The following is a 249,582-nucleotide window of genomic DNA, read 5'->3' on the forward strand; positions in this document are numbered from 1 at the left end:
TAACTGAAGTCAAGAGTATTTAGGGGAAACAAATAACAGTTATGAAACAAGCACCACAGAAAGCACTGGAACTCAAAGATTTGAAGCTTTGAGTACAATTGAAGGATATAAAAGGAAGAGAATAGTTACAATATAGTTAAGGGATGTAGAAGCAGCAGACCTTGACCTAGATAGAGATTTTAGAGCGTTTTTAGGTAGCTTTAGTTATTGAAATCCTAAAACGATACAACTGAAATATATAATGATTATCCAGTGTTTTCTATTTGATTTAAGACAAATACTAAAAATTCTGTATAAAAGAAAAATATATGATTAACAAAATAAAATTAAATGGAATGTAACCTGCTATGTGGAATTTTTTTCCCCGAGAACACAATGAAGACTTAGTTTTCATAGAGGACAATGGAGTTGTGGGAACATTTACCAGACTGTATCATTAAACAGTTTATTTATCGTAAGCCTTCACTTTTATTTCTACTATATGTAAATGTATCATAGTAAGATGGGATTTTTCTGTTACTTGAATAATTAATTGATATTTGCTTGCAATTATTTTGAATCTCACGACAATATTCAGCAATACAAACATCTTAACAATAATGATCCTTCCAATTCATGAAGTAGGGATATTATTCCTTTTGTCTCATGTGTGAAATCTTGGAATCGATCCCAGATTATCAGGCTTGGCAGTATGTGCCTTTACTAGCTAAGAAATATTACCAGCTCATAGATCATAAGTTTTTTCATTTATATTTTATAAATCTCATCACAGAGTTCTCTTATTCACAGATGTTTCATTCTAGTATAAGTAACAGTTATTAAAAATACTATACTAGGCCGGGTGGTGGTGACGCATGCCTTTAATAGCAGCACTTGGAAGGCAGAGGCAGGCAGATTTCTGAGTTTGAGGCCAGCCTTGTCTACAAAGTGAGTTCCAGGACAGTCAGGGCTATACAGAGAAACTCTGTCTTTGAAATCAAAAAAATAAAAAAAAATTAAAAATATTATACTAATTCCCAGGGGGAAATAGACATTTATACCACCATTATATAGAACAGTAGAGAATTTCTTTTAAAACTACATAAAAGAACTTACTATGTCATCCAGAGAAATTAGTACCAAGCACACATTTGTTGGAAATGAAATTTAGATGCAAGATGCCCCAGTTAACTGTTGTCTCCTCCTTTTTGTAGTAATTCTTAAAATAGCAAGCATGTAAAAACACATAGATATGCAGAAACATAGGTAGTAGAAGGAAATGTGATCTATCTATCTATCTATCTGTATGTGTATATACACATATATATACACATATATGTGTATATATACACACATGTGTGTTTGTGTGTGTGTGTGTGTGTGTGTCTGTGTGTGTGTGTCTGTGTGTGCATTTATGTTTTATCCCACCAGGGGATCTATCCCATAAACCACCACCAAATTCAGACACTATTGCATATACCAACAAGATTTTGCTGACAGGACCCTGATAAAGCTGTCTCCTGTGAGGCTATATGTCAGTACCTGGCAAATACAGAAGTGGATGCTCAAAGTCATCTATTGGATGGAACACAGGGTCCCCAATGAAAGAGCTAGAGAAAGTATCCAAAGAGCTGAAGGGGTCTGTAGCCCTATAGGAGGAACAACAATATGAACTAACCATTACCCTCAGAGCTCATATTTCTAGCTGCATATGTAGCAGAGGATGGCCTAGTTGGCCATCATTGGGAGGAGAGGCCCTTGGTCTTGTGAAGATTGTATGCCCCAGTATCAGGGAATGCCAAGGCCAGGAAGTGGTAGTGGGTAGGTTGGGGAGCAGGGGGAGAGGGGATGGGTATAGGGGATTTTCAGAGAGGAAACTGGGAAAGGGGATAGCATTTGAAATGTAAATGAAGAAAACATCTAATAAAAAAGAAAAGAAAAGAAAAGAAAAATAACAACAAAAAGATGCCTAGACCAATAGTCACCAGGGAAGCTTCCTCCAGAAGCTGATGGGAGCAGGTATAGAGAGCCAAAGCCAAATATTAGGGTGAGTTCGGAGAACACCTCAAAAGGGAAGGAGGAAGCAGTGTAGGTACTAGAAGGTTTGAGGATACCAGGAGAATAAGGTCCACAGAATCAAGTAAGCAGGGCTTAGGGGGGCTCAAAAAAGACCAACGTGGCAACCATGGATCCCGCATGGGTCTGTACTAGGTCCTCTGCATATGTGCAGTTGTGGTTTAGCTTAGGAGTTTTGTGGGATTTCCAACCATGGAATTGGGGAGGTCTCTGGCACTTTTACCTGCTTCTGGGATCCCTTTCCTACTGCTAGATTGCCTTGCCCAGCCTTGTTATGATGTTTTGTGTCCAGTCTTATTGCATCTTGTTATGCCATGTTTGGTTGATATCCCTGGGAGGCCTGCTGTTTTCTGAAGGGAAATGGAGGAGTGGTGGATCTGTGGGAGATGTGGGGAACTGGATAGAGGGGAGGGAAGGGAAGCTCCCTCCATGATTTATTGTTTGACAGAAGAATAAAGTAAAAGGGAAAACAGAAAATAAAGAACTCAATTTAGAATAAAATTGAAGTGAGGGGATGTTGGGAACATGAAGGTTCTTAAGCCTTAATCTCCACCAGAAATATCACACATGCAGGGCTGTCTTCTTGAGGAAAACAATGTGTAACCTATTTTCCTATCAAAACCTGGGGGATTGGAGGTGTTTAATAGCCTAGTGACCTGTGTTATCTGTTGGGCCAGGCCATAGCAAGCTCTCATAGCCAGGACAGGAAATGACTAGTAATCTAGATGACCATCGCATTACCTGTATAGCCAGAGCTCCCAAAACTAGGACCAGAGATACCAAACAGTCTAAATGACCCTTACATTATCTGTCTGGATAGTCAGAGGCTTGCCTAACAAGGACCAGAGGTGACTAACACCTGTAATGACCTCTACACTCTATATAACTGAAACCAATCTAGATTCTTTTTTGGGCCTTTGAGTGAATACAGGTAACCTATCTTCAGAATCCATCTCTAAAAAGAAAATATGTACCTTTAGTTGAATTTCAAAGTAATTGTGCTTCCTTGTTCACCAGGAATTTTATTACACCAGGAAACTTTATTTATTATTATTATTATTATTATTATTATTATTATTATTATTATTATTTCTTTTGTTTTACACTCCAGATTTTATTCCCCTCCTGTTCCACCCTCTGACTGTTCCACATCTCATACCTTCTCCCAGCCTGAAACTGTTTTTCTCAAATTGCACTTGGTTTAAGTATCCTGGCATCAAACTAATGAAACTTCATCCAGACTAACTATGTCAGGCTGAACTGACTCTTCATTTGCACCTCTTTGTGGGTTGTTTCCTGCCAGCTGTGACACGTGCAGGAACCAGCATGCCAATGGAGTCCAGGACAGCACTTTTCCTGTGCCAGTGAGTTCTTAACTATTCCTGAACTTCTCTTCTATCAGGTTCAGTGTACCTGGCTTTATGTTAAGATTGTTGTTGCATTTTAACTTAAGTTTTGTGCAGGATGATAAATATTGGTCTATTCACATTTTCACATATGCAGACATCTAATTATGCTAGCACCATATGTTAAAAATGCTGTCTTTTTTCCAGCATGTACTTTTGGATTCTTTATCAAAAATTGAATGTCCATATGTATATGGATTTATGTCTGAGGTTTTAACCCATTGATCAACATAACTACTTTAATGTCAACACCATGCTATTTTTATTACTATAGCTTTGTAGTAAAACTTGAAATCAGGAATAGCGAGACACCCAGTATATTAGCTCTCCTGAGTTTTTTGTTTATACAAATAGTTGAAAATTGTCCTTTCAAGATGTATGAAGAGCTATGTTGGAATTGCATTGAGTCTGTCGACTTTTTTGGTAGAATGTCCACCTTTACTATGTTACTTCTATTGATTCATGAGAGTTTTCCATCCTCTGTTATCTTCTTCAGTTTCTTTCTTCAAAGGCTTGAAGTTCTTATTATATAAATCTTTCACTTGCTTTTTAAGAAACACTCCAAGATATTTTACATTATATGGTACTGTTGTCATGGGTTATTTCCTTTATTTCTTTCTCAGATCATTTATCAGTTGGATATAAGAAGGCCACTGAGTTTATAAGTTAATTTTTATCCAGCTACTTTGTTGAAAGTATTGATCAGATGTAAAAGTTTCCCAGTAGAATTTTTAGAGTCACTTATGTTTACTATCAAATCATCAGCAAACAGTTTTGACTTATTTTCAACTTGTATTCCCTCAATTTCCCTATTGTTCTAGCTAAGACTTTGAGTACGAAATTGAATACAGAGAGTAGAAAACCTGTCTTGTCCCTGATTTTAGTGGAATTTCTCTAACTTTCTCTCTACTTAAGTTGATGTTGTCTCTGGGATTGCTGTAAACTGAGGTCCCTAAACTCTCAGGACTTTTGTTGTGACAGTGTATTGGATTTTGTCAAAGAACTTTTCTGAATCTAATAATTGATTCCTTAGGATTATATGTATATAAAATCTAATCTAGTGACTATCCATGCTATTGAGTCTTTAATTTTAGACATATAATTTGAGCTTTTATTTCTTATTCATGTGTATTTAATATATCTTTTCCTCTTTTTTATTGCCTTATGCCAGAGTTATTTATTTCTGACTAATAAAATTCTAAACATATTTCTCTTCAGTCTTTATCAGACATTTTCAAGAGAACTAAATTTATATGAAGTAATAAAAGATTTCATAAATGTACAAAAAGTATTTTGATAAAATCCACCTCTTCATTTTTTTCTCCTATAGCACCCTGTGAGTCTTCCAAAATATTCCTATCATATATGCATATCACTATCTAATTAGCACTGTATATATCTATGAACATGGATTTGAGACCATCCACTAAGGTATTAAAACCTACCAATGGCCATACTCTCAACAACAACAAAAACTCTCCAACAGTTACCATTAGCAATTCATTTAAGTGTGATGCTATATGGGCCATTCCTCTATTTATTCTGGAATTTCTCACTTGTTTGATCTTGTGGTCTTGTACAGGGAAGTAGTTTGAAAAGGGATGACCCTTCCATAGACTCATAAATTTGCATGCTTAGTCCCCAGCTGGTGAACAGTTTACATTTCAGGAAGGGATGCTCACAGTCAGCTATTGGATGGATCACAGGGCCCCCAATGGAGGAGCTAGAGAAAGTATCCAAGGAGCTAAAGAGATCTGCAACCCTGTAGGTGCAACAACATTAACTAACCAGTACCCCGGAGCTCTTGACTCTAGCTGCATATGTATCAAAAGATGGCCTATTCGGCCATCACTGGAAAGTGAGGCCATTGGACATGCAAACTTTATATGCCCCAGTACAGGGGAACGCCAGGGTCAAAAAGTGGGAATGGGTGGGTAGGGGAGTGGGGGGGAGGGTATGGGGGATTTTTGGGATAGCATTGGAAATGTAATTGAGGAAAATACGTAAAAAAAAAAAAAATATATATATATATATATATATATATATATATTTAAAAAATAGAGTTGTGGTTTTGTTCAAGTAGTGTGTCATGGTTGGGAGGTGTTTTGAGGTTTTCAAAAGCTCATGTCATGTCTAGTCTCTCTCTCTCTCTCTCTCTCTCTCTATCTATCTATCTATCTCTATCTCTCTATCTCTCTCCTCCCCTCCCTCCTTCCCTCCCTCCCTCCCTCCCTCCCTTCTTCCCTCCCTCTCTCCCTGCTGCCTATGGATCTGGATGTAGTCTTCAGCTACGTCACCACCACTATGACTGTCTACCTGTTGATGACAATAAGTTTACCTTTTGAAGCTATAAGCAAGCCCCCCAATTCAATACTTTATTTTAGATAAGTTGCCTTGGTCTCTTTACAACAATAGGGGAGTGATTAAGACAAGAAAGTAGTCTAAGATCCTCTGGGTTCATAAATTCAACAGCAATGGCATATACTAAAGATTGCAGCATTCTCTTCAGTTCTGCTGTTTTATTTCTTCCCTCCCCTCTTCCACAATAACCCCTAAATTGAGGTGGGTAGGTATGGATATCCCATTTCAAAGTGATCACTCACAACCACCAGGATAGCAAAGAACTAGAGGAATAAACATGAATATTTAAAAGACTGTTGGGTATGCCAAGTTTCTGGGCTAATATCCACTTATCAGTGAGTGCATATCATGTGTGTTCTTTTGTGATTGGGTTATCTCACTCAGGATGATATCCTCCAGATCCACCCATTTGTCTAAGAATTTCATAAATTCATTGTTTTTAATAGCCAAGGTACAATTTGCAAAACTCATGAAACTCATGAAGAAGGAAGACCAAAGTATGAATACTGTGTTCCTTCTTAGAAAGGGGAACAAAATATCCATGGTAAGAGTTACAGAGACAAAGTTCAGAGCTAAGACTGAAAGAAGGACCATCCAGAGACTGCTCCACTTGAGGATTCATCCCATAAACAACCACCAAACCTAGACACTATTGCATATACCAATAAGATTTTGCTGACAGGACCCTGATTTAGCTGTCTCCCATGAGGCTATGTCAGTGCCTGGAAAATACAGAAGTGGATGGTCATAGTCATCTATTGGATGGAACAGAGGGACCACAGTGAAAGAGCTAGGTAAAGTACCCTAGGAACTGAGGGGGTCTGCAGCACTATAGGAGGAACAACAATATGAACTAACCAATACCCCCCAGAGCTTGTGTCTCTAGCTGCATATGTAGCAGATGATGACCTAGTAGGCCATCGATGGGAGAAGAGGCCCTTGGTCTTGAAGATTCTATGCCCCAAGATAGGGGAATGCCAGGCCAGGAAGGGGGAGTGAGTCAGTTGGGGAGTAGGGGGAGGAGAGGGTATAGGGGATTTTCAGAGAGAAAACTAGGAAAAGGGATAACATTTGAAGTGTAGACGAAGAAAACATCTAATAAAAGAAAAAGGAATGTGTAAAACATGGATATCACAACAGATAACCTTGAGCTACAAAATTTGGTGAAGGTTTGCTACGAAAATTTAGGGAAAACAGACTTTTCTATGTCCCATGTCTACTTAGTCTCTGGTAAGTTTGTGTATTACAAGAATTCTTTCCATTTTGTAATTCAGTTATAACTAATAAAAAAGATGAAGTATGTTAATATAAAAAAGACTTAGAAAAATAGCCATTCAGAAAAAAATAATTCCCCACAGAGTCTACAACTGACCCAATCATAAGCTTTTGACTAGGATTATAAGCCCAACCAAGAATTCCCTCCTATAGATAAGGTTAAGGTCTCAAATTTGAGCAGAAAGCAGTTGGTACTTCCCAAAACAGTGATGCCTCTAGCACACCAGTGGCCACAAATTATCTAACAGGTCAGTATCATATCATACAAGGTCCATGTTACTGCCCAAAAGGCAACATATTACAGCAATGCCCTAGAGTTTCTTGCTTTTACATTATTTCTGTCTTTTTTACACAGTTTTGGCATGACTCAGGTGTTAACCCTGATGTGTGTGGTGTTCTGTTTTGTTTTGTTTTGCATTAACCTTCATATCCTCTGGTATCATAAAGCATAGCCAGTTCAGCACTGACTTATTGTCTTAGTCAGGGTTTCTATTCCTGCACAAACACCATGTCCAAGAAGCAAGTTGGGGAGGAAAGGGTTTATTCGTCTTACACTTCCATACTGCTGTTTATCACCAAGGAAGTCAGGACTGGAACTCAAGCAGGTCAGGAAGCAGGAGCTGATACAGAGGCCATGGAGGGATGTTCTTTACTGGCTTGCTTCCCCTGGCTTTCTCAGCCTGCTCTCTTATAGAATCAAGATTACCAGCCCAGAGATGGTCCCACCCACAAGGGGCCTCTCCCCCTTTATCATTAATTGAGAAAATGCCCCACAGTTGGATCTCATGGAGGCATTTCCTCAACTGAAGCTCCAAGTTGACACAAAACTAGCCAGTACACTTATCCATATTCTATAACCAAACTAGTGTTTTCAGCAATGGGGTCTTACTACTTATGAGCAATCAACTACAATGATAGTTTATAAGGTCTTGAGAGCCCCCAGGACACTCTGACTACAGTTTGTAGGAAAATAACTTCAACTGGTATTCCAAAATGTGAATTCTAAACAACACACAAAAACAAAAGACAAAACATGAGATTTAAATTATCCATGTTTGGAAGATATTGCCATACTTTCTCTATTGTGATTAACTCATAAACTGGTGAATTTCCACAAGGCTTTTAATACATCTTTAGTTTTTCTTACAGCCCTCCCTGATGTGTGTATCTCCCACACCCCTTTTATATCCATGCATAAAATTTAATCCTCAGAATCTTCACCCTCTTCCAATTATACCTTCAATTTGATTAAGTAGTAAGTTTCCATATAGAGATGTTTTTATTTTTTGCTCATTTTGGTTGCCCTTTCTCTTCTGCTGCCTCATTTACATCCCTCACACCCTTCTTTTTTAAACACTTATAACTGTATTATCTTATATATATATTCTGCTTTCCTCACTCCCTGTATGTATCACTTAAAAGGATATTCTCTTTCAAGTGTATTGGTTTCCATATACAGTCCAAATTAAACACGCAAAATAAAATATTTAAAACTAGAATACACATAAAAGATTGACCATGAATGTTTTTTTTCCTGTGCCTGAGTTATCTCACTCACTGTAATTTTCCCATTTTCTTCATTTTCCTGCAAATTTCATGATCTTATTTTTCTTTATATATGAATGGTATTCCTAGGTTGGGGAGATTTTTCTGCTGTATTTCACTGAATAGGTTTTTGTGTTTTGGGCTCCATTTTAATTCTCCCTCTACTTTTGTTATAAATTCATAAATTTTGTCATCATTTTGTGAGTTTTTTTTATATTAGTTACCTTTTTCTTCCTGTGTTGAAATACCATGACCATAAACAATGTAAGAAAGAAAGGCTTATTTTGGCAGATACTTCCACAAGGCCAAGTCCATATGACAGGAACAGCATAGCCTCAGATAATGGTATGAGAAGGAGAATTATTGATTACATTTTTATTTACATATAGGAATCAAAGAGAGATAGCAATAAGCAGGGCAAGTCTAGAAAAATTCAAAGCCACTTCCCCCCCTGTAATATACTTTCCTCCAGCAAGGCTCTATCAGTTAAGGTTCCATACCCTCTCCAAGTACCACAAGCTAGAGACCAAGCATTGAAACTCACTATCCGATTATGTGTGCAGGGTGATTATTGGGAGCACATCACATTCAAATAACAACATGGAGCAATTCTAACATTTAATCACTTCTGGTGAGAAGGTAAATATCTGATAGTGTAGAGATGGAAAAAATGACTGAATATGGGAAACTGTGTGTTTGCAGCTCAAGTTTTCTAAAACTTTAAAACTATCATTAAAATTCTTCTTATTTTTTTTAATTAAGATGTTAGATATGCATGATTAAATATGTAATTCTTATACAAATCAAAAAATATCAGTAATTTTATCAGGTATGTTTCAGAGGAAATAATGTTATTACAGATAAAGCAAAGCTTTCATAGCAGTTGAATAATGAGTCATACAGTCAGGAATATGGAATCATGTTAATTATGAGCATCCTTAGTTACAAAATGTGATCTTTACAAGGAAAACTGATGTTTTTAATTTTTTTTAAAAAAGTCTTTTTATCAACTATTAATATTTGGTAGACACATGCAAAAGCCAGATCCAAAAGAAAATATGAATCAATATGACAAAATTGACACTTATAGAAAAATTAGACCCAAACCATCAAATTATTCCATTTTATGCTCAATATACATTTATTAAGTTAGCCCATAACATGATTCATAGAGCAATATTAAAGTGTTGAAAAGTTTTTAAGCCATATGAGATTTTTATATAAATATATATTCAATCTTTATTTCTTTTAAGAAGAGGGGATTCCTTTTCTTTTTATCTTTTTGAGAATTACATCTTAATGCCTTCTTTGGACTTTAAATACAACATGACTTACCATTTAAGCTCCTGCTATCTTCTTTATATTTCCCCATTTATTAAGCACATATTCTTTTTACTTACACTATAATCTGAATACAATTTCCCCTCCTTTTACTCCTCCCAGATCCTCTTTCATCTGGATTCACTCCCTTTCTGTCTCTTAGAAGTTTTTTCTAATAACAACAAAACATAAAAAAAAAAAAAAGCCATCATATCAAAGTTGAACAAGCTAAACCAACAGAAAAGTAGTCACAAGGGAAAGCACAAGAATCAGAGACCCACTTGTTTACACATCCAAGAGTCTTATAAAAGTATTAAATTGAAAGCTATAGTAGGTATGAAGAAGACATGATACAGACCTGCGTAGGTCCCGTGCTTACTGCTTCAGTTTCTGTGAGTTCATATGAGGCTTGCTCCATTGTTTTAGAGTCCCTTGCTCTTCTGTCCTCCATCCACTCTGGTTCACTCACTCCCTCTGCCTCCTCTTCTGCAGGTTTCCTGAGATCTGAGGGGAAGGAATTTGATAGAGACATCTCTTTTTGAGCTGTATGTTCCAAGATGTGTGTGTATGTGTGTGTGTGTCTCTCTCTCTCTCTCTCTCTCTCTCTCTCTCTCTCTCTCTCTCTGTGTGTGTGTGTGTGTGTGTGTGTGTGTGTGTGTGTGTGTGATATGTCTGTGGGTCTCCATATTTGTTCCCATCTGGTACATGAGGAAGCTTCTCTAATGACGGCTGAATAAAGCACTGCTCAAAGAGTATAGCAGAATGGCATTAGGAGTCATTTCAAATATTTGTTTTTAAGATCAGTGAGTAGCATTTGGCTTTACCATAGATCTATGGACTATCTGGACTCTGGTTATTGGTTTCCCAAACAGTGTCAGGCATGAGTTTCCAGCCTTACATCAAATGAGACATTGATTGGTTGCTCTCACAGGGTTTGTGCTGCTGTTGCCCTAGTATATTTTGTAGGCAGGACAGGTTGTAGATAAAAGGTTTTGTGGATGTTTTGTGTATGTGTTTTTCTTTTGCCAGTCTGCAGAGTACCTTTTGGTACATAGACAATAGGACATGAGGGTGAAGTTCCTCTCAATGTTCAATGCTTTCTTTGTGTGAGTCTTGTCTTCAGCAAAGAGGGTCTTTCTGTCAATTGTGGAGAACAACCTATTACGCTGGCAACAGTATGAGTTGAGAACCTCTTCTTTATTTTTCGTATTTAGATACTGAAAATAACCCTATTCCCAAAAAGAGGTCAATTGGTACATACACAATGAAATAATAGTCGGTGATAAAAATAGTGTAATTCAACCATATGATAAAGGAACGACATATGCTGGATGAAATAAATTATGTCAGAAAATAGAATGCATAAGATTTTATTTTGGTTATTCAAAACAGCAAATGGAAACTAACAAATGGTAAAGGTTATTAGTCAACTGGGAAGCGTAAATGTATAAAGGAAGAGAGTCATTTCAAGGGGCAAGTGAATTGTGGGATAGCCACATAGTCTATCTTTACTATGATAACTTTTCCATGTCTATATAAGTATATATAATTATAAAACATGTTTACTCAAGTATGAGTAACTTAATATCAAATATTAACATCTATATTAAAACCTAAGATATCAAAAATGTTTAAACTATCATTAATCACATTATTTAAAAATAAAACTTTCCTTTAAGAAATCTATTAATCCTGTTTAATATAGGAAGGGAGCAGACCAAGCATACATGCATAAGAGCATCCTGCCCATATCAAGATTATATTGTGATAATTACATTTCATAAAAATATGATATAATCTGTTTTGTACTCACAATTAAAATACAAACTAAGTCAATTGATTTGTACATTGTGGTCAAGTAAAAATCAAAATTGAAGAATATGTATCCTAAGTATTTATTATCAGATAAAAACTACTTTTTCAAAACCAGTAATTTTTAAGGTCAGCCTGATTTAAATGAGGTTTTGTTTTCTTCTCTAGTCTAAATTGTGGAATGTGAAACAATTGGAATATTCTCAACATGTTCCCATGAGATTCCCAAGGAAAATTAATTCTATGCTCTGTTCTGCTCTAACACAGAGCAGGAAAATTGAACCCATGAGACTCTTACAGGTCAGAAATCTGAGTCAGGCTAAGGAAAAGGACTTCAATGGAGTATATGCACCCAATGCACACCAAGAAAGAATAGAAAAGAATCTTGTCTATGAAAGAAGACATTGGTAAGCCAACTCACCTCACTAACTCTCCTCTTTAAGACAATTCGACAAGCGATTCTGACTCTATTGCAGATGTGCATACTCTGACTGAAGATGATAAGGACATGTTCAGCTTCTGACACTTTCACTAGAAAAATAATGTATTATTATTCTCTCTAGTTATTACTAGAATTTCCATTATCTTCAGAGCAACAGTGAAATAAACACAATGGAGCATAGGTCCTGCCTCAAAATGATTTCCAAGTTAGCATTCTCTGGAAGTTTTGACATAACACAAAGAAAGAGAGTTGTATGGGGCATGAGAAGTGATAGTGCTACAAAGTGTAAGATTAAATTCTGTGCAAAGTAATGAATGGATCTTACTTTACCCCTCAGTCTATGTAATGTATTAAGTCACTCTTGGTCCAAGTTTCTTTTTATAAAAATTGAAAATTGACAGACTTGGAGATTTTTAGAATTAATATTACATAAACATATTGATTATGTTTAATATTATTTATTTTCACAATACTAAAAGAATAATTTCTGCTATAATTTAATGGCTTAAACAATAGTAATTTATTCTTCCAATTCTATGGAAGGCAACAATCAGTAAAACAAATTTCTATCAGGGCTGAGTTCATTTTGGAGAATGTGGTGGGAATCCTTTCATCTTCCTGTAAGTGTCAGCACTTCTGGACTTGAGTCTAAAATATTCTTATCCCTGACTTCTCTTCCAGGTATCTCTTCCAAAAATCACTGTCATTGAAGTTTGGTTCTACATAGACTATGTAGAATCTTCTTGTGCTGTCAACTCACATACTAGATCCATTTTGTAGATATGTTTCAGGGATTATGGAATATATTTAGGTGGTCAGAAAAGTGGCCATTATCAATCGAATAAATTGTTAGAGCTTTGCATAACAATTATTGTTAAAAACAAACAAATAAGATGGCTTTTGTTTGTTTGGTTTTTGGTTTTTCGAAACATGGTTTATCTGTATAGCTCTAGCTATCCTGGAACTCACTTTGTAGACCAGGCTGGCCTCGAACTCAGAAATCCGCCTGCCTCTGCCTCCCGAGTGCTGGGATTAAACGTGTGCCATCACGCCTGGCTATAAGATGACTTTTTAAACTGAGTAATTTCTAGAAAATTTACTTCTCCTTCCTCTAATTTTTCATTTCTCCAATTCCAGATGAACTTTCCTCCCTTATCAGAATCCTCCCTGCATTACAGGCTAGAATTCCAAAAACATTATCACAGAAAATTGCAGTATCTTCCAAATCTTCATTGAATATTAACTCCTCCTTGGGAGAATTGAGAACAGGTTGAACACATTGTTTCTGGGTTCCAAGCACATGGAGGGCTTTTCCACACATGCATATCCCAGTGAGTGGCTGATTTTGTTTATGTTAAAGAAACTGTAGATAGTAGACATTTTAAGGTGTTTATCTTACGGAAATGGAAGGAGACAAATATTTATTAATATTACTGGAGGACTAACATGCTTGACCAAATTCTTCTTATAAGCAAATCTATTAGAGTGAGTACTTTCCTTGTGTGTATGGATGAACAAGTGGAAAGAAAAGTAAGATCAATTGGAGGTCTAAGAATCACTAAGACCTAGTGTTAAGGGAACTGGAACACAGCCTGCAGAGGTGAGGGGCATGTGGTCCCTGGAATCCCATTGTCTAGCTCTGGGCTCGCTGGAGAGTTATGGGACCCCCCAAGACCATCCTGCTTCCTCTTGGAAACCTTTGGGGCCCCCAAACAAACCAGTTTAGAACCCTGTCCCACCAATCCTTTCCCAGCCAACTGACTTAAACAGAGTCTGCAGAGGGGAGTTGACCTAAGCCCCATTGTTTAAACTTTGAGCTGGTTCCTTGGTCTGGGGGAACCTTGTGGGACACCAAGAGTATACTGATTCTTCTTGGAAACATTCGGGGTCCCCAAAAGTAACCAGCTTGGAACACTGCTCCATCAATCTATTCCCAATTGGGTCTGTCCAGCTCAGAGCCTGCAAGGGTGAATTGCACACTGTTTGTCCCCTTATCTCCATTGAATATCTTTGGGGTTGTTTTTCAGTCCTGAGGAAACTTTTGGGAAAGCAAGAGCCTCCTATTTCCCTGTGTAAGCCTGTGGAGACCTCAAGAACTTAAAAGTCCTTAGTCATCAGGGAAATACAAATCAAAACAACTCTGAGATTCTATCTTACACCCATCAGAATGGGTAAGAACAAAACTCAAGAAATAGCACATGCTGCTGAGAATATGGAGCAAGGGGAACACACCTGCATTGCTGGTGAGAGTGCGAACTGGTACAACCTCTTTGAAAATCAATTTGGCTTTTTCTCAGAACACTGGGACAATTCTACCTCAAAACTCAGCTATGCCACTCCTGGGCATTTACCCAAAAGATGCTCCAACATCCCACCAAGATACTAAGCCAACTATGTTCATAACAGGTTTATTTATAAGAGCCAGAAACTAGAAACAATCTAGATGTCCCTCGACTGAAGAATGGATAAGGAAAATGTTGTACATCTATACAGTGAATAGTATTCAGTCCAGGTCAGTTCACTCTATTGGTCTTCCTGTGGAGTTCCTATTACCTTTTGGGGGCCACAATCCTACAAGTTTCTCTCAATTTAGTTTGATGTTGGCTATTGGCTTGCTGTAAATTGCTTTGATTATGTTTAGGTATGTGCCCTGTATCCTTGACTTCTCTAATACCTTTAACATAAAGGGGTGTTGAATTTTATCAAAGATATTTTCAGAGTCTAATGAGATAATAGTGTGAACTTTTTCTTTGTTTATATGGTGGATTGTATTGATGGATTTTCATTATTGTACCATCCCTGCATCCCTGGAATGAACCCTATGTGATCTTGATGAATGGTGTGTTTGTTGTGTCTTTGCCTTCAGTTTGGAGTATTTTACTGAGTATTTTTGCATGAATTTTTGAAAAAGAAATCTGTCTGAAATTCTCTTTCTTCGTTGAGTATTTGTGTGGTTTAAGTATCAGGGTGAATGAGTTTGATAGTGTTCATTCTGTTTCTGTTTTGTAGAATAGTTTGGGGAGTATTCATGTTAGGTCTTCTTTGAAAGTCTTGTAAAATTCTACACTAAAACCTGGGATTTTTCTGGTTTGGAGACTTTTGGTGACTGCTTCTATTTCTTTGGGAGTTATACGGGTGTTTAAATAGTTTAATAGATCTTGATTTGACTTTGGTAAGTAGTACCTGTCTAGAAAATCAAAATCCTTAATGTTTTCCAATTTTGTGAAATATAGGATTTGAAGTAAGATCTAATGATTCTTTGTATTTCCTCAGTGTCAGTTGCTATGTGTCCCTTTTCCTTACATATTTGATTATTTGGTACTATTTTGGTATTATTTTGGCGATTTTCTCAAACAAGCCGATCTTCATTTCTTTTGATTCTCTGAATGGTTTTCTTCCATTCTAACGGATCAGCCCTGGTTTTCATTATTTCCTCCCTGCTAGTCCTCTTTAATGTGCTTGCTTCTTCTTATTTCTAGAACTTTCAGGTATACTTTTAAATTGCTGATGTGGGAACATTCTAGGTTTTTTATGGAGAAACTTACTGATCTGAACTTTCCTCTTAGCATTAATTTCATTGTGTTCCACAAATTTGGATATGTTGTTCCTTCATTTTCATTGAATTCTATAAAGTCTTTAATTTATTTATTTATTTCTTCTCTGACCCCGAGACCATTGAGTAGAGTTATTCAGTTTCCATGAGTGTGTAGGCATTATGATGTTTCTGTTGTGGAAGCCCAGTTTTAATGCATGATGGCATGATAAGATACATTTTATTTCAATTCTCTTTTATATGTTTGTTGGGCCTTATTCGACTGGAAACTAAGGCCTAGTGAGGAAGCCTGGGCCTTTGCTCAAGTTTAGAGACCTGTCTTGCTCACTTCCGTACTGGAGTGACTCAATAAGACCTGCTTAAGCCTACCTTTGCCTAGCTATAGCTAATGTAGAATAACTTCATTGGCCCTGTCAGTTACCCCATACTCTCTATCACTCTTCCCCACCCACTATGTCATCTCACCTCACCAAAAATTGCCATCTCCTTCTTCAACCCTATATAAACAAAAGACTAATACAATAAAGTGAGTTCTTGCTTTGACAGACTTCTGGTCCGGGTGTTTGTTTTGAGCAGCGACATTCACCATTCCACTCGAACAGACTCTCTGGACTGGGTTCTCTCCTCTCGCCTGGACCAGCTGGCAGAGAGCAGAAATATGTTGAGGCTTGCTTTATGACTGACTAATCAATTTTAGAGAAGGATCCATGGGGTGCTGAAAAGAAGGTATATTCTTTTGTGTTTGGGTGAAATATTCTATTGATGTCTCTTAGGTCTATTTGATTCTAATGCCTGTTAATTTTATCATTCTTCTTTTTAGTTTTTTTCTGAATGATCTGTCATTGGTGAGAATTGGGTGTTGAAGTCTCTCACTATTAATGTATGGGGTTCTATGTACAATTTAAGCTTTAGCAATGTTTCTTTAATAAATGTCAATGACCTTGTGTTTGGGGCATAGATGTTCAGAATTGAGATATCATATTGCTTATTTTTTATTTGTATGTAGTATTCTTCTCTGTCTCTTTTGATTAATTTTGATTGGAAGTCTATTTCATTAACTATTAGAATGGCCACTCCAACTTGCTTCTTGGGTCTCTTTGCTTGAAAAACTTTTTTCCAGCCTTTTACTCTGAGGTAATACTTATCTTTATTGCTGAGGTGTGTTTATTCTGTGTAGTAGAATAGGATCCTGTTTTCACATCCATTCTGTTAGCCTGTGTATTTTTACTGGGAAATTGAGTCCACTGCTGTTGAGAGATACTAATGACCAGTGACTGTTATATCCTGTTATTTTTATGTTGGTGGTGTTTGTGTGTGTGTGTGTGTGTGTGTGTGTGTGTGTGTGTGTGTCTGTGTGTCTGTGTGTCTGTGTGTCTGTGTGTGTCTGTCTGTGTGTTTATGCTTTCCTTGCTTATGCTGGTATGAAATTCTTATTTCCTGTTTTTCTTGGATGTAGTTATCCTTGTTGAGTTGTAGTTTTCCCTCTAGTTTTTTTCTGTTGGATTGAATTTGCAGATAGATATTGTTTGAATTTTTATTTGTCTTGAAATATCTTGTTTTCTCCATCCATGGTGGTTAAGAGTTTTGCTGGGTAGAGTAGCCTAGGTTGGCACCTTTGGTTTTATAAAGATTACAAGAAATCTGACCAAAACCTTCTAACCTTTAGAGTCTCTTTTGTGAAGTAAGGTGAAATTATAATAGGTATATCTCCATATGTTACCTGGACCTTTTCCTTTACCACTTACAATATTCTTTCTTTGTTCTGTAGATTTTGTGTTTAGATTATTATATAGCTGGAGAGTTTTCTTTTCTGTCCTATTCTAGTTGGTGTTCTATATGCTTCTTGTATGTTTATGGACATCTCATTCTTTAGGTTTGGAAAGTTTTCTTCTTATATTATTGTTGAGAGTATCTTCTGGCTCTTTAAGATGGGACTCTTTGCTATTATTCTTAGGTTAGGTCTTTACATGATATCCAAGGTTTTCTGGATTTTTTGTCTGAGGCATTGTATTTTCTATTGTATCTTCTACACATTAGATTCTTTTTTCCGACTCGAGTATCTGGGTGCCTTTCCAAAGGAGTCTCCGGACACCCGCAAGGACCTGCACAGAATTCCCCACGGGATCCTAAGACCTCTGGTGAGTGGAACACAGCTTCTGCTCCAATCCAATTGAGCAGAACCTGAGACTGCATTAACTAGGGAAGCAGGCAACCTGGCCTCTGCTGGTGCACAAGTTCCTTCCGGTCCACTCGAGCACCAGGATGCCTTGCCAGAGGAGTCGCCGGACACCTGAAAGGACCTGCACAGGTTTCCCCATGGGATCCTAAGACTTCTGGTGATTGGAACACAACTTCTGCCAGGAGGCAGGTTCGAACACCAGATATCTGGGCACCTTCCCTGCAAGAATAGAGCTTGCCTGCAGAGAATACTCTAACCACTGAAACTAAGGAGAGAGCCAGCCTCCCAGGTCTGCTGATAGAGGCTAACAGACTCACCTGAGGAAAAAGCTCTAACCAGAGACAACTATAACAGCTAGCTTCAGAGATTACCAGATGGCAAAAGGCAAACGTAAGAATCCTACTAACAGAAATCAAGACCACTCACCATCATCAGAACGCAGCACTCCCAACCCACCTAGTCCTGGGCACCCCTACACAACCAAAAATCTAGACCCAGATTTAAAAGCATATCTCATGATGATGGTAGAGGACATCAAGAAGGACTTTCATAACTCACTTAAAAAAAAAAAAAAAAAAAAACAGGAGAGCACTGCTAAAGACTGACAGCTCCTTAAAGAAAAACAGGAAAACACATCCAAACAGGTGATGGAAATGAACAAAACCGTACTGGACCTAAAAAGGGAAGTAGACACAATAAAGAAAGCCCAAAGTGAGGCAACTCTGGAGATAGAAAGCCTAGGAAAGAAATCTGGAACCATAGATGCGAGCATCAGCAACAGAATACAAGAGATGGAAGAGAGAATCTCAGGTGCAGAAGATTCCATAGAGAACATCGGCACAACAATCAAAGAAAATACAAAATGCAAAAGGATCCTAACTCAAAACATCCAGGAAATACAGGACACAATGAGAAGACCAAACCTACGGATAATAGAAGTTGATGAGAATGAAGATTTTCAACTTAAAGGGCCAGCAAATATCTTCAACAAAATAATAGAAGAAAACTTTCCAATCCTAAAGAAAGAGGTGTCCATGATGATACAAGAAGCCTACAGAACTCCAAATAGACTGGACCAGAAAAGAAATTCCTCCCGACACATAATAATCAGAACAACAAATGCACTAAATAAAGATAGAATATTAAAAGCAGTAAGGGAGGAAGGTCAAGTAACATATAAAGGCAGGGCTATCAGAATTACACCAGACTTTTCACCAGAGACAAAGAAAGCCAGAAGAGCCTGGACAGATGTTATACAGACACTAAGAGAACACAAATGCCAGCCCAGGTTACTATACCCGGCCAAACTCTCAATTACCATAAATGGAGAAACCAAAGTATTCCACCACAAAACCAAATTCACACATTATCTTTCCACGAATCCAGCCCTTCAACGGATAATAACAGAAAAAAAAAAAAAAAAGCAATACAAGGACGGAAATCACGCCCTAGAAAAAGCAAGAAAGTAATCCATCAACGAACCTAAAAGAAGACTGCCACAAGAACAGAATGCCAACTCTAACAACAAAAATAAAAGGAAGCAACACTTACTTTTCCTTAATATCTCTTAATATCAATGGACTCAATTCCCCAATAAAAAGACGTAGACTAACAGACTGGCTACACAAACAGGACCCAACATTCTGCTGCTTACAGGAAACCCATCTCAGGGAAAAAGACAGACACTACCTCAGAGTGAAAGGCTGGAAAACAATTTTCCAAGCAAATGGTCTGAAGAAACAAGCTGGAGTAGCCATTCTGATATCGAATAAAATCGACTTCCAATCCAAAGTTATCAAAAAAGACAAGGAGGGACACTTCATACTCATGAAAGGTAAAATCCTCCAAGAGGAACTCTCAATTCTGAATATCTATGCCCCAGATGCAAGGGCAGCCACATTCATTAAAGACATGTTAGTAAAGCTCAAAGCACACATTGAACCTCACACAATAATAGTGGGAGACTTCAAAACACCACTTTCATCAATGGACAGATCCTGGAAACAGAAACTAAACATGGACACAGTGAAACTAACAGAAGTTATGAAACAAATGGACTTAACAGATATCTACAGAACAATTTATCCTAAAACAAAAGGATATACCTTCTTCGCAGCACTTCACGGGACCTTCTCCAAAATTGGCCATATAATTGGTCACAAAACAGGCCTCAACAGATACAAAAATATTAATATCGTCCCATGCATCCTATCAGACCACCATGGACTAAGACTGATCTTCAATAACAACATAAATAATGGAAAGCCAACATTCACCTGGAAACTGAATAACACTCTTCTCAATGATACCTTGGTCAAGGATGGAATAAAGAAAGAAATTAAAGACTTTTTACAGTTTAATGAAAATGAAGCCACAACTTACCAAACCTATGGGACACAATGAAAGCATTTCAAAGAGGGAAACTCATAGCTCTGAGTGCCTCCAAAAAGAAACTAGAGAGAGCACACACTAGCAAGTTGACAACACATCTAAAAGCTCTAGAAAAAAAGGAAGAAAATTCACCCAAGAGAAGTAGACGGCAGGAAATAATCAAACTCAGGGGTGAAATCAACCAAGTGGAAACAAGAAGAACTATTCAAAGAATTAACCAAACCAGGAGTTGGTTTTTTGAGAAAATCAACAAGATAGATAAACCCTTAGCTAGACTCATTAGAGGGCACAGGGACAACATCCTAATTAACAAAATCAGAAATGAAAAGGGAGACATAACAACAGATCCTGAAGAAATCCAAAACACCATCAGATTCTTCTACAAAAGGCTATACTCAACAAAACTTGAAAACGTGGATGAAATGGACAAATTTCTGGACAGATACCAGGTACCAAAATTAAATCAGGATCAAGTTAACGAGCTAAACAGTCCCAAATCCCCTAAAGAAATAGAAGCAGTCATTAATTGTCTCCCAGCCAAAAAAAAGCCCAGGACCAGGTGGGTTTAGTGCAGAGTTCTACCAGACCTTCAAAGAAGATCTAATTCCAGTTCTGCACAAACTATTCCACAAAATCGAAGTAGAAGGAACTCTACCCAACTCATTCTATGAAGCCACAATTACTCTGATACCTAAACCACAGAAAGATCCAACAAATATAGAGAACTTCAGACCAATTTCCCTTATGAATATTGATGCAAAAATACTCAATAAAATTCTCGCTAACCGAATCCAAGAACACATTAAAGCAATCATCCATCCTGACCAAGTAGGTTTTATTCCAGGGATGCAGGGATGGTTTAATATACGGAAATCCATCAACATAATCCATTATATAAAAGAAACTCAAAGACAAAAACCACATGATCATCTCATTAGATGCAGAAAAAGCATTCCACAAGATCCAACACCCATTCATGATAAAAGTCTTGGAAAGGTCAGTAATTCAAGGCCCATACCTAAACATGATAAAAGCAATCTACAGCAAACCAGTAGCCAACATCAAAATAAATGGTGAGAAGCTTGAAGCAATCCCACTAAAATCAGGGATTAGACAAGGCTGTCCACTCTCCCCATACCTATTCAACATTGTACTTGAAGTCCTAGACAGAGATATTCGACAACAAAAGGAGATCAAGGTGATACAAATTGGAAAAGATGAAGTCAAAATATCACTTTTTGCAGATGATATGATAGTATATATAAGTGACCCTAAAAATTCCACCACAGAGCTCCTAAACCTGATAAACAGCTTCGGTGAAGTAGCTGGATATAAAATTAACTCAAGTCAATGGCCTTTCTCTACACAAAGAATAAACAGGCTGAGAAAGAAATTAGGGAAACAACACCCTTCTCAATAGTCGCAAATAATATAAAATATCTTGGCGTGACTCTAACTAAGGAAGTAAAAAATCTCTAAGATAAGAACTTCAAGTATCTGAAAAAAGAAATTAAAGATCTCAGAAGATGGAAAGATCTCCCATGTTCACGGATTGGCAGGACCAACATTGTAAAAATGGCTATCTTGCCACAAGCAATCTACAGATTCAATGAAATCCCCATCAAAAATCCAACTCAATTCTACAACCAATTAGAAAGAGCAATCTGCAAATTCATCTGGAATAACAAAAAACCTAGGATAGCAAAAACTCTTCTCAAGGATAAAAGAACCTCTGGTGGAATCACCATGCCTGACCTAAAGCTTTACTACAGAGCAATTGTGATAAAAACTGCATGGTACTGGTATAGTGACAGACAAATAGACCAATGGAATAGAATTGAAGACCCAGATATGAACCCACACACCTACGGTCACTTGATCTTCGACAAGGGAGTTAAAACCATCCAGTGGAAGAAAGACAGCATTTTCAACAAATGGTGCTGGCACAACTGGCAGTTATCATGTAGAAGAATGAGAATTGATGCATTCCTATCTCCTTGTACTAAGGTCAAATCTAAGTGGATCAAGGAACTCCACATAAAACCAGAGACACTAAAACTTATAGAGGAGAAAGTCGGGGAAAGCCTTGAAGATATGGGCACAGGGGAAAGATTCCTGAATAGAACAGCAATGGCTTGTGCTGTAAAATCGAGTATTGACAAATGGGACCTGATGAAACTGCAAAGCTTCTGCAAGGCAAAAGACACTGTCAATAAGACAAAAAGACCGCCAACAGATTGGGAAAGGATCTTTACCTACCGTAAATCAGATAGGGGACTAATATCCAATATATATAAAGAACTCAAGAAGGTGGACTCCAGAAAATCAAATAACCCTATTAAAAAATGGGGCTCCTAACTGAACAAAGAATTCTCACCTGAGGAATACCGAATGGCAGAGAAGCACATGAAAAAATGTTCAACATCCTTAATCATCAGGGAAATGCAACTCAAAACAACCCTGAGATTCCACCTCACACCAGTCAGAATGGCTAAGATCAAAAATTCAGGTGACAGCAGATGCTGGCGAGGATGTGGAGAAAGAGGAACACTCCTCCATTGTTGGTGGGATTGCAAGCTTGTACAACCACTCTGGAAATCAGTCTGGCGGTTCCTTAGAAAATTGGACATAGTACTACCTGTGGATCCAGCAATACCTCTCCTGGGCATATATCCAGAAGATGTTCCAACTGGTAAGAAGGACACATGCTGCACTATGTTCATAGCAGCCTTATTTATAATAGCCAGAAGCTGGAAAGAACCCAGAAGCTCCTCAACAGAGGAATGGATACAGAAAATATGGTACATTTACACAATTGAGTACTACTCAGCTATTAAAAAGAATGAATTTATGAAATTCATAGCCAAATGGATGGACCTGGAGGGCATCATCCTGAGTGAGGTAACACAATCACAAAGGAACTCACACAATATGTAATCACTGATAAGTGGATATTAGCCCAAAACTTAGGATACCCAAGATATAAGATACAGTTTGCTAAACACATGAAACTCAAGAAGCATGAAGACTGAAGTGTGGACACTATGCCCCTCCTTAGAATTGGGAACAGAACACCCATGGAAGGAGTTACAAAGTTTGGAGCTGTGACGAAAGGATGGACCATCTAAAGACTGCCATATCCAGAGATCCATCCCATGATCAGCATCCAAACGCTGACACCATTGCATTCACTAGCAAGATTTTGCTGAAAGGACCCAGATATAGCTGTCTCTTGTGAGACTATGCCGGGGCCTGGCAAACACAGAAGTGGATGCTCACAGTCAGCTAGTGAATGGATCACAGGGCCCCCCAATGGAGGAGCTGGAGAAAGTACCCAAGGAGCTGAAGGGATCTGCAACCCTATGGGTGGAACAACATTATGAACTAACCAGTACCCCGGAGCTCTTGACTCTAGCTGCATATGTATCAAAAGATGGCCTAGTCGGCCATCACTGGAAAGAGAGGCCCACTGGACATGCAAACTTTATATGCCCCAGTACAGGGGAAAGCCAGGGCCAAAAAATGGGAATGGGTGGGTAGGGAAGTAGGGGGGAGGGTATGGGGGACTTTTGGGATAGCATTGGAAATGTAATTGTGGAAAAGATGTAATAAAAAATATTTTAAAAAAAGATTCTTTTTCCATTTCCTGTATTCTGATGGTGATGCTTGCATCTGTTGTTCCTGTTGTCTTCTCTAGGTTTTCCATCTTAAGGATTTCATCAGTTTGTGTTTTCTTTTCTGTTTCTATTTCCACTTTCATGTCTTGCACAGTTTTACTTATTTCCTTCACCTGCTCAATTGTATATTCCAATATATTTTAATGAATTTATGTTTTTTATCTTTAAAGACTTCTATCTGTTTGATATTGTGTGGAATACCATGATAGTGGATGAGGCCACTTATGGTAGTTTTGGCTGAAGAATCACATGAAGTAAAGGCAAATCCATAACAGAGTAAGAGTCTACTCCAGTAAGGAGAAAGTGTTGTTCTTTCCTAAGAGGACATGATTCAATGTATTCAACTTGACATTATGTCACTAACTGATCATCCCAGAGAATGGTGCCATATTTGGGGTTCAGTTTTGGTCTCAACTGTTGGCAGATTTGGCACTCAGCAGCAGTTGTAGCCAAGTCACACATGGTGAATTGAAGTTCATGTCTTTAATCCCACACATAACCACCATCAACACCACCATGGTCATTCTGATCTATATACCCATTATGTAATGACAGAGATGACTAAAGAAGAGACTGATGGTCCATAGAATACAAAATCTTATCAGATGATCACTGAGGGCCTCCTCTGTTGAAGTCACATTTTGATGAGCATTAACATGGGACACAAGTATCCTTTCTCCACTCAGAAAAAAATGTGCCCATACTTGTTCCCCAGATGTGTTTTACACTAAGTTTCCAATCATGCTCTTCCCAAGTCCCTGGCCATCAAGTGAATCCAATGATAGCAGTCCATGAATTAGTGAAAAATTACACATCTTGCCTTTTCCATTTCTAAACAAAACATAGCACCGTGTGTGGTGTCCAAAGTTCTGCCAATTGTGAATGTATCCCTTTACCGGTGCTTTTAGAGATGTTCTAGAAACAGGTTGTAATGTTGTGTTCCAACTTCCAAATAACTCTTCTGTGATTTAACTATAGGGGCCAAATAAAGGCTCCAAAAACATTCCTATCTTCCATTAACACCTCAAATACCATCAGATCTTCTGGATCATATGGTTCAAAAGTGCCAAATCAGCTTGCATAGCAACCTGGACCTGTTGAACAGCCTTTTACTGTTCCAGGTCCCAATGAAAGCTAGCAATTTATTTCATGAAGTAGTTGGCATATGGGCCAGGGAAATGAGTCCAAGTGAGGAATGTGCTATCTCCAGAATCTAAATATGACCACTAAATATTATGCTTATTTCTTAGAAGGGCAAGGTGCAATAACATGTCTTTTATGTTAAAAGGTATTTATAGGGATGTTTCACAATACTAGAATTCTGGGTTTTCTAAATGTTTCACTGAAGTATCTTGAAGTTTGGTTGAATTTCTTTCTCATGTTCTGATATGCAAATGTATTACCAAAAAGTCTAAAATAATTGTTACTTCCTGCTCACTTGATCCAATCAGCATTTTTTCATCAATATAGTGAACCAATGTGAAATTTTGTGGAAGAGACAGATTATAAAGATTCTATAGAACCAAGTTTTGACATCACAGGGCAGGAGAGCTAATATATCCTTTAGGTAAAACTGTAAAGATATGCTGTTGGTGATGACAACTGAAAGTGAATTATTTATGGTAGTCCTTAAGGACAGGTACCAAGAATGAGGCAGGTGCTAGATCAATAACTGCATAATATGTACCAGGAGATATTTTACTCTGCTCAAAGATACCACATCTAGTACAGCAGCTGCAATTGAAGTCACTGCTTTATTGAATTTTCAATACTCATCTCTCACTCTCATATTTCAATAGTCTGTGCTGGACAGACTTCTTCCAAGTATGTGATAATTCTTTAGATACATGGTGCACTGGCAGAGGCAACTCTAAAAGCTTCCATTTAGCCTTTCATACCATAACATTCCACATTACCCAGGTCAGGGAACCAGTGTGGGAATTCTGCTAACTTCTATGTATATCTAACCAATATTGTGTTCTGAAACTAGAGAAATAACTGCAAGACAAGTTTGGAGACCCACTGTACCTACTGCAATTTAAACTTTAGTAAACACTTCATTAGTTATGTGACCTACATAAGGCCCTCTTTAACAGGAGAGCTTCCGTGTGTTTTGTTTCTTTGTTTGTTTGGGGGGCTTCTTGGCTTTTGTTTGTTTGTTTGCTTGCTTGCTTTTTTTAGAGTCTCCCAGAATCAACACCAATTTAAAACTAGTATCTAGTGTGGCAACTCTTTCATTTATTTGAAAATATTTCTGCTTATACAGGTCAAACAAGAGTATAGTAGGCTTCTTATCTGTTTCTTGCTTGGAAACAACATGATTGATTAGCTAATACCAAAAGTACATTTACCACCATAAATATCACTTTGCCTGTGCTGTCCATTATCGAAACTGCTTTGCCGATGCTGTGCATTAAAATAACTATGCTAACCTTGACTTTACTGATTTGGTGTTGCCACCTGCCTTCTACTTAGTTGGGGCCCAATTAAAATCATTGCATTTAATTCATCCCACTGATCATCAACCCAGGTCTCTAACCTTTAGATGTTTTATGTTGAACAAACAAAAGGGCAACATCAAAGCTCTTTAAATGTGCTGGTGCCCTTTCTACTATTTTTGTCACATAAGAGTAGGGAAGAACATGTTTTCTGGGCCTTCTCATTGTGGAATATTAGGTTTTATATAACGTACTCACTGTAATATTGCAATTTCCCTAAATCTTAAAATTCCTTCATCACAGGCAATATGTCAAGCATTGCCAATTCCTTTTCAGTGGCCCATCTTTTGTATTTTATTTTATTTTATTTTATTTTATTTTATTTTATTTTTAATTTTTTAGTAGTCCATCTTTTAACAAATGCTTTAAACAACCATTCAAATGATCTTTTGAAAGTTTTTTTTTCTTAAACTGTGCAAGCTTCTATGTTGAATCTAGAATCTCCATTCAGTATGCCCATGTCAATAAACTCAGTTTGATCCAGTTTTATATTCCTTCTGCCATCATACCACACCCTTCAAATTTCATTTATATTTCCCAGAGGTCTTTTTGAATAAATTAGCAAACTCATTAAGTTCTTTAGTAGTGTAGCACACCTCTCTATGGAATATACTTTCTATGCCCTCTCTAGGAGCCTGTTTAGACTTAAATCTGGTTATAGATCTAAAGCAGTGGTTTTCAACCTATGGATCATAACCCCTAAAGGGGATCAAATGACCCTTTCACAGAGGTTGTCTAATACCATCAGGAAACACAGATATTTGTAGTATGATTCATAACAGTAGCAAAATTATAATTATGAAGTAGCAGCAGAAATAATTTCATATTTGGGGTCACCATAACATGAAGAAGTATATTAAATGGTGGCAGCATTAGGAAGATTGAGAACCACTGACCTAGAGTTGATGGGCCTAAGAAACATCAGTGTTGTCTTGCTTAACATCTTCTTAAGAATCTGATAGGGACTAATATCCAAGATGTACAAAGAACTCAAGAAGCCAGACTCCAGAAATTCTAATAACCCTATTAAAAATGGGGTACCCAGCTAAACAAAGAACTCTCAACTGAGGAATACTGAAGAGCTGAGAAGCACTTGAAAAAATGTTCAACATCCTTAATCATCAGGGAAATACAAATCAAAACAACCCTGAGATTCCACCTCACACCAGTCAGAATGACTAAGATCAAAAATTCAGGTGACAGCAGATTCTGGCAAGGATGTGGAGAAAGAGGAACACTCCTCCATTGCTGGTGGGATTGCAAGCTGGTACAACACTCTGGAAATCAATTTGGTGGTTCCTCAGAAAGTTGGACATAGTACTATCAGAAGATCCAGCAATACCTCTCCCGGGCATATACCCAGAAGATGTTCCAACTTGTAATAAGGGCACATGCTCTACTATGTTCATAGCAGCCTTACTATTATAGCCAGAAGCTGGAAAGAACCCAGATGTCCCTCAACAGAAGAATGGATACAGAAAATGTGGTATATTTACACAATGGAGTACTACCCAGCTATTAAAAACAATGAATTTATGAAATTCTTAGGCAATGAATGGATCTGGAGGATATCATTCTGACTGAAGTAACCCAATAACAAAAAAACACACCTGATATGCACTCGCTGATAAGTGGATATTAGCCCAGAAACTTAGAATACCCAAGATACAATTTGCAAAACACATGAAACTCAAGAAGAAGGAAGGCCAAAGTGTAGATACTTCATTCCTTCTTAGAATTGGGAAACAAAATATCCATGGTAGGAGTTACTGAGACAAAGTTCAGAGCAGAGTCTGAAGGAACAACCATCCAGAGACTGCCCCACTTGGGGATCCATCCCATAAACAACCACCAACTCAGACACTAGGCAGTTGCCAACAAGAGACTGCTGACAGGAGCCTGATATAGCTGTCTCCTGTGAGGCTCTGCCACTGCCTGGCAAGTACAGAAATGGATGCTCACAGTCATCCATTGGACGGAGCACAAGGTCCCCAATGAAGGAGCCAGAGAGCCAGGGAGCTAGAAGGGACTGAAGCCCTGTAGGAGGAACATCAATATGAACTAACCAGTACCCCCAGAGCTCCTTGGAACTATACCACCAATCAAAGAAAACACATGGTGGAACTTGTGGCTCTAGCTATGTATGTAGAAGATGTCCTAGTCGGTCACCAATGGGAGGAGGGGCCCTTGGTCCTGTGAAGGTTCTATGCCCCAGTATAGGGGAATGCCAGGACCAGGAATGGGAATAGGTGGGTTGGGGAGCAGGCGGTGGGGGGCTGCTTAGGGGGTAGGGGATTTGGGGAGGGGAAACTAGGAAAGTAGATAACATTTGAAATGGAAATAAAGAAAATATCTAATTAAAAAATCTTCGAGAGAGAGAGAGAGAGAGAAAATAAATGTCACTGCTGGTTAGCAGACAAGGAAGGATTAATTTCCTCAAAGGCACAACAGGCAGTATCAGAGGGGATTGGAGGTGGGAGTCCATCTTCTGCTGAGAGTGAAGAGACAACTTCCTTCGGTGAGAAAAATCCTAGAGAATCTGAGAAACCCAGGCACTTGGATTTTAGTTAGTTCCAGATGTACTCAAATTGATAATCAAGAAAATAGCCATCACAGATCCTTTAGGTCAGCAATTTCCTGGAGTTTTAGTTGACAACAGCACCACCTACTGCAAAATTTGAGGAAGTGCCACCTTTGCACATGGTGACTGCAGATAATGCCTCAGACAAGACCTGGATGCCATGTGTCATTATGTATAACAATCCTTATAGTTATCTGCACTTTAAAGTGTGAACACCTTTGTGCTGATTTCTTTGACATTTCCAGAGAGAATTAGGCTCAAGATTCTGAATAGCAGTTCCTGTCTGCAGCACTCCTCCTGGGAGCCTAGCTGAATGGGGATGGGAAGTGTCTGTCACAGATGACTCAAGAGGGGAAACATCATTAATTCAGTTCCTCTTGTCTGAATAACACATTTATGTTTATATTTGACTTTGTGAAATTCCTTCTTCTTTGGAAATTTGTCCCATAAAAAATTGGCAACTGTAACCTAAATAAAAAGAATCTGAAACTTAGAATATTTATGAGGCATCTCTTTGTTACCTTGGAAGAAAAAAAAAAAAGCACACTATTTCCTGGTGCCTCATGTCCAGGTCAGAAGATGCTCAGATGCTGAGATGAGGCAGCCAGTCCTATGGTACAGAGCACAGTACAGGCAAAATTCTGACCCAGGTCCCTAACACTACAAAAATAAAGGTGCAGAGACCCTAGAGACAGTATTGGTTGCGACTGGTGTCAAACATCAACCCCATCTGGTGTGAACATTCACATGCAGTGCCTTTGAGTTTTAGAGCAGTTATTATCCTAAAAGGGAATTGTGGCCTCCCTTCCCCCCAGCCTGGAACCTGCCTGCTCAAGGGTGGAGCTACTGGCTCATTCGTCCTGCCACGCCCACTGCTGGAACCTGCCTCTGCTGCCTGGAGTCACACACGTGTTCGTCCTGCTACTGGACCCTGAGTTACTTGGCGGGAAATTGGGTTCCCTCCCCCTTCCTTTATAAACTGAGTGTCTGGAAATATTAAATTGAGTCTTGATCAGAGTCTTGTCTTGACTCCATTGTTTCTTCCGCCCCGTCTAGATTCCTCTCTTTGCAGGGAACTGCCATTCTCAGTGAACCATTCGTGTTGTGGACCGCGGGCGGGCCGCAACAGTTGGCGCCAGAACTGGGACCTGAAGAATGGCAGAGGGATGTTAAGAGAAACGACTGCTGTGTGGAGCTCCACAAGAAAGGAAAGAATCTTCGTATCGGAGGAGCATCGGAGCAACGGACAGGTACACATGCTAGCGCTAGCCTAAAAAATTTCAGTTTTGTAAAGTGTTGCTGAGGATGCGGTAGGATACGAACAAGTTTGAAGCAGTGCTGACCCAACACTGTTTCTGCTTGGGGTCAGCAGTTTCGTAAATCGGAACTAGATACGGAGACAGGCGGTGTGCCGCAGTTTTTTAGAAAACTGCTTAGGTGGAAGAAAGAAGGGTTCAAAATCATGGATCAGGCGATTGTGTTTAGTTTTCAGGAGTTGCTTAAGGAAAAAGGAGTAAGGCTTGAAGTACAATTAGTAAGAAATTTTTTAGATAAGATAGATAGCTGTTGTCCATGGTTCAAAGAAGAAGAAACGATAGATTGTGGAACCTGAGAGAAAGTTGGTGAGGCCCTGAAGTGAGTTAAAGTTTGAGATTAAGCTTCAGAGGCTGAGTCTCTTAAGATATTTCTAGTTTAGATAATGATTAATGTGGTTCCTATCCTAAATAGTAAAATTTAAAATAAGATATAAAGCAATGCCTCTTTATTAAAGCGTTAAAGCTTGCTTTAATAGGTATTCATGCAGTTTGATTGCAAATTTAAGATTGATGCTCAGATTAAAAAGTATTTTACCTTTGAGTCAATACAGGGCTCTGGGCAGTCCCAGAGCGGCTTGTGAACTTTCTTTTGTTTTGCAAACAATGCCTAAAAAAGTTTTTCCCTGTATTGAAGAAAATTTCTTTTTAACAGTGTTACAGATCTATTCAAATGTTTAAAATAATGCTTAAATTCAAAGATTTTTGCTTTTAGTAAACTGGTAATCACTAGAAAATTTTGCCTCTATGTATGGCTAATATAGCTTTACATTATGTAAGAAAAATGTTTATTGTTTCTGCTTCTTTACAAGAAGCCAAAAGTTTTAATCTTTCAGTATATATTGTTTCCTAAGTGGAAAGTATTTTATTAACTAATGCTTCTCAAGGGAAGTTTACCTTAAATCCTTGCTCTCACCCAAAAGATTCAGAGACAGTATCCTTTTGTTATTTGGTGTTTTGGTTTGCTGCAAAAGGTTTTACAAAAAATAAAGAAAGCTTTTATAATTGTTGTTAATTGGTAATTAAAAATTGGTTGTGCCGAAGACAATTCTTTGGCCAGAAAAAACATTATTGTAAAGTCATTTTTCTCATCCTCCCAGCCGATCGTTTGGCCCACGTGGGCCCAACTAGCTGCTGTGGGGCGGAGTCTTAAGACACACAGTTGCCCCTATTCCAGCACAAATAATCTGGTTGTGTGCTGTAGATGGTGTTTTAAAATGCTGAACAATCAAACCTTAATTTATATATTAATAGTCAATGCTATATCTCTGAGCTCATAATTACCTAAAATTGTTCGTCCCTCAGATACTATTAATTCTCAAATTTACAATTGCTTATACATATTTCTAGTTAATAAATAAATAAATTATGCACGTGTGACTCTTAATAACTTTTCTAGCCTTCTAGTTACAACCGTTCCTTAAGAAAAATGATTGAAAGTGCAATCAGTCACTGCCCCTTTACAGCCAAATATTTAAAATGTTTTGTCCAAAAAGTTATTAATTCAAAAGGTTAGATATTGTAAAATTTTAAACTTTAACCTCTTAAAAGACAAAAGAGAGAAATTGTATCCCCATATATACTACTTAGTGCATTTCCATGCACACTATTTAAAACATACCTTTATTTTCAAAATTTGAGATTAAAATGTCAAATTTAATAAATGCTTTTTAGTATCTTAAAAGGATCTACTTATTGGCTTATAAATTGATCCTAAAACAGCTACCTTATTAAGAAAGAAAAAAAAAAAAAAAACAGGTTCTCTCCACAGAACTCTACAGAAGCATATTGGTAATTCGTGTGCTGAGCTGACAGGTAAGTTAACTCAGTGTCCTGATTAAAAGGACTAAAAGATTAAATTCATGTTTTAGATCCATCCTTACTTGTCATTTTTCCAGTTTGGACTAGCTTCTAGCCTTTTAACTTTATGGCAATAGTACATCAGAGACTGTATATTCAGACTTAGTAAAATTAGTCATTTAATAGAGTCATAATGATTTTTCACTCTTCTTCAGTGTGACCAGCCATTCTAACTCAATCTTAGACTGGTCTAATATTCAGTTCAATTATTAGAGATTCCTATATTCTAAATTACCTAGCAAAGTTAATTCAGAGCATTTCCCCAAAGTCACCAAAGGCTCACCTCGCCTTTACCTTATTTGTCCTAAACTTTTTGCAAACTGACATTAAAGGTCAGTCTGCAGCGGAACGCCACTGGCACCCAGTTACTTCTAATTCTTATGCATTGGTAAAATGGAAGGACGCCCTGACTAATAAATGGAAGGGTCCAGATCCAGTTCTAATCTGGGGAAGAGGCTCGGTTTGTGTTTTTTCACGAGATGAAGATGAAGCACGGTGGCTACCAGAGAGATTAATTCGTCAGGTAGACACAGATTCTGTCTCTCCTCGTAAGTATCATTCTAAAGACTAAAATTCCTCTTGTGCTGGGAGTGGAAGCTCTCAGAAAAAATTGTTTTCCTCTGTTTCCCAATTCCCCTACAAGAGGCCGGAGATTAACTTTAGCTTTACAATTTGCATCTAAATAAAGTACCTTGACTTCTCCAAACAGAAAATTTACATTGCTACACTCTCATTGTTTAGTATTCTTCCTTCTCTCAAGCAGGTCAATCTACATTCTCCCGTTCTCCGCCCCACCCCTACGAGCAAACAGGTGGTTCTGCTAATCTCCCTTCCAGGGACATCCCAGCATGTGGCTTTTCAGTCTAAGATAAGATTTAGATTTACCAGGAGAGCTAGGGAAGTAGAAATTTCATATATATTTACAAAGATTAGTTCTTATTTTGATAGATATAGGCTTAGTCCCTTAGCTGGCCTCTGGCTTTTCACCCTTGCTGTTACTGCAAGGTGTCCTTAGTTCCTCAGGCTACTGGGAATAACAGAGATGAAGAGGAAAGACTTTCAGCTCCTATTTTAACCAAAATTAATGGTGTTAATACTGACATAATTCTTGTCTAGGCCTTGCTAAATCTGAGGTTGACAAGTCTCTTATAGAGACCTCGCAATAACTCAGAATTGCGATACTGATTCATAATCATATGAATACGGTATGGGTACCGCTTGGCGCAGGAGATTACTGCGGAGGGAAGGTCCAGTTTGACCGTTTCTGAGTTCCCTGTGCGACACACCTGATTTGACGGAGGTTGGTATCCGATTCCAGCTAAAAACCAAAAATACTTAAGGCTCTGCCTCCCCTCCCCAAAAGATACCAAGAGCCACAGATGTGAGTTGTTACAATGCTCACGGGAGGAATCAGGCCAATGTCCACCCAAGTCAAGGTTAAAGGCCCACTCATCTACGGATGAGAAAATCATTTGATCACCTCTGTTAAGCATTGCCTATTTAAACTTAATTAATAGGGGGGAGAGAGATTGGAGACCTTGCTGTTGTAAGAGCAGGCCCTTCACTGCCTCCCACCCAAAAAAATAAAAAAGCCAATTGGCCTTGTACTAAAGAGCTGGTCTTAACCCCTTCTCCCTGTTCCCCAAAATTGCAGAGGATTATCAGTTCAGTGTTATTCTAAAATTGTTTAGTTAAACTCAGCCAGGGTTCCAACGCCCTACTTAAAAGGCAAACAGGTAGCTACCTATTCAGCACTAATTAGCATTATAAAGTCAGAGCCTACAGCCCAGTGCTGCTATTCAGTCAGTGCTTTTAAGACAGTCTCAGCCAGATACAGTTTTTTCTTTAGCCCTAGGAACTCAGGCAGAACTATTGAACATAGATAATTTTTCTGCCACAGGCCACCCCCTTTTTTATTTTTGTTTTGTTATCTAATGGGGGGAAATGTGGCCTCCCTTCCCCCCAGCCTGGAACCTGCCTGCTCAAGGGTGGAGCTTCCGGCTCATTCGTCCTGCCACGCCCACTGCTGGAACCTGCCTCTGCTGCCTGGAGTCACACACGTGTTCGTCCTGCTACTGGACCCTGAGTTACTTGGCGGGAAATTGGGTTCCCTCCCCCTTCCTTTATAAACTGAGTGTCTGGAAATATTAAATTGAGTCTTGATCAGAGTCTTGTCTTGACTCCATTGTTTCTTCCGCCCCATCTAGATTCCTCTCTTTGCAGGGAACTGCCATTCTCAGTGAACCATTCGTGTTGTGGACCGCGGGCGGGCCGCAACAGGGAATCCATTTTTGCTTTCTCTCGGGTCTTTGCTTAATCAGAGGGGGAGGGGGAAGGAGAAGGAGATGGAAATGGAGGAGAAGGAGGAGGAGGATAAAAGGAAGGAAGGAAAGAAGGAAGGAAGGAAGGGAGGGAGGGAGGGAGGGAGGGAGGGAGGGAGGGAGGGAGGGAGGGAGGGAGGGAGGGAGAAAAGAGAAAAACTCATTCATTCCCAAGGCTGTGATTTACATTTTTCAACTTATGCTGATGTAAGTTGCATAATGTGATTACTACCAGTGCAACGGAATTGTCTGCTTCAATAGAGAGAAGAAAAACAGGTATTGAAAATGAGGGAACAGGGCAGGAGTGGTGATTAACAGCATTAATCCCAGCACTCAGAAAACAGAGGTGAGTAGAACTATGAGTTTGAGATCATCTGTCTGGTTAACAAGGGTACCTAGTGTGACTCTGTGTGGACAGAAGGTACAGAGATGAAGAGAGAGGAAGAAAGAAGAAAGAGAGGAAAAAGAGAGGGAGAGAAAGGAGAAAGAGAGAAAATGATAATGAATATGGGGGAAACAAGTGAGTGAGTGATCACTCATCCATAGACACTTAAAACTAAGCCTGGTAACCTTAGTTTGGTCCATGAAAGCTACATTATAGAAAGAGAATCAGACCAGAATGTTTTCCACTAACCCCCAAATGCACACCTACATGCATACCTACATACATACATATACACATATATACAATTTAGGTTTTGGTATTTAAAAATGGAGTCTTCCAGTGTGTGGTGGTGTACAACTTTAAGTTCTAGCACATGATGGGAGTTAGAGGCTGGCAGATCTCTTTGAGTTCAGTGTCAACTGGGTCTTTATAGTGAGTTTCAGGTCATCAAGGGTTACATAGAGAAAGCTTGCCAAAAATAATAATAATAATAAAATAAAAAATTTTAAAAACAGGATGGCCCAGATCTAGGGTCTCTGCTTACCAGATTTGTATATGGAACAAGTTACAAATGACCATAAGCCCCACCTTCCCAGGTAGTAAAAAGGGTCTACTAATTACAACATATAACCCAAAGTTATGGTTGTTATGGGGACAAGTGTGATAGAGGTGTGGTAGACGTTAAAGGATAATGAAAATTTCAGGAAGTATTCTCTCATCTCAAATTCAACTAGAAAGCTTGTTACAACTTTCAGTCTCTTCATGCACCAGCAAGTATATATTTGAGAGGCATGTACATTCCAAGAATGGTTGTAGGTTTACAAACACAGAGGACCTGGATTTCACTGTGATTCAAACTTTATTTTAGATATTTTAAATGAAGTGATTAAGAGGATTGTAGGATCAACCTCATGGTAGGCTGGAACCCAGGTTGCCAGGGAACTGGCCTGGGATCGAGGTGAGGGGTCTGCCACCCATGGGTCACCTCTATTTCACAATCCTGTCATGTGCACAGTTCTACACAATTCAGACTTTTCACAAGAAACCTGGAGATTAAGACCTGTATGGAGGAGGAAGCTTCCCTAAAATTCCCTAGCAGTATGGCAGCAGGCTTCTTCCCTAGTGGGGACAAAACATAGAGGAAGGGGTGGTGTGTTGATAAAGTATAGCAAAGGTATAAAGGGATCTTTGTATGGTCACCTTAGATTTTGCATGCACATGGCCTACAATGTGCATACAGTACTGGCAGATATCTTTTATTTCAAGTCTCATAAAGTGATCTGACTGTCACAGAGTGCTTTTACTGGTTTTTATCATGTTTCCTAGATATAGCTAGCCTATAATTGGAATTCACCTATAATTTTCATATATTAATAAGTGTACATAGGTAAATTTAGTGTACAGGACATAAATGTACATATATGTATGTACATTCAGGTCAGCCATAGGACAAACTCAAATACCATTCTTTGGTAACCATCCACATTTGATTGTTTGAGACAGAGGCTTTCAATGTCTGGCATTCACCAATTAGGGGCATGCAGCCATGCACATGAACAATAATGAAATAAAAATATAAGTTTTTTGAAAAGCTAACAAGTTCATTCCAGGGCTCATCAACAGGAACATCTAGGTGGCTTTTCCTGGACAGAAACCACTTGCTCTGTTTGTCACTCCTGGTTTTTCCATTTCCTAGAGTGTCTTCTTTGAGAAGACCATCTGCTCTCCAAGCCAGTTTTACCTCTTGTAAGCCACACTTACTACTGCACTGTCTGTGTCTCCGCAATCTACTACAGTCTAAGTCACTGTTCCCACTAACACAAGGTTTGGGCTACATCCAGAATTCCTCTTTTTCCACCTCATGGCTAAATGGGGATGATCTAGTGAAGTTGCTGGAGTAAGATATAAGCGAGGGGCAGTGGAAGGTAAAGATAAACAATGAAGTCAGTAAGAAATAAGTTCATGAGCCATGGAGAGCTTAGAGCTATTGTTACAGTCCTTCCTGACAGACACTTCCCCACTTATCCTATATGCTGGTCTTTAGCAATATAAATGCTGCTGAATTAAGGGCATGATTTTATTTTAGCATATATGAAAAAATAAAATTGGCATGATTATTGTATACCTATCATCTCATTATTAAGGATTGGAGGCAAGAGGATCAGAGGTTTAATCATTCTTGGAAACACAGGGAGTATGAGAGCAGTTTAAACTACATGAGGCCTTGTCTCAGAAAGGAAGGAAGGAAGGAAGGAAGGAAGGAAGGAAGGAAGGAAGGAAGGAAGGAAGGAAGGAAGGAAGGAAGAAGGGAAGAAGGGAAGAAGGGAAGAAGGGAAGAAGGGAAGAAGGGAAGAAGGGAAGAAGGGAAGAAAGGAAGAAAGGAAGAAAGGAAGAAAGGAAGAAAGGAAGAAAGGAAGAAAGGAAGAAAGGAAGAAAGGAAGAAAGGAAGAAAGGAAGAAAGGAAGAAAGGAAGAAAGGAAGAAAGGAAGAAAGGAAGAAAGGAAGAAAGGAAGAAAGGAAGAAAGGAAGAAAGGAAGAAAGAAAGAAAGAAAGAAAGAAAGAAAGAAAGAAAGAAAGAAAGAAAGAAAGAAAGAAAGAAAGGAAGGAAGGAAGGAAGGAAGGAAGGAAGGAAGGAAGGAAGGAAGGAAGGAAGGAAGGAAGGAAGAAAGAAAGAAAGAAAGAAAGAAAGACATAAAAATTAATTTGATTTTTGGAATCAGGAAATGTGTCTATCAAATATCTTTCACTGAATTATTTCACCTTAGCGCATTACCTAATTCTATAAGGGTTCTGAATATTATATGAACTATTTCATAGCTCTTTTAATTGTAGATGAATGGTGGCAATACAGGTCATTCTCTAGTTGAAAATTTAATAGTGGGATGACCCTTGTCCTTTGGAAAGAGGCAGTCTTACATCCTTCATTTGCATCACTAGCTCTTCACTCCAGATACATCTATAATCTAGAGTCTACAATCTAATGTCAAAATTGAGTCAGTGGTGGCTCCTGATTCCTTCATAAATTAATGAATTAGAGGAATTCTTTTACATATGATAGCCATGGTTATATATTTTTAAAGTGCTTCATCTTTCTTTTAATTAGGTATTTTCCTCATTTACTATCCCAAAAGTCCCCCATACCCTCCCCCCTACCCCCTACACACCCACTCACACTTTTTGGCCCTGGCGTTCCCCTGTACTGGGGCATATAAAGTTTGAAAGTCCAATGGGCCTCTCTTTCCAGTGATGGCCGAATAGGCCATCTTTTGATACATATGCAGCTAGAGTCAAGAGCTCCTTGGTACTGGTTAGTTCATAATGTTGTTCCACCTATAGGGTTGCAGATCCCTTTAGCTCCTTGGGTATTTTCTCTAGCTCCTCCATTGGGGGCCTGGTGATCCATCCAATACCTGACTGTGAGCATCCACTTATGTGTTTGCTAGGCCCCGGCATAGTCTCACGAGAGACAGCTATGTCAGGGTCCTATCAGCACGATTTTGCTAGTGAATGCAATGGTGTCAGTGTTTGGAGACTGATTATGGGATGGATCCCTGGATATGGAAGTCTCTAGATGGTCCATCCTTTTGCCTCAGCTCCAAACTTTGTCTCTGTAACTCCTTCCATGGGTGGTTTGTACCCAATTCTAAGAAGGGGCAAAGTGTCCACATTTTGGTCTTCGTTCTTCTTGAGTTTCAGGTGTTTTGAAAATTGTAACTTATATCTTGGGTATTCTAAGTTTCTGGGATAATATCCAATTATCAGTGAGTATATATCATTTGAGTTGTTTTGTGATTGGGTTACCTCACTCAGGATAATGCCCTCCAGGTCCAACCATTTGCCTAGGAATTTCATAAATTCATTCTTTTTAATAGCTGAGTAGTACTCTATTGTGTAAATGTGCCACATATTTTGTATCCATTCCTCTGTTGAGGGGCATCTGGGTTCTATCCAGCTTCTGGCTATTATAAGTAATGCTGCTATGGACATAGTGGAGCAATTTCTTTCTTACTAGCTGGAACATCTTCTGGATATATGTCCAGGAGAGGTATTGCAGAAACCGCCAGACTGATTTCCAGAGGGGTTGTACAAGCTTGCAATCCCACCAAAAGTGGAGGAGTGTTCCTCTTTCTCCACATCCTTGCCAGCATCTGCTGTCACCTGAATTTTTGACCTTAGCCATTCTTACTGGTGTGAGATGGAATCTCAGGGTTGTTTTGATTTGCATTTCCCTGATGATGAAGGATGCTGAACATTTTTTCATGTGTTTCTCACCCATTCCGTATTCCTCAGGTGAGAATTCTTTGTTTAGCTCTGAGTCCCATTTTTTAATGGGGTTATATGATTTTCTGGAACCCACCTTCTTGAGTTCTTTATATATATTGGATATTAGTCCCCTATCTGATTTAGGATAGGTAAAGATCCTTTCCCAATCTGTTGGTGGCATTTTTGTCTTATTGACAGTATCTCTTGCCTTACAGAAGCTTTGCAGTTTCATGAGGTCCCATTTGTCAATTCTTGATCTTACAGCACAAGCCATTGCTGTTCTATTCAGGAATTTTCCCCTGTGCCAATATTTTCCAGGCTTTTCCCCACTTTCTCCTCTATAAGTTTCAGTGTCTCTGGTTTTATGTGGAGCTCCTTGATCCACTTAGATTTGACCTTAGTACAAGGAGATAGGAATGCATCAATTCTCATTATTCTACATGATAACCACCAGTTGTACCAGCACCCTTTGTTGAAAATGCTGTCTTTTTTCCAATGGATGGTTTTAGCTCCCTTGTCGAAGATCAAGTGACCATAGGTGTGTGGGTTCATTTCTGAGTCTTCAATTCTATTCCATTGGTCTACTTTTCTGTCCTTGTACCAGTACCACGCAGTTTTTATCACAATTGCTCTGTAGTAAAGCTTTAGGTCAGGCTGCTGATTCCACCAGAGGTTCTCTTATCCTTGAGAAGAATTTTTGCTAGGTTTTTTGTTATTCCAGATGAATTTGCAGATTATTCTTTCTAATTGGTTGAAGAATTGAGCTGGAATTTTGATGGGGATTTCATTGAATCTGTAGATTGCTTGTGGCAAGATAGCCATTTTTACAATGTTGATCCTGCCAATCCATGAGTATGGGAGATCTTTCCATCTTCTGAGATCTTTAATTTCTTTCTTCAGAGACTTGAAGTTCTTAACATACAGATCTTTCACTTCCTTAGTTAGAGTCACGCCAAAGTATTTTATAATATTTGTGACTATTGAGAAGGGTGTTGTTTCCCTAATTTCTTTCTCAGCCTGTTTATTCTTTGTGTAGAAAAAGGCCATTGACTTGTTTGAGTTAAGTTTATATCCAGCTACTTCACCGAAGCTGTTTATCAGGTTTAGGAGTTCTCTGGTGGAATTTTAGGGTCACTTATATATACTATCATATCATCTGCAAAATGTGATATTTTGACTTCTTTTCCAATTTGTATCCCCTTGATCTCCTTTTGTTGTCGAATTGCTCTGGCTAGGACTTCAAGTACTATGTTGAATAGGTAGGGAGAAAGTGGGCAGCCTTGTGTAGTCCCTGATTTTAGTGGGATTGCTTCCAGCTTCTCACCATTTACTTTGATGTTGTCTACTGGTTGGCCGTAGATTACTTTTATCATTTTTATGTTGGGCCTTGAATTCCTGATCTTTCCAAGACTTTTATCATGAATGGGTGTTGGATTTTGTCAAATGCTTTCTCTGCATCTAACGAGATGATCATGTGTTTTTTGTCTTTGAGTTTGTTTATATAATGGATTATGGTGATGGATTTCCTTATATTAAACCATCCCTGCATCCCTGGAATAAAACTTACTTGGTCAGGATGGATGATTATTTTGATATGTTCTTGGATTTGGTTAGCGAGAATTTTATTGAGTATTTTTGCATCAATATTCATAAGGGAAATTGCTCTGAAGTTCTCTATCTTTGTTGGATCTTTCTGTGGTTTAGGTATCAGAGCAATTGTGGCTTCATAGAATGAGTTGGGTAGAGTACCTTCTACTTCTATTTTTTGGAATAGTTTGTGCAGAACTGGAATTAGATCTTCTTTGAAGGTCTGGTAGAACTCTGCACTAAACCCATCTGGTCCTGGGCTTTTTTTGGTTGGGAGACCATTAATGACTGCTTCTATTTCTTTAGGGAATGTGGGACTGTTTAGATCGTTAACTTGATCCTGGTTTAACTTTGGTAGCTGGTATCTGTCTAGATATTTGTCCATTTCATCCAGGTCTTTCAGTTTTGTTGAGTATAGCCTTTTGTAGAAGGATCTGATGGTATTTTGGATTTCTTCAGGATTTGTTCTTATGTCTCTCTTTTCATTTCTGATTTTGTTAGTTAGGATGCCATCCCTGTGCCCTCTAGTGAGTCGGCTAAGGGTTTATCTGTCTTGTTGATTTTCTCAAAGATCCAGCTCCTCATTTGATTGATTCTTTGAATAGTTCTTCTTGTTTCCACTTGGTTGATTTCTCCCCTGAGTTTGATTATTTTCTGCCTTCTATTCCTCTTGGGTGAATTTGCTTCCTTTTTTCTAGAGCTTTTAGGTGTGCTGTCAAGCTGCTAGTGTGTGCTCTCTCTAATTTCTTTGTGAAGGCACTCAGAGCTATGAGTATTCCTCTTAGAAATGCTTTCATAGTGTCCCATACGTTTGGGTATGTTGTGGCTTCATTTTCATTGAACTCTAAAAAGTCTTTAATTTCTTTCTTTATTCCTTCCTTGACCAAGGTATCATTGAGAAGAGTGTTGTTCATTTTCCACGTGAATGTTGGCTTTCCATTATTTATATTGTTATTGAAGATCAGCCTTAGTCCATGGTGGTCTGATAGGATGCATGGGACGATATTAATATTTTTGTATCTGTTGTGGCCTGTTTTGTGACCAATTATATGGTCAATTTTGGAGAAGGTACCATGAGGTGCTGAGAAGAAGGTATATCCTTTTGTTTTAGGATAAAATTTCCTGTAGATATCTGTTAAGTGAGTGGTCTTGGTTTCTGTTAGTAAGATTCTTATGCTTGCCTTTTGCCACCTGGTAATCTCTGGAGTTAGTTGTTGTAGTTGTCTCTTGTTAGATTTTGTTCCTCAGGTGTTTGTGTTAGCCTCTATCAGCAGACCTGGGAGACTAGCTCTCTCCTGAGTTTCAGTCCTAGAGTACTCTCTGCAGGTAGGTTCTCCTCTTGCAGGGAAGGTGCCCAGATATCTGGTGTTCGAACAGGCCTCCTGGCAGAAGTTGTGATCCACTCACAGAGGTCTTAAGACCCCATGGAGGGTCCTGTGTATACCTTACAGGTGTCCGCAGACTCCAAGCCCTAGGTACCCCGGTCCTGGCAGGACCAGAAGGGACCTGTGCCCCTGATCAGGCAGGGCTTTCTGCTTCCCTAATTAATGCAGTCTCAGGTCCCATGCGATTGGATTGGAGCACACGCTGTGTTCCACTCACCAGAGGTCTTAAGATATCGTGGAGGGTCTTGTGCGTAGCTGGCGGGTGTCGGCTGACTCCTCACCCCTACATATTCTTTTAAAATATATCCTTTAGTGGTATGAATATTGGTGGACACTCAAAATGCCATTTAATCACAGTAACCCCAAGGCAACCATCCTGTAGGGAGGTACAATGCCCTATAAGTCTTGTGATAAAGAGATCCATGTGGTAGTGTCCTATATGCTTTAAGGTGATTTCACAGCAACCTTTCTGCAGTGAGTACTTGCTGTTGATACTTAGTTGCCAAGAATTCACAAAAATTACCCTGTTTCAAATAGATACTACCTTCACTCAAGGAAAACTTGAAAATTCAAGTACTATTAATTCAAAATGATTTTCATCCCTACAGTTAAACTCAAATATTATTAAGTCAAAATCTCCACAGTGGTGAGTATGCCTTCATTTTCAGTTCCTTCCTTGGGTCTTAATAATTGATATGACCATAAGTGGCTGTAGAGAATCTTCATGTGAATTGAATTGGAAGGCCAATTACTTGGTTGCTCTGATTGTTAGTACAAGAGTGAAGTGCAGGCCTGGGGAATAGGCTCAGTGGATAAGGAACATGCTGAGCAAGCTTAAAGAATTGTGTCAGATCTACAACACCTGCACAAAGGCACTATGCTGCTATAAGCCAGGCATTGGGGAAGGACAGGTAAGAAGATTCTTGGGGCTTGTTAGTCATATCAATGAGCTCTATGTTTAGCAAGAAGCCCTATGTGGTAGTTTAAATAAAAATGGCTTCCATAGGCTAGGCTAATAGGGAGTGGCACTATTAGAAGGTATGTCCTTCTTGGAGGAAGTGTGTCAAAGGAGATAAACTTTGAGGTTTCAAATGATCAAGCCAGGCCCAGTGTCTTTCTCTTCCTGTTGCATGAGAATCCAGATGCAGAACTCTGCATTCCTTCTCCAGCACTATGTCTGCCCACCATATCTGCTTGAGCACCACCATGCTTTTTGCAATGACGATGATGATAACAGACTGAACCTCTGAACCAGTAAGACAGTCTTTTCTTTATAAGAGTTGCCATGGGCATAGCGTCTCTTCATAGCAATAGGAACCCAAACTAAGACACCCTGTTCCACAGCCTGAAGTGGAGATTGAGGAAGATCATCGATATGAGACCCTGGCCTCTTCACACATGTTCACACCAAGCATCCAAGGAAAACGTGCACGCATGAACACACAAATGTGAAATGCATTTTTCTAAGGAAGATTAAGTAAATACAGTTACATTTGAGGGCTTTATTCCAGATTCTTAATATAGTGGGCCTGCATTTCATTAAGCTAATCGTCTTAGTTAGCAATATATAACCTTATAGAGATAAGGGCAGCCACTGGATTGATTTTGTTTAGACATAGCTGGAAGCCCTTCAACATCACCTTGGCTTATTGTTATCTTTTTTTTCTTCAGAGAACAAAGTAGACTTTGTGTCTTTCATTGAGAACATTTTTCCCAGGTCTTCTAATATTTATTCTTGTTTAATTGCCAGAAGAGCCTACTTAAGTGTTTTCATGAGTTAATAATTCCCCAACTGGTTACTGTAAGTGCATTCTGATTACAAGGAAATTAGTTTGCAGTGTTTTCTTGGAGTGTAATGTACCATATTAATATTTTTATTAACTGTGGCTGATTGTTGTCTGGCCTCATTTCACAGCTCCTTTTGCCTTTTCTCCAATGGAAAATTGACTACTGGATTTCTAGAGAACTGCATTCCTAAATAATGAACTAATTCCTAATAAATGAACTCTCTAACTCAAGATGATTCAATATGAAAATACAGATGAGTGCTTTTGATTCTGAGAAGCATTAAGTCTCATCACCTTGCTTAAATAAATAAAAGAAATTAAGTCAAGATGAAGATTTGACACTAAGATATTTGTGTTTCCAGACTTTTCAAAATCAAATGAGTCTAAATTTATGTTAGGCAAGCTTTGACACTAGAACCTCCTACAAGGCATTATAAATTGGGAAAAAAATAAAGAAAGAGTTCTCAAAATAGCACCCATAAGCATTTAAGGGGCAAATTAGGGGTGAGATAATAAAAGAGCAACTCTGTTCTCTGGTGTCACCAGTGGTAGAGAAACCATATTATATATAGTGTCTAGTGACTTGGGTAAGGCTAAGCTATTTTCATTCTTTAAAGAGCCTTCAAAAAGCCTGTCTGTATAGGACCATCTAATTAAGTACTTGGATCTTTATCTATTTCTTTCTTGCTTGTTTGTTTACTTGCTGGATGGATGGCTCACTTGCTTGCTTGCTTGCTTGCTTGCTTGCTTGCTTGCTTGCTTGCTTGCTTGCTTGCTTGCTTGCCAGAGCCTCACTATGTATCCCTGGTTGGTCAAGAACCCATATGTAGTTAAGGTTTGACTGGAATTCAGAGATCTGCCTTCTTATGCTGCCCTAGTACTGGAACTGAAGCCATATTCAAGTACAACTAGATGATTTGTAAATTTACAGTTGACCATCACTTTGAAACTAAAATAATTTTGTGTGAGTTTGTATTAGTGAAAGTAATTGGTCCATTACTTCCCAAATCTGATTGTTTCTACAGCACAGAATAGTACAAGGCATGAAGATCATTTAAAACAGTCTAAGGTTTGAGTTATAACTTGTCTTGGATATAAAAAACCCAATTAAAAAATAATTATGTGGCATCTCCAAAGTTTTATGTTTGATATCTAGCAACACATAAACTCTTGCATAGAAACATATACCTGTAAATCCAGCATCTGCAGAGGTCTTAGAAGTTCGAGGTCATCCTCAGCTTCATAGCAAATTTCATACCAGACACCTTGTCTCAAAAGAAAAAGTCTAAAATGTTAGATCATGTTCTGGATAATCTAGCCTCAAATTTTTCTCCAACCAAAACTTAGTTAATGTATAGGGTCATGGGAGAAAGAATAAAGAATAATGGTACACAGTTACAAAGTGCCATAATGGAACCTGCTACTTTGTATTCTGTCTTATAAAGTTAAGTTTTAATTAAGAAAAAAGGTTAAAGAAAAAAGAACCAACATAAAAAAGAAATTGTGGAGGGAGAAGCTACAGAAATACATCAGTCAGTTAAGTGCCCAGAGAACAAGAGAAATACCTGAGTTTTATCGCCAACACCCATATTAACACTGAGCATGGTGTCATATATCTGTAAGTCTATTAGTGCAGGGCACAGCTTATGGGCCATCCAATATATCCTAATTAATGAACTCCAGGTTCAGGGGATATGCTGCCTCAAAAATGAGGTGAAGATCATTTGTAAAAGACATCCAACATTCCCACACACTCACATACATGTAAATATCCACAAGAACACACACACACACACACACTATATATATATATATATATATATATATATATATATATATATATATTCACAGCCACTGCTTTTAATGAATGTTAGCATCACAACTTAAGCAGTCAGAATCCCTCCATTCCCCACTGCTGAGCTGCTTCATGCAATGACAGATTGTGTTAACACTTAAATAGATATATTGTTTACAAAGTGACCAGAGCTATATTATAATTATTATATTAATATGAATTTGGAGGTCCAGAGCCCATTCAAAAGGATTCAAGTTTCCTAACCTTGGCACAGGCCACCTGAGATTCATATCTCAATCACAGTCCTCCTTTTCATTTCTGGTTTTGTTCCTTTTAAAAAATATTATATGAAAAGTCCCTTCCATTTGACAGCACTGGGTCACCTTGGATGAACAGGCTGAGAAAGAAATTAGAGAAACAACACCCTTCTCAATAGTCACAAATAATATAAAATAACTTGGAGTGACTCTAACTAAGGAAGTGAAAGATCTGTATGATAAGAACTTCAAGTCTCTGAAGAAAGAAATTAAAGATCTCAGAAGATGGAAAGATCTCCCATGCTCATGGATTGGCAGGATCAATATAGTAAAAATTGCTACCTTGCCAAAAGCAATCAACAGATTCAATGCAATCCCCATCAAAATTCCAACTCAATTCTTCAATGAATTAGAAAGGGAAATCTGCAAATTCATCTGGAATAACAAAAAACCTAGGACAGCAAAAACTCTTCTCAAGGATAAAAGAACCTCTGGTAGAATCACCATGCCTGACCTAAAGCTGTACTACAGAGCAATTGTGATAAAAACTGCATGGTACTGGTATAGCAACAGACAAGGGGAGCAATGGAATAGAATTGAAGACCCAGAAATGAACCTACAAACCTATGGTCACATGATCTTTGACAAGGGAGCTAAAACCATCCAGTGGAAGAAAGACAGCATTTTCAACAAATGGTGCTGGCACAACTGGCAGTTATCATGTAGAAGAATGAGAATTGATGCATTCCTATCTCCTTGTACTAAGGTCAAATCTAAGTGGATCAAGGAACTCCACATAAAACCAGAGACACTAAAACTTATAGAGGAGAAAGTCGGGGAAAGCCTTGAAGATATGGGCACAGGGGAAAAATTACTGAATAGAACAGCAATGGCTTGTGCTGTAAGATTGAGAATTGACAAATGGGACCTCATAAAATTGCAAAGCTTCTACAAGGCAAAAGACACTGTCAATAAGACAAAAAGGCCACCAACAGATTGGGAAAGAACCTTTACCTATCCTAAATCAGATAGGGGACTAATATCCAATATATATAAAGAACTCAGAAGGTAGACTCCAGAAAATCAAATAACCCCATTAAAAATGGGGTACAGAGCTAAACAAAGAATTCTCACCTGAGGAATACCGAATAGCTGAGAAGCACCTGAAAAAAAAAATGTTCAGCATCCTTAATCATCAGGGAAATGCAAATCAAGGCAACTCAGAGATTCCTCCTCACACCAGTCAGAATGGCTAAGATCAAAGAATCAGGTGACAGCAGATGCTGGAGAGGATGTGGAGAAAAAGGAAACTCCTCCATTGTTAGTGGGATTGCAAGCTTGTACAACTACTCTGGAAATCAGTTCGGAGGTTCCTCAGAAAATTGGACATAGTACTACTGGAGGATCCCACAATACCTCTCCTGGCCATATATCCAGAAGATGTTCCAACTGGTAAGAAGGACACATGCTCCACTATGTTCATAGCAGCCTTATTTATAATAGCCAGAAGCTGGAAAGAATCCAGATGGCCCTCAACAGAAGAATGGATACAGAAAATGTGGTACACAATGGAGTACTACTCAGCTATTAAAAAGAATGAATTTATGAAATTCCTAGGCGAATGGATGGACCATCCAGAGGGCATCATCCTGAGTGAGGTAACCCAATCACAAAGGAACTCACACAATATGTACTCAGTGATAAGTGGATATTAGCCCAGAAACTTAGATTACCCAAGATATAAGATACAATTTGCTAAATGCATGAAACTCAAGAAGAACGAAGACCAAAGTGTGGACACTTTGCCCCTTCTTAGAATTGGAAACAAAACACCCATGGAAGGAGTTACAGAGACAAAGACTGGAGCTGAGACAAAAGAATGGACCATCTAGAGACCCGGGGATCCATCCCATAATCAGCCTCCAAACACTGACACCATGGCATACACTAGCAAGATTTTGCTGAAAGGACCCAGATATAGCTGTCTCTTGTGAGGCTATGCCGGGACCTAGCAAACACAGAAGTGGATGCTCACAGTCAACTATTAGATGGATCACAGAGCCAGCCCCCAATGGAGGAGCTAGAGAAAGTACCCAAGGAGCTAAAGGGGTCTGCAACCCTATAGGTGGAACAACAATATGAACCAACCATACCCCACAGACCTCGTGTCTCTAGCTTCATACAAAAGAGGGAAAGAGAGGCCCATTGGTCTTGCAAACTTTATATGCCTCAGTACAGGCTAACACCAGGGCCAAGAAGTGGGAGTGGGTGGGTAGGGGAGTGGGGGCAAGGGTATGGGGGACTTTTGGGATAGCATTGGAAATGTAAATGAAGAAAATACCTAATAAAAAATGAAATAAAAAATGATATGTCAAAGTAAAATAAAGGAGCAAAACAATGTGGCTAGGGCTGGAAGGTGGTCTCCAAGGCTTATACCTTGATAGAATAATTAGTTATTATTAAAGATTTTGGAATTAGTTATTAAAACAACTTTGGATAAGTATTATATAGAAAATAAAATACAATCCTAATCAGGTGAGTTTCTACTACAGTGTGATACCTAAACTTGGTGTCTATTATGAACATTCATAGAGTCCCTCTTGTCTGATAAGTTATGATTTTCCCAGGAATCAAAGTGATGTCATGCAAAGCTCATCCATGAATATAGCTATCAGAGACAGACCCAAAGTTTCAGACCCAGAGTGGAAACTACCTCAAAATTAGCCTTTTTCTTCTTTAAGCTTTCAGTAGTGCTGGAGGCTAGAATCTATGAGCTTTAAAAAGTTTATGTGAGTTGGATTCCCAAGAAAGTCTTCAGCCTGATCTGATTGTGGACTGATTTTACATCCGTAATAGTGAAATAAGAAGATCATTCCCAGAAAGAAGAATGTGGGAGAAAACTTTCCTTCTCAGCAATGTTCCCTGCATGTTCCAGTGACTCCAACAATGGCTGGACCACACAGTAAAGAACTCCACAGAGCAACTGAAGGAATCATGGGAAGAGGTTAGGACATGGAAATTGTGCACACAGTTGACCTAAAGATTTTACTTTCAACTGAAATATTTTGTTTTCTGCCAAGAGATGATTCTGAAATTGAGAATGTAACAAAACTCTGAGAGAATTGTTAAAGCCCTCAACTACACACTTAATTGTGAACACAATTAGCCCTGACTTCCGTGCCACCTCAGCAATGCTCAATGGAACACTGTGGACTCTACTCATGAGCATTTGAAATGTAGGCTTGGGGTGTAGCTCAGTAGGGAGAGCATTTGCCTATGGTGCAGCTTTATGAACACACTGATTTGATCCCTAGCAATGCATGCTGTTGACTGCCTATAATTTCAGTATTCAACGTAGGATCAGAAATTGAAGGACATCAGAAGCCACATAACCACTTTGAGACCACCCTGCATTATGTTTGTTTTTTAAGCCTTAAAATTCACATTGAAATATTTTTTCTCTAAATAGGACTTAGAAAGGGAAGGGTATTTATAGTGCCATATAGCTGTGGTAGGCAAGGTGAATGGCATCTTGCTAATGACACAGTCCTCTATATCACTCTTGGAATAAACAAGTTCTGTCAGTTGTTTCTCCCTGAAATCCTGGGTGAGAGAGTTCTTCAGATGGTTGTTATACCATCAGTCTAAGAGAACCACACATTGCATAGTGCAATCCACAAAACTATGGCTGGTATCAACTCAGCTTTGAGGTAGAGGGGGAGGCAGGGTTTCCCTACATAGTTCACACTCAGGAAAACTCACCCTATAGCCCAGATTTTCTTCATACTTATTGCAATCCTCCTGCTTCAGTGCTGGGTTTACAACTGAGAATCACCAAGCTGAGCTCATCTCTCAATTCTTTTCTCTTTCCAGACACCTTCACATACCCTAGGTGAGAAGAAAATGTAACATAAAACACAGCATCCAGAGTTCCTCTTCAGAGTCTCATAAAGCATAAAGTGAAAGGACATCCGGTGTCCATCCAATTCCATCCATTGTTTTCTTCAGGCTCCTCAGGACTGCTGACTGCTGGAGCTAGTGACTTTCTGAGTTTCAGCCTTCTGGACATCTGGGAGCACAGTGGGGACAAGCTACAGGAGTCCATCATGTTGGTTTGTTTGCCCTATTTATAGCCTACCTCCTGCTAAAAAGAGGACTGAGAGCACCTCAGGAAACAGTAACAAGAAGAGATAAAAATAAACAAGTGGAAAATTCCCACAACAGGAGTGTTTAAACTGCACTGGATATTTGGAAACAGACAGGCAGACATCTCCAAGTACTACTAATCCACAAGCAACATACATTCAAATGAAAGGTCTATGAAGAAATAGTACCTTGGACTCAAAAGCAGTGTACATTATGTTTATTCTCTGGAGGCAGCAAGGATGTAGGCTCTTTATCTCTGCTTTAAATACAGGCATCACTGTCAATACAAAAATGTGACACTTGCATTGAAGTCACCTGTTTGTCCTGTCTAGAAATAAACAGTTCAAGTCTTCAAATAAAAGAGAGTGGTTGCAGTGGTGGTTTGAATACTTAAGGCAACCCTCCATAGACTGATATACTTGAATGTTTGTCCATGGGGAGTGGCACTATTAGGAGGCTTGTCCTTATTAGAAGAGAAGTGGCCTTGTTGGAGGAAGTGTGTCACTATGATGGCACCTTTGAAGTCTCCTACGTTTAAGCTATGCCCAGTATGGCATGTAGTACCCCTTCTGCTGCCAGTAGATCAAGACATAAAACTCTCAGCTTTTTCTCCAGAACCATTGTATTTAAATTATTTGTGGTTATTGTGAAGGATGTTGTTTCCTTAATTTCTTTCTCTGCCCATTTATCATTTATAAAGTAGGAGTATTGATTTCTTTGAATTAATTTTGTATCCAGCCACTTTGATAAAGTTGCTGATCAGCTGTAGGAGTTCTCCAGTAGAATTTTGGGATTCGCTTACATATACTATCATATATCATATTCTTTCTTTGTGATAATTCTAGGATGTAAACACTGCAGTCATTGTGGTAAGGAACTTTCCTCATAAAGTAAAGACAAGCAAACAGACAACTAAAGCCATCCCAATCCTTCATTGTCTGTGTCCTGTTTCAAGACTATATACATATACCTTGACTCTTACCATGTAGAGCCTTTCTAGATTGTAAAAAATAGCAATTCTTAATGCATATGATATTAAATAGGAGAGTACATGCCAAAACTATGTAAGGACCTGAGCTCAAGTCCTAGAACCACAAAAGAAAAAAAAAGCATTTGTTCTTATATGAGTCTTAAGTTCGTTGGATTTAGTACATGTAATGGTTCTCACATTTTAACCAATTCCTATTGAGCAACTGATGGATACTAATACAGACACTAGAGATACAGTTTTCTAGTCCCAAGGAACTAGTCTGTCAAGGAAACATAGAGTAGTTGTGGATACAACAGCAGGTACAAAGACTACACTCTGATAAGCACTGTCAAAGAGAAAGAAAGTACCAGATGCTGTTACATCAAATGGTGAAACTGAGGAAAACTTTTCTCATGGTATAGAGATTATGCGTCAAATAAGAAATTCTCTGTATAACTGAGTTCCATATGTGTAGGAAGAACATCTCTAGCATAAGGACTAGCAACACCAAGAGCCTTAAGGCAGGTGTGTACAGCTGTGTTGAGAGGCTATCAAGGAGGTCACTGAGGACTGGGGATGGGATGAAGGTGCACTACAACTATATAAAATGATGAGCAGGAGTAGATAGAGCCAATCAGGCTTAAAACGTATCAAAATTATTCAGGCTACAAGGTAAGAAATGGTCTCAACTGAGCACAAAAGAAGGAAACCCATGAGGATGATCTAGAACTTAGGTGAGGGATTGGGTAATGGTTCCTGAAAGTAAATATGATGCAGAACTGCCTAGATCCAGTGGTACTATTTGTAGGTGGACCCTTGCTGATTATGACTATGTGAGACACAAGAGGGAAGGAAGAAGATTCCTCCATCACCAATGGGAATGCAAAGATAATGTGCAAAATTCAATCTATTTGAGACACATTGTGTGATGCTGATGACACACACATGCAAAGGCTGAAAGTCCAGGAAAGATGGAAAAGTTATCAACAGAACTTGCTCCTTTTGTTTGGTGTGACTGAGATGAATTAAAACAGTTGAAAGTGAAACTGTCAGGACTGGGATGCACCTCAGTTGACAGAGTTGACAGTGCCTAGCACACATCAAATCCTGAGTTTGGTCTTCACCACCACCACCACCACAAAAACCTAGTGTAGTAGCACATGCTTGTAATGCCATCACTTGAGATGAAGGCAGGAGTTTCAGAAGTTCAAAGTCATTCTTAGTTATATAAGGAATTGGAACCTACCATAGGCTACGCGAAACACTCTCTCTTAAAGGAATGAAGGCAGGAAGGAGGGAAGGAAGGAAGAAAAGAGGGAAGGAAAGAAAGAAGGAAACAACGAAGAAAGGAAGAAAACAAAGGAGAAAGGAAGAGGAGGGAGAAAAAATAAAGAAAACTGTACAATAGTAAACAAGAGTATTAGATAACAATGCAAATGTCTGAACATCGCTTGATGAGATTAAGTGATATGTTCACTGATAAAATAAAGAAATGCCTTGTTATACATGGCCAGAAGAGAGAAAAAAGATGTGTCTAGACAGTACCCTTTCTCAGCCAATTTCATCTGTCTGGCCTGACTGTTAAACCATCTTAACAGTGGTTTCATAACCCACAGGATCCTTTGGTCTTCTGAGGAACTCAAAGGCCTTTCTGGTATTATTCCCACAAACTCACTTTGTTAGGTGAACAGGGAAGGAATTTATGTGGATCAAATCACCACATTGGGTTCTTAAATAATATCTTGACAGAGCTGAAAATGAGTCTGCTCAAACTCAGAACTGTTGTTTCCCTAGATTAGGGCTTACTTTTCATATTAATTACAAAAGCATCTTTGATCTGTGGTCACTGAAAATCAACTTTTAATTTTGCTTACCACTAGACTATTACACGTTTCATCTCATAGGAGACCCTCACCAAAGGTACATCTCCAGTCTGTCATTAATGCATAAGAGGAGTGAAGACACCCTTGCAAGGGTTTCATCCAAGCCTGAGGAAAAGTACCCGAATAGCAATATGTATCCCCCAAATGTTTCACATGACTGACTCTGGGCAGCTCCTTACCTGTTCCTTCTGACTTGTTATGAAATTCATTTTTCATGTGAATCCTCACCTTTGGCCTATTTACTTAGTTTTTATAAGGCAGAGTTCTCTTTTCACTGGCCTTTCCCTTCCCCCTTTCTAAGTTTAAAACTAGATCTAAGGCAGGCGAACTAATGCACATGAAAAAGTAGAAGGCTACCTTGAAGAAGGAAGTTTCTGACCTGAGTTGAATTAGTATCTAAAGTTCAAAACTAAGGGACCAGAAAGATGGCTCAGTGAGTAAAGCACTTGCCGGAGAAATCTGAAGATCTGGGCTCATTTCTGAAGCCCATGATAGAAAGAGAGAACTGCCCCCCACAGTTGTTCTCTGACCCGTTCTGTGCACATTATGGCATTGAATACTTGCACTCATGTGTATCATTTGCATGCATATACACAAACATATGGAAATATTAATATATGGAATTAAATTGTTTTACCTAATTGCAATGTTACTAAACGTGTTTCAGCCACCTTTTACTACAGCCCTACTTTTACAGCCAGATTTTTCCTAAGTTGAGCATAAAATTGAGTGTGAAACTTAAAAGCCTTAAATTTCTTCTAAGGACATGCAGCAATTCTCCAGCAGATGGCTCCCTAAGAATAGCGGTGCTAAGAAACCTCAGACATTTCTAATTATCACAAAATCTAATACCTCAAGGTTCTAAACTGATTGAGAATTTAATGAATCTCCTAACAGTTATAAAATCTTAAATATTCTCACCTTCATATTTTATCACATATGAGATGTCTACAAAGAATATCTGTGTATATGAATTTATGAATTTTAATTTCAAATTCCAATAGGAAGAGCATACATACATATACCCTAAGCTTTCTACTAGAATAACCCCAGAGAACTCTCTATTGAACTAAAGAACTAGAACATAATTACTATTCTTACAAGAGGGCCAAAGTGATGGCTGAGATATTAAGAGACGGAAGGCCAAGTTCAGTTCCTAGCATCCACATCATGTAGCTCAGAGCCATCTTTAACTTCAGATCTAGATGGATCCAGCCTCTGACATCAACTATGCTCACATGCACAGATGCATACACATAGCAAAACAAATCTTTATCACATACACACACAAACACATATGTGCGTTTATATATAAATTCTTTCAACTATATGTATATTCCTTTATTTCTCTTATCAGCCATAAAACAGGACTCTAATCACTGATAGGAAAACAGTTCAGGAGAAAATAAAATCCCTAGTTTAAAACAAATACCAGATGCAGTGAGAAGCATCAATTATCCATGCACTACTTAGAAATAAGGGAGGTAGAAATAAGAGAATTGGCCAGAAGTTCCCAGGCCAGCTCGCTTGGAATAAGCAGTGTAGCAGCAGAACTTCAGTGAGGTAAGACAGAATGGCAGGCAGTCCAAAGTTGTCCTCTTACCTCCACATGCATGCTGTGGCACTGTACACATGAAGAAGCAAACCAACAGATGTTTTTAAAGAGCTTTAAAACACTTTCAGGAGTGGTATAGCTAGGTCTTCAGGTAATACTACGTTCAATTTTCTGAGGAATTGCCAGATTGATTTCCAGAGTGGTTGTACCAACTTGCAATCCCACCAACAATGGAGGAGTGTTCCTCTTTCTCCACATCCTTCCAAGCATCTGCTGTCACCTGAATTTTTTATCTCAGCCACTCCACTCTGACTGGTGTGAGGTGGAAGCTCATGCTTGTTTTGATTTGCATTTCCCTGATGACTAAGAATGTTGAACATTTCTTTAGGTGTTTTCAGTCCTTCGAGTTTCCTCAGTTGATAATTCTCTGTTTAGCTCTGTTCCCCATTTTTTAATAGGGTTATTTGGTTCTCTGGTGTCTAACTTCTTGAGTTCTTTGTATATATTGAATATTAGACCTCTATCAGATTTAGGGTTGGTAAAGATCTTTTCCCAGTCTGTTGGTTGCTGTTTTGTCCTATTGGTAGTGTCCTTTGCCTTACAGAAGCTTTGCAATTTTATGAGGTTCCATTTTTTGATTATTGATCTTAGAGCATTAGCCATTGGTGTTCTGTTCAGGAACTTTTCCCCTGTGCCCATATGTTTGAGACTTTCCCCCACTTTCTCTTACATTAGATTCGGTGTATCTGATTTTATGTGGAGGTCCTTAATCTACTTGGACTTGAGCTTTGTACAGGGAGATAAGAATGGATCAATTTGCATTCTTCTATGTGTTGACCGCCAGTTGATCCAGCACCATTTGTTGAAAATGCTGTCTTTTTTCCCACTGGATGGTTTTAGCTCCTTTGTCAAAAGTCAAGTGACTGTAAGTGTGTAGGTTCATTTTTGGTTCTTCAGTTCTATTCCATTGATCTACCTGCCTGCCACTGTACCAGTACCATGCAGTTCTTAACACAATTGCTCTGTAGTACAGTTGGAGGTCAGGGATGCTGATTCCCCCAGAAATATATACCCAAAACACTCTCCAGCATATAACAATGACACATGTCCCACTATGTTCATAACAGCCTTATATCTAATAACCAGAATCTGGAAAGAACCCAGATATTCCTCAACACGGAAATGGATGCAGGTAATATGGTACATTTACACAATGGAATACTACTCAGCTATTGAAAAAGATGAATTCATGACATTTTTATGCAGATGGATGGAATTAGAAAATATCATCCTGAGTGAGGTAACCCAATCACAAAAGAACACACATGACGCGGGACCTGAGACTGCTTTGGTTGGGGAGGCAGAAATCCGGCCTGAATAGGGCCACAAGCCTCGCCGGTCAGAAAAGCGCCGGGGTAGCTAGGGCGCTGGGTCAGCTGACACTCGCCAGCTACCCACAACACCCGCCACAGGATCTTAAGACTTCTGGTGAGTGGAACACAGCTTCTGCTCCAATCCAACTGTGTGCGGGACCTGAGACTGCATTAGTTAGGGAAGCAGAAAACAGGCCTGAGTAGGACCACAGGCCTCTTCCGGCCAGACCAGCACCAGGGTAGCTAGAGCGCAGGGTCGGCTGACATCCACCAGCTACCCACTACCCCCGCCACAGGATTTTGAGACTGCTGGTGAGTGGAACACAGCTTCTGCTCCAATCTTTAAACAGTGACAACGACAACAACTAACCCCAGAGATTACCAGATGGCGAAAGGTAAACGTAATAATCTTACTAACAGAAACCAAGACCACTCACCATCATCAGAACCCACCACTCCCACTTCGCCCAGTCCAGGGCACCCCAACACACCGGAAAAGCTAGACACAGATCTAAAAGCATATCTCATGATGATGGTAGAGGACTTCAAGAAGGACTTTAATAACACACTTAAAGAAATACAAAGGAACACTGGTAAACAGGTAGAAGACAGTAAAGAGGAAGCACAAAAATCCCTTAAAGAATTGCAGGAGAACACTGCAAAAGAGTTACAAATCCTTAAAGAAAAACAGGATAACATAATCAAACAGGTAGAAGTCCTTACAGAAAAACAAGAAAACACATCCAAACAGATGGTGGAAATGAACAAAACCATACTAGACCTAAAAAGGGAAGTAGACACAATAAAGAAAACCCAAAATGAGGCAACACTGGAGATAGAAACCCTAGGAAAGAAATCTGGAACCATAGATAGCATCAGCAACAGAATACAAGAGATGGAAGAGAGAATCTCAGGTGCATAGAGAACATCGGCACAACAATCAAGGAAAATGAAAATGCAAAAAGATCCTAACTCAAAACATCCAAGAAATACAGGACACAATGAGAAGACCAAACCTACGGATAATAGGAGTGGATGAGAATGAAGATTTTCAACTCAAAGGACCAGCAAACATCTTCAACAAAATTATAGAAGAAAACTTCCCAAATCTAAAGAAAGAGATGCCCATGAACATACAAGAAGCCTACAGAACTCCAAATAGACTGGACCAGAAAAGAAATACCTCCCGACACATAATAATCAGAACAACAAATGCTCTAAATAAAGATAGAATACTAAAAGCAGTAAGAGAAAAAGGCCAAGTAACATATAAAGGCAAGCCTATCAGAATTACACCAGATTTCTCACCAGAGACTATGAAAGCCAGAAGATTCTGGACGGATGTTATACAGACACTAAAAGAACACAAACTCCAGCCCAGGCTACTATACCCAGCCAAACTCTCAATTAACATAGATGGAGAAACCAAAGTATTCCACAACAAAAACAAATTCACACATTATCTCTCCACGAATCCAGCCCTTCAAAGGATAATAACAGAAAAAAACCAATACAAGGACAGGAACGACGCCCTAGAAACAACAAGAAGGTAATCCCTCAACAAACCTAAAAGAAGACAGCCACAAGAACAGAATGCCAACTTTAACAACAAAAATAACAGGAAACAACAATTACTTTTCCTTAATATCTCTTAATATCAATGGACTCAACTCCCCGATAAAAAGACATAGACTAACAAACTGGCTACACAAACAAGACCCAACATTTTGCTGCTTACAGGAAACTCATCTCAGAGAAAAAGATAGACACTAACTCAGAATGAAAGGCTGGAAAACAATTTTCCAAGCAAATGGTAGGAAGAAACAAGCTGGAGTAGCCATTCTAATATCTGATAAGATTGACTTCCAACCCAAAGTCATTAAAAAAGACAGGGAGGGACACTTCATACTCATCAAAGGTAAAATCTTCCAAGAGGAACTATCAATCCTGAATATCTATGTTCCAAATACAAAGGCAGCCACATTCATTAAAGAAACTTTAGTAAATCTCAAAGCACACATTGCACCTCATACAATAATAGTGGGAGACTTCAACACACCACTTTCACCAATGGACAAATCATGGAAACAGAAACTAAACAGGGACACAGTGAAACTAACAGAAATTATAAATCAAATGGATCTGGCAGATATCTACAGAACATTCTATCCTAAAACAAAAGGATATACCTTCTTTTCAGCACCTCATGGTACCTTCTCCAAAATTGACCACATAATTGGTCACAAAACAGGCCTCAACAGATAGAAAAATATTGAAATTGTCCCATGCATCCTATCAGATCACCATGGACTAAGGCTGATCTTCAATAACAAAATAAATAATAGAAAGCCAACCTTCACGTGGAAACTGAACAACACTCTTCTCAATGATACCTTGGTCAAGGAAGGAATAAAGAAAGAAATTAAGGACTTTTTAGAGTTCAATGAAAATGAAGCCACAACATACCCAAACTTATGGGACGCAATGAAAGCATTTCTAAGAGGAAAACTCAGAGCTCTGAGTGCCTCCAAAAAGAAACTAGAGAGAGCACACATTAGCAGCTTGACAACATACCTAAAAGCACTAGAATAAAAGGAAGCAAATTCACCCAAGAGGAGTAGACGGCAGGAAATAATCAAACTCAGGGGCGATATCAACCAAGTGGAAACAAGAAGAACTATTCAAAGAATCAACCAATCAAGGAGCTGGTTCTTTGAGAAAATCAACAAGATAGATAAACCCTTACCCAGACTCACTAGAGGGCAAAGGGAGAGCATCCTAATTAACAAAATCAGAAATGAAAAAGGAGACATAACAACAGATCCTGAAGACATCCAAAACACCATCAGATCCTTCTACCAAAGGCTATACTCAACAAAACTGGAGAACCTGGATGAAAAGGAGAAGTTCCTAGACAGATACCAGGTACCAAAGTTGAATCAAGATCAGGTTAATGATCTAAACAGCCCTATATCCCCCAAAGAAATAGAAGCAGTCATTAATAGTCTCCCAACTAAAAAAAGCCCAGGACCAGATGGGTTTAGTGCAGAGTTCTATCAAACCTTCAAAGAAGATCTAATCCCAGTTCTTCACAAACTATTCCACAAAATAGAAACAGAAGGTACTCTACCCAACTCATTCTATGAAGCCACAATTACTCTGATACCTAAACCGCAAAAAGACCCAACAAAGATAGAAAACTTCAGACCAATATCCCTTATAAATATTGATGCAAAAATCCTCAATAAAGTTCTTGCTAACCGAATCCAAGAACACATCAAAACAATCATTCATCCTGACCAAGTAGGTTTCATCCCAGGGATGCAGGGATGGTTCAATATACGGAAATCCATCAAAGTAATCCAGTATATAAACAAACTCAAAGACAAAAACCACATGGTCATCTCATTAGATGCGGAAAAAGCATTTGACAAGATCCAACACCCATTCATGATAAAAGTCTTGGAAAGATCAGGAATTCAAGGCCCATACCTAAACATGATAAAAGCAATCTACAGCAAACCAGTAGCCAACATCAAAGTAAATGGTGAGAAGCTTGAAGCAATCCCTCTAAAATCAGGGACTAGACAAGGCTGTCCACTTTCTCCATACCTATTCAACATTGTACTTGAAGTCCTAGCCAGAGCAATTCGACAACAAAAGGAGATTAAAGGGATACAAATTGGAAAAGATGAAGTCAAAATATCACTTTTTGCAGATGATATGATAGTATATATAAGTGACCCTAAAAATTCCACCACAGAACTCCTAAGCCTGATAAACAGCTTCGGTGAAGTAGCTGGATATAAAATTGACTCAAACAAATCAATGGCCTTTCTCTACACAAAGAATAAACAGGCTGAGAAAGAAATTAGGGAAACAACACCCTTCTCAATAGTCACAAATAATATAAAATATCTTGGCGTGACTCTAACTAAGGAAGTGAAAGATCTGTATAATAAAAACTTCAAGTCTCTGAAGAAAGAAATTATAGAAGATCTCAGAAGATGGAAAGATCTCCCATGCTCATGGATTGGCAGGATCAACATTGTAAAAATGGCTATCTTGCCAAAAGCAATCTACAGATTCAATGCAATCCCCATCAAAATTCCAAATGAATTCTTCAACGAATTAGAAAATGCAATCTGCAAATTCATCTGGAATAACAAAAAACCTAGGATAGCAAAAACTCTTCTCAAGGATAAAAGAACCTCTGGTGGAATCACCATGCCGGACCTAAAGCTTTACTACAGAGCAATTGTGATAAAAACTGCATGGTACTGGTATAGTGACAGACAAATAGACCAATGGAATAGAATTGAAGACCCAGAAATGAACCCACACACCTATGGTCACTTGATCTTCGACAAGGGAGCTAAAAACATCCAGTGGAAGAAAGACAGCATTTTCAACAAATGGTGCTGGGACAACTGGTTGTTAACATGTAGAAGAATGCGAATCGATCCATTCCTATCTCCTTGTACTAAGGTCAAGTCTAAGTGGATCAAGGAACTTCACATAAAACCAGAGACACTGAAACTTATAGAGGAGAAAGTGGGGGAAAGCCTTGAAGATATGGGCACAGGGGAAAAATTTTTGAATAGAACAGTAATGGCTTGTGCTGTAAGATCGAGAATTGACAAGTGGGACCTCATGAAACTGCAAAGCTTCTGCAAGGCTAAAGACACCATTAATAAGACAAAAAAACCACCAACAGATTGGGAAAGGATCTTCACCTATCCTAAATCAGATAAGGGACTAATATCCAATATATATAAAGAACTCAAGAAGGTGGACTCCAGAAAGTCAAATAACCCCATTAAAAAATGGGGCTCAGAACTGAACAAAGAATTCTCACCTGAGGAATACCGAATGGCAGAGAAGCACCTGAAAAAATGTTCAACATCCTTAATCATCAGGGAAATGCAACTCAAAACAACCCTGAGATTCCACCTCACACCAGTCAGAATGGCTAAGATCAAAAATTCAGGTGACAGCAGATGCTGGTGAGGATGTGGAGAAAGAGGAACACTCCTCCATTGTTGGTGGGTTTGCAAGCTTGTACAACCACTCTGGAAATCAGTCTGGCGGTTCCTCAGAAAATTGGACATAGTACTACCGGAGGATCCAGCAATACCTCTTCTAGGCATATATCCAGAAGATGTCCCAACCGGTAAGAAGGACACATGCTCCACTATGTTCATAGCAGCCCTATTTATAATAGCCAGAAGCTGGAAAGAACCCAGATGTCCCTCAACAGAGGAATGGATACAGAAATTATGGTACATTTACACAATGGAGTACTACTCAGCTATTAAAAAGAATGAATTTATGAAATTCCTAGCCAAATGGATGGACCTGGAGGGCATCATCTTGAGTGAAGTAACACAATCACAAAAGAACTCACACAACATGTATTCACTGATAAGTGGATATTAGCCCAAAACTTAGGATACCCAAGATATAAGATACAATTTGCTAAACGCATGAAACTCAAGAAGAATGAAGACCGAAGTATGGACACTGTGCCCCTTCTTAGAATTGGGAACAAAACACCCAGGGAAGGAGTTACAGAGACAAAGTTCGTAGCTGTGATGAAATGATGGACCATTTAGAGACTGCCATATCCAGGGACCCATCCCATAAGCAGCTTCTAAACGCTGACACCATTGCATACACTAGCAAGATTTTGCTGAAAGGACCCAAATATAGCTGTCTCTTGTGAGACGATGCCGGGGCCTAGCAAACACAGAAGTGGATGTTCACAGACAGCTATTGGATGTATCACAGGGCTCCCAATGGAGAAGCTAGAGAAAGTACCCAAGGAGCTAAAGGGATTTGCAACCCTATTGTTGGAACAACATGATGTACTAACCAGAACTCCCGAGCTCTTGTCTCTAGCTGCATATGTATTGAAAGATGGCCTAGTCAGCCATCACTGGAAAGAGAGGCCCATTGGACTTGCAAACTTTATATGCCCCAATATAGGGGAATGCCAGGGCCAAAAGAATGGGAATGGGTGGGTAGGGAAGTGGGGGGCACTATGGGGGACTTTTGGGATAGCATTGGAAATGTAACAGGAAAATATGTAATAAAAATATTAAAAATTTAAAAAAAAGAACACACATGGTACGTACTAACTGATAAGAGTATATTAGCCCCAAAAGCTCAGAATACCCAAGATACAATTCACAGACCACTTGAAACTCAAGAAGAAGGAAGATCAAAGTGTGGATACTTCGGTCCTTCTTAGAAAGGGGAACTAAATACTCATGGGAGCAAATACGGAGATAAAGTGCAGAGCAGAAACTGAAGGTAAGGCCATCCAGAGACTGTCCCACCTCAGGATTCATCCCAGATAGTCACCAAACTCTGACACTATTGTGGATGCTAAGAAATGCTTGCTGAAAGGAACCTGATATAGCTGTCTCCTGAGAGCCCCTGCCAGATCCTTATAAATACAGAGTCGGATGCTCACAGCCAACCATTGCATTGAGTGCAGGGTCCCCAAGGGAGGAGTTAGAGAAAGGACTGAAGAAGCTGAAGGAGTTTACAACTCCATAGGAAGAACAACAATTTCAACCAATCAGACTTCCCAGAGCTCCCAGGGACTAAGTCATCAACAAAGGATTACACATGGCTCTAGCTGCATATGTAGCAGAGGATAGCCTTGTCAGGCATCAATGGTAGGAGAGGTCTTTGGTCCTATGAAGGCTGATAGATGCCCCAGTGTAGGGGAATCAAGAGCAGGGAGGCAGGTGTAGGTGGGTGGGTGGAGGAACACCCTCATAGAAGCAGGGGGAAGGGGTAGGGGATGGGGGATTTCTGGGACGGGGGAAAACTGGGTAAGGGGATAACACTTGAAATGTAAATAAATTTTAAAAATGAATAAAATTTTAAAAAACACACACTTTCAGCCCTATGGTACCTCTTGGTTTATGTCTATTGATATTCACTATTTAGCTCTGTCTTCTCTCTACTCCATAAAGTATAAATGGCTATATTTTCTATACATGTCTATTGATTTATTTCCTCCTAATTCTTTATGAGTCTTGGCCCTTCCTGACAAGATTGCATTTTTCTCCTCCTTCCTCCTTCTCCTCCTCCCTCCTCTTCCTCCTTTCTCTTCCTCCTCCTTCTTCCTCTTCCTCCTCTTCCTCCTTCTTCTTCTAAAAGTTCATTTGATAAAGTCAATTTTTAACACTTTGTCTTTATTATTGAAAAGCACAGGAAGAGAATTCTCCATTACTCCCTTCTCAACACTTTGAGGTGGTATTCTGTTTTCTAGCTTACATTTCCAGTGGTCTGCTGTGGACTTCACTCTCAACCTCTTGTTTCTTTGGAAGTGGTCTGTCCTTTTCTTCTCACTATATTATCTCTAATCTAAGTGTTAAGTGTCTCTCTTTCTTCTCCTAACACTCTCCTTGTCATCTGCTGGGTCATATTTACAGCCTCCTGTTATTATTTCATGTTTGTGACTTCTCTCCGCATCTCTCTGTAAGTGCTTATTTCATGCTTTGTGTCTGACAGTATAGCCTCTACAGCACTTTTCTGATGTCTTTTAGTTACAGCGGATTGGCCCCTTGGTAACTTGTGGCTGCTTATTACTAATTGCACATTTGGTTGATTCTAAAGTATAAGAAGCCTGTGGGTTGCTATTGAGATTTTTTTTTTCCTGGAAACCATTCATAATTTTGTCCTAAAAGCCAAGGTAAAGAGTATGTTTCTCAGAAGCCTTTCTGCCTGCTTATAAACTCATTAACCCAAGACCTAGCCTTTGCTATGGTAAAACCTACTAAGTTTCCTGTCAAACCCTGAAATGAAAATTTGATACCTTTTAAATTTTTTCATATTATATTTCGTTGAAGGAGAGACAGAAAGCTGAATAAGATGTTTGTTTTTCATTTGAATTCCATTTTCAATTTCTGAAATACCAAATACTCATAAAATATATGTTATTTGAGGTATCTTTTAAAATTAAGTAAAACCTCATAGTCCTGTGAGATGATTCAGTGAGTAAAATTATCTGTCGACCTGAGTTTAGTCACTGGGTCCCACATGATGGAAGTAGAAAATAACTTCTAAAGTTGTCCATTGACTTTTACATGGTACCATGACACATGCATGCCAAACACAGCACACACACACATACACACACACACAAGCTAAAAAAATATATATATAAATCAAGGGATATTCCTTAATGTTGCTTCTTTAAAATTCTCTGTTTACTTTATTTCTCTCTTCTGAATACAAATAAACATATTTTGAAACTCCCCATATTTGTCTACACCATATTATTGAAAATGTTAAATTTCAAAAATGTCTAATAGAAAATATTATTTAAATTTTCTTGAAAACTAGCCTTAACACTTTAGTATTTAATTTGAAGCTGTATTAATGGGCTGTAGAGATGGCTCAGATGTTAAGAGCACTGTCTGCTCTTCCAGAGGTCCTGAGTTTAATTCCGAGCAACCACGTGGTGGCTCATAACCATCTATAATGAAATCTGGTGCCCTCTTTTGGCCTGCTGGTGTACATGCAGGCAAAATGCTGTATGCATGATAAATAAATCTTAAACCTGGGTTAATGAGAAAATAAAAGGTTGGCGGCAAGACGAATAACCTACTTCAATCACAGAAGCTGAACTAGCCTTATATGTATGAGTTTTTGAGCTATCTGGTGTGGGCCTATCTGGTGTGGGCCTATCTGGTTGGGCCTAGGTACCAAATGTTTCCCACGGAGACCTCTATCCAGGCCGGGTGGGAATGCCCCAGGCTGGGTGGGAATGCCCCAGCAAGGGAAGTGAGTGCAGGCAGGGAGACAGCCTCTGCCACGCCTTCCTGGTCCCTAGGTAACTTCAAGCCTGGGTCATGGAATAGCCGACAATCCAGGAAGGAATGCGGTGGAACTCCAGCGGGCTCGAGAAGATCTCTTCCCAAGTGTTACAGCTCTTGGAACAAAAGGGTCAGACAAAGGAATAGTTCTCGCATTTCTTTCATTGCCTGCATGGCTCTCCTATATACAGTTCTGGCAGTGATTTAGAGTTTGACAGCAAGTCCCTCTCATTGGCTTGGGCTGAGAGTTTGGGGAAAACCTTATTTGCATGTGAGAGGGGTTAGTGCTGTTCCTAAGTGACTGATAGCCACGCCTCTCCTATGGGGGTTGTGGGGGCGGGAACTCCGACAGGAGCTAGGGTCCAGGAGACATGAGAGAACTCCTTCCATCCCATGTAAGTGAATTATCACTACCAGGTCCCGGTGTTCAAGATCTAGACTCGGCTGGAAACCAGGCTGTTTGCACGTAGTCCATTGCCCCACAATCTGGTATCAAATATTTTATTTCAGCAACATAGTTACTGTAAAGAATATTTTATTTAGGTAGATGAGTGAAACCTGTGTATAAAACTCCACATCCATGGAAAAGATGAACTAAAGATTGGATAGGCTGATTATTGCTTTTGCAAAAACTGCTGGCTACTGTGGATTTTTTCTTGAAACTGTAAAAGGAGTCAGCCTATTCAAAATGAGAGATACATACTACTTTGTGGAGATACATTTTATATGTTATACTTTTGAGCCTTCACTTCTTGGAAACAATTTGTGCCATTGGTGTACATGAAAACAAAGCAAATTGTAGAAGAATGTGACTGGGAGCCATCACCTCATTGACACTGTTTTAAATATTCAATTTGGGGTTTAAACGAGCACTAGACTCATAAACAGCACGCAAACAGCAAGAGACAGAAAACACATGATTACCATAAAGACAAGAACTTAGTCATCATTTTACACAGCACCTGGCACTGACAGGCCATTGTGCACACACGACTAGGAAGAGCTGAGCCTGCTCCTGAGCAAGAGGTAAAGATGTCAGTTGAGACAACAGACAACATAAGCTGACTGTAGCTGTCTAGGAGAAAAGATTCGTTTGGAATGTACAGACTCTGTGTGTGTGTAGGTGTGTGTAGGTGTGTGTGTGTGTGTGTGTGTGTGTGATGGAGATCAATATTTGGCCTCAGTAACTTAACACAATGAAGCAAATTAGACTTTTCATACCATTTCTTAGGAAATATTTTCATGGAATACATTTTTCTGGAATAGAAAATGGAATACAGGGGACTGGAGAGATGGCTAAGAGCACTGACTGCTCTTCTGAAAGTCCTGAGTTCAATTCCCACATGGTAGCTCACAACCATCTGTAATGAGATCTGATGCCCTCTTCTGGGGTGTCTGAAGACAGCTACAGTGTACTTACAAATAATAAATAAATAAATCTTTTTTAAAAAAGGAAAGAAAATAGGATACATTTGTCAGTGTACAAAGAGGCAGTTTGGCTGCAGAAATACACTAGTAAACATAGGCAGCACCTATGAAAATCTGAACAAATTTAATGTTTCCAAATCTAGATCTTTTTATAGGGGATAACATATGAATTTAAACATTAATAGGTAATAGGATACAAGAGTGGTAGCTCATGCCTATAATATCAGAACTTGCAGGTTGATACAGGAGGACCGTCACAAGTTCAATTCGAGCATGAGTTACAATAGTATAGTATAAAATATTTGTATAGTATAATATGCAATATAGTATGTTTCGAGCAGTCTTGGCTTCAGAGTAAGACCTTGTCTTCTAAAAAGTAAAATGAGGGACTGAAGAGATGGCTCAGTGGTTAAGAGCACCAACAGGTCTGGAGTTCAATTCCTAGCAACCACATGGTGGCTCACAACCATCTTTAATGGGATTCAATATCCTCTTCTGGTATGTCTAAAGACAACACAGTGTACTTATATTCATAAAATAAATAATTCTAAGAAAGGGAAAATGAAATAAATTAAACAGTGATAATATGAAATCCACACAGCAAGTGAGAATATAAATAAATCTTTTGAAAAGGAAAAAGAATTGTCTACATACTCAACTGACCCTCTTCCCTGCAATAGAGAAAGCATAGAATCCCAGCACATCTTTTGTCCTCGCTCCTAGGGCATGGCTGGCTGCCTTCAAGCTCCCCTGTGCTCAGGGTCAGCATCCCTGTAACTAGACTCTTTCCTTTACACCCTTAGCCTGACATTTTACACCGTTCAGGGTACTAACTCAAACAGTCACATGATTGTGGACCCTATCTCCATTCTTACTTTTTATTGATGTACAGTTATATGTCAATTACATTTTTCATGACCAAACCCAATGTCTTAGATAGTACAATTTGACATAAATTTCTCAGCCTTAATTAAGGAAAAAAAAACTATCTCTGGACAGGAACTTAAAGATGTTACTAAGAGAATAAGCCATCACTGACAACATGGCTCTATAAAAACACAGTACATATTTAAACTTCCACAAAACAAAAATCTGATAGAAAAACTCAGCTCCTCTAATTAAACCTACTATTCTCATCCAGCTTGCAAATGAAACCAACTAAGACATTCATCTAGAATGTAAATACCATATCCTGTCCATGTAATATCAATTGAACTCACTACAAGGGAACCTAGCTAGAGGAAATCATTAAAAAGCTCTCCAAAATAAATCTAACATAATATATATGAATGAATAGGTGTGTTTATATGTATAAGATTTATATCACATACACACACACACACACATCTCTCTCTCTCTCTCTCTCTCTCTCTCTCTCTCTCTCTCTCTCTCTGTGTGTGTGTGTGTGTGTGTGTGTGTGTGTGTGTGCATGTAGGGATTCATTAAAAGTTCTTCAGGTTGTGCCTAATGTTCACATACTTACATATATATATATATATATATATATATATATATATATATATATGTTTGCATGCCACGAATAATAACTTGTTCTTTAAAGTTCAATATTATAAACACTTCGAGTTTTGTTGTTATTTGGTATTAATTTACAGCTTCTCAGTTTTGAGCTGTGGTCCCAAATAGCCACATACAACATGTAAATGAGACACGTAGCTGGACAGCAATACAACTTTACTCATGAACACTGGACCTTGAAGCTTATATAACTTGCACATATCACAAAATATTATTCTTACGTTTTTGTCCAACCATTTTAAAATATAGAAAATATTCTTAGCTCACAGGCCATAGGAAATCAATGGCAGGCCACATTTTACTAGGTCAGTTTACCTAGTGAATAAAACTCACATCTTGTTTGTTGGTTTTGAAATATGTGGTCAGAGACAAGGATATCTTCAAAGTCAAGCTGTTCCAGGCCTAGAGGAGGCAGTTCTATTTGCTGGGCTGATGGACCAAATAGTTCTTCCTTTAGAAAGAAGTGTTGGATAAATATGGAGATCCTCCACAGTCATTGCAGAGGCTGCCATTGTACAGCTCAAAAAACTTGTATGAACTCCTCACTTGTTCCAGTACTTGTATCCATTAGGTCTGCCAAACAAGAGTTAAGACTTGACCCACAAGATAATAATTATAGAAAATGTTAACATAAGCTAAAAAGGCAAGCAACCAGTGCCTTATGTACAGTAAACTTAGCCCAGCTCTTCTCACAACAACCTTGCCACACTTTATTATCCCCCCCAAAAATTGACCTCAAATCCTAATTTTGCTTTTAAAATTTAATTTTCAAAAAATTAAAATGTGTACTTGCAATGGTAAGTACAGATACAAGAAACCTTGAGGTGGTATTGATTGAAGGGGATTATGAAAACAAATTGAAGATGCTGGCTACCAGTCAGAGGAGCAAGGTGGAGAGCAAGGATCATCACATTTTATGAAGGTTATTGGCATGGCTCTAGAATTTTGTTTTGGAAGGAAGATTAGAAGAATAAGAAAGTATTTATTACAGTGTTCAAATTAGATCAATGAATAAAAACAAGTATGTTTACTTGGACAATTGAACTAAAGATATAAGGACCAAAATTGTATGTATATGTTTATGTGTGCATGTTTGTATGCATATTTTAGTTACCAAGAGAGTCTGATAACAAGCCAGATTGCTCTACTCATAATACAAAGAAATTGGAAACAGCCTAGATATCCATGAATGGATGCATGGATAAGGAAAGTTTGGCACATTTTTAGGATGGAACATTTCTCAGCTGTTAAAATTAAATAATGAAATCAATGGATGCATCTAGAAAACAATAAATCTGACAGAAGTGGCTGAGACCCAAAAAGATGAGTATGGTATGCATTTATTTATGTGGATGTCAGCTGTTAAGTCTTTGATAAGGAGGCTACAATCCATTTAATCACACTTGCGGGGTATAGAGCAAAAGGCTAGAGGAGAGGAATAGATCCCACTCAGAAAAGGATGTAGAATAGATAGTTATAGATGGACAAAGGGTGGGGACTGGAAGAGGAGAATCAAATGGGAAGGTGGATGGGAACTAGGAAAAGGGAGAGAATACTGGGAGGGGCAACAGATAAAACTAAGGACCATTTCAGGGGTCTTATGGAAACCTGATAAAGTACAAGATTACTAAAACGCATATGCATCTATGAAAGTGATCTAAATGAATCGCCAAATGAAGAAGGAAGACAGAGCCCCAACATGATATCTCTCATCACCAAAGAAAGCCTTCAGTTCCAGGAACAGGTTGTATCTAATCTCATTCTCATGGGAATTTCCAAACAACCCAGACGATTGGTTGCTTTCCATTAACTGATGGCAAGGTCATATCACTAAAGGCAATATTACACAATTCATAGAATATCGAGAAGTCAAGCTGGTGCCTACCTCAAGCCCTCATTCATCCCTACTGACTAGTGTTCATGGTACTAGATGGTACTCTGCAAAAGAAAAGAGAAAATACCAACCAAGTTTCAAACCCTTTGATTGACATTGGTGACCTGCCTGCTAAAATCAGAGAGTAACCAACTAGTCTCTGGCTGGATTTAAAGCCCTCTCCATGAGATAAAACCTATCCTTGCCACCACCTGAGAAAACTACTTGCCTGAGATAGATAGACCAGTAACCTAGGGGGTTGGGGGGGACAGGTACTACTGTTTTGCTAAAGGAATATAGGAACAAAATGCCATTCAGCTATGCTCACAGATGAATGCCTTGCTCAGCCATTAACAAAGAAGTTTCCTCCTGCAGCAGATGGGAACAAATACAGAGGCCAACAACTGGAAAATGTAGAGAGTGAGAGACCTTGGAATACAAACCCCTAAATGGGATGTCTCCATCAAATCCCGCCCTCAGGACTTAAGGAACCCTATAGAAGAAGAGGTGAAAAGACTGTAAGAGCCAAAGGGAATGGAAGGCTCCAAGGTAAAGGTCTTCTATACACACAGAAATAGAGACTACTATGGCAGGATGAGTAAGGCTGGCACAGGTCTGGGGCAGAAGGGACCTAGCACTGAAAGGGGAGTAAACACAACACCCTGTACCTAACCTAGAAGCTATCTCCAATTGATAATGTCTAGCAAAGGAAAAAAATGGTTTTCTCAACTGAGTCACATTGGGTGTACAAATCACTGCTAAGGCCAGAACCCAAGCACAGAAGTAAGTGGCCAATGCAAAATGAATTAAGTGACATTTTAAGAGGTGTTTTGTATTATTATGCTTTACTGGGACTTCTTTTTCTTCCTTATAAATTCTTTGCAAATATATCATACCTTTGGGTTTTGTGTTTAATTATGTGTTGTATTTATGTGTGTGGGAATATTTTTGTCTCTGTATTTCTAAATAATTCTAGTGCTTTGTCCTTGGCTATTTTTCTTCTGTTTGTTTGTTTTGTTCCTTTATGTTTTGTTTGTTCTGTTTTATAGTATTTTTATTGTTAGATGCCAACTTTTGCTCTAATGAAAGAGAGAAAGAAAGTGTGAGGATTTGGAGGATAGGAGAGTGTAGAAGATCTGGAAAGAGTAGGAGAGGGTAAACTGTTATCTGAACGTATTGTTTCAAAGATTCTATTTTAATTTAAAAAAAACTAAATTTAATACAATTAAGAACAACTTTTGACTCACTAGAGGGCATAGGGAAAGTATTCTAATTAACAAGATCAGAAATGAAACGGGAGACATAACAACAGACCCTGAAGAAATCCAAAACACCATCAGATCCTTCTACATAAGGCTATACTCAACAAAACTGGAGAACCTGAATGAAATGGACAAGTTTCTAGACAGATACCAGGTACCAAAGTTAAATCAAGATCAGGTTAATGATCTAAACAGTCCCATATCCCCTAAAGAAATAGAAGCAGTCATTAATAGTCTCCCAACCAAGCCCAGGACCAGATGGGTTTAGTGCAGAGTTCTATCAAACCTTCAAAGAAGATCTAATCCCAGTTCTTCACAAACTATTCCACAAAATAGAATCAGAAGGTACTCTACCCAACTCATTCTATGAAGCCACAATTACTCTGATACCTAAACCACATAAAGACCCAACAAAAATCTTAGAGAACTTCAGACCAATTTCCCTTATGAATATTGATGCAAAAATCCTCAATAAATTTCTCGCTAACCGAATTCAAGAACACATCAAAACAATCATCCATCCTGACCAAGTAGGTTTCATCCCAGGGATGCAAGGATGGTTCAATATACGAAAATCCATCAATGTAATCCATTATATAAACAAAGTCAAAGACAAAAACCACATAATCATCTCGTTAGATGCTGAAAAAGCATTTTACAAAATCCAACACCCATTCATGATAAAAGTCTTGGAAAGATCAGGAATTCAAGGCACATACCTAACCATGATAAAAGCAATATACAGCAAACCAGTAGCCAACATCAAAGTAAATGGTGAGAAGCTTGAAGCAATCCCTCTAAAATCAGGGACTAGACAAGGCTGCCCACTCTCTCCCTACCTATTCAACATTGTACTTGAAGTCCTAGCCAGAGCAATTAGACAACAAAAGGAGATCAAGGGGATACAAATTGGAAAAGAAGAAGTCAAAATATCGCTTTTTGCAGATGATATGATAGTATACATAAGTGACCCTAAAAATTCCACCAGAGAACTCCTAAGCCTGATAAATAGCTTCGGTGAAGTAGCTGGATATAAAATTAACTCAAGCAAGTCAATGGCCTTTCTGTACACAAAGGGTATTCAGGCAGAGAAGGAAATTAGAGAAACAACACCCTTGTCAATAGTCACAAACAATATAAAATACCTTGGCGTGACTCTAACTAAGGAAGTGAAAGATTTGTATGACAAGAACTTCAAGTCCCTGAAGAAAGAAATTAAAGAAGATCTCAGAAGATGGAAAGACCTCCCATGCTCATGGATTGGCAGGATCAACATTGTAAAAATGGCTATCTTACCAAAAGCAATCTACAGATTCAATGCAATCCCCATCAAAATTCCAACTCAATTCCTCAACGAATTAGAAAGGGCAATCTGCAAATTCATCTGGAACAACAAAAAACCTAGGATAGCAAAAACTCTTCTCAAGGATAAAGGAACCTCTGGTGGAATCACCATGCCTGACCTAAAGCTGTACTACAGAGCAATTGTGATAAAAACTGCATGGTACTGGTATAACGACAGACAAGTAGACCAATGGAACAGAATTGAAGACCCTGAGATCAACCCACATACCTATGGTCACTTGATCTTTGACAAGGGAGCAAAAACCATCCAGTGGAAAAAAGACAGCATTTTCAACAAATGTTGCTGGCATAACTGGCGGTTATCATGTAGAAGAATGCGAATTGATCCATTCCTATCTCCTTTTACCAAGGTCAAATCTAAGTGGATTAAGGAACTCCACATAAAACCAGAGACACTGAAACTTATAGAGGAGAAAGTAGGGAAAAGCCTCAAAGATATGGGTACAGGGGAAAAAATTCCTGAATAGAACAGCAAAGGCTTGTGCTGTAAGATCGAGAATCGATAAATGGGACCTCATAAAGTTGCAAAGCTTCTGCAAAGCAAAAGACACCATCAATAAGACAAAAAAGACCACAAACAGATTGGGAAAGGATCTTTACCTATCCTAAATCAGATAGGGGACTAATATCCAATATATATAAAGAACTCAGAAGGTGGACTCCAGAAAATCAAATAACCCCATTACAAAATGGGGCTCAGAACTGAACAAAGAATTCTCACCTGAGGAATACCAAATGGCAGAGAAGCACCTGAAAAAATGTTCAACATTCTTAATCATCAGGGAAATGCAACTCAAAACAACCCTGAGATTCCACCACACACCAGTCAGAATGGCTAAGATCAAAAATTCAGGTGACAGCAGATGCTGGCAAGGATGTGGAGAAAGAGGAACACTCCTTCATTGTTGGTGGGATTGCAAGCTGGTACAACCACTCTGGAAATCAGTCTGGCAGTTCCTCAGAAAATTGGACATAATACTACCAGAGGATCCAGCAATACCTCTCCTGGGCATATATCCAGAAGATGTTCCAACCGGTAAGAAGGACACATGCTCCACTATGTTCATAGCAGCCTTATTTAGAATAGCCAGAAGCTGGAAAGAACCCAGATGCCCGTCAACAGAGGAATGGATACAGAAAATGTGGTACATTTACACAATGGAGTACTACTCAGCTATTAAAAGGAATGAATTTATGAAATTCCTAGGCAAATGGATGGACCATCCAGAGGGCATCATCCTGAGTGAGGTAACATATTCACAAAGGAACTCACACAATATGTACTCACTGATAAGTGGATATTAGCCCAAAAACTTAGGATACCCAAGATATAAGATACAATTTGTTAAACGCATGAAACTCAAGAAGAACGAAGACCAAAGTGTGGACACTGTGCCCCTTCTTGGAATTGGGAACAAAACACCCATGGCAAGAGTTACAGAGACAAAGTTTGGAGCTGTGAAGAAAGGATGGACCATCTAAAGACTGCCATATCCAGGAATCCATCCAATAATCAGCTTCCAAACGCTGACACCATTGCATACACTAGCAAGATTTTGCTGAAAGGACCCAGATATAGCTGTCTCTTGTGAGACAATGCCGGGGCCTAGCCAACACAGAAGTTGATGCTCACAGTCAGCTATTGGATGGATCACAGGGCCTCCAATGGAGGAGCTAGAGAAAGTACCCATGGAGCTAAAGGGAACTGCAACCCCATAGGTGGAACATTATTATGAACTAACCAGTACCCCAGAGCTCTTGACTCTAGCTGCATATGTATCAAAAGATGGCCTAGTCGGCCATCACTGGAAAGAGAGGCCCATTGGACTTGCCAACTTTATATGCCCCAGTACAGGGGAATGCCAGGGCCAAGGGGTGGGGGTGGGTGGGTGGGGGACTGGGGGGGTAGTGTATTGGGGATTTTTTGGATAGCATTGGAAATGTAATTGAGGAAAATACCTAATTAAAAAAAAAAAGAACAACTTTTGGTGAGTTCAAGAAAAAAGGGCATTTGATGGCCTAGGATATAGAAACTCCTTTTCACGGTTAACTTGCTTTTTACAATAACCTAGGTAGACATTACTAGAAATGAACAGAGGCTTACAAACGATGAGAAGCTTACCTGGGGCCCCAGTCTTAGACAGGGACAAAGGTGGCTTCAATCCCAACTCCTTGTTATTTTTGTTTCCCTACCCTGGCTCTTAGGCAGGAGCCCTCAGGAGGATTAGACTTGGGACCCAGGAGAGAAGTCTGCCTCATAGGTTGATAGTATAGCACATTTCTACAAGCAAAGAATGCTGACTATCTTTCCAGGTAGGGAACATGTGTGTGCTGGTGAAAGGGCCAGCTGCCTCTCTCCTTCCTGTAGTTAACAGTAAAGATGCACACTCCTCCCTCAAACACTGAGCCCACACTCCCCTTGGAAGAGGTAAGTTTGAGAGACAAATGGACAACAGTGGTGGAGGCTGGAGTGGCCAGAGACTCCCATCTTCTTGACAGCTCAGCATCACCCACTTCAACAGCACAGGAGAGAGGGATGGCATGCCCTCTTCATGCTCCCCACTGCCTCTGGGAACCTCGATGGTGGCAATATGCTCTTGTGTCACCACAGGTAATGTAGTGTTCATTGCTTGAGTAGCCATTTTTATCTCTTGAGTGATGTCTGAAAAGGAGGGAAACATTTTAAAGTAGACCAAATTCCTATATATTAAATTCACTATGAAGTTATAAACAGAAAAGGGGCAGCCAGCTCTTATAGAGACTAGAACAACAAAGAGAGCTTGGGAATCATGGACCAGTAAACAATGTTACTATTGCTGCTCAGGGGAGCTGTAGAACAATCTAAGACAGAAATAAAGAAGTTAGTGTAAAAACAAATAAACAAACAAAAAAACCTAGAATAAAATTGAAACAAAATAGGAAGATAGCTCCTGAGCTTCTCAGACATATTTGAATATTAACTGAATCAGTCTGTTGAGAAACAAATTATGCAGAACTATGTCACATTAAAATGTTTCAGAAGTACTTTTGCATATTATTATTCACTTTTGCATACCTAAAAGGTGGAAAGAAAGTTAGCATCTTAAAAATTAACAAACAAATAAAAAAAAATAGTAATTACAATAACCAGTGCTCACCTAGTTTCTGGGTTGGACAGATAAGGTAGTCAGGAGGTGGACTGTGTTAAAGAGGAAGGACAGTAATGCCACTCATGGAAACCTATAACCCAGTGGTCAAGAATGCAGGTCAAAGAGTCAGTTTACTTGTGTCTGAAGTTTGATTCAACTATTCATTAGGTTTGTGATTCATTTTTTTCAAAACTTACTTTATTTTGAGTTCTTAAATGTTTCAACCTACCTTCTACCCCACCAACCAGAGGTAAGGTCATTAGGAAAAAGGGGCTGTGGACCTATTGAGAAGTAGTCTCTTGCAGGCATTTTTTAAATTGAATTTAATTTTAAATTATTTTTTATACTACATATTCCACTCCCCACACCCCCATCCATCCTCTTTCTGCTCTACATCCCACACCTCCTCCCCACTCCACCCCATCTCCACATGGATGTCCCCACCCCCCACCCCACCTGACCTCTAAACTCCCTGGGATCTCCAGTTTCTTGAGGGTTACGTGCATCATCTCTGAATGAACACAGACCTGGAAGACCTCTACTGTATGTGTGTTGGGGGCCTCATATCAGCTAGTGTATGCTGCCTGTTTGGTGGTCCAGTGTTTGAGAGATCTCAGGGGTCCAGATTAGTTAAGACTGCTGGTCCTCCTATAGGATCACCCTTCTCCTCAGCTTCTTTCAGCCTTCCCTAATTCAACAACAGGGGTCAGTTGCTTCTGTCCATTCATTGGGTGCAAACATCTGCATCTAACTCTTTCAGCTGCTTGTTGGGTCTTTCAGAGGGCAGTCATGATGGATTCCTTTTTGTGAGCATTCCATAGCCTCAGTAACAGTGTCAGGCCTTGGGACCTCCCCTTGAACTGGATCCCACTTTGGGCCTGTCTTGAACAATAAACTTCACAAACTGAACAACAAACTTCAGTTTCCTTAGCTACTAAACAAGAACAATAATATTTATCTACTAGCTTTTTCTGTTTTTGAAACAAGCAAACTCTTTATATTCCAAACACAAAGCACAGTACTTTGCACATAGCAGGTTTACAGTAGACATCTTTTTCACAATTATTTTATTGTATGTGTCCATGGAACCCTGAAGAAGATGCTTGGATTCCCTGGAGCCATCTAATGTGGGTGTTGAGAAGCAAACTCAAGACCTCTGCAAGAGGAGTCTGTGATCTCAATCACTGAGCCTGTTCACAGAGCAGTAGGTAAATGAGAGTATTACTGAGAGACTATTTGATCATGAAAATAGCCTATTATTATCCATTTTACCTTTTAGCTTATATCTGAAGAAGCTCCTATAAGCCTTAAAACATAGCAATATGGATTTAATTGTATAAGACACACCCTGGAACAACATGTCTTCATGTTCTAGAAACATGAATCCTGTGGACTGTTGCTAGACAGGCTACATAGTAAAATACTGTCCCAGGTTTTCAAAACAACTTATAAAATATTTTCTGGAAGCATCTATAGAAATTTTCACTTTACAGCTATTTCAGTCTTTAAAAATAAACTAGAAGCTGAGCATGGTAATGCAGAACTATAATTAGGGTACTCAAGAGGTGACAGGAAGAGAATCAGGAGTTCAAAAAGCATCGTAATCTAAACTGCTTGAGGTTCTGTCTCAAAAACCTAAAATGTTAATAGCAATGTAAATTATTTAATATTCTTTTACTGTTTATCAACTGATAATTTTACCATTTTAATTACACACCAACAAAACTTTATAAGCCATGTTACAAATCTGACAGTTTTATTAATAGTCTTCCCTGGACTAGGTCATAAGGTTTGCACATTCTGAAACAATCTGAAGTTGAGTATATACACTTTATGCAGAGCCTTCTGTTCCAGATGATATTATATATCCAACCACATGAAGAAAGAAAAAATATAATTCATCAACAGCAAATCAGTGTCTCCAACTCTTAATATTAAAAGATGTGGAAATTTTGAAATGAAGCAGGTAGATGATGTACATTTCTCCATATATTATTTCTAGATGACTAAATTTTGGAAAGGAAGGTCCTAGAACCTAAGTAGTTAACTCTTCAAGATAAACATCTACCTAGTTTGTTGTGAGCTGTCCAGCAGCTCACATGGACAGGGTACACCTGAGTGGCAGGCCGGCGCTGAAAGAAAGGGAAACTAGGCAAACGAGAAAGAAGTGGAGCCAAGATAATATTCTGATCAAGGCTCAAATGTTTAATGGCGACTGCGCTTATAAAGTGGGGAGGGGAGGCCCATTCCTGCCAATTCATTCTTGGAGCCCAGCTGCAGGTGACCATGGGCAGGATAGGGTGTAATCTTCAGAATAGCTAGGCAGCCTCCCAGCAGGTAGCAGCCACCGTGGCTGAACAATAGAGTGATCTAGGGAGGCTCCACCCTAGATAATCTCCTTAAAGGCAGCAAGGTCCAAGTCTGGCTCAGCCAGCTTCAGGCTTGAGGGAGGTTACAATTTCCTCCCTGTTATTAATATTAAAAAAAAAAGCTAGACTGAGACATAAAATTTATTTATGCTCTATAGTTCTGCCTGATTTCTTTGGGCCTAGTGAACAAACCTGTCTCATTTGGATTCTCTAACTTTTCTCAAGGTAAAACCACCTATTCGCTAGAGCTAGGCCATTGTGTTTGGGTAAGACTGGTTACTGCCTCAAGTAAACACTCTGCAGGCTAGCCCTGAGCTATTCCAGCTTGGTCCTTTGTAATGCTTAATTGGTTACTGAATAGGTAACTTCCTTACTGAATTCCAAGTTTGTCAGCTTCAAGGTCTTTCTAGGAGGTTGGAACATTGACGAAGACTTAGCTATGTCAGAATTCAATCTTAAAAGGCACTTATAATAAGATAATACTAAAAGAAAGCATGTGAATCCATACACCAGACTATCTCAGGGATAGGGTAAGAATATATGGGTTATGAGAATGCCAAAGTTCCAGGAGGTGAGTTTCTGTGAAACTCTTAGCCTCATGAGTGCTTCCAGGCCTCTTGGCCTGCCAAGCAAATTTCACTGGAGTGTGCATAGCATTGCCCCATTCTTATATTTCTCCCAAAGTTCCGGAATGGCCCACCTCGTTGTAGCTACAGATCTCAGGAGTGCTCTAAAGATGAGTGGAAACACAACAATTTGCTAATAAAATAATGCCAATAATAATAGCAAGTAGGATTATATATTGAACCCAATCCAGGGGATTTAATGCACTTAGGTTATGTTTTAAATCTCTGGCCAATTCATCAATGTTCCAAGTGTTCAAGTGACTATTGCTAATATCTGAAATTTCTCCCTTTCTAGCCTTAATATATGCTATGCCCTGCCCTATTGTTAAGACTACTACTTCTAAGACATTAACCTTTGCCTCCAATCTTTTACATGGCTCTGTGGTATATTATTAATAAGCCACGGCCTCTTGGCATGTACTTCTGTCTAGATTGATATGATTCCGAAATCAGGGTGCCCATCTTAGACTGTCCAGCCCTCATAGAAAACCTTATTCCCAAATCAGACCAAAAGTCACAATATGTACTTAGAATGCTTCTTGAATGAAGATTAATAACTGCCACCTGTGCTGTTGGAGGTGGAGATGCATACCTGCTGCAGTCAGGCTAAAGGGCATTGACTGACCTGCTTGAAAAACAAAGTCGAGACAGTGAGAACCGACAGTACAAAAACTTCTTTGGGAAAGTCCAGGTACTTCCTTCAATTGCAAATTAGCAACGATCAGGCTTAGACTTAGAGCTCCCGGTGTGGGGGAGGTGACTTTGAGAATTGCAGAAAGGCTGCAGCTTCTCTGGGAGTGGAGGCTGTGCTCCAAATTAACTAAATTGGCTAAAGAGGATTTTTAGCCATAATCAAGGTTAAAGTCATACTTACTAGAAGATTCAGGATTGGTGTCCAGTTGACAAACTAATCTCTCAGGCAACCATCGCAATCTGTCTTCTTTTTGTGAAAAAAACATAGACCAAGCTCCTTCCCCAAATTAGGACCAGGAGGTCTGGACCCTTCCATTTGTTAGTTAATGGGTCCCGCCACTTTACCATGGCATAAGAACTAGAAGTAACTGGATGCCAGTGGTGATACACTGCAGACTAACCTTTAACATCAGTTTGCAAAAAATTTAGAACAAATAAAGCAAAAGCAAGATGTGCCTTTGGTGACCTTGGGGGATATAACTGCCCTTGTTTTGTTTTTAAAAGCCATTTTTTTTAAAGTGTGATGAGCACGGTCAACAATTCCTTGTCCCATGGGGTTATAAGGATTTCCAGTTTTATGTTAGATGCCAAATTTTTTACAAAATGAAGTAAAATTTTTGCTAGAATAGGATGGCCCATTATCTGTCTTAATAAGTTTAGGCAATTCCATGGCATTAAAGGCTTGTAGGCAATGATCAATTACATTTTTGGAGGCTTCTCCAGTGTGCAGAGAAGCAAAAAGAAATCCTGAACAAGTATCAATACAAACATGTATATATTTTAATTTTTCAAATTCTGTATAATGAGTTACATTCATTTGCCAAATATGATTAGGCATAAAGATCTCATGGATTAACTCCTAAATGTGGCACTGGAGATAATGTAATACATTTAGGACATTGTTTTACAATCATTCTTGCCTGCTCCTTAGTGATCTTATGTCAGAACCTTAAGGTATGCCTAGAGAGATGAAGTTTTTCATGATCACGTTTGGCCAAAGCAACAGGATCTGAAATTAAGTTTTCTCCTATTAGAGCTCTGTCAATGTAATCATTGCCTTCAACTAAAGGTCCAGGAAGACCAGAGTGAGATCGTATGTGGCCAATATGGAACAGGTGTTTTCAGGCAAGCATGATGTTTTGCAATTGTGAAATCAGGGATCCTGCTGACATATTAAAGTTAAATGTACCATAGGTCTCCAATAAGGGTACCGATTGTGCAACATATAAACTATCAGTAAAAATATTAAAAGCCTCATGCACAGACTGAAAGACATTCAGTACTGCTGTTAATTATGCTAATTGAGCTTAGAGGCCAGGAGTCTTTATGATTACCTGTTGATTATTTATAAGAAATCCAGCTCGCCCTTTAGAGGAGCCATCAGTCAACACCAGAACAGCATTGTATAAGGGTTGTAAAGAGGTCCTATTAGGAACTATCACCTCATGTACATTCAAAAATTATATCAACCTATCTTGAGGGTAGTGGCTGTCTACAGTTCTGTTAAACCCTATTTGAGCAAGAAACCAATCTGTACTGTGCTTTTTCAGCCAAGTGTCTTGACTTATGCTGTAAGGCTGAACAATAATATCTGGCTCTTTGCCAAAATAAGTTAGTGCCTGCTTCCTTCCAAGGATAATCATCTGAGCTACTGCTTCATAATATGGCAAGATATTACGTTTATGAGAAATCCTCGAATGTATCCGCATTAGAGGAGACTTTTGCCATAACAATCCTGTAGGCCCATGAATCATATTAAAAATTAGCAGATGTAAAGGCAAAGAGTAATCTATATAAGTGACAAATTGCTCTTCAATTGCTTTTTCCACTTGTTGTAAGGCCAGCAATCCTTCTGAGGTTAAGGATCTAGGGGAGGTTGGATCAGAACTCCCTTTAAGAATATCAAATAAAGGTTTCAACTCACCTGTAGTAAGCTTTAAATAGGGGCGAAGCCAATTAATATCACCTAACAATTATTGAAAATCATTCAAAGTCCTTAAGTTGTCTCTGCAAATAACTATCTTCTGGGGAAAAACAGCTTGATTAGTAAGTCTAAAGCCCAAATAATTATAAGGATCCTGAGTTTGTATCTTTTCAGGAGCTATCTATAATCCTTTCTCAGCTAAAGCTTTTTGTAAATCTCTATAACACAAAAGCAAATCCTGGGGGTCTTTTCCCGCCATCAAAACATCATCTGTGAAATGAATGATATAAATCATAGGCCATTGTTGTCTCACAGGCTGAATGGCTTGTGCCACAAACTTTTGGCATAAGGTAGGACTATTAGCCATGCCCTGTGGGAGAACTGTCCATTGATATATTTTCATTGGTTACTTAAAATTTATAGAAGGAACACTAAAAGCAAATATTTCACAATCCTTTGGATGCAAAGCAATAGTAAAGAAACAATCTTTCAGATCTATCACAATTTTATAATATCCTTTAGGAATGGCTACTGGGGATGGAAGCCCAGGTTGTAAAGGTCCCATAGGTTTCATTAACCTTTCTTAGATATTGTAACAATCTCCATTTACCAGAATTTTTCTTGATAATGAAAATTGGTGTATTCCAAGGGGACTGAGATTCTACTAAATTTCCTGCCTCTAGTTGCTCCTGCATTAGCGAAGAAGTGGCTTCTATTTTTTCTTTAGGTAAAGACCACTGATCCACCCACACCGGAATATCATTAAGCCATTGAATTTTATCGGTGTGGGATGCAGGCAAGATAGTGGCCATTACTGAAAATACTCCAAACCTCTTGTGTTAGAGTGAGGTTTAGGATTTTCAAAAGTCTTAATGCCTTGTCCCTTCTTTTTTAGCCCATGACCAGGCAAAAGTCCCTGTCTGAGCATCTGCTTAGTCACCATCTCATTAGGACTGTACATTATAACACTCATCTGTGACAAGAGATCGTTTCCCCACAGAGTTACAGGCAAATTTGACATAACATACGGCTGAATTTGTCCTGATTTTCCTTCCCCATCTTTCCAGGTTAGCAATTTGGAGCTTCGTTTTGGGTTACTAGCGTAACCAATTCCTTGAAGGTGAGTAAGTGTATCAGTCAAAGGCCAAGTTGTGGGCCAATCCTGTTCTCTAATAATTGTTACATCAGCTCCAGTATCTATCAATCCTTCAAAGCTTTTTCCATTAATGTCAATTGAAGGTTAGGTCTCAGATTAGTAATAGATTGGACCCAATTCACATCAGAGGAATCAAAACGACCTTGTCCTCTCTCATTCTTAACAAATCTGGACAGTGGTGGATGTAGAGGAATTAAAACAAGTTGAGCAATTCTTTGATTAGGGGGTACAGCTATAACACCATGAGGGGAAGCAGCTATGATTTTAATTTCTCCCTCATAATCATTATTTATAACACCTGGATAAATCTGCAGGCCTCTTACAATAGAGCTGCTTCGTCCTAAAAGAAATCCACAAGTTTCTACAGGTAGAGGTCCAAAGACTCTGGTAGGCAGAGTTTGGACTCCCACATCTGGGGTTAATTTTGAGTGGGTGGTGGAACAGAGGTCCAATCATGCACCTCCTCGTTTTGCCCTGACAAGTTAAAAAACTGATCTCTTTGGCTGGGCAGCAGGTTCAGGGCCCCATAAGCTGTTTTCTGTAAGTCAGGACCTGGGGCTGGCCCCTCCTCTTTTTCCCAGCAACAGACAGCCCAGAGTGCCTGGCTTGGATTTGCACACCTTAGCCCAATGTTTGCCCTTCCTGCACCGGGGACAAATTCCTAGGGCACGGCCTGCTTTCCCACTCTTGGCACCTTTGTTCTTAGGACAATCACTTTTAAAATGACCCAAACTTCCACACTTAAAACATGCATTATTCCCTCATTTCCTTGAGAACATTGCTTGTACGGCGGTCCCTTGCAAAGCAGCGCCGAAAGCCAAACCCTGATTATATGCTGGCCTGATTTCTGCACAAAGACAGACATATCCCGCTAGATCTGTTTGTCCTTTGAGCAGTTAGATAGCGGCACGACCCATTGTGTTAGCGTTCTCATAAGCCAATTGCATAATGAAAGGACTTCCCTTGTCAGATTTTCCAAGGATTCTACTAGCTGCTATTAATACCCTATCCACAAAGTTCTGGTAAGGCTCATCAGGACTCTGCAGAATGCTGGCTAAACTTCCACAAACATCCCCTCAAACCCATAACTGTCCCCAAGTGTGGTGGTACACTCCAACAGAAAAACCAATCTGATTAGCCTGGCCCTCATATGGACCTTCTCCCAGAAGCATGTTGCTATCCCAGTCTGGATTACCGTTCTGAGCATTTAAAGCGGCAGCTTTCTTACTGACGACTCGCCATTCGGCACCCAAAGCAAGAAATCTCCTCCTGACAGGATAGCCTTACATAGAATCTTCCAATCTAGGGGGTTTAAGTGTAACTCCATGACCGTATCCAGGAAGACTTGTGTGAAAGGGGCTGAAGGACCGTATTGCACAACAGCTGTTTTTAACTCCTTTATCAACTTGAAATCCAAAGTCTGGTAATGTGTGACTCTAGTATCTTACTGGTCAATTACTTTGATGACAGGAAAGTCTAGCATATCAGATGTATCCTGTCCTCACCCACGAGCCTGACTCACAGCTCTTCCTGGTGGCGCTTGGTACATTTCAGAAGAGTTACTCCTTCCTGTATCTGACATCCTTTTTAGCTCCTGAAGCTCATTAGTCAATTTCTGCAGCCTAACTTCAAACTCTAATTTGTTTAGTTGTGTGTCCCTATGAGTAGCATCTCCCACAGTGGAGGCTATAGGTGGAGTGGGAAACTTGCAAGGAGGCCAATCCTCCTCAGGATATTTGGCTGCTCCTCTTTCTGAGTGATCTTCTTTGTCTAAAATTAGCTCATCATCAGAGTCTCTATATCTATCAAATTTAGAGTTGAGAGGACCATTTTCTGAGAAGACCCTCTCTGAAAGATGCTCTTCCTGAGATTGATCAAGCTCTGCCTGGGTACTGTCTAACCCCTGTGAGATCACCTTTTCAATAGCATCGTTTACAAGCGCCCAGAGGCAAAGGGTGAAATTATCTGCCTGAGTGATTTTCAAGGCTTTTCCAATTTTCTGCCAGGTTCTGATAGCTAAAGTTTCTTCTTCCTTGAACCATGGGCAACAAGAATCTATCCTATCTAAAAGATTTTCTAACAATTGTACTTTTAGCCCTACTCCTCTTGCTCGAAGCAACTCTTGAAAACTGAGAACAATCGCCTGATTCATTTCTTTTTTAAACCCTTTTCCTCTCCCCTGAGGCAGCTTTTAAAATCTACGGACAACCACCTAATCAGTTCCTAGTTCCGATAATTCCGCTGCAGACGCAAGTGAACTCAGCACTGGGTTAGCACCGAATCCAAACTTTCCATGCCTGTAGCAACCCTTTAAGAAAATGAAGTTTTAAACTAGCGCTAGAATGTGTACTTGTCGCTTCAGTGTCTGATATGACCCTTTTCTTTTTCTTCTCGTGGAGCTCCACACAAAACAGCGTTCCTTCAGCATCTTCCTGAACTTCTTCAGGTCCCAGTCCCAGCGCCAGATTGTTGCGAGCTGTCCAGCGGCTCACATGGACAGAGTATACCTGAGTGGCAGGCCTGTGCTGAAAGAAAGGGAAACTAGGTGGACAAGAGAGAAGTGAAGCCAAGATAATATTCTGATCAAGGCCCAAATGTTTAAGGGCGACTGCACTTATAAAGGGGGAGGGGAGGCCCATTCCTGCCAATTCATTCTTGGAGCCCAGTTGCAGGTGACCACGTGCAGGATAGGGTGTAGTCTCCAGAATAGCTAGGCAGCCTCCCAGCAGGTAGCAGCGACAATGGCTGAACAATAGAGTGATCTAGGGAGGCTCCACCCTAGATAATCTCCTTAGTGGCAGCAAGGTCGAGGACTGGCTCAGCTAGCTTCAGGTTTGAGGGAGGTTACACTAGTTATTTTTGGTAAGAAATGTCAAAGATATGCACACATTTTGCAACAACATCTAAATAAGTATAATACATTATTGTTACATTATTTAAAATATAGCTGTTTCTTTCATATTTTCAAATGTATTAATATATTTTCATGATAAAACAATTGAAAAATGTCTAACTACAGTGGTTACAATGCTATTGATAAATTGTCTGAGTCCATTTCTTCTGGGTGCAGTCCCACAGAAAATTCTAAAGCATCTCTGGCACCTACCCAGGAGACATATGCAGTAAGTATCAACAAAAACAACTAAAATCATCTGCAAACACTGTCAAGTGTACAAAGGAGAGTTGGGGTATGTACAAATTGCTCCCAGGTGAAGACATTGACTTCTGAGAGGGATATAATTGTTATGGAATATACATGATTTACTTTACTATTTCTGCCTTTGATTAAATCTTGAGTAAATCTTTCTAAGTCACTATTAAAAAATAGAACCACATGAACAGGATCATAGCATTACTGTTACCTGAGAGGTTTCGCTCAGCAATTGATGGGAACAGATGCAGAAACCCACAGACAAACAGTAGGAGGAGCTCAGGGAGTCTTATGGAAGAGTCAAGGGGAGGATTGAGGATCTGAGGGACACCACAAGAAGGCATACAGAGCCAACTAACCTGGGCCAGTGAGGGCTCATAAAGACAGAACCACCAACCAAAAAGCATGAATGGTCTGGACCTAGACCCCTACACATTTGTAGCAGATATGCAGCTTGGATTTCATGTGGGTCCCATAACAATTGGACCAGGGACTGTCTCTGCTTCTGTTGCTTGCCTTTGGATCCCTTTATCCTAGCTGAGCTGCCTTGCTGGCCTCAATGGAAGAAGATGTGCTTAGTCCTACCATAACTTGATATGCCAGGGGAGGTTGGTACCCAAGGTGTGGGAGTCTCCCCTTAACTGAGGAGAAAGAAAGGGGGAATGGAATGAAAGGGGTCCAAGGGTGGGACTGAGAAGAGAGGAGGGATGGAAGATCAGGATGTCAAGTGAATGAATGAATGAATGAATGAATACATAAACAAACCAAAGCCAAATATGTCCACACATATCTGTGACCCTACCAGTAAGGAGACAGATGAAAGAGGACAGTCATGAGTATGAAGTCAAGAGGACAAGTCAAGGCAAGTCAGAACTACAGTGGGATCCTATCTCAAAACCAAAATAAACAAAATAAAACCAGCCAGGCACAGTGACTCACATCTGCAGTCCTAGCAGATAGGGGCAAAGGCAGGAACACAGTAAATTCAAAGAATCCTTTTAAGATTCCATCTCAAAAAATTTCAAATATAACTACTTTTTTTTTTCATAGCTGAGGATCAAATCCAGGGGCACTCTACCACTGAGCTAAATCCCCAACCCCATTTAAAAAAAAAAAAAGATCCAAACTGACAGTTTCCAAATCAATCAAACTTTGGATATGCTTTATTTATGGTTGTTTTAATTTTTTACTGTCTTTTCATACATTTTAACACATTTCCTGCTTCCTGCTGTAGCACAGACTCATTTTGAGAGGTAGAAACTGCAGTTTCTGAGGAGAGCTGGGTCCTGTCCCCCTGGGTGAAGGCTCTGAAGCCTCCTGCACTTGGGAACAGCTTCATGGTGGAAACTTCAGGGTCTTCTGCCAGAATCATGGGAGTGAAGGAAATTTGATGGGTCAAGATTGGTCTTGAAAGACCAACAACGTGAGGACTCCCCCACGTTCTGACTCAGGAGAGGCGACACCCCAAAATTACCCACAAGAAACGATCTTGCTGCAAATTGCAAGAGGATTTTTATTCAAGAGCACTCTTGGGCCCATGGTCATACACCACGCAGGGGTAGAGGACCGTGGCGCCCCGAGTAGCTGAGTAACGGGGTATTTAAAGGAAGAAACCACAACTCAAGGAAGTGGGGAGGGCGTTGTTGGAAAATACCAAAGGTACCAGTTAAGAGTCACAAGGAAGTGCAAAGTCACAAGTGTTACAAGGACTACCTGGTAATTGTTCCGGTTAACTCTCAACACAGTTTCTAAGAGCCCCTAACAAAAGCACATTTGTATAGTGGGTTCCAGCGTAGTTCAGGGTGACTTTCCTTGAATGAACACTCTTTGAACCCAGGAAGCAGGTGGGTGAAGGAATATCAAGGTATGATTAGCATACCTTGGAGCAATGAGTCACAAAGGTCACATTCCCAAGCCTTGACCTAAAGGCCAAGAATTTTGTTTTTACTTTGTTATACTTTCAGTCTCATCCCCCAGTGCAATCACCAGGGCTGCTTCCAAGGCTAGTTCTCCTCTCAGGAGTTCTGGAGCCACCTTTATAACTGCTGTGGAAGGGGGCCTCTCCTCAGTCCCCTCAAAACTCTCATAGGTCCCATGTGGTGGCTTTGTTCTCACTTGAGTCCCTACATTGTCTCCTGGATCTGGGCCTCCCCCGACTTATGCTCTCAAATTTGGTGTCATCCCACTCCTCACTGAAGACAAAAGAGACTGGGCCAGCTGTTCTGACACTCACTGTGACCTTTGGGCCCCTAAAAATGCTGCTGGATGTTGGCTCATTAGTCAGGACATTATTGGGGATTGTCACCAAATACTTGGTGGTAGTGCTCTGGCCATCATCAGCTGCCATCTCTGAAGGTCTCTCCCTGTCAGGCTCCGTGTCTCTTGTAGAATCAACACCAGGAAAGACAGTAGTTCCCATGGCTGCATCTGCTTTGATTATCTCATGTTCTTTGGTATTTATAGAGAAAGAAGGTGAATTTCCTAAGCTAAATGCTTCCTGACTTTTAGCTGCAAATAACTGGTTATCTAAATAATCCAGAGAACCATGTGTTACATCTGTGACTGCTTCTACAATAGGCTGGGTACTCAAACTGTTATAGGGTCCCTCCTGGTCAGGATTCAGAGAAGCAGGTGAAGATACAGCAGCAGTTAACATGGACTTGGAAAGGCTGTGCTCAGTAGACATTCTTTCAAGCTGGCTGGGGCCATGCTCTTGTTCACTGGCTGAGACCACAAGCTCACTGGAAGAGTAAACACCAGGGCTGGTAGGATGCAGAAGCCCAGCTCCTGGAAGATGGCTCTCTTTGTTGACTGAGAATACTTTATGTAATGGTATCACTGAAGGTCCTTCAGATAGTACCATTGGAGCTTCAGAGGACATCTGCTGCAGCATGTACTTTGGAGCAAAGGAGATGTTTTCTTGGTCATCTGTGTTCATCTTCTGGGACTGCTCTTTCTCTGCATATTCTTGTGCGGTCTCCCTCCTTTCCACCTTTGGGAAAGCTTGGCATCCTGTAGCCAAGGTGAGGAAGAGAATGCTACAGAAAGCCACACAGGTGGGCATCAGAGTTGGTCTGCTCATAGTGGATGGGAAAAACAGGTTGAAGGAGCTGACAATTCCAGTAATTGAGTCCTATGGGCAAACAAAGCATGTCACACTGTTATATGGATGTAAATAAGCTACTTTAAGTTAAACCAGGCATGCGATGACCTCCTTGCCTGCCTCACAGGAAAAGGAGGTAGGAGACGGTTGTTCTACTTCTTTGTACCCTTGAAACTGTTTTCTTTTCCCTGTTAAAATCTCCAGGTGATTCCAGCTCCTTTTCTCCACTTTTTGAAACAACATCTGAACTTTAAAAGAAACTGATGATGGCCTGTAGGAATGGCAGCAGCAAGCCGCATGCCACTCAGAGGAATTAGCAGATAACCTTCAAATCCCTCCATCTCTCAGGCTCAGTGCAGGTCCCCATCACTACTCTTAGGAGTTTAGCATCAAACTATGGGAGCTGTATGACACCAGAAAATATGGAAGAAAAGTCAGACCACAGTCATGTTGAGGCTAATATTATTAACCCTAAATAAACCCTATAGCGATGTTTTTTAGTCTCTGGCCTTTGCTTTCTTTCCTCTACACTACACTGCCTATGTGGCCAAGTGCCCAGGAGAGAGGAAATACTGAGCAGAGCTTGGCAGAAAAGCCAGATTGTCTTTAGGCTGCTCTGCAGGGAGAAGGGAAGAGGGAAAATGTCACTGTTTATGAGCATCTGTGTCTCAGGTTAAACTATCTCAGACATTAGAATACTTGGGGAACAGAGGGAAGTTATTCTCTTACTTTCTGTTCACATTGCATTTTTGGTGCTATTCTCTCTGTGTCTCTCCATGCTCGTTAGTTCTCACAGACTCTAACCACATTCCTAACAGATAGCAGATATTGGCTCCACCTACTTTAAAAAGTATTCCTTAGGGAGCTAATCAATACCACTTTGTCTGTCACTTGCTATCAAGGAACCCTGCTGTCTTCTGCTGTTGTCTGAATAATTTGCTGAATTTCTCCCAGCAGTGGGCAGATAAGCTGTTCTGCCAAGCATTATCTTTGACAATCTTAAATAGACACAGTCCAGGATCTCCTTCTTTGTCACTCTGGCATATTCAATCTTCAAGGACCATAAAAAGCAATGTTAAAAAAAATACAACTCTAGCCATAGACTTATGTGTGAAATTTTCTAAATATTTACTTGGTGAATGTGTTCCCAAATGAGATAAAGGGCATCATTGATTCACATGGAGAGGTGTGGATAAGGAGACCCTTACTAAGCCATGATTCATGTCACCACCATCGACACCATATGAATTCTATTTAATTCTAAGTGTGGTCTCTAAAACAACAGAGACCTGAGAGCAGTTTGAAAGACTTGAATATCATGCAATAAAAAACCATGTCCCCACAGTTCCAACATGCATGTCCCTCAAACTACAATGAGCAGTTTAAAATATCTGTAGAATCAGTCAATTGTGGACTATATGTTTTTTAACCTAAAGTCATTTTTCACATTTTCAGTATAGAATCCTGTCCTGATCAGTTTCCAGCAAGTAGTTGTTTCCATGTCAGGCAGTTTTTTTCCAATGACACAATTAAACACTGTATTTCTGTCCTTTGTGGACCATGAACCTCATTTGCCTAGCAAGATCTCTACTAGTTGACCTTTGCACGGAGCCTAAAAGAAGTTTCACAGACTTTGTTCATTATCTGTAAGTAAATTCAATATGAAGAAAAAGAGATTGACCACATATATCTTAACTGAAAAATGAGTTTTTATATTAGAGAATAAACTTAGACTACCCTTGAAGGACTTCTTTACATTAAATTTCAACTTGCACATTCCAGTGCAATGCATGCCCCCCCACATACACACACACAGTGGCCCACATCTTTATTGACAGCACTAGAGAGGCAAAGATAGGCATATTGCTCTGAGTTTCAAAACAACCTCATCTATATACGTTTTTGGCCAGTCTGGACTATGTAGCAAAACCCTATCTCAAGGAGAAAGATAGAGGGGGGTGGAGAAGAACAGACAAAGAAACAAACAAAGAAACAAAGACAAAAAGACAAAAAGAAAAGGGGAAAACACTAAGAAAGGAAATCTTGATATCTTCATACAATTTGAAAGATAACTTTAAAACTACCGAATAGGATGAAGTAGCACACCTGATATTCACAAGGGAAATTTTGTCTTAGGAGATGTGTTCATTTTCCTCATTTCTACTATGAACGTGCATTGAGCATAAAAGCACTTCTATAGTGACAAATGACCATAGGCTGAAGGTCCAGCAACAAAGATCCACTATGTGCAGTCAGGAGCCTCTCAAGAAGACAAAGGCAAATCCACATTGCCCTAGTAGGCTCTGTTGCTGTAGCTACCTTAGACTTGGTGAGCCTTGGGGAGTTTTGCAATCAATATTAAGGCAGCTGCGTAAGTGTGTAGTTCATTAGTACAGCCGATGTCACAAATGCTACTGTATCCATAAGAGCAAAGCAGGCTGGCTTTATAACTGAACAGTAGGAGCAGCATTCTGACTCTATGAAACCTTCCTTTTTTGTTTTTCAAAACAAGGTTTCTCTGTATAGCCCTGGATGTCCTGGAACTCACTTTGTAGACCAGGCTGGCCTCAAACTCAGAAATCTGCCACCTGCCTCTGCCTCCCGAGTGCTGGGCCAGGCCTGCGGACTCTGAGTCTTTCTGAATGATGCGCTAAGGATTTGCTGCCTCCAGGGCTGCAGCTCCCTGCCCAGAAGATGCTTAACTGAGAGAGACACACTGGAGCTCAATAGACAACTTGATGCCAAGGATAAACACAAAAAATGGGGAAAGGCATGCAATTTCTGACCGTGTGTATTGGTCTTCAGTGAAGAGCTCTAGAAATCTGTGGGTGGCTTCAAACCTTGCCTTGTAAGTTACCTCTCAGTCTACACAGGAGCTCTGAAAAGTATTACAATCCCTTGTGAGTTGAAGATTCAGGAGTGCAGTTGGTTCAATAATTTTAGGCAGGGATATCCATGCCCATCATCCTTGAGCTTTTCAGGGACTCAGTTTCCCCTTTTCATTCTCTTAATTGTAAAGAGGTATCAGTATCTGGAATCTGAGTTCTAGAACAGATCTCACAGCATTTTCCCTCAATTCTGGTTCTTATGATCTTCTTTCTTCATGATGGTCATTTTAATCCCAGGTGCATGTGAGTGTATGCATGCGTGCGTGCGTGCATGCGTGTGTGTGTGTGTGTGTGTGTGTGTGTGTGTGTGTGTGTGTGTGTGTGTGTGTGATTTGTAAGCACTTGCCCACCTTTGGTTCCCACACTTTTTACTGTGCACAAATATTCACTGTCACCATATTCCTCCCACTTCCCTTCAGAACAGCTTTGTATATTTGAATGGTAGCCAAGAAATGTTTTTTGAATGGAATATGATTAAATTTAATTGATGGATGAAATCTGTACTCTATGTGTGTTCAACTTAATATATAATGCATTGATGGTGACCAGGTCTCCTGCCAGATCAGTCACACCCAACTATATTATGTTTCAGCATTTTCTTTTAAAGTCAAGGAAAATCAGGTTATGTTTTCTCATTATATAAAGTTCTATAGTACGGTAAGGTCCCAGCTAGTACACAAAATTGGGCCAGCTAAACCAAAATTCTGGTAATTAATAGGCCTAATGAAAACAACCTGAATGGTGTATAATACACGCAGAGTTCCAAGAGAAATAGAAGAGATGGCAAGATACACTTCTGTTCCCTCACATCCACAGCCTGATCCAACCACAAACTATCTAGTCAGAACTTTGACATCTTCTTGTCTCTGATTATGTATCCCCTGTAAGACAGAAATGCAGAATGCCACTAGCTAGACAAACTTGGCACTCCAATGCTTTTTTCTTTCAAAATAGCTCTTTCTCACAGTAAACTTCTCTCCTTCATACAGCAAATTATGTCAGCTGAGCCAGAGATATCAAACAATCTCTTCTGAAACTCATTTAGAAATCCGTTACCCTCAGTGGTCAGCCCTACTTTTTTTTCTTTAATTTTTTTTATTAGATATTTTCTTTCTTTACATTTCAAGTGTTATCCCTTTTCCTCATTTCCATTCCAAAAACCCCTCTATCCCATCCCCCCATCCCCATGCTCACTAACCCACTCACTCCCACTTCCCTGTCCTGGCATTCCCCTACACTGGGGCAGAAAGCCTTCACAAAACCAAATGCCACTCCTCTAATTGGTGTCCTACAAGGCCATCCTTTGCTACATATGTGGCTGGAGGTTTGAGTCCCTCCATGTGCACTCTTTGGTTGGTGGTTTAGTCCCTGGGATCTCTGTGGGTACTGATTGGTTCATATTGTTGTTTGTAGGCTGCAAACCCCTTCAGCTCCTTGTGGCCTTTCTCTAGCTCCTCCATTGGGGACCTTGTGCCCAGACCAATGGATGGCTGTGAGCATCCACTTCTGTATTTGTCAGGCACTGGCAGAGCCTCTCAAGAGACAGGTCTATCAGGCTCCTGTCAGTAAGCACTTGTTGGCATCCACAGTAGTGTCTGGGTTTGAGAACTGTATATGAGATGGATTCCCAGGTGGGACAGTCACCGGATGGCCTTTCCTTCAGTTTCTGCTCCAAACACTGACTCTGTAGCTCCCCCCCATGGGTAATTTGATCCCCCTTCTAAGAAGGACCTAAGTATCCACATTGTGGTCTTCCTTCTTCTTGAGCTTCATGTGGTCTGTGAATTGTATCCTGAGTATTCTGAACTTCTTGGCTAATATCCACTTATCAGTGAGTGCATACCATGTGTGTTCTTTTGTGATTGGGTTACCTCACTCAGGCTGATGTTTTCTAGTTCCATCCATTTGCCAAAGAGCTTAATGAACTCATCATTTTTTTAATAGCTGAGTAGTATTTCATTGTGTAAATAAATGTACCACATTTTCTGTGCCCATTCCTCTGTTGAGGGACATCTGGGTTCTTTCCAGCTTCTGGCTATTATAAATAAGGCTGCTATGAACATAGTGGAGTGTGTGTCCTTATAACATCTTCTGGGTATATGCCCAGGAGTAGTATAGCTGGGTCCTCAGGTAGTACTACGTCCAATTTTTTGAGGAACTGCCACTACTTTAAACCTCTCTAGCTGATACAGTTTATCTCAAAAGCTGCTGGTAGCACATGGCTGTGATATAGATCTGCTCTCCCCAACCTCAACATACAAAAACTGTAGAACAAGAAAAGTATTCTTTGCACATAAAATCAATAAATTCACACATTATGGTTATTGCCTTTTAACGGTTTACATGTATGTGGTGTGTTTGGGGGTGTAAATATACGTAAATCATGTCTGTACACACACCAAGAGCTATTATTAAATAAGGCAATGAGCTCAGGGAAAAAGTTTGGGGATTGATAGATTTAGCAATCCTCTATTTAGAGAATTTTCATCTAAATTTAAATTTATCTATATCTAATGTTTAACAGTACACCCCAGTTATCCAATAGTAAATACTCAATTAGAAGATATTTCAGTGTGTGTCTTAGAGAGATGAATAGTGACAAAGATCACTTTCTGATTTTTCAGAGGACTAGCATTTGATTTCCATCCCACAAATACCTCATACCCTTTTGTAAATTCAAGAAATCCAAAGCAACTTTATTTACTCTGTGACCATCAGGCAGGGAAGCTATGCACATATATGTACATGCAGAAAAACAGCCATACATAAAAATCCCAAGTGTTTTTATAAACTAGTATAAATAAAAATAGGATATTCTATTCAACACCTAGGCCAGACTTATCCTGACATTTCATGAGGTCAGAAATACAAATTTAACTGGGAATCCAGCAATTCTTTTATTAGATCTGTCAATAATTTGCTAAAACTAGGTTCTAGCTGGGTAAATCTTTTGAGTCAGAAGGGAGTTAGTTAAAACACCCAACTTCAAAAGCAAAATAAACAATGGCCATTCAAATATCACTCATAGGAAAAGTTTTGGCAGGAAAAACTTGGCATACAGAATGAGATTATCACTAAAATGAGCAGAAAACGGCTGGAGGAATAACTCAGCAGTCAAGAACACTGCCTGCTCTTCCAAAGGATCTGAGCTTGATTTCCAATAACCACAAAAAATGCCAGCTCACGGCCATCTCTATGCCAGTATGTCAGGATCTGCTGCCCTCTACTGTTCTTAGTGGGCAACGTATGCATGTAGCAGAAGGTCACCTATAAATTTGGCAAAACATTTGTACAAATAAAATTAAATAATTAAAGCTATTCTAAAGGGGTAGAAATACTTCAAAGTACACCAGTTCCTTAATGTTATTCTCCGTTGTTGAAACCAGCTGTCCGGAATCTCTTTTTGAGTTTCTTGCTCTTGTTGAAAAAAAAAAAAAAAGAATGTAAAAAGCAGGGCAAACTGTGTTCATAAAAAAGCAGAAGGCAACAGGTACCCAGAGCCTTTGTTTCTTATGACTCGTACTGAAGGAAGCATATAATTGACTGCCTCCATAGTGGGTTTGGTCTTGGAGACTAAGACAATGCACCAACCTTTAGGTGCCACCAAGAAGGAGATAGATAGTATTAATTGACTGAACCTGGTAATCAGCAGACATGCTCCACATCACCTGGAACTTAGTATGTGTCTAAGACAGAGACAGTGACAGCTGGCTAAACTTACTGTCACCATTTACTTCTCAGCTCTGTATGCAACATAGAAGAAATAATGGTGTATCGATGTCACTTTGCCTTTCAGATTTCTCACTGTTATACAAGTGACAGAAGAACTATCTTTGCTGGCTTTCACTGGTCAACCCTCGGCTCTGTGGCCAGTATGACCCTACTGCCATCAGCTCTTGTTTAGCCTCACAATTAATTATAAGCATCCTATGGAAATTTTATCATTAGCCAAAGGCCAGTTGTGGTTTATTGCAAATCTAGCTTGTATAAGTTAGCACTTGAAAATGAGTCACAAGGATTTATGCTGCTTGAATTATGCCCTTGCTTTGATTATTTAAGATACTAGAGTATTACTGAGCACTACTCATGCCACTTGCCACCGGGCAAGCTGACATACTGACATTCCTATTTCAAATAGTACCTGTAGAGTAGATAGCTACAGTTTTCCTCCCTTTATCCCTGACTAATATCACTTATTAGCCACAAGTACTTATAAAATGCCTTGATTTCTGCTGCAAATGGTCCATGGGACTCTGCTAAAATGCACATTCCTGGGGCTAAAGGAGGGTACAGAAACTAATCACACTGCCTTCTCTTAGAGAAGACCTGTGGTCAATTCTCATCACCTTTACCTCAGCACACAGCTGTCTGTAAGTCTGGTTCCAGGGCACATGACTTCTTCTGGAATCCACAGGCACCAGTCACACACAGGGAAACACACATATATGCAGACAAAACCACCTGTACATATAAAATCATTTTTTAAATTAAATAAATAAGTTTTTAAACAGTGTTTCTTCCAACCTGACCTCTGTGTGGGAAAAACTCATATTTTGAACTATGGGAGATGTTCTGTAGAGATCTATTCTTAGCAGGTATTCTCATCCCCACAGAAATTGCATCTCTGGTCTTGCAACGACATGATCAAGAAGTTTTGACAAAGAGCTGGCAGATCTTGTTCAGACTTAGTGCTAGTGTTGGTGGAGGATGCTTTTACTGGAGTCTAACTGATTTTTCATTTGAAATGGAACCTGCAGCAAGGATGTGAGGCAGTGGGACAGAATGAAAAAGGAAAACACACTCGTGGAAACATTTTCTTCAAGGGCTGTGTTTAACTAGTCCTCCTCCCTCCCAGTCCTTTGGATTGTCTTGGTTTTACTGGAGGTGTAGCCATGGAGGGGGGAGAAGGCACCATTTGCAGAGTGGATATGTAAGTCCTTGCTCTGGAAGATTGTCCTTCCTCCTGGCATTCCTCAACAATGATTCACATCAGTCTTCCAGTTTCTTCCAAAGCCTTCTTCCCTGACCATTTGACCAATTCTCCAGGTAGGAAATTCCTGGTTGCTTTTGATTTTTTAAGTTGAACTTCTGAGAAGTAGTCTCTGGTATGGAGTAATATTCAAAGAAATATGCTACTGACTCTAATTATCCAATGAAGTTACTGATTGTGGTAAGATTATAGTATAAATAATGGCACCAAGGTAGATAGAATCCATTTTGTGCTTTTTCAGGTTTTCTTATATCCAAAAACATTCAGAACATTTGGCAGGACCAATCTTGTACTTCTTCACTGCTAGTAAGCTTACTAAATTATTTGGTGTACAGTTTATTGATGAGGTAAATAGGTAGAATAAATTCTGTCATAAAATTATTTTCCTTAAGTATGTATTTTGACTGATAAATTTTTATACATTAAAGTTTCTTTTAAGTTCAAAACACTAGAACTTGCTGTGTTTATGTTTCTACATTTTAAACACTTATTCCAGCATCACACACAAATTCACTGACTTCTCTATCTTACCTAAAAATCTTTTCATAAGAAAAGGAAAAAATTATTGCAAGCTTACATTATCTTTTAAAAAATGCATTGTTTCACCTCTTATTCACTCTTTGTTGTCTTTAGGCCCTGAATTCCACCATTCAACTGTAATAAATAGATTTTTGTCCTTTGCATCGAAGAATCAAGATATGAGAGGGGAGGACTGAGGCAGAGACAGAGTAAACACAGGTGTCTAAAGCAGTGCAATCTTTTAAAGATAAACTCTCAGGCTGAAACATTTACATAAAATAAATCTTAATTTTATAGCAATAAAAGGATCCTTGTGAAATGGGTTATAAAAACTCCCTTTAAATGTCTTGCTCATCAAAGAGATCATGTCTTTCATTGAATAGGTCCTTTTATTCCAAATTAATTGTTCATCAGGAATAACTCTGTCCATAATGGTAGCCATGATTTGTGCTTCATTTATTGGACAATATTGTCTCCTCCTCCTCCTCCTCCTCCTTCTCCTCCTCCTCCTTCTTCTCCCTCTTCTCCTTTTTAAAATATTTTATTTATTTAGTTTAGTATATGAGTACACCATTGCTCTCTTCAGACACACCAGAAGAGGGCATCAGATCCCATTACAGATGGTTGTGAGCCACCATGTGGTGCTCTTAACCACTGAGTGGTTAAGAGCAGCAGTGGTGCTCTTAACCACTGAGCCATCTTGCCAGTCCCCTTCTTCCTCTTCTTCCTCTTCTTCCTCTTCTTCCTCTTCTTCCTCTTCTTCCTCTTCTTCCTCTTCTTCCTCTTCTTCCTCTTCTTCCTCTTCTTCCTCTTCTTCCTCTTCTTCCTCTTCTTCCTCTTCTTCCTCTTCCTCTTCCTCTTCCTCTTCCTCTTCCTCTTCCTCTTCCTCTTCCTCTTCTTCTTCTTCTTCTTCTTCTTCTTCTTCTTCTTCTTCTTCTTCTTCTTCTTCTTCTTCTCCTTCTCCTTCTCCTTCTCCTTCTCCTCCTCCTCCTCCTTCTTCTTCCTCCTCCTCTTCCTCCTTCTCCTCCTCCTCTTTTCCTTCTTCTCCTTTTTAATTACAAATCAATGATTCTCAGAGTTGATATCTTAAAAAATAAACATGAAATATTTATAACTGAAGCAACTGCATACCCACTGCTTTTATTGCCAAGGAAGACCATTTTCTTCTATCTTCGGAAACATAGAAGTGAGTAAATGATTTGCTAATAGAGCAAAACTCAGGACCAATAAGTTACTGTGTTTCTCATGTTTCTGAGATGAAGTCTTACATTGTAACCCCGATTTGTTTGTCCAAAATGCATACTACCCTTGCCTCAGACTCACAGGTGTTGGCATTGCAGATATAGGCTTTAAGGCCCTGCTCAAAAAAAAAGTGCTTTTTTTTTTTCCAAAGAATATCCAGGACACTAGAATAGAGAAGCAAGAGTGTCAAATATTCTAACTGTAGTTGATTTCTGAAACACTGTGAGCTTAAGTATGTGCTATGTTGTGGATTTGATGAAGCGCCATTAACTTAGAGTAAAGGAGTTAGGAGATCAGTTACAAGCATGAATGACTTCCAATTATATTTAATGAATGTGTTTTCTTATCTGACTTCTGATCAACATTGCTGTGATGGCTAGTTTGATTGTCCAACTTGACTACATAATAAGTTAACTAAAATTAAAAAAAAAAAAAGTGGCTGGCCACACCTACGAGGGAATTTTGCTTCCTTAAACCATTTGAAGTGGAAAGATCCCTTTGTAATCTGAATCTTTTGATGGGAAAAGACACAGCTAGTCCAGGCTACACCTTCTTCCAGAAGCCTATGTAAGGCCAAGGAAAAAGAAAGCCTCTCTGCTACCACATCCACTCCTTCAAAATAATTAAAGCTGACTTCTTTTGGTCTCCAGCATATACTGAAAACCAGCTGAGACATCCAACCTCGTAGACATAACAACTACTGGATTCTTGGACCTCACACTCATAGGCAGCCATCATTGAACTAACTAGTCTATAGCCTAAAAGTAAGTCTAATAAATCTAATAAATAATATATATATATGTATTTATTATTTGTAATAAATACAGAGAGATACATTCTATGAGTTTTGTTACTCTAAAAACTCATACTATTGCTCATACTGCTTTTAAAGAATAAAGGTCAAATGTTAACACCAAGCTCAAGATATCCAAAGGCCAAAATTATATCCCACCTGCAGCAGTCAACTGAATAAGCCAGGTTTGAGAAAGCAACATTTCTACAGAAATTCTTTCACTCCTATGCTTCTCTAGGTCCAAATAATACCCAAAATGTAAAGATCTGTTTACCAAAATTCCAATGCAAAATGGAAATTCCACATAGAAAGTGATAAAGAGGGACCATGGAGGTCAGCATGAGTGTAAAGGGGAGATTCTGCCTTAACAGAGACATGAGAAGGAGAGAAAGTTGGGAGAGGAAGTTAAGGAAGAAGTGAGGAGGAGAGAAGAAAGAAAAGAAAGGGAGGGGAGAGGAAGAAAGGAGAAAATTGGTTCCATAAATGTTTTCTTTCTTTCTTTTTTTCTCATGTAGCTTCAAATTCTCCTTCAATGTCTAACCACATAAGTGTTGGAAAATTGAGTGGTTAAATAATCTTAAAATGCATTTGGGTTACCTAAGCACTATATAATACACAGGGAATCATGTGACATGAGTTATACCTTTCAACATTGAATTGAGCTCCATAATCAGTCAGTCAGTGTTTCTTTTTTAAATTCCAGAAAGTATGTAGTATAGTGGAAGGATATTCCCATATGTATGAAATGCATACCCAGAGAGCTTGAACTGTTCTGAGGAGAAAAGGTTATCTATTAACAAACTGTCAATAATATACAGTATAACACATCTCATCTTTCTCATTTGTTTTCTCAAAGTGGTATATCTTTTCCACATTGCTCTTCATACTAGTCCTGAGAAGAACTGTCTGATGAAGTATTGGTGGACAGTCTAAGTGGATGGAACTGCCTTCCTTCTGGAAAAGAACTACAGGTTGTTTGAAAGAAGGCACTGTACTTTAAATAGTCTCACATCTCTCACACCTCCAGCAGCACCCTGACAGCTGCCATCCAAAAAAGGGTTTGTTGACTAATAATGTCCAGGAGCTCATACCAAAATAGATACGGGATGCTGTAATGCACATCTTTCACAACTGAAATTTGAACTGAAGTCCACTGGCAGATGAAGGAAAGCATGGCCAACCTCAGAGTGAAGGGTATTAATCCCTTCTAAAGGAAGATCAGCTCAGGTGTAAGTAAGTCTGTGTCATGGGGTTTAATTGATTTTATTCTTACATCCTATGAAAAGCAGATGCATGTGTGTGTGACATCTGAAACCAGAGAAGCAAGACAATTTATTTCAATCCCTTTTCTACCACAAGTCTGTAATCTTTTTTTAAATTTTATTTATAAAGTCATGTTCATTCAGAGAGTAGCTGGGCATGGAAAAAATATTCCATGTGTAAGACTTTAAAACATTGCTTTTAAAGTCTTCCTAATGCTGCGATCCTTTAATACAGTTCTTGTTGTGGTGACTCCTAACCATAACATTATTTTGTTGCTAATTCATAGCTGTACTTTTGCTACTGTTATGAATTTTAATGTAAATATCTGATATTCAGGATATCTGACATGCAACTTCCAAAGGACAACCCAGAGGTTGAAAACTAGTGCTTTGTATATATGTAGCAGAGGATAGCCTAGTCGGTCATCAATGAGAGGAGAGGCCCTTGGTCCTGTGAAGGCTCTATGCACCAGTATAGGGGAATGCTAGGGCCAGGAATGGGAGTGGGTGGGTTGGGGAGCAGGAGGAGGGGTTGGGGGATTTTCAGAGAGAAAACTAGGAAAGGGGATAACATTTGAAATGTAAATAAAGAAAATATCTAAGAAAAAAAGAAAACTAATGTTTTAAAGGCAAAAAAGAAAAAGGAAAAGAAAAGAAAGGGAAGGCAAAGCAAAGCAAAGGGAAGAAAAGAAGAGAAGAGGAGGGGAGGGGAGAGGAGGGGAGGGGAGGGGAGGGGAGGGGAGGGGAGGGGAGGGGAGGGGAGGGGAGAGGAGGGGAGAGGAGAGGAGAGGAGAGGAGAGGAGAGGAGAGGAGAGGAGAGGAGAGGAGAGGAGAGGAGAGGAGAGGAGAGGAGAGGAGAGGAGAGAAGAGAAGAGAAGAGAAGAGAAGAGAAGAAAAGAAAAGAAAAGAAAAGAAAAGAAAAGAAAAGAAAAGAAAAGAAAAGAAAAGAAAAGAAAAGAAAAGAAAAGAAAAGAAAAAAGTGAAGTGGTTATTTTTTTCAAGCTGAATTCAGAGTTCAAAACCCAGGATCAAAATCTTTGAAATAGCCAGAGCAATGTTTTGTCTTCGTTATTCTCTCTGAAGGTCTGAAACATAAAATAGACATAAAACATAAAACATCCACCTCCCAGAATCAGAACAAAGCATTTCTTCTCTAATTTGTTTACAAAAAAAATAATGTCTAAGGGTGAAGGGGAGACTTCTTTCAAATCAGAATGATTAGAAGCATGATTCATCCTGAGAAAAATCATTTGCTTTGGGACTGCTCTAACATATGAGGCATCCATACAAAAGGACAAATGAATTTGTCCCCAGTAAAGTCCCAGTGAAGGGAAATTGGGTGGCCATGTGACAAACTTTCCTCTCTCTCTCTCATTGTACTTTTAGAAGCTTTCTGTGACTAGGATTCAGGAGTGACATATTTTCTTTTCCTCCTCTTGCAAAAGGCACTTTAAGGCACTTATGACTGCAGTTTCTGCTCAGCTGTGACACTGTTCCAGCAGTCCCTCTGACAGGAGCTGTGACACTGTTCCAGCAGTCCCTCTGACAGGGACAAACACATTTCACTTGCATCAGGTTCTGTTCAATTTACAAGCAAACAAAACCTCAGCCCACTTCTTTGTCATGTTCCCCTAAATTTTTCTTTTCATTGTATTTCCCTGACTTCCTTTTCTTGTGTGCTACTGAGGTCCTAGATTAAATTGCTGCTGTTAAATGTGTGCATATTCTCTAGTGTGTACATTGTTCCTTGTTTCAAAGAGGAATGGTTGAACACTTTGGTCCAATCCTGAGTCTCGGGGTCTTCAATTTCAGTGAGCTACCATGTTGAAGGCAGCCTTTAGGAGTATAACAGAATCTTGCAAAATATAACGGAGTATTCATTCACACACTTTTATAGGTAAATTCTTTTGCCCAGAGCACAAATACCAGCAATTGGCCTCATCTCCACTCCTTTCTCCACCTGGAAGAAACATGCAGAAGGAAAGACATGTAAAAGAGACGCTAAGGCTATGGAAATAAGTTTGGGGGAGCAGCCATGAGGATAAGGAACTTTGAGATGGTGCAGTTGGGGACTTGGGGACTTTCTTTTGCAAAGACTGGGACAGGGTAAAGCCTCAGCTCTCATCTTCTAGTATGGTCACACTAGTCAATATGAGAAAATCTTCAGCTTCCACGATAGTTTAAAGTCTGTCATCATGAATTGTCCTTCCAAGTCTGCCTTCCCCTTTCTACCTCAACTTCTCCTTCACTGCCACAAAGTAAAATAAACAGTAAAATCAGGTTTGTGTCACAGCTGAGATGTGTCCCCTCAAATTTTATACAATTAAATCTTAACACCAACATTACAAAGACTTTATTTGAAAGTGGGGCCTTTAGTGAGGTGATTAAATTAAAAGGGGAAGAAAGAAAAACTTTGGTTCCTCAAAAGGGCCCTTCCGTGTAGGCCCAAAGACTCTTTCAATTCCTATCCACCAAAAAGTTTTGGAAAATTGGGCAGGTAAATAAACTAAATTAGATAAATTGATCAGAATAACTCATTTTTATTAAAAATAATGTAAGACATAATGTCACAGAGACTGCTGGAACAGTGTCACAGCTGAGCAGAAGCTGCCGTAGTGAGTGCCTTAAAGTGCCTTTTACAAGAGGAGGAAAAGAAAATATGTCACTCCTGAATCCTAGTCACAGAAAGCTTCTAAAAGTACAATGAGAGAGAGAGAGGAAAGTTTGTCACATGGCCACCCAATTTTCCTTCACTGGGACTTTTCTGGGGACAAATTCATTTGTCCTTTTGTGTGGATGCCTCATATGTTAGAGGAGACCCAAAGTAAGTAATTTTCTCAGTATGAGACATGCCTTCAATCATCTGATATGAAAGGAAGTCTCCCCTTCACCCTTAAACATTTTTTGTAAACAAATTAGAAAAGGAATGCTTTGTTCTGATCATTTGATGTAAATGTCTTATGTCTATTTCATACTGCAGGTCTTCAGAAGAATAAATAAAACAAAACATTGCTTCGGTTATTTCAAAGGTTTTGAGCCTGGATAGTGTTTGAATTTAGGATTCAGTTTGAATTGAGGCTTTTCTTTTCTTTAATCCCTCTTTCTTTTCAAAGCCTTTCCATGGAGGACTTCTTGTTCATGAACAGCTACTCTTTGACTGAACATGAACTTCAACAATAACAAAAGATCAGAGGCATTTGGTCAGGAAGGGATTTAAAATAAATTGTCTTGCTTCTCTGGTTTCAGATGTCACACATACATGCATCCGCTTTTCATAGGATGTAAAAGTAAATTAAATTTACTTTTTTGATTTAATTAAAGCCAATTAAAGTCCATGACACAGACCTACTTACACCTGAGCCAATATTCCTTTAAAAGGGATTAATACCCTTCACTCTGAGGTTGGCTGTACTTTCCTTCATCTGCCAGTGGACTTCAGTTCAAATTTCAGTTGTGAAAGATGCACATTACAGCATCCTGTATCTATTTTGGTATGAGCTCCTGGACATAATTAGTCAACAAACTCCTTTTTTGGACAGCAACTGTCAGGGTGCTGCTGGAGGTGTCCTGAGACATGCAAGACTATTTAAAGCACAGTGCCTTCCCTCAAACAGCCTGTTGTTCTTTTCTAGGAGAAAGGTGGCTCCAAGCACTTAGTCTGCAGTAAGACATCAAAGTTCCACCCACACTTCATTAGATGGCTCCTCTTGGCACTATTATGAAGACAGATGCTGAAAAAGGTACAGGAAATGCCGTGCTGTGTAGTATTGGCAATGTTTCTTAATAGATAACATTTTCTTCTCAGATCAGTTCAAGCTCTCTGGACATACTCTTGCATTACACTAAATACTTACTAGAAGTAAAAAACAAAAACCATCATAACCAACCAAACAACAACAAAAAGACCACTTGCTGATTGATCTTATGATCAGTCAGCTTAATTCAATGTTGAAAGGCATAACTCATGTAGCATGCTGCCCTGTGTATTATGTAGTGCTTAGGGAACGCAAACACATTTTAAGATTATTTACCCACCCAATTTTCCAAAATGTATGGAGTTAGGAATTCAAAGAGAATTTGGAATTACCTGAGAAAAACAAAATAAAACCAAATAATATCTTGTGGAGCCAGTTTCCTCCTTTTCCCCCTTCCCTCCAGTTCCCTGTATTCTTCTTACCTCCTCTCCTTCCCTGCCTTCCTCCCTGACTCCCTTCTTCTTCTCCTCTCTCTATTAGGGCAGAATCTCTCCTTGTCTTTCATGCTGGCCTCCATGGTCCCTCTTTCTCATTTTCTATGAATGTGGGATTTCCATTCTACACTAAAATCTTGGTAAACATTTCTACATTTTGGGTATTATTCTGACTAAAAGTAGCATGGTGGTGGAAGAATATCCACACACACTTTATTTTCTCAGATTTTGCTTGCACAGTTGACTGGCTACAGGGGGAATATACCCTTGGACTTTTGGATATCCTGAGCATGCTATTAACATTTGACCTTTATTCCTTGAAAGCAACTTGAGCAATATTTGTTAAAACGTGTTTAAAGAAAGAAAACTACTTTGAGTGACTCTGTCTGGGTTTCCTTCCACGTCTGCAAGTGACCTTCTAACTCTCTTTCTGAGAAAACCAATGATGCTTCCTCACCAGTACACAGCTCAGCACAGACGCAAGCTCACAGTGTTTCATAAATCTACAATAAGAGAATATTGACCCTCTTGTTTCTTTATTCCAGTGTCACAGATATGTGAAAAGAGCAACTTTTGATTAGCCCAGTGACCTACATCTGCAATGTCTACACTTCAGAGGCTGAAGTAAGGGTATTGTGCATTTCAGACAAATCTGGGCTACAGTTTAAGAGTCCCTTGGGGACAAACACAGCAAGTATGGACTTATGTTACTAATATTCACTCTGAGAAACATTGATCTGCCCAAACCAAAAAAAAACAAAAAACAAAAAACAAAAAAACCAAACAAACAAACAAACAAAAACACAAAAAACCAACACACAAAGGTAGACATAAGAACATTGTCTGAAACATGTGTGGATCTTGGGGGGCTGTTGTGAACATAGTTTCCAAATTTCATTTTGAATGAAAAAATGTATTCATTGAGGAACATGACACCTTCGATGTTGAAGACTTTTTAAAAGGAGAATTTATAAGCCACTGCACAAGAACACATTCATGCCTGTAAAATGAAGATTTCTTTTATGTAAATGTTTCAGCCTGGGAGTTTATCTTTTAAAGATTGCATGAAAGGGCTGCAGTATTTTAGACACCTGTGTTACTCTGCATCTGCCTCAGTCCTCCCCTCTCCTATCTAGGCTCTTCATTGCAAAGGACAAAATTCCATTTATTACAGTTGAATGGTGGAATTCAGGGTCTAAGGACAGCAAAAGAGGTGAAACAGTGCATTTTTAAAAAGATGATGTAAGTCATGCAATATTTTGCTCCTTCATTTATGAAAAGTTTTTTTTTTTAGGAGGAAAAGGGAAGTACAATAAAGAAGCCAGAAGATTCATCTGAGTGATTCTGGAATAATTGTTAAACAATGTAGACATGTAAAAAAAAAAAAAAGAAGAAGAAGAAGTGAATTCTCTTGTTTTGAAGTTAAAAGCAACTCCTGTATAGAAAAATTTATCATTCCAAAGACATGTTTAAGGAAAACCATTTTATGACAGAATTTACTCCACTTACTTATAAATTAGCTGTACACTAAAACTATTCTTTAAGTTTACTAGAAACCTAATAGAAATAGGTTAAGGTTGGTCTTGCCAAGTGTTCTCAAGAGGTTTGGATGCCAGAAAACATATGAAGTCACAAAAGGGATTCTGACTCAATACCATTATTTATACCATTATCATCACCACAATCGGTAAATTTCATTGAACACTTAGAGTCAGGTACTTATTCCTTGTAATACTACTCTAAGCCAAAACCCACTATGTAGAAGGTCAACTTAAAGAAATCAAAAGTATGTCATCCTTTTACTGGGGCCATGCTAATTTGTATATCATTCCAATTTTAGTATGTGTGTTGCCAAAGCGAGGTCAGGGACCCCTATAGAAAAGTCAGGGGACCGAAGAAGCTGAAGTGGATGGCAACCCCGTAGTAAGACCAACAGTGTCAAATAACCCAGACCCCTGGGAGCTCCCAGAGACTAACCCACCAGCCTAAGAGTATGCGTGGGCTGCTCCGTGGCCCCCTGCACTTATGTACCAGAGGACTGCCTTATTTGACCTCAGTGGGAGAGAATCCACCTAATCCTGTAGAGACTTGATGTTCCAGGGAAGAGGGAAGTGGGGTGGTGTGAAGTGGGGGTGGGAGAGCATCCTCTCAGAGGCAAAGGGAAGAGGGAAGGGGATGAAGAACTCTTGGATGGGGGACTGGAAAGGGGGCAACATTTGCAATATAAATGAGTAAAACGATGTAAAATAATAATAAAAATAGAAAAAGAAAAAAATCAAAAGCAACCAGGAATTTCCTACCTGGAGAATTGGTCAAATGGTCAGGGAAGAAGGCTTTGGAAGAAACTGGAAGACTGATGTGAATCATTGTTGAGGAATGCCAGGAGGAAGGACAATCTTCCAGAGCAAGGACTTACATATCCACTCTGCAAATGGTGTCTTCTCCCCCTCCATGGCTACACCTCCAGTAAAACCAAGACAATACAAAGGATTGGGAGAGAGGAGGACTAGTTAAACACAGCCCTTGAAGAAAATGTTTCCACGAGTGTGTTTTCCTTTTTCATTCTGTCCCACTGCCTCATATCCTTGCTGCAGGTTCCATTTCAAATGAAAAATCAGTTAGACTCCAGTAAAAGCATCCTCCACCAACACTAGCACTAAGTCTGAACAAGATCTGCCAGCTCTTTGTCAAAACTTCTTGATCATGTCGTTGCAAGACCAGAGATGCAATTTCTGTGAGGATCAGAATATCTGGTAGGAACAGACCTCTACAGAACATCTCCCATAGTGCAGAATATGAGTTTCTCCCACATAGAGGTCAGGTGGATAGGGATTCTTTTTTGAAAGGTTTTTATTTATTTAATTTTTAATATGATTTTTTATGTACAAGTGGCTTGTATACATGTATGTCTGTGCGCCAACGGTATGCTTGGTGCCCATGGATTCCAGAGGAAGGAGTCAGGTACCATGGAACCAGAGTTACACATAGTTGTGTGCTGGGCTGTGGGTGCTGAGAATTGATCACAGGCCTTCTCTAAGAGCAGGTGGGGTGCTTATACACTGAGCTATCCCTTTAGTCCCAAGAATGTTCATTTTAGCAGGGTCCCATGGAGCATGTGCAGCAGAAATCAAGCCATTTTATAATTATTTGTGGCCAATAGGTGATATTAGTCAGGGAGATAAAGAGGAAACCTGTAGCTACCTACTACCCAGGCACTATTTGATACCTATGCATGCCAGCATGTCAGCTTGCTCGGTGGCAAGTGGCATGAGTAGTGTTCAGTAATACTCTAGTATCTTAAATAATCAAAGCAAGGGCATAGTTCAAGCAGTATAAATCCTTGTGACTCGTTTTTCAAGTGCTAAAATATACAAGCTAGATTTGCAATAAACCACGATTGGCCTTTGAGTACTGATACCCACAGGATGCTTGTACTTAATTGTGAAGACAAACAGGATCCGGTGGCAGTGGGGTCACACTGGCCACAGAGCCAAGAGTTGACCAGTGAGAGCCGGCACAGATAGTTCTTCTGTAACCTCTATAATAGTAAGAATGCTGAAAGGCAGTGACATCAATGCATCATTATTTCTTCTGTGTTGCATACAGAGCTGAGAAGTAAATGGTGACAGTGAGCTTAGCCAGCTGTCACTGTGTATGTCTTAGGCACATCCTAACTTCAGGTTACATGGAGCATCTCTTACCTGACCACAAGGTTCAATATCAATTAATTCTAAGTATTTCCTCATTGTTCATACCTAAAGGTTGGTGCATTGCCTTAGTCTCCAAGACCAAACTTACAATGGAGGCAGCCAATTTTATGCTTCCTTCAATAAGAGTCATAAGGAACAAAGGCTCTGGGTACCCTTTGATTTCTGCTCTTTTTATGTGTCCAGTTTGAACTCCTTTTCAAATTCTTTTTTCAACAGGAGGAAGAGCTTCAAAAAGAGATTCTGGGACCATGGTTCCAACAACTAAGAGTCATATTAAATAGTGAATATGTTTTTATGTATTTCTACACCTTTAAAATAGCTTTTAATTAATTAATTTTATTTGTACAAATGTTTTTGCTTGCATTTATAGATCTGACTGCATGCTACTTACTTGCATTACCCAACAAGGCCAGTAGAGGGCAGTGGATCCTGACATACTGGAATTACAGATGGTTGTGTGCTGACTTTCCTGGGCAGGGCCCCCAATGGAGGAGCTGGAGAGAAAGTACCCAAGGAGCTGAAGGGATCCACAACCCTATGGGTGGAACAACATTATGAACTAACCAGTACCCCGGAGCTCTTGTCTCTAGCTGCATATGTATCGAAAGATGGCCTAGTCGGCCATCACTGGAAAGAGAGGCCCATTGGACTTGCAAACTTTATATGCCCCAGTACAGGGGAATGCCAGGGCCAAAAAAACAAAACAAAACAAAACAAAACAAAACAAAACAAAACAAAACAAAACTGGGAATGGGTGGGTAGGGAAGTGGGGGGGAGGGTATGGGGGACTTTTGGGATAGCATTGGAAATGTAATTGAGGAAAAGATGTAATAAAAAATATTAAAAAAGAAAAAAAAGAAAAAGAAAATCAAGCACATGTCCATTGGAAGAGCAAGCAGGGTTTTTAACTGCTGAGTCATTTCTCCAGCCCTTTTCTGTTCATTTTAATGGTAGTTTCACTCTATATACCAAGCTTTTACTGTCAAAACTCCTTCTATGAGTGATATTTGAATAGCCATTGTTTATTTGCTTTTGCAGCTGGGTATTCTAATTACTTCTGTCTCAAAAGATTTTAACCAGTTAAAACCAAGAAATATCCAAATACTGACAGATCTAATAATTAAATTGCAGGATTCTCAGCTAAATTTGCTTTTCTCACAAACTCAATGTAACATCAGTATAAGTATGGCCTAGATGTTGAATAGGATATACTATTTTTCTTTATAGTAATTTCAAAAATATTTTTATTTTATATGCATGGGTGTCTCATTGGTATTATGTATATCTGTGCAAAACTTGCCTGCCTGGTGCCCACATAGGCCACAAAATGGTGTTCGATTTGATGCTATTTGACTTACAGATATTTGTGTAGTGTTTGTGGTTGCTTGGGATTAAGCCTGGTCCTTTGGTAAAGCAGCGTGTAATCTAGGCTCTGTACAGTCCCTCCAGACCTTACCTTAACTTTTAAAACCAGGTATTTCCCATTGGAAAGCTAATCTATAGTAAAGTTAAAAGTTAGATATAGTTTATCTGAAATTAAAATTTAACTGAGAATTCTTTAAATAGAGAATTTCTAAACCTACAAGTCCTCAAACTTCTTTTCTACATTTGATGCCTTGTTCGGAAACAGCTGTGGGCGTGTTGTATACATATGAATTTATGCAAATTTACACACACACACACACAACATACAATCTGTTGCCTTACCCACTAAAAGGGAGTAACATTCATAATGTGTAGTTTTATTGTTTTAATGTGCAGAGAACACTTTTCCTGGTCTACAGATCCTGTGTGTGATGAGGTGGGGTAGAATAGATTTTTATCCCTGCTGTGTACTAACAGCACCTTTTGAGGTAAACCTTACCAAGTAGAGCTGTTTAAAGTAGTGTTGACCATTCGGGGCAGGATAAAGAATTATTATAAATGAGCTTTGAGAAGATTGTTTTAGCTTTCCTGCACAGCTGACATAATTTTCTGCCACTGGAGAGAAGACCTTTCCCATGGGAAAGAGCTACCTCAGAGAATGACAGCATTAAGCGGGTCTAAGTGGCACTCTGCATTTCCGACTTTGGAGTGTCATGGCAAGAGACATAAACAGAGATAAGAGGATGTCAAAGAAGTTTTGATTAGATAAAGTTTGTGGATGGGTCAGGTTGTGGATATGAGAGGAATGAGAATATCATCCTCTTGCCATCTCTTATATATAGCTTGGAACTGTGGACTCAATATTTAGCATTAGGGTTGTTTTCCTTAGTTCTCTTAATTACCAGAATCTGGGCTTAATTGACCCATTTTTTTGTGTGTGTGCTGGCTCGGACCTTACCATACATATTATAGAACTTTATATAATGAGAAGACATGACCTGATTCTCAAACCATTGACTTTAAAAGAAACTTCTGAAATATAACTTAGTTGGGTGTGGCTAATCTGGCAGGAGACCTGGTCACCATATAATGCATTATGTATTGAGCTGAACACACGGATAGAGTATAGATTTCATCCATCAATTAAATTTAATCATATTCCATTCAAAAACCACTTGCTGGCTTCCATTCAAATATACAAAATTGTTGTAAAGGGGAGTGGGAGGAGTAAGGTGATGGTGCATAAGTCAAAGATAAGCGTGCGTTTGTGCATGCTCTCTCTCTCTGTCTCTCTCTGTCTCTCTCTGTCTCTCTCTGTCTCTCTCTGTCTCTCTCTCTCTCTGTCTCTCTCTCTCTCTCTGTCTCTCTCTCCTTAAAAGGTCATCATGAAGAAAGGCTATCTTATGAACCAGAACCGAGGGAGGAGTGCTATGTGACCTGTTCTAAACCTCACTTCTCTCCCTTCACAATTAGGAGAATGAAAAGGAAACTGAGTCCCTGACAGGCTCAAAGATAACAGGCAAGGGCAACCCTGCCTTAAGTCATTGCACCAACTGTAGTCCTGAACCTTCAACTTTCAAGGGATCATTCTAATTTTCAGAGCTTTTGTGCAGCTCTTATGCAGTAATTTATATGACACCTTGCTTTGTGTCAGAAGGAGCAAAGAATCAGTAACCCGGACTCCTATTAACTCTTATTTTCTACTTGATAGTACATGTGATTGAGTGATAAGAACAGTTCTTGCAGAGTACCTCTGATTAGTATCTCCACCAAGCTGCCCACTCTTCCCACAGGGACCACTCTGCCTGCATCTGAGAATTGAGTGCCGCTTGTTTACCAGACACCAGAGAAATTCCTGCTCTGGTTGGACCAGTGATCTGGTGTCCTCTCTGAAAGTGTAGCGAGAGCTGCAGCAGAAGCCCAGGATGTGAAGAGGGACAGTTGGGGGCAGGGTCTTTTGAAGGGTCCCGGCGCGGTGTCCTACTCTAATCCAGCCCTGTGAGTTAGCGGAGTCCACAAAGCTGTAGGGGCGTGGTGACTGAGCTCGTCATTGCAAGAGAGGCGGGCGTACCTACCCGCTGGCCAATCCCTAGCCTTAGCTGCAGTCTTATGAATAAACAACAAAGCCAAGCGCCCTCCCTCTAGCATCCCAGACAGCCAAGGGAGTGTAGGCGGCCTCTACGTGAGTCGTGGCAGGGATGGCTGGCACTGGCGCTGCCACTTTCCTTCGCGCTCAGCTGTGCTGAATGCTCCAGGTGAGGACAAGCCCGGCTTCTGCAGACCTGGCGAGAGGCAGGGGTGGGGCGGGATTCCAAGGCTGCGCGGGCTTGCTCTGTGAGTGGGGCAGCCCTAGGGTGGAGCTCCCTGCACCCTCCCGGAACACAGTACCCAGGCTCTGACTGAGCAGGGACAGCTCCGTGAGCCCTGGAGGAATCTTGCAGGCCAGGAAAGGCTTTCAGCACTACTTGGTCCGTCCCAGCCTTGCTGCTCAGCACCTGGGAGCAACCTTTGTACAGGAAGAGCTTCCTGGCAGACTGCTTTTGTGTGGACTTGCTCCTTTTGCTCCCCTCCCCTTACAGTTCAACCTTGTGGAAGATAAGTTCCTCAAGACCGTGGTTCTTTTTCAAAGCTCGGGTCCCAGTGATCCTGTACCACTAAGAGCTAGCAATGGAGGAGCGAATGCGCACTGCTGTGGCCTCCCCAAAGGGTCCTGCTACTTTACAGAAAACAAAAACAAAAATATTTGAATGTTTGATGCAGGGATGTCGGGGAGCCTTCTTGTTCTCCTGGGTACCCCAGGACAAATGAAGGACACTCCCTGGGAACTTAACCTAATTAGAAAAAAATGAACTAGGGCTCAAGCTGGGAGAAAACTCTGCAGCGCTTGACACTCAAGCAAGGCACAGAAGCACAGTTTTGAGGCTCTGAGACCTAGCATGTGCGTCCTGGTCACTGACAGAGCCCAGCCAATATAGATTCTAATCCTGTGGAAACTAGAACCCTGGCTAAGCTAGGGAGCAGCCAAAGAATTCAGGGCTCTCCAAGATGAGACATTCTTTCCTCTCCTTAGAACGAAAACTTGGGTACCAAATTAAAGTGCAGCTCTCTTGTGGAATATAGCAAAGAAGGCTTCTTCAAGTATCTGCAATGTTTTTTCTTTGCAAGTTTTCCTTTGAAACCTAAGAGGAGTTCAGAGAAGATTAGAAAACCACCCACAGAGTTCTGAAAGAGCTCTTCACTGAGGACCAATACGTGGTCAGAAATTGCATGCCTCCCCCTTCTTTTTGTGTTTTCATTGATGTGAAGTCTATTAAGCCCCTGTGTGTCTCCTTCAGCTAAGCATCTTCTGAACCGGCAGCTGAAGTCAGCAAATCCTTAGCATCATTCACTAAGAGTCAGAGTCCAGAGGGGGGCTTTGCAGGGTCAGAATGCTGCTCCTATTGTTCAGAGTTATAAAGCCAGCCTGGTTTGCTCTTACGGATACAGTAGCATTTGTGACATCGGCTGTACTAATGAACTACACACTTACGCAGCTGCCTTTATATTGATTGCAAAACTCCCCAAGGCTCACCAAGTCTAAGGTAGCTACAGCAACAGAGCCAATTAGGGCAATGTGGGTTTGCCTTTGTCTTCTTGAGAGGCTCCTGACTGCACATAGTGGATCTTTGTTGCTGGACCTTCAGCCTATGGTCATTTGTCACTATAGAAGTGCTTTTATGCTCAATGCACGTTCATAGTAGAAATGAGGAAAATGAACTCATCTCCTAAGACAAAGTTTCCCTTGTGAATATCAGGCGTGCTGCTTCATCCTATTCAGTAGTTTTAAAGTTATCTTTCAAGTTGTATGTAGATTTCCTTTCTTAGCATTTCTCCCTCTCCCCTTCCCCCACCTCTCTTTGTTTCTCTTTTACTCCTTGAGATATGGTCTAACTATGTAGCCCCAGCCAGCCCAGGCTTAGACGTATAGATGAGGCTGTCCTGGAGCTAAGAGATGTATGCCTGCCTCTTCCCCTATACTGTGAGTTAAGGTATGGATGAGCCCCCACGCATGATGCATTGCTGATGTTCACTGAATTTCCCTTCAAAGGTACCTCGAATTTATTTTCTATGATGAAAACTCATTTTTTAAATAAGATATGTATGGTCAGTGTTATTTTTTTCATGTTGTATTTAATTATTGGTGATGAGAAAAATCTCTGAAAGTTCTTTGGGCTTCGTCATAAAGGCCAACTAGTGCTTAGAGATCTTGCCAGGCCAGTGAGGTTCAGATCCACAAAGGACAGAAATAAAGTGATAAATTGGGCCATTGAAAAGAACTGCCTGCTATGAAAACAACTGCTTCCTGTAGGAAACTGATCAGGACAGGATTCTCCAATGAAAATCTGAAAAATGAAGTTAGGTGAAAAACATATGGCCCACAGTTGAGTGATGCTACAGATACTTCGAATTGCTGTTTGTGGTTTGAGGGACTTGTATATCAGAACTGTGTTAACATATCTCACATTGCATGATATTTAAGTTTCTTCAGAGTTCTCTCAGGTCTGCTGTCATTTTTTTTCCCTGTCCTCCACCCTTTGAAGAAAACAGAATGCTTATGATGCTGTTGGTGGTGACTACGATGGTTCAGCACGAGTCTGAGTTTTCTTATCTCTATTTTGTCACCTGGTACCTTTGTTGTCATGGTTTGTCCAAGGTTCCCAGAGAGTTGCACAGTATGCTTTAATATTCAAGGGCAACTTCTCTTACTAAGGATAAGATGATATCCTGAGATGAGAAGCATGGACTTGTTTCTTAGCTAGCATCATTAAATAGACAAAGCTCTGGAAGAGAGCCATGTGCAGCACTCATTTGTGGCCTGGAGCCTGGGGAGAGCACTTTGCTGGGGGTTGACCTGCCTACTCACCCTCTTCTCAGTCAGCACCGGGCTGGGCTGCTGCGCTCCTTGGGGAACATAATTCTCTGCAGCTACTTCATTCTCTATTGTTCCACTATGATGGAACAGTCTGCTGAAAGGATCATTTGTCATCCTATCTCTTTAATTTACAGTAAAGGATGGCTGCAGCCCAGATCTTAGAACCAATATGAGAGATCAGTGAGCATTGCCAATAACACATTGAATCAGTAATGTGGTGCTATAATGCCAAGATCTGTAGCTAGATTAATAGAGCCAGAGTTGACTAATGAAATAATATTGACAAGGAGAACCTTGATGCTTACAAAAAAGACAAGATAAATCAGTGACATATGGATCTGTAAGGATCAAGGATAGCACAAAGTGAAGAGATTATTAAGATACCTAACAACAACAACAAAGGAGTTCCTCCCCCTTTGTCAATCAGAGAATCACTGATTGGATTTCTGAAAGATTAAAAGGTAGACAAGCTGACCCAATACTCTAAAGCTAGTTAGCTGTAACTGCTTCTCTTCCTCTCTCTCTCTCTCTCTCTCTCTCTCTCTCTCTGTGTGTGTGTGTGTGTGTGTGTGTGTGTGCACATGTGCGTGTACGTACAAGACAGAGAGAGACAGAGAGAGAGAGAGAGAGAGAGAGAGAGAGAGAGAGAGAGAGAGAGAGAGAGAGAGAGAGGAGAGAAAGAGACTTTCATAAGATAAAATATAGTATAAATAAGAGCATACACAATTTGTAGGTACTATTGAATAATCAGCCCCAATGGCCAAGTGATGAACAAAGCATACAATAAGATAAGGATAGACTAAAAGCTGTCAAAAATCCTCTGGTACAAAATAGACACTGAATACTCCATCTTTAAACGATTACTCGGGCTGGTGAGATGGCTCAGTGGGTAAGAGCACCCGACTGCTCTTCCGAAGGTCCAGAGTTCAAATCCCAGCAACCACATGGTGGCTCACAACCATCTATAATGAGATCTGACGCCCTCTTCTGGTCTGTCTTAAGACAGCTACAGTGTACTTACATATAATAATAAATAAATAAATCTTTTAAAAAAATAAATAATTACTCATAGTTATTCCATGCCACCAGCTATGTACTGATTACCTCCTCTATCCAGTTGTCATCATTAAAAACAAAGGAAACATAAAAGACCAATTTGAATGTACAAGTGATGTTATCTCCTTTGAAGTGAGATGACAATTAGTGGTGAAGAAACTGAGAGAATAATGGGAAGAGAATGAGCCAATTTGTGTGTTTATGTTGTGATATATATATATATATATATATATATATATATATATAGAGAGAGAGAGAGAGAGAGAGAGAAATGATAGATAGATAGATAGATAGATAGATAGATAGATAGATAGCATCTGTTTTCTGAGATCCATCAGAGCAAGTTTCAGGCTAACATGGTAGAACCAGAATCAATATGAAGGCTTAAGCATTGAAGTGGGGGCTGCATCTGCTTGAAGATGGGGATTTGCTTGGCCCTGGTGTAAGATTTGGATAATAGATGCACAGCTGGGGGGTTGTATATTTGGGGACATTACATTCTGTGCCTTGGGAAGACAGAGAAGCCAGATGGCAAAGGCAAGGATATTGAAGTCTAAAAGACTCCAAAAGATCAAACAAGGCTACAAGCTATCACAGAAGCAAGTTACTTATCCTCTGTAAACGTGCAGCTTTTTCATCTTAAAGATAATCAGGACCATGGTAGAACCTACCTCATTTTGTAAGATTAAATAAGGTAAATTTCCATCAGGCTCTTAACAGCAGTTGACACAAAACATTACCCAAGCAGTAGCTACTCTTGATTGATCACTATCATTTTATTCTCAAGAACAAACCATCTGGGTGGTCTATAATGTATTACAAAGGAGATGGTCTAGACAGATTCACCAATTAGAAGGCAATTAAAATAATGAGGATCTAGTTAGGCAGCAACCACTTCAAGAGGGAAAATAAAGGACAGACTCACAGCAGTTGGAACTCTGGGATTTCAAAGAGAAAAATAAATGAAGCTGATACTGAAAGTTGGGTGAAAAAGGAAGTTGAGTTTGAGGTAGACCCCATTGGTCACCAGGCATTGAAAGACAAAGAAAGACCCCATCCAGAACTGGAAGGTTGTCTGGCAGTTTAAGTTGCAGATATTTTGCTGCAGACATTACAGAATGTGTCCTCCTTTCCTTGAAGTTCAAGCATCCATCTGGATAGAAAGGAAGAAGAGCAAACCCACAAAGGGATGCCCAATCACAACCTCGACTTTCCAGCAGACAAGGGGATCTATGAGCCTGGATCTTTCCTCTCCAGGTCTTCTCAGTTTTCCATAGTAATTCTGTAAATAAGAGCCAGTTGTCAGAGCTTTTCTGTGCCTCAGTACTCTTAGGGCAATGCTCAAAGTCCTTTTAGAATAGTTATGAAATTCAATTTACCCTATGAGCCCTGTCATAATAAAAAAATGTTTAACATACTGAGTTCCCTGTCATGTCTTTGTTTTGGTAATGCAACTGAAGCAATAATAGCCTTCATCTCAGTTGGGAACACATTGACCAAGTAAATGTGTAGAAAACCTTAGGTTTAAGTCTTATAGCTACAGTTGTCAGGTTTATTTTGTTTGCTTGTTTTCTTTCCTTTTCTTTTCTTTTCCTTTCCTTTCTTTTTTTTTTTAACATTTCTTTTCATGGTATTTGGAGCTTGAAGATGCAAGTTTGATAAAAAAGGAAATTCTGGACTGTGTCTATTTAAGATTGTCAAAGATAATGCTTGGCAGAACAGCTTATCTGCCCACTGCTGGCAAAAAATGCTGCAAATTATTCAGACAACAGCAGAAGCCATCAGGGTTCCTTGATAGCAAGTGACAGACAAAGTGGTATTGATTAGCTCCCTAAGGAATGCTTTTTAAAGTAGGTGGAACCAATATCTGCTATCTGTTAGGAATGTGGTTAGAGTCTGTGAGAACTAATGAACATGGCGAGACACAGAGAGAATAGCACCAAAAATGCAATGTGAACAGAAAGTAAGAGAATAACTTCCCTCTGTTCCCCAAGTATTCTAATGTCTGAGATAGTTTAACCTGAGACACGGATGCTCATAAACAGTGACATTTTCCCTCTTCCCTTCTCCCTGAAGAGCAGCCTAAAGACAATCCTGGCTTTTCAGCCAAGTTCTGCTCAGCATTTCCTCTCTCCTGGGCACTTGGCCACATAAGGGGAGTGTAGTGTAGAGGAAAGAAAGCAAAGGCCAGAGACTCCAAAACATGGCTAGAGGGTTTGTTTAGGGTTAAGAATATTAGCATCAACCTGACTGGTCTGATTTTTCTTCATATTTTCTGGTGTCATGCAGCTCCCGGTGTTTGATGCTAAACTCCTAAGAGCAGTGATGGGGACCTGCACTGAGCCTGAGAGATGGAGGGATTTGAAGGTCATCTGCTAATTCCTCTGAGTGGCAGGCTGCTTGCTGCTGCCATTCCTACAGGCCATTCATCAGTTTCTTTTAAAGTTGGGATGTTGTTTCCAATGGTGGAGAAAAGGAGCATAAGGCCTCCATGCACAGACCTACCAAAGACTTGTGGTCACCCCCACTTTCTCTGCTGTAATTGGACTTAGAAAGCAGGTGGCCAGCGCTGAATCACAGAAGAAATGTCTTTTAGAGGAGAAACAAAATTCCCTGCATACAGACATTCTAGAATTCTAGATGTAAATGAAATAAGACCCTGGAGGAGAATTCTGCCTTGGCAAGGTGGTTGAGGTTACTTAAAACTTTACTTTTTTTTCCCTCCTTTCCCCTCAACCTAAATTGTTCAGAAAAATTTCCTCTCAGCCCACAAGACTACAAGTCATAAAGTGTACAGTGCTCATTCACATGTGAGGGCACCTCCATTCCGTGATGGAGAAATGCTGAGACTACAGGAACAGTCTCAGGTTTGTTTTACTTCATAGTAAGTAACAAGACATGAGTATACCATCGGAGAGGTAGAGGGGATCTCATGGTGTGTTTTCTTAACTCCCCATTTTGTCAAAGGCAGAAGTGAAGAGGTATATTCACTAGCACATGGCAACAAGAAATGTAAATTCAGAAATTATTTTTCAATGCTAGTCCATGTCCCTCTAAACTCCCCATTCTTGATGTTTCGGTTTTTATCCAGACTCACATAGACTCAGCTTTTAGGCCATATCCTTTTTTGAACTCAGGGCCTTGTGCATGCTGAGCAGGCATTCTGTCTCTGAGCCCCAGTCCTAGTCCCCGGGGCATCCCTCCCATCATCTAATATGTTTAGTAAGATGGCACTGAGTGAAAAAAGGATGGATAGCTTCCTGAATAGAGCGGAAATAAACTGGAGACTTGTGTAGTTGTTATCAGTATTTTGTCCTTTACGATATTAATATAGTTTCCTAGTTCAGTTTGTCTACACAGAAATCCAAAGGGGTAAACGCATTGTCTGTCCATGGACACTTTGATTCACAGCTTCTATTTGTCTTTGTTTTAAGGAAAGAAATTGGAGCATCAGGACCACCCTTCCCTAGGCTCACACGACCTGGTTACAGAAGAAGGGAATTTCTGGCCCATCTAAAGTAGAATGACATTCTCAAATATGATGTGCCTTGGCATGTGTCTTTTCTCTTTTTCTCAACTCTCTTCTCCATATTTTCTCCTTTTAACATCACAATATACATAGGCAACTTAATATTTAGTTAAAATTGCTTCAACCCTTGCCATCTACATGCAATCCCTTCCACTGCCTAAGGATCTGGGGGGTGGGGTGGTATGGAGAGATGGGCAAGCTTAATGTTTCTCCTAGGTTCTCTGGTTTCAGCTTTCTTTGCATGCTAGTTATGATCTTGATGATGCTATTACTTTCTGCACATGGAACTTGACAACTCATAGGTTCTCTTCCTATATTTCTCTGTGGAGTCAAGGTTGGATATGGCACACTACTCTCGAAACCCACTGTCTTAAAGCACAGCAAATATCTGTGGCTTTATTCATTTCTGGACATGGAGAATTTGGATGTTACTCATCCAATGACTTCTGACCCAAGGTTTCTCAGGAAAACTTGGGAGTGTCTCAGAAACCTGACCCTTGATACACACACACACACACACACACACACACACACACACACACTCAGGACTTTTAAGACTGAATGGAAGCTGGGCATGGTAGAGCACACCTTTAGTCACAAGACTCAGAAGACAACAGCAGGTCAATTTCTGTAAGTTCAAGGCCAGTCTACTCTACAAAGTGAGTTTTAAGACAGAGAACAACAACAAAACAAAACAAAATAAACACCAAAAGACTAAATGGGGTACATATGAAAGCTTTGAAATACTTAAGTGGAGAAAACCTCATGGAAATGTGGATTTCTGTCTTTCACAATTCCACAGCATGTGCCTATTTAGGTAGGCAGTTTAGATGGTTAGATGTGAGTGAACGAAGAAATGTAACTTTCATAACAATGAGGCTTCAATTTTTAGATTCTAATTTCAGAAATTAACATTTGAGAAAAAAATGTAGAATCTTAGATATTTTTTCCTATTTGTACTGCGGATTCAACATTTGGTAAATTTTCAATATTATGATCTCTAAAGACCAGCCTAGATTAATGGATAGAAAGATTCGTAAATCTTTAAACTATATGAAAGAAAGATGCTATAAGGATGTAGTTGTAGCTGCAATGAGATTGTGAATAGTTTGAAGAATATAATAAATATAATTAGCATAAATCATAGCTAACCAGTAAGAAATAAAAATTTGAACATTAAAAAATATGTTTGTGTTGCCTAAGTATCTTTTATGACTCTCAAATTTTGAAACATGGAGGTTTTGTGTATAATTATTTTTGTTTCAAATAGTTTGAACATTTAAAAAATATATTTTGGCTAGAGATCATTCACACACATTTTTAAGCTCATAAAAATAACTGATTTTCATTCAGCATGTTTTGATATTTTTCAAGTTTGAAAGCATAGTTTCTGTTTTGACTGCTGTAGCAACATACCATAACTTGGGGAGAGTAGGAGAATTGTAAGAAGTCCCAGTTACAAGAGCAACAAAAGCCCTCAAATAAGTCTCCTACATTTCTGGATTCTGTAAAGTCAAACCTAAGGACAGCAGCAAGTATGGGCTCTGGTTAGATATGGAGCTACAGTTGCCAAGTATTTACTTTTTCTCACAAGCTAGACAGAAAGGAAGGGAATGTTTCTCTGTGTAGTCCTGGCTGTCCTGGAACTCACTCTGTAGACCAGGCTGGCTTTGAACTCAGAAATCTGCCTGCTTCTGCTTCTGCCTCCCAAGTGCTGGGATTAAAGACATGCACCACTACCACCTGTCTGGGACCCTAGTCTTATTAATTATCCATCCTTCACTATCCTTATGATTAGAACTCAGTTGAGTTATAGAGACAATCATCCAGACCATGACAACATTAGTTTGTAACATTAACTTTCCACCTCCTAGCCATACTGCTATTTCTACAGTGATTTTTATATACCATTTTACAGGGAGCTTCAAGTCAAATAGGCTGAAGAAGTAAGGAGGAAAAAGTGAACTGGGTTATCCATGTCTCAAGGGTACAAAGAAATAGAACAACCATCTCTGACCTCCCTTCTTTCTGAGGAAGTCAAGGAGGTCATTGTACTTCTGGTTTAACATAAAGCAGGTTCTTTACAAAATACATCCATATAACAGTGTGACATGCTTTGTTTGCCCACAGGACTCAATTACTGGAATTGTCAACTCTTTCAACCTGTTTTTCCCATCCACTATGAGCAGACCAACTCTGATGCCCACCTGTGTGGCTTTCTGTAGCATTCTCTTCCTCACCTTGGCTACAGGATGCCAAGCTTTCCCAAAGGTGGAAAGGAGGGAGACAGCACAAGAATATGCAGAGAAAGAGCAGTCCCAGAAGATGAACACAGATGACCAAGAAAACATCTCCTTTGCTCCAAAGTACATGCTGCAGCAGATGTCCTCTGAAGCTCCAATGGTACTATCTGAAGGACCTTCAGTGATACCATTACATAAAGTATTCTCAGTCAACAAAGAGAGCCATCTTCCAGAAGCTGGGCTTCTGCATCCTACCAGCCCTGGTGTTTACTCTTCCAGTGAGCTTGTGGTCTCAGCCAGTGAACAAGAGCATGGCCCCAGCCAGCTTGAAAGAATGTCTACTGAGCACAGCCTTTCCAAGGCCATGTTAACTGCTGCTGTATCTTCACCTGCCTCTCTGAATCCTGACCAGGAGGGACCCTATAACAGTTTGAGTACCCAGCCTATTGTAGAAGCAGTCACAGATGTAACACATGGTTCTGTGGATTATTTAGATAACCAGTTATTTGCAGCTAAAAGTCAGGAAACATTTAGCTTAGGAAATTCACCTTCTTTCTCTATAAATACCAAAGAACCTGAGATAATCAAAGCAGATGCAACCATGGGAACTACTGTCTTTCCTGGTGTTGATTCTACAAGAGACAAGGAGCCTGACAGGGAGAGACCCTCAGAGATGGCAGCTGATGATGGCCAGAGCACTACCACCAAGTATTTGGTGACAGTCCCCAATAATGTCCTGACTATTGAATCAACAGCCGGCAGTATTTTGGAGGACACTAAGGTCACAGTGAGTGTCAGCACAGCTGGCCCAGTCTCTTCTGTCTTCAGTGAGGAGTGGGATGACACCAAATTTGAGAGCATAAGTCGGGGGAGGCCCCCAGAGCCAGGAGACAATGCAGAGACTCAAGTGAGAACAAAACCTCCACATGAGACCTATGAGAACTTTGAGGGGACTGAGGAGAGCCCCACTTCCACAGCAGTTTTAAAGGTGGCTCCAGGGCTCCTGGGAGGAGAACCAGCCTTGGGAACAGCCCTGGTGACTGCATTGGGGGATGAGAGGTCACCAGTCTTGACCCATCAGATTTCCTTCACTCCCATGAGTCTGGCAGAAGACCCTGAAGTTTCCACCATGAAGCTGTTTCCAAGTGCAGGAGGCTTCAGAGCCTCTACCCAGGGGGACAGGACCCAGCTCTCCTCAGAGACTGCAGTTTCTACCTCTCAAAATGAGTCTGTGCCACAGCAGGAAGCAGGAAATGTGTTAAAAGGTAAGGAAAAAAACCTAAAGAATTAAAATAACAAAACATCCCCAAGCTTTGTTTAATTTGAAAATTTTCAATTTGGGTATTTCTAAAATTTTATTCATATTTGAAAATTTTTGAGATGGGATCTTTAAAGGTTTCTTTGAATTCACGGTGTTTCTGCTTTTGCCCCTGACTACTAGGACTGTTGTTTATTTTGTTTGTTTACTTTAGCACCCAGACAGGATCTCACTGCATGTCCTGGTTTGCCTTGAACTTAAAATGTCCAGTTGGCCTGAAGTTTATAGTTATCCTCCTGCCTCTGCTTCCTGAGTGGTAGTATCAAATATGTATGCTGCCATGTTTGCCTTTGGGTTGTTTGTTTATTTTCTTTTGGGTTTTAGATTTTTATTTAGTTTTATTTTATGCTCATTGGTGTTTTGACTACATGCATGGCTTAGTGAGGGTGTTGGATCCCCTTGAAGAGGTGTTATAGACATTGTGAGCTGCCATGTGGATACTGGGATTTGAACCTGGGTCCTCTATAAGAGCAGCCAGTATTTTTAACAACTGAGCCATCTCTTTAAACCCTGGTTTTACCTGTTAATGGTGACTTAGAAATAGTTACTCACTTTTTAACTGAAGACAGAAGTATTCAAATAATCTTATATTTTCCATTAAAATCATACTCTGTATATAAGTCAAGGTCCTCACCTTTGGACAGAAGTGGTAATTAATTATCCCACTCTAAACTCCCCAGCAGGTGTGCATGCCTCCTCTACACTCACCCAAATTATTTGGATTCAAGAATGAAAGACACACACACATGCAGCCTTATTTTTAATATGCCCGAAGCAGCTCAGCAGCTGGGCCACTTCCAAACCTTCCCACAGCTAACACACTCTCCCCTCTGCTATTTCTGAATTATTACTTACTAAAACCTATTTTTCCATCCTGGCTGCCACAGACTCTGGCCTGCTGCCCTTGTGGGCCACAACCCCAGACTCTTACATCTTGGCAATGTCTCTGTCCCTTTCCTACACTCCTCAGGCCTGGACCTTCTCCCTGAAATGGTAAGCTTCTCTCCCTCCCCTGGACCCTCAAAGTCCTGCCTCTGCCTCCTTGCTCAACCACTGGCCACTGGCAACTTTATTTACCAATTAGAACGAGCTTGGGGCACACATAGACATGCAACTTCTTGTGCAATTTGGGAAGTCAATTAACATAAGCAATAAACCAGTCCACAATGAACTGTTTAGCACAGACCCACTCCTCCTTAGAACATGTAGCAATATGTAAAGATGCTTTCAGTTCCTTTGCTTGAAACTTCCTGCTGACTTCTCCTGGGTAGGGACCAGGGATGCTTTAGAACGTTCTCCATCTGCTGGACAGCTTCCAGAAGCATTAACCTCAACCAATATGTCAGTAGCATGTAACTAATGTAGTTTAATATTTTCCAAAATTTTTGTCGTGAAAATATATAAAAACCTGTGAAAATATGAAAGAAGAAGAACTATTTATATCTTAAATAGTTTAATAACAATATTTGATACTTATTTGGACATCATTGAGAATTATGTGAACATTTTTTTTTATATTTCTCAACAAAAATAATTAGGTAACTATTTACCCAGTAATACTAACCACTTTGATCCTCTGAGCTTATAAACCCAAAATTAAATTGTCTAGAAATAATAGGGAAAGAAATTAAAAATCACCAGTAGACTTCATTCCTTTAACACATGTGGAGGGTTAATTAAGAGCACACTCCACACTGTTTATCTTGTCTGTCCATCCCAGAAGCTAGGTGAGCAGTGGTTGGTAATTGTAATTATTGTTTTTTTTTTTTTTTTTTTTATGCCAACTAAACTTAGTGAAATGGCTATGCAAATGCTATGCAAATGAGAACATTAATATGCAAAAGCTCTTCTGAAAGATTTTAGTATAATTTAGTTATGTATACTTTATTTCTTAACAGACTGATTGAGTTAGTATTCAAATATGTCTGAAAAACTCAGGAGTCATCTTCCTATTTTGTTTCAATTTTATTCTAGGTTTTTTTGTTTGTTTATTTGTTTTTACACTAACTTCTTTATTTCTGTCTTAGATTGTTCTACAACTTCCCTGAGCAGCAATAGTAACATTGTTTACTGGTCCATGATTCCCAAGGTCTCTTTGTTGTTCTAGTCTTTGAAAGAGCTGGCTGCCCCTTTTCTGTTTATAACTTCATAGTGAATTTAATATATAGGATTTGGTCTACTTTAAAATGTTTCCCTCCTTTTCAGACATCACTCAAGAGATAAAAATGGCTACTCAAGCAATGAACACTATATTACCTGTGGTGACACAAGAGCATATGGCTACCATCGAGGTTCCCAGAGGCAGTGGGGAGCCTGAAGAGGGCATGCCATCCCTCTCTCCTGTGCCTGCTGAAGTGGGTGATGCTGAGCTGTCCAGAAGATGGGAGTCTCTGGCCACTCCAGCCTCCACCACTGTTGTCCCTTTGTCTCTCAAACTTACCTCTTCCGTGGAAGGTCAGTAGGGGAATGTGGGCTCAGTGTTTGAGGGAGCAGTGTGCATCTTTACTGTTAACTACTGGGATGAGAGAGGCAGCTGGCCCTTTCACCAGCACACACATGTTCCCTACCTGGAAAGATGGTCAGCTCTCTTTGCTTGTAGAAATGTGCTATACTATCAACCTATAAGGCAGACTTCTCTCCTGGGTCCCAAGTCTAAGCCTCCTGAGGGCTCCCACCTAAGAGCCAGGGTTGGGTAAATATAAAAATAGCGAGGACCTCGGTTCACCTTTGTCCCTGTTTAAGACTGGGGCACCAGGTAAGCTTCTGAACATTTATAAACCTCTTTTCATTTCCAATAATATCTACTTATTGCTGGTATATATACACATATATGTAATACATATTTATATTAAATTATATTATATATTTCTAGTGTATATATTTATTTTTACAATATATATAAAGAAATGGAGAATAATATGTATATATTTGTTTGTTTCTCTGTTTCTTCCAAGTAAGCATGACTTTTATGCACTCATTGAGATACTTGGACCAATATAATAAATACTTTTCAGTCCAGTCCCCTAATTCTTCTAAAACAAAACAAAACACTGCAACACAAAACTCAACTCTGGAGTCTTGATCATAACCTTCATGAACTCTGGCGATACTTGCCTTCAGTGGTAACTTGCTTTCTCCTCGTAACCAGCATTATCAATTATCTTTTCATAATTTACCTCAGTTCACACCACTTCCTGGTTTCTCATATCTGAATTCACTACTATAAGAATACATTTTAAATTTTTGTGGTTTTGACTTTCTAAGAGAAATCCTATACTACAGATGAAGTTTTTGGAACTTAACATTTTCACTTATTGTTCTAGCAGGCAAATGACTTGTAGGTTTTTTTGTTGTTGTTGTTGTTCTGACCATTGTATCATACTCCGTTATGAAAACACATCTCATTATTTATAGTTTCTTCATCCACATTCCTTCTGTCTGCATTTGGGCCATTTCTGGGTATAGGTGTTGTGAATACTGCTATTATGACCACTCTTCTGCATGTACATTGGGCATGTAAAGGAATTTCTCCTAGGTAGTGAGTTGCTGGCCATAGGATGTATGAGTGTTTGGCATTAAGAGCCAATGTCTCTTTTTCATCATGACTGTTGCAGCAATTTATTCACCCATAAGGAGTACAATGGGGCTCAGTAGCTGTATATTATGGGAAATATATATTCCCTCTGACTTTACAACCAAAGAGATTCTGATTCATAAAGTTGGCAGTGAGTGAAATCTGTCTGGAAACATTGTGATGATTCAAGCTACTATTGTAGATTCTTTTGATGTGGGAAGAAACTTGGGGATCATTTGCATTCCTTGAACTAGAGTCTACTTTAGATACAGATCTAGGCAGAGACTCTTCCACTTGATTTTTGTGAAGCATATTTGGTCTATCCAAAGTATTCCCTAGTATTTAATTTAAAACATTTTTATTCAATTGTCTGCCTTTGGAACCCCATACAAAATTCTGTATCATCTATTATATTGTCAGTAGAGTAAGTGGGAGATTAAAGTTTAAAGCAAGGTTATGATTTGAGGCATTACCTTTTCAGGATGATAAAATGTTTTCTATGTGTAGCTAGGTTGATGTAAGAAGAAGACATTGTAATTTAAGTTACAGTTGAGTACAGAGTCTATTGTGCTTCTGGTTTCTTGCCTTTCAAAGCTAATGCTAACAGTTTCTGTGTTGACTATATTATGGGTCAATCCCTGTCGCTTGTGTTTGGCAGATCTCATGGACACAATCACTGGAGCAAGTGAAGAATTCATACCAGTTTTGGGCTCTCCAGTGGCACCCCCTGCAATGACTGTGGAGGCTCCCACAATTTCTTCAGCACTCCCTTCTGAGGGAAGAACAAGTCCATCTATCGGCCGCCCAAATACAGCTGCTTCCTATGGCCTAGAACAACTTGAATCTGAAGGTATTCTTGTCTCTGCCCACACATTTGAGAAACAACTAAGTTGGTGTGTGAGAAAGTCCCTGGGTAAACTGGCCTAGGAAAGTATACTACACCATTGATTTTCCGTGGCCTGTGAACTAAGAATAGTTTCTGCATTTTCAAATTGCTTAACAAGCATACAAGTGCAATATTTTGGACATGCACTAGTTCTATAAACTTCAAGTGTCAGTGTTCATGAGTAAAGCCGTATTGCAGTCCAGGTGCACACCTCATTTGCATGAGGATGATGGCTGCTTTGGGGCCATAGCTCAAAACTGGGATGGTTGGTAGCAAAGACTAAATGTCCTGAATAGCTCAGAGTATTTATAATATTGTCCTTTAAGGAACATGTTAACAGTCCCTAGCATGCAAATACACATGTGTATGCATGTAGGTAGGTATGTGGGTATATATGGATGTATGTGATCATCTACTGCAGCTGAACATTAGGCTCAACTTGGAGAGCTTCCAATGAATCCCAGTATATTACACACACACACACACACACACACACACACACACCATGATGTGTGACCTTAACTGCAGGTAAACACTGGACTCCCAGACTCCTCCTAAAGAGCTTTTTACAAAAACCATCTGCCTGAGGTCTCTCCCTGGGATTCCAGTTAAATTTACATAGGCAGAATTTGTGACTAACGTTCAAAATGAGTGTCTTCGTTGGTTTCATTATGCAGGCAGGATGAGAATAGTGGGTTTAAACGGAGGAGCTGCACTTTTTAACTGAATTTTTTTCTTTTATGAAGCTTTAAATGTTTACTGTGTTTTTATAGCATCACCGTCAGTGCTGGGTTATTCTCTTAGTAACATCGGTGAGTTACTGTCTAGGTATAGACAGTCTCTTTATTACTTAAGGCTGAGAAATTCACGGCAAAGTGTACTATCTGAGGCATTGGCTTCAGCCATGAAAAGTGTCACTGGGGCATAGCTGCGCATCAACAAGCAATAAGACAGTAGTGAGGTCCCACAATCATATGACTCCATGAGTCAGCACCCTGAAAGGTGAGGAGTGTCACATTGTGGATGCAAGTAATTGAATCTAGTTATGCTAACCCAGACCACAGGGAGGCTCCTAGGCAGTCAGCCATGTCCTAGGAGAGAGGACAGAGAATGCTTTGGGATTCTGTTTTCTCTACTGCAGGGAAGAGGTTCAGCAGGATGCATAGGAGAGGCTTTTCCTCCCAAAGATTCATTTTATATTTTAAGATTCTCTGGAACTACAGTCATAGGAAGTTTCCATGGGTGCTGGACATCAAACTTAGATCCTCTGCAGAATAATGCACACCCCTAACCACTGAGCCATCTCTCCAGCCTGTCTTATAGCCTTCCAGAGTGGCCTTTATAATCTGCTCACTAAGAAACATAGCACATGAAGAGAGACTTGGAGAATTTCACAGACGAATGCTAACTTAAAAAGCAGGTCAATACGGTCCGAGAGGTCATCATCCCTCTCTCGTCCCTTGAAGACAGATACCACGTGACTTTGAGCCCATAGCCTCATGTTTCCAGTTCCCTTGAATGCTACCTGTAAAAAAATCAGGTTTCCTTAAATTGACTTGAAATATAGATGGCAGCTCTGCTTGGCAAGACTCATTAAATCAAAGGAAAAGAATGTACTTGTGAATAGTCTATACTAGTAAAACTGTAGTAATTTTCTAAATTTAGTAGACGATGACAGTTGTGTTAAAATATGTGAGAAATTTTCTGATGTGCCTAAAGATATCCTGGGGTTTGAGATCTTTTCTTCCACACAATTCAGTATCAGTTTCTTCCTTTTTTTTATTTTAAGAATATATTTTGTCAGGTTTTGAACTGAATTATGCTTCTTGCCAAGGTTTCGGAAAGACATTTTTGGTTAAAAACCATTCTTTCTGTTACATTATTGCGCTTAAGATAAGGTCTAGAATTAGATTAGCATGTAATTTTTCCTAAAGACCGAGGTGCAGAATTTATCTTTAATTACTATGTATTAAAAATGTCACAAATTTATGCTGGCATTTAAATCTTGGAAAGATGAAAGCACCATGTGTATTTAAATGGATGAACCTATCAAATTCTTGGATATATTAGGGGCCTTCATTTTTTAACCTGTGTTTCTCTGCCTTGCCTAGGAATGTAAACATAGTATGAGATGTTGCCTAGGAAAGCATTTCAATTTTGCCACAGAATTACAACCAGAACAAAATAATTTATTCCAAAATAACTTATTAGTTGTAGTACATTTTCTTTAATTGCCTTTAAGGCTGTTTTGTTTTAGAGACTGGGTATTACTATGTAATTCACAGTGACTTGGACCTAGCCATAGAATGAGTTTGAGGCCAGGCCTGGACACATCAGACCCTGTCAAACACACAAACTTGTGTGTTTATTTGTTTATACACTTAATCTCCTATGGCATAAGAACAGTTCTCAACCTGTAGGTTATGACCTCTTTAGAGGGGGTTTGAATGACCCTTCTACAGGGTCCATCAAAGACCATCAAAAACACAGAGATTTACCTTACCTTATTATTCATAACAGTAGCAAAATTACAGTTATAAAGTAGCAAGGAAAATAATCTTATGGTTGGGGTCACCACAGCATGAGAAACTATTAAGGAATGTAGCATTAGGAAGTTTGAGAACCACTGTAGTAAAGGATATCTGTTTGTTTTACACAATTTAAAATTGTGTGTTTTGTTTATTTCTGAGGAAAAGTAAATTAATCTATGCTAAAAATCTACAATACTGTAGGGAGTAGGACAGTGCTTGAATACCTCAACACTTAGAAACTGAAGATGTCGCTTGATGGTAGGGTGTTTGCCTAGTACGTGCAAGTCCTCGAGTTCAGTCCCAAGACTATGCCTTATCCCGGACAATTCCCAGTTCCTCATTGTTTCAAATGGCCCACTGCATACAGATTTTTGTTAATCTAACAAATAAACAAGAATTCTGTATTAAATTCAGAAATAATAGAACTATAGTTTGATTTGCTGGAGGATTACTTTTTATGTGTATTTTATTTTAATAATTATAAATTATTTATATACAGCATAAAAACATGGTGAAGCATATGTTTCTCTCTACATGTGACATAAGAATTTCAGGAGAAAGTAAGATTTTTGTTTTGTTCAGTTTTGCTTTGCTTTGTTTGAGACAATTTTTCACTTTGTATCCCTGGCTAGTCTGCAACTCTGTATGTAGACCAGGCTGGCTTTGAACTCACAGAGATCTACTGGCTTCTGCCTCCCATGAGCTGGGACAGAAAGTTGTTTTTTGAAAGGATACACTTTTTTGTGCAACTGAGGTGATAGTTTTGGCAATATGATAGTCTTCTTGCAGTTGACACTAAAGTCAAAAAGCCTTGCCATTTCTTATTGGTTAGTCAGAAAGCAATTCCGAGGTGTCCTAGGAGGCTTTAAAGAGCAAGTTCTCAGATACTGCTTTTGAAAGCTCCTCTGAGGATACTGCTTGTTTGATATAAAATATTACTTAATGTGAATGGGTGTTTTGCCTGCATACATGTACGGGAACTACATGGATGCCCAGTGCCCACAAAGGCCAGAAGGGCACTGGATCCCGGACACTAAGTTACACATAGTTGTGAGCTGCCATACAGACGTTGAGAATTGACCCAGGTCCTCTGTATAATCAGCAAAAGCTCTTAACCTCTGAGCCAACTCTCTAGCCTTCTATGCATCATTGGTAAGGGTCTCCTGTGACAGATTTTGAAAAATAGATTGCCAGACATTTCAGTTATTGATTGCCTCTTAGTGTGGGTCTTTTTGTTGTCTTGCCCTGAAGTCATCATGCATCATCAGGCACCTGTGCCAAGCCTCTTCTGAGCATCTATGAACTCTCTTGGGTAGAAGAGCAGATCTCTCAGCACTCAGAATGGGTATCACATGCTTGCTATAATACTCATTTGGTCAGTGGTATTTCAAAGGTGTTTTAAATTAAAATTAGAGTGCACTACTATAAAATATTCACTAATTCTGACACACACACACACACAGGCACACACATGACAGCTGATATTCATTCTACTCTTCTGACATCTTTTTTCTTACCATTGAGTATTCTTACCCACAAAATTTAGTAACATTGTTGCAGAGTTGATGCCCTCAATTGGTCTGTGGGGTGGTGTGTGTGTGTGTGTGTGTGTGTGTACAGTATGTGTGCAACTATGTAAACATGCATGTATATGTGTGCACATGTGTACTTTTCCTGCCCAGCCCAGTACTGCTCGACACACTCATCCAAAAACATGAAGGATGAAGACAGAGTTGTGTCTTGTTTATATTCAGCAGACTAACACTGTTATTTACACTTGTGATTATGAATGTGTTTGGAAAGTATTTGGTGACTCAGAGAATACCACGAAAAATTAAGGTTTGATTTAACAAAACTCGGGTTTAGTAGAAGACGTATGATCGATGTGTAAATTACACAATGCAGGGTGGAAAATGAAAGTATTAAAAACATGAACAGAGATTCAAGGTCAGGAGAAAACATTAGCTCTGGGCTACAGAGATATGAAATGGCATATATGCTCATCTTTCTGTGTATTTGGATTTACATAAATATGTTTAATTATCATTATGTTTGTTGCTAACCGAAAAGGAGATGTGACAAATCTTCAAATGTGGGGAAATATTAAATTCATGTGAAGAGATACTATATGTATAACACTAATGATAAGTTACCTTATAAACATTTGTACCCAAGCAAAATTTTCTAATTTGATACCAGGGAGATGAACTAGTCTTTAAGATTAGTTTTTTAGCTGAGTGTGGTAGCATATACCATTAATCTCAGCTCTTAAAAGGTAGAGTATGGCAAGTTAATCTCTATGAGTTTGAGGCTAGCCTGGTCCTCACTGAGTTGTAGACCAGCCAGAGTTACAAAATGAGACCCCATTTTATATAGATATAGATTGGATATAGACAGAGAGATAGAGATAGAGATAGAGATAGAGATAGAGATAGAGATAGAGATAGAGATATAGATAGATATCAGATGTGACAGAATAGGCAATAAAGAAGAGCCAGCCATGTCCTCAGTCTCAGGCCAACAAATCTTTTATTTATTAGAAGCTGTATTTTTTTTCTCTTGAGAGGGATGTTCAGGTATCAAGTAGGTTTTGTTCTAAATGACTGAGCTGGGCTCCTGCACCATAGAGAGTCTCTGAGGCAGGTGGTTCATGCACAGATTCCTAAGTGTCATGAGTTTCCTGCAGTTGAAGAAAATATGTATCTTGGAAGTATATAATAGCTTGCAAAAATTTCAAAGGTATTTTTAAAATCCTATTAGCATGTATTAATCTTAAATAATAAAGGGCTTCTTTATGATATCATGTATAGATATCAAAAGTATTTTGGATGTTTGCAGAGAAGGTATTTTTTATTTTCTTTTAAAAATATTTTAAGCTTACATTATTGTATGTGTTTGTTGTGTGTGTGTGTGTGTGTGAGTGTGTATGTGCATGCACAAAGGTTGGAGGACATCTGTAGGAGTGTGTTTGTATGTGTGTGTTTAGGTATGTATATATTCTTTTACTGAGGTAAACATGAGAATTTCATTTTGCTGAGTACAAATTATTACAAACCTGAGAGATATGTAGATGGATGTAAGGATAAGAACCCTCACTGGCAATCTGGCCGACTGTATTCATCACCTTGATGCTGCTCGGGTGTCATACTACTGTTACCTGCTTTCGTGTTACTTTTTATTTTTTAAGGCTAGGTCTCACTCTGTAGCCCCACCTATAGCACTGGAACTTACTATATAACTGAGGCTCCCATTGAACTTGTATCAGTCCCCATGTGTTAGCCTCTCAAGTTCTGAGATTATAGGCATGAGTCACCACTCTTGGATCATATTCTACTTAATGTTCATGTTCATACATTATCCTCAAAGGAAACAATCAGAAAAAAAGATGTATCTACTTAAATACTCCTATAAGTTTTAAAAATCATCACATTCGGAAACATTAAATTTGTTCTGATTTTGGTAGCTTCTGATGCTGCTTCCTAAAGTCTCCTTCTGCAGCTAAGCTACCTCTTTCTACACTGATGATAATTCCAGATAAAAGTAACCCATGGAAATATACCCTACTGAAATGCTATTAAAAACCTCCAGGATTTCATCATGATAAGTTAATTGAGGCCAAGTAGTGACCCTCATCTCCAATATACACACCGTCTCTCATCTTTCAAGGCTGAAGGACATACCCTTAACTCTGAAAAGCAGCAGTTTAATGACACTCTGATTAACTCTATTAATCATGTTAACGTCCAACCTTCAGAGAGAGAATCACATGCCCCACAGAAGCCTGCTCTAGTCATATCATTATTGCTTTGATGAAACACACAGAGCCTAAAACAGTTAGGGAAGGAAGGGCTTATTCTAACAATAGATTACCTTCTCTAACCAAATGCACTGAGGGCAGGAACTTTTTTTTTTATTTTTAATATTTTTTATTACATATTTTCCTCAATTACATTTCCAATGATATCCCAAAAGTCCCCCATAGCGCCCCCTACTTCCCTACCCACCCATTCCCATTCTTTTGGCCCTGGCATTCCCCTATATTGGGGCATATAAAGTTTGCAAGTCCAATGGGCCTCTCTTTCCAGTGATGGCCGACTAGGCCATCTTTTGATACATATGCAGCTAGAGACAAGAGCTCCGGGGTACTGGTTAGTTCATCATGTTGTTCCAACTATAGGGTTGCAGATCCCTTTAGCTCCTTGGGTACTTTCTCTAGCTTCTCCATTGGGAGCCCTGTGATACATCCAATAGCTGACTGTGAGCATCCACTCCTGTGTTTGCTAGGAGGGCAGGAACTTAAGGTTTGAACCTGAAGGCAGGCCTGTTTGCTGTTTCCACAGCATCACCTTGAACCAGGAACTCACAGCCGAGGAAGAGAAGCAGTGACAATGGAGGAGTGCTGTTTGATGGCTCTCTAGCAGGATCATGTCAAATTAGTTCCTTACTTTGCTTAGGATCACTTCTACAAAAAAAAAAAAAAAAAAAAAAAAAAAAAAACAACTTCCCACAGTGGGGTCTGGTCCCTCCTACATCAATTAATTATCAGAACAGTTTCGAACAGACATGCCCACGGACCAATCTGATCCAGGCAATTTCTCTCAAATGGTTCCAGGCTATGTTAAATCAACTGTTAGAACTAATTAAAGCAAAACCTGATTCTTTTCTAGACATTTTAAGACCATTCTCACCTAGAGAATAGTAAGGCTGTTTTACTGTAGGCAAACAACAACCAAATCAACATTGTTCCAAAAAATAAGACAATGAAATTAAAATTAATAGCAGCAGGGAGGCAGAATCAGTTCTGCTCCAACTCCTCTTCTATGAAGCCTCTCAGACCACCCTGCTCCCAACAATGAGTGAGAGCTTATGCTGGGAAAACTCCCCTGCATCCAGTCTCAAGTGCACTCACCTGAGTATAAGTCCTGGCCCCATCATGAAACCTCACTGGATTAGAATTTTACCATATTTGGACCTCAGTTTTTCTATCCGTAAAACTGGGACATTGATGTTTCTCCTCTTGGCTTGTGAGGAGGAAATGTGCTCTTGCATGTAAAAGTTCTTAGTGTACACATACACATGGAGCAAATATATAACGTGACTCAGTTTCATGATTGATGACGTCATCTCCTAACATTATGTATTACCAGGTGTCTTAGTTAGGGTTTTACTGCTGTGAACAGATACCATGACCAAGGCAAGTCTTATAAAAAACAACATTTAACTAGGACTAGTTTACAGTTTCAGATGTTCAGTCCATTGCCATCAAGGTGGAAGCATGGCAGTATCCAGGCAGGTACGGCACAGGCAGAGCTGAGAGTTCTATGTCTTCATCCAAAGGCTGCTAGTGGAAGACTGACTTCCAGGAAACTAGGGTGAGGATCTTAAGCCAACACCCACAGTGGCACACCAACTCCAACCAGGTCACACCTATTCCAACAAGGATAGACCTCTAAATGGTGCCACTCCCTGGCCCAAGAATATACAAACCATCACACCAGGTCTCATCTATTACAGTAAAGTTTAACTTCTCTATGTTGTTATTGTCTGGGTGACAGGTAGATGACATAACAATAGCAAAGAACAAGGCAGGAAGACACCGACACCGGAAGTGACAATGTGTTGGCAGGGAGAGCACACCACTTCTGATGCAGACTGATGCTGTGCTTTGTCAGGAGGGAGAGCTGATCTTAGTGGTACCAGATCTAAGAAAAGCCTAGCCTTTTCATGGCATGTAAGACATTCTGAATTGTGTGTGTTAAGAATCAATACAGAGGGGTTTTCTGTTTTTATTAATTATTTCATTTTTGGAGTCAAAATCCTGCAATGTAGCCCAGGTCAGACTCACATTCATGATCCTTGTGCCTCAGTCTCCTGAGTGCTAGGATAATAGGTAACACCAGGCCTAGCCTTGGATTTATTTTTATAGTCTGCACATTCCAAGTGAATCCACTCTCCTAGACAGCGACAGTCAGCGTATGACTCTCAACTGACACCACGACATCTGATTAGGCAGGGTCAGCTCTCCCTAGTTGTGTGGACAATGGCCTGTCAGTGCCAGGTGCTGTGCAAAATGATGACTAAGTTCTTGTCTTTATATTGATCATTGGGTGTGCCTTCTCTTACTGTTTGTGGAACTACTTGAGTCTAGTGCTTGTTTAGACCCCAAATTAAACATTTAAAACAGTGTCAAGGAGGTGATGGTTTCCAATCACATTCTTTAATAATTTCCTTAGGTATCATGAATACCACTGAGAAGTCACAAATTATTTCACATCCTCAGAGGAATCCATACTGACACTTGCACTCAATTAGGTCAGAGAAGCTCAATATTCTTAAGTAATTTTTTAAGTCATACTGGAAAAGAGATGAAAGGAGGTCATGGAGAATCAGGCTCTAGCATTGGTGGGAGTCCATCTGTATAAGGGTAATCTCCGCCATGCCTGCATCTCCAGAATGGCAACAGGATGTAGGTGGGCTTTCCTTTAAAAGCTTATGTCATACTCTTTTGACACATACACATAGTGCAGCATAATAAAGACTGTATTTAGGCTCCATGAATGGTGCATATATTAAGGGAAGGTTTTGAGCAAGGCACAATGCTTGATCCTTAGAGTTGGGTACAAAGAAGGACATAACAAACTTTGTTTTCAAGAAGGGAAGACTCACAAGTATAATGAATAAAACATATCTCCACAAAATAATATATACCCTTCATTTTGAATATGTTGACTCCTTGTACAGGTGGAAGGGAAAGTCTAATCAGTATTTTTACAAAAATCAATAATCAACCTGTAGTTTATCTTTTGTATGGGTATGAAGTTTTATACATAGCTATTATTCATTTACTTAAAGAAAATACTCTTTTATGGTAACTAAGTTGCTAAAGATTTTATATTGGATATATCAAAATTTATAGATACAAGGCTGATCCTGCCTCTGTTTCTCCACAGAGAAGCCAGAGGAAGCAGAATGGGCAGTCTTCTATTCCTGTCTCTAAAGAGACATGTACAAGAGGCTGTTAACTGAATCAAGAGCAGTTGGTCTAACAATCAGAAGCTATAGTCTAGAGTTACCACTCTTGGTTTAAGAGCTCCCTATATTAATATAATGTAATGTAGAGTAGGATTTATAAATGAAGATGGCAGAACTGAGCACCTCTATGTGGTCAAGCCTGAGACTGGATTATGTATTAATAAGCAACAGGAATTAGAGTTGGGTGGAACACTCTCTTCAGCCTGTTAACCAGAGAGGGTTCAAGAGCAAATGTTCAGTTTTAAAGACAGAAAAGTTAAATGAAGTGAAATAAACATTAAAACATTACACAAGTCTGTTTGAAGTAGACTAATTGTCTTGCCTCAAACCTTTTCTTCTCGCATTAATAGATTTTAAATAGTTTTAAGGTTACCCATAAATTTTAAATTATACATGGTGTTAAACATTAGGAGTTTTAAGTTTAGCATTTTTAATAAAATGGTATAGACAAATATGGACAGTTTCAAATCATGTTTATTTGTATTCAGAATAGTGAACTGAAATGAAAACATAAGTTTGAAGAACGTAACATATAATAAATAATATCAACTGAGTTTTACATTTTTAATTAGTGGTGTGTGTGTGTGTGTGTTGCACATGTAAATATCAGAAGATGACTTTGGGACTTCATTCTGGCCTTCCATCATATAGGGCCAAGGATCAAACTCAGGTCATCAGGACTGGTTAGCAGCAGGTATATTTACTCTTGGAGCCATCTCACTACCCCATGAGTTTTTACCTAATTTTAAAGATAGAGATCTACACATTAGAATTAAATAGTAGATGCTCTTATAACTATTTGAGACTTAAAAGTGTAATTTAAATAGCAAAAGAAACTCTTAGTCAATTTATTGGGACTATCTCAAGAGAAGATAATATAAATAATTTTTAGAGACTTGTATTTGGAATTCAGGTTTTTACAGAAAATTTGATAGGCCTTAACATAACAAGAGGTCTAGATCTTCAGTAATTGAGTTTATAAGTAGGCAGAAAGGTCTCTAAGAAACATACCAGCTTGTTTTTTGATGCAAAAAAAATGTGGACAGAAAGGAATTCCCAATAAAAATTCACAAGCTTCTCACACTATAGATTCCAACAAACCAGTAACTTGTAATGATCATTAACAAGGAGTCAATCCACCATACTCAGAGGTGATGTGTCTGACTACACTGTCAGACACAAGAAGTGTAATAGCCATGTGCAAAGAAATAGTGAATGAAGTCACAAACACAAACATGTAACAAGAGGCAGTAAAAATGACCCAGCAGATGGCATGGGAGAGTATTAGAATGAGAAAGAAGGGTTCTTAACATGCAGATTAGAAAGAACAAATTCAGGAAAAGACAAAGACAAAATTTCCAAAGAAACAAGACACTAAGAGGAGCCGAGTTCACAGCAGGTCACAGGAAATGTAAACTAGAAGACCAAATAGCATCCTCAAAGGGCTGAGAAGTGGGGAACAGGAATTCTAGTCTCATGCATTTACAGAATAAAGGCAAAGTACTAATAACAGGCTTCATAAAATAAACTGCCAAGAGAGGAAGAGACACAACCTTGACAGGAAGGAATAAAATTCAGGAAGAGCTAGAAAGCAAGTAAGCTGATGAACGTGTACAGAAATTATAACCATTTAAACTTTATGAAATAGTGAGAGGACAGAAAAGAGCTAGTGAACAGTAATAGACATAAGCCAGGAGATATCATAAGATGAAAGTGTTCCAAAGCTCTTTATAAACGTCTATTGGTTTGCTAGTTCATATGTGCTCAGGACAGTAGGGCCACAGCATGCGTGTGGAGGTCAGAGGACAAGATTGGACTCTTGTTCTGTCTTACCTCACTGAAGTTGCTCTTGCTGTTACTGCTGCTACTGCACTGCATATCCCAAGCTAGCTAGCCCAGGAGCTTCTGGCCAATCCTCTTATTTCTACCTCCCTTTTTTCTACTACTTTTCACTGTAGTACTGCATGGTTTATTGAGGCTTCTCACTGTGTCCAGTGTTTGTTTTTAAACTAGGGATTTTTTTTCTCCTGAGTTGTTTCTCTATCAGTGGTTAGAGCCCCTTTTAATGGATGGTAAAACAGTGATAAAAGTTAGTTTTTGCTTAGTTAAACATGAATAGTAATGCATTCAGAATCAATTCAAGAGTAAGGCTTAAAAATATAGTGGGATGTATAATATAAACATACTAACATACGGCATTCAGTAATAATGAATAGCATTAGGACCAGAAGGAGGCTTATGAATGAGTACTCATATAGTCGCAAGAATGTGTGTGATAAAGATTTATTTTTAGAATATTTATGTGTACCTGTGTTTAGATAGGTGCATGTGAGCATTTGAGCACAGGGGACACCAGATGCTGGATTCATCTGGATCTGAAGTTAAAGGTGTTTCAAAGCTATGTGATGTAGATGCTAGGAAGTGAACTTGGTCTTCTAAAAGAGCAGTATGGTCTCTTATCCTCTCAGCCATCACTTATCCCTCATGAAAGGTTATTAAAGACATTCTAATTCTTTACTGCAAAGATGAGTTTTCTGGTGTTGTTTATTACAGTATAAAGCTTTGTAACACATTTATGGTATGTTTATATATATCATATTCATATTGAAATTTAATATTAAGCTTCATAATATACATATATACAAATACTATTTGCATATATCTCACCTATGATAAAAATAAGAAGGTGGGGATAGTTGAGATTTTAGTAATGTTAGAAGATTCATTAAATTCTCAACCAGCTTAGAGCCTTGAAGTGCTGGATTTTGTGAGAGTTAAAAATGTCAGAGGTTTCTCAGTACCTTCTACTCTTAGGGAGCCATCTGCTGGAGGATTGCTTCATATCCTTAGAACTAATTTAAGTGCTTTGGCTTTTAAGTTTCACACTCAATTTTATGCTTAACTTGAGAAGAATCTGGCTGTAAAAGTGGTTATCATTCCCAGGGCTGTAGTTATTCTCATGTGTGTAAACCCTTTTAGTAACATTGCTACTAGGTAAAACAATTTAATCCCATTTATTAGTATTGCCATCTGTGTGTGCATGTGGATGCATATGATGTGTGTGAGTGCAAGTGTATTCATGCCATGATGTGCACAGGACAGGTCAGAGAACAACTGTGGGCACCAGCTCTCTCTTTACATCATGGGTTTCAGGGATGAGCCCAGATCTTCAGGTTTCTGTGGCAAGTGATTTACTCACTGAGCCATCTTTCTGGTCCCTTGATCTTTAAGGTTCTCAGATGCTAATAAACATTTCACAATAAGGCAGAGACTAATACAACTCAGCTCAGGGAATTCCCTTCTCCATCGTAGCCTTCTATTTTTCATGTGCATTAGGTTATTTGCCTTAGATCCTGCTTTAAATTTAAAAGAAGGAAGGGAAAGGCCAATGAAGAGAGAACTCTGCCTTATAAAAACTACATAAATAGGCCAAAGGTGAGGATTCATATGAAAAATGAATGTTGTAAGAAGGCAGAATAAACAGGTGAAGAGATGTCCAGAGTCAGGCAAGCAAGACATCCCAGGGACAAGGGTTCCTGATCTGCTGTTCTGGTGCTTTCTTCCAGGCTGGGATGGCACATCTGCAAGGGATTGTCACCCCTGTGCTGTGTTAATGACAGCCTGGGGATGCTCGCTTTGTATTGGTCTTCTGAATATGAAAAACATGTCTATATTAGCGATCCTGGGTCAGCCTTTGGTGAGGTCTGCCTATGAGAATATCAGTGAAATCTGTAGATGTCTAGCCCTGAGCAAAGGTAAATCTTGCTTTTTGTTGACCGCAGACTGAAGGTATGTTTGTAATTAACAAGAAATAACACCTAGCCTTGAGGGACAGTTCTGGGTTTGTACAAACTCATCTTAAGCTCTGCTTAGATGTTATTTGAGGATTCCAAGTTCTTATTAAATAAACAGCCAGAAAGAAAAACCAGAGCCTGTAAACTTCTTCCCTGTTCAGCAAACAATGTGTGTTTGTGGGATAAGGCTGGCAAGGCTTCTAGTTCCTCAGGGGCTTATCCTCTCAGAAGAACGACGGATCGTGTGAGTTATGAAGCTACTGTTCTATCAGAGAGAGACCAGACAGAAGAAATTGGCTTAAAGAGGGTACAGTCTAGACACATTTTTCCTCTCTCCTGGCTATGTGTAACAAGACATTTCTTTATTTCAACTCTGAACATATCACTTAATGTCACCAAGCATTGTTCAGCTATCTGACATTGATACCTGACACAAATGCTTAGTGTTTTAGTGTTCCCTCCCTCCCTCCCTCCTTCCCTTCCTTCCCTCCCTCCCTTTCCCTCCCTCCCTCCCTCCCTCCCTTCCTTCCTTTCTTCCTTCTTCCTTCCTGTCTATATTTCTCTCTATGTGTCTCTCCATGTCTCTCTCCATGTCTGTCTCTGTCAGTCCTCTCTGACTTTTTCTCTGTGTCTCAAAAGGATTTCATATAGACCATGGCAGCTTCCAAATTCATATGTTGGTTAGGATGACCTTGAACTTCTGAAACTCCTGTCTTCATCTCAAGCGCTAGTATTAGGTATGTGTGCTACCACACTAGGTCTTCGTGGTAGTTGAGATCAAACCCAGGATTTGATGTGTGCTAGGCAAGCACTCTGTCAACTGGGGTGCATCCCAGTCCTGACAGTTTCACTTTCAACTGTTTTAGTTCATCTCAGTCACACCAAGCAAAAGGAGCAAGGACCTAGTTCCCATTGCTGTCTGTTGATAACTTACACATTTCCACCTTTCCTGGACTTTCAGTCTTTGCATGTGTGTGTCATCAGCATGGCCATCACACAATGTGTCTCAAATAGATTGAATTTTGCATATTATCTTTGCATTCCCATTGGTGATGGAGGAATCTTCTTCCTTCCCTCTTGTGCCTCACAATAATCAGCAAGGGTCCACTTACAAATAGTACCACTGGATCTAGGCAGAGCTGCATCATATTTACTTTCAGGCACCATTACCCAATCCCTCACCTAACTTCTAAGAGCATCTTCATAGGTTTGCTTCTTTGTGTGCTCAGTTGAGACCAATTCCTACCTTGTAGCCTGAGTCAGTTTGAAAAGTTTTAAGTCTGATAGGCCCTATCTACTCTAGCTCATCATTTTATATAGTTGTAGTTATAGTGCACCCTCATCCCGTGCTCAGTCCTCAGTGACCTCCTTGATAGTCTCTGAACACAGCCTGTGCACACCTGCCTTAAGGTGCTTGGCGTCACTAGTCCCTCTGCTTGTGATATTCTCCCTGTAAATATCAACTCAATTATACACAGAATTTCTTATTTGTACATAATCCTTATTCTATGAGAAAAGCTTTCCTCAGTCTCACCATCTGAAGTAACTGCATCTGATATGTTCTTTCTTCTTGACAGTGTTCATCAGTGTAGTCTGTTTACCTGCTGTTGCATCCATGTCTGCCTTGTGTTTTCTTGAGGGGCAGATCAATGCCTTGGACTCATAAACTGTATCTCTGTTGCCTGGAACAGCATCCATTAGAGGTCCATTCTGTTTTGTTTTCTGAACAGTGACATGGACTAAAGCCTACTGAATTCAGGCTGATACAGGACCAAAGGATGACAAATTTTCTTTTGTGATTCTAGGTCCTGAGTTCAGTGCTCTGCCCATGCTAGGCATGTGCCCTCCTACTGAGCTGCATACCAATGAATAATTGATGTGTTTTACAAGTAATATGTTTTACCAGAAAAGCTTTAAGTGATAAAAGAGAGAAGTATGTGTGTGTGTGTGTGTTGTGTGTGTGTGTCTGGAAATAGGAAAAGTTACAATGAAAAATTGTGTTTGGCTTTAGTTTCCAGTTCTCTTGTCTTCTTTGCTTTCTGAGTGGAGTTCCTTGCCACAGTGACTGTTGAGGTTACAGAGATGCAAAGAAAGCCTTCGGTACATTCTGCCATTAGTCAGCTGCCCTATGGACTCACTCACAGTGAAGAGTGAACATGAATATTCCTGGAAAATTCAAATCAATTGGATTTGGACTCTTAGGCCCCTCAGCCCACACCACCTTAAGCACCAAGGAGTCTCAGTTATAAAAATTAACTCCTAACAATGATAATAACATCACAGATGATGGATATTCTTTATAAATATGCCATTTTGTAACTCTCTTTAGCACTGGATTAGGAATGTTGGTGCAATTATTTCTAGAGTATTGGGTTGCTCTTCCACAGGGAGAGTGCAACCCAAATTCATCTGCCTCTCATGGGACCTTGCTGAATTCTAGTCTCTGATGTAGAGGACAGAAAGAGGAATGTATCAAATAAAGAATTTTATTCTTTAATATTATTATAAAAGAGATGGAAATATTTTTATGTTCTTTGATATATCAGGGAAATTCCTAACAGATAAACATTTTATAACCTTCAGAAAACAGAAATGTTTACTAGCCTTGGAAATATATTTACAAAAATTCATTGTTCCTATCTTATTTTACCTTCTATTACTGACCAAAAGCAACTTGAAGGGACTGAGATCATTTCATGTTTTAGTGTACAGATCACTATGACAGAAATCAAGCAGGAACTTAAGGCAGGAATCTGGAGAAAGGACCCCAAAGCTGAGGGCATGGAAGAGTGCTGCTTAATGGTTTGCTCCTTATAGCTTGCTCATTCTACTTTTTGTACAACTCAGTATCACTTCCCTGGGGACAGCACAGCACACATGGGGGTAGTGTCCCTCCAACACCAATCATGAATCAAGAAAGTATCCCCACAGACTTGCCTACAGGCCAATCTTATTGAAGCATCTTCTCAAATTCTCATTTTTCTCTGATGACTTCTTAATTATGACATGTCAAAAAACCCTAACAATCACAATTTCTAAATGTTAATTCCTAATAAACATGGGGATTATCATATATAACTGTAGTATTGAAATTTTAAAACACAGGGTATATAGAAACACATAATCCCATAAACCTTGGACTACTCAATGTTGACGTTAACAATTGGTTTTAAAAGACAAACATGATTACTTTGTAGTGTATGAATCACTTCAAAAGATTAATGTGTTTGAGAACATGTTCATTGCATGTCTTCAAGTTTTCTTTTGAATTGTTTTCTAGAGGTAGAAGATGATGAGGATGAAGAGGATGAAGAAGATGAAGAGGATGAAGAAGATGAGGAAGATGAAGAGGATGAGGAAGATAAAGAGACAGACTCCTTGTATAAAGACTTCGATGGTGACACTGAACCACCAGGGTTTACTCTGCCTGGCATCACGTCCCAGGAACCTGACATACATCCAGGAAGCATGGACCTACTAGAGGTAGCCACCTACCAGGTGCCAGAGACCATCGAGTGGGAACAGCAGAATCAAGGTCTGGGTAAGAACCCTTTGCATTACTTCTCTCTTCTCCTTTGCCTAAGACTTCAGTTTTCTTTCATTGACATCTGTCATACAGAAACACAATCTGCCTATGGTTATGGGTGTCTATTTGTGTGTAAATTATCAGTTATTTCCTCAAAATTTTTGCATCTGTGGTTTTACATAGCCAACTTCAATTTCCTACTTCTCATTACCAGTCTAGTTCCTTGACACTTTGGAAGAGGCTCCATTTTTCCTTCCCAGAAGGAAGCCTTTTAAATGGGAAGGACAGATCGAAACAAGCAGTGCACATGGGTTGGTGTCAGGAATTGAATGGATTGTGCCACTCTCTGTCCTGTCAGAATTTGTTCCCTAAAAGTTTCTGCCCTGGTACTCGGTGATCCATCTGGGAAGTTTGGGACTTTTCTCTTCACTTTAAATGCAACCTTACTCAGCAGTCACATGTCCAGTGACATGACTCTTTCTCTGTGAGTGGTTCAGGTTAATAGGATAGACACTGAGGGTGTGGACTAGGTCCCATCTTTACACTCCTTCCAGGCCAGGGAAGCTTCCAAGCCATCCTTTTTTTTTCTAATTGCAAGTAGATGCTTTTGAACCCTAAGTAAGAGAGAGACTCACTCTTCTGATATGTGGTGAGCGACCTTTTCATCAAAGAAATCTTCTCTTTAAAATATCCCAAGTCTTTAACAACTAGGGCAGACATTAACTATACACACACACACACACACACATATGTGTATATATATATATAAAGCATTGTTATGGAGATAGCTAGCTAGCTAGCTAGATAGATAGATAGATAGACAGATAGATAGATATCCATAGATAGAGAGGCATTTGTTTCAAAACTTGACTGTTGGTTTGAGATGTACTCCGTACTCTGGATTCAATTCTAGCCATATCACCATGTAGATTAGAATAAAAATTACGGAGAATGTATAGATAAAATTTCCTATGTAATATGCACACGATTAGAAGTCACAATGGGGAATAACTCTCCAAAATCTAGGCAGAACATGTGACTTTTAATACAGTGCTTACTAAATAAATGAGTCAGGCATTGGACAATAATTACTTAGGACAAATTAACACACATGGTGATTCACTTAATTCCAATATTCAAGAAGTAGAGGCAGGCAAATTCTGTCTACATAGTGGGGTTTAGGATAACTAGAGTTTATAGCACTATATACTGAAAAAATATTTTCTCCTCTCCTGTCCCATTTATATGTGTGTTTATATACAGATACATATGTATATATGTATGTATATGTATGTATTATGTAAGGGTTTTACAAGTTTATAAAGGTATAAAACTACCATATCAAGTTATAAAATAAACAAAAATAGTATAAACATTGATTTGTGAACACATATTATTTTGAAATCCCCCTGAAAAAAGAGGTTCAATATTAATGAAATAAAATACTAAAATATGAATACAATTTGTTACAAAATATGCCACAGAAAAATACAGCAATCAATACATGATGTGTTTCTCCACTCAGTGGCATTATCATAAGATAGAATCATATACTATCTTATGGTAGTTGTAAATAGTTGTAATGGCTTGACTATGAAATGCATCCCACAGGCCAATATGTGAACCCTTCCTCTCTAGGTGGTGGTAAGCTTTGGGGTTGTATGTGGTACACAATCCCTTTGCTTTCCCTGATTTCTATTTGTCTTGATGTGAGGTGCTTAACTGTGCTTTTCTACCATGATGCCTTAAATTGTTTCTGTCACATATTCTGTTATAGCATGGAGAAAAGAATTTGTAGTGTGACTACTGAGTGTGATAGAGATGAACATTTGCACCTGATGTTTTACTAGAGAGATAAGAGAAATATTACCTTTTTATAGAAGTAAGTAGTCTATTCAGAAATGGTGTACACCTGTAGTCTCAACCCTCAGAAGGCTGAGGCAAGAAGGTTGCAAGTTTGAGACAAGCCTAGGTATGTAGCTAGCTTGAGATTAGTCTGGGCTCCAAGACTAGCACTTATACCCCAAATTATAACCCAAGCAAAAGAAATTCTAACTGACAAGCAGCACTAGATAGGCATTTATTCCTGGGTTGTGGTTAAGGAAATGAACTCTCCTCACTCAGACAGTGGATTTGTCATGTACACGTGAGTATAAGCATCTGGAGGAACATTGGAGCTTAGGAGAGGGTGAAGAAGCTCCAGATCAATGCTGCAATGATCATCTGAGTTGTGTTCTAACCATGTCCATGAATACAAATTGGTTATTGGAGTCCAATTTAAGAAATCAATTTTACTGATTTACATAATCCATATGCAAACTGTATTCACTTAAATGTCTAATTCAGTGAAGTCGGTTTTAACTTTTTGGAAAGCTTTCACAAGGTCTCTGTGGCTAGCTCAGACTGGGTTCAGACTCACAGGTTCTTCTGCTTCAGCTTCCCCTGGCATTAAAATGTGTGTGCAACGACACCCTGACAATTCAATGGATTTGCAAGTCCCCACCAATGCTTTTCCTCTGTAGTCAACACACAGAATAATTCTATCATCCTACTGATGCCCTTTGTCCCAAGTAACCACTGATCTACTTTTAAACTTGTCTATTTCCTTTTAATAATTTAGCTTCATTTGTGTGTGTATGCCAAGTCTGTACAAGTGCCCACCACAGAAGCTAGAAATCATTATATCCCCTGTAACTGGAGCTACAGGCAGTTGTGAACCATCCGGTGGGGAGTTTGGGGGCTAAAATCCAGTCTTTTGAAAGCATAGCAAGTACTCCTAATGTTGAACTATGTTTCAGTTCCTTTTAAACACGTTTCATTTTGTCTTTGTATGTGAAAAACTTCATGTGCTGATGTCATAGCATAGCATGTGTGTGGGCGTCAGAGGACAATTCTTGGTTTATGTTTCTCCTTTCATCTTTAACTAGATTCTGGAGATGGAATGGTTCTATAGAGTACCAACTGATAGAATGTTTCTACATAGAGTACCAACAACAGACCGAGGGATTGGTTCTGTTTGGTGAATCCATGAGTTTAATTGGCTTGCTTACAGTAGTAATATGGGAGGAGTTACTTTCAGGAGAATGGGTGGTCTCTAAACAATCACATCATGAAGTTTACCCCAGTGTGGATGACAATCTCCTAAAACCTGCAGAGATGAGGTTAATTAACTTGCTACCTCCCTATATCTTTCTCCCAAGATTATATGCAGCAGGAGGAAAGTGCAGCTTGGACTGAGTGGCTATAATCTGAGGTGAGAGGTTAAAAATAGTTCTCTCTCTTACTATGAAGGACCTTCTACAGGTTGGAGCTTGTTAGGAACTGTCTGCAGGTAACCACAGCTCATCTGATTAAAATGATAATGACTATGCTGTAATTAGGGGACAGTGTTCCATGACAGATACATATTATTTTATTGAGATATGATCTTGAGCTCCAACTATGTCATGTACATCAATATTTGTTCTCTGTTCTAACAGGTTAATGTTCTGCTGTGTGGGTGTGTAAGGCATAAGGATCAGGATGAATATCTCTTATTTCCTACTGTCCTGTTTCCTGATTCCATTACCCAAGCAGAATTTAAAAGTTTATTAATTAGTGATGCCCACTTAGTGAATTCCATTAACCCAACTTTTACTTGAAATGTTTCTTTACAATTTTAAATTCATTGTGGCTTAATATTAATTGATCCGCTGTCCTCGATTCTTTCAGGAAGGGTATTTATTCCTGGTATGTTTTGTGGTAGGTAGAATAATGGCTTCCCCAAAAAGTTTATGCATAACCTCCAAAGACTTTAGATATTTTTCCTTTATGTGGAAAAGGGAAGTATCCTGAAATGGGAGTTGGGACAATAGTCTGGATAACAGTGGCTTTATAGTCATATAGGTAGCATGTTGGAGGCATAATTCAGATGATAGAGTGCTTTTTAGTATGAAAAGAAAAGTCCAAAGTTTGATCCCAGCAGGGAATAAACTGGGCATGTTGGTACATGCCTACAATCCAAGAACTTTGGAGGTAAAGGCTGAAGAACCAGAAGTATAAGGTCATCCTAGGTGACATAGGGAGCTTGAAGCCATCCTGGTATACACAACATCTTGTCTAAGCAACAACAGAAAAGGAAAACTCTCAACCCTAACCCAATCAACAAGCAGAGAAAAGAAACTCAATGTCAGAGTCAGAAAAGGATCTATGATGTTGGAGGCAAATGTTAGAGCAGGGTGACCCAGAGTGAAGGAATTCCAGAAACCCCTAGAAGATGGAGAAGGCAATAAAATAGATTCACCTGTTGCTCATAGACGAAATGGAGCTTGCCAACATCGATTTGAGCCCATTCAGGCCCATTCTGGACCTTTGACCTCTAAAAGTACAAAGTAATAAGTTTGTGATGTTTTAAGCCCCTGCTTTTGTGTTAATGTACTGTAACAGCAAGGAGAAACACATTCAGGTTTCAGTCACTATTTAAATGAGCTACATCATTTTGAAAGGATAACTGTCTGATGATCTGTAGACCGCATGTAGATGTTGTAATCTTAGGTTACATTTTTTCTTGTAATAGATCAGCAAAAGTGCAAATATACAAATATACTCCTCATAGAGTTAGGGCAGAAAATATAGACAAATTTCTAGCACAAAGCAGTAGATGGACAGCCTCAATTTTCTGAAATTCTGTCTTCTACATGGTCATGTGTGTATTGCTTTGAGTGCATGGAGCTCTGCCTCCAGCAGAATTCATCTCTCTAGGAAGTGGTAGAAATTAAGCCATGTGACCACCTGAGCAGGGGAATCTGATTGGTGCAGTGTAATGAGTAGGTATTGGGTACTAGTCATCTCCCATCAGTGATTTCTGATGTGCTCTCTGCCTTCATTACTTGTACACTCTTATCTGGGTCTCTTCTATCCTCTAATGTATTCTGTAACTAGTCTTGATAAGCTAATAACTTTATTTTAAATATGTATTGAATTATTCAATTCTGGGTGAAAGCTTAAATGTGGTATTAATTTATGTCTTTCTTCACAAAGAGAACATTTTTGGCCACTTTAACGTTTGATGTTCTAGAGGAATGAGGTTTGGAAAAACCATCAGCTAGCTCGGTGCTGAATTATTATAACTGTCTCCATTCTTATTCCAAAAGCTGGCATATCACATTACAGTGGGTACTTGATTGAGAAAATATAACATTTCTGGAGTTCTTTTCAAAGTCATTACTTATAAATATTCAGTGAATAGTCTAAGCATGAATGCTGGCAGCAGAGACAGGAACAGCGCTCATCTGTCTACTTTCTATGGGGCATTCACTGAGGCCCTAACTGAATATGTGCTGTGTTTTGTAGGCAGTGAAAGACTGATATGTTTCCATGTCATAAATTATCCTAGAGCAGAGCTCAGTCTCACAGATGTGAGGCTAGTGGCTAAGCAATTCCAAAGTAGGGAAGAGAATAATCACCACTGTATTGCTTTGACATCATTTTGTGAGGTGTGACTTTAGAAGGCACAGTGCCATCCACTGATTTATGTCACCCTTTCTATAGCGCCTACAGAAGGACCTAGAAAAATGCAGGATTACTACCTTGGTAAGACAAGTCATTTAAAAATTCTCATGCATTTTAAGCCACAAAGAATTGCTTACCAGCTCCCGTGGCTGGTCCTCTCCAAGATACAATAGAGAGGAACAGAGACAACTGTGTTTGGGAATGATAGCAAAGCAGGATGTGTGGCAGTAGAGTGGTGGTGGGTAGGCCTTAGAGAAATGGACTGCTGGGCTGTGAGGAAGACTCAGCCTTAAGTCGTGGAAGCGGAAGCATTCTTTTCTCATCTCCCTCTGCCAGTTTATTTAAAATAACACACAGCTAAGATGGAATACTTAAATATCATGCAACACACACTATGGCAGCAAGGAAGAGACGCTTTCTAAAGGAGAGTAGAAAATGTGCTCATTTCAGTGAATGTCAGTGCATTCTGATGAAGGATATGGTGAATTATGGTTTAAAACATCCAGGAGGTTGCTGGGACTATTGCAATGAAATATATGTATGGAATAAAAAGGGGGAATCTTAATGTGATGTAAAAAGCACAAAGAGAGGTAGCAGATTAGCCAAATCCCCAAGACCAGGGTGCTCATTTAGAGAATTATAAAAGATAGTGGGATGTTAACACCTGTCCTAGATGGAACGTATGGATTGTCGTCATAGGATGTAGCTTCTGTATATGTAAGGGTATGAATAAGAGGATTTGAGAGTGCCTCCCTCTACTATGAATAAAATTTTCAATAGTAAAATCTCATACTACTCCTAGTAGTATATCAAATATTAATATTTTAGGGCTTTAGGGTTTTTTTTAATCTCCAAATGAGACCTTGTGAGCTCAGTCTGATCTCAAAGTCTCAACCTAGTTCTCTATCCAAGAATAATAAACTTTCACTTCTGACCCCTGCTTTAACCTTCAGAGTGCTGGTGTTATAAGCTACACCACCATACCCAGTCTTTTACAGAGTTAGGTCTCAAACCTGGGGTATGGTATGTGATTATCAAGCATCATGCAAAGTAAGTTATATGCTCTGCTATTCCCCCACAACTATCAGTGTTTTCACTTTCAACACTTTACAATTCACATAGAGAAAAGAATTAAATTCAATGTTCAAACTTCAGTTTCCTTAGAAATCTCATGGTCCCATTACAAACTTGAAAATCTAGACTAGAGAAATGTGGATGTAGACACCTGGACCTGGGATTGGTCTGGCATCTGTCAATGCTTATATGTTCTTTCTGTCCCAGGGATGATGCCTGAATAGTTTTCTAGACTAGAGTTTAAAGCCACTCCCTTTCCTTTGAAGACTTGAACTGTTTTTCCTAGACAGGTCCTAGATTTGGGTGCAGATCTTTATTAGGTCAGATGCACTGGTGAGTTCATGGAGAGATGAAGAGCCTATATCTCCCTGCCTCCAGAGCATGAACATATAACATACATTGCCTTTGAGGCCAAGGTACTATTTCTTCATAGACCTTTCATTTGAATGTATATTACTTGCGGATTAGTAGTACTTGGGGATTTCTGCCTGCTTGTGTCCAAATATTCATCCAGTGCAGTTTTCAACACTCCTGTTGTGGGAATTTTCCACTTGTTTATTTTTATCTCTTCTTGTTACTGTTTTCTGAGGTGCTCTCAGTCCTCTCTTTAGCAGGAGGTAGGCTATAAATAGGGCAAACACACCAACATGATGGACTCCTGTAGCTTGTCCCCACTGTGCTCCCAGATGTCCAGAAGGCTGAAACTCAGAAAGTCACTAGCTCCAGCAGTCAGCAGTCCTGAGGAGCCTGAAGAAAACATGGATGGCATTGGACAGACACCGGATCTCCTTTTGCTTTATATTTCATGAGACTCTGATGAGCAGCTCTGGATGCTGTGTTTTATAAGTTACTGTTTTCTTCTCACCTAGGGTATGTGAAGGTGTCTGGAAAGAGAAAAGAATTGAGAGATGAGCTCAGCTTGGTGATTCTCAGTTGTAACACCAGCACTGAAGCAGGAGGATTGCCATAAGTATGAAGAAAATCTGGGCTATAGAGTGAATTACAGCTAGTGTGGGCTACAGAATGAGACATTTTTCAACCTCTATCTCCAAGCTGAGTTGATACCAGCCATAGTTTTGTGGGTTGTGCTATGCAAGGTGTGGTTTTCTTAGGCTGGTGTACATGATAACCACCCAGGATTTATGGCAGAGACAACTGACAGAATCCATTCATTTCAAGAGGAATAAAAAGAACTCTGTCATTAGCAAGATGCTGTTCACCTTGCCCACCTATAGGATACCATAAATGCCCTCTTCTTTCTAAGACCTATTTTGAGAAAAATTAGTACAATGTCAATTTTATGGCTTAAAAAAAAAGTACTATCACAAATTTCAGCCTGGCTTCAAACTAGCTATATGGCCTATGCTGCCCTTGAATTTCTGATCCTTATTTGAGTGCTGAAATTACAGGCAGTCAACAACATGGTCAAATCCATGGCTTCATGCATGCTCCATGCTAAGCAAATGCTCTTCCCATGAGCTACACCCGCAGCTGCACATATCAAATGTTAATGAGTGGACTCTTTAGTATTAAGTTGGGTGTTACTGGGGCAGCTAAGACTACAAGTGTTCATCATTAAGTGAATACATGAGTGCTTTAACTATCTATTCTCCTAGGTATTCCCTTGCCAGGAGTGAAACATTCCAGTTCAAAGAGAAATCTTTAGGTCAATTATGGCCCAACTCTGATGGCTCACAGAGACTGCACTATAGCAGTAGGTTCTATGTGACCCACTAAAAAAAATTGTTAAGCTACCTGGGGATGCTGAAGCTGTATTTGGACATCAAAATACAACATAGGCAAAGCCAAAGGAGAGATTAACTGTTCAAATAAGATCAAGTAAGTTGGGGTTCTACAGGTCAAGCATCAGAAAATCCCCTAAAATGTACTGATCTTTTTCTGAACTCCTGATATGTGCAAGGTTTCCATGTTCAAGCCTCTTGCCATGTTTCCTTTAGTTGCTCTGTAGAGGCCTCTCCAGAATGATTTTCTTACTTCATTCTTACAGAGGAAAAATCTGCCCACATTCAGATCTGACTAAATCTTCTTAGGAACCCAACTCATCTGAATTCCTTTGTGAAGCTCATAGACCCTAACATCCAGCACTGACGGATAACTACTATTGATAGTTTAAAGAGGGAGAAGGCTGAATTTGAGCTAGCTGCTACTCTGGGTTTGAAACTTTTCAGCTGAGTTAGGAGAAGGGATGGGACATCATATCTTATAGCTACATTTATGTTGGATGTTTAAATGATATTAATTTGACTCCGGGGAAGATCATAGCTCATCAGACACCGGGGATTCTCTGTCATATTTATAATAGACACCAAATTTATGTATCATACAGTAGTGGAATTTAACCTGATTTGAACTGCCTTTGGGTTTCTATATAGTACTGGTTAAAGTGGTGTTAACAACTCCAAAACCTTTAATAATAACTACTTATGCCCTGTTGGCTTAGATTTTTCAAAATCTACTTTTAAAACATTTTTTTAAAAACATTTTAACCTCCCTTCTAGCCCACCGCCTACAGAAGTACTGGAAAGAAAAGGCTAACAGGTCAAAGGGGGATGTGGATCCATTTAGAAATAGTTCTTTGGGGCAATTCAAATCTTTGTTGTCAGGATATCAGCAGTTCAGCTCCTCACACAAAGTTCTTACCACAAGCAATAATCAGCGATGAAGGCAAGGTGAACCAATGTGAGAGCATCATCTACTGTCTGTTGGGTTATACTTAGACCCTTCCTAAACATTACATGTCCTTTCAAGAGTCTACTTGAGCAAAACATCACATGCCCCTTTTCCAGTTAGCTTGCAGAATACCAAGTGTCTGTTCTCAGTAAGACAGATTCCAGAAAAAATATCACACGACATAACCAAGTCTCCAAGGATACCAGAAATTTCCATTTTGATGCCATCAATGTATAAGCCTTGAAGAGTACTCTCCAGACACACCCTACTTTGTCTTGTTGCTTGATTTTGCTTTGGCACATTTTAAAAGGTGATATACACAGAATACAAGTCACAATATGCACTCTGACAACTGTAGGAAACTTGAAGGCTTTTCAATGTCTCCCAACCTCCAAAATCATTTTAATAACTCAGACTTAGCAATCTGTAGACAAGATAGTTTTAACATAGACTTCCATTGCATAAACCAACACAGCAGTAGGGAACAGAAGGATTCTGTCAACTTATGCTAACCTTCATTAATGGCCTATAATCCTCTGTGTGATGCACATGGATGTATATGAGCAGTTGTAGAAACCAGAGGTGAATGTTTGATGTCTTCTTTAGTTGCTGTCCACCTTATATTTGGAGGCAGCATCTCTCTCTGAATCTAAAATCCATTAATTGGTCTCTGCTGACTGGCCTATGAGCTCCAGGAACCCAGTGGCTCTGCAGCTACAACACTGAACTTGCAGACATGTGACACCATGCTCAGTGTTAATATGGGTGTTGGGGATCAAACTCAGGTATCTTTCTTGTGCTCTGGTCACTTAATTGACTGATGTGTTTGTTCCCCTAAATTCTCCTCCCTCCACAACTTCTTTTTATCATTGATTCTTTGGTCTTTACCATTCTATTTTATTAATTAACATTTAATTCTGTAAGTCAGAAAACAAAGTAGCAGGTGTCATTCGAGCATCTTGTCACTATGTGTCACTACACTTTGTTTTTCATCCCCCCCTCCACATCACCCTACCATTTATTTTATACCACTTACCATTTATTTTCTGAACAACAACTTGAGGCTAGATTATCCAGAACGTAATCTAACATTTTAGACTTTTTTTTTAAATAGAGTGTTATTGAGCCTAGTCTTGTATCAAATCTGCTATGCAACTGAGGATGGCCTTGAACTTCTAACACCTCTGCAGGTGCTGAAGTTATAGGCATGTGCATCCATGCAAGACTTTTAAGTGTTGTTAGATATTGAACCCAGAACTGTATAGACACTAGAAAAGTACTTTTATCAGGTTTTGGATCTCCAAACTGAGCTATAACTCAAATCTTAATTTTTTTTTTAAGATTGAGTTTTGTTCCTTGTTCTATTTTGTACTATAGAAATGATCAGACCTTGGAAATAATGGGCCAGTTACCTTTACTGGTGCAGACTATGGCTCAGATGAAACCCAGAGATTTTATTTTCAGAATGATAGTTCCTTACAAACTTCCAAATTGTCTGGGTGTAGTGTCACATGCCTTCAATTCCATGCTCTGAAGTGGCAGATGTCTGAGTTCAAGGCATTCTTGGACTACATACTGAGTTCTTGGCCAGTCAGGCCCACATAGTGACTCTTTAAAAAGGAGAGACAGACAGACAGACAGACAGAGATAAGACAGACAGAGAGAGAGACAGAAAGAAATGGAAAGAAAAGAGGGAAAGGAGAAAAAAATCCAAACATTTAATTCCATAGCCTTATAGAGACAGATGTTGGAAAGCTCCCTCTAAAGCCCGATTGCAGCTTACTTTTGCCTAGAGTGGCAAACACCATATATACTCTGTCCTTGCTGCCACTGACTGAACCAGAGAGGAGAGTTGCTTTGCCCGGGTCTTACTTTTTTGTTGTTTTGTTTTGTTTTGTTTTTGTTTTTTTGTTTTTGTTTTTCGAGGCAAGGTTTCTCTGTATACCTGCCTCTGCCTCCCGAGTGCTGGGATTAAAGGCGTGCGCCACCACGACCAGCGATTTTTTTTGTTTGTTTGTTTCTGGGTCTTACTTTTAACTCATCTCTTAGATGCCTATGAATCCTAGTTTGAAAATTCTTTTCTTTTTTCTATCTTTAATGTCTTTTCGGAGGTTCTAGCCATTGGGGTTTTTGGTTTTTTGTTTTGTTTGTTTGTTGGTTTGTTTTGTTTGTATCAAGGCTTATCTAACATAAACTTAGGCTCATTTTATTTTGAAAAGTCTTCTGGAAACCCAAACCCAAATATCTTAGTGTCGCATCTTCTCTCCTTGATTTAATATTTCTTATTCTTCCAAGAAAGGTGATGGGATTCAATCCTTCTCAGAATCAGAAGCTCTCGCCTGCTTTTCATTACCCACACTGATTAAAGAACTGAAAGCAGCTCCGTTCCTTCTTTGGGAATGCAGTTCTTTGAAAATCCAGTAGTTGATTTTCCTTTGGTGGAAGGCAAAAGGAGCTTTGGAATAAAGCCAGGAGCCAATCCCTTCATCAGCCACAGTTAATAAAACCATTAATATGGCACATTACACTCAAGAAAAATGCAGCGAACTAATTTCCTTGTAATCAGAATGCACTTATAGGGATCATTTGGGGAATTATTAACATGCAAAAACATATAAGTAGGCTCTTCTGGCAATTAAACAAGGAGAAATATTTGGAGAACTGGAAAAAACTGTTCACAAAGGAAAAAGCAAAATCTAAATTGCACCTTGAAAAAAAATGACAGTAAGCCAAGGTGAAATTGACGGGCTTCCAGCTATGTCCAAACAAGATCAATCAAGTGATTGTCCTTATCTCTTAATTTGAGGTAATGCTAATCAAAATGATTATCTTAATAAAATGCAGGACCACAGTATTAACAATTTGGCATAGACTCAGCAAATGTAACTGGATTTACTTAATCATGTTTAGAAAAAGAATGTATTTCAGCTTTCTCTCTGTGTGTCTCTCTGTCTCTCTGTGTCTGTCTGTCTGTCTGTCTGCCCCCCCACCCCCGTGTGTGTGTGTGTCTGTGTGTGTGTGTGTGTGTCTGTGTGTGTGTGTGTAGGTTCCTGTGGGTGCTTGGTGTGAGAATGTCTGAAGAAGCAGGGATCCCATATTGATTATTTTCCTCAACCACCCTGTGCCTTAGGCTGTGAGATAGGGCTTCTTGCTAAACCTAGAGCTCACTGATGTGGCTAACAAGCCCTGGGGAGTCTCTCTCCTCTACCTCCAAAATGCTGGGTTTGTAGGAACATACTGCCCCTGTACTGTATGCTGTGGAACTCTTCAAGCTTACCCAGCATGCTCTTCACCCACTAAGTCTATTCCCCAGACCTGCACTTCATGTTCACAATAGAAATCAGAGCAGTTCAGTAATTGCCCCCATATCTCCAATTAGTGCCAGAGAAAGGACTTACAGCTAAGCCTCCTGATCCCCTGAGGATGAAGCCAAACAGTGAACTTGATCCTTTTCTTTCAATATTTGAAAATTAGTGTCTATGGTGATTGGTTTTACATCTCAGAGCCCTTGTACTTCTCACAGAAAACTTCCTTCACAGAACATGGTGCAAGACCCAGATCTGTGGTTATTAAAAAGCTCCATTCAGTCAACATAAAGACTGTATACAGCCACGTATAGACATGAAGATTTGTACAACCCAGGGAAGGAACTGAAAACGAAGGCATGCTTACCACTGTGACTATTTTACATAACATCTTCCACATCTGTAGGACTGAAACTCATTTTGAATTAAGCAGACTTGAATTTTCAAGTTGTTCAAGAGTAAAGGTAGCAGGAGTTTGAAACAGGATGAGTTTTATAAGTCATTGACTGTAAGTATCCATAGCAACTATAGAAACTTCTCACTGCAGAATCTTGATGTGCAATTACCTGAAAGCATATGGAATGCTCCCACATGGGTCCCTTTATCCCTTTATCACAAGACTGGTAGTGCATTGCACCTCCCTTGGGATTATCTTCCTTAAATGATTTTTGAGAGCCCATCAATAATTCATATTGCTACAGGATACATTTTAAAAGAAGAGATAATTATGGATATGACTATTAAAGATGCTTTTCACTAATGGATTAATTCATGAAGGAATCAGGAGCCACAACTGCTTCATTGTAGACATCATAGAACCAGGGAATTGTCTGGAGTGAGGAGGTAGTAATGTGAATGGAAGATGTAAGGCTGGCTATTTCTGAAAGACATGGGTCATCCCACCATTACATTTCTAATTAGAGAATGACCTGTGATGCCATAAGCCATATTGAAAGAGCTGTGAAATGATTCATAAATAATGAAATCTTCCAAACGATGGAATTACATAATACACAAAGGTGCAACACTCCTGGGAAAGACACTCAGTGGTCACATTTCCTTATTCCAAAAATTCAAATTTCTCTCTCTCTCTCTCTCTCTCTCTCTCTCTCTCTCTCTCTCTCTCTCTCTCTCTCTCTCTCTCTCTCTCTCTCTCTCTCCCCTTTCATCTCTCCCTCCATCTCTGCCTCTGTCTTTCTTCAAAGTCAAGGTCTCGTGTAGTTTAAACTGTCCTCACACTCTCTATGTAGCCAAGGATGACTAAACTTCTGATTCTAAATGGTAAGATTATAGGCATACTCAATTCATTTTTTCATATATGTTAAATAAAATCATGCCCTTAATTCAGCAGCACTTATATTGGTAAAGATCAGCTTGTAGGATAAGTGGGCATATAGACACATCCTAGGTATAGCACAACCTCCGGGAAAGGTTGAATGTTGTAACTAAAAGTCTTCATGGTTCATGAGCCTATTTCTTACCAATTTCATTGTTCTTCTTTATCTCCCACTGTCCCTCACTTATTATCTTACTTTAGTGACATCACTATATCCTCCACATTTACCCATGAGGTGGGGAAAACAGGAATTAGCCTGAACCATGGATGTTCTGGATGTAGCCTGAACCATGTGTTAATGAGAACAGTGACCTAGACTGTACTGGATTGCAGAGGCACAGGCAGTACAGTGGTAAGTGTGGCTCACACGAGAGCAGGTAGTGTTCTCTGGGTCTGATCTCCACATAATTCCTCAAAGCACACACGCTAAGAAATGGGAAAAGCTGAGGTGATGAACAGAGCAAGTGGTGTCTGTCCAGGGAAAGTCACCTGGATGTTCCTTCTGATGAACCCTGGAACAAACTTGTTAGTCTTTCAAAAAACTTATATTTTTATTTCTTTATTGTGCATGTTTGCATGCCCCTAATTGGTCAATGCCAGACATTGAAAGCCTCTGTCTCAAACAATAAATGTGGATGGTTCCCAAAGAATGGTATCTAAGGTTTTCCTAAGGCTGACCTGAACATGTATGCATACATATATCCACATGTATGTCCTGTAACCCCACACTTACTTATGCACACACATTAATATATGAAAATTATAGATGAACTTCAGCAATAGACTAACTACATCTAGGAAACATGATAAACTAGTGAAGGCATTCTGTGATAGTAAGATCACTTTATGAGACTTGAAGTAAAGGATATCTGCTAGTACTGTATGCACATTGTAGACCATGTGCATGCAAAAATCTAAGGTGACCACACAAAGACCCTTTGCTGTACTTTGTCCATGTTTTTCCCCACTAGGGAAGAAGCCTGCTGCCATACTGCTAGGGAACTGCAAGGAAGCTTCCTCCTCCATACAGGTCTTAATCTCCAGGTTTCCTCTGAAAAGTCTGAAATGTATAGAACTGAAAAGTGCCCTGGAAACCTGGGTTCCAGCCTAGCATAAGGTGTCCCTATGATCCTCTCAATCACTTCATCTAAAGTAATGTTTTCATCCCAGAGAAAGCCAGGCCCTCTGTTGGTAAAGCTACAGCTCTCCTTGGGATGCTGATGCCTCTCAAATATGTACTTGCTTGGGTATGAAAAGACTCAAAGGTGTAATAATCCTACTGTGATTGCAGATGAGATTATACTTCTGGAAACTTACATGATCCCTTAATGTATACCATACCTCTACTAGACTCTACTTTCTTTGTCCCTGTAACAATCCTATTGTAGGGTTGTGTAGTAATTAGTAGACCTATTTTACTGCCAAGAAACATGGGACTCGGGGTCTTTTACACAACTGGTAAGAAGAGACCCTAGGTCTGGGCCATCTATGTTTTCTTCCATTGTTTAGCCCTGACTATCCTTGAACTTACTATGTAGACTAAGCTGGCCCTGAACTCATATTCACCTGACTCAAAATTCCTAGTTCTGGGGCTTACAGATGTGCATGCGTGCGTGTGTGCACACGTTCTCTCTCTCTCTCTCTCTCTCTCTCTCTCTCTCTCTCTCTCTCTCTCTCTCTCTCAAACATTAAAAACTTCAGTTGCATTTACATGTGTGTATGCACACATGCAGGTGTACATTTGGGAGTAAAGAACAACTGATATTGCCAGTTTTCTCTTTCTACCATGTAAGTCTCAGAGACCAAATTCAAATTACCAGCCTTGGTCTCCAAATACTGAGACATTACACTCATTTCCTCCCCCCATACACAGTCTCTTTCCCTCCAGTACCCTGCCCCCACCAAGGATGCACTCACACATGTGCACACATGCACATACCCACACCAAAAACACACACACACTCACATGCACACACATATTGACACGCATGCACACAACAAAACACACACACACTCTCACACACAAGCATACACATATTCACATGTATGTGCACGCTCACACAAATGCACACACACACCACACACATATGCACACGCACACACACATGTGCAGACACACAAACACACAAATACACACACTCACATGCATGCACACACACTTACACATAGACATACATATACTCATACTCACACAATGCACACACACATTCACACACATGCACAAATACATACACGCCACACACACACATACACACACACATAAAGTTGATCACACTGGCCTCAAGTTCGTATAGTTCTGCCTACCTGTGACTCGGGAATGCTGGGACTAGAGGTGTTCAGAACCACTTCCAGCCTGTTTTTACCATTTTAATGTCTTTTTTTTCTTCTCCCCAATCTAAGCAGACAGCTCCATTGTACTACAGTCACACCATGGAACTTATATAAGTTCAACAAAAAGGCTATCTAAAGCTATACTACAGCCTTGGGAAGAATGGTTTCCTGATGAATGAGTCCCCTTCCTTCCTTCCTTCCTCCCTCCCTCCCTCCCTCCCTCCCTCCCTCCCTTCCTTCCTTCCTTCCTTCCTTCTTTCCTTTTATATTGAGCAAAGAGCAGACCAAAAGCAACAGTAGATTTCTTTTTAGGACAGCGACTGCTTTAAGAATCAAAGGCACTGCATGTAAATGTGTTTACAGCAGACAGGGTTTATGTTTGTTTAATATCAGCCAACACTGTCTTTAGGGTCTTTGCACCTTTATTTTTGTGGTGTTGGGGACCTGAGCCAGAGTCTTGCATATGCCAGGCAAGCTCTGTACCACTGGGCCAGCTGCTTCATACCAGCACCTGAGCATCTTCTGACACAGACAGGAAGCACCGGGAAATAGTGTGTGTGATATTTCTTAAAATGGCAAAGAAATGGCTGATAGTATTTTAGGCTTCAGGCTGTTTTTATTAGGTTGGAGTTGCCAACTTTTATGGGACAAATACTCAAAAAAGTGGAAATTTCACAAAGCCAAATATAAATATAAATGTGTTATTCAGACAAGAGGAACTGAATTAATGATGTTCCCTCTCATGAGTCAGCTGTGACAGTCACCTCTTATTTAGCCAGGCTCCCAGGAGGGGTGCTGCAGACAGGAACTGCTCTTCAGGGTCTTGAGACTAATTCTCTGTGGACATGTCATTGAAATCAACACAGAAGTGTTCTCTCCTTAGAGATAACTTTAAGGATCATTATACATAAGGACATGTGGCATCTGAGTGCCCTAGGGTCTTGTCTAGGGCATCATCTGCAATAAGCATTTGGAGAGATGTCACTTCCTCAAATATAACAGTAGGTGGTGCTGCAGTCAACCAAAAACCCTGGAAATCTATGAGCTAAAGGATTTTCTGTAAGAGGAAAAGTAGCTTAAAAGCTGCCCAGGGATCGCAGCTTACTGAATATCACACTCTGAACTGAAACCCTTCACCCAACAGAAGTTTTTGTAAAATTGGATAAATGTGTTATTATCCATTTACGTGTGTGTGCATGTGTGTGTATGTGGGGGACAGAGAACAAATTGTAGGAGTTACTTCTCTCCTTCCACCATATGAGATCTGGGTTGAACTTGAGTCATCAGGATTAGCAGCAAACACTACCCAATGAGCCATATCACTGACTGACTGTAAGCGTAGCTTTTAAAATGGGCATACAAATTCCTTATGGACATTTAAGTGGTTTCCTTATGACATAGGAAAGGTTTCCTTTTACACTTATGTGTCTTTATACTTTGTCAGATTGTCCCCACACCCACCCACCTCCCTCACTGTGGCCCCTGCTCCCCTTTGGTTCATTCCCTTGTGCTTCCATGTAAACATAGTCTATTTCCTTCTCATTTCCTTCATTTCCTTAAGAGCTCTTCTTCTCCTCTTATAATCTCCTTTCTAGTTTTATGAACCCCAAACATATCTACAAACACACACACACACACTATATGTATATTTATAAATGTATATGTATGCATATATACACATATGTATGTATGTATGCATGTATGCATGTAAGTATATATGTATGTATAGAACAATGGCAGTGTTTTCAGGAAAAAAAAATTCTGCGAATTACCCCATTCCATTCCATCCAATCCATCCAACCAACAGATAACTATGTGGCAACCCCACTGTATTAGGCACTTGCTGGGTGTTGTGTTTGCAAAATGATAATAGCAGACAGGGTATATAGCCTTCTGAAAATTAGGATTAAACAAGTAATGCCTCCCAAAATGATTCCGCTATATAGAGTTTAATGTAACCACAGGGGACATACCAGATAAAATACAAGACAATAGGGCTCCTGACTAAACTGAAGAATCAGGGGTCAACACTTGGGTAAAATGGAGTTTGACAAGATGTCTATGTCTTATGTTAAAATATAGAACTAGCATCTGGATTCCTTTACTCCATTTAAGATCCTCGCAGTTTGCACTCCCACCAGCAATGAAGAAGTATTTCCCTCGCTCCACATCTTTTCCAGCATGTGCTATCTCTTAAGTGTTTGATCTTAGCCTTTCTGATGGGTGTAAGATGGAACCTCAGAGTTGTGTTTATTTGCATTCTGCTGATGACTAAGAAAGAAATTTGAACATTTTTTTAGGTGCTTCTCACAGCCATTCAAGATTCCTCTGCAGAGAATTGTGTTTAGCTCTTGTACCCCATTTTTATTAGATATTTACTTTATTTACATTTCAAATGTTGTCCCTTCCCTGGATTCCCCTCCAAAACCTTCCTATCCCCTCCCCATCCCTCTGCTCACCAACCCATGTACCCCATTTTTTAATTGGGCCCTTTGGGTTGTTGGTGTCTAACTTATTGAGTTCTTTGTAAATTTTGGATATTAGCCCTGGGTCAGATGTAGGATTGGTGAAGATTTTTTTCCCAATCTGTAGGCTGCCGTTTTATCCTATTGACAGAGTCCTTTGCCTTACAGAAGATTTGTAGTTTCATGAGGTCCCACAACTGGAGCAGGAGCTATCCTAAAAGCTGTTACCTATGGGCGGTGGTGGCCCACGCCTATAATCCCAGCACTTGGGAGGCAGAGGCAGGCAGATTTCTGTGTTCAAGGCCAGCCTGGTCTATAAAGTGAATTCCAGGACAGCCAGGGCTATACAGAGAAACCTTGTCTCGAAAAACAAAAAACCAGAAAAACAAAAAACAACAACAACAAAAAGCTGTTACCTGTACCTGGGATATATTCTTCTAGCTGGGCTGCCTTGTCTGGCCTCAGTAGGAGAGGAAGTGCCTAGCCTCACTTACTTAAAGTGCCAGGGTGGGGGGATACTCCAGGGAACTCCACCCGCTCATAGGAGAAGGATAGTGGGAAGGGGAAAGAATTGTGGGAGGGGCTTATGGAGAGGAAGGCAGTGAGCAGGGTATAAAGTGAATAAATAAAAGGAAAAAAAACTTAGATTAAATTTTTAAAAAAGACCCTCACAGGCTTGTAAATAAAGTAATTGGTCTCCTTTGCCATCTGCACTATTTGAATTGCATAAAGAATAGCTTCCTTCTCCTGATGTTATTTAATAATTTAAACTACCTAAAATTAATTACGACTCACATTACTGTCATATGTCTCTTGAGTGAATGCAAGCTGCTTATTGTTTGGTTTTTGCACTGAAGTACTTGGGGAAGTTCTCAGTATTTTAGTATGTGGTATGTGGAAGGTACGCTCAATGTTGAGTGGTCTGACTTCCCCTGGGAATTTCATTCATTTCATCCTGAGGTGCTGTGATTAAAAAGCAAGAGAAGTTGAAAAGGCATAGCCAAGAGTGGATCTGGCAGACAGGAAGGGAAGGGGCATGACACTCAGTCTTGAACATTTTAACCAGATAATAGCAAAATAAAAGTTGACACGAAACATGAAATTCCTCTTTCATATTACCTCTATCTCAAATGGCTCGCTGATTATATTTTAAAATCCAAACTCATCAATTCCAAAGACTGATTCTTGAATGAGTAAAACTAAATCTAAATGTCTACTCTTAAGGGGATTAAAAATCTGTATTGTAAGGAAACGTGTTTCATGAGTCACAGGCAATGCTCCTTGCCTTTAGTTAGGACCTTGCAGAAGCAAATACCTTATTGTTTTTGATGCTATTACTATTTTATTTCATCTTTTCAAAAAGTTAACTCAGGACTGCCATGATCTTTTTTACTGTATTCAATTCTTCATTTATTTATCATTGTATAAAAAGTATGGCTTAAAGCTAGTATGATCTTTCCAACCATTTCTTTAGACAAGTAAACATTTACACATGCCAAGTTACAAAATACATATTCAATATAGTGAAAAGCTTACTGCACAGTTTCTCTTAATTTATGTATGCCTTAATGTCTATTTTATTTGTGTGTGTGTGTGTGTGTGTGTGTGTGTGTGTGTGTGTGTGTGTGTGAGAGAGAGAGAGAGAGAGAGAGAGAGAGAGAGAGAGAGAGAGAGAGAGAGAGAGAGAGTAGCTGAAACTGGTCTTGAACTCAACCAAATAGCCCAGGCTGGCCTCAGACTCTAGATCCTATAGGCATATTCCTTATGCCTGTGGTCTTTCATGTCTGTGTTTTGAAGTCAGGAGTGTTTAATGGTGCTGTAACATAAGAAAGAAGCATTGTAATATAGTTGGGTGGGTGATCTTCCTGCTCTATTGTGTTGTCCCTATGGTCTTGAGCAAACCCTTCAATTACTCAGAGCCTTTAGTGTTTTCATCTTTATAAAGATAAAGGGGTTTTGCCTGATAAGAGGTCACCTACCATGTACTGGCCTATCTTCCCTGTTGACTTTATGTTGCTGCCCTTGATATGACCCTTCCTCCTGTGATCCAGGCACTATCAACTTTGTCTTCTTTAAACTGATAAGAGTACAGAGCCTAAGACCCTGTTTGTGCAGTCTTTTCCACTTTCAGTATGTTCTCCAGATGGTTTCAGAGATACTGTTTTGAAACACAGTCTTATCTCCTCTGTTAAACATCAAAATCTCTACTGAACCACTGATGCCGTCTTCTGAGGGACAACTCTCATGAGACAGTATGGTCTGGTTTATATAAAACCCTTGTGCTGACCACCCCAGTTGCTTACAGGACAAAATAGCATTCCCTTGTATGGCTTTGGAGCTCTGAAATTGGGGGTTTCAAATCCTTTCTGTGTAAGAGCCACCTTTTGCTACCCAGTTGCTGTCTGTGTACTTTGACACTGGCATTCTGAATCCTCTCAACTGGACCAGGCAGTGTTTTCCCATGTTTCTATGGCTATGCATAACTAGGCCTCTCTGGCTGCAATTCTCTTTCCCAATCCTCCTTCCTCTGTTTGTGGGATGCCCACTTGATCTACAATAGATGCAGAGGTCTAATTGAGGGAACCCTTATGAGATAACTGTCCCTTTGTTTATTCCACAGCCCTGTGCTAGCTGTATTAAGTTTGTTAGTGTCTGCTTTCCTTATAATACTGTAAGCTTTGCTTAAAAAATTATTTGATTTTTTTTCTTTAGATTTATTTTATTTTTTATGTATATAGATAATACATTTTATGTATGTATGTAATAATACATGTATATATGTATTATTATGTATATAAATAATACATTTTATGTATGTATGTAATAATACATACATTTGGCCTGAATGTATGTCTGTCCACATAGGACACTAATTTCCATGAAACTGGGGTTACAGACATTTTTGAGCTGCCATGTGGTTTCTTAGAATCAAACTTGGGGCCTCAGGAAGAGCAGCTAGAGCCGGAGGACAGAGACCTGCCCTGCAGAGAGAGCCATCTTGGCTCCGGGACTCCGCCGAACTTAGTCTACAGGTTAGAGTGAGGACCACAGAGGCAGACAGCTTCTGGGACAGGCGGGAGCCACAGAGCCGCTGAGGCAGCACCCTTTTGGGGCCGCAGACATCCGGCACCCTCCCAGTCGGAGGACAGTGACCTGCCCTGCAGGGAGCGCCATCTTGGCTCCAGGACTCCGCCGAGCTTAGTCTCTACAGGTCAGAGTGGGGACCACGGGGGCAGACGGCTTCTGGGACAGGCAGGAGCCACAGAGCCACTGAGGCAGCACCCTTTTGGGGCCGCAGACTTCCGGCACCCTCCCAGCCGGAGGACAGAGACCTGCCCTGCAGAGAGTGCCATCTTGGCTCCGGGACTCCACCGAACTTAGTCTACAGGTTAGAGTGAGGACCACAGAGGCAGACAGCTTCTGGGACAGGCGGGAGCCACAGAGCCGCTGAGGCAGAACCCTTTTTGGGCCGCAGACATCCGGCACCCTCCCAGTCGGAGGACAGTGACCTGCCCTGCAAGGAACGCCATCTTGGCTCCGGGACTCCGCCAAGCTTAGTCTCTACAGGTCAGAGTGGGGACCACGGGGGCAGACGGCTTCTGGGACAGGCAGGAGCCACAGAGCTGCTGAGGCAGCACCCTTTAGGGGCCGCAGACATCCGGCACCCTCCCAGTCGGAGGACAGTGACCTGCCCTGCAGGGAGCGCCATCTTGGCTCCGGGACTCCGCCGAACTTAGTCTGTACAGGTCTGCTGACAGAGGATACTCAGAATCCCCAGAAGAACAACCTCTGAACAGAGACAACTATAACAACTCCAGAGATTACCAGATGGCGAGAGGTAAAGGTAAGAATCTTACTAACAGAAACCAAGACCACTCACCATCATCAGGACCCAGCACTCCCACTTCGCCCAGTCCAGGGCACCCCAACACACCTGAAAAACTAGACCTGGATTTAAAAGCATATCTCATGATGATGGTAGAGGACATCAAGAAGGACTTTAAAGAACTACAGGAGAACATGGCTAAAGAGTTACAAGTCCTTAAAGAAAAACAGGAAAACACAACCAAACTGGTAGAAGTCCTTAAAGAGAAACAGGAAAACACATCCAATCAGATGATGGAAATGAACAAAACCATACTAGACCTAAAAAGGGAAGTAGACACAATAAAGAAAACCCAAAATGAGGCAACACTGGAGATAGAAACCCTAGGAAAGAAATCTGGAACCATAGATGCAAGCATCAGCAACAGAATACAAGAGATGGAAGAGAGAATCTCAGGTGCAGAAGATTCCATAGAGAACATGGGCACAACAATCAAGGAAAATGGAAAATGCAAAAAGATCCTAACTCAAAACATCCAAGAAATACAGGACACAATGAGAAGACCAAACCTACGGATAATAGGAGTGGATGAGAATGAAGATTTTCAACTCAAAGGACCAGCAAACATCTTCAACAAAATTATAGAAGAAAACTTCCCAAATCTAAAGAAAGAGATGCCCATGAACATACAAGAAGCCTACAGAACTCCAAATAGGCTGGACCAGAAAAGAAATACCTCCCGACACATAATAATCAGAACAACAAATGCACTAAATAAAGATAGAATACTAAAAGCAGTAAGAGAAAAAGGCCAAGTAACATATAAAGGCAAGCCTATCAGAATTACACCAGATTTTTCACCAGAGACTATGAAAGCTAGAAGATCCTGGACAGATGTTATACAGACACTAAAAGAACACAAATTCCAGCCCAAGCTACTATACCCAGCCAAACTCTCAATTAACATAGATGGAGAAACCAAAGTATTCCACGACAAAGCCAAATTCACACATTATCTCTCCACGAATCCAGCCCTTCAAAGGATAATAACAGAAAAAAACCAATACAAGGACAGGAACCACACCCTAGAAACAACAAGAAGGTAATCCCTCAACAAACCTAAAAGAAGACAGCCACAAGAACAGAATGCCAACTTTAACAACAAAAATAACAGGAAACAACAATTACTTTTCCTTAATATCTCTTAATATCAATGGACTCAACTCCCCGATAAAAAGACATAGACTAACAAACTGGCTACACAAACAAGACCCAACATTTTGCTGCTTACAAGAAACTCATCTCAGAGAAAAAGATAGACACTACCTCAGAATGAAAGGCTGGAAAACAATTTTCCAAGCAAATGGTCTGAAGAAACAAGCTGGAGTAGCCATTCTAATATCAGATAAGATTGACTTCCAACCCAAAGTCATCAAAAAAGACAGGGAGGGGCACTTCATACTCATCAAAGGTAAAATCCTCCAAGAGGAACTATCAATCCTGAATATCTATGCTCCAAATACAAAGGCACCCTCATTCATTAAAGAAACTTTAGTAAATCTCAAAGCACACATTGCACCTCATACAATAATAGTGGGAGACTTCAACACACCACTTTCACCAATGGACAGATCATGGAAACAGAAACTAAACAGGGACACAGTGAAACTAACACAAGTTATGGATCAAATGGATCTGGCAGATATCTACAGAACATTTTACCCTAAAACAAAAGGATACACCTTCTTCTCAGCACCTCATGGTACCTTCTCCAAAATTGACCACGTAATTGGGCACAAAACAGGACTCAACAGATACAAAAACATTGAAATTGTCCCATGCATCCTATCAGATCACCATGGACTAAGGCTGATCTTCAATAACAAAATAAATAATAGAAAGCCAACCTTCACGTGGAAACTGAACAACACTCTTCTCAATGATACCTTGGTCAAGGAAGGAATAAAGAAAGAAATTAAGGACTTTTTAGAGTTCAATGAAAATGAAGCCACAACATACCCAAACTTATGGGACACAATGAAAGCATTTCTAAGAGGAAAACTCATAGCTCTGAGTGCCTCCAAAAGGAAACTAGAAAGAGCACACATTAGCAGCTTGACAACACACCTAAAAGCACTAGAACAAAAGGAAGCAAATTCACCCAAGAGGAGTAGACGGCAGGAAATAATCAAACTCAGGGGTGAAATCAACCAAGTGGAAACAAGAAAAACTATTCAAAGAATCAACCAATCAAGGAGCTGGTTCTTTGAGAAAATCAACAAGATAGATTAACCCTTAGCCAGACTCACTAGAGGGCACAGGGAAAGCATCCTAATTAACAAAATCAGAAATGAAAAAGGAGACATAACAACAGATCCTGAAGACATCCAAAACACCATCAGATCCTTCTACCAAAGGCTATACTCAACAAAACTGGAGAACCTGGATGAAATGGAGAAGTTCCTAGACAGATACCAGGTACAAAAGTTGAATCAAGATCAGGTTAATGATCTAAACAGCCCTATATCCCCCAAAGAAATAGAAGCAGTCATTAATAGTCTCCCAACCAAAAAAAGCCCAGGACCAGATGGGTTTAGTGCAGAGTTCTATCAGACCTTCAAAGAAGATCTAATCCCAGTTCTTCACAAACTATTCCACAAAATAGAAACAGAAGGTACTCTACCCAACTCATTCTATGAAGCCACAATTACTCTGATACCTAAACCACAAAAAGACCCAACAAAGATAGAAAACTTCAGACCAATATCCCTTATGAATATTGATGCAAAAATCCTCAATAAAATTCTTGCTAACCGAATCCAAGAACACATCAAAACAACCATCCATCCTGACCAAGTAGGTTTCATCCCAGGGATGCAGGGATGGTTCAATATACGGAAATCCATCAACGTAATCCAGTATATAAACAAACTCAAAGACAAAAACCACATGGTCATCTCGTTAGATGCGGAAAAAGCATTTGACAAGATCCAACACCCATTCATGATAAAAGTCTTGGAAAGATCAGGAATTCAAGGCCCATACCTAAACATGATAAAAGCAATCTACAGCAAACCAGTAGCCAACATCAAAGTAAATGGTGAGAAGCTTGAAGCAATCCCTCTAAAATCAGGGACTAGACAAGGCTGTCCACTTTCTCCATACCTATTCAACATTGTACTTGAAGTCCTAGCCAGAGCAATTCGACAACAAAAGGAGATCAAAGGGATACAAATTGGAAAAGATGAAGTCAAAATATCACTTTTTGCAGATGATATGATAGTATATATAAGTGACCCTAAAAATTCCACCAGAGAACTCCTAAGCCTAATAAACAGCTTCGGTGAAGTAGCTGGATATAAAATTAACTCAAACAAATCAATGGCCTTTCTCTACACAAAGAATAAACAGGCTGAGAAAGAAATTAGGGAAACAACACCCTTCTCAATAGTCACAAATAATATAAAATATCTTGGCGTGACTCTAACTAAGGAAGTGAAAGATCTGTATAATAAAAACTTCAAGTCTCTGAAGAAAGAAATTATAGAAGATCTCAGAAGATGGAAAGATCTCCCATGCTCATGGATTGGCAGGATCAAGATTGTAAAAATGGCTATCTTGCCAAAAGCAATCTACAGATTCAATGCAATCCCCATCAAAATTCCAAATCAATTCTTCAACGAATTAGAAAGTGCAATCTGCAAATTCATCTGGAATAACAAAAAACCTAGGATAGCAAAAACTCTTCTCAAGGATAAAAGAACCTCTGGTGGAATCACCATGCCGGACCTAAAGCTCTACTACAGAGCAATTGTGATAAAAACTGCATGGTACTGGTATAGTGACAGACAAATAGACCAATGGAATAGAATTGAAGACCCAGAAATGAACCCACACACCTACGGTCACTTGATCTTCGACAAGGGAGCTAAAAACATCCAGTGGAAGAAAGACAGCATTTTCAACAAATGGTGCTGGCACAACTGGTTGTTAACATGTAGAAGAATGCGAATCGATCCATTCCTATCTCCTTGTACTAAGGTCAAGTCTAAGTGGATCAAGGAACTTCACATAAAACCAGAGACACTGAAACTTATAGAGGAGAAAGTGGGGAAAAGCCTTGAAGATATGGGCACAGGGGAAAAATTCCTGAATAGAACAGTAATGGCTTGTGCTGTAAGATCGAGAATTGACAAGTGGGACCTCATGAAACTACAAAGCTTCTGCAAGGCTAAAGACACCATCAATAAGACAAAAAAACCACCAACAGATTGGGAAAGGATCTTCACCTATCCTAAATCAGATAAGGGACTAATATCCAATATATATAAAGAACTCAAGAAGGTGGACTCCAGAAAGTCAAATAACCCCATTAAAAAATGGGGCTCAGAACTGAACAAAGAATTCTCGCCTGAGGAATACCGAATGGCAGAGAAACACCTGAAAAAATGTTCAACATCCTTAATCATCAGGGAAATGCAAATCAAAACAACCCTGAGATTCCACCTCACACCAGTCAGAATGGCTAAGATCAAAAATTCAGGTGACAGCAGTTGCTGGCGAGGATGTGGAGAAAGAGGAACACTCCTCCATTGTTGGTGGGATTGCAAGCTTGTACAACCACTCTGGAAATCAGTCTGGCGGTTCCTCAGAAAATTGGACATAGTACTACCGGAGGATCCAGCAATACCTCTCCTGGGCATATATCCAGAAGATGTCCCAACCGGTAAAAAGGACACATGTTCCACTATGTTCATAGCAGCCCTATTTATAATAGCCAGAAGCTGGAAAGAACCCAGATGTCCCTCAACAGAGGAATGGATACAGAAATTATGGTACATTTACACAATGGAGTACTACTCAGCTATTAAAAAGAATGAATTTATGAAATTCCTAGCCAAATGGATGGACCTGGAGGGCATCATCTTGAGTGAAGTAACACAATCACAAAAGAACTCACACAATATGTATTCACTGATAAGTGGATATTAGCCCAAAACTTAGGATACCCAAGATTTAAGATACAATTTGCTAAACGCATGAAACTCAAGAAGAATGAAGACCAAAGTGTGGACACTGTGCACCTTCTCAGAATTGGGAACAAAACACCCAGGGAAGGAGTTACAGAGACAAAGTTCGTAGGGGTGATGAAAGGATGGACCATTTAGAGACTGCCGTACCCAGGGATCCATCCCATAATCAACTTCTAAACGCTGACACCATTGCATACACTAGCAAGATTTTGCTGAAAGGACCCAAATATAGCTGCCTCTTGTGAGACGATGCTGGGGCCTAGCAAACACAGGAGTGGATGTTCACAGTCAGCTATTGGATGTATCACAGGGCTCCCAATGGAGAAGCTAGAGAAAGTACCCAAGGAGCTAAAGGGATCTGCAACCCTATTGTTGGAACAACATGATGTACTAACTAGAACCCCGGAGCTCTTGTCTCTAGCTGCATATGTATCGAAAGATGGCCTAGTCAGCCATCAATGGAAAGAGAGGCCCATTGGACTTGCAAACTTTATATGCCCCAATATAGGGGAATGCCAGGGCCAAAAGAATGGGAATGGGTGGATAGGGAAGTGGGGGGGCGCTATGGGGGACTTTTGGGATAGCATTGGAAACGTAATTGAGGAAAATATGTAATAAAAATATTAAAAAAAAAAAAAAGGAAGAGCAGCTAGTGATTTTGACTGTTGGGTCATCTCTCCAGACCAAAGACTATGAGCTTCTTGAGAGAAGAGCATTCATGCCTTTTACATATATATATTTTCTATGGCCTGTCATAGTATCTGCACAATGTAATAAGTGGTTGCTGTGAGTATGGAACAAATGTATGTATGTGTGTATATATATATATACACACATATATATGCTGGAACAGATGGATACATATATGCAGGAACAAATGGATACATATATGCTGAAACAAATGGATACATATATGCTGGAACAAATGGATACATATATGCTGCATGCATACATGGATGGACATAATTATTGCAATATTTCACACTTCAGTGCAAATTTCAGCAACTGGGAGAAAGAAGAAATGTGTTGCAATTGGCATGCTTATCTTTTGCCTTGATTTCTTTGTGTAGATATTGAAGTAATGGACAGGATCATTCTTATGATCTCTTTTGGATCACTTATGACAACTTCGAACTAGATTCTTCTTATGATGGAAGAATCAACAATTTGATTTTGAATATAAACTATATTTTTTATACCACACTTTCTTTGTGACTGAGAAACAATGTACAACCTTCTCTTCTCCTTTTTCTCTGAATCTACTCTGTGTCATTAGTAGCAAATCATTAGACACTCTCAAAGGAAACAAGTGTCATTCAGACTTCATTGAGACTTGCACAACATCTTAGTTTGAGAGTAAGTCAAATGCAATTCTGTCTATTCATAACAGGCATGGTAATGCTGAATCCTAAAAAAGCAAAAGAAAGGAGAGAAAGAAAGAAAGAAAGAAAGAAAGGAGAGAAAGAAAGAAAGAAAGAAAGAAAGAAAGAAAGAAAGAAAGAAAGAAAGAAAGAAAGAAAGAAAGAAAGAAAGAAAGAAAGAAAGAAAGAAAATGTTAGTTTCAGGACTACAACATGCTTCAGGTGGAGACCGTGTCTGTTGCCAGCAAGTTTCATGTAAACTGTATGTAGAGTTAATAGTGGAAACATAAGTCACCCCATACTGCAAGAGCTTTTCCTTAGCACCAGAGTTCTTCTGCTGGGAGGGCAATAAAGGAAATTCCACCCCATCATGTCCACAGGTGTGAAATCAATGTTTATAATCAGTTTGAAGACAGTCATTTTCTGGGACTTGAAAATAAAAAGAACTAAAAGTTTGTTTGTTTTTTAATTTTCAGATTATTATATAGTTACAGAGTAAAGTGCTTGCCTGTTGCATTGTGCTTACCTGTGGTAATTAACACTGAGGATTAAGGCTTGAAAACCTCCATTTTGACAGGGAAAGTTCAGAGGCTAAGATGACACCCCACCACCTTGCCTCAGTTCAGAAGTGTCTGAGTTTTTTGTGATGGTATTTTCCTTTGATTTTTTTATTTGTGGGGTATGTGTGTCTGTGTGTGTGTGTGTCTGTGTGTGTGTGTCTGTGTGTGTCTGTGTGTGTGTCTCTGTGTGTATCTGTGTGTCTGTGTGTGTGTCTGTGTGTGTGTGTCTGTATGTCTGTGTGTGTCTGTGTGGCTGTTTGTGTGTGTCTGTGTGTGTCTGTGTGTGTGTGTGTGTGTGTGTGTGTGTGTGTACTCATGAGTCCTACTGAGCATGTGTAGAAGTCAGAGGACAACTTACTGGACTTTGTTCTCTGTTCTCTCTTTCTACCATGTGGGTTACAGGGATCCAACTAAGGTTTCAGGCTTGGCAGCAAGCATCTTCATTCACTTAGCTATATTGTTGGCAAGCCTTTGAATACAAATTATTTTGCATTTAGATGGTTTGAAAATTGTGCATGCATTTGTAGCATATATAACTTTAATATTAATGTTAAATTTTATAATCAGTAAATTATAGATTTACATAGAATGCATGATTTTAACTTAGGATGTAGTAAGTTCTTTTTCAATTTTCTTATGGAGAGGTGACCATATTGGTCCTCTTCTAAGATTCCCTTCTGGTTTAAAACATTTCTTGAACTTTTTGAAGCCTCCCACCTACCCCTGTCCATACTTTATGAGACTGACTCTCACATAGCCTAGGCTAGACTTGAATTCACTGAGTAGACAAGGCTGGCCTTGAACTCTTGATAGTCTTGCCTCCACTTCCCAAGTGCTGAGGTTGTGGGTATATACTGCCATGCCTAGCTAGAATACTTTCTCTCTTACATTATACCTTTTTTAAAATTGAGGAAAAAATACATTATATTCACATAAATAAAATTCACATGAAATTATCCACTAACAATTTTAAGTGTGGAATTTGATGGCATTTATTATCCATGATGCTTTGCTGCCATCACCTCTATTTCCAAGGCATTTCATCTCTGGAAACCACATGTTAATTAGGCTTTCACTTTATTCTCCTCAGCTACAGCAGCTACAAATGCTATCTGCTCTGTGCATTACCCTCTTCTCAGTTAAGTTTGTTCCTGGTGGTCAATATTTAGAAGAGAATCGGCTTTCTCGACTGGCATTCAGAGGCAGAACTACATACTCATTCTAGCCCTTAAAACCTCAAGGCCACCTGAAGTTAAGGCAGAATATCCCATAACTGGTACATGGTTGTACATGGGGTGCTACCTTCATTAGGTCTGACTCCGTGCTGCCCTGTCCTCTGAACATAATAGCTGCCACCACCAAGGTTCAGCTGTGCCTGCTTACAGAAGATTGGGCATAGCTGTGCTCCTTCAGAGTTGACATCCATCATTGGACCCTGGCATGAATATCCCACCACTACTTCACTCAATTGCAACAGCAAATAGTACTCTGGCTAACAAAAAGTGCCTTGGGCTTTTATTTTTCTTTTTTGTTAAATATGAAACAATACTACTTTACTTGATCAACAGTTGATTTGTCTGGTCTTGTTCTGAATTACTCTTAAATATTACCAAAAAAGAAAAAATGACATTAACACCTGGCACAGCACAATATCACATAACATAATAGGCAAACTTTTAAAACAAAGTTTGATAAATTCTTGAGTTCTTGTAAGTTCTCGAATGCTTTATATACTCTAGTGGGAATTATAAAGAAGGAGTTTTTCCTTTTTTTAAGAGAAAAAATAACATTATTTATTTGAGATTTGAATAAGAAACCATAAAGAAGCTAGCAGATAAGACCAAAATTACACCATTTGTGATTATGGGTCTACAGGTCTTTGGGTATATAGACAAACAAAAACAAAACAAAAAAAGAATACAGGTAAAAAAAAATGTCACATTTGGATTTCAATAGCCTCATAATAATGAACTGCAACTGTATTAATTTATTTTGTTAATTTATTTATTTAATAATTTTACATTCCACTCACTGCCTCCCTCCTGGTCACCCCATCCACAATCCTTCCCCATCTCTCCTCTTCCCCACTGAGTAGGTGCCCCCCCCCCAGCCCCTGGATAGTATCCTCCCACCCTGACACATCAAGTCTCTGCGAGGCTGGGCACATCCTCTCCAGCTGAGGCAGACAAGGCATCCCAGCTAGAGGAACATATCCCATAGACAGGCAACAGCTTTTGGGGTAGTCCCCTCTCTAGTTGTTTGGGACCCACATGGAGGCCAAGCTGCACATCTGCTTCATATGTTTGGGAAGGCCTAGGTCCAGCTATGAATGTTCTTTGGTTTGGTGATTCAGTCTCTGAGAGCCTGTAGGGTTCAAGTTAATTTACTCTATCGGTCTTCTTCTAGTGTTCCTATTCCCTTGGGGGCCCACAAGCTTTCCCTCTTATCTTCCATAAGAGTCCCCAAGCTCCATACACTGTGTGGGTGTCTCCATCTATCTGAGTCAGCTACTAGGTGGAGCAGAGGCCATCCTTGCTAGTCCTGTCTGCAAGAATAACAGAGTTGTGTCAGGGATTGGTGCTTAACCATGGGATAAGTCTGAAGTTGGGCTGGATATTGATTGGCCATTCCCTCAGTCTCTGCTCCATCTCCTGTCCCTGAGTTTCTTTTAGACAGGATAATTTGGGGTCAAAAGTTTTGTGAGTGGGTTGGTGTCTCTATCATTCCATTGGGGTTTCTTCCTGGCTACAGAAGGTGGCCTCTTCAATTTTTATATCCCCAATGCTGTGAGTCACAGCTAAAAATATCCCCATTGATTCTTTGGGACCTCCCTTATTCTAGTTCTCTGTCCTTTCCTGGAGATGCCTCCTACTTCCCCCCAAGTCAGTTGCAGATTTCTATTCATTCTCATGGCCATATGGCCATCCCCCCTGACTCTCCCAACACCTGATCCTGACCACATCCCCATCCTCTTCTCTTCTCCACTCCCACCCAGTTCCCTCTGTCCATCTGTCTCTTATGACTATTTAATTCCCACTAAAGAAGATTTTTTAAAAAGTTTTTCATAATGTCAATATACTTGACATAAATGACAGTCATAAACTTGTTTATTGAAATAGAGCACTCTTGATGTATAGAAGGAGTTGTGTTTATTTTAAGGGGATTCTTAGTTCTTGGTCTTTGAAAATTTTGTCTTCCCCTTCAACCAAATATGATTCTGTGTTGAATTCTGTAGTGAATGAAGTCTTTGAGAATGTTTATGGTGACACTTGTGTCTTAGCACATTAGACACACATTAGTAACTATTGCCTGCTCATGCCTGCAGGTGTTTCCACTTAGAGTCTAGCTAAATGTTTATGTTTGTGATGCTATACTAACCAATCTGTGAGGGCTAGGTAACAATTAAAGGAGCATTTCAGGAGAAACAAATGAATGAATAATTATCACGACAATTTCATTACATGATAGCCAATATTTGCTGAACTGTTTAAGGCAAAATTTCAATGCCAATATCTGGGATGGCTGCCCCATTTATAACTCGTGTTACTAAGTAAGCATGGGTAATTCTTGACTTACTCTTGCCGGCCTGGCTACTACTTTCAAGATTCTTGTTTCCACCACTTTGTCTCCTTGGTATCGAAGAAGTTATTTAATCTGCTCAAGAAAATTATCCATCAACCAAACACCAAGTCGATTGCAGCTTGTAGAAAGTTTCTGTTGCTCACTTCTATTTGTTTGCACAACTGCTTGCCTCTGCCAGGCTTTGGGATTGAGAGTTAACTGTGCAGCTTGACATGGGCATTGATTTTGTCTCTTTATTGACTAAAGCAGACATGAGTGGGAGAGCTGTGATGGATGTTAGTACCACAATGTTCTTGGCTAAAGCAATGAGGCTGTGTCCTTCTCCAACTCATTGAATCAAAACAGAATACTAAAATTTTATGCTTGGCCTGGCAAGCTTTGCTTGGGATGGAGATAATCAAATGTTCTGCTTACTTAGAAAGAACTGTGACCTATCTACTGATCCTTAATGAAATGTTATTTTAAGAGAGATATAAATTGTCTCTCCCATCTTCATCTTTAAAATACCCTCCCCCTAGAACCCATTCTGCCTATGATGGCTTAAATTATGCCCCCCTCACCCTAGAAAGTATATTCAACTCCCAAGTATCAGTTTTTTGATTATTTGAACTTATTTTAACTAGAGTGTTTGTAGATTTTTTTTTCAATTAAGAAAAATCATAGGAAAGCTCTTCATCTAGTGTGGCTAGTGTCTGTACAAACCAAGGGACATTTGGACAAAGAGGCCTGTGAAGACTGAGGTTGTCTAGGTGTTTTTTACCAGAAGTCCAGGTTTGCCTGGTGGTTCCAGAACATGGGACGAGCCACAGCGATCCTTCCTTGAAGGCTCTGGGTGGTGAGAGGCACTGACAGCGCCTTGATATGGAAATGGGTGTCTCCTGATTTGCAAAAATAAATTTCCATGGTTTCCTATCTCTCACCTTGCAGTGCTTTGCTCTGACAACCTGGGGGAGCAATGCACCCACTTTGAGCCTCTGCTCTCTCTCCCTTTCTCCCACACAGTCTGTAAATTGGCTAGATTACATCACTCCACTAAAACTGCTCTTGCTGGGGTCTTCAGGATCTCTGAGGAAGGATGGGCTCCAGATCCTTATTGCTGAGATCAAGTCCTTCCTAGTTGAAGGAACTCAGATGAATTATTTAAAATTCGAGTACCTTAGTTTGTGTTTATTAATACCATGGATCCATCTTTAGAAGTTAGCAAGGCTAACACACTCATAGTGCCTGGAACATGGCTTACATCAGCTCATTTTCATTGTAATATTGCCTCACATAGTTCTTTTATCTCCTGGCTGCAATCCCTGGACCATGATGGCCACTTTGTTCCCTGTGTTCTGTTGCAGGCTTGTTATCCTCTCTGGCCCTGGCTGTTCTTTTAGTAAAGATCTCTTGGAATGCTTTGTAGCTAGTGGGTTGCCCAAATATAGAATTTTAACAGTTCTTAGCTTTATCAAGTGAGTAATTTTGAATAAATTAACCTTTTTGAGCCTCAGATTGTTTTAAACAATTGGTTGGTAAAATAGGAATAAGCTGACTTTTTGAGGGGTAAAGAGGCTCAATTAAGCAAAGGGCTCACCTGAAGTTGGATTTGAATCATGACCTATTCCCAGGCAAAGACTATCATTTAATCGGTGCACTTGGTGTATTTCACAATGTCACAGGGAGTCAGCGACCTGAAGTGCATTATGAAGCAGAAGCCCAGCTGCCCAGAGCAGGTTTTGAGGTTGGGGCCAGTTCCTAGGAAGCTAAAAAAAAAAAAAAGCCTTGCCAGATTGAGCTTTAGTCATGGCTGATGCTCTCCAATCTCTGTTCACAGCTCTCCATCGTTTTGCCTTCTATCACAGCTCTCAGATACATCCTCCACAGAGGACAGCAACTGAGTAGGTTCTGCCATTGGAAGGGAGGGCAGGGTAACTAGACATAGGAATGATACCAGGCAACCACTCGTTTTCAGAAGTGGTTGGCTCCAGGATGAGGGTTTAATTTAGTAGAAGAGTGTTTACCTCGTATGTTCTAGGTCATCACTTTGATTCTCACACATAAACAAAAAGCAATAAAACCCTAATTGACTGGTTCTAATGTTATAATAAACGGAGCAATGGGAAACATCAAAGGTTCATCCTTGGCTTCATTTAGTGACAATTGTCCCAAGAAGGAGGTGGACTAGGGCTGTCGCATTTAAGGATCTAAGGCAAGAACAAGGTATTTTCCATTATGACAGGGTCATGAGGCAACAGCAGCAAAGCTGAGTCACTGTTGTAGACTGTACTGCCTTCTTTATTCTACAGAGATGAGTTAGTGCCTTTTTCATGTAAACAGACAAATGAAAAACTGAGTACTCTACAGCTCAACTAACGTGGTTAGAAAGATTAAATCATGAGCATGCTAGTAAGATTCAAAAATACATCCAATACTGATTAAAATAGACTATGCTCCAGTCCACTCCATGTGAAGATAGTAAGGATAGCTCACCCTTTCCCAGGGTGTAGGTGGCTTTATGTTTTAGTCTCTGAATCTCACTTTGTGTTCTGTAGGCTCACAGCATGACCTAAAACTTAAACATCCTTTCTGACAGATCCTGTTATGTACTTTCCAATCGCTTTAAAGCTGGAGGTGCAGTCATGGGAGAGTCGGCTAGACAACCCAGGGAGCGAAGGGCTTTGTGTTCTATGCACATCAAAGGATCACTACCTTTGGAAAAAAAAGCCAGAGTATAAAACTTTGCCATGCATTAATATTTCTAGTTCTGCTCAGAGTCCATAGACTACAGCTGTTCATTAATTCTCCATAAATGCCTTGCACAGAGAGAGTTACTGCTTCAGAGAGTTTTCAGTGGCATACTTTTGCTGAGTGATGCAGTGAGAATTGGTATTTTAGGGTACTTTTGAGATGATTGATGCTAAGCTTTGGTTGAGCTATTTCCAATAGTATACGTAGGCTGCTACAGAGAATACATTTTGGCTCTCTATTCCCTAGACCACAGGACTGCTTGCTTAATTTAAATGGCTGGTCATACATGGTGACTTCAAAATCAGAGATTTAGCATCCTCACCAGGGGTCCTTTGCACAGGCCAAATTTCTGCCTTGGGTTGAACAACATATTTGTCAAAGTGGGTCAGCACCCAGCCCACAGCAGGTCCATTGAGAGTATGACCTCCTGGATTTATAAGTGCCCTGGGATACACAGAACATCAGAAAGGCCCTTTAAATATTTTATGCAGCCCTCTTCTGTCCCTGAGCTGCTCAGCCTTGACTTATGCTAGCATGCTTCTCCTCTGATTATCTCTTACATCAATCTGCCCCTTTTTCCGTGTCTATAAAATTGACTCTGTTTGACTTCAAACTGTACACTTCCTGCCTTTTGTTTGGAACATTGCTCAGTGTTTAAAGAGGTCCTCTGCTTCTCTGAATGCCTTTCATGTGTTCTTAGGTGCTGTCCTAAGGCAAGGTTTCCTTTTTTCTTCCCGTAGTCTATGGGTGAAGCCCTTGTTTCCCTACTGTTTTAATAGTAAGTCATGAAATACAGTGGTGAAAAGGAATGGATTTTCCTACCTTTTCATCCTGTCATCCTTTGCTGGAGGAAAATGAAGAACTATATCTCTGCAGAATCAAGGGTAATTAGCCTGTGACATACTGGGGCTTCATGCCTTTGAGTTTGGGGTGCACTGACATTGTTTTAGCTGATATCTTTGACCATTGTGCTAAATTGTCCCTTGCCAGAGAAATCCTTAATTCCTTAATACTGTATCCCTTATGGTTGTTTTGAGAGTAAAAGTGGCTGTGTAGGTGCAGTGAGCAAATGTCAGCTGTCTCTTTGTATGCATGCTGTAAGCTATTAGAACTGTGTCTTGTATATGTTTGTGTATATATGTGTGGAATATGCATGTGACTATTCTATTATATTTTGCCTTAGGTCTTTGAGACAGAATCTTTCACTGTGCCTGGACCAAGCTTGGTGGCCAGCAAACCCTAGTGATTCTTCTGTTTCTGCCCCTCTACCCAGACTGGAATGATAGGAGTGCATTGCCTCTAGTCCTCATGGTTGCAAAGCAATTCTCATTACCCACTGAGCCATCTCTCCTGCCCATAATTGTTGTTGACTTCAGAGGCCACATATGCTTTGAGAAGCCTAGTACCGTGCAAGTGTTATAACCTGTGAAACTTCCAGGTCTTTTGTCTCATGGGCCAGTGTTCTAGTCACAACACCTAGGCTATCACATTTCCTTCATTAATTTGATCCCTCAACACACACACACACACACACACACACACACACACACACACACAGTTCTTGTCTCTGTCTCTTGTCTCTCGTCTCTCCGTCTCCCTCTCCCTCTCCCTGTTTCTCCTTCTCTACGAAAGTGTGCCTAATAAGCAGATAAATGCAGATAATTCCACTCAAAATTAATTGATTATATGACTTGATTAATTCATCCCTCTAGGCCTTGCGTTTCTTGTAGGTAAATGAAAGGCAGCAATCTAGAGTTGTGAGGACTATGTAATATAATGTGAATGTAAATTGCTTAATAAATTGTCTGTATCTGATGTGCCCAGTGAACTATTTGCTTCTATTTCCTCTCATGTAGGAAACACTGAGTTTGCTCAAAGATTTAATGGAGAGTGATCCTTCCAACACTGAGCAGCATCTGCCTCTTGCCCTAACTCTCAAATAATACTTAGCCTCTCTTAGCTTGTACTGTATTGAATGCATACTATATTGATTTGGGATCCTCGTAGTATAAAGGCCCAAGGTAGGGCCCAGAGAAGTAGAGGGCTTTGATTCACTGGTCATTCAGGATTTAGGTTCCTTCTTATGTTTTGTTTGGCTATTTACTAGGGTGCCCTTGGCATCTGAGCTGTCATCCATGAGAAAGGGAGAGTGTGATGGAAGCATGACCACTTCCACAATGACTGGGCCCTGCAATTACAGTTCACTGCCAATAAGTTTGTCTCAGGACCACATCTAAGAGGAAATGACAAGGACACTTGTACAACTGGGCATTGTGTGACAAGACATATGGTCTGTTGCTATAGGGCAAGGGGAGGATAGGTGAGAATGAATGAAAGATCACCCTTTCCTTGGAATCCAGACTAGAGAACCCCACATGGATGAGGGGGGTTATGGCACTCTAGAAGGAGTGACTTAGGAGTGTGGGTTCTGACTCTAGTTGAACCAGAGATTTACATTATGATATTGTCCAAAGTAAAACAGCCCATCTCAGCTTTGTTCATGTGGAAGAAGCCATGGGATGATGGTTGGTCTCTGTCTCTTCCTAGAAAACTGCAAGTGCACCCTGACCAATCATCTCAGGTTCTCTGTCTCAGTATTTCTTCACAATACTTCTCATGGGACATAGATGCAGGGGTTTTATTTGCTGTGAGCGATTCCTTCACTTCATCAAACAATGAGCCTACTGAAGAGACAAGCCTATTATAACAGTCTGCAGGTATCCCAAGGCCAAAGGGCTTTTAGGGATTGGCAGGCTGATTGGTTAATAAATGCTCATCAATTGAGGCTCCTTGGACAAAGATGCTTCAAAAGTACTGCAAAGTGCCTTTAACTGTGGATGGACCAGAACTGAGAGGATAGCACCCAAGGTCTTTTCTATTCTTACATTTTACAATCCTGTGACTCAGCAGCTCTTCACTTGGGAGCAGTCCCATCTGAGTTGCCTCTGGTGGCAGGCCTTCTACAAGTTTTTCTATCACCAAGTTAAATTTGGGATAAAAGTTTGCATCCTTCAAGGTCAGCTTAATATGTATTCAAATTTAAGAGAAAATATCCTCACCTGGATAGCACTATCTTTTAAAATCCTCTAGCCTTTCGAGCAAGGGGGCTCAGTACTTAACACAGTATTAAAATGCAGGGCCATGCAGTTTGCTGAGCATTGGGATCTTATTTTAGACATTAAATCCTAAAACAAATCCCTCAGAGACTCACTTGAAAAAACACTATGTTAAGCATTTATTCCATAAAAATCTGAGCCTCTGTTTTCAAGTCAGCTCCCATCAAGAGTTTTACTGGTGGGTAGTGACTGAGCACCAGAAAGTGTGTAACCATACTTTCCAAGGCCTGTCATATGGGCATTTGATTAAAATTCATATTTAGATTTTTAAGTTGCATCAAACCCTCGAGGGCTACTGATATGTGGACCAGTCTATGTGTGCAGATATTATATGGCAGAGATGCATATAGTCAAGAACCTCTGTCAGTATAACCTTCTAAGTAGCTAACTTCCCACTGTCCCTATCAGTATGATTTCAAAGCCAGGCTGGCATGCTGGGAACCAACTCTGGGCCCTCTGCAAGAGCCGGCAATGTTAACTGCTGATCCATCTTACCAGCCTCCCCCAACATAAATTGTAAGAAGGACAACAAAACAAAATCAAGAACAAGGCAAAACCCATTGCAAAGCAGGACCATGTCAGCAGTTTACCTTCTCTTCCGTTGATTAAACAGCTGAACAGCCGGTCCCTGTGCCTTGGCTTATGTTTAGGTCTGCACATCAGTACTAATTCCCAGTTGCTCCTTGATCAGTGTTTCTCTGGAAGAATGCAGTCTCCTCCACCTTTCTCCCTCTTCCACCCCCCTGTCTCTCTCATGTATTTACTGCTGGCCATGACCAGATAACAATGAGGAAAGAGGAAGGAGGGAAGAGTTTGAGTAAAGACAGGGCCAAGGCTTTGAGGCATATGGTTCTCCTGGAGCTTACTAAAGCTAAGCAATGAGAGCAATTGAGAGTAATGAAACCAAAAGTTCTATTAAAGCCATCAAAGACCTCAGGATTGGGTTGTTCATCAGTCCCAGGTTGTTTATGGAGATTCATAGGATTAGGTACATGCAGAGCTCCATAGGATGCAGTTTTAACAGTGTTTGCCTTGCCTGATGAAGGATCAGTGCACAGATGAAACCCATTTGGAAAGTGCTCCACTTCAAACCTGCAGTGTGAAGGTGACTGTCGGGCCACGAAGCTGAGCTGTGAACTGAAGAGAAGTTACAGAGAAATTCAGGTTTGACACTACTGCTTTGATTCGCTCTATGTGAGAACCTAGACTAGAGACAATGTTATAAAAAAACGATGCTTCTGGAGAGATCATTCACGTCATAAGCCACAGGAGCATTGATCACAGAGAATGAAATAGATTAGGGATCCACATCTAATGGTAGAGACTCAATAAAAGAAGTGTATGGTTTTGTCTGAGCTGCAGGGGGATGCCTGTAACCTTACAAAGGATGGCTAATGAGGCAGGTGCAGCACCATTGAGTCACGAGGTCATTGCTTTGAAATTCTGGGAATTCAGTGAATTCTTTGCTTGAGTTTGAGCAGTGATAAAAGTCACCCTCAACTAATTCTTTCATTAATCTTTTGACATCCTGGCCACATAGCTCCTCTGACTTATCAATGATAGGACTTTCCCTTGAACACATTACTTTGAAGGCATGGACTGTATCCATCTCTCTATCCATTTTCCAGCAGTTTACTGACCACCAAAGAAGCTTAATCGATCATTGAATTAAATCATATCTCTGCAGATAACTCCTGAGTTCAAACATCTGATTCTTTTAGGTCTACCTCCTTGCTTCCACTTGGAAATCTAGAATATGAACCCTTTTGTATAATATAATATAATATAATATATGTGTCTATATATTATATTATATATTATATATTTGTATAATATAAAGACAGAGATAAGACACGATTTTTGTAAAACTGTGAAATTCTGTATGTATGATTATGGCATTGTTCATAGTTCAGAACCTAGTATTTCTTATAACAATGAAGACTGTCAATTCTCTGTGGCCAATTTTTTCTTTTTGGTTAAGTTTTTCCTTTTTGTTTTTTGCTTTTAATCTCTTACCACTGACATTTTCTGCTCGGTTGATCAAGAAGTCCAGTGGGTTGATATTCTTATGTATAAAAACCAAAGGGTTAATAAAAGGTTAAAACATTTTCAAGCTGTATTCCAGTGATTTCTTTCTTCTTGCTCAATGTTGTCATTTCTTGCATGATTTTTCCCGCTTTTCCTTCTCCATCTTATATGTCACATGCCACACAAACTTCACCTCTTGCATGGCTTCTCGAATTCTCTGTATGCATGCTTTTCTTTCTTTCTGTTCTACTTATTTTCCTTGTGTTATTTTGGAATTGTCGTTCCCTTCGAATACTGTGCCCTGCTATTAGAAAAAGTGCTAAATTCTCCCCCGAAGCAGATAGGCATAAAGTGCTGGCTTTCAAGGTGAACCCTGAGTCACATGAAGGACAGGGAGCAACTATTGGTCAGTACATCAGGGTGACCATCATCACCACACAGAGCCTGCTTTCCTTTTAGACATCCTCCTGGAAACTGCGTTCCAGTCACCTCCTTGGAAACCACGCCACTCATGAAAGAGCACAATTCTGTAATGCTGCTTCATCTGTGATTAAGTCCACCACCTCTCCTTGATGATGTTTTCAGGAAGGAAGAAAGTGTAAGTTAGGAAAATTCACATAGATACTCAGCAGGTGACAACATCAAAGATGTGATTGTCTTTGAGAACGGAAGCTTGAGTTCTTTTTGTTATAACTCTTAGAGCGAATCTAATGTCACTGCCACATCTCTTGGGAGGTATACTCTGGAATAGCATATATCAGTTCCCTTCTGCGGTATGCTCTGGCAGTTAAATTGGTAGCTTGACTGTCTTTCTCCTCATCATACTCTGGGCTGTGACAGTTTTCCTCTTCTGCCTAGGGACTGGTTCCAGGGTCTACCTAATTCTGCTTCATTCCTAAGCATGTCCCCCAACGTCCTCTCCCCTTGTTTTTGTTTTCTTTTTGTTTTATTTTGAGACAGAGTCCCACATAATAGCCCAACCTAGACTTGAGCTCATTATGTAACCCAGGCTAGCCTTGAACTCATGTTGTTCCTACCTCTCCAGCTTCATGAGTGCCGGGATTTTAAATGTGTAATGCCATCCTCAACCCTTGGGTTCTGTTCTCTTGACATCTATGCACATCCTCCCACTCACCTAGCCTTTCTGTGTGCTTTCCTAACTGAGTGATTTACCTGGCTTTTGTCTTGTCACCTTGGGTCCCTAAAGTCTTTCCCCAAATTTACCCAAGGCCCCAGTTACTGCATCTTATGCCACCTTAGTTCTTTTGCCTCAGGGTCCAATTTGGGAGCTGAGCTAAGCAAGATTACACATTAATCTTAGAAGGCAAATAGCTCATGTGGGAAGTCTGTGCAGTTCAGGATGAAGAGCTCAGGCTCTGAGTCAGGCAGTCTCTGGGCTTACATTCTAGCTCTGCACAAGGCAAGGTATGTGATCTTGAACAAATCAGTTAACCACTGTTGCTCCAGTGCTCATATTTTCACATGGATATAATGGTTGAACCAACCTATGCTATATAAAGAGTAATTAAGTCCATTAAGGTGAAGTCCTTAGATCATTATGTTTGTGGCAAGTGCCATGCGTAGCACCATGTATTGACTATTACTAATATATGAATACCCACATTCTGAGTCTGCTGGAGAACAAAAGGATGGATTTGATTCATGCTTATCTAAGGGGACACACACCATGAGAAATTTTAATCTCAAGATGTGCTCTAATTTAGATGAACATGTGAACATATCAGAATCAGCATTTTTTAAAACTCTATTTGACTGACTCACTGGTGTCTGAGCAAGAGTTGCTATGAGAAAGCCTCTTTTCCTTGGGCTCTTCACTTCTCAGTGTGCTCACGATTAGATTCCTATGATGCAGGGAAATCTGGGTCTTGAGGCTTAGAGAGAAGAATGAAGGAGAGAGAAGTTCCCTCCAGCCTTGTGTTCTGTGCGTCCCATATTGCTAGAGAGCAGCTCCAAGCACCCAGTGAAGCTGCCATAGTGACTGACCAAGGCAACTAATTTTAGACTTTACCTTCATTCTACTAAGTGCACAAAATTGGCCAATTTTTATTGTTATGTGGAATAGCTGTCAGGATTAGCGTTTTTTTTTAATCTAGACTTCTGGATTTATTAAAATAATATAATAAAATAATTTTTAAATGAGGAAAATTATGTAAAGAAATGGATTTGTTCATTGTAACATATGATTTTTCCCTTAGGTCCTAATTTTCTGAGACTTCATTACTTTAGGATAAATACTCTAATATAATGCTTGAGATTGAAGCAAAGTTTTTTGGTTTTTGGTTTTTTGGGGTTTTTTTTTATCTTTTTTTAGTACTTCAAAATGTGTTTCCAGGATGTTTGGATCTCCAAACTGTGCATGAGAATGTACTTCATCTACTATACAAAGGATATTTATTTAAAGATTTACAGATTTATGATATGTGCATGAGTGAACTCATACATGAAATTAAGGTGAACATAATACCTTGATCGTGGGTAGTTGATTTTTTGTTTAGAATGTCTATTCTGAAGTGTGTAAGCTGTTAGCATTCTGTAGATGATTTAAGAAAAGAATGGATATCTAATTCATTCCTTGTGGTAGAGTGAAGTATTAAGGTACAACAGGACCAGACAAGGACCTGAGGAAAAGAAGGTCCAGCAACAGGCTCAAAGTGGGATCCAGCTCAAGGGGAGGTCCCATGGCCTGAAGCTATTACTATTACTGAAGCTATGGAACGCTCACAAAAAGGAATCTATCGTGACTGACCTCTGAAAGACCCAACAAGCAGCTGAAAGAGTCAGATGCAGATATTTGCACCCAACCAGTGGACAGAAGCTGCTGACCCCTGTAGTCGAATTAGGGAAAAGCTGGAAGAAGCTGAAGAGGACGGTGACCCTGTAGGAGGACCAGCAGTCTCAATTAACCTGGACCCCAGAGATCTCTCAGATACTCGACTACCAACCAGGCAGCATACACCAGCTGATATGAGGCCCCCAACACATATACAGCAGAGGACTGCCCTTCGGGGTTCAGTCAGAGATCATGCACCTAACCCTCAAGAGACTGGAGGCCCCAGGGAGCTTAGAGGTCAGGTGGGATGGGGGTGGGGTCATCCACGTGGAGATGAGTTGGGTGGGGAGGAGGTGTGGGATGTGGAGCAGTCGGAGAATGGATGGGGAGGGGTAGGGAATGGAATATGGAGTGTAAAAAATGAATTACAAATAAAATAAAATAAAATAAAATAATAATAATAATAATAATTTGTTAGCACTGGAGGCCCATGAGAATTTTGATCTTGTAAAAAGAATTTATCTATATATTTCTCAAATTTAAGAAAGAATAAATTAGATCTATCACCATGAAGGTCGAGCTGTGCAGTTTCAGTGGATACAATATCTACCCAGGACATGGGCAGCGCTATGTGCTATGCCAGAACCAACGGGGAAAGTTTTCCAGTTTCTTAATGCAAAATGTGAGTCCGCATTCCTTTCCAAAAGGAATCCTCGGCTAGTAAACTGGACTGTCCTCTACAGAAGAAAACACAAGAAAGGACAGTCGGAAGAAATCCAAAAGAAAAGAACCTGCGGTGCAGTCAAATTCCAGCGAGCCATCACTGGTGTGTCTCTTGCTGATATAATGGCCAAGAGGGATCAGAAGCAGAAGTTAGGAAAGCCCAGCGAGAGCAGGCTATCCGGGCTGACAAGGAAGCACAAAAGGCTAAGCAGGCATCAAAGAAGACAGCCATGGCTGCTGCCAAGGCCCCCACAAAGGCATCACCTAAAAAAAGATTGTGAAGCCTGTGAAGCTGTGAAGGTCTCTGCTTCCAGATTTGGTGGGAAACGCTAATGTGGTAGATGAGAGTTTGAAATAAAGATCCGTCTTTAGAGAGAGAGAGAGAGAGAGAGAGAGAGAGAGAGAGAGAGAGAGAATAAATTAAATGACAGTTCATAAACAGACTCTGAAAACCAGTTCTGTGGGGCACTGTTAAAGCTACAGCCCCCTGGGTTGTAGCTCGGAGCTGCTGAGTATAACCTGTACATCTGTATTTTTGCCAAGTTGCTCAAGTAATGCAGTTAAGTTTGTTTTCCATGCTCTTTCTCATCTTCACCTTCAAAATTGAGATAATGGTACATGTCCATTTCCTACTGTCCAAAGGAGTGATGAGAATTAATGAGGCAATTTACATAAGTGATCTTGGAGGAAAATCACAATTTCAGTGTAATCATCAAGGGCAGAATTGAAGTAGACTCACTCAACATATGGATTGCTCCCTAGGCATGAGAGGTAATTCAGCACTGGAGTGGGGCAGTGAGGGTATTCTACAGCTGTAACCAGGCTGCCCTGGAACTCGCTGTGTACCAGAAGATGACCTTGATTCTCCTGATATTCAGCCTCTACACTCTAAATATGTGCCATTGCTCTCGACTTCCCATGTCATTTCTGAGATATTCAAATTAGTCCATTCTACCGTGTTTCTTTTTCACTGAGGAAAACAAGCTATTTCTCAATAGAGAATAGGTTATATCCTAAAAGCTGACTTGAACTGCAAAGAGCACACCAGTTAGAAAGCATGGTGGTTATGGTGGTTTGAGGCTTGGCCTATTAAAAAGGAACAGTATTAGGAGGTGTGACATTGTTAGAGTGTGTGCCCAGTACAGATGAGAGCCTCCTCCTGACTGCCTAGGGATCAGAATGCAGAACTCCCAGCCCCTCCTCCAACACCATGTCTGCCTACATGCAGCCATGCTTCTTGTCGTGATGGTAATGGACTGAATCGATAAAATTGTAAGTCCACCCCAATTAAATGTTTTCCTTTTATAAGAGCTGCTTGGTCATGGTGTCTCTTCACAACAATAAAACCCTAACTACAACTACTGTAGATCATGGTGTACCATATGTACCCTATTGGTCCTTACGCTACTTTATCTTGTTGTTATGTCTGGGATCATCAGAGTTATGAGAGGAGGGTGGAGAAGGGAAATACTCCATGATGTACACAGTCTTTTTTTTTTTTTTTTGCTTCCCACTTGTGATGGGCCCCCTTTTCTCCATCATCTCTGCAATGCTGTCATACCTCTAGTTTCTTCATCCCATCATGCTTTACAGGTCTGGGTGTGTTTACTGATTAATGATAGCATTGTGACTGAGGGGTTCTTAGAAATGAGTTAAATATTGCATGTATTTTGGATCCCAATGTCATCTGTTTTGTTTCGGTACATGGTTCAACCCAATTCTTTTTGTCTCAGGATCTTAGTGAGCCATAGTTATCTGTTCTAGGAGACTACTTTATGGACCTTCTTTTAGATAACAAGGAATTCATGGGAAAGATCTTTTACTTACAAAAATTCTTTGCCAATCCAGGTGTGCAGATACATTCCTGAGGTTCTATCTACTGGGGAGGTTGGTGGGAGAAGGATTGCCTGAGCTTTGGGCTCAAATTTATTATTAAAAGGAAAGAAACAACTTCTCTATAAGTTGTTTTTAAAACCAGGCATTAAATTTTCACAAACTGTTGTAAATGCAACATACCTGCATATCTGATTATCTTCAGAATAATTAGATCTGAATAACTCAGGCAAGTAAGTCTTTCACTCTTTTGTTTATTTTAGTTAAAAGTGAATTGGTTCTCTGGAAGCTGGGATGTGTTCGTAGAAAAGATTACTGTGAGGCAACACCTGGAAAAAAGAAGAGCGCCCCCTACTGGAGCAGAGGACCCACGTTTGTAAAAGTGTCAGCTGCAGCCCAGGTCACAGTAATCAAGAGCTTTCCTCTCACTTAGATAAAACTAGTGCTATACTACAGTAAAGGGTTCCAGGACAAGCCAGAAGGAAGCAGAGTTAGAGAGATTATTAGTATTTAGACAGAGTCATATAGGAAAAAGGCAGAGCACTGAGACATGGGTCATGGTGAGGGAGGCAGCGCTAGGTGTCTTTATAATGCCACTATGGCTTTATATGTTGTATGGTTCATAAATGTGTGGTGTGGTAGATTTAAAGGGGAAAAAAAACCTTAAATTTTAAGTGTAGTTCACAAATTAAGTAAATTACAGGACCTGGTTTTCCTCTTTATCAAAAGAATTTTCTTTTGGAAATGAAATGATGGGTTATATTATGGGTCACTGTTCTGTTTCGATTTAGGGATGAGAGTGCTGTTTGTGGTGTGGGAGTTTCCAGGTTCTTGGCACATTATTCAAGAATCCAATAAAGGCATGCACAGACTGTAACATAGCAAGACTACTTTCCCCAAAGCACAGTGATAGTGCAGGCCAGAAAGAAGATGCTGTCATGAAGGACAGCAGGCTGCAGGAGCCAGGATGCTCCTGAACCCTGAGGCTTCTTTATGTATTCTAAAGGATGGTGGAATTGGCTATTATGCACATATGTGAATGGTTCCCTGTGTTGATTGACAGTTTTTAAGATGTATAACTTCTCTAGTGTGCATAGCCTTTCCATAATGAATCCAGTTCTCAATGTATGCATACCCAGTTATGCGTATAAGATTCTTAATAGGCGATTCCCCCTCAAAGTTTCCTTGGAAAGCACATTTTTCTCATTTTATATGCACCAAAACTAGTTCAGACTGGAGCAGCCCCCTTAGCCTTCTATCCAGATATAAGTGAATTGAATTAAATAGAAAGTTGATGGTCTCTATAGAGAGAAAAAATGTATTCTACTGTTCAGGGAAGGGTGTGCATGCAGCCTGTTGCAGATAGATATCTTCCATTGTTAACAGGTTGCTAGGTACACAGCTCAGAGAGAGGTTTGTGTGTGTCTAGTTCATTCAGGTAAAGGTCTTAAGTCTGTCAAGTGTATTATCAGAAGAGAGAGCTATAAATAGCCCAAGGCAAATGGAATCCTAGGTGGCCAAACTATCCTGATGTTTTCCACTCTCAGGAGGAGAAATAGCATGGAAAAGTCAAGACTACAAACATTCTAGCCCTGAATTAACATGGTTCACTTGTTTTTAACATCTTTGTTTTCAGTGTTTTTAGACAAACCACAAGTTATCTCTATAGGCAATTTTGGCTTGACCCATTGTGTTGAATTTTCTTGACAAAAGCGAACTATATATTTCTCTCTTCTCATGCTCCCCTTCCCCCTAAATCTATCTAAGCTGCCTCAAAAGAAAGACCAGAAAGAAGTGAACTGAGGTGTATCAGACTAAACTAAAGCATCAACTAAGAATTTCCCAGGGAGCCATGCTACTGATTTAGAATACATAGAACATTATGATGGTGACCCATTCCATAGTAAGCTATGAACTTATTAACAGAGGTTAAGGCAAAGAAAATGCCAAAAGACAAAAATGATGAGGATCCCATCAGGTAATTTTGAAACAGTATTCTGTGGCCATCGTGATTAATTAATAACAATAGTGGCCTTCATCCAAAGTTAAATGGGCAGTTTCTGGGCCAATGGCCTTGTAGAAGTACTTTCTGTATGAGATTGTAGTTGTCTCCTTGGAAACCTGTAGCTCTGGTAAAGCCACATGCTTAGTTACCATCAGACAGTCTTTATTGGAAGAACTGTTTCTTGATGACTTCATTTTGGTTATGACAACTTTTATCCTTTTTTCTGATCTGAGTGGAAAAGCTCAGAGACTGTTTCCATATGGTTGACTGTGAGTTATTGAGCCATTGCTCATGAGAAGACTCTTCTGCTGGCTGGAATGGACTTGCACTAGATCATTCCATTTTGTCATTGTCTGAGAGTCATCCAGGGAGGCATCAGTATTGCACAGATGTGATGACCCCCGTATCTGCGAGGGGGAAACAGTAAGGGTGAAAATGGAGACAGAAGGTAGAGTGTGTGTGAAGTTGTGAGGTCAGCTTTGCTCACAGAAGAACTCAAATCACATAGGGTTGTGTGAGGCAAGAAGTAATATAGACTTTGGTTTAAGGGCAACAAGCTTTGAAGGGATTTTAAGCAGAAGGTAATTATATCAAATTGCCTTGGGGAAAGATGGTTTGGAAGGAAATGAGAATGTATCTGTAGTACGAGGGATGGCTGATTGTAGCCTGGTTAGGAAGCAAGTATGACAGAAATCAATGCCAGGAAAGGATGCTCAGGATATATTTTCCAGTGCCCATTGGGGATCATTTTCTTTCTGTGAATAACTAGGTCTTGCATTTCAGTGTATTAACTTACAATGGTGTGCATTAAAAATTTGGAAGAGGCCAAGTGGGATGCCACACACCTTTTATCCCAGCACTTGGAAGATGGAGGCAGTTGGATCTCTATGAGTTCAAGGCCAACCTGGTCAACACAATGAGATCTGGGCCAATCAGTAATACATAGAAAAACTCTGACTTCAACATAACAACAACAACAATAAGTAATAATAGTGGTAATAACAGCAGTTGGGAGCATCTTTCTGAGAGTTGGGATGTTCCCAAGAGTAGAATTCCTTATTGAAGTCTACTCCAAATCTCTGCATTAAATATAAACACATAAATCTTGGAAAACTTCCCTGAACACTGTCTCACAGGGGAAGTATCTGTTATTTGTTTAGCTTCTTAATGCATATTTGTAACTTGCCACATTGTTAATGGCCTTTCGACTTCTACATTATGAAAAAATAGTTATTATTAATAATGTAGATAGTTATATTGCCAATTAAATGAAAAGTTTCTATCTGCTCCATCTTAAAATGATTCGGGATTTGTTTGCAACAAGGTAAAAACAGATTTATTTTGGCACATGGGTGACTGACTTTAGGACCACTCACAGCTGGACAACTCAAAAATGTATGTGGAAATGAATTTCAGGGACAATCAGATTTTATTTCTAGTGCCTAATCCATGCTCAGAGCTTTGGGATTTAATTATGTCTGCTTTAAAATAAATGAGAAAGAGAATTCAATTTCCTTTGAACCTAACTGCAGTGTTAATTTCAACTCATAGATGTATAAGGCTTTATAATATTTTCTAACACACTACCTGCTACTGTTAGATTCTCAGTAAATATTGGCTACATTGTAGAACTCTGCTAATTGTATTGAAGTATATCAAATTATAAACCTAACTCAATTTCTGAATAAATACCCCCCAATGAATTGAAAGCAGGGTCATGAAGAGATATTCAATTATGATAGCATGGTAGATACTATATGTGTTTCACACAGAAGAGATTTTAAAAATAGAAAAGAAGAATCAGGCATATAGCATTGCTAGCTCACTGCCTTTTGCCTGGAATTGACTCTTGATGGCACTTATAATCCCAGAGAAAAAACTCAAACGGGATCCTTTCAGTTAGAGGACCTCTGTACCCTAGACAGGCTGAACTGTCTGGCATTTGTTCTGGGAGAGGACAGCAGGTACCTGGGAATTGAGGCAGGATGCATTGAGCTGGTGTTCATGGAATATGTGATCTGTTCTAGCCCTCTTGGTGGCACCTTCTTGGCACAAAGAATGCTACAGATCAGCCTTTACTCCATTTTTCAACATTTTCATACTTTCTTTCACTTAAAACAATAATTTCTAGGTTCACCTAGAGTGTAACATGTAAATATAGTGCATTTTTTATGGCTGGATAAGATGTCACTGCATCTCATCTGTTAGTTGATAGACTTTAGAGTTGTTTATTTATTTGGATATTTGAATGGCTGGTGTTAATATTTATGATGAAGCATTTGTCAAAGGACATGTTCTCTTCACTGTTAGGTATATACCTATAACAGTGAATTATAAGTTATGTGATCGTTTTATGATCAGTTTTTGGGGAGCAAGCAGGTTGTTCCCTATATCTTCATCAACACTTGTCATTTTCTTTTGTTTTTAAGCAGGGTTCCTTGTTTAAGCTCGTTGTGAGTGAGGTAGCATCTCACTTTGGCTTTGATTTGTTTTCTTCTGATAACTAATGGCACTCAGCTTATTTTATATGCTTGTTGGATGTTTGTATGAATGCTACTAGATGAAGGGTTGGGCCTTGAAAATATTATGCTAAGCAGAAGGAGACAAAGTGTTGTTTACTTTTTAAGACCATTTATAGGTCATGTTCTGAATTATAACAGTCAAAAAGCAGCTTAGTAGGTCCTGGGGATGGTGCAGAGAAGAGCTCTTATGGAAAGATTTGCTAAAAGTATTTTCGAATTCATTAGAGGTAGTGTTTGCATAACATTGCAAATGTGTTGACTGTTGTTTAAGTGGCACTTTAAAACTCATTTTTGTTACAATGTCATCTTAGTAAAAACGTACCTAGTTTGAAGTCAAACCTAAATCTCCAGTTTCTCTAGTAGGGTGGGCTGAGTGACTAACTGGATTCTCTGCTAGTTGTAGAGAAATACTGCATAAGTCATGTTTTCAAAGCATATTGATCTTGATAATATGCATACATGATCTTGACAAGAAATCTCTTGTTTCGAGAAGAGGCAATGTTATGCAAAAAAGAAGACAGACATAGTGTTTTATACTATACAAGTCCACATTCTGGACATGTAAGAGTCAGAAGGCAGCATAGTAGGTCCTTGGGATGGCACAGAGAGGGTACAGAGATGGTTCAAGCAATCTCACTAGCAAGTGATACATGGTGGATTTTGGGGGACAGTCAACCAAAAACAGCAACTGGATTGAAGAGAATTTAAAACAGCACATAATCAAGAGGCCTGGCTTTGGGCTGGTGTAGGGCATGGAGCAGAGCTGGAGCTCCTGAGAACAGAAAATGTTCTGGAGAGTTGGAGGTGGTGACCGGAGTGTGGGAGCGTGGCCTAGCCCTGGGAGAGTTGGCCGGTTCATTTTTTAATATTTACCGCAACGGGGTCCCTCCAGGTGCACTCTTAGGTTGGTGGTCCAGTCCCCAGAGTTCTGGGGAAGGGAGGGGTCTGGCCATTTGACACTGTTGCTCCCCCCATGGGAGGAGCAACAAACTCTCTTTCAGTCCCTTCTCCAACTCTTCTATCAGGGACCCTGCACTCAGTCCACCAGTTGACTGTGAGCATCTGCCTCTGTATCTGTCAGGCTCTGGCAGAGCCTCTCAGGAGACAGTCATATCAGGCTCCAGTCAGCAAGCACTTCCCAGCATCTGCAATAGCGTCCTTTTTAAAACATGGGACATAAGTCTCCTCAACACAGACACAAACATGATGTGCAACCATGTTTGTAGATATGTCCGATTATAATGATCATTCACAGTGCATATGAATGCTGACTAATCAAATTGTACAGGTTAACAAAAGGCTTTTCCATATAGTCAATTTTACAAATGAGGCTTCATGTACTGCACTGTGTGGAAGATCTCCAGACTTACTTATCTTGCACTACTCTGAGTTTCTCCCATTGAACCATCAATGCACAGACATTCTTGAGCAAATATTTGCCTTAATTTCTGTTGGGAGTACACCCCGGCATTGCTTAGTACAGTAGAGAGAGAAGCCTTGTGAAAGGCTAAGTGGGACTTAAGGAAAACAAACCCTGAAGCAACCCTTAAACCCACTTTGGCACTCATTCAGCACTCTGCTGCTAATTGATTTCACCTGTCAGCAAAGCAACAGGAAAGTGGGAGCCTCTAGATGAGAGCCAGTGGTAAATGAGGTCTCCAGAAAGTGCCCGGTTCACCACAGTCCCTGGGTCCAGACCATGGCTTTTGTCAGTGAAACCTGGAATTTGTAAAAAGAAGAGGGGTGCTGTGTGGCTCTATCATAAAGCTCTACCACTCTACATAGCAACTGAGCATGAGAAGACCTGTGCTCAGCAGCAGCAGGGCTCATGGCTGTTTACTCTCACTAAAGTTGCAGCATGTGTGGGAATGGTGAATTTCACAACATTGACTGTTATGCAGCTCACACAACCTTGCCTCCAGTGGACTTTTGGAAACAGAAAACTTTCTATTAAAAACAGCAGGTTCTAGCATCCCACTTACTGGGAATATATCTAAAGGAAATGAAATCAGCATAGCAGCAGATGCTCAATTCCTATGTTTGCCATGGCACTATTCATGCCAGTGAGTATTTGAGGTCACTGAGATACCCAGCAATGCCACTGAATAAAAATCATGACTATGTGCAGAGCAGAAGGCTACGTGGCTTTAAAAGGAGGAAATCCTTTAATTTGTGGCTACTGGATGGATCTAAAGATATTTATATTCAATGAGATAAGCCAGAGCCAGAAGGACATGTGATGATCTAGAAATAAACTGAGAGGTGCAGAGCACGGAATGGTGCTTACCAGAGTCTAGAAAGCATAGGAGAAAGAGAGATGAAAGAGAGAGAAGAGGTCAGACAACAAATTGTAGTTACAGAAGAAAAATGAGGTCTAGTGTCACAAGCACAGTAGGACAGAAAAATTATACATTAAAACATATGTGTGTGTGTCACAACACAATTACTATGAAGTTACTCTATATTTTGTGAAAGTTTAGAAGAGTTCTAAGCTTCCCAGCACAAAGCCATAAGTATTGAAGGAGTGGAAAATGGTAATCACCATGATTTGATCATCATGCATTGTCCGTCAATATCAAATAGCTATGTCTTGTCCCACTGGTACACGCAATCATTGCATGTTCATAGAAGTAAAGAAATAAAAATGTGAAGGATAAATAGTTTCTGTTTTTAAGCACTGGATTGGAGAGAGAACAGGTAATTAAAATGTGAGGAGAAACCTTGGAGAGGCAAGAAGTTCTGAGCCCTGAGTATGGCCTCGGCGATGCTGAGTGAAGGATCTGGAACCACAGTGGTCGGTAGTGTTTCAGGAAGCCACAGGCAGAAAGCAGTGATGCTTCATCACTTAGTTGTGGAGGGTGGACACTGATCAATTGTTTTCTTCTCTCATAAATGGTGAGAAGTAAGGTCGATGCCTACTTTAGGTTAGGGACATCTCCTTTATTTGGGTACCATATATTTCTATATGTTTGAAGCTTATGACTACCTTCTCATCATAGAAGTTGTGACAATATGACACATAATTTTTCAGTATCAGCACAGTTATTATTAACTGGCCCTGGCAGATACTAAGTTGATTTTTGGACCAAACTTCTGCAATCGTCTTGTGCTCAGTAAATTAAGATATTTTTAATGTTACTTGAAAGTCAAGATTAGGTTATCTGGCCTCTCTGTGCCCTTCTCTGTAAATATCAGTTCAGAGCCTTCAGAATTAATTGCTTCCTGAACACACAGTTGCTTCTCACTTAGCCCTGTGCAAAGAAGTGGGTCATCCTGCTTATTGGAATCTTGCTGCTCTGTTATTATATGAAGAACAGTTGATTATAGGTGGGGTTTTCATGACCTTAAGGCAGGTCAACTTAGGATCTCTACAGGCTAAATTCACAAAAACTCGATGATGTTTTTTTTTCTTTTTTTAAACACACATTTAATACTTCAAATGTGGTAAGTTTTCTCCTTCTTAAGAGAGTGTATGTAACGTGAGAAAGAGCTTAGTTTCTCAAGTCAGAACGACACTTAGGACTAAGCAACAAGTAGAAGAACAAACTGCTTTTCATTCATTTTTTGACAGAGGAGAAACACTCTGAAATTTATGTGTACATACTTTAATAAAACAAAGGGCTGTGTATGATATTTATTTTTTAATTTTGGTCAAATATATACTTCTCTTTCTCTTGATTTAAGTAAAAAACTTAAGTCTTGTTATCACTGAAAAATTACTGATAAATATTTCATTAAAGAGGCTACATTTATGATCCTTTTAAGATGGAATGTGAGTTAAATGGACCCTGCTGTGAAGTATGCTTGTGTAGGAAAGTTATATTTTACAAATCCAGACCTGAAATTTTTCAGGTAGAATTTCCTTTAGAGGAAGGAAGATGCCTCTCCCCTGAGCTTGGTCAGTTTGCCCCCACTCACGTTCTTTCTCCTTGTGCTCACATTAATATTTTTGTTATATTGAACCAAGTGGGTAAAATTGATATGGCAAAAGGCCAACCTACCTTGATGGCAGAGGAATTTGAGGACTGTCCAGTTAGAGTTCTCCCTGAGAGCAGTTATAGAGGTGGCAACTGTATTGAGAAAGTAACAGAGTGGATTGTTTCTGGGCTTCTTGCTGCTAAGGATTCTCAGACAATCTGCATATAACGTGAAAAGGGAAGCTGAGGGATTCACTTGGCAGGGTAGACAGAACAATAGCTGCCTTAAAGACACCATCCCATCCACCAGATGCCTGGAGCCTGACTGTTGCCTCTTGTGGCAAAGGAGACAGCAGATAAGATTGAGTTACATTGGGAAAATTTTCACAAGATTGTTATAAAGATATGGTGAGGGCCAAAGAGAGAAGAAATTGACAATGGGGCAAAGTGAGAGGTTATGACACTCACATTGGAACTGGTAGGCCTACTGAGGCCTGATGCAGGTGGGCCTAGTGAGGCCTGATGCAGGTGGGCCTATCCAGACAATGAAGGATGAAAGTACTGAGTTCTAGAGAATTCCTCCTGATAGGCAGTCTATGAGCTGGTAATTTGGCTATGTGTACCTTTAGATTGAAAATACTGGCTTCTCTTGGATCTCGAGTCTTCAGGCCTTTGGTCTGAAACTGTACAAGTGACTACCATGGCTCCCAGGCCTTTGGGTTGGATCAGTAAGCAATCCACCACTGTTCTTGGTTCTTAGTATCTATAATCTTGTGAGCCAATTCCTTTTGAGCACACACATTCTGCTCCCCCCGCCCCGGCCCCGACACTTTGAACTCTAGCATAATCTTAACCATTTTTTGGTTATTTTATTTTATTTATTTATTTATTTATTTATTTATTTATTTATTTTGGTTTTTCGAGACAGGGTTTCTCTGTGTAGCCCTGGCTGTCCTGGCACTCACTTTGTAGACCAGGCTGGCCTCGAACTCAGAAATCCGCCTGCCTCTGCCTCCCGAGTGCTGGGATTAAAGGCGTGCGCCACCACGCCCGGCTCTGGTTATTTTTCATTAGTTATTTTCTTTATTTACATTTCAAATGCTATCCCCTTTCCTTGTTTCCCCTCAAAAAAAAAAAAAATCCCTGTCCCATCCCCCCTCCTCCTGCTCATTAACTCACCCACTCCCAGTTTCCTGTCCTGGCATTTCCATACACTGGAGCATAGAGCCTTCTCAAGACCAAGGGCCTCTCCTCTCATTGATGCCCCACAAGGCCATCCTCTTCTACATATGCAGATGGAGCCTTGAGTTCATCTGTGTGTACTCTTTGGTTGGTGATTTAGTCCCTGGAAGCTCTGGGGGTACTGGGTGGTACATATTGTTGTTCCTCCTATGGGGCTACAAACACCTTCAGCAACTTGGGTCCTTTATCTAGCTACTCCATTGGGGACCCTGTGCTCAGTCCAATAGATGGTTGTGAGCATCCACTTCTGTATTTTCAGACACTTGCAGAGCCTCTCAGAAAACAGCTATATTAGGCTCCTGTCAGCAAGCACTTGATGACATCCACAATAGTGTCTGGATTTGGTGATTGTATATGGGATGGTTCCCCAAGAGGGACAGTCACTGGATGGTCTTTCCTTCATTATCTGCTCCAAACTTTGTCTCTGTATCTCCTTCCATGGTTATTTTGATCCTCCATCTATGAAAGACTGAAGTATCCACTCTGTGGTCCTTTTTCTTCTTGAGCTTCATGTGGTCTGTGGATTGTATCTTGGGTATTCTGAACTTCTGGGCAAATATTCATTTACCAGAGAGTGCATACCACGTATATTTTTTTGTGTTTGGGTTTCCTCACTCAGGATGATATCCTCCAGATCCATCCATTTGCCAAAGGAACTTCATGAACTCATTGTTTTTAATAGCTGTATAGTACTCCTTTGTGTAAATGTACCACATTTTCTGTATCCATTCTTCTGTTAAAGGACATCTGGGTTCTTTCCAGCTTTTGACTATTATAAATAAGGCTGCTATGAACATAGTGGAGCATGTGTCCTTATTACATGTTGGAGCATCTTCTGGGTATATGCTCAGGAGTGCTATAGCTGGGTCCTCTGGTAGTACTATGTCCGATTTTCTGAGGAACCACCAGACTGATTTCCAGAGTAGTTGTACTGTCACCAGCAATAGAAGACTGTTCCTCTTTCTACACATCCTTGACAGCATCTGCTGTCACCTGAGTTTTGATTTTAGCCATTCTGACTGGTGGAATCTCAGGGTTGTTTTGATTTGCATTTCCCTAATGACTAAGGATGTTGAACGTTTCTTTAGGTGCTTCTTAGCCATTCAGTATTCCTCAAATGAGAATTCTTTCTTTAGCTCTGTATCCTATTTTTAATAGGGTTATTTGGTTCTCTGGAGTCTAACTTCTTGAGTTCTTTGTATAAATTGGATATTAGTCCTCTATCAGATGTAGGGTTGGTAAAGATCTTTTCCCAATCTGTTGGTTGCCATCTTGTCCTATTGACAGTGTCCTTTGCCTTACAGAAGCCTTGCAATTTTAGGAGGTCCCATCTATCAATTCTTGATCTTAGAGCATAAGCTATTGGTGTTCTGTTCAGTAAATTTTCCCCTGTGCTGATGCATTGAAGGTTCTTCCCCACTTTCCTTTCTATTAGATTCAGTGTGTCTGGTTTTGGACTTGAGCTTAGTACAAGGAGATAAAAATGGGTCGATTTACATTCTTCTACATGCTAACCACTAGTTGAACCAGCATCATTTGTTGAAAATGCTGTCAGTTTTCCACTAGATGGTTTTAGCTTCTTTGTCAAAGATCAAGTGACCATAGGTGCGTAGGTTCATTTCTGGGTCTTCAATTCTATTCCATTGATCTACCTGCCTGTCACTATACTAATACCATGCAGTTTTTAATCACAATTGTGCTGTAGTACAGCTTGAGGTCAGGGATGGTGATTTCCCCAGAAGTTCTTTTATTGTTGAGAATAGTTTTCACTATCCTGGGATTTTGTTATTCCAGATTAATCTGCAAATTAATTCTAACTCTATGAACTAATTTGGAATTTTGATGTGGACTGAATTGAATCTGTAAATTGCTTTGGGCAAGATGGCCATTTTTACTATATTAATCCTGCCAATCCATTAGCATGGGTGGTCTTTCGATCTTCTGAGTTCTTTGATTTATTTTTTCAGAGACTTGAATTTTTTGTCATGCAGATCTTTTACTTGCTTAGTTAGAGTCACCCAAAGATATTTTATATTATTTGTGACTATTGTGAAGGGTATTGTTCCCCAATTTCTCTTTCAGCCTGTTTATCCTTTGAGTAGAGAAAGGCCACTGATTTGTTCGAGTTAGTTTTATATTAAGCTACTTTGCTTAAGTTGTTCATCAGGTTTAGGAGTCTTGTGGTTGAAATTTTTGGGTCACTTAAGTATACTATTACATCATCTACAAATAGTGATATTTTGACTTCTTCCTTTCCAATTTGTATCCCTTTGATCTCCTTTTGTTATCTAATTGTTCTGACTAGGACTTCAAGTCCTATATTGAACAGAGAATGGATAGCCTTGTCTAGTCCATGGTTTTGGTGGGATTGCTTCATGTTTGTCTCTGTTTAGTTTGATGTTATCTACTGGTTTTCTGTATATTGCTTTTACTATGTTTAGGTATGGGCCTTGAATTCCTGATCTTTCCAAGACTTTTATCATGAAGGGGTGTTGGATTATGTCAAATGCTTTCTCGGCATCTAATGAAATGATCATGTGTTGAGGTAAATCTCCGCCCAAATATGCCCCGGCAATGAAAACACAACATAATTAATATGATTACATGCTGTGGGCCTAGATTGGGCAAATCTACCACTACACTACCATCTTCAACATCTTTGAGACCCCTTAGAACTTTCAGTTTCTCCAGGCCATGTGCTTCTGCTCTGCTTTTCTTCTTCTTCATTTTCCTCCTCTGCATCCTCTCCCTATTCCATTTTCTCACTCTTCTCTCCCCCTCCACCATCTGCTCCACATTCCCTTTTATCTGCCCAATCATCAGCTCTTCTTAGTTTACAAATTAAGGTGGGAAACAGGTTTACAGGAAATCACCTGAGTGCTGACTCATTCCTTGTTCACAGCCACTCACAGGAGAATGGAATTAATATCAAATATAATTAGCCCCAGGGCTATCCACAACAGTCATGTTTTTTTTTCTTTGAGTTTATTTATAAATGGATTACCTTGATGATTTTCTCTGTATTGAACCATCCTAGCATCCCTGGGATGAAGCCTACTTGATCATGATGGAGAATCATTTTGATGTTTTTGGATTCAGTTGGGGACAATTTTATTGAGTATTTTGCATTGATATTCATAAGGGAAATTGGTCTAAAGTTCTCTTTCTTTGTTGGGTCCTTGTGTGGTTTAGGTATAAGAGTAATTGTGGCTTTGTAGAAAGAATTGGGTAGCGTTCCTTCGGTTTCTATTTTGTGGAATAATTTGAAGAGTATTGGTATTAGGTCTTCTTTGAAGATCTGATAGACCTCTGCATAAAATCTTCTGGTCCTGAGCTTTTATTGGTTGAGAGACTATTAATGACTACTTCTACTTCTTTAGGAGTAATGAGACTGTTCAGATCATTTTTCTAATCCAGATTTAACTTTGATATCAGGTATCTGTCTAGAAAATTGTTTATTTCATTCAGATTTTCCAGTTTTGTTGAATATAGGCTTTTGTAGTAGCATCTAATAATGTTTTGGATTTCCTCAGTTTCCATTGTTATATATCCCTTTTTATTTCTCATTTTGTTGATTTGGATACTGTCTCTGTGCCCTCTGGTTAGTTTGGCTAAGGATTTATCTATCTCGTTGATTTTCTCAAAGATTATCTTGTTTTCTCTGCATATGGTAATTGAGGGGTTTTGCTAGGTATAATAGCCTGAGCTGGCATTTGTGTTCTCTTATGGTCTGTATGACAGCTGCCCAGGATCTTCTGGCTTTTATAGTCTTTGGCAAGAAGTCTGGTGTAATTCTGATAAGTCTGCCTTTATATGTTACTTGACCTTTTCCCTTCCTGCTTTTAATATTCTTTCTTTATGTTGTGCATTTGGTGTTTTGATTATTATGTGACAGGAGGAATTTCTTTTCTGGTCCAGTGTATTTGGAGTTCTGTAGACTTCTTGTATGTTCATGCGCATCTCTTTCTTTAGGTTAGGGAAGTTTTCTTCTATAATTTTGTTGAAGATATTTACTAAGCTGGAAAGAACCCAGATGTCCCTCAACAGAGGAATGGATACAGAAATTATGGTACATTTACACAATGGAGTACTACTCAGCTATTAAAAAGAATGAATTTATGAAATTCCTAGCCAAATGGATGGACCCGGAGGGCATCATCTTGAGTGAGGTAACACAATCACAAAGGAACTCACACAATATGTATTCACTGATAAGTGGATATTAGCCCAAAACTTAGGATACCCAAGATATAAGATACAATTTGCTAAACGCATGAAATTCAAGAAGAATGAAGACCAAAATGTGGACACTTTCTATCTCTTGTATTCTGTTGGTGGTGCTCGCATCTTTGACTCCTGACCTCTTTCTTAGGTTTTCTATTTCCAGAGTTGTCTCCCTTTGTGATTTCTTCATTTCAACTTCCATTTTTAGATCCTGGATGGTTCTGTTCAATTCTTTCACCCGTTTGATTGGGTTTTCCTGTAATTCTTTAAGGGATTTTTGTTTTTTCTCTTTAAGGGCTTCTAGCTTTTTACCTGTGGTCTCCTGTATTTCTTTAAGGGAGTTATTTATGTCCTTCTTAAAGTCCTCTATTAGCATCATGAGATGTGATTTTTAAATCCAAATCTTGCTTTTCTGGTGTGTTGGGGTATCTAGGACTTTTTGCTGTGGGAGAACTGGGTTCTAATGATGTCATGTAGCCTTGGTTTCCATAGGTAAAATTCTTGCACTTGCTTTTGCCATCTGGTTATCTTTGGTGTTATTTGGTCTTGCTGTCTCTGGCTTGAGCTTGTCCCTCCTGTTGGCTTGTAAGCCTGGGTCAGCACTCCTGGGAGACCAGATCTCCCCTGGCAGGACCTGTGCACAGAGAGCTGAGGTACAGCCCCAGGTCCTGGGTGCAGATGGAGACAGGAAGGATCCTGCCCCAGCTGTTCCACACTCCTGAGGCCTGTGTGCTTCTGGCTGGTTCTACCTTAGACAGTCACCAGAGGGAAAATGGCAATCTCACCTCTGAGTCCTTAACCATTTTCTTGACTCATTTTCTGGAAACATGGTGGTGATTTACAGAATTTAATCTTCAGTGTGGATTTCTTTATATCTATATGCTGTCATTTGAATGTAAACTGTTCCCTATAAGCTTATATATTTGAACACTTGGTTATTTGAACACTTAGTCCCAGCTAGTGGAGTTGTTTGGAGAGGTTAGAGAACTTTTGGGAAGTGGAACCTAGCTGAAGTAAAGGGGTTAATGGAGGGTGGGTCTTAAGGGGACACACACTGGAGCACACACACACACACACACACACACATGCACACACACACACATCTCCCAGCACTACTTTCTGTCTGATCCCTGTTTCCTGGTCTGTTGAAAGGTGAGAATCCTCATTCTCCTATGCATTGCCCACAGTGGCAGACTGTCCCCTCTCAAACTGTGACCCAAAATAAATCATCCTCCTTAATTTGCTTCTTTAAGCTATTTTGTTACCCATCAGAAAAGGAACTGATTTACCATTCTTTTACCCACAACAAATACGTTCATTAACATTCTACCTTTCTCCTGGGAACCTGTATGTGTTTTTGTATTTTGTGCTGTTAGGTTTTTTTTTTTTGGGGGGGGGGGTGATAGTCTCCAGACTAAGAATCCTCAGCATTTTCACTCTGAGTTTTATGTTTCACTTCAGGATTTCTGCCTTTCGAGTAGTTGTTACCCAAAGGATCACTCAGGTCCTAAATCCCTCTAGGACCCACAAAGGAACAAGAGAATATATGGGTAAAATGAAACTATAAACTCTAGTTCAATCTGTGTGAATGAGAGCTATACAGGAAAGACATGAACACACCCACTCAATATTGGTCACTCTGGTTCCCTTCCTTAGAGAGAATAGGGGCAAAGATAAACAGGATAACACAGGATATACCGAGGGTAAGAGGCAGAGGCAGAAGGTGACACACATAAAGCAAGAATAAAAGGACATTTGTTAAAGAGTGTAGCCAAAAGGAGAAGATAAACAAGGAGTGAGCTAAGCCCCATCCCCATTTTGGGTATGCCCTATTCTCCAAAACTCATCAAAGCCTTTATTTGCACTCTGGTGGGGTTGCTCTAGTACACAGATCCTTTGTTATGGTGGCCTCTTGAACAGCTCTAGAACCAACATCAAACAAGACAAGTTCAACTAGCTCTTGACTATTACTCTGATATGAAAGAAACCTCTTTTCTTATCAGCTACCCAGCTTCTGGTATTTTAGTTATAGAATGAGAAAAAGGAACTGATAGTAACAGAAAATGGATATAGTCAGTGATGTTGAATGTATATCCATTTGCCATTCTCAGTAGAAATGTCTTTTCAGGTCTTTTGACCTTTTCCATTCATTGTTTTGTGATAGGGTCTCACTATGTAAGCCCAACTAGACTGCAATTTACTAAATAGACAGTGCTTGTCTTGAACTGATCCACCAGTCTCTGCCTTCTGAGTGCTGGGATTAAAGTAAGTGTTACTATTGCTCATTTTTAATTAGCGTATTTACCCTCTTGTTCTTGAGCCATGTGATTCTCATACAGTTTGGATATTGTTCCTTACTAGAGAGAACATTTTCAAATATTTTACTTGGTTTCATAGACTGTGACTTTGATTTCTGTGAAAAATAATAATTTTGATAGAGATCTCAGTGAGTCAACAGATTGTTTGGATTTCTCTGAACATTTCAAGAATATTAAAATTCTTCCAATCCAGGAAGACAGACATATTTCCATTCTTCTATGTCTTTGACTACTTTTATTCTGTAAAAATCATACATCCTTGGGAAAATCACTGATTATTTTAACCCACTTGTTCTGTTTCTATGGTAAATGGGATTGTTTTCCTCTTTTCTTTTCAGATAGTTTGCTGTTACATATCAATACTACAGATTTTCACAAGTTGATTTTGTATCTAGTAATTTTTCTCATTACAATTTAAGTTCTTACAGATTTTATATGTGTGTATGGATACATGCATGTTTATGTAGATGTGTTAGTGTGTCTTTGTATGTGTTTATGTGCATGTGGGTGTGTTTGTATATGCACACTTGTGCATTTCAGTCTCTCTATGTTGGATGTAATGGCACATTTTGGGGATTGGCTTTTTATAAGATTATGAATTTTAATTTACAATTTTCTATTTGATTTATTCCCAAATAAATGACCTTTTCTTTTTATTATCCAATTGTACTGTGTAGGACTTCAACTGCTTTGTTAAACAGAAGTGGCAACACTGGGCATCCTTGTATACCTGATCTTAAGACCCAGACCCTTCAGCTTTTCACCAGGAAGTGTGTCAGCTATATATGACCTTTATTCAAGCCTACTTTTTGTCTGAATACTTTTATGCCTACTTGAAGGAGACCAGTAGGCTTGTTATATTGTTGTGCTTTTGAATTTTCATTAAAAATTTTGAGACACAAACTTGAGTCAATGGGACTAGCATCTAGCTGTTATGAAAGGAACTGGTGAAGTGGAAAGCCTTCAGCTTCTGTGTTCCTCACAGCCAGCAATTTATCACCAACTTCAACTTGTAAAGGTTTACAGAGCCTGGCAGTGGTTTAAAAAAATGTGTTTTCCCACTAATTAAGAAGCACTCTAAAGTTATATATATATATAACTTGGAAAATCCTAAAACTAAAATACAAAGAATGAAACAAATACTCTCCTTAATTCTGCCTCTTGTTATTTAACTTGGTCTCTATTTTGATGTGCATTTCTCTGGCTACACAGAACATTTTTATTCTGGGGCTGGGGGAGAGCTAGCCCTGAGCCAAGCTCCTAGGCACACAGTCACAGTTCTCTAATAATTATTTGTCTTAAATAAAATTATTTTGAGGAGCTGGAGCTAGAGAAGATTTGCGTTCAATTCTCAGCACCTGCAGACAGCTTACCACCCTTTGTAGCTCTAGTCCTACGAGACCAGAAACCCCTTTCTGAGCTCCATGTGGGATACATGTGGCATACAGATATACAAACAGGCAGAACACACACACACACACACGTGTGTGTGTGTGTGAGTGTGTGTGTGTGTATACATATACATATATATGCTATTCCACCCAGAAGACTTTTCCTGAGATTCCTAATACCAGTATAGACCTATGTCTAACCCTTTTTAGACTTATATGTACCAAAATACCTATTTTCACGTCTCTCCAGAGCTGAACTGAGGTTTCTTTTCTTGAATCATAAAAATGATGAGTATTCTTTCAAATTATCTCTACACATTCAAACATCCTGATCTGAGATGCCTTTTTGCTCCCATCAGAGTTACGTTGTAAGGATATTACCTGGTGTGGGACTTGGTCTTAGCTGTTTCCTACTGCTGTGGTAAAACGTAACTTCAGGGAGAAAGGGTTTGTATGGCTCATAACTCCAGTTAGATTTCCTCAATGTAGGAAGTCAGGGCTGCAGCAACTTTAAGCTTCTAGTCACATCACATCCTCAGTCAAGAACAGAGTTAAAACATTCAAGTTACTTCAGGTCATCTTTATTCTTATACAACTCAGGATCCCCTTCTCAGAGAAAGCCACTATCCAGAGCAGGCAGATCTTCCTACATGGACAAGGGATCATCATTATTAGCTTAATGATAATCCCTTGCACATGTGCCCGCTGGCCAACCTAATCTAGACAATCCCTCACTGAGACTCACTTGCCTGGAGACTTTTGATTGTATCAAATTGGCAACTAAAACTAACCATCATGGGCCATTGAGATGAGGTGGCTCAGTGGGTAAAGGCACTTGCCACTAAGCCTAGTGACCTGAATTTGGTCCTTATGACCCACATGGTTGTTGGAGAGATGACTCATCCAAGTTGAAAGTCCTCAGACTTTCAGATATGCACTATGTCAGGAAAACACATAGAACACACACTTTCTTTCTTTGTAAAAGCTTCACCAAACAAATCCTGAGACCCAACCATCACAGACTCTATACAATTTGCTCCACTAACTTCAGCTATAGGTAGTTGACCCAGAAGAGGCCAAAGTTGAAAATGCTCCTCTTGGAAATGAAACATTTACTCTTTATACTGGAATAACCTATGGATGCTCAAAAATCTAGCTTTGATCCTGTCCCTTGGCTCTGAGAAACCCTTCTCATTCCATCCTGGTCCCACTGTCTTTATCCCGCTCTCTATAGGATGCCCAGCCTATTTCCTGAGTCTGGATTTCCCCTCACTTACTCACATGCCACACTACTTCTTGTTATCTACTTCTTAGAGACTTTCTATCTGAACTCTTTTCTCACTGGAACCAGGTCCGGTAGCATCTTTTGACTTATTATAGAGAGGACACGATATTTGATCAAACACCATGTGTACTGAAAATATTTGTGGAACAAATGAATGAATTTTGGGTATTCTCTTGCTTGCCTTGAAATCAGTTTTGGATTTGAGATATAGTAACACAACACCCACTTTTCACTTGTCTTTCATCTTCCTATTTGGATTCTATATCAGGTACTATATGGAAATTTTGCATATGACATTTCTAATTTTCACAATGCTCAGAGTATCTGTTGTCATCTGTTTTACAGGGGTAGCTGAGGGTCTCCAGGTTCATTATTTCCTCTAAAATCAGTGGCTGACCTCCCTTCTTGGAAGACTCACTCCTAGTAGCACCAACTCCTGGCCTTGTTCTGAGGTTGCTAGATATCTTTTTTTCTGACATTCTTGTGCCCTGATCCTATCTTGATCAGTTACCTCATCTCTGTCTGAACCCAGTTGGGACAGAGCTACGAGGGAAGAACAACCCTGAGAGATTTGATAAGGTCTTTGCATGAGAAATTGAAGCCAACTGAAGGAAGTAGAAAGCCAAAAGTATCTCCACATTTGCAACCACATTTGAGATGGGTAGCAGAGAAACCTCACTTCTAGAAATCAGGCTGACATTCCTGTGGCACGTTCTCATTCTGTAGCTCAGGATGATCCTGAATTTAAAACTATCATGATTCAGTCTCCTGAATGCTGAGATGACAAGAGCCACCTCAGCTGGCTCTCATGTTTGTTACCTTGTGGGTCACATGCTACCTACCATGTATGTGCTGCAGTTTGTAAGAAGTAGTCTTAGACACAGCATGATAAAATACTTTATTACGCGAGCAAGATTGTATAAATAAGGGTGCTGACTTCTTGAGGATGATATTCTTAGTCCAGGGACCCCAAATCATGGCTCATGACCAACTCTGACTGACCTGCTGTTTTTATATAACTTGTGAGCAAATAATTTTTTTCACATTTTAACATGATTTTTAGAGAAAACAACTATGACATGTAAGCATTACATAAAATTCAAGCTGCAGTATCTATAAATACAGTTCATTAGAGCATAGCTGAGCACATTTGCTTGTGGACCATCCATAGCTGCTTTTACAGCAGCAGAACTGCATGGTTATGAAAGAGCATAGACACACTGAGTTCATACATTTATTCTCAGACTCTACAAGTAAAACTGTCAGCTTTCTACTTGTTGAAGCTTCTCGTCTGGACAGTAGATGTAAAGTAACCTCGTTTTTTCTTTCATTGGTTCACTGATTCCTTTCACTTGATCATAACCACATTTTATGCTTAAGTAACTGCATGCTGAAACACCAATAGAATAATAAAAGTCACTAAAGAGTGAATTTCAAGTCATCCTTCTCCCTCTGAATGGTGCATTTCTCTTCTCCTAATAAAGCTCCAAATAGGTGGGATCCGCAGAACAATGCTTAGTTGGTGTAGCCCCTTCACACACGTTAATTATACTATTAATGGTGGCTATCATACAGTAGTGTTGTAGAATGGTACAGTTGAAATGGCTCTGATTTCTCACGGGTTGCCCTGTTCTTTTTTTTTTTCCCCTTCAAATATGACTATAATGCTTCTCTTTGGAGCTAGAGATTTCGTGGTGCACCATCTCCCTGTCCTTCCCTGTTCTCCTGCTGGCAGGCTTCAAGTGAGGCATCCTCATTGATCCTAAGAGCTGAGACAAACAAGCATCAGGTTAAAGAAAAACAGTCACAGGAAAACATGAATACAGCACCTTGCAAGTTACTCCCTGTCCCTTTTCCCAGGCCTTCTCCAAATGATTTGGACAGTATATAGAATTCTGTTAGCAAACAATATTCTCCATTCATATAATAATGACATGGGAGGGGGTTGATCTCTGTTTCATTTCTAAATAAGTGGCTTGGTGATACATACCTTTAATCTCAGCACCCTGGAGACAGAGATAGGCAAGTCTCTGCGATTTCAAAGTCTACATAGTGGGTTCCAGAACAACCAGAGCTAGAAAGGGCCTGTGGATGCCATTTTGTTAATATTGTTGATGTTTTCATTATATTTCATGGGAAAGAAGAAAAGAATCTTTCAGTATATCAAGTTAACAAGCTAATGTGATACCAGGAAATGTGAGTAGGAGACTGCTATTTATATCTGATTCTCTTATTTTTCGTAGTGAGAAGTTGGATGGAAAAGCTAAAAGACAAGGTAAGGAATGGCTCCTCTTCCTGTTGACTGATACAAAAGGGTAACTGAAAGATCTGCAAAACAGACCTTTTATGCCATTTAGGAATTTATATGTTTATATACAAACATACATGTGCATGTAATAAGAGGCCATAACTTTGAAGAAGAGCTGGATATAGGAGTGTGTGGAGGAAGAAAGGAGAAAGGATATATGTTATAAACAAATCATAACAGTGAAAAATGTCTAATAGCAGAGTTTGCTGTCCTGGGCCTTCTAGGAGGAGAGGCATTCCCTTTGGTTTCCTTCACGGGGAACACAGAAGACAGACACCTTATTCTCTGGAGTCTCATTCACACCTCTCTCTCTCTCTCTCTCTGTGTGTGTGTGTGTGTGTGTGTGTGTGTGTGTGTGTGTGTGTGTGTATGCAAGTATGTGTGCTTATGCACATGGAAGCCAGAGGACTGAGTCATATATCTCCCCCTATCACTCTCTACCTTATTCTTTTGAGGCATGATCTCTCACTGAACCTAGAGCTGGTGGGTGTGGGGTGCTCTGGCATCCAGCAAGCCCCAGAAATTCTCCCAACACTCCCTTGCCCAGATCTGAGGTTACAGGCATGTGAAAGACCTGCCATCTATTTTCAACGTGGGGTCTGAGCTGAGATCCTGTGGTAGCACAGCAAGCACTCTCCAAGCTTTCTTGTTCTTGTTTAGATTTGTTCATTTTATATTATGTGTGTGAACTGAAGTTACAGGTGGCTGTGAGCCCACGTGGGTGCTGGGAAGAGCACCCAGGCCCTCTGCCACAACAGCAAATACTTTTAATCACAGAGCCTTATCTCCGGCCCAACAGCAAATATTCTTAACTACTGAGACAGCCTTGTATCCTCGGGTGGTACACCCAGCTAAATCTACTCAGTACAGTTTCTTTTAGGGGATATTAGCGTTGTTGCCCATTTGTGTCTGTGAAATAGGAAACTGCCCTAGGTGTGTAGCTTATTTTAGTGCTTCCTCTCACTGGACACCAGCAAGCCAGGCTGTCTGGATGGGCAGGTGTGGAAAAGTATGTCCCTGTCTTGGACAGATTTGACAAAGTGATTGACAACACTCATCTCTTTCCAGAATCATATTTTCGTTTTCTTTCCATTTCCAATCCTCTCCAAGTTTTCACATGTGGCTGTAATTTTACCAGGAACTACTCAAAATATTGATGGAGTCTTGAATTCCTCAGGGTAGCCTAAGTCAGATCCCATTAGCACATTTAGCTCAGATTTAATTGGCATTTCAATTGCTTGAAAATCGTTTTAATGGTCAAGCAATAAGTTGCCTTCAGTTCCCCAGCCTCAAACCATGTCTTCTTATGGCTTTTCATATATTTTATTACTTGAGCTAGTTTTCCTGTATTGGAATTACTAGTTCTTATTTTGTTACAACTTAAATGTTAAAGAATAAGCCATCCAATTGCACTTAAAATTATGCAAGTACAGTGGTTCTGGGTTGAAAGTTCACAAATATGTAGTTTTTTGAGAACACATTTGTTTTGTTTTCATATATGTTAAGAGTGATAAAAGAAACCTTCAAGCTGTTGAGGTCATTGGGTGCCATTTTTGGTATTTGTTATTTATTTAGTTATGTCAAAAGATATGTTCAGATGAACAGATAAAGATTTAGAATATCCTGAGAAAGATCTTTTCTAAAATATCTTATATTAAAATACATTTCTAAAATAGATTACAAAAATGATTAAACTAGACTTAAATTTTGGCATAAAGCCACACTGAGGTTGGAGGTTGCCAACTCTAAGTTGCAAGTCAATATCAATTCTTGCTAGCTGCCATCTTCAGAAGCAATTTTTGGGAGCCTAGCTACTGTCTGATGAAAGTCACTCAAACCCTTTGAATGATAACTAGATACATACTTAACTGAGCTTATAAACCAAACCAGGACACCCTCTTGATCTAGTTTCATGAATTGTTAAGTGGGTCTATCTTAGTTCCAGAAGCTCTAAAAGAGGGTGTTTTCAAAAGTCCTGGCTCATTTCTTTGGTTTTGGTTTCTATTTCAGTTTTTTGTGTGTTAATATTAAGGTTAATCACGAGTAACAGGAAGCTCTCAGCTATCACAGCCGAAGCTCATATCTAGCCAGAAATAAAAAAAGGGGGACAGGGTAGGGATGCTGAGGACAATCCATCATTTAAGTAAAGAAGGCAGCACTCTGTCATTCTTAGAGGCTCACATCCCCCTATAAGGAATGTGCTCTTGAATGTATATATGCCACAGTGTCTTAGTCAGGGTTACTATTACTGTCATGAAACAACATGACCAAAAACAACTTGGGGAGGAAAGGGTTTATTTGCTTACACTTCCATAACACAGTTCATCAAAGTCAGGACATGAATTCTAGTAGATCAGGAACCTGAAGGCTGAAGCCGATGTAGAGGCCATGGAGGAGTACTGCTTTCTAGCTTGCTTTTCACGGTTTGCTTAGCCTGCTTTCTTATAGAACTCAGGAACCCCAGTGCAGGGTTGGCTCCACACACAATGGGCTGTGTCTTCCCACATAAATTACTAATTAAAAACTTCTCTACAGACTTACCTGCAGCATGATCTTATGAAGACATTTTCTCAAACAAGGTCCCCTCCTCTCAGATGACTATATTTTGTGTCAAGTTGACATAAAACTAGCCAGAGCACATTGATGTATCATCATCTTCTTGGTAAAACTGACCCCTCAGTTACACTCAGCTTCATGGAAGCCCAGGGAGGAGAAATAATCTTCATTCTGCCCCCATGCCAGATTAGAAATTGCTTAGCTACTAAGAAAGGACAATAGATGTTGACAGACCATTAGTCTGCATAACCTTAGCTTTTCTGATTAAATGTACATATTGATGGTGTTTGTTAGACCAATGTACTGGCTGGTTTTCTGTGTCAACTTGACACAGCTGGAGTTATCATAGAGAAAGGAGCCTTCCTTCAAGAAATGCCCCCATGAGATCCAGCTGTAAGGCATTTTCTCAATTAGTGATCAAGGGAGGTACTGCCCAGCCCATTGTGGGTGGTGCCCATCCCTGGGCTGGTAGTCCTGGGTTCTATAAGAAAGCAAGCAGAGCAAGCCAATAAGCAGCGTCCTACATGGCCTCTGCATCAGCTCCTGCCTCCAAGTTTCTACCCTGTGTGAGTTCCTGTCCTGACTTACAGCAATGTGGAAATGTAAGCTGAATAAACCCTTTCCTCCTCAACTTGCCTCTTGGTCATGATGTTTTGTACAGGAATACAAACCCTGACTAAGACAACCAAACTTATCTTGGTTACCTATTGATGATGTCTTTTCAACATCAAAATTGCTTCTCAGAAATGAAGATACTTGATTAGATTGTATGATAAAGACTAGTGCTGGTGTTAGGTCACCAAATCCATTCTGTGTTTTCTTGCTTTAAGAAAGCATCCAACAAAGAATGACCCAGATTTTATTTCATAGCCACTGACTCTCAAGGTGCCATCTGGACCAGCATCTTCAAACCCCCTAGGAGCTTGTCAGAAATTCAGGTTCTCAGACCTTACTCTAGACCTAAGTCAGAAACTGTGAGGATGTGGTCCAGTAGTCTATGTTAGCAAGTCTGACGTGTCACTCTAGCATGTTCTTTAGTTGCAGAGATACTGCTGCTTAGAGAGCCCATGGGCCAGTCTCAGTCCAGAAGATCTGGGCAGTGGAGGGTAGTATGCACTTGTTTGCTTGTTTGTTTGTTTGTTGAGACAGAGTCTCATGTAGCCCAGGCTGACCTCTCACTCACTATGTAGTTGACTATTGTAGCTGCTAATTATGTTCCCCCCAAACCTGCTTCCAGTGTCTCACAATTAAGACAATGAGCACCAGAGATTTTGTATTGTCCAATATTTCTTATATAGAAGATTATAGAGATTTTAGAAGACTCAAGTGGGGTCTGCAAAAGTTTTAAAACAACTTTGATTTTCTACAAAGCACATGAATTTGCTGAAGAATAACTGGGCTTTGTTTCTCTATTAAAAGCACTACACTGATTTAAAAGTAACTCACTGTTCTTAAATTAATGAAAAACTTTCCATATTTTGCCCCAATCTAAAATTCTGGGATATAAGACCAGTGAGGGCATTTCTGAGTGTGTGTGTTTTGTGGGAGTGCCTCTGCTGCTCCACAAGCAGGTTTAGGAAAAGAAGTATAACCTGCAGAGCTCAGTGCTTTCTGAAAATCTCATCTCTCTCTCTCTCTCTCTCTCTCTCTCTCTCTCTCTCTCTCTCTCTCCTCCCCCTATCTCTCTGTGTGTGTATCTGTCTGTCTCATTTTATCTCATTCTAAAAGACACTAGAAATAGCTTTGCTAGATAAGAAATTAAATAGTTAGGAGCTAGGGAGATGGCTCAGTGGTTTAAGAGCACTTGCAATTCTTGATGAGGATCAGATTCTGTTCCCAGAACCCATGTGGTGGCTCACAAACATCTGTAACTCTAGTGCTAGGTGATCAATGTCTTCTTCTGGCCTCTTCAGAGAATTCATGTACTTGATGACACACATTCACTCAGGCACAGACATATACATCTCATAAGCATAAACCAAATAAATAAATCATTTTTTTAAAGGAGGAATAGAAGACTCATGCTTTCTCAGAAAAACACCTGTGTATTTATCCTAGGTTAAAAGTTATAACTTTAATATATTTTTTACAGTAGGGGTGTAAGCCCTATTCTCTCCCATGAAAAGGTTAGTATACACATGCACCCCATATGGGTTTTACTGCAAAGATCTACCTTGGAACAAGGGCCTTGCTCCAAGAGTGGGTAGGACCTGAGCTGTGTGGTGAAGCATAGGGATGCACTGGAATCACACTGTTCTCTCAGAACAGAAGTGTCCATAGAGATCTTGGGTATGTTAGAAACACCTGAGGCTCCTTGGAAAGTAGCCAGGCTGTGGGCAATGAACTTTGTGCCATTTTTGGCCACTGCTTGCTACCCTGGGACTGAGAACAATCACTGTTTGGTTTTGCTCTCTGGGGCACATTGCTTCTCTCAGAGATGAATTTCACATGCACATCTCCTTGTCCTTGTCTTTCAACAATTAACTCACCTCTTCATTCATGTCCCTGTCCCTTCCCTTGCTATTTGCAACGCTTGCACCTTCTACACACATGCACTTTTATCCTTTTATCCTTCTTTTCTTACTGTAATACAGTTGAGAAAAATGAGCACTAAGGGGAGGCAGGGAGGGCAAGAGAGTGTGACCCCCCCCACACCTTTACCCTCTGAGGAACACAGTGTTCCAGAGGACACTTCAACCCTTTGGTGTGCTACTCAGGCTGTTTCCAATTTATTGCATTTTAATAGCCCTGGCATTCTCCGGAGCTCACTCCATCCATCTTTAGTACAAATTATATTTCTGTCATCAAAAATTGATGTTGACAAATGTGCATAATCAAGTGGCTAGAGGGGCCACTAGGTCTGGCTGATTTATTTCAGACCATACTTCTAAGGGATTTGAAATAATAAAAATTTTTAGAGAGCTCATTACATTTTCTGTTGCTTTCTTCCCCCAAAGCGGTACCTTTGTTCTAGGTTCCCTTTTAAATTATAGCACAGCAGACAGAGAATTCAAAGCATCTAAAACCTGCTGCCATGTAGCAGGGAAAAGGAACTGAGAACCTGGTGCTCTGTCTAACATCCTAATACACAAGTCTCTCTCCTTCTCTGTCCAGGCAGGCTACATGTCTGGAATGCTGGTGCCTGTTGGGGTAGGGATAGCTGGAGCCTTGTTCATCTTGGGAGCGCTATACAGCATTAAGGTTATGAATCGCCGAAGAAGAAATGGGTTCAAAAGGCATAAAAGGAAGGTATGGAAGAAACAGGAGCAAACCTAATCCTTTGCTGCTTGCCTGATTGCTTGATAAGGTACAGAGGGTTTAATGGAGCAAGAAAGACTCCTGTTCAAGGTGCTTTGTATTAGCTGCTCCTTTGTTCTTTAGAGTGGGGCTGCTTCTGGGCTTCACAGAGAAAGAATTTAATGCCTTCCTGTTTTCTTTCCCCAGCAGAGAGAATTCAACAGTATGCAAGACAGAGTGATGCTGTTAGCTGATAGCTCTGAAGACGAATTCTGAACCGGACTTGAGTTTAACTGAGATCTTCCATGATATTATTATTGTATTTTCTATTTGAAGGCAAAAAGAAGAAAGAGAATAAATAAATAAGAAAGAAAAGTATCTCACCACCTTGCTGCTACCAGGCCTTCGGTCCAGCCCCATCTCTGCTGGAGAGTAGAATTTTTTTCTTGTGCTCAACAGAAAAAACACACTGTACCCTAAATGCAGCATGCAGTGTTCTGCTATTCTGTAGTGTGTATGTCATCAACAAGGGCTGCAATTTAGAAACTCATAGGATACATGTTCAGTGGGAAATAGGTAGAATAAATATTTTGTATTTTTCCATCGCCCTTTTCTTGGTTTGGATTACTGGACTGAAGTTAATGGTGTCACCACCAAGGCCTCGTTGACTTTGATAGACAAATTCTAAGGAAGAATAACTTTTCATAGTCCTTCCCTACCTTTTTGATGTTGTTGGCTTTGGTGTACCCTATCTCTGCATCAAAGACTAGTTACCACTTGGAATGTTTTTTTTTCCCTGAGATATCTCAGCCTATTAGAATTACATGCAGGTCTGTGTGTATCTTGCATTAAATTTTCCAGCCTTTTGTTTTTTATTATTTTTCTCTTTCATAGTCTTGCTGTTAGTTAAAAAAAGAAATACACCAGAAATTATACATTACATAAATCTTTAACCTTAATTTATGCTTGCTTTCTTAAATAGTGTGACTTAATTCAATGCATATACTGAATGATTCTTATTTGTTTGTTATTATGAGATTAGCTAAGAAATAAGAATGATATCAAAACGAGGGTGTGTATGCTCCCAGAGTGATTGTCCCTGCCATTTGCTTCTATGTTTATGTAGCTATTACTTTTCTAGATCTGATACTACTATGGAAGAAGTGGGCCACCAGTGGTCTTTTGGGCTTTAATAGATAAGGTCAGCATTCTTTAGAGAAAATGGCCCAGTGGCCAGAGTTCTCATGTACAAAGGATCTTTGGGCATCCCTCATAGGGATGATGGACTGTTAGATCCTTTCTCATTTTCCTTGGAATGTAATTTCCTCTTCTATACCAAATAACACATTCAAACACCCTCTTTGAATTGGGGTGTTTGGGAATTTTGGTTCATTAGATTTAGCAATATGGTTTGAATCATTTCTAAGGATGGAATAAGGTAAATTCCAAAAGACCAATCAGGAGCAAAATCAGATGCACCGATGTCTTTATTCAAACTAGCTCAGGCTTAACTCATCACAGATTCACAGGGTGGTTCTGTGGGAGTTGGGGAAAGCCCTGAACATTCATCAAAACAAGGTTTTATAGAAAGCAGCAAGCAAGGGGTGAGTGTTTCTAGCCTGGCGAGCATCTAATTAGGGTGCTATTGTGGCCTTTAGCATAATTGGCTGGTGCTGGGACCCAAACCACAAACTTAACTTCTACTTTCTTCCAAATTGGTGGTCATTAGGTAGAGAGTGGGCTTGTTTGGTGTTAAACTGGAAACTGGTGCTGAATACATTTGTTGGGGTTGGCCTAGAAACTGGCTCAGGTTTTGCTGGAAAGTAACTTAGATACTGATGGTAGGTAACCAGCCTGTTAGTTTACTTGAGTTCAAACTTAGGTCAGTTCTCTTAAGATGGAGTTTGAACCCAAAAATTAGGTCTCTCACTATGACTATGGAGAATTTGTTCATAGTAAATAGAGCCTATTCTATGATGACAGGGTCAGTTTAATTACTCCTGATAGCTTCTGGGTGAGGAAGGATGCATGTTTCTATTTTTCCATTCTACTGAAGATGGAACTAAAGTAGAGAAGAGAAAGAATCATCAGATATGTGTGTGGACTCAGCATAAGGACCACCTTGGACCCAAACTATAGTCTGGCCCTTTACCATGGCATTGGAATGTCCTTCTTTAAAACCAAATCTACTTGGTCAAAAAACATGTATCATTAATTTCTGTGTTTGTTAAATGAATGAATCTTTCCCACAAGTACTTTCCTCGCACACAAATTTAAGTATCATCTCTAGGGAACTAATGGGAAAATTTCATGGAACCCAGTTTTGAATGCTGGCTACCTCCCAAAAAATATTTTTCCTAAGTTTAGTTCTTTTGGTCAAGAAATCAAATGTATAAAGTTGATTAAGAGAAATGAAAAGTCTCATGGAGCAAATAAAAGCTAGCCACCCATAAATCAGACTAAAGTCGGAGTTTTAAAAAAGTGGAATATGAGTCATGACTCTCATCAGTGAGTCACAGTTCCACTAGGAGAGCTGCCCTGCTTCTGCATAGGGGATGCTTTCTAAGAACAGGCTCTTCCTGTGTTCCTAATGCTGGGAGCAAGTGAACATGTGGGGACTTTGTCACTTGAAATATTGAACAAGTTGTATATAGTGAACTAACAACAGGTTCTCTTAATTCAAGAACTCCTGGATGATACTGACAGGCAATCATGCCTGGAGCAATTCAATCTGTAGCTTTAGATTAGATCAGGGCTAATAGTGCCTCTTCAAGCTGTTGTATAAAAAGTCACTCTTTTGCCTGCTTTTGGGACCTTTTCCCTCATACTCGTTCATCCCTCGTTCAGCCTTAATAAGAAGGGCAGTGCCTAGTCTTACTGTAACTTGATACACCATATTTGGTTAGCATCCATGGGAAGCCTGGCCACTTCTGAAGAGAAACAGAGGAGTGGGTGGAGGCAGCAGAAGAGAGGTGGATTGGAGGATGGGGTGGGAGAGAAGGACTGAGGGGAAACTGCAGTCAGAATATTAAAATACAAAAAATCATAAGTATCAGTCACAAATTCACATAGGGAAGATAACATGTGTGTGAATTTGTGCTTTAACAGCATTCTTGGTACCCCCTTTGGCACACATGACTATGTAGAGAAAGCAGTTTATTTAGATCACAGCAGATTTCTGTATAAACACATTTAGCTGTCTGTATAAAGAAATGTGATATAACTATACAATAGACTGTTACCCAGTCCTAAAAAATAAAGGACTCCTGTCACTGTGGCATGGATGTTGGAAGACTGTCTGCAAAGTAAAATAAGCCAGATGCATAAGAAGGGCTACATGATTCTAAAGGATATGGGCTATCTAAAGCGGTCAAATTCAGAAACCCAGGTAAAATGATGGTTGCCAGAGATAGGGGAAGTTTCAGTTATGAGAAGAATAGGTTCTAGGCTTCTGTTGTGCAACCTACTACCTATGCGTCACAATGCTGGATTGTATAACACAGCACAAAGAGCTAACAATAATGCATTGAACAGCATAGTACCTACACTCAACCATGCCATATTCTCCATTTATGATTTGGTTAGGACAGTAGATCTCACAATAAGTATTTTTCCCATGAGACTAAGAGATGAAGGAGAGCAGGGCTCTGGGGGAAGGGATGCTTTCCCTGGTCATCCTACCCAATAAATCCCACTATCTCCAAATCACAAGCCCACTGCAATAGTGAAGAATATAAAAGCCAAGATAAATGAAATAAACTACTAGGGAAAAATAACTAGGCTGAGGAGAAGTTTTCTTTCATGTCCCTTATGCTATAATCAGAAGATAATATTTTTATTTTGAACTGCTTTGATTTTGCTTTCTTCAGTGAGCTGCTGCTTTTACTAGATGCCAACTTAATTTATATGCTATATTTAGAGTTAATTAGTATCCCAGGATAACAGATTCCCTTAGCCTTGGCTTAGCCTTGGCTGCAGCTCATATATTACCTCAGTGGTAGTATTTTTCAGAAAAGGAAAATACCCATATCTCTTACACAGGTCAAAAATGTTGTGAGTAAGAATTGAAGGCTAAGTTTGGGGACATATTTAAAGTGGTTATGGCATAGTCAATGCCAGGTAGTTTGTCATTTCAATAATGTATTGTGTTTTAATTTAGTTTTACTTACAGTACTGGGGGATGAAACACATGACTTCATGTATGCAGGAAGTAAGCAAGTACTGTACCATTGTCACACCCTCAGCCTTCTCTTTACTACACACAGAGACACAGGCAGACACATACACATACTCACATGCTTGGAGCCTAAGATTTAAAATGTTATAGCCATGAAAACAACACGGAATGGTATAAATCATTCTAAATGCCTAGAGATTCCCTCTCTGACTACCTCTATATGTTTTCTTCTTAAGGAAATCCAAGTCAAGCATCATTTAAATCACACACACACGTGTGTGTGTGTGTGTGTGTGTAGGATCAAATCCTATTTGGGCATTATGATTTCTGTGGCTATGAGTAACCCTTATCCCTGCCAGCTGCTGAAGAACAGCTTTGGGAAACAAGACTTCTTATATGGCACAGGCTTATAGCTGTGTGGTCTGTTTTAGAAGCAGGCTTTGCTTAACCAAAGAGAAATATGAAGAGGAAAGATGACACTGTAAGAAAGCAATCTCATTCTTTTCATTTAAAGATCCAATAACAAGGAAGGAAATATGAGCAAGAAAAAGATGGAAGAAAACTCTAATACAAGGCATGTGTAACAATGGTATATGATAATGTAGTGTGTTAACAAAACACCCAAGTTGTGAATATATTTTTTGTGTGGTGTTGGGGATCAAACCCATGGATTCATGCAGGCTTACTAAGTGCTCTAACATTGAGAAATACCCTCCATCTCCACACTTAGCTACTTAGAAAAACAATGAAGCTAACCAAGGAGTAGAAAGAAAATGAGGAAGATCATTATCTGGGAAGGAACCGAAAATGTATACAAACCTATGTGATTTCCATCTTTCTCATCAAAGGAAATTACACAAGGTAGAATGAATATGGCCAGCAAGGAACTGAAGTCCACAATGAATGGGGATAAGGAAGTGACTGGTTTCTTTAAATTACCTTATTTTCAGTTAAATGCCTTCCTTAATTACACAGACTTGAGATTACTGAATGTAAACTTTTAGGGATAGAAAAAAACTGAAAATAATTAATGGTATTAACCTAATAAAAGTCTCACATTTGGACATGGAGCACTCCATAGGATGCACAACTCCATTTTGGGATAGCTACTAAACCAATACGCTGTGATTGACTAAGGAGAGACATCTCATTATGTTACTCTGATAATTACAAATCTTGGCAGTCAACATAGCTGTAAACAACTTGTTTAATTTCTCCTGTAAGCTAGTGTTATATAAATGTACCAAAAGCATACCGTACATGTAATAGTTGCATCTACTTCTTTATTAATTGACCAAATTTCTGTTAAGCACATGCACAGTAAGAGAAACAGAAAGGAACAGAAAAAGAAGTAGAAAAGGAGGAAACGGGGGCACAAGTACAAAAAAAGACAGTTGTTTGCTCTCTCTAGTTTACTCAAAGGCTCAGAATGATACTAAGGTGAATCACCTCTGAAATCTTCCCCTGAGTAAAGCAAACATCCTACTGTCCTTTCTCAAAAAGCAGCAGGTGCAGTAGCCCAAATGATTGTTGTGTCAGGGAAATGTTAGTGATCTCCAAAAACACACACAGGAACCAATTTGATGCAACTCACAGCAGGGCCTTTATTCTATTCCAGCTAGCTCACCCCTCCCCCCAATGCACCACCATCACACAGGACTGTTTTGGTGGTGGGAGAACCCCAAATGTCTATGGGGCAAGGCTTTACAGTCAGCAGCAAGCAGGAAATACATGTGTAAACATCTAATTGGAAAGCTCTTGTGGCCTTTAACATAATTGGCTGGTGTTGGGAGTCATATCGTAAATTTAACTTCTGCTCTCCTTTGTATTGGTGGTTGTTAAGCAAGGGTTAGGCTTGCAGCCTGGCATGCAGATTTGTTGTGGGAATAACCAGGAGACACTGGTCTTGTTGGGGTATAACCTGGAGACTAGAGATAGGCTCAGGTTTTGTTGGGAAGCAACTTGGAAACTAATGCTAGAAACCAGCCTGTTAGTTTATCTGAGTTCATACTTCGGTCTGGTTCTCTAAAATGGAGTCTGAATTTAAAAGCATCTCATGATAGCCACAAACACAATACACTAGAAGAAAGCAGACACTTAGCAAGATAGAATGAAAGTTCTCACCCGAGATTGTAGTCTACAGCTAAAATGTTCAAGATTTATATTGCCTAAGAGGTGCAACATTTTATGGGATGGGAATGGATGGCCTGAGAGAGTGTAGAAATGGAAAAATAACTTTTATCATCAACATGGGAAAGTACGTTTTACAATTCTTCACACTGCTCAAGGGTTTAGGCATAGAGTATAGGAAACTGGCAGGTCAAGTGGGTTGACTATTATTTTGTTGCTGTTAAGCAACAGATGTCATCTACTTGGGTCTTGAAGGAAGAAAGCTGGTATTGGGTCAAGAAACTGAGATTTTATGAGCTCTCAAGCCCAACATTTTCTTTTCAAGTAACATACAAATAAAAGAAAAAAAAAACCAAAACATTGGAATTGTGTTTCCATTTTATGAAAAAAGATAAGACAGAAATAGATCCCTGGACCATGTCAAAGATATGCGTCCAAGAGAGCATTTTTATACAAACCCCCTACTTCTTATTCTCCATTTATTTATTTGTGTAAGAGATAAAGGGAAGAGGAGATACAAATGACTTTATAAATGAACTGATTAGATCTCATTTCAAATGTCTCCAAAAGACATTTGTGACCTTGGGTTTGGTCTCCACAACAAACAAACAAACAAACAAGCAATACTCTGTGTCAAGAGGAGGGATGGTGTCTAGAGATTTTCTCTTTAGTGAGCAGGAGCAGTGGGTAGCACTATTTCTTTACTGAATTGGCCACCTTTGGATGCACAAGAATAGTAAGATGTAGTTAGTACATCACAAGAAGGAACTTACAGATTAATGGGGAAAGGAGGGTTAAAAAACAACTGCAGGTCAAAGTCTGTTGGATCCAGCAAAGGAGTATCCAGCCCTGCCATGAAGATCAGGCATGTTTCTAGAGCAAGTAACATCAAACCTGGGACCAGAGAATGAGTAAAGTTTATTGAGGTAAGGAAGGAGAAAGAAATGCTTGATAGAGCTAGGTAGGCCAGAGTAGGTGAGAGATCATGGGAAATTCATCATTGAAAGGATCGTTGGAGTGGAAGTGAATACATGTGATAGCAAACATGAGATTGCTTCTAAAAGGTCGTCTAGGCCATGCCAAAGAATGGAGCATTTACTTTGAGGATAACTAGAAATTATGGGAGGCTACATTCATAGCAGCCTTATTTATAATAGCCAAAAGCTGGAAAGAATACAGATGTCTCTCAACAGAGGAATGGATACAGAAAATGTGGTACATTAACACAATGGAGAACTACTCAGCTATTAAAAACAATGGATTCATGAAATTCTTACACAAATGGATGGATCTGGAGGATATCTTCGTAAGTGAGATAACCCAATCCCAAAAGAACACACATGATATACACTCTCTGATAAGTGGGTATTAGCCCAGAAGCTCAGAATACCTAAGATACAATTTGCAAAACACATGAAACTCAAGAAGAAGGAAGACCAAAGTGTGGACACTTCAATCTTTCTTAGAAGGGGGAACAAAACACCCATGGAAGGAGCTAGAGAGATAAAGTTTGGAGCAGAGATTGAAGAAATGACCATCCAGAAACTGCCCCACCTGGGGATCCATCCCATATACAACCACCAAACCCAGAAACTATTGCAGATGCCAACAAGAGACTGCTGACAGGAGCCTGAAATAGCTGTCTCCTGAGAGGCTCTGCGAGTGCCTGACTAATACAGAAGTGGATGCTCACAGCCATCCATTAGAAGGAGCACAGGGTCCCCAATGAAACAGCTAGAGAAAGTACCCAAGAAGCTGAAGGGGTTTGCAGCCCCAATAGAAGGAACAACAATATGAACTAGCCATTACCCCCCAGAGCTCCCTGGGACAAAACCACCAATCAAAGAAAACACACAGAGGACTCGTGTCTCTAGCTACATATGTAGCAGAGGATGGCCTATTCAGTCATCAATGGAAGGAGAGGCCCTTGATCCTGTGACGGTTCTATGCCCCAGTATAGGCTAATGCCTGGGCCAGGAAGCAGGAGTGGGTGGTTTGGGGAGCAGGTGGAGGGGGAAGAGGATAGGGGATTTTCAGAGAGAAAACTATGAAAGGGGATAACATTTGAAATGTAAATAAAGAAAATATCTGATAAAAATATATATAAGAAAGAAGTTATGGGAGGGTGTTATGCTAAGAAGTAATATGGTCAGGTTTGTGATTATTGCAAGATTTTAGAAATCTGAATTTAAAGATATCAGTCAAGGTTAAGGCTGGTGAAGTAATGCAGGTGAGAGACATCTGTAGTCCTGATGAGGGTAAAGAAGTGCATATGGAGAGGAAGATGAATTCTGCAGGTATTGAGACGCACCAATACACAAAGGACTTGGGGATGGGTCAGAGAAGAAAATATGTTTTTAAAAAATGGTGGATAAATATGACCTTTGAGCCCCTTCAGCTTTCATGAACTTCAGTTCCTATATTTTTGGAGACAATTCCAGCATACCCAAGTATAAAAAGAAAATAGCATTTACTTCTGAAAAAAATATGGAGGCATCTTCTAGTCTCTCAAATGTGTGTGTGTGTGTGTGTGTGTGTGTGCTCATTCTCTGTGTCTTTCAACAATGTTTCAAATAAATTAGTTTAAACTAATGAAGCCTCTATTAAACTCTGAAGAAAATTCTATATAACACCAATGACGTTGGTTTAGCCTGAGGTCTAGGTTAATACTTAAGATTTGACTGCCTTTCTTGATTTGTGAAAAATGGTATGAAACTCTCTTATCTTCTGACAAGAAAAACCAAAGTTTAGTATCTCTGAAAGGCATCTCCCTTAAGGCCAGGCTCTAAGAAGACCATGTCAGTGGCTGCTTATGTAGCCTAGGGAGTCACATAAGTTATGCTATTTCCATATCTCAGTACTGAGTGGTTTCTGGGGAATTTGAACAGTTGCCACAGTTACCAAACACTTTATTTCTCTCTGAATACTGGACATTAAACAAGTTTACTCCAGTTGACATATCAACAAAAAGGTAGATTCTAGAGGGCCTTGATGGTAACAATACAAAATTTGGAAAACAGAAAAACATAAGAAATCTGAATCACCCAGTCCTACCCCCAGAGTTAAGCACTGTTAACAGAGTGGTCTATATTTTTCTAATCTTTCATTTCTGTGTATTTATGGTACAGCAAATACACCTCTAATTTGACATATTGAGATTATAGTTTACATACTATGTTGTTAACCTCATTGTGGCTGCTATTTCCCATGATATTTTTAAAAGGAAAAGAGCTTGGGAAAACACTGTGGTTGTATTGGACATTTCATCATGAAGAAGATTTACATGGCACCTGGTGGTCCATGAATGTCTGCTGTGATATCAGTGTACATAGTTGGAAGGCAAAGACTGTAGAACCAGAACATGCATTGGCAAATGTGGTATCCTTATGCCTTAGAGCAGTGGTTCTCAACCGGTGGGTTGCAATGCCTTTGTTTCACAGGGGTCACCAACACCATCAGAAAACACAGATTTTTACATTACAATTCATATCAGTAGTAAAATCACAGTTATGGAGTAGAAACAAAAATAATTTTAGGATTGGGGGGTCACCAAAACATGAGGAAATGTATTAAAAGGTCACAGCACTAGGAAGGTTGAGAATCACTGGTCTAGGATATTAAAGGGCATGCTCCCCTTCTTGTCTTGGTCCTCAAAACAAAGCAAAGGGGGACACTAGAACATCATTACCACCATTAGAACATTAGAATCCTAGAAAAACTAGATCCCCCAAGGATGCCTGAGAGGGAATATCTCTGACAGCTTGTATCACTGAAGTCCTCCTTTCCTGGGGCTACTGCTATATTGAGCCAGTCTACAGAGGCTTCTCCTGTTTGCTCTGCTGCAGGTCACTATGGGACTTCACTTGACACTCTTATATGTACAGCTTGACAATGCAGAGATCTGTCCGGCAGCCTTAACCAGTGACAATGGAAGCTAGTGGGAAAATACTCCCACCATCTAGTACTCATCTGGCCACCTTATATGGAATTCATGAAAGTCCTCAAAGTATACACCCTCAGCCAATGCCAACCTGAAAATTTACTCTTGTTCTGGCTTTCTCTTCTTCCCTATTTCAATGTTTCCAAACTGAGGCTGTGATAGCCGGTGCTGGAATTTCAGAACAAGATCACTGGTTGTGGTAATAATGAGTCTCTTGTTAGAGATAGGAGGAGAGAGTATACCTAGCCAGCAGTGACTTAGTTATTAAAGCTCTTTCTCACCTGTGTTAGACTACGATGGAGTTCAGGCAGAAAGCAAAGCATTAATTTTAAGCTTTGGTCTATAAACGAACAACATGGAAATTTAGAGAGTCTCATGGTGTGCTCAGACTCATGGAAACTTTGGAAAAAGAAAATGAATACTTAAAAAGTGTTGAGTCAATCAATTATCTCCATTGTAACGTTTTAAAAGCTAGTGTATGTGAGGAAGTGTTTGAGAATGGTCTCCTTGGCAGAGAGTGGTGACACTCTTATATTCAAGATCACCAGTCAGGCAAGCCCAGACTCTGGTCAGAGACAGAGAACTCTAGAACAAGTGGTAAAGAAGATGAAGAATGCCTTGGGGTAGTTCCAATAGTGGTACTTGAATTAATTCAGTTTAGAGATTATGGTTGGCTGCCATCTTGGAGAAGATTCTGATATAAACCAAACTGAAAGAAGGTTACAAAAGAACTCAAAAACTGAATTGGATCTTTTTGTTTATGCCAGTACGGTGGCCATCAAATCTGTGCAAATGCCAGTCAGCCCTGCACATGCACAGTTTGGAAGGATCTAGCTCTGTGCTGTGAGTTGCTCCATTCCCAGATGGTTGAGCATCCCAGCACCACATATGGGGACTAGATGAGTACTCAGGTAGATACAGCTGAGAATGTGGGGAAGTGGGCTGCTGTGACTGATTCTCCTGAGCAGTGTGAATTAAGGATAGTGGCTAACTGCTTTGTCACCTTTCTCTTCCAAGGTAGACTGTTCTCACTTGCAACTTATAAGGCTCCTTAGGATTTCTAAAAACCCCTGGAAGCTAGTCACCTCTAACAGTGGCCATCTTGATAATGATCCTTGATTATCTTCCCTCCCCTGATTATGTATTGGCTCCACAACATCACAACTAGGGTGTTTAAGCCTTTGTTTTGGGTTCCATTTTGGAGGTGACATAAACTAAGATAAATTGCAGGAAAGAGAGGAGGGGAGAGAAAGGGGAAGTGGGTGGTCATATTAAGGTAAAAAACTGTGATGTGCTATTAAATGGCAGGAATATTTTGGGACATCAGAGCCCAATTTAGTGCTATGATAGTTTTAATAATGAAAATGACACATTCAGGCCACATTTTCCTTGTTAGAGACTCTTTAGCCAGAGGATAGAGCAATTTTAGAGCTAGAAGGATCCTTGGATCTCATTCTTGCTTATCTTTTAAAGAAAAGGAAATTTGGGCTGTGCATTTATTATATTCTAATTCATCTGATAGAAGAGTTTACTGTGTGTCAAACCATCCAGGACTAACCCGAGTAATGCTGACCACTGTCTTTGGAGGAAAAGTACATACTTAAGACTCTTGAAGACAAAAAGGCAATCAAATTAGGTTAAGATGAGCTTAAATGAAGTGAAAGTTGACCTATATTTAATAGTAAAAGATGTAGGATGTTTCAAAAATGTGTAGCACTGAGAACTAAACTTAGAGTTTTTTTAAAACAAAAGACTAACTTATCTGCATGCGTGTTTTTTGTTTTGTTTTATTTTGCATCTATTTCTGTGTGCCATGTGCATGCAGTGCCTTCAGAGGTTAGAAGAGAATATCAAATCCCCTGGAACTGGAGTTATAGAAGGTTCTCAGGAATCATGTGGGTGCTGAAGATGGAACCTCAGTCAGTCCTCTGAAAGAGCAGCCAATGCTAATAGCCACTAAGCAATCTCAATGGACCTTTAAAGTTAGAGCTTTACACACATACAAGGCAAGTGCTTTCCCATAGAATTACAGGCTCATCCCAGAGGTGAAGATGTTTTCAGAAAAGCATACTTTGAAGTAGGTAATATCTCTTTAGTCTTACTAAACTTTTGCTCACAAAAGAAGAGAACTAACACATTCTGCAATGCCACCTGGGCCTTCTGATGTCTATTTGACAGGTTAAGAAGCAGACATTTAGAGAATGTAAATTAATTTCCAGGTTGATTTCTAATCTAAGCTGTTTGCTATATTCTTCTCAGGCACTTTGCCACATTTCCTCCAGCAAAGAGAAGCTCATCTTCCCTCAATCCCCAAGAGTCCCAGAACTTCTAAGCAATCTTTCCAGGTCTCTAGAAGTCCACTAAATTGGGAACAGATCACAGGCCTTCCTCTGGTCTCTATATCTACAATACTCCACAAAAGAAACTGCCTAAGTTGGCTCAAGGCTAATTAATATGTATCACTTCCACCTTGGCCTTCAAATCTCTCTGCTAAAATTTCCTACCAGAATGTTAGCTATAACTTGACAAGAGATTTACTTATAAAAGAGTGTTCCTACCTAAAGTTGAAATAAAGTGTTTTAGAAGGTATATTAGTTATGATTTTTTTTTACTTCTATGGCAAAAGACCTAACAAAAGCAATTCAGGGAAGGAAAAGTTTATTTTGCGCTCCCCCCCCCCATCATAGTGGGAATGGCATGGGCACAGAGGATGAGGCCACTGGTCACACTTTGTCCACAGTCCACCAAGCAAAGTGAAATGAGCGCCTATGCTAACCTAATTTTCTCAGTTTTATTTGGTTCAGGACCCCAGGTCATAGAATGATATTGTGCACACCAGGGTTGTTCTTCCCATTTCAAATTAACCCTGCCTAGAAACTCCCTCACAGGCATGACCAGAAGCTTGTCACCTAAGTAATTTTAGATCCTGTCAGGTTCACAGCAAGCAAGGTAGTTGTATAAGTCAGGTTCAAACAACGTATCATTTGTCAATCACTGATACTTTAAAACTTCATTTTCTTTGTGTTTTTATAAGGCATTCATTCATTCATTCATTCAATACATGTGTTCAAGTGTCTAGAGCTGTGATGTTCAGTACAGTAGGAAGTAGCCACATATAGATTCTTAAATTTAAGTGAATTAAAATTAAACTTAAAAATTTAAATTTAGTATCTTAGTCACACTAGCCTCATTTCAACTGCTCAAATAGGCATCACATATGGTCAGCAGCTGCCATCTTGGATGAAGTGAATATAGAATACTTTAATCATCAGAAAAACTTTTACTGGAATGTTCTGGGCATTCTGCCTCATTATTACATTCTAGGGATACATCATGTGAATAGGTACAGCCCCTTGAATTGTGAATTATATACACAATTCAATATAGTAGACAGTAATGAATGTAATAAGGCAAACACAATGCTATGTAAAAGAGCATTGAGAAGCACCATTGTACACAACTGAAATAATGTGTAGACTCTAAAAGAAAAAGTGCTGGAGGCAGAAAGAACAGGAGGTGCAAGAGCTCTTAAAATGTTTCTCAGTTTAGGAAAGTGAACAGAGTCTGAGGGCTATGGGCATCTATCTACAGGAGAAAATCAGCCAACAAAGTATGCTACCATATGAAGAAGCACAAACCAAATGCATAATTGTTTAACTTAGCTTGCATCAGAATTACCTAGAATGTTGATGAAAATAGACTTCTGAGCCACACCCACAGACTTCTAGGTCAAAACTGGCAGGGCCCAACAATCTATGTTTTAACATGCTCACAGGAGATGCTGATGTTCATGGTCAGGAGACCACCGGTGGAGAACCATGATTTAGCACATGAAGAAATGAAAGCTTAGATAGATGTCATCTCTAGCCTGAGTTTCACAGATAGTTGCAGAGACAAAAAAAGGTAGAGTTGAAAAGAGCCCAAAAAAGACTGGAAAATCTGAGATTCTTGAAGAGCTTTGCTGTTAATTACCTTGTTTACCTCAATATGACAAAATAGACCCTGCAAATGGCTCAAAGAAGGAAATATTTGCTTTGGGTCAGAGTTTGAAAAAGTTCAGTCCATGAATGGTTGGTCCCATACACTTTGGCAGAGCATCATGACAATAGGACTGTGCAAAGAACTTTGCCTTGTGTCAAGCAGGAAGCAGGGACAAGACAAGAAGGAAACAGAGCAGCATATGCCCTTCAAAGACAAACTTGCTGTGACCCACTTCTTCCATGTATGCTCTACTGTTCAAAGTTTCTACCTCCTTCCAAATGAATAGAACAACCAGTGAACACCAAGTGTTCAACATATGAGCCTGAAAAGAATATATCATGTTCAGACAATGACACATATTACTTTGCCATTGCTGACAGAAGACAAATGGTAGCAAGAAATATTTTATGTAGATCCAATGGAAGCAAGTAAGAGCTGACCTTTCCATGATCCTTAGGAATACTTGTTTGAATATGGTCCATTTAAATGGAGTGGCCTTTCCTCCTATGGTAGTTTACTTCTCTTATGCAGTGATAAGAAAATGACCAAAAGCAATTTCAAGAGAAAAGAGTTTGTTTCACCTAACAGTTGACAGTCTGTCATAGAGAGAAGCCAGGCCAGGAGCTCAAGGTAGAAATGTGGAGGCAGGAACTGAAGCAGACATCAGGTAGGAATGCTGTTTACTGGCTTGCTTCCCAGGACTTGTTCAGCTATTTTCTTATACAGCCTCAGACCACTTGCTCAGGTGGTAGCATACCCAGTGGGATGTGTCCTTCCATTTCAGACATCAATCAAGAAAATGTCTCCCATGTGTCCACAAGCAAATCTGATGAAAGGAATTCCTCATCTGAGGCTCTCTTCTCCCAGATTACTCCAGCTTGTGTCAAATTAATAAAAACTAACCAGTACACCTATAGATTTATTAATCCTGGGCATACTAGACGTTAAGTATGTGTTTGACTTAACTGACTTAAGACCTCCTGGTCTTTTCATGCAGAAAACATCTACTGTTCTGTTACTGTGTCATAAAGAAACATTTCTTAGAAGTGTTTATTGGTCAGTGTAATTGGGTTTAAACATGAACAGCCCCTTCTGCTCCAATCATTTTTCCAGATGACAAAGGGTGGTTTGTTACCTTGTGACTCCATACTTTGCCACAGAACAGATGCACCTCTAAGGAGCTTTCAGAAGTATCCCATCCCTCCCTTTTCCCAGGGTTCTCATTTCATTGGTCTGGCTTAGGTGCCATACACCAGTATTTTTAATACCCTAAGAGCATCTAGGGCTAGGTATGCATGACCTAGAAAATATTTTTACATCTGTTCTCTCAGGAGGTGGGCAGATGGTGGGAAGTTGATTAAAGACAATAATTCTCAAACTGGGGCATGCATCAGAGCTACCTAGGGTCTCCTTAAAGCACACAGAGCACAGCACTGATCTCAGAGATCCACTCAGTGGATCTGAGAAAGGCCTGCAGGTTGGTGTTTCTAATGAATTCCTGATTGTTTCCCATACTACATACCCATGGACCATACAAGAACTGGCTTGGTAGATTTAGAAATGCAAGCTAGGAAACTGCCACTAGCCTGAGTCCTCCAACTAATTGGGTAAGGAAAAGGTCTTATCACGTGTCTTGAGGGTAAGCACTTGGGTTATTGGCCTTATACAAGGTTACATAGTGTACGCACAATGGGCTGTTTCATCATCTCCACAGTCTGTCAAGCCATATGGACTTTCCTTTCAGGTGTCTAGTCTGCACAGTAGAGGAAGAATGAATTCCACATGTACTAGAAGGGAGTGACTGCGTATTTCCACGTGTGCCGTGGTAACTGCTGTTTCAGCCACTGCTTTGCCTCCAGGAGTCTGTTATGGGGTACTATTGCTTGAATAAAATGCATTAACAAGGTAGTTGTTGTTAAAAGTGCATAGACTTACACAAAAAAGGAACTGAACTTGTTGGGAATTGGTTCTAATGTTTTGTCCTAATTCGGCTCCCATAGCTGTGCCTCCTGACCTGAGGGTCCCAGCCCCCAGTTGGCTTCGATTGGTAATAAAGAATTGTTGTACAGCAAATGGCTGGTCAAGGAGATGGAGGTGGGACGTTTAGATTGCATGAGCAAGGGGACAACTGAGAGAGAGGGGTAAGAGGAGAATCATCATGACTCAGAAGAAGAAAGATCAGATTTAAGAGCTGCAAAGTGAGAAAGAATCCAACAATGTAGGTGGAAAGGAAATACAGCCCTAAGGTTGCCCAGAAGGTAACAGGGCAGCAAAGATAAAATATAGATTTAGAAGGTGTTAAATCACCTTCCAGTCGGCACCAGCATGGGGCACCTTGGGCGCGGAGTCTGCGGACACCCCCAAAGTCCCCCAGAGGACTCTCCACTGGACCTTAGGACCTCTGGTGAGTGGAACACAACTTCTGTTCCAAGCCAATCACGCAGGACCTAAGACAGCATTAATTAGGGAAGCAAAAAACCCGATCTGACCAGGGTCACAATTCCCTTCCGGTAAGTGCCAGCATCTGGGCACCTTGTGAACTGAGCCTGTGGACACCCCCAAGGTCCCCAGAGGACTCTCCATGGGATCTTAAGACCTCTGGTGAGTGGAACACAACTTCTGCCAGGAGGCAGGTTCAAACGCCAGATATCTGGGCACCTTCCCTGCAAGAGGAGAGCTTGCCTGCAGAGAGTACTCTGCCCACTGAAACACAGGAGAGATCTAGTCTCCCAGGTCTGCTGATAGAGGCTAACATAATCACCAGAAGAACAAGCTCTAACCAGAGAAAACTATAACAACTAACTCCAGATATTACCAGATGGTGAAAGGCAAACGTAAGAATCTTACTAATAGAAACCAAGACCACTCACCATCATCAGAACACAGCACTCCCATCCCACCCAGTCCTGGGCACCCCAACACACCCGAAAAACTAGACCCGGATTTAAAACATATCTCATGATGATGGTAGAGGACATCAAGAAGAAGTTTAATAACTCACTTAAAGAAATACAGGAGAAGACTGCTAAAGAGTTACAAGTTCTTAAAGAAAAACACGAAAACACAACCAAACAGGTAGAAGTCCTTAAAGAAAAAGAGGAAAGCACATCCAAACAGGTGATGGAAATGAACAAAACCATACTGGAACTAAAAAGGGAAGTAGACACAATAAAGAAAACCCAAAGTGAGGCAACGCTGGAGATAGAAACACTAAGAAAGAAATATGGAACCATAGATGTGAGCATCAGCAACAGAATAAAAGAGATGGAAGAGAGAATCTTGGGTACAGAAGATTCCATAGAGAACATCAGCACAACAATCAAAGAAAATGCAAAAAGATCCTAACTCAAAATATCCAGGAAATCCAGGACACAATGAGAAGACCAAACCTACGGATAACAGGAGTTGATGAGAATGAACTTTCAACTTAAAGGGCCAACAAATATTTTCAACAAAATAATAGAAGAAAACTTCCCAAACCTAAAGAAAGAGATGCCCATGAACATTCAAGAAGCCTACAGAACTCCAAATAGAATGGACCAGTAAAGAAATTCCTCCAGACACATAATAATCAGAACAACAAATGCACTAAATAAAGATAGAATATTAAAAGCAGTAAGAGAAAAAGGTCAAGTAACATATAAAGACAGGCCTATCAGAATTACACCAGACTTTTCACCAGAGACTATGAAAGCCAAAAGATCCTTGACAGATGTTATACAGATACTAAGAGAACACAAATGCCAGCCCAGGCTACTATACCCAGCCAAACTATCAATTACCATAAATGGAGAAACCAAAGTATTTCACGACAAAACCAAATTCACACATTATCTTTCCACGAATCCAGCCCTTCAAAGGATAATAACAGAAAAAAACTAATACAAGGATGAAAACCACGTCCTAGAAAAAGCAAGAAAGTAATCCTTCAACAAACCAAAAAGAAGACAGCCACAAGAACAGAATGCTAACTGTAACAACAAAAATAAAAGGAAGCAACAATTACTTTTACTTAATATCTCTTAATATCAATGGACTCAATTCCCCAATAAAAAGACATAAACTAACAGACTGGCTACACAAACAGGACCCAACATTTTGCTGCTTACAGGAAACCCATCTCAGGGAAAAAGACACACACTACCTCAGAGTGAAAGTCTGGAAAACAATTTTCCAAGCAAAAGGTCTGAAGAAACAAGCTGGAGTAGCCATTCTAATATTGAATAAAATCCGACTTCCAACCCAAAGTTATCAAAAAAGACAAGGAGGGACACTTCATACTCATCAAGGGTCAAAATCCTCCAAGAGGAACTCTGAATTCTGAATATCTATGTTCCAAATGCAAGGGCAGCTACATTCATTAAAGAAACTCTAGTAAAGCTCAAACCACACATTGCACCTCCCACAATAATAACGGGAGACTTCAACACACCACTTTTATCAATGGACAGATCATGGAAACAGAAAGTAAACAGGGACACAGTGAAACTAACAGAAGTTATGAAACAAATGGACTTAACAGATATCTACAGAACATTTTATTGAAAGGATATACCTTCTTCTCAGCACCTCATGGTACCTACCCCAAAGTTGACCATATAATTTGTCACAAAACAGGCCTCAACAGATACAAAAATATTGAAATTGTCCCATGCATCCTATCAGATCACCATGGACTAAGGCTGATCTTCAATAACAGCATAAATAATGGAAAGCCAACATTCATGTGGAAACTGAACAACACTCTTCTCAATGATACCTGGGTCAAGGAAGGAATAAAGAAAGAAATTAAAGACATTTTAGAGTTTAATGAAAATGAAGCCACAACATACCCAAACTTATGGGACACAATGAAAGCGTTTCTTAGAGGGAAACTCATAGCTATAAGTGCCTCCAAAAAGAAACTAGAGAGACCACCCACTAGCAGCTTGACAACACACCTAAAAGCTCTAGAAAAAAAGGAAGCAAATTCACCCAAGAGGAGTAGACAGCAGAAAATAATAAAACTCAGGGGCGAAATCAACCAAGTGGAAACAAGAACTATTCAAAGATTTAACCAAATGAGGAGCTGGTTCTTTGAGAAAATCAGCAAGATAGATAAACCCTTAGCCAGACTCACTAGAGGGCACAGGGACAGCATCCTAATTAACAAAATCAGAAATGAATAGGGAGACATAACAACAGATCCTGAAGAAATCCAAAACACCATCAGATCCTTTTACAAATGGCTATACTCAACAAAACTGGAAAACCTGGATGAAACGGACAAATTTCTAGACAGAAACCAGTTACCAAAATTAAATCAGGATCAAGTTAATGATCGAAACATTCCCATATCCCCTAAAGGGATAGAAGGAGTCATTAATAGTCTCCCAACCAAAAAAAGCCCAGGACCAGATGGGTTTAGTGCAGAGTTCTATCAGACCTTCAAAGGAGATCTAATTCCAGTTCTGTACAAACTATTCCACAAAATAGAAGTAGAATGTACTCTACCCAACTCATTCTATGAAGCCACAATTATTCTAATACCTAAACCACAGAAAGATCCAACAAAGATAGAGAACTTCAGACCAAATTCCCTTATGAATATCGATGCAAAAATACTCAGTAAATTTCTCGTTAATCGAATCCAAGAACACATTAAAACAATCATCCATCCTGACCAAGTAGGTTTCATCCCAGGGATGCAAGGATGGTTCAATATATGGAAATCCATCACCATAATCCAGTATATAAACAAACTCACATACAAAAACCACATGATCATCTCGTTAGATGCTGAGAAAGCATTTGACAAAATCCAACACCCATTCATGATAAAAGTCTTGGAAAGATCAGGAATTCAGGGCCCATACCTAACCATGATAAAAGCAATCTACAGCAAACCAGTAGCCAACATCAAAGTAAATGGTGAGAAGCTGGAAGAAATCCCAATAAAATCAGGGACTAGACAAGGCTGTCCACTCTCTCCCTACCTATTCAACATTGTACTTGAAGTCCTAGCCAGAGCAATTCAACAACAAAAGGAGATCAAGGGGATACAAATTGGAAAAGAAGAAGTCAAAATATCACTCTTTGCAGATGATATGATAGTATATATAAGTGACCCTAAAAATTCCACCAGAGAACTCCTAAGCCTGATAAACAACTTCAATGAAGTAGCTGGATATAAAATTAACTCAAGCAAGTCAAGGCCTTTCTGTACACAAAGGATAAACAGGCTGAGAAAGAAATTAGGGAAACAACACCCTTCTCAATAGTCACAAACAATAAAAAATACCTTGGCGTGACTCTAACTAAGGAAGTGAAAGATCTGTATGACAAGAACTTTTAGTCTCTGAAGAAAGAAATTAAAGAAAATCTCAAAAGTTGGAAAGATCTCCCATGCTCATGGATTGGCAGGATCAACATTGTAAAAATCTACAGATTCAATGCAATCCCTATCAAAATTCCAACTCAAGTCTTCAAGGAATTAGAAAGGGCAATCTGCAAATTCATCTGGAACAATAAAAAACCTAGGATAGCAAAAACTCTTCTCAAGGATAAAAGAACCTCTGGTGGAATCACCATGCCTGACCTAAAGCTGTACTACAGAGAAATTGTGATAAAAACTGCATGGTTCTGGTATAGTGACAGACAAGTAGATCAATGGGATAGAATTGAAGACCCAGAGATGAGCCCACACACCTATGGTCACTTGATCTTTGACAAGGGAGCTAAAACCAGCCAGTGGAAAAGAGTCAGCATTTTCAACAAATGGTGCTGGCACAACTGGTGGTTATCATGTAGAAGAATTCGAATTGATCCATTCCTATCTCCTTTTATTAAGGTCAAATCTAAGTGGATCAAGGAACTCCACATAATACCAGAGACACTGAAACTTATAGAGGAAAAAGTGGGGAAAGGCCTCGAAGATATGGGCATAGGGGGAAAATTCCTGATAGAACAGCAATGGCTTGTGCTGTAAGATCGAGAATTGACAAATGCGACCTCATGAAACTGTAAAGCTTCTGTAAGGCAAAAGACACCATCAATAAGACAAAAAAACCACCAACAGATTGGGAAAGGATCTTTACCTATCCTAAATCAGATAGGGGACTAATATCAAATATATATAAAGAACTCAAGAAAGAGGTGTCCAGAAAATCAAATAACCCCATTAAAAAATTTAGCTCAGAGCTAAACAAAGAATTCTCACCTGTGGAATACCAAATGGCTGAGAAACACCTGAAAAAAAAAATGTTCAGCATCCTTAATCATCAGGGAAATGCAAATCAACACAACCCTGAGACTCCATCTCACACCAGTCAGAATGGCTAAGATCAAAAATTCAGGTGACAGCAGATGCTGGTAAGGAGTGGAGAAAGAGGAACACTCCTCCAATGTTGGTGGGATTGCAAGCCTGTACAACCACTCTGGAAATCAGTCTGGCCCTTCCTCAGAAAATTGGACATAGTACTACTGGATGATCACACAACACCTCTCCTGGTCATATATCCAGAAGATGTTCCAACTGGTAGAAAGGACAAATGCTCCACTATGTTCATAGCAGCCTTATTTATAATAGCCAGAAGCTGGTAAGAACCCAGATGCCCCTCAACAGAGGAATGGATACAAAAATATGGTACATTTACACAATGGAGTACTACTCAGCAATTAAAAAAATGAATTTATGAAATTCCTAGGCAAATGGAAGGACCTGGAGGGCATCATCCTGAGTGAGGTAACCCAATCACAAAGGAACTCACACAATATGTACTCACTGATAAGTGGATATTAGCCCAGAAACTTAGAATACCCAAGATATAAGATACAATTTGCGGAACACATGAAACTCAAGAAGAACGAAGACCAAAGTGTGGACACTTTTCCCCTTCTTAGAACTGAGAACAAAACACCCATGGAAGGAGTTACAGAGACAAATTTTGGAGCTTAGACCAAAGGATGGACCATCTAGAGACTGCCATATCTAAGGATCCATCCCATAGTCAGCCTCCAAAAGCTGATACCAATGCATACACTAGCAAGATTTTGCTGAAAGGACCCTGATACAGTTGTCTCTTGTGAGACTATGCTGGGGCCTAGCAAACACAGAAGCGGATGCTCACAGTCAGCTATTGGATGGATTACAGGGCCCCCAATGGAGGAGCTAGAGAAAGTACCCAAGGAGCTAAAGGGATCTGCAACCCTATAGGTGGAACAACAATATGAACTAACCAGTACCCCCAGAGCTCGTGTCTCTAGCTGCATATGAATCAGAAGATGGCCTAGTCGGCCATCAGTGGAAAGAGAGGCCCACTGGTCGTGCAAACTTTATATGCCTCAGTACAGGGAAAAGCCAAGTCCAAGAAGTGGGAATGGGTGGGTAGAGGAGTGTGGGGAGGGGGTATGGGGGACTTTTGGGATAGCATTGGAAATGTAAATGAGGAAAATACCTAATAAAAATGATTTAAAAAAAAGAAGGTGTTAAATCAGGAATACCAGAGAGAAGTATGTGCTAGCAAAGGGGAGGTTTACAAGTGCCCAGCAATTGGCACTAGTTGGAGTCAGAGCATATCAAAATTAGCTGGTGTCTGAGTGCCTTTCGTTTGTGAATCCATAGAGCTCTTAGGCAGGTGCCAAAGCAGTTTAACTAATTCACCACTACATGAACTGCTTTGTAAGGAGCAAAGAAGCAGTGTGCTTTTAGTATTGAAAAGTGTAGAAGTCTCTTGGTCCGTCTGTCTACTGAGAAGACACAAAACTTGAAGCTTCTTCACAAAGCTTTAGAAACTAGGGTACCATGCAGGCAGGGCAGTGTTAACACCTGCAATAAGACTCTGTAGAAAGCATCAGGAGTATTATGCCATTCAAGAAGCTGGAGATAGGTCCTTGCAGTAAGTAACAGACCTCAAAGAGGAACTGCTAGTGAACAGTGGAAGGAGGGTAAAGAAGTCACACTTTCTTGGAGAAGAAAAAAAAAAAAGAAAATATCAGGAATGCAGAGAGCTCTCCTGCCATGTGGCTGAATTCTATTAAGCTTCTGAATTCTGTGATAGCTCAGTACAAAGGACCATGTGCATACCCAAGGTGACATTCTCAAGTCACTCCTCTTGGTCCATGATATTCTGGCTTTCTCAGAGAGTTATTTATAGACCTCAAATTGCACAGTAGCTTTTTTTTTTTGAGATGATAAGCATATGTCTGATTTGTCTGACGTAGTCCTAGTTTATGGCTGTTACCCCTTACATACTTAATTTACATACTAAATACACACTTAATAATGCCCCTTCTCAGAAATATGAAAATGCTCACTTTCACTTTTGAGGACCCTGTACTCCTTACTTTACAATGACAAAATATCCCACAGGAACAGCGTAAGGAAAGAAAGGTATTTAGCTCATTGTTTCTCCATGCAGTCCTACGGGGTAGAGAAAGGCCATGGCACAGCTAGAGACAGGCTGCTGCTTACACTGTGACTGTGGGCACGCAGTCAGGGAGAAAGAGATGGGGGAGCACTGAAGAGTTGTGTTTGGCTTAATATCTTTTTTTTTTCCTCCCTTTTTACTCAGTCTGAGACCTCAGCTCATTGGATGTTGCTATCCACATTCAGGACTTATCCAAAGAGGTATGTCTCCTAGGTGATTCCAAAACCATCCAAGCTTAGAGTGACGATTATCCATCACAAAAACCCACAAATATCAGTGTGAGACTCCACCACACACTCTACCAATGGAGAGAGAGAGAGAGAGAGAGAGAGAAAGCCTGACTCGGGGAGATCTGTAAGGCTGAAGTTCAGAGGTAGTGGCATGGAAAGGCCAAACAGGAAGGCTGTCACTGCCTTCCTGCAGTAAGCAGCCACATTAAGGATCTGGGTCAGAGCCAAAGCAGCTAAGACTCTAAGCTGGGAAGCGTGTCCAGCAGCAGCAAGAGAGGAGAGCCCTCCTACTTCCTACAAGTTGGGAGAGAATATGAGCTCATTGTATTGAGATTTTAAAATTACTAATAGGGCCAAGGGCCATACTGTCCTGGGAACCATGTAGTGTTTTGACTTTTCTAGTAGCCATGCTTTCCAGAAACAAAGGTATTGCTCATGCTGTAATCCCAGCACTCTGGAGGCGGAGGCAAGTAAATCTCTAAGTTCAAGGAGAGCCTCATCCACAGAGTGGGTTCCAGGACAGCCAAGACTATATACAGAAAGAAATATCGCCTCTGCCGGGTGTGGTGGCGCATGCCTTTAATCCCAGCACTTGGGAGGCAGAGGCAGGCAGATTCCTGAGTTCGAGGCCAGCCTGGTCTACAAAGTAAGTTCCAGGACAGCCAGGGCTATACAGAGAAACCCTGTCTCGAAAAAACAAAACAAACAAACAAAAGAAATATTGTCTCAAAAATAAACAAACAAAAACAGCAACAAAAAGAAAGAAAAAGAAAAGAAGGAAGGAAAGATGTGAAGGAAGGAAAGATGTGAAGGAAAGAAAGTGGGAAGAAAGGAAGGAAGCGAGGGAAGGGAAGGGAAGGGAAGGGAAGGGAAGGGAAGGGAAGGGAAGGGAAGGGAAGGGAAGGGAAGGGAAGGGAAGGGAAGGGAAGGGAAGGGAAGGGAAGGGAAGGGAAGGGAAGGGAAGGGAAGGGAAGGGAAGGGAAGGGAAGGGAAGGGAAGGGAAGGGAAGGGAAGGGAAGGGAAGGGAAGGGAAGGAAACAAGCAGGCTAGGGCCTTGTGACGTAACTCCAGGGCCTCACATTTGTCATTCTGTGTGTTAATGACAACCTCATAGCACTACCAACTAGGGACTCTTACACTCTGCCTCCTCTCTCTCCCCTCCCCTCCCCTCCCCTTTCCTCCCCTCTCTTCCCCTCCTCTCCCCTCTTCCCTTTTGTCTTCTATCCTATCCTCTCCTCCCCTCCTCTCCTCTCCTTTCCTCCCCTCCTCTCCCCTCCCCTCCTCTCCTTTCTTCTCCCCTCTCCTCCTCTCCCTTCCATTCTCTTCTCTTCTCTCTTCTCTTCTCCTCTCCTCTTTGACTGGTCCCCTCTTCTCACTACTGTTCAAATTGTTCTCCATGGTTCTCTCTGCCTTTTCTGAGTAAAACATTTTTTAACCTGACATAGGAATGCTGGTTCATCAGGGAAGCTGTGAGGCTGAGCAGCTGTGAACACAGCTGGTGTCTGGAAGCCTTTGGCACTGGCCAGCTCTGCTTCTGATGAGTACATGGTTTTTCAGGAGGCATTCCCACAATATTTTAGCCACACAAACCTCTCAGAACACCATTCAAATGCTGTTGGCTACACTGGGGCTCTGGAAGCCATTTTGTCAGGAACAGCAAGTTCTAGTACCCAGGTTCTGTTGGCTCAGCATTCTGAAAGCACACTCCGTATTCTCCACCTACATTGAAAAATAAAATCCTCCCCCAAGAAATAGAAAGTGGCTCCTTTGACCATGTCTACTGACATGGTATTTGATCTGGGAGAGAGGATGAGGGGCTATGTGGAAGCATCATTCTTTGGGGTGTCAGAGTCTCCTTGGAAGAATCCTAATTAGGGACTTGGAATGATTGACAGGTAGTGGAAGCTGGAGAAAGCGTACTTGACATGCAGCAGAAGTCAGTGTCTGTGCTGTAAAAAAATATTGGCAAATGGAGACCTTGAAAAATCTTTGCAGATAAGGCTATACTTTTGTTCTTTAGCTAAACATATAAGAAAAGCATCTGAGGTGGCTGCCAATTGCTTTCGCTCTTTTAAGCAGAATATTCAATCACTTGGTAGCAAACAAGTTTCTAATGGAACTTCTTTTCTATACTATATCTTGCAGAATATGGTCTTTGTATGTGTTTTTGTTTGTTTTTGTTTTTGTTGAGGCTAGTGGTCTGTTAAGATCCATACCTTGTTTAATTACAGCAGGAAGGCAGGACCTCTAAAAGCTGAAGAAAACAAAATTTACATATACATCATTCTTGTCATGTTCTTTGTTTGCATGCCCTGAGTAGAATGAGGTCATATTCCCTTAATACTCAAGTTACATGGCTGTGCAATTCTAACTGCTAGCACAAGAACACATTTCTTTCTCATCCTCTCCACTAATGAGCTCACACCTTAAGGCCTCAGGTTCTTCATCTCCAAAATTGGTACAATAGTGACAGTGCCTTGATGAGAAAATACACATGAAGACAAAGCCTGGACCCTGCTTCATGGAGGTGGTTAAATACAGTCCCAGTCCCCAAGCATGGTGAGGATAGTTCTGTGCTCAGAGAATAAACATCAGGACCAGCTGTACAGGGTATCCTCATGGCCCCAGTGGCCAATGATATTCTTTGGCTTCTTTTCATGAAAGGAGATCAGAGGCTTGGCAACAGTCTTCTTCATATAGAGAATACAGTGGACTCTCTCTGTTCAGCATGTTGTGTTGCCTCGTGTAACTTCAGAACTGGATCCAAATGTTATTCCCTTTCAAAGAACTGTTCAAGAGTTTCCTGTGATGATAGAGGTATTCTGTATCTATATTGTACTATGTAATAGCCATTTGGGCATATGTGACTACTGAACACTTGAAATGTGGCTAACTTGGCTCTAGAGCTGGATGCAAAGTTTTTATAACATTTCAATTACTTTGTACGAATAAGGCATGGTGGCATATGTCTGCAACTCTAGCACTTGCAAGGCTGAGGTGGAAGGATTGTGAGTTTCAAGCTAGCCAGGACCACATATCAAAAACAACAATGAAGAAAAATTCCAAAATAGTCATATGTAGCTAAGGGTACCCTTTGGATAGTGCAGCCTTGTCTTTCTCTCTCTCTCCTCTCTCTCTCTCTCTCTCTCTCTCTCTCTCTCTCTCTCTCTCTCTCTCTCTCTCTCTCTCTCTCCCCTTCCCCCCTCTCACACACACACACTAGACATGCATACCCTTATACATGTTTTTCAGGTACCTACCCATTAGGTGGAAAGGTGGGGGTAGTTTAGAATGCTTTGCTTTTAACTAGCCCCCCAGCAAGACCGAAGAATCATCTGGGGTCCTATATTCTTGTTCTTTCTGGAGCTGGAGCATAGGCTTCGCAAAAAGGCCTGATGAGAGGAATCAGCAAGGAAGAACGGACTACAGTCCAGAGATGCTGCAATCTGGGCTTGCTCTGCAGACAGACGCCACCAGAACATTTCTCTCCCAACGTCTTCAAGTCACCTGGTCCAGGCTCGCAAGACCTGAGGAAGTGCTTTTATCTCTATTTTTAACACACACCTCATTTCTCTCTCAATTCCTGGCAGTGAACTTCTAAGTTTCTTGGTTTCATAGTAAGAAAAATAAATCCACACACACAATAAATATATTTTTCTAGATCTAGACCACTGAGACTTGGGAAATAACCATGTTATTTCAATGTGACCCCATTCATCCCAATAATAGCAAAGGAAATAGATAGTCATATGAGCCTGGGCTGATGGGAAATCAGAGCCTGAGCAAAGGTTTAATTCCAGGTGATTATTTTGGTAATGGGATTGGTGAAAGTAGGTTTAATAAGCAGAGGGAGTAAGGAAAGAAAATACTGACTTGTTAGTAAATGTCTTTCAGCAAGCTCTGGGGGTGGGGGCGGGGTGGGGCGAGGTGAGGGCAGGGGAAAAAAAGAAACCTATCCCTAATTTGTGAGTGTTTACCTCTTCATTGTTGAGACAAAGAACCTGGCAAAAACAGCTTCAGGAGACGTTTGTTCTTTTTCATGGTTTGAGGGCGCTCGCTGTCCAGTGTCGCACAGAAGTCAGGAGTGCAGAAATGAGAGGCATGTGGTCACACTGGTCTGCAGCCAAACACCCTGGAAATAAATGTTAGTGCTCAGTGCTCAGCTCACAATCTCCTTTTTATTCAATCTGAGATCCAAGTCCACAAAATCATACTGCCCTCATCCACAGTGCTTTTTCTCTCTTCAGTTAAACCTCACTGGCCCTCCCAGACACACCCACAGGTGTGTTTCCATGGTGATTCCAAATCCACTAAGCTGCCAGTGAAGATTAACTGTCACTTATCCTTGCTTCTTTCTCCCAGGTAAATTCTTTCCCTTGCCACTTTCAATCTGAAGCTTTGAACGTGGAGTTGAGAAGGGATGTATCCTTTCCTGAGTCACCCTAAGATGACTCTAAGAGGTTACTGAGGGGAGAGCCCATCCAAAGACCGAGTAAAGCAATATCAATTGCTATTAGTAACTGCTCATTTGACAAGGCACTTTGGAAGGAGTTTAGAGCAAAAGAGAGAAGGATTTACCTATCACTCACTTTTCTTTCTGTGTTGGTGAATGACCATGGTTGTTAGCTTCCTTGTACTTCTGGGATGAACTATATGAATGGTGAAGAGAGTCCCTGCTATGTCCCAGTCCCAGCAGCTTCAGAAAGATTCCAAAGCAGAAACTGACAGGAAACTTCTGTGGCTTCAAGACAAAGCACTCTGAGTTTTGCTCAGTGAGGTTAGTTGAAATCAGTGGCTTTGCCTGAAATTGTGGTTGAGAGAAAATAAGGTGTCTGGTAGCCCATCTCTGTGTCCAGAGTCTCTGCCTTTGTTGCCTTGCAATGGTCCCTACTTATCTCACAAGAGTTTAAGGGGGAAGCATTCCATTTATAATTAACAGGTTGCATATTCTTCCATAAATCTGGTCTGGAAATCTTTCTTTTCCTCTGTTGTCCATGAAGTCAGTGACATTAGTAAACTTAAATTATACACTGAAGAATACATTATAACTCTTTATTTAATACAAGTCTTCCTTCCAAACTAGCTATATGCAACTGATCATATGATTAGTTGGGGCAGAAGAGGGGACTCTAGTCATATGTTCAATTTTCCACCACTTCCTAGTAGCCCCTAGGGATCCTCTTTTCCTCTTCAAAGTCCAAATATTCCTCTGCCATAGTAGGCATGGCTTTGCCCTAGCACCCTAGGCCCTCCTGTTGGGTCTTTTCAGCTTTCAGGCAACATTCTTATCCAGTCTGGGTCTCTGTAGCCCATGTATTCATTAGGTTACAAAACCCACACGTCAAAACAGCCTACTATAAACTCTTATGATGTTAACGTCTCGGACATGCTAAGCAAGTGGTCCACCACCGATACCCCCAACCAAGTGTGTTGATTGGTCTGGTGTAGAGCAACCTTTTCCACTCCAAAGTTACAAAATTGAATAAATAAAATCCTCACTTGCTGTATGGGTTGGAACACTATTCTCAAGTACCATGTCTATGGCTTTAAGACTCAAAGAAGTACACTAAGCATTGTATATTTTTCTCAGTGTCAGGACTTTTAAAGAACTAAGGCCCCTTCTTCTTCTTAGGTATGGTTTAACATGTCATTGCCCTCTAGAAAACCTTTACCAATGTAGCATCTCCTTTAAAAACTCTGTGTATGTGTGTGTGTGTGTGTGCGTGCGTGCTTTTAACCCATTAGCACCGTGCTTTTAACTAGGACAGAAAAAAAATGCTTATTTCTTGCTTGCTAGGTATAATTGGATAAGACATATGATTTCCCAATATTAAGACAATCAACATTTCTGCAGACATGAAATAAAGAATTTAGATAGAAAATGATACAGCAATGATACTCCATTCCTTGTGTAAAAAGTGAGCTTTGATCATCGTTCTTGATAAAGGGACAAGAATGCATTTGTTATATCAGTGGTCCTAGATGAAGTGCCAGAGATTGTGATTCTCTCTCCAGTAATGGTACTGCTTCAGGTCTTGATGCTGAAATTGGGGTCATGGTTGATTTAAATATATGGTACTCTTCTCGGAATCACTTTCTTTTTGCCATGGACTGGCAGGTGACTTAATTGGGACGAATGATCCTATATACTTTATGTTTCCGTGATGCCTATAAGATCTGTGGTTTTACCCAGGAGCTGATGCGGCTTTTGTTCTGTCCTCTTTGTGCAGAGTGGAATCAATTTTAAGATGTTCCAATTATAGCCGGGTGTGGTGGCGCACGCCTTTAATCCCAGCACTCAGGAGGTAGAGACAGGCAGATTTCTGAGTTCGAGTCCAGCCTGGTCTACAGAGTGAGTTCCAGGACAGCCAGGGCTACACAGAGAAACCCTGTCTTGAAAAACAAAACAAAAAACAACAACAACAAAAAAGATATTCCAATTATGTCTTTCTATTTAAAAAAAAAAAAGGCTCTTATTCAATGGACCAAGATGTCTACACACATGCTTGAGAAATAGGTCAGTGGTTAACAGCACTTTCTGCCCTTTAAAGGATATGAGTTCATACCAACCAAAAAATATACACAGGCTGGACTTAGGCTCCTTGAACATATGTAGCAGATGTGCAGCTTAGTCTCCATGTGGGTCCCAAACAAATAGATCGGGGGCTATCCCAAAAGCTATTGCCTGTACATGGAAGAATATGTTCTTCTAGTTGGGCTGCCTTGTCTGGCCTCAGTGGGAGAGGAAGTACCTAGCCTCACAGAGACTTGATGTGCCAGGGTGGGGAGATATCCAGGGGAGCCCCACCTGTTCAGAGGAGAAGGGGAGGGGGAAAGGACCATGGAAGGGAGGTAACGGAGTGGGGCTATGAATGGAATGTAAAGTTAATACGTAAATAACAACAACAAAACAAACAAACAAACAAAGGATGTCAGTTCAGTTCCCAACATCCACATCTGGCAACTCACAACTTCCTGTAACTAGAACTCCGGTAGATCCTTTTCCTGGCCCAAGCACACACTCACCATACATATGCACATAAATGAAAGTCTTTTAAATAGAGAATGTATATCAGGTCACATATTACAAACACAATCCTGTATATCATCTAGCTTCCACAGCTAATCTACATGTAAAAGACACAAGGAAAGTGACTGTTTTTTCAGAAACATAAACCTCCTGGTTTCCCTGGAGTCACTTCAGAAAATGGACACATGGACTTTGGGGGCTAAATTAGTAGGAATATTTATTATAGTTACAGAATGTTCTCCTTTCCTTTTGTAAGCTGACTTCTTTCCTTCGAGTCAACAAGTTCCAGAGTACTTACTTGCCTCCGATTCGGAAATGGTATCATTCTATCACCGTAACTCACAAGGGCTTCTGTCCTCCCACTATTTCATTTCACTGGTTATAAAACTCAAAGAACACTTTGTAGGCTTTGCACTGTCTTCACTCCCTGTAGTACTGGCTCCTGTGAGCCTCCATTATTCTAGACATCCTGTTTTCTACTTCAAGTCTTGCTGAACACTGTAATTATATCCACCTTGCCTTTGACAACTATGGGCTGTCATTTGACTTTTTCTCCATTTCTTTTGTTCTATAGCTCCTAACTCTATGGCAGAGTCCCTCATTCTCAACACCAGCTTTCAGATAATGGGGATCTGAAGCAGTTCAAATATTCATTAATAGTGTATTTATCTACACAGTGTATTCATCATAGCCTAGATCACTGGAGTTTGCTCTAGGTCTTCCTATGAAATGTTCATTGGATAGGTTTTCAGATATCTTATGCTATTTCTAGTCTACCAGTCTCACATCTGAACCTCCTGATTTCATCCACCATCTCTACCCCATTTACTGTAGGTCACTACTGTCTCTAGTCTCTAACTGCCAATGTAGCAGAACTGGCTCTAGATACACAGCCAGAGTGAGGGACCATGGATCATAGAAAAGCAACATGTAAGATTTTTGCTCCTGTATCCTTCTAAGTGGAAGTGGGAATGGTGCCAGGGCAAGTATGCACAGGGTCTTGAAAATTGAGCCTAAAAATTTTAATTCCTAAAGAGCAGAAACATCTTCCAACTTCCATCAGAAGGCATATTTGGCATCAAACTAACTCCAATAATTGGTTGGCAGTGGAGAAAACTGTTTCTGCCACAGAGACATATATCAAGTGTTCTTAGGGCTCTGGAAAAGGTAGGAAAAATATTGTCACAGAATGGTCTAACAAAATAGCAAAAATAGCAAAAATAAATGGAATTGATAGTAAAGATGACCATTATTTTTATTTTTGAAAGTATTTGATATTTTCAAGCATATAAACAATGCACTTTGCTTACATTCACCCCTTTCTCTCTCTCAGGATCTCCTACCCCAACACTCCCTCCCAAAGTCATGTCTTTTTTTTTTTTCAGTAACTCACTGAATTCAACTAGTGTTGTCCATGATGCGAATCATCTACTGGACCATGGACAACCTATCAGAAACTTACTATCCCATTGGAGAAAACTGTCTCTCTCTTTCCCATTAACTCCTGAGCTAAGAGTGGCTACTTGTGAGCTCTCCGACATTCAAGCATCCATTCTGTAATATTGGCTGACTGGATCTCTTGTAGTTAGCCATCGACTATTTATACAATATAATGACTCCTG

General features: G+C 39.8%; 1 protein-coding gene and 2 pseudogenes across 2 annotated transcripts; 2 read left to right on the forward strand and 1 right to left on the reverse strand.

Annotated features, from left to right (window-relative positions):
• Positions 1–68,077: 68,077 nt before the first annotated feature.
• Positions 68,078–98,800, reverse strand: LOC110309706 (armadillo-like helical domain-containing protein 4; annotated as a pseudogene).
• Positions 98,801–111,521: 12,721 nt separating this feature from the next.
• Positions 111,522–220,991, forward strand: Armh4 (armadillo like helical domain containing 4). 2 transcript variants are annotated; one of them, XM_021182300.3, is made up of 8 exons: positions 111,522–111,639; positions 121,012–122,389; positions 124,648–124,896; positions 126,675–126,866; positions 143,540–143,800; positions 211,208–211,239; positions 216,943–217,077; positions 217,276–220,991. In XM_021182300.3, the coding sequence occupies exons 1-8, from the start codon at positions 111,631–111,633 to the stop codon at positions 217,339–217,341; spliced, it is 2,322 nt and encodes a 773-aa protein (XP_021037959.2). In that variant the 5' UTR covers positions 111,522–111,630; the 3' UTR covers positions 217,342–220,991. The 2 variants fall into 2 exon arrangements, with proteins under 2 accessions (XP_021037959.2, XP_021037958.2); XM_021182299.2 differs by having other exon boundaries at positions 217,273–220,990.
• On the forward strand, positions 188,070–188,560 carry LOC110309567 (large ribosomal subunit protein eL24 pseudogene; annotated as a pseudogene).
• Positions 220,992–249,582: the final 28,591 nt, after the last annotated feature.

Source organism: Mus caroli, unplaced genomic scaffold (genome assembly GCF_978045245.1).
Source record: "Mus caroli unplaced genomic scaffold, Mus_caroli_1 scaffold_12, whole genome shotgun sequence".
Lineage (NCBI taxonomy): Eukaryota > Metazoa > Chordata > Mammalia > Rodentia > Muridae > Mus > Mus caroli.

Bases quoted from the DNA above. Each gene is read 5' to 3' on its own strand.
- Armh4 (XM_021182299.2), top strand. The intron at 124,897-126,674 runs GTCAGTAGGGGA...TGTGTTTGGCAG, and splicing joins ACTTACCTCTTCCGTGGAAG to ATCTCATGGACACAATCACT. The intron at 211,240-216,942 runs GTAAGGAATGGC...TTCTCTGTCCAG, and splicing joins TGGAAAAGCTAAAAGACAAG to GCAGGCTACATGTCTGGAAT.